The sequence below is a fragment of the Amblyraja radiata genome, chromosome 17 (assembly GCF_010909765.2).
Source record: "Amblyraja radiata isolate CabotCenter1 chromosome 17, sAmbRad1.1.pri, whole genome shotgun sequence".
Taxonomy (NCBI): domain Eukaryota; kingdom Metazoa; phylum Chordata; class Chondrichthyes; order Rajiformes; family Rajidae; genus Amblyraja; species Amblyraja radiata.
In genome coordinates this window covers 13340513-13628870 of record NC_045972.1, presented here as the reverse complement: position 1 = coordinate 13628870, position 288358 = coordinate 13340513, and the positions used below count along the sequence as shown (strand labels likewise).

Sequence of the window (288358 nt, the reverse complement as noted above, 5' to 3'; positions counted from 1 at the left end):
TGGCCTATTCCTGCACATATTGTCTATGTATCATTGCATAGCATGGTTTTACAATTGCATTGAAGGTAATACTATCAGCATTCACTATCATTATTCAAAAAAATCTGCGAGATATCCCTGGCTTTCCACACATTTAACCTGGAAATACTCTCAGCCCCTCCTTCACTGCCTGTGCTATTTCGCAGTCTTCACAGTCATAAATGATCACAGGAACTGATGAAGATTTCAGATATTTTAAAACTAGCCCTGATGCTCTTAGCTTGCTGCTTGACTTTTAACTCCCTGCTCATTAAACTCACCTATGCTGTAAGCGAAAACCAGAACCCATAGACCCCGTGCAACCTGTGTTGTGTTGTAGAGGTCTCAGTGGTACTAAGACTTCGATGGCATATTCCTGGGCCTTGGATTTTGTCTCAGTTCAGAAGTGTCAATATTTGGGTATAGATTGAAAAGGTTTCTGATATTCAGAGGCATTGGAAATCAATTCAATTGAATGGGATCTCCAACCATCTGTCCTTACTAAGAGCCATATTGCCACTCAACAGTTGCCAGACTTGTTAAGTGAGTCTGTTAAGTGCAGGACATATACACGGAAAAGGGCAGAGAAATGGCAGATGGAGTTTAATCTGAGCAAGGTCTGAAGAAGGGTTTCGGCCCGAAACGTCGCCTATTTCCTTCGCTCCATAGATGCTGCTGCACCCGCTGAGTTTCTCCAGCAATTTTGTGTACCTGTGAGGTATTACATCTTGGAAGGTCGGATGTAAGGGAAAAGCATACAATCAATAGCAAGGCCCTAAACAGCATTGAAATGCAGAGGAATCTTGGAATCCAAGTCCATAACTCCCTGAAACTGGCAACGCAAGTAAATAGAGTGAAGGGAAGCTAAAGTTATTGCTGGCCTTCATTAGTTGAGGCATTGAGTATATGAGCCAGGAAATTATGATGCAGCATTATAGAATGAAAGAATGAATGAATACTTTATGAATACTATAGGACTTTGGTTGGGCCGCATTTGGAGTGTTTTGTGCAATTCTAGTCAGCCCACCACAGTATGGATGTGGTGACTTTGGCAAATGCAGAGGAAGTTTACCAGAATGATAGGTTCATATGTTCATATGTGCTAGGAGCAGAATTAGGCCACTCGGCCTATCAAGTTTACTCCACCATTCAATCACGGCTGATATAACTCTCCCCTAACCACATTATCTTGCCTTCTCCTTGAGGAAAGTGGATCATCTCTGTGATGTGCTTTTCACTCAGGCCTTCCCCAATAACCACCAAGCCTCCTGTCAAGGGGAACCCTTGGCTTCAGGGGACATCAGGGTTGTGAACGATTGCAGCATGATCTGGATCGATTGGCCAGGTGGGTGGAGGAATGGTTGGAATTTAAAACAGAGAAGTGTGAGGTGTTGTATTTTGGGACGTCGAACAAGGGCAGGACCTACACAGTAAATGGTAGGCCTCTGGGTAGTTGTAGAGCAGAGGGATCTAGGAGTACAGGTGCATGGTTCCTTGAAGGTCGAGTTGCAGGTAGATAAGGTGGTCAAAAAGGCTTTTGGCACTTTGGCCTTCTTCAGCCAGAGTATTGAGTATAGAAGTTGGGAGGTCATGTTGCAGTTGTATAAGACGTTGGTGAGACCGCATTTAGAATATTGTGTTCAGTTCTGGGCACCAAGTTGTAGAAAAGATATTGTCAAGCTTGAAAGGGTTCAGAAAAGATTTACGAGGATTTTGCCAGGACTAGAGGGTGTGAGCTATAGGGAAAGGTTGAGTAGGCTGGGTCTCTCTTCCATGGAGCATAGGAGGATGAGGGGAGATCTTATAGAGAGAGGTATACAAAATCATGAGAGGAATAGATCGAGTAGAACAACAGAGCCTTTTACCCAGAGTAGGGGAATCGAGGACCAGAAGACATAGGTTCAAGGTGAAGGGGAAAAGATTTAATAGGAATCTGAGGGGTAATTTTTTCACACAAAGGGTGGTGGGTGTATGGAACAAGCTGCCTGAGGAGGTAGTTGAGGCTGGGACTATCCCATTGTTTAAGAAACAGTTGGACAGGTACATGGACAGGACAGGTTTGGAGGGTTATGGACGAAGCGCAGGCAAGTGAGACTAGGGTAGCTGAGACATTGTTTCCGGTGTGGGCGAGTTGGGTCGAAGGGCCTGTTTCCATGCTGTATCATTCTAATACTCTATGATTGACGTCACCAAGCTCCCTGAGCAGCTGAGCACAGCGATTTGTCACAATCAGTAAAGCGGCAAGGAAAACGCACCATCTTTAGCTAGTGTTTTCAAAATTTACAATGCACTCGACGTAGAACAAACACATCTTGGATTAAGATAAACTATTTCACAGGTATAAACATTTTAGATATTAACTGAATGTTATTTTAAAATCCATTTGTTTAGAAATTGGATTTAGTTGTGCATATTTTAATGAACAATTTGCAGATTTTCCAAATAAAAAGGCATTTTGCTCGTGTTAGACTGAGCTAGAAGTCATTTCTTGGTCAAGAGTGACCTCCAGAAAATTGGCCCAGACACTTCTCTGCACAATTAACCTTGGCATGGATGACACAGACACTGCATCAGTCAAGCAGCTAATGATATTATTTATTCACCCAATGCACATGTCCTTATTCACTGACCTAAAATGGATGTGGTCTACCCACATAAAATGGACGTGGATTCTGAGTTAAAAGGAGGGTGCGAATAAAACCTTATTTTTAACTCTCAAAATACCAAGAGCATATTGAACAGGGCTTGGTCAAGAGCAATGAAAGGGTCTGCAAGTCACTTCCATTGCCTGTGCTCGGCATTTCCCAGCCTCAGTTTTCAACGAGAATCATCGTATTAGATAGTCCACCAGATCTCCAGTCAGCAAACAAATCCTTTTTTTTTTAACCATCCTTGGTAAATGATAAGCCCAATGCCACTTGTAGCTGGGGAGTTAAACGGGCCTGTTCTCCAGGTGGTAAGCATCCAAACATGCTGGAAAATGCCATGTTCCCCAGTTTAGTCCATCTTCCTTCACTTCCGCAGCAGCCTTTCCTGCCGTGGTGCCTTGGCAGTCTTGAGGACCATCCTCTTAATGGTGACTCGCTTTCCTGTAGGCCTAGCACATTGATGCAATCACAAAGAAAGTTCATCAATGCCTCCAGTCCCTTGGAAGATTGAAGAAACATAGAAAAATAGGTGCAGATGGCCATTCGGCCCTTCGAGCCAGCATCGCCATTCAATATGATCATGGCTGATCATTTAAGATCAGTACCCCCGTTCCTGCTTTTTCCCCATATCCCTTGATTCCTTTAGCCCTAAGAGGTAAATCTAACTCTCTCTTGAAAACATCCAGTGAATTGGCTTCTGTGGCAGAGAATTCCCTAGATTCGCAATTTTTTCCTCATCTCATTTCTAAATGGCCTACCCCTTATTCTTAAACTGTGACCCCTGGATCTGGGCTCCCCCATCATCGGGAAACGTTTTCTTCCATCTAGCCTGTCCAATCCTTTAAGAATTGGATATGTTTCTATAAGATCTCCTCTCATTCCAAATTCCAGTGAGATTTGGTATATGGAACTTCTACAGGTGTGGGGTCAATAGCATACCGACTGGTTGACCTTCCACCATCGAAGGGATCTACAGGAAGCACTGCCTCAAGAAGGAAGCTAATATCATCAAAGACCCACACCATCCTGGCCGCCTTCTCCCCTCACAGTTACTATCAGGTGCAGAAGCCTGAGGACTGAGATCTCCTGTTTTAAGAGCAGTTTCTTCCAAACGACTATCAGGTGGTGCAGCATTGGAGTTCCACTTACAGTGCCAGAGACCTGGGTTCGATTCTGACCACGGGTGCTGTCTATACAGAGTTTGTACATTCTCTCCATGACCACGTGGGGTTTCCCCTGGTCCTTTGGTTTCCTCCATGACCTGGTGAGTGTTCTCAGCATTCACCTGTTCATTTCCTATAACGACATGGTGCCAGGTTTTGCTTGCTGGCGCCCCTGTGAAGCACCTTGAAACATTTTGTCACTTTAAAATCACTTGCCGAACAGCGTATGTTGCTGTTGTTGCACAAACCCTTGCTCAGAACCTCGCTGGAACACTTTGTTCAGTTTTGTCCATTGCGTCTCAGGGATTACGCATTGGCTTTGGAAGGAATCAAATATTGGTTCGACTGAATGATACCGGGGCTTAAAGGCTTATACTAATGGAACAAACGGCATCAATTTGGCTCGTATTCCCTTGTGCAACAAAAGCTGAGGCATGTTGTCATGGAGGCCCTCTGACTGAGAAATGGACGAGAGAACACAGTGGCTTCCTCAGGTTGAGGCATCCAGAGTAATGGGAGCGCACTCATAAGATCTGAGACACAATTCACAAGAGAAATCAGGGGGTGCAACTTCATTGAACTGGAAAGTTAGAAAACAAATTGGTTTTACAGGTGCAGATAGGATTGGGAAGGATGGTAGGACAAAGGATAGATCTCTCATAGGGTACAGTCGCAGGTTACCTTGGAGACAAGCTGTTGATGAAGCTCACAGGAGAATAAGAACTGTTAGTGAGAGAACAAAGAACCCTGTAGAATGCAGGTCAAGACAGCAGGCGATGCCCAGAAGATGAGGTAGATTTAGCAGAGGGGAGGTTTCTATCGCAGAGGGTTATCCTATAGCAAACTAATTACTCTGTCACAGAGAAACCCAATGAACCAAAAATTGTTGAATATATTATTGAGCTATTAAGAGGCAACTGCATGATCCTACCACAACCAGAGAGCAGTGCTGAACTACTATCTACCTCTTTGGTGACCCTCGGACTATCCTTGATCGGACTTTGTTGGCTTTACCTTGCATTAAACGTCAATCCCTTATCGTGCATCTATACACTGTAAATAGCTCAATTGTAATCACATATTGTCTTTCTGCTGACTGGATAACACACAACAAAAGCTTTTCACTCTCCCTCAGTGCACGTGACAATAAACTTAACTGAACTGCGCGCTGAAGGTTAGAACATGCCGAGTTGGAAGGTGAGGTGCTGCTCTTCAGGCTTATGTTGTGCCTCTTTGGAAGAGTGTGGGAGGTGGCAGACAGTTACGGTCATGGTGGGGAGTGGAGAGCTATGGTGTCAGGCAACTGGAAGTACAGTCTGCACCTGTAAAACTGACCAATTGCAAAACCATCTAATCTTGATCTTATTTAAACACTAGATGGCAGCATTTTCCCGCAACAAGTCAGAAACCAAATGGACATGAGCAGCAAGGTAAATGTGATCCTCAGAGAATCTCCCATTCGAATCAATATTGGTGTGTCAAGAATTTCATCTCCCATTCCCATACTGACCTTGTCAGTCTGAAGAAGGGTCTCGACCCGAAACGTCACCCATTCCTTCTCTCCAGAGATGCTGTCTGTCCCGCTGAATTACTCTAGCATTGTGTGTCTCTCTCCCTGACTGACCTTTCTGTCATGGGACCCCTCCATTGCCCGAGTGAGGCCACACACAAATTGGAGGGACAGCACCTCATATTCCGCTTGGTCAGCTTACTACCCAGTGGTATGAACATTGAATTCTCTAATTTGAAGCAACTATTATTTACACCTCCCTCCCCTCCCCGCTCCAACTTTGCCCCATTCCTCCACCCTGTCCCACACATTGTTTCCCTCTTGAGACCACACCTTCCCGAGCCAACAACGGGCTTTCTGCCTGAGGTCATTTGTGGCCGCCCTCGATTGGTCCTCATCCTTTCTTGCCTCCAGCTCTTCAACCCCACCCCTACCTTCAATCTGAAGTCCCATAACATCACCCATCCTTTCTCTCCAGAGATGCTGCCAGACCCTTAATTACTCCAGCACTTTGTGCTAAATAATGGGTTGGATCAAACACTGATCAGCTGCAGGAACTCAGCAGGTCAGGTAGCATCTATGGAGGGTAATTTTGGATCAAGAGCCTTCATCTGGATAGGGGGTTTCAAACCAAAACATCAACTCTCCATTTCCCTCCACTGGTGCTGCCTGACCCGTGAGTTCCTCCGGCAGGTTGTTTACTGCTGCAGATGTCTGTACCTGCTATCTCTTACGTCTTGTGTATGAAGGAACTGCAGACACTGGTTTAAACTGAAGAGAGACACAAAAAGCTGGAGTAACTCAGCGGGACAGTCAGCATCTCTGGAGAGAAGGAATGGGTGGCATTTCGGGTTGAGACCCACCGTCAGACTGAAGAAGGGTCTCGACCTAAAATGTCATCCATTCCTTCTCTCCAGAGATGTTGCCTGTCTCGCTGAGTTACTCCAGCTTTTTGTGTCTCTAATGTCTTGATTGAGATTATTTTTTTGTAGTTAAAACGTGACTATGGTCAGCGTTGAGTGAACTGCAAAAGGTTGAGAGCTTCTATTGTAATGTTCACAGAACTATATGATTGGGAGTCCCTACGTAAGGCCTGGCTGAAATTGAAATTGTTCTATAGATGCAAGTCTTGACTCTTGTTAAAATATATCAACACAGGACCGGCACAGTGGTGCAGCCGGTACAGCTACTGCCTCAAAGTGCTAAAGACCTAGGTTCGACCCTGACCTCCGATCCTGCTATCTGTGTGATGTTTGCATGTCCTCCCTGTGACCGCGTGGGTTTCCTCTGGGCACTCCAGTTTCCTCCCACATCCCAAAGATATGGGGGATTGCTAGTTAATTAGCCTTTGGAAATTGCTCCTAGTATGTAGGGAATGGATGCAAATGTGGGATGACATAAAACTAGTGTGAACTGGTGATCAACGGTCGGCGGGGACTCAGACTCTCTAAAAACTAAATATTCTTTACTTGTTCTCAGCTCTAACCCATCTCCTTCATTTTCACTGCATGCTTCTCATTGGACCTCTGGCTAAACTTCCTACATCCATCCCTCATTCCCTACTAACCAAGCCCAAATGAGAAGGAACTGCAAGTAGACACAAAATGCTGGAGTAACTCAGCGAGACAGGCAGCATCTCTGGAGAGAAGGAATGGGTGATGTTTTGGGTCGAGACGCTCCTTCTGAGGAGTTGGGTTGCACATTTTGACATATCGAACTATCAACAAAGACCAATACACCCATTGCATTGGCATTTCTCAGAAAATTAATTTAAAAATGCTATTTAATAAATATTTGAAAAGTAGAAAGGGGAACAAGGATGAGTTGGGAGAAAAGGATCTAAGTGAAATGCTCCTTTAGAGAGACATAAAATGATGGAGTAACTTAGCGGGACTGGCAGCATCTCTGGAGAGAAGAAATGGGTGATGAGATGGAATCACTGTGGTGCACTGAATGACTGACCTCCATGAAGCAAAATTCCATGTGTATAAAATTCCTGCCTCTATAGTATTTTTCAATGTAATACTGCCTCTGGATATACTGTAGCTTTTCCCAATCAACAAGAAATGCAAATTATTACACTGCACTAAATCATCCTTTCTCTGATATATGTTATGGCTATTTATTTGTTGTATTTAGTTTTCCAAGCTGAGTTCCATTTTTCACCCGCTGTGGGTCACATAAGATACGGATCTATAGTGAAGGTAGACAAAAATGCTGGTGAAACTCAGCGGGTGAGGCAGCATCTATGGAGCGAAGGAAATAGGCAACGTTTCGGGTCAAATCCCTTCTTCAGACTGATGTGAAGGTGGGGGGGGGGGGGGGAGAAGAAAGGAAGAGGAGGAGCCAGTGGGCTGAGGGAGAGCTGAGAAGGGGAGGAGAAAGTAGTGACTACCTGAAATTAGAGAAGTCAATGTTCATACCGCTGGGGTGCAGACTGCCCAAGCGAAATATGAGGTGCTGTTCCTCCAATTTACGGTGGTCCTCACTCTGGCCATGGAGGAGGCCCAGGACAGAAGGTTGGATTCGGAATGGGAGGAGGAGTTGAAGTGCTGAGCCACCGGGAGATCAGGTTGGTTATTGCAAACCGAGCGGAGGTGTTCGGCGAAGCGATCGCCAAGCCTATAGTATAATCGCCAAGGATCTATAGTGATGATGTTTTAATCAAACTATTTAATCTTCTTTCTCACATACAGCAACAGTAGAAGACCATTCAGCCCATCTGGCCCCCGTCTGCTCCCAGCAGAGCAATCCAATCCAATCCGGGCGGCATGGTGGCACAGCGGTAGAGTTGCTGCCTTATGGTGCTTACAGCGCCGGAGACCCGGGTTTGATACGGCTGCTGTCTGTATAGAGCTTACACGTTCTCCCCTTGGCCTACGTGGGTTTTTTTCCAAGAACTTTGGTTTCCTCACACACTCCAAAGGCATACAAGTTTATACGTTAAATGGTTTGGTATAAATGTAAAAAATGTCCCTAGTGTAGGATAGTGTTAATGAGCGGGAATCGCTGGTCAGTGTGGACTCTGTGGGCCGAAGGGCCTGTTTCTGCGATGTATCTCTAAACTAAACTAAACTATACAATCAATCCCTTCCATGTCTTTCTTTTCCTTCTTCACCCTACGACGGAGTATATCTCTCAGGCAACATCAACTCCCTTTAAATTTTCTTTGTCCAAACATGGAATAATTTCTAGTTGATAGTTAACCTACAATACATCTTAGGAGCATGGGAGGTTACCTGACAACCCAAATAAAACGTACACATTCAAAAGGAGAATGTGCAAACTCCACTTAGAAAAGCACCCAGGGTCAGGATCGAACCTGAAGCTTTGAGTTTGCTGCACCACCATACTGCCATCATTTTCACTATTTCCATTTATTCTGCTGGTGATAAACATATGGACTCAAGGCAGCTCACTCAAAAATACTTCAATCAAGGTTTAAATAGCTTCCAAAATCATTCCTTATTCAGGTATACAACTTTATTAAAATGTATTAAGTTTACTGTTAGTTGAGCACCAATCCTAATGTTCATAAGTTCATAAGTAATTGGAGCAGAATTAGGCCATTCGGTCCATTAAGTCCATTGCTCCATTCAATCATGGCTGATATATCTCTCCTTCCTAACCTCATTCTCTTGCCTTCACCCCATCATCCCTATCACCCATACTAATTAAAAATCCATCTGTAACGGCCTTCAAAATATCCATTCACTTTCAGACAATTTGTATTCATTAATGTGTGTGCCACAGTGTCAGAACAACAGAAGACCTTGAGCTCTGCACCAGAAGGCATGGAGATGTCCATCATTGCTCTGTCTCATGGAGGAATGTGGAGATGAACAAAAGCTATTTGAAAGGGAGTGTCAGGACAGGATAGAATGCTGATTAAAACAAAAATCCATGTTTTTTTATGAGACTAATGTTTTTTTTCTTATCAGGCCAAAAATGAAACAGCAGCTCCCAACTTCACCAATTAAAAAAAAAGGATAACATATCCAAGATGAGATATCTGAAACTGCGTTAGTGGTGACTGGTGACAATGGTGTCTTTGAAAGCAGCTATCTGTTTTCCCACAGATCCTGAGCTGTGGGACCACAATGCTGAACCCTCCTGGGCTTTGATTAACAAGCCAATGACGCACACAACGTTATCTCAGAGTTGTTGGTGGCACATACCTAGAACGAGTTAGTGTAGTGCTCACAAATCTCATGAAGTGCCAACAACTTTCCTGAAAGTCAATTGCTAGAAGAATAAAGGATCCATTACCATGGACCTGATTAGCACAGGTTGAAGTGTCGCTGTGAGGCCGACATCCCCTAAAAAGAAAAGAACAATCTACGATTCAAATTGGTGTTGCAATCCCAAAACCATCCAAATTAAAGCAAACAATCCTGCAATAAACATTGTAACTTGATATCACTAGTTGCATTCGCCAGATATCCGTTTGTACAGGATTTGTTTTCATGTTGCCACATTATTTAACCAATGCCTTCTTTCATACATGCTCCGAGTTATCTTGTTGGCCACTTTCTTCTTGCATATCTCCTCTGCTCAAAACTGCCCTCCTCCATCAGAGGAACAAGCTATCTTATCTTAAAGCTGTCCCCATTGATAATATCATTGTTTCTGACGTCTTATTCGAAACATGCCATGCAGAAATTCATCTTGCTTCCTGCTTTTACAGAATCTTCACTGTTCAGTATGAAACGATAAAAATGGGGAACATCAAATATTGCAACATTGCTATTGCTTTAGTCATGAGGGGACTGGTGCAAAATATATCACAACATTAGTGGACTTGAGCTGTTAGATTTATATTCTGTACCTTTCTGTTCCTTAATATATCTTAAATATTCAGCTTCCAACTCCCCACCATTTATTAAGCTCCACTCGATCATTATTACTACTTATTCCAATAGACATTGAATATTAGTCTCCAAATCAATCTTTTCAAATTCCACAAATGTTTTGCTGTTCCAGAATATAAAGCAGCAAACCATTCACTGCTGTTATGTCTAAATCATACCTGGCATCATTAAACGTATAATAAGGAGTTGAGAGACATACCAATAAAAATAAATATGCATACATTAAATATGACACATAAATATAAGTTCACATTAATTTAACCACTAACAATTAGAAGTTAATTGTGCGAGTAATAGTGAATAAAAAAATAACTATCTTCGCATATTTTACATCCTGTTACACAAATTGCAGTCTGGAGATACCGTTTGAAGACCTCTGCAAATTAATGTACCATTTTGACCTAACTGCAAGAGGAGAGATTAATTATGAACATGCAAATATATGAATTGGGAATAGCAGTAGGCCACTTGGCCCCTTGAGTCTACTCTGCCTTTCAGTAACTTTGTGATGATCGGGCTGTATCTTCAACTCTAGTCCAGTCTATCCCTGCCTATCCCTGTCTTGAATCCGCCTTAAAAATAGTCAATGACTCTGCTTTGACGGCCCATTCAGGAAGACACTTCCAAATACTATTGATGATTCATTTGATTAAAAAGACAAATACGTTAATAAAGGGGAACTATTTTTCTGTCTCTTGTCACAGTGCAATGAATTTAACTTCTCATAAATCCTCTTAATGTTAATTAACTTGAAAGCTCCAGATCAGCAAAGAACTCCATGTACCTTTGCAACCATTTCCCCTGTTCCTCTGCTGTCCCGCAATACCTCATTTATACTGCAAATCTGCCACTAGTATGACTGCTAGACATGTAGTGAGCAACATCTGGCCCAGGGGCTGCATCCAGCCCATTAGATCTTTCACAAAATAGACACAAAAAGCTGGAGTAACTCAGCGGGACAGGCAGTATCTCTGGAGAGAAGGAATGGATGACGTTTCGGGTCCACTCTGCACCAGAGGCTCCAACATGGCTGGGCCCCAGTTAGCTACTGCACATGTCTCTTCAACAAACTATGGAAGCTTCCAGTCTGACTATCTCCGAATACATTTTATCTCTGTTTGCTTTGCTGTTACCTTCTCCCAGCTAACAATTATCTATTCTACATTTTCCTTGATCTTCATCTTCTTTGTCCCATTTTCACACCTTACACTTCCTTACCTATGTATCTCCCTCTCCTCTGACCAGTCTGAAGAAGGGTTTCGATCCAAAATGTCACCCATTCCTTCTATCCAGAGATGCTGCCTGTCCCGCTGAGTTACTCCAGCATTTTGTGTCTATCTTCATGGAAGCTTCCAAACATTTTATAGAGACCATAAGATGAAAAGAAATGGGAACAGAAGTATCCATTCGGCCACTAAAGCCTGGATCAAATCCTGGGTGATTGAGCTTTCCACAAGCTCATCTACTTGCCGATTGTGGGTGCGTTCTCGCTGGCTCTCCACTCTGCCCTGGATCAGTTGGACAATAAGAACACATACGTCCAGGCCTTGTTTCTGGACTACAGCTCGATGCTCAACAGCATCATCATCTCTAAATGTACCATCAGACTCGGGGAACTGGGTCTCTGCTCGTCTCTATGCAATTGGATCCTCGACTTCCTCATCGGCTGGTCTCCAATAACATGAAATGGCAACATCTCCTCCATGGCCATCAGCACAGGAGTACATCAAGGCTCTGTACCTAGTCTCCTACTCGAATCTCTCTATACCCATGACTGTGTAGCCAAACACAGCTCCAGCGCCATCTTTAAATGCACCGCGATACCACCGTTATCGGATGAATAACAAGTTACGATGAATCAGAGTACAGGCGTGAGATTGATAATCCTATTGAATGTTGCCAGAGCAATGCTCTTGCTTCCAACATTAGCAAGACCTACGAGCTAATTGTTGACTTCAGGAAGGGAAAGCCAAGCATCTATGAACCTGTCTTCATGGGGTCATACAGCATGGAAACAAGCCTTTCGGTCCGACTTGCCCATGCGACCAACATGCCCGATCTGCACTAGTCCCACCTGCCTGCGCTTGGTCCATATGCCTCGAAACCTATCCTATCCAGGTGCGTTGTCCAAATGTTTTTAAAACATTGTCATAGTACCTGCTTCAACTACCTCCTCCGCAGCTCCTTCCATTTAATTCCTTCAACATGACGGCAGTGGATGGAGTCGACAGCTTCAAGTTCCTGTGATGGCACATCTCTGAAGATCTGTCCTGGGTCCAGCACACTAATGCAATCACAAAGATAACTCATCAAACACTCTCATCCCACTGCTACCATCAAGAAGATACAGCCTGTGAACCATTATCTCCAGGTTCAAGAACAGCTTCTTCCTATCAACCATCAGATTCTTGCACAACCATAACTACAACCCACACAGCAACAATCTACCATGGACTTTCTCTCAGTTGCACTACATATATCAGTTTGTTTAGTTCAGTTCAGTTTAGTTTATTGTTGCGTGTACTGAGGTACAGTGAAAAGCTTTTGTAGCATGCTAACCAGTCAGCAGAAAGAAGATACATGATTACAATTGATCCATTTACAGTGTACAGATACATGATAAGGGACAAGGGAATAACGGAAAAGGGATAAAGGATAAGGATTACATTCAAGGGTTTAACCTCCACAGCTTTCTAGGGCAAGGAATACCAAAGAACTTTGTGATTAAAAAAAATCTTTCTCATCTCAGTATGAGCCGGTGGCGCAGCAATAGAGCTACTGCCTTACAGCGCCAGACACCCGGTTCGATCCTGGCCACGGGTGCTGTCTGTGCGGAGTCTGTATGTTCTCCCCGTGACCTAAGTGGATTTTGTCCGAGATCTTCGGTTTCGCCCCACACTCCAAAGATGTACAGGTTTGTTGGTTTATTGGCTTTGGTAAAAAATGTAAAATTGTCCCTCGTGTGTGTAGGATAGTGCTAATGTGCAGGGATTGCTGGCCGGAGCAGACTCGGTGGGCTGAAGGGCCTGTTTCCACGCAGTGTCTCTAAACTAAACTAAACTAAACATTTGTTTGTCAGGCAGATCAGCTATTTATTTCATGTCCTACTATCAATCAGCCGCAAGTTAAGAGTTCTCAAGTTGCTGTTTTTCGCTGCCCATTCGGTAGCACAATGGAGTCATCTAACTCATGTGGAGCATAATAGTTTATAACCAGCAGTGACAGATAATGGCAAAATAATCTAGTATGCATTGGGCTAGGAGAGAGCATTTGCCATTGGTTAAGTCAGACATCTTGGTGACGTTGTATTCTGGTAAATTTGATGGTATAAAGCTGGGAGTATGGTTGCAGTTGAGATGGAGGTTTACAGGATGTGGATTTGCACATAATCCTCCTACACTAAAACATGTCAGGACCCAGCGATCTCTTGACTCTTTCTCCCAAAGATTAAATACACCTCTGAGCTCCTGATATGCATTAAGGGTTTTAGCTCAATATGTCCAGCCCGATTGCCCTTGTTGCCTAATATTGCCTGGGTGTACAGGCATGCATTCAATGGCTCAATGGTACTTTATTGTCACATGTACCAAGGTACGGCGAAAGGTCTCGACCTGAAATATCACCTATTCCTTTACTCCAGAGATGCTATCTGACCCACTGAGTTACCCCAACTTTTTGGTGAAATTCATTTTTGTATACAAAGTTCAGTACAAGTATCACTATACTTAAGCACATCTAAGAAACATCTTAGATAAGGATCTCAGATACAGTATAAGTGTATAGCAGTGGTACACTGAGACAGGATACAGTGTTGCCAGATTGGTGACATTTTCAAGTCACAGTTGTTGGAAGTGCAGGTTTCTTGACCTGACCATGAAGACCCATTGACCTGGCAAGACCCAGTTTTGATGACCTAACGCATTCAAGATTACTGGAAGTGCCCCTGTGCTTCTGATCCCAGTCTGCGTCAGGCAGTGGTAGAAGGGGTGTGGTGCCAGTGAGTAGTGGTGTTGGACAGTTAGCTAGTGAGGTGAATCTGAGGGTGAGGAACCAAATCAGCCAAACAGAACCACATCTGACTCCCACGTTGGCACGTGGCTTATGGGGCTGTACAGGATCACAAATAACAACGTTTTAACATTTAGTGCAATCTGTGCTTTTGTAATATAAGATTAGTTTAGTTTAGTTCAGACTGGTTTATTTTCACATGTACCATGGTGCAGTCAAAAGATTTGTGTTGCGTGCTAACCAGTCAGCGGAAAGGCTATACATGATCCACACTGTACAGACACAGGATAAAGAGAATAATGCATAGTGCAAGATAAAGTTCAGTAAAGTCTGATCAAATATAGTCTGGGAGGTAGATGGTAGCTCAGGTCCGCTCTCTAGTTGTTGATAGGGTGGTTCAGGTTGCCTGATAACAGCTGGGAAGAAACTGTCCCTGAATCCAGTGAAGATGGGGTCAATGGAAGGGAGGTTGGTTTGTGTGATGGTCAGGGCTGCGTCCACAACTCTTTGCAAGTTGGTTAATTTGCATTGTTCGATCATAGAATAGAACAGCTGAGGAACAAGCCCTTCAGCCCACATGAACATGCTGAACATGATGCCTATCTAAAGTAACCCCATCTGTCTGCAAATAGTCCCTGCCCCTCTATTCCTTGCCAGGTAATGTGTCTGTCTAGATTCTCCTCAAACAATGTTATCATATTTGTTTCTACAACTTTTCCTGACAACATGCTAGACGGCTACCACACTGAGTGTAAAAAAAGTTGTCTCGTGTATTCCCTTTAAACTTCCCCACTCTCATGATAAAATCTTCTTGTGTTTGACACTTCCAACCTGGGAACAGACTCTGACCATCTATCCTATCTATGCTTCTTATAATTTTACTAGATTAAGTAGGACCCGTTGGGTCCCATGTTCACACAGGAGGGCTGGTCCCCCAATGCAATATTCCACCTCTCCACCAATTCCAATATTGATGGCCAGTGGGAGGGCTTTCTGGAGCGCTAGTATGGGTATTGTGGGCCGAAGGGACTGGTTTCCGGAGGGCTAATATGGACATTGTGGGCCGAATGGATTCTTGGGCTGGCAGCTCAGTCACTCAGGCCTGGTGGGCTGGCAGTTCAGTCACTCAGGCCTGGTAGGCTGGCAGCTCAGTCACTCAGGCCTGGTGGGCTGGCAGCTCAGCCACTCAGGGCTGGTGAGCTGGCAGCTAAGTCACTCAGGGCTGGTGGGCTGGCAGCACAGTCACTCAGGCCTGGTAGGCTGGCAGCTCAGTCACTCAGGCCTGGTGGGCTGGCAGCTCAGTTACTCAGGGCTGGTGTGCTGGCTACTCAGTTACTCAGGGCTGGTGAGCTGGCAGATCAGTCCCTCAGGGCTGGTGGGTTGGCAGCTCAGAAACTGCCAGAAATTTTGCCCAAAACAGTTGAGAGACTCTGTGAGAGAGAAAGGGGAGAGGGTGGAGAATCAATTTTAGACATTTGTCATCTTTTTCTACAGATCACAGCAATGAAGGAGGAAAGTCTATCCTGGCCTGGATCTCACAGGGAGCCAATGGAGAAAAATACTGGGGTGAGGTTTAATAATTACAGGGGGAATACTTACTGATGGACCGAAGGGACTCCCCCTGGGCTAGTACATGCCTGATGGGCCGAAGGGACTTAAAAAATTGAGAGAAATCTTAGTGAAAGGCACTTTTTGTAGACTTTTCCAGACCTGGCACGTGCCTTTTGGGCCAAAATGCTCCTCTGGGGCTAATACGGGCATTTTGGGGCAAAAGGGACTAGTTTCTGGGCTAATACGGGCCATGTGGGCTGAAATGAGTGGTTTCAGGCAGTTCACTCACTCACGGCTGGTGGGCTGGCAATTCACTCACTCATGGCTGGTGGGTTGGCAGTTCACTCACTCATGGCTGATGGCTGGCAATTCACTCACTCACGGCTGGTGGGCTGGCAGTTCATTCACTCATGGCTGTTGGGCTGGCAGTTGACTCACGGCTGGTGAGCTGGCAGTTGATTGACTCACGGCTGGTGGGCTGGCAGTTCACTCATGGCTATTCCTTGAAATTCCATTTCAAGCAGAGTGCAGGCCACCAAATTAATTTCATACCATTTCAAGCACAGTGCAGCCCACCAAATTCATTTCATACAATTCAAGCAGAGTGCAGGCTACCAAATTCAAATTCAATTTCATACCATTTCAAGCAGAGTACAGGCCACCAAATTCAAATTCAATTTCATACCATTTCAAGCAGAGTGCAGGCCACCAAATTCAAATTCAATTTCATACCATTTCAAGCAGAGTGCAGGCCACCAAATTCAAATTCAATTTCATACCATTTCAAGCAGAGTGCAGGCCACCAAATTCAAATTAAATTTCATACCATTTCAAGCAGAGTGCAGGCCACCAAATTCAAATTCAATTTCATACCATTTCAAGCAGAGTGCAGGCCACCAAATTCATTTCATACCATTTCAAGCAGAGTGCAGGCCACCAAATTCAAATTCAATTTCATACCATTTCAAGCAGAGTGCAGGCCACCAAATTCAAATTCAATTTCATACCATTTCAAGCAGAGTGCAGGCCACCAAATTCATTTAATACCATTTCAAGCAGAGTGCAGACTACCAATTCATTTGATTTCAAGCAGAGTTCAGTTCATTCACGGCGTAGACTCACAGTTCTGGACTCAACTCTCACACAGTTTTCCTGGGTGATTGACTCACGTCCGGCCTCCGTGGCTTTATATTCCTGGCCCCCCAGAAGGGGCGTTACCTTCATTGTGGTGATTGACAAGCGAGAGGACCAATCAGCTGACCTCAAGATTTTTTTAACATTCATAACTGTTTTATTTTTCATCGATCGGAAAAATCCTCAGGGCTGTGAGTAAGATGGCCAAAAATCATAGCAATATATGGCAGCATTTTTTCTAAAATCAATATAGAGCGCAGACAGGAAGTGGTCAAGATGAGACTTTTAGTTATATAGATTTACTTCTCTTGGACCCCTCGTCTCCTACGCTCCTGCAAAAACAATCCATTTGTCAAAAAGTTCTTTATAGCTAATACTATCCAATCTGGGCAACATTCTATTGTACCTCTTCCACACTGTCTCCTAAGCCTCAATATCCTTCTTGTTATGGAGTGACCACAACACAACACATGTGGCCTAACAAAACTTTTATACAGCTGCAACAATTGGCAACTGTTCAGGCATCCTTTATTGAAGGCAGTGACTCTCAACTCAACTGCACTTAGCTTATTGTATCAAGTGTTATATTTGTGATACCATCTGGTTGTTAAAGAAACCCTGCACGAATATATAACTGACTCCAGATATAATTATCTGATATGAGGGGTTAAAATAGAACTTTTCATGAGATCTCAGAAGAAATTTGGATTGCCATTTACATTTTTAGCAAAAAAAAACAAAGTACATCTCTGCTAAAGTAATTTAAAGATATACTTTTAATAAGATGGCATGTTTACATTCACATTAATGAATGAATTTCAAGGTATACATAAAAACAAGAACAATTCGCAGGTGAGTCAGCCGTGTCTTTCCAACATTATCAGTATTCATTTTACGTCTCCACAGTTTGCAATATTTATAATCCGACGCCTTGTTTTTGTTGATGACTCATTTACAAGTGAAATCAGTGCTGCCCTGAAAAATGCTAATTGCTGCAACATTCGTAAGAAATAGGGAAATAGGGAAAGGTTTCCTATCATCTACCCGATCTGCATTCCTGTTTCATCATAATCCTTTCATCTTAAAGTTAGAAGTCAGAATATTCACTGATATTGCATCATGCTCATTCCATTTGAACTCCTGAGCAAATGAAGCAGTCCACACTGAGAATGAATGCAGCTCAAACACAACAATGCTCAGACATGCACTGCGAAATGGCTAGTAATAGTAAAAGGAACTGCAGATGATGGTTTACAAAAAAAGACACAAATTGCTGGAGTAACTCAGCGGTCAGGCAGCATCTCTGGAGAATAATGGATAGGTGACGTTTCGGGTCAGGACTCTTCTTCAGACTGATTGTAGGAGGGAAGAGAGGAGGGCAGGACAAAGCCTGGCAGGTTGCAGGTTGATACAGGTGAGGGTGGTTTTTGATAGGCAGATGGTTGGACATAGGCCAGTGATGAAAAGACAGGATTGAGACTAAAGGATTGAAAAGTTGTGAATTGTGAAGCTAGAGGAAGGAATGTAGGTGAGAGTGGAGGGGGTGGGAGAAATAAGTGTGAGTCCAGGTGGGGTACAGCGAAGAGGTGTGTGTGCGTGGGGGGAGGAGGTAGGAAGAGGGGAGGGGGTGTAATTACCGAAAGTTGGAGAATTCAACCTTAATTTATTCAAATAATATTCAATTGAGATAAGTGCCAAACTGTGATGATCACTGGCTACAAGAACAGCTCAGAGAGGAATGTGTTAGAATACTCGGGGCTTGGCGGGATGAGTGTAGCTCCAATAATACTCACAAAGCTCAATAGCATCGAGGACAAGTCATCCCTCTATGCATTCATTGCCTCCATGATCTACAAAATATACTGCAATCACCTGCCTGTGGCTACACTGATAGCACTTCCCAAAACTGCTACTTCTCTTACCATTAAGGATAGGTGTTGCAAGTCCAAAACATCACCCTCCCAAATCACACACAAATCCTGGAAGACCCAACTCAGGGAACAACACTTCATCTTCCAACAGGGCATGTTCCAGTCTGTATGACTCAACACTGAGTGTCTGTAAGTTTAGATAACTAACTCTTTATTTTGTTTAAATGAGAACTACCCATTTTCCTTTCCTTTTTATTTGTACAGCCAGATAATGGTAACAAGTAACATGTTATGGGAGTAGAATTAGGCCATTCCGCCCATCAAGTCTACTCTACCATTCAATCATGGCTGATCTCTGCCTCCTAATCCCATTTTCCTGCCTTCTCCCCATAACCCTCGATCATTACTGGATCCAAGAACGCCCATTCTAATCAAGAATGTGTCTATCTCTGCCTTAAAACATATCCACTGTCTTGGCCTCCACAGCCCTCTGTAGCAGTGAGTTCCACAGATTAACTACCCTCTGACTAAAGAAGTTCCTCCTCCCCTCCTTTCTAAAAGAGCGCACTTTAATTCTGAGGCTGTGACCTCTGGTCCTAGACTCTCCCTCCAGTGGAAACATCCTTTCAATAAAACAGTACACAAACAATACAGCATTAGCAAGCTTTATACAAAGACGCAAAATTATCTTTTAACTGCCTAATTATTTCACCTTAGCAGAGAAATTCCCTTTATTCCACTCATCATCCCCTCCCCCCAACTTTCTTTGCTACCTGGAGTAATTTGTCTCTCTATCAATTGGTTCTGATGAAGGTTTACACACTGTTTCTCTCGGGACAGCAACTAATTTGTTGTTGAGAACTTACAAAAGTATTTATAACTTTTTTTCAACTGTACACAAGGAAAAGAAAGAAAAGAAAGGCGTATTTCAAAAGCAGCTCAATTAATTTCATAACTGATAAAGTATTTTGAGTTTCTGCAGAAATAAAGAACTGCGGATGTTGGTTAATACACAAGAGGACACAAAATGCTGGAATAAATCAATGGGCCGGGCAGCATCTCTGGGAAACTTGGATAGGTGATGTTTCTGGTCGAGACACTTCTTCACACTGATTGTACGGGGGGAGAAGAAACCGGTAACGGGGAGAGGAAGGACAAAGTGTGGCAGGTCATAGGTCAACATAGGGGGAAAGAAGGGGGGGGGGGGTTGGGGGTCGATAAGCAGATGGTTGGAACAAAGGCCAGAGAGAAGAAGTGAAGAAAGATGTGAGACAGGTTTGAAGAGTTGTCGATTGTAAAGCCAAAGTGATGAAAGGTGCAGATGGGGGAGAGTGGTGAATGGAGGGTAGTAATAGGGGGGAAGTCCAGGTGGGGCAGATGGGAGGAAAGTGATGGGGTGGGGCGGGGGGGGGGGGGGGGGGGGGGGGAGGGGGGGGAGGAAAAGGTAAAAAGAGAGGGGGGGGGGGGGGATTAATGACAGGTTCCCTAAAATTGGAGAATTCAGTGTTCATACCCAAAAGAACAGAAAGTGCTGGAGTAACTCAGCCAGTCAGGCAGCATCTCTGGAGATCGTGGATCGGTCATGTTTCGGGTCAAGACCCTTCATACCATTCATACCGTAATATTCAAACGATTGGGTGGTAAGGTACCCAAGCGGAATACGAGTTGCTATTCTTCCAGTTTGCGTATGGCCTCACTCAGGCAATACAGGTGAGCCAGGACAGAAAGGTCAATGTGGGAATGTGAACAGGAGTTAAAATGGTTTGTAACTGGGAGATCCAGCAGGCCTTACTGCATGGATGTTGCCCCTGTGGCCTCATGTACATCAACGAGACCAAGCGTGGACTTGTCAACTGTTTTGCTGAACACTTGCCCTCACTACTCCAAGGCCTCTTCCCATTTCTAGATTTCTTCTCCACCCTCCCCCACACACACACAATCAGTCTGACGGTCTCGATAAAAAATGTCACCTTTTCATGTTCTCCAGGGATGCTGCCTGATCCATTGAATGACTCCAGCACTTTGTGGCCTTTTGAGTTTCTGTCGTCTGTATTCATTTGTAACTTGCAGTTGCTGTGCCTGGATTCAGACTGTATTAAATTGATTGATTGATTAAAAGATACAGCACGGAAACTATCGTTTAAGAAGGTACTGCAGATGCTGGAAAATCGAAGGTAGACAAAAATGCTGGAGAAACTCAGCGGGTGAGGCAGCATTTATGGAGTGAAGGAAATAGACAACGTTTCGGGTCGAGACCCTTCCTCAGACCCTTTGGTCCACTATCCACACCAACCATCAACCACTGATCCACACACTGGTTCTATGTTATCCCACTTTCTCATCCACTCCCTACATATTATGAGCAATTTTTTTTCACGAAACTCAATTAACCTGCAAACCCACACATATTTGGGATGAGGGAGGAAACCGGAGCATCCGGATGAAACCCATGCAGGCACAGCGAGAATGTGCAAACTCCACACACAGGCGATCTTAGGGCAGCGCAATAGCGTAGCGCCATAGATCCGGGTTCGTTTCTGACTACAGGTGCTGTCTGTATGGAGTTTGCATGTTCTACCTGTAACCTGTGTGGGTTTTCTCCAGGGGCTCCAGTTTCCTCCCACACCAAAGACGTACAGGTTTGCAGGCTAATTGGGTTGGTAAAATTGTAAATTGTCCCCAGTGTGTGTTAGTGTGCGGGAATAGGTGGTCAGCACAGACTCAATGGACCAAAGGGCTTGTTTCTGCGCAGTATCTAGAAAGCACCAGTGGTCATGGTCGAACCCGGGTGGTCTAGCGGTGTGAGGCAATACCTGTACCAGATGCACCGTTCATGTTACAGCTTTCTCTCCATAATCAGAATCAGAATCACACTTTATTCGCCAAGTATGTTTTGCAACATACGAAGAATTTCATTGGCCAGGTCAGTCATACAATTAAAAAGCAACAGATCACTCAAAAACACATTTTAACATGAACATCCACCACAGTGACTCCTACACATTCCTCATTGGGATGGAAGGCGAAATAAAGTTCAAGTCCTTTCCCTTAGTTCTTCCTCAGTTGTGGGCCTCGAGCCCCCGTTGACGGGATGATCTTGACTCCCGTAGCCGGTGGCATTTCGGGCCCTCCGCGTCGAGGCGATCCGCTCCCGCATTGGGGGGGGGGGGGGGGATGTCAGCTCCCCCGCGCCGGGCGATCGTACCTCGACCGGGGCTGGTCGAACCTTCGGGAACGTTGGAGCTCCCAACTCAGCCTCTCCCGAAGACTGCGAGCCCTTGATGGTAAAGTCTGCGGTGGTCACGGTGGGAGCGATCCCAGGCAAGGGATCAGCTCCGATGTTAAATACGCGCCCCGCGGTGGGACACACGACAGTCCGAGGAGGCTTCCAGCTCCAGCGATGGAAGGCCGCAGAGCTGGGAGAATGTGATCCGAAAAATAATCACATCTCCGGCAAGGTAGGAACTTGAGAAAAAGTTTCCCCCGATCCCCTCCCCCCTCCCCCACATAAAACAAACCGAAGAACATTTAAACAAACTTTTAACACACTTAAACCACCAGGGGCGTCTCCCCGACGCCCCTGGTGGTCACACTATTATCATCCAGACTCAGGCGCTTTCTTTCCCATTGTAGTAAAGCACTGCAAATCACCAGAATGATGTTGATATAAGATTCCCATTCAAATATGTTGGGAAGTACAGGGTGGCGTGAAAGATTGCAGGTCTAAACAAGAAAGCATCTACAGCTCCCAATGTTACACTTTTGTTCCTCCTCGTTCACCCTTTGTCAAAGTATGACAATGACCCCAGCTCTATCTCTTATTAAGTCCACCAACATTACAGTTACTATAGTGCTAAAGAAGGGTCCTATCCCGAAACGTCACCTGTCCATGTTCTCCAGGGATGCCAGTAACTGACCCATTGAGTTACTCCACCACTTTGTGTCCTTTTTTGCAAACCAGCATCTGCAGCTCCTTGTTTCTACTATAGCGCTGTTGGCCAGTTTGACATTCAGTAATGATTAATTTTGTAAACTAATCAAAAAGCAAGGAGTCTATAGCTGTAGTTTTCTTTCTTCTTTAAAAAATCACGACTCGGGTCTAAAGAAGTGTCATGACCTGAAACATCACCTATCCATGTTCTCCAGAGATGCTGCCTGACCTGCTGAGTTATTCCAGCAATGTGAGTTCTTTTGTTTATTCCCTACCCACCGATGGCATTCAGGAAATGCTCAGGATTGAGCCATATCCCAAGTATCCTATTTGATCTGAACCATAATTCCTATATTACAAGTCCCTATCTCTGCTCACTATATTCTATCTTTGCAATCCCATTCCTAAATTCTCCCCACCCACATCGACTCTTCCCAAAGCGCAATTATTTGGATTCTCTTCTTCGTTCTCTCACTAAAGTCGAGTTCATTGTTGAAGATTGGCGTGGGTCCAGGTTTTATATGTGAAGTGCCTTGGGACAATAGAAGAATGCCAGTCAATATTATTTTGAGTACTCAGTGGTTTGCTTTGGAGATTCTGAAGCATGATGATGTGGCTACGCTACAGAATGGTTTTATTCTTTCCCAGTCTCCTGAGTCCATGTTCTCAGCAATCAGCCAACTAGCGTGCCTTTGTAGACAGGATTCTGGAAAACAGCTGCCGGGATCCTCTAAGGAATTATGTAAAAAGCTAGAGATTTGGCAGTTCTTAAATAAAAAAACAGCTTTTAATAAACAGCTTACACAGGGTGTTGCAAAGGTGGTGATTTCCATTATTCTGTCAGGGTCATCAGGAACACATTAGAAAGCTAAAATGTACTTTCATCGAGGCCAATATCCCGAGGCTCCGCTTCACTGCAAAATTTCTCTTATACGCCGCTCTTGTTTAGTGAAGCACAATCTATAATTGTGAGAGTGGGGAGGGTGAGGTGGGGAATGGGGGTGCTGGCTTTTTACAACTCCTTCACTCAGTATAAATTTGGTGGTACCTGTAGTATACAAAATATGTGGGGCGGTCCCTATTGTTTGATGCCATTTATTTCGAAGTGAAATATTATCTCAAAGAAGAAAGAATAAAGCATGAAAACATAGAAACATAGAAAATAGGTGCAGGAGTAGGCTATTCGGCCCTTCGAGCCAGCACCGCCATTCAATGTGGAAATTTTTAAATGGTGAAAGAAATAATAGTGCCTCTGATAAGAAGACAACAAAGGAGATCGAAGTCAAATATGGACATCAGATTTATCTCACATTTCTGACCTATTCGCTCTGTTTCACTCATTTAATAGTGAAAGGCATGGATAGAGTGGACGTGGAGAGGATATTTCCACTGTAGGGAGAGTCTAGGACCAGAGGTCAAGGCCTCAGAATAAAAGGACTTTCCTTTAAGAAGATGAGGAGGAATTTCTTTAGAGGGTGGTGAATCTGTGAAATTCTTTGCCACAGAAGGTTGTGGAGGTCAAGTCAATAGATGTGTTTAAGGCAGAGATAGATTCTTGATTAGTACGGGTGTCAGGGGTTGTGGGGGAAAGGCAGGGTTGAGAGGGAAAGATAGATCAGCCATGATTGAATGGCAGAGTACATTTGATGGGCCGAATGGCCTCTAATTCTGCTCCTATCACATGAACTTATGAACTTCATGTTGTCCTGTTTTATTGTGTCGGAATTTTCAGTTTATAAACTTAGCAATGTGGATTCAACGTACCTGTTAGAATCGAGTTGTTGCCTCACGGATTATTTTTACTTCATCGATTACTATTTGGTTCTCCGTTGGGAAACTGTTCAAACAATGGGAGATGAATTGATTTGGTTACAATGGGTCAAACGGTGCTGGGAAATCTACCAGAGACCAGAACGAGGCCCAAATTATTGCTCATGTGGGGAAGCATTGAGTTAATGAGCATCAGCCAGCTCATATTTGTTAAAGGCCAATTGATTTTTTTGATAGGCCAAAGAGGCTGTTTGCATGCTCTTTGACTTTAGTATAGTTTAGAAATACAGCATGGAAACAGGACCTTGTACACACCGAGTTCAGATCATTCATCCACACACAAATTTACCGTTATCCCGCTTTCCCTCTTAGTTACTTCTCTGCCAGATGCATCCCCACTGCACTAGATTAAACCACGAGGGAGGTTGATTTCACTGATTGCTATGGGCCAGTTTTTGATTTAGTTGTCACTGCTGGTGATAATAATGGCTTCCAAATGAATGGCTGTGCATTTTCATTAAAAGCAGGAAACCTTGCAACACATTTTAATAAAGTTCTCATCTGAGATGGCAACCAAAGAAAATCACTTCAGTTCATTCTAATCTTCCAACATAACAAATGACAACAACTTCAATTCAAAATAGTTCCAAGATCGTACATGGAAACTTTATTGATCACTTGGCCAAAATTGTGGTGAAAGATGTGGCCAAACTGACTGCTCAAGTGGGCTCAAGAGGTGTCAGCATTTCTCCAAACGACTGGCAGAGGTTGCAGATCCAACAGGGCAGTCAGGGAAATCAAGAGGTAAATGACTGTCAGACATTAGGCTGAGGCAACAAAAGAAAAAATAACCTGGGATAAAAATACATTATTTACAGAGGTGCAGTGATCAAGGTACTAGCATGAGTTTATCAGAGTTTGTAAGACATAGGAGCAGACCTAGGCCATTCAGCCACTCGAGTCCGTTCCACCATTCGATTATGGCTGATCTATTTTTCCCTCTCAACTCCATTCTCCCGCCTTCTCGCAGTGACCGATGACACTTTTACTAATCAAGAACCTATTCATCTCCGCTTTAAAAATACCCCAATGACTTGGCCCTCACCATCATTTGCACGCAAACAAGGGGCAAAGGTATTAGCACCATTAAATGACAGTCCATCGGAAGAGGAAAGTGATGAGCTGAAAGAGAACTAACTAGCTAACCTTTTCCATTGGTAGATAAGCCAATGGTCTGGCAAAAGTATGGAAAGGTTGTGTGCTGGAGGGGGAGAAGAGAACGCGTAATATAAAGAAAGTGCGGTGGGGAATAACAATTGGATATCTCCCTGGACGCTCATAATGGGCGGGCAATAACAACAAATATTGTCATAAACATAAGGCATTCTTTGAAAGTCTGAGATGCAATGCTGGAAGTGTAGTGTCTACCAACGAGGTCCACCTGTTTTGCTGCAGGTTCAGGAGATGAAGCAGACATTCTCTTTGATGGTACTATGGCAGACGGTGTTGATTGCAGAAGTATCTGTGGAGGCCACTGGGGTTGAGGAACAATCCTGCAAGGCCAAGAAGTAAGCAGCCACAGAATTAGACATGGGTGAAGCAAAGTCCATTGCAAATGAGTTAAGTCCGAGGCATCATTTGGACAGTGATTCAGCAATTGCAGAGTGATGAGTGTTTCCCAACCTGGAGAGCAAACGGTTTGGAGGAAGGTTTTGTCATCTGTTCAGAGGCCATGAGAGAGCTGGTTCCTGGGGCAATCGGGACAAATGTGCCTCTGCAGGAATCACCAGGAAGATGAAAGGCAGAATGCTTGCAAAGGGCAGTGTAGTAATGTGACCAATTCATTCTGGTACTCGGCAGCACGGCAGAAGGTGTCGTATGTCATAAGGTCATAACTGATAGGAGTAAAATTAGGCCATTTGGCCCATCAAGTCAATTCTGCCATTCAATCACGGCCTATCTATCTCGCCCTCCTAACTCCATCCTCCTGCATTCACCCCGGAAGAGGTCCTTGTCTTTGTTGTTGTCCACAGAGCTGCTCATTGACCTGAATCAACGCTCGATTAAACGTGATGCCTAAAGAGAGAACTGCATTGCAATGTGGAGTCGGTTCAAAAGCTCTAAAGATCTTAAAAGGATAGACTATTTTGTGGGTTTGAACCTACTGGTGAGAGTCCAACCCAGCACGACATCTGGCAATAGAAGGCAAGGAGGCGGGGGCAGTACTGAGAGCCTTGGAATCAATCCAGAAATGGAATTGTATTTTGACTTCACAAGGGACAAAAGAAAAGAGGAAAGGTCTGGTGCCTGAAGAGAGCCAGAGTGGGTCAGGATGCAGAATACAGGATGAAAGTGAATCTTAAAATGCAAACTAAGTAGAATAGAATGTGATTGAGTTCTTTCTACCCAGTAATGCAGTAAATAACATGCATAACTGTAGCTGATGCAATCATTGATAAGACTGTTAGCATTTACCATTTAATGTCAACAGCTGGCATTTACAATATGTAATACAATATATTCATAATTACACAGAGATGTGGAGACCAATACTTTAAGGAAAGAGAAAGAATATGAATAGGCTGTTGCTCTGGTTTGCCTGCTGATCCCACCCACCATCAACTTAAGTTCATAAGTTGTAGGAGCAGAATTAGGCCATTCGGCCCAACAAGTTGCTCTGCGATTCAATCATGGCTGATCTATCTTTCCCTCTCAACTCCATTCTCCTACCTTCTCCCCATAACCCCTGACAACCATACTAATCAAACTCAGGATCTCCTGCCTCTCTCCACTCATCTCCACCCCACCTCAAAGTCTGAAGTGAAGCCAGAATGCAGGAGTAGGAAAGCTTTTACACAACATTTGGTTCAATATTTTAATTACAGACAAAAGAATAGTGAAGAATCTCGAAGGCTGTGGAGCCCAAGTCAATGGATATTTTTAAGGCAGGGATTGTCAAATTCCCGATTCTAGCCAAATAAAAACTAACACCTCTTTACCACAATCTTAATAACCTCAGTGGATCAGAGAGGTTTTTACACAGTAGAAGCAAGGAACTGCAGATGATGCTTTACAAAAGTGTTGGAGCAACTCAGCAGGTCAGGCAGCATCTCTGGAGATCTTGGATAGGTAATGTTTCAGATCAAGACCCTTTTTCAGACTGATTGTGGAGGGAGGAGAAAAAAAAGCTGAAAGAAAGAGCGGGGCAGGACGAGACTTAAACAATATGGGATTAATGACAAGAGCACAGCAGCCAGGGGAAAAATGCAGAAAATTGCAGCTTCTTGGGAGACCAAAGAATGAATTCCCAGAGGTCATTAATTAACCCAGAACTTAGTTACAATTCTCCTATGTATGCCTTAATGACAAGTGTGATAGTTTTAATTAAAAAAATTTAGGTGCTACATCTGATCCATATTTTCGCTCCAGCTTCTAACAAAATCCATGGAAACTATGTCTATTCCTGTGAGTTCTTTAATCTTATTAGCGAGTCCTGTCTTTTGTTTTGTATTTATCTCGTGTCCAAATTGCACAGTTAGCTTTCCTCTGTGTTTTTTTCTTTAAACTATCGTGCACCTTTGAAACCGTTCACAAGTGTTGCCATGGGAACCACATGCTTCGGAACATTGGATATACTGGAGTGAAGATGCTATCCCCATGGTGATGCTTATGTCATCTGCACACAAATGGGAAGATAGATTATAACTTACCTGCAGCATATTTTTGAGTGGGGATTTTAACATTTCAATTAATTCCTTGACCAACTTCAGAAGGTTATACATTTAATAAAATTCAAAGATAATTAAGTGTATTGAAATTTTTTTATTACAGGGATTCCTGTCATTTCTCAGTTTCAACTGTTTCTCAGTTATTAAGATGTGGTATATTTTGGTAATGTAAGGTATATTGTATACTGCAAGTTTAATGCAATTACATAATTATTTTTATTACAATATAAATGTATAATTTCCTCACAACTGTTTTAAATGGATATAAAGTTATCATCAAAACAGCAGAATTTCAATATTTCTCACACATCAAAAATACTATTAATATTACAATAGACAATACAATAGACAATAGGTGCAGGAGTAGGCCATTTGGCCCTTCGAGCCAGCACCGCCATTCAATGTGATCATGGCTGATCATCCCCAATCTGTACCCCATTCCTGCCTTCTCCCCATAATCTTCTGACTCCGCTATTTTTAAGAGCCCTATCTAGCTCTCTCTTGAAAGCATCCAGAGAACCAGCCTCCACCGCCCTCTGAGGCAGATAATTCCACAGACAACTTCTGATGAATTTTGGGTATTTGCTTATAAAATATGGCAGATGAAGAAGGCGGCACAGTGGCGCAGCTGGGAGTGCCGCTGTCTTGCATTGCCAGAGACCTGGGTTCAATCCTGACCTCAGGTGCTTCAATCCTGACCTCAAACTATAATAATAATAATAAATTTTATTTAATGGGCGCCTTTCATACATCTCAAGGACACCTTACATAGTAATCGGAATAAAAACATATAATCAGAATAAAACAGGTAATTAAAGACATCACAGAGACACAAATTAAAAACAGAATTCAATCCAAAAACAGAAAATCAAAAACACAGTGTGAAAAGAGAGCAGCGGCAGCCAAAGCGCGCCAGCGTTCACTCTCTCTTCACGGCAGCCATCTTGGACACAGACCTACAGGACTACAATTAGACAAAAAAAATCATCCCCCCACAGTGGATAGCACTGTGGAGGAAGGCACAATGTCCAGTCCCCACCCCATGATCACCCCAAAGTCAGGCCTATTGAGGCCACCGCAATTGCCTGTACGGAGGCCCGATGTCCCTGGCCGTTCTCACCGGGTGGTCTTGGGTGCAGTTAGCACATCATGGATTTCCTCCGGGTGATCCAGCTTCATTCAACATCTCAAAGACGTGCGGGTTTGTTGGTTAACTGGCCTCTATAAATTGCCCCCAGTGTGAAGGGGCAACTACTGAGAAAGTGGAATAACATAGAACTAATGTGAATAGGGGAATCGACAGTTGGCGTGGGCTCAGTGTCCATGTCATTTTTCTAAACTACACTAAATTAAGCCACGGCCTTGTATACGATAAAAATGTTCCGTTAAAGGTTAAAATGTAAATTAAAATGGATAATTCTAGTTTTAGATAATTCCAGTTCAACTCTAGTTGTTAATAGAATGGTTTCGTTGCCTGATAACAGCCGTGAAGATACTGTCCCAGAATATGGACATGTGTTTTCATTTCTGTGTACCTCTTGCCTGATGGGAGAGGGGAGAAGAGGGAACGCCTGGGGTGAGACTCGTCCTTTATTATGCTGGAGGCCTTACCGAGGCAGCATAAAGTGTGAATTGAGTCAATGGAAGGGCAGTTAGTTTGTATGATGATCTGGGCTGTGTCCACAATTCAATGCAATTTCTTGCAATCTTGGATGGAGCTGTTTCCTAACCATGCTGCGATAAAATGCTTTCAACGGCACATCTGTGGAATTTGGTGAGAGTTGTCGGGGACATGCCGAATTTCCAATGCCCTCAATGGAAGCAGGGGCATGGTGTGCTTTCTTGGCCATTGTTTGGTCCGGGACCATTGGGTGGTCCAGGACAAGTTGCGGGTGATATTTACTACTAGAAACTTGAAACTTTCAACCATCTCTATATCGGGCTGTTAATGCATTACGTGGTACGTGTACCAATTCGCTTCCTGAAGTAGATCACCATCTCCACTGTCTTGCTGACGTTGAGAGAAAGATTGTTGTCTTGACACCAGGTCACAGGATTCCCAATTTCCTGCTTGTACTCTGTCCAATATTTGATATCCGGCCAACAACAGTGGTGTCATCCACAAATTTGTAAATTGAATTGGAATTCTACTTGGCTGCACAGTCATGGTATAAGAAGTGAAGAAAGCTGGCTGAGAATGCAACCTTGTGGTGCACCAGTGTTGAGGATTATCCTAGAGGATATTTTATCCCCTATCCTCACTGATCATAGTCTGTTGATCAGGAAGTCGAGGATCCAGTTTCAGAGACGAGTACCAAGGTCCATGAGCTTGGTGATGAGCTTGGATGGGATAATAGTATTAACAGCAGAGCTGTAGGCTATGAATAGAAACCTGACGCAGGAGTCTCTCTTATCCAGGTGTTCCAGGGATGAGTGTAGGGCCAGGGAGATGACATCAGCTGTGGCCGTGTTGTGGCGGTAGGTGAACTGCAGTGTGTTAAGGCTGCTTGGTAGACTGGATTTAAGGCATTTAACTACAGTATATTTAACTAGCCTCTCAAAGCACTTCATAGAAACATAGAAAATAGGTGCAGGAGTAGGTCATTCGGCCTTTCGAGCCTGCACCGCCATTCAATATGATCATGGCTGATCATCCAACAGTGTCCTGTACCTGCCTTCTCTCCATACCCCCTGAATCCTTTAGCCACAAGGGCCACATCTAACTCCATCTTAAATATAGCCAATGAACTGGCCTCAACTACCTTCTGTGGCAGAGAATTCCGCAGATTCACCACTCTCTGTGTAAAAAATGATTTTCTCATCTCGGTCCTAAAAGACGTCCCCCTTATCCTTAAACTGTGACCCCTTGTTCTGAACTTCCCCAACATTGGGAATAATCTTCCTGCATCTAGCCTGTCCAACCCCTTAAGAATGTTGTAAGTTTCTATAAGATCCCCCCTCAATCTTCTAAATTCTAGCGAGTACAAGCCGAGTCTATCCAGTCTTTCTTCATATGAAAGTCCTGCCATCCCAGGAATCAGTCTGGTGAACCTTCTCTGTACTTCCTCTATGGCAAGAATGTCTTTCCTCAGATTAGGAGATCAAAACTGTACGCAATACTCCAGGTGTGGTCTCACCAAGACCCTGTACAACTGCAGTAGAACCTCCCTGCTCTTATACTCAAATAATGATGGTGAATGTCAAGGCCACTGGACGATAATCATTAAGGCATGAGACCTTGCTTTTCATCGGCACCGGTCTTCTTGAAGCAGGTGGGTGGTTGGTGTGGACTTGTTGGGCCGTGAGTTATGTTCACAAGCTGGATGATTCCGTGATGATTCTATTACTCCAAATTAACGATTTATTAGGCCAGAGAATCCATGGGTAAATAACTCTTATTTTCTCATTGTTTTGCTGGTTCATTCTAAAATTCTCTTATCTACAATGTCGTGATTATTTTTAAACATTGTCTTTTTTTCTCCTTCCAGTTACCCGATCAATTGCACCCACAGAGACACTGAAGGCTGAGATGATGAGGAATTTCTTCTCTTAGACTGCTGTGAATCTTTAGAATTGTGTAGCCCAGACAGCCATGGATGCAGAACCATGAAGTACAAGCTTTGGATTTTTGGACTGATGGAAAATCAGGGATAAATAAAAACTGCAGGAAAATGGAATCCGAGGCCAACTATTAGATCAGCTCTGATCTTAATTAATTTGCAGAGACTGAGGGAGCTACACATGGCTGCCTCCTGCTTCTATTTTTTATACTATGTTTATCCACATGCACTACACTCGCTCTGCCTGTTTGTCTTTCCCTCACCTTGTTTCCACTTCTGCTGCTCTGATATCTTTATTGCCATTACTCTCCAGCCTTTGATTTAGATTTCCTTTCTCATTCTCTTCTTTTGAGTGTATAGTCAAGGTCCGAATACCATCTGCTTCAATTGCTTTTAGTTTTGTTTAGCTTTGTTTATCGATACAGCGCCGAAACAGGCCCTTCGGCCCATTGAGTCTGTGCCGACCGGTGATTTACACTAGAATTATCCTAGACTAGAGACAATTTACAATCTTTGCCAAAGCCAATGAGCCTACAAATCTGTACGTCTTTGGAGAGTGGGAGGAAACCAGAGCATCCGGGAAAACCCATGTGAGAACGGGGAGAACATTCAAATACTGTACAGACAGCACCTGTAGTCAGGATCAAATCCAGGTCTCTGGCGCTGTAAGGCAGCAACACTTCCGCTGCACAATGCTTTCTGAATGCTAAAACCATAACTTGTTCCCAAAACTAATTTAAACAAATAGATAGCTACACCATTCATTACACCAAACATTAATGACTTCATTAGGTACATTGGCTGTGTAACCAGAATAAGAATGAATCAGTTAAAACTGCCCTTTTTGATGAGCAACGGCTGTTTCCATCCATTGAGGCAATTCAACGAAGAACAGTGAGTGGAGGAAGCACAAATAATTCCAACATGATGCACGCATTTTATATGAAATATATGGAGAAGGTATAGGAATCTGAAAACTAACATCCAGGTTCAGGAACAGCTTCTTTCCAACAACCATCAGGTTATTGAAAGCTATGAACTCCAACTAAACTGTGAACTATCAACTGCCTGGGTTACACTCGTTCACTTACACTTGGGTTTTGTTTTGTTTTTGCACTATATAAGTGATTTTTACTTATTGGGCTACATTTTTATTTTGCTTAAGGTACACAAAAATGCTGGAGAAACTCAGCGGGTGCAGCAGCATCTATGGAGCGAAGGAAATAGGTGACGTTTCGGGCCGAAACCCTTCTTGTTGTGTTTGTTGTGTTATCTATTGAGTATTGTGTTTACAATCCTGTTGTGCTGCTGCAAGTAAGAATTTCATTGTTCTGTTTTTGGGACATATGACATTAAACGCCCTTGAGCCTTCACTCTGATACCAAGTGTCACACGCGCCTTGTGTTTCTTTGTATATCCTTAGGGGTGAATAGCTGTACAGATGGTTAGACTCAGCAGAGCATGACTGAATCCCAAGGGAATCTCCAGACTTATCTGACAAGTCTTGAGAGACAATTCCTGCAACTCGGAGAGGTGTTGATCATGTGAGCCTTCTTATTGAGGGAGTAATCTAAAGACCATAGTCATCTCTTACTAGACCCATAATAGCTATGGTAATTTTTCATGAACCAAATTGTGTCATCTGCAATTAAAATGTAACCTAATTGTGCTTTACAGAGGGTGCAGGGTAAACAGAAAGCTTCCATAATTTTACCATCCCCTGGGTTTCATTTCAATGTGCTTGATTTTCCTTGTGCAATTTCTAGAGGACAAATGGCAGCTAATGTGGAAACATAGTCCTTGAAGCCAAATTGCTGGGTTTCACTATTATATCTCTGCTGGCAAGAGGAACTGCCTCTAAATGTTCTAGTGGTTCATATTGTGGAGATCGGGGATAAGAAGGAAATGGTGTTCCATACTGGAAGGGATTAGTTTAATTAGTTATAATGTTCAGCACAGGCATTGAGGGCCGAAGGGCCCGTTCCTCCTGTGTTCAACTACTCGCAGAATCTTCACCAGGAAAACTGATGATATTGCTTTCTCTAAGAAGGGATTATCCTAAGAAGAGGCATAATTAGAATGGACATTTATTGGAGTCATAGGGACATTCAGCAAGGAAACCAAGATGCCCCATTCAAGTAAATCCCATTTACCTGCACCCAGTCCATACCCCACTGAACATTTCCTGTCCATGTACCTGTCCATATTTTCAATGTCGCTATTGTACCTTCCTCTACGATTTCCTCTGGCAGCTTGTTGCACATACCCACCATCGTATGTGTGAAAATAATGACCCACAGGTTCAGACTAAATCTCTCCCCTCTCAACTTGAACCTATGTGCTCTAGTTCTTGATTCACCTATCCAAAAAAAAAGGGTATCCACCCTATCTATTAATCTCATTATGTTATACACCTCAAGATAACCCCTTACCCTCCTGTGCTCCAAGGAATAAAGTCCTAGTTTGCCCAACCTCTCACTATAGCTCAGGCCCTCAAGTCCTGGCAAAATCCTTATAAATCTTCTCTGAAATGTTTCCAGCTTAATAGCATTTTTCTTATAATAGGATGACGAAACGTGAACACAATATTCTAAGATTGGTCTCACCAACTTCTTGTACAACTTTAACACAATGTCCCAACTTTTATACTCATTTTCCTGACTGATGAAGGCCAGTGTGCCAAAAGCCTTATTCACTACCCTATCTACCTGCGATGCCACTTTTATGGAACCATGGTCTAATAATCTTAGTTATTCCAGCTCTACCACCCCCTTCAGGGCCCTACCATTCACTGCAAAGATCTGCCTGGTTTGACACCTTTAACTTACCTGAATTAAACTCCATTTGCCATTCCCTGCTCAGCTGATCAAGCATCCAATGGAATTCTTGATAACCATCTTCAGTGTCTACTATAGCATTTTTTTATACCACTATCTACAAACCTACTAATGGCACATTGCACCTTTTCATCCAAATCATTTATATAAATGGCAAGCAGCAGTGGGCCCAATACTGACCCCCTGAGGCACACAACTAGTTGTAGACCTCCAGTCTGAAAAACATCTTTCCACCACTACCCTACCTTATGGTTTCCTACCATAAAGCCAATTCTGTAACCAGTTAGCTATCTCTGCCTGCGATCTGACCTTCCAAAGCAGCCTACCTTTTCCAACCTTATTAAAGGCCTTATGATTTCCTTCTTAAGTATCTCACACTCCTACAGGGAAACACTTGATCGCAGCTGCCTTTACCTGGCTCATGCCTCCTTTTTCCTGACCAGACCTTCAATTTCTCTTGAAATCCAGGGTTGCTTACTCCCATCTGTCTTGCCCTTTACTCCAATGGAAACATACATACCTTGAACTATTTCTATGACATTTTTAACAGCTATGTCATTTATATTATTGATTGATATATATTTTTGTCACGTGTACCGAGATACAGTGAAAAGCCTTTGTTAGTGTGTTATCCATTCACAACAGATAATACTATGCATGAATACAATCAAGCTATACACAACAGGTAGTGTGAGAGAAAAATACCAGTGTGCAGAATAGAGTTTCTCAATATCGTAGCATAACAGTAGCAGAGACAAAGTCCAATGTTTGCAATGAATGAGTTCAGAAAATCGAGACTGTACCCTGGTGTATGGGAGGACTGAAGAACAAGGACTCAACCTGAAACGTCACATTCCTTCAATGCACAGATGCTGCCTATTCTACTCCAGCATTTTGTGTCTATTGTCGGTGTAAACCAGTATCTGCGGTTCCTTCCTACACTAAAAGTTTGGACGATTTAAGTCTCGAAGGGGTGTTTAATCAGATTTTGACTGTTATTTTGTTCAGTCCAAATAAAGATAATGCGATCAGGAGCCAATTGAATTAACTTCAGCGGCAGGAAGTCTTCCAATGCCTTCTACAGAGCAGCAAATCTCTACAAGTTTCATCTCTCTGCACAGCTTTGCAACACCCGATAACACTGGTTTAATTCTCTACGGGGTGGGAGATTGCAACCTTTACGTGGTCCGCCCTGTTTCGACAAATGCAATCAACCCGGCATGCACAATCAAATAAGAACAAATAGAACAAGTTGCCCGACAACTTTAGGCTGTGCACCCCATACGCAAGAAGAAGAAGAAGAATTCTCTACCATTTTACCCATTCTCCCTTCCCCAACATATCTTGCAACATACGAGGGGTTATTGCACTGTCACCTTCTTCTTTGCAGATACACCATGTCCCGCTTCCCTGATGCAGGCATTCTTAAAGAAACACCAAAGTCAAATTTCTTGCAATGTGCAGGATTATCCCAGAAAGAGCCGTTTTGCAAAATACACCAAAGTCAACATTATCTCAGTTATATAACACAGAGGGAATGAATTTCAAAACAAGAGAACCAATACCAAAATTGCCTAAGAAAATAATCAGGAAATGAAACAAATTTAGCACAGATGTGCTCAAATATATTGAGACATTTGGCAAAAATTTGTTCAACTCTGCAAACTTTTTAGACTTTAGACTTTAAAGATACAGTGTGGCAAAAGGCCCTTCAGCCCACCAAGCCCGCACTGACCGGCGATCACCCCATACTCTAACACTAGGGATAATTTACAATGTTACAGACGCAATTAATGTACAAACCTGTATGTCTTTGAAACTAAAGCACCCGGGGAAAACCCACGCGGTCATGGGGATAACGTACAAACTCCATACAGACAGTACCCGTAGTAAAGATTGAGCCCGGGTCTCCTGCGCTGTAAGGCAGAAACTCTACCACTGCGCCACTGTGCTGCCCTCTTTTCCTAATATACTTGCAGCATTTCCAAAATGATTATTGTAATATAATTTCTAATGTTTGGAACAAATTGAAGTACAAGTGAACTCACAGCAGCGTATATATCAATTGCTTTTGCCAAATAGCATTTGAAAGCTGGATGATCCCATGGCTCACCTTACATGCTCTCTTACCTCTTGACGATGTTTACTAATCCAGCCTAATTGATGATTCTTTGACTTTAAGGACTGTGGTTGATCTCTGTCCAGTTCTCTGTATATTTGATACTGCAAGTCAAGACTAATAAGAATAATCAGTGGGGGCTAAATTGGATGTCCTCCAGAATGTGCGCAGGACTCCAGTGTGTGATTAACCAGCATCCATTGCCTTTGTTCCACTCAGAATGATAGTTTTGTGCTATTTGCTTACTTGCAGAATCGTGCAGCTGTGCTAAACATATTGAGAAGCTGTACACTCAATCGGTCAATATTGTGAAATGCTGCCACTAACTTAAAAGCAGTTTGCACATTTTCCCAACGTGACCCCACCACTTGCCATATCTTCCCATCTCCTCCCCTGTCTGCTTTCCGCAGAGACTGCTCCCTCCGTAACGCCCTGGAACATTTGTCCCTTCCCACCCGAACCACCCCCTCTCCGGGCACTTTCCCCTGCAACTGCAAGAAATGGTATTCTTTACCTCTCCCCTTGACTCCATTCAAGGACCCAAGCAGTCTCTCCAGGTGCGGCAGAGGTTCACCTGCACCTCCTCCAACCTCATCTATTGCATCCGCTGCTCTAGATGTCAGCTGCTCTACATCGGTGAGACCAAGCGTGGGCTTTGCGATCGCTTCCCCAACACCTCCGCTCGGTTCGCAATAATCAACCTGATCTCCCGGTGGCTCAGCACTCAACTCCCCCTCCCATTCCGAATCCGACCTTTCTGTCCTCGGCCTCCTCCATGTCCAGAGTGAGGACCACCGTAAATTGGAGGAGCAGCACATTATATTTCGCTTGGGCAGTTTGCACCCCAGTGGTATGAACATTGATTTATCTAATTTCAGATAGTCCTTACTTTCTCCTCACCTTCTCAGCTCTCCCTCAGCCCACTGGCTCCACCTCTTCCTTTCTTCTTACAAGTCTCTGTCTGACATGATAAAGGGTGGTGCAACGCAGGGGAGATAAAGCTACAGGGTAATCTTCGGGCACTCTACTGGTGCAGGAGCTGGGGGCAAGGGTGTTGGAGGAGAAATATACTCCATCTTGAACAGAGCCTCTCCAGCCCAACTCAGCAAAGACAGGAATGTAAAGAGTCAGGTTCCACAGACATGGATGTGGTGTATTCAATGATCTGCTTGTGTTGCTGCTACACACATAATGTCAAGAGACAAGTCAAGAATATTTTATTGTTATATGTCCACATCTGTGGGAAGATGGGGATCAGGTCCAAGATACGCTATTTGAACTGGGGAAAAAAACATAAAAGTCACAACTAATTGTAGAAGCTGGAATCTTGAGCAGAACACAAAATATTGGAAGAACTCACCAGGTCAAGCAGCATCTGTGGAGTGAATGTATAGATGATGTTTTGGTTGCGACCCTTCTTCAGATGGCTCTGAAGTCTGAAGGATAGCCCGAGCCGAAACATCATCTGTCCAATCCCTCCACAGATGCTGCCTGACCCAATGAGTTTTTCTAGCAAAAAAAAAAATATTTGATTTGCGGCACTTTCTGTTTTCATTCCCCATTTCGGGCATCTAAAGTCTTTGATTTTCATCTGCAATGCAGATTATCATCAAATTGCATCAGGTCAGGAGTTTATCCCCACAGACATCCTACCAGGCACACACACTCACCCCCACCCTCCTTGCAAGTTAACAAGATTATTTTATCCACTTCCCAATTCTGTCGTAGCGTTTTCGATTTGAAACTCTTCCCTTAGGTGCATCCTGACCTGCCTACTATTTCCAACATTCTCTGGTGTTATTTAAGCACTACAGATTAATTAGTTTGCACCTTTCCTCTTTAATAGAGGGGTTAGGTCTCAGCCAGAGCATTAGTCGATAGTCAAGAGTGTTTTATAGTCATATGTCCCGAAACAGAACAATTACATTTTTACTTGCAACAGCACCGCAGATATGTAAAAATAGTACTCTGTAAAACCCATAAAAAACAGCAAAAAAAGAATTCAGTATATATTAAAAATCAGACAAATAAATAGACAATAATAGGGCAAAGTGAAAAATATTGTCCCCAAGTCTATGTAGTTTGGAACTTATTTAGAGGTTGTAGCATTTAATAGCCTGATGGTTGTTGGGAAGAAGCTGCTCCTGACACTGGATGTTACAGTTTTCAAGCTCCTGTACCTTCTGCCCGATGGCAGGGGTGAAATGAGAGCATGGCCAGGGTGGTGTGGGTCTCTGATAATGCGGGGTGCCTCTTTGAGATAGCAACTCTTGGAGATCTCTTCAGTGGTGGGGAGATCATTACCCGTGATGGACCGGGCTGTGTTCACCACTATTTGCACTTCTTTGGTCCTGGGCGTTCGAGTTGCCGAACTAGGCCGTGATATAACCAGTCAATATGCCCTTGACTGTACACCTGTAGAAGTTTAAAAGAGTATTTGTTGACATACCGAATCTCTAATGAAGTACTAACATTGGTATGTGCCCAGGATTAAGTAGAGAATAACTATCTGGTTAGCGTGCATATCTTGGATAACCTTCACTGCAATTACAGGGAGCTCATGAGATAAAAAAAATGTCACAAAGTGGTTCACTAAAGTGTAATAAGGTAAGAATCATCAGCAAACCAGAGATGGGAATGTTAGGAGAGTTTCACCATTCACCGTTGTTTAAATCTGTGATGTTTACACTCCTGATAGGATGATTTTAATGGGATCAGGAATCTGTTAGTAATTTGTTAGGAATCCTGCATTACTATCTCCCTTGACATCCATACATTGTCATGAAAACAGAAAATGCTGGAAGCATTCAGCAGGTCAGGAAGCATCTGTGGAGAGAGAAACACAGTTAATATTTGAGCTCAATGGCACTTCATCAGAATATTGATTTTCTAAATTCTCAGACTGCTTGTCCAACATCCAGTTTGGATGTATAGAGTTTTCTTTTTGTCCTGATCTTAGGAATACTGAAGGCATTTGCCTGTTTATTTGTTTAGAAAGAACTGCAGATGCTGGAAAAATCGACGGTAGACAAAAATGCTAGAGAAACTCAGCAGGTGAGGCAGCATCTATGGAGCGAAGGAATAGGTGATGTTTCGGGTCGAGACCCTCGTTCAGACTGATGTGGGGGTGGGGGGGGGGGGGGGGGGGTCGGGAGGAAGAAAGGAAGAAGCGGAGGCAGCAGACTGTGGGAGAGCTGGGAAGGGGAGGGGAAGGAGGGAGAAAGCAAGGATTACCTAAATTTGGAGAAGTCAATGTTCATAACGCTGGGCTGTAAACTATATTTGTAGCCAGCCATTAATTGAAAAAAAGTCACACTTACATTCAGCGAACTGACATGAAACATCATCCATTGCTTCTCTCCATAGATGCTGCCTGTCAAACTGAGTTACTTTCAGCACTTTCAAGTGTGTCAGATCCTCGCCTTGATGCGATATCATGGTCTGGTTTGGCTCAGTCACCAAGCATGACATCCGGAAGCTGCAGCGCATCGTTCGATCAGCCGAGAAGGCCGTTAGCTGCAATCGTCCCCCCATCGATGAAGTGTACACGGCAAGGGCCAGGAAGAGAGTGGGTAAGACCATCTCTGACCCCTCTCACACTGGCCACAAACTCTTTGAAGCACTTCCCTCTGGACGGCGACTCCAGGCTGTCAAAGCCGCCACAGCCAGACATAAAAACAGTTTTTTCCCATGAGCAGTAGCTCTACTCAACAGCCAAAAGTCTGTAGCCTCCTTGTGCTCTGGTATTTTATTTCATTCTTCACATGTTTAAGTTGTGATGTTTTATTTTTAATTGTCTACTCTATATCGAGTATTTTGAGTCTTTGAAAAGCGCTATACAAATAAAATGTATTATCATTATTATTATTATTATTATTATTATTATTATTATTATATCGTGTTGTTACTTGCGAGCAAAGCCCCAAGGCAAATTCATTGATGTATACATACTTAGCTAATAAAATATATTAATTAATTAATTTATTATAATAAATACACATTTAACACCACAGAATACGAACGTGCTGTTTTATTCCTTCACCAGTTATATTCCCGCCAACCTGTGCCACCTGACCTTTCTGACTCAGTGTAACATGGGATACCTTTCAATACAACGACAGTTACCATGACAACATGTACTGAGGTACAGTGCAATACTTTTTTTGCATACACTTCAGTGAATTATAACTATACATAACCACAACCCCAGATTAAGTACTAATGGGCCTGTCCCACTTAGGCGACTTTTTAGGCGAATGCAGGAGACTATGTGGTCGCCACATAGTCACCACGTTTGCAGGTGGTCGACTTCATGTTCGTGAGTAGTTCCCAAATTCTGGGAACTAGTCGCGGCCTTATTATGGTGGCCGCGAATTTTTCAACATGTTGAAATTTTTTTTTTTTTTTTTATTAGAAACAGTGTACAGTAGTATAGACCGCAGCATATGACAAAATACATTTAATGTACATCTTCTATTTTAAATTTAACAAAAGAAAAATAGAACGAGAGAGAAAGAACGAAAAAGAGAGAGTGAAAGAAATAGTGATGTGTAAACCCCTAGACTAGCAGATAGTGCAGTCCAGGAGTGAACGAGTATGCATGTTGAAACATTAGCGGCGACCAGAATGGCGCCGTGTCTAGTTGTGTCTGCCCCATATGACATAATGGTTAATCAGGCATGACCTTATAAGTTTGAAAGGCCAGGGTGAGGAGAAGGCCAGGCGAGGAGAGGGACATCGGTTTGTTGGTCCATCAGGATCGAGGTGAAGGCCGGAGCAGCTTGGGGTTCGACTGGATTGGGCGCCGCTCAAGGATACCCCGCGCACAGAGGTGGGGGGAGGGGTTGAAGGGGGGGAGTCAGTCTACAGTTTGTACAGTCACATGTTCGAAACCTGAAGAAAAAAAAATTGGACGGCTACAATAGTTCCCCAACTGAACTGTTGAAAACAAAAATATTCAAAAACTGTTTGAAATTCCAAAAAACCTTTGAAACATGATTTTTAAAAAGCTCTAAATTAACAAACCATTTAGGGATTTAAAAAATGTATTGGAAATGTTTAGTAAGCTTTTTTAAGTCACCAGGCTGTGGAAAATCTGCCTCCTGTCTCTCATCACCTCTTTTACCCTTAAACTCTGTGGATACAAATGTTTTTGAAGCTCATCAGAGTTGGTGCAGAATCCTCTGGAGATTCCTTCAGTTACCATCAGGGACGAGGACAGAAACCAACAGCGAGCTACATCGTCTGACACACGAGCGAAAGAACGAATGAACGAACCATCAGGGAATTAGTTTAAGTTCTCCCTTGGCAGATTTCAGGACTTGGTGTCAGACCATACACTGCTGAATCAGATCAAGTCGTTCTCAACATTCCTTAAATGCACAAACAGACTTGGAAATCCCAATGTTCTTGTCTCAAAAGCTATTGGTATTGCAAAATCCAGTCCAATATCACAGCAAGTTTAATGATCTTGTGAGACATCCATAAATGCCTTCCTTTATATATCACCATAATGTCTCCTGGTCCACTGCCTCAGCTCATCCTTTGCAGAAACCCTCACCTGTACCTTCTTTCTTCTGGACTTTGTTCTTCAAAGATACTTCCTGAATTCCTTCATCACATCTTCCATATTTGCCACTCTAAACCCGACTGCCTACAACCTAACTAACATTGTCACCCTGTAATCTTGTGCGTGCCCTGTTCTCAGTTAAGCATAAATATTTTTAACCTTTGCTCTCAAATTCCTCTATCGTCTTGTTCTTCTCTACTTTCTGTACACTCTACCAGCCCTGCATTACTCAAGAATATCCGTACCCTTCCAATTCTGACTTCTTAATCATCCACAATTTAATTTGGTATCTTACTGTTAGCTGTCAAGAATCTAAATTCTTGAATTCCCTCCACACAGTTTTCTTCTCTTTTAAGATGCTATGTAAAATTTAGCTTTTTGATTAAGTATTTTCCCGTCTCCTTGTGGATTGCCCGAAATTTTGTTCAATTAGGGTCCTGTGAAATATATTGGGATATTTTTGATATATTGCAGCATGTTTTATTTGTAAACTACTGTTGTTTATGAATGTATCTAATCATAAATATACACATGTCAAATATACATGTGAAGATTTATGAACTAATAAAGATCATGGTAACTTACTGTTGTGGCTTTAGCATTTACATACTCACTTATGACATGGTACTCATCCCAAATTCAAAAATAGCAAGGCTTAAATAATAGAGGACTTCAATTTATCTCAACTTAATAGCAACAAAGGAGCAGAGGGCAGGTTTAGAAGGTGCAGAATTCTTAAAATAAGTTAAAATATATTCAAGAGAACGTCTATTAACCTATACTTAGAAAGCCCATCAAGGGATTTAGGATCTGAAGAAGGATCTCGACCCAAAACATCATCCATCCTTTCTCTCCGGAGATGCTGTCTGTCCCGCTGAATTGCTCCAGTATTTTGTGTCTCTCAAGAGATTTTGGAAATGGGCTGAGTGGAGAGGGTGGTGTGGGATGTAGTGTTGAAAGCGGCCACCGCAATTTCATGTGATTTAGCAAAGTTATGGAAAGGTAACAATAACAACCAGGAAGTAGAGATGTGACTTAGTCGAGATGAAATAGAAGTAGTTCCTTAAAGAAAATTTAGAGTGAGAGCAATGGGAGACAGTGAAAAAGGAGATGGTGACACTTCAGAGCAAATATATTTGCAACAAAAGATCCTCCAAATCCATCCCCTGATGTAATACACACAACATGATCAAACAAAAAGACAATGTTTTCTACAGAGAGTAAGATCCCAGCATTGTGGAGAACCTGAAGATAGAACGGCCAGAGGTTAAACTGGAACGGAAATTAGAAGGCAAAGAGAACATTTGAAAAAAATAGTAGCAGGCAAATTCGAAGTAAACCCTGAATTATGTAAATGAATAAATAGACAAAAGGTTCTTGAAAGAACCAAGCAGAGACAGAGATATGGAGCTGGTAACGATGTATGTACTGTAGATGTAATTGTTCATCTTGCATATCCATTCTGAGAAGAGGTGATGATGCAGATATTGACACTGAGGAGGAATGTGAAATGTTGGAAAATATAAAAGTGAGATTCGATTAATGAGGGCATCGAGCATCTTTCAAAATGGTTAAATTACCAGGCATGGATAAAATATCGCTAAGCTCTTAAAAGATGCAAGAGGAAATTACAGTGACTCAGAGTATCATTTTCCAGTCATCTTTGGCTTGAGGCATGGTGCAGGAGACAGGAAGATGGTTAATATTAAACTGCTGTTAAAAAGGAGAGGTTAGACTTAATGATTACAGCCATGTAAGCTGAACATAAGTGGTGGACAAGTTGCTGGAATCATTTTTGAGGGACAGCATGAATTATTATTAACAGAGGTTAATTAAGAACAATCATTTTAGTTTAGAGATACAGCATGGAAACAGGCCCTTCAGCCCACAAGTCCACACCAATCAGCGATCCCCGCACATTAACACTACCCTACACACATGAGGGACAATTTTACATTTGCACCAAGCCAATTAACCTACAAACCAGTATGTTTTTGGAGTCTGGGAGGAAGCCAAAATCTCGGAGAAAACCCACGCAGGTCACGGGGAGAACGCACAAACTCCGTACAAACAAGCACCCGTAGTCAGCATTGAACCCAGGTCTCTGGTTCTGTAAGGCAGTAGCTCTACCGCTACTCCACCGTGCCGCCAGTAGGAATTTGTCAAGGGAAGTCTTAATAACTTGGTTTAATTTTTTCCAGAGGTAAAAAGGAAGGTTGATAATAGAAGTGACTGAGGGGTGATCTTGTAAAGGTGTACAAAATCATGAGAGGAATAGATCAGGTAAAGGCACAGTCTCTTGCCCAGAGTAAGTGAATCGAGAACCAAAGGATATGGGTTTAAGGTGAGGTGGGAAAGATTTAATAGGAACCTGAAGGGTAACTTTTTTTACACAAAGGGTGGTGGGTGTATGGAACGAGCTGCCGGAGGAGTTTATTGAGGCAGGTACTATCCCAACAATTAAGAAACATTTAGAGAGGTACATGGATAGGATAGGTTTAGAGGAATATGGGCCAAATGCTGGCAGGTGGAACTCGTTAAGATGGGGCATGTTGGTTGGTGTGGGCAAGTTGGGTCAAATGGCCTGTTTCCACGCTGTAAGACTCTACGACTCCAAGTGCATTTGATATCCGACCATGTGGATGTTAGCAAGGCATTAGACAAAATGGCAGATTGGATTGCATGTGGTAGGTTGACCAGGGAAGGTTAAAGGTCATGGTATCCAGGGAATAATTGTGTACAAAAGCACAGCTTTTGTATTCTCTCCTATCCTAAATCTCCTAGACTTGGCCTATCTTCCTCTCTGGTGACCCTCATACTACCCTTGATCAGACTTTACTGGCTTTACCTTGCACTAAACATTATTCCCTTATCATGTATCTATACACTGTAAATGGCTCGATTGTAATCACGTATTGTCTTTCCACTGACTGGATGGCACGCAACAAAAGCTTTTCCCTGTACCTCGGTACACATGACAATAAGCTGAACTGAATCTCAACTGAGATAAGGTTTGAATCTCAAATAGACACAAAATGCCGGGGAGAGGACGATTGTCGGTTTGTGCGATTGGCGAGGGGGAATTCTGATCAGCTGCTGAGAGGAAGATGAGGGTTACTATAGGGTGAATTTGATTTTAAGGTCACGATTCAGTGTTACAAGATTGCATGCTGCGGAACCCAGGAACAAAGGTACTCAGAGTGATGTTTTTACCTGAAGGGAACCTACTGGCAGTCAGTTCCCATTAGCAGACTCCATAGATATTTCTTCTCAAGAGGTTCTTTGCAATTAAAACAGAGGAAACATTCAGCGTCTGTAGAAAGAGAAACAGTATTAAAGTCTTGCATTTTCTTCTGACATAAAGGAAGCCATTCGGCCCATCGTGTCCCTGTCAGCTGTCAAAGCTATCCCATTTCCCCATCAATCTTTCATGTATTGCCCTCTAGACTCCGCTGGTTGCAAAAACATGTGGGTCTATGACACAAGATAGCTGCTGCCAGATGGCATCTGCCTAGAGTGAGAAGTACGTGTGCTGTATTGTTAACTCACTGCACAATATTGTGCTTCTGCAGAATGCAGGTCCTTTGTACATCAGGCTATTCTCCTGACTCATAAGATTCTAAGTGCCGATCATCATACATGACCTGAGGGGCAGCTTTTCCCACATAGAAGATGGCGGATGTGTGGAAGGAACTGCCGGAGGAAGAGGTAGGGGTGGATACAATTAGAACATTTAAAAGACATTTGGACAGGATAAGGATGGTTTAGAAGGATGTGGACTAGCCAAACACAGGCAAATGGGTAGGCAACATTTACACCTCCCATAGCTTTTCTACTCCACTCACCAACACACGGGTTCATTTACAGCAGCTGCTTAAATGAACAACCCGCAAGTCTTTGGGATGCAGAAGCACCCGAGGGAAACACATCTATTTACAGGAAGGTGCAAACTCCAGTATCGACAGTCTGGCATCGCAATTGGAATCAGTTCAATATCTAACATTCGGTTCCAGGGAAAGGGGTGGAAACATAGAAAACAAATGAAATATTTGTGATTGGATGGAGACCGAGAAAGTTTCATTAACTCAATAGCTGGTGATACTAGAGAGTGTATGGTGAAGACTGCTTTATGATCTATATGCTTCTTGGAGATGCAAGTTGATCGATGAAGGCAGAGTAAAATCAAGCCGGTTTGTAGCCATGGAGTACTAACTGAAGCAGCGAAAAATGCAAATACTGAAAATCTGAAGTAGGCCGCACCTGTGGAAATAGAAACACAGTTTGATAGCCAGTTCTGACACACTTTGAGTTTGACTTCAATTTATTGTAACGTATACCGAGGTACAGTGAAAAGCTTTTGTTGCGTGCTAACCAGTCAACGGAAGGACAATACATGATTACAATCGAACCATCCACTGTGTACAGATACATGATAAAGAGAATAACGTGAATGATGTTTAGTGCAAGATAAAGTCCAGTAAAGTCTGATTAAAGATAGTCCAAGGGTCTGTTCTGGAATCTGGAGGTGTGCATGTTCACACTGGAACTGGTAATCTAAAATTGTTGAATTTAATGTTAATATCTAGAACATGAGTTCTCGTGCCTCGAATGTATATTGTACTTCATTGTAACAATGTCAAAAGCCAAGGATAGAAGGAGTGATAGATAATTGGAAGTTCAGGACCACTCTCGAGGACTGAGCAGAGGTGCCCTTTTAAGCAGTCAAGTCAAACCAAGTTGCAAAATTCTTTATCTCTCCACATCATCGTCTAAATCTCTCGTTTCCCTTATCCCTAACCAGTCTGAAGAAGGGCCTCATCCCAAAACGTCACCCATTCCTTTTTTCCAGAGATGCTGCTTGTCCCGCTGAGTTACTCCAACTTTTTGTGTCTATCTTCAGTTTGAAACCAGCATCTGCAGTTCCTTCCTACATACTCAAACCAAGTTGTTGAATTTGTTGACATTGGTATAGGTACAGTGAATATTGTACTTGCAGCATCATCACAGGCACATAGACTCAGACAACGCATCAAAACATACATCACACATAAATTCTACAATAATAAGTCTGCAATAAAAAGCATTATTGCAAATATACACAATCACAAATCTAGCCCATGGTAGTTCACAAGGCGGTCCATTGTAGGATTAGGGTTGTGCAGCTTGGGGCAAGAAGTCACCGAATCCACTGAGAATAATTAAATGAACAGGAAACCATGTTGTAAGAATTTAATGGAGTTCACTAAATCAGAAAAGGTACATGTCAAACACTATGTCACCTGGATGGAATGTTTGAATCCCTGGGTGGTGGGAAGGGAGGTGGTAAAAGGACCTGTTGTTACATCTGGATGTGGAGCGGAAAAGTTTCCAGTAGTGGGAGAGACTAGGGCCAGAAGCAACAGCCACAAAATAAAAAGAAGTACCTTTAGAATGGAGATGAGGAGGAATTTCTTGAGCCCGAGTGTGGTGAATCTGTGGAAATCAGTGCCACAGATGGCACAGGAGGCTAAATCATTGGGTATTTTTAAAGCAGAGATGGATAGGCTCTTGATTAGTAAGGATGTCAAAGGTTATGGGGAGAAGGTAGGAGAATGGGGTTTACAGGGGTAAAATGGACCAGCACACTTTGATCGAGCACACTTGGTCTTATGATCTTTTGAACTCATCTCCTGCAGTTGCATGAGAGGGTGTTGAGAGAAGGGAAGTGGATTTCTGGTGCAAAACACCAGAGAGAGAACCCTTTCTGTTGAGTATTTCACCAACATTTTGGATTTCCAGAAAATGTAATGTTTAGGCGTTTCATCTTCCATGAATGTCTTGCCATAACATTTATGATACGATAGAACTTTATTTATCTTAGGAGGGAAATTGATCTTGAAACACTCATCAAACACATGCTACATGAGATTAAAGTGACGAGTGGAAAGGATTGGAGATGTGCAAAGATTGGGGGTGGGGGGGGGGGGGGGAGCACGGAGCACAGACCTGCATGTAAGTGGGCCACGCATTCTGGATTTTAGGTCACAGGAGCAACATCCAGACATGCAAGTGTTGTGCATTAATAAGATGCTACCACACAATGCTCAGCAGCTGCAGGCACAGGCACATCAAACACAAGGAGAACCCAGAGGAAAAACCTACAAGCTTCCATCAGTACAACATGATCGTTTTGCTTCTAAAATTCCACCATGTCGTATGCACGCCTCTTGTTACACAATAGAGGTTCTCAGCCGCTATCGTTTGGATGAGAAATGTAAATGAAGTCCATGCTCCCCAATCAACTAGTTTTATACAATCTGCGATATTATAACGGAAAGAGGAAATTTGTTCTTCTTGAACACTGGGCGCTTCAACATAATCAGAAATTGAAATTATTTCTCTTATTATCCACCTTGTTTCAGTTCATGGATGTTTCCTCTGCACATTTTCACAGACAGCAGTATAGTGGTCCCCAAGTGTATGCATGCTGAAAGTCACTCCATGTCCATTCCCAATCCGCTACCATAATTAAACGAAACCAAATCACACCATTGAAAGATATTCACTGACTGTTTATTTTGCCTGAAATTATTTCACATCTCTTTGTACAACAGCTACAGAACAGTAGTAAACCATCTGATAAAAGCAACAGTGCTGATGATAAACAATGGATGCGTTTCATTTTTCTAAAACTTTTTTTTTTCATGTCTGCATCTTCATGCAGTATGAGATTCGATGCAGCACTCTGGAACATGAACCTGATTAAGACTTAACCAATTCAAAACAAAAGGGAAAGTGAAAAAGCTACCCGGCAACAAAGGTATAAAACAAAGAAGCCTGACCTCCATTCTGGATCATTTACATACAAAACAAAATAAAAAGGTACATGTTACAATCTTTTCTTGCGTGTGTGTCTGTTGTTGTTTTTTCTGAGATGCTGTAAATTTTGCAATGTAGCAACCATGCCAAAAATGACAAAGATAATTTTGCTCTGTACAACAATGGCTCATTTGAAATGAGGGTAACGGAAAATGATAATGGCATTCCATGAGTGCAAGGAATGCTTATAGTGGTTGCTATCACAAACAAAAAGTGAAGCTATTGGTTTTATCAGGAGAATCTCTATGAGGGCCATGCAAATCATACATGCATGTTGGAACTATGCACTAGACATGGAGAGAGGGAAGGGAGAAAATTTAAATAGGGTGAACCATTTCAGAAAAACATGAAGTTACAAAGTTATTTTTTGTTAAAACTCTTGGATGCAGATAGCATTGGTGGAACCTCATCACAACTTCAGAAAAACGATTGGCAATTTGGTCTTTGTAAAGAAAGGTCTGTCACTTATTCTCCTTCAAAGTTCCAGTATCTTCATTGGAGGCGAAGCAGAAAAGTTACCCTTTGCTGTTTTCCGAATCTTGCACGAGTTGCAGTGATCCAAAAAAATTCATCGAGGCAAAGCGGGAACCACGAGAGCTTCCAGGCTACCAGACAGCCAAAAATAACTAGTTTTTACAGTACTATACGCAAAAAAAACAGGTAAAAGAATTACAATCCATAAATAAGTGTCAGGTCCCAGACCTGCCATGTGAACAATTTTTAAATATGTGTGTTTATGTAAAATTTATGTACAAAACAAAAAAAGATTATCACTTTGCATATCACTGCAAGGATTTGGGATGGCAAAGGTAATGTATCCATCAAATAATTGCTATCTTCAGCCAAAGACAATCGAGCGAACTTCCAAATTGGTTTGACATTGGTCCGTTCAAGTAGACGAAATAAACAAGAGAGGAATATATCTTTTCACACACAGCGCAAGCACAAAGGCAATTAATGACCAGGGAGGTTCCTCTTGTGGCCGGTTTGCTGCTACACATTTTTTCATCTTCTGAAATCAAAAAGCATTAAGAATGAACCAGGGTCCACAAAGAACCCAGCAGTGTACAGGCCTCTGGTGAAAGAACCCAAGCTGGCGATTTCAGCACTCCCTGACCCAAGGTAAAAATGCTGGAAAAAAGTTTCGTTTTTTTCTTCTGATTCTTCCATAAAATAATCTTTTCTCGGTGACCATCACAGGAGGAATTCACCAGGCTTCTGTGTAACGGACATCCACCTCTTTGAGGTTGGGCAGCTTTGCCTATGGGACAACGGATTGGTGAAAAAATATAGTTAATCGTTTGATCCAACTTCTTGCAATAAATTTCTTCTACCACTGCAAGTGTCAGTGTGCTGGAAACTTGGTTAACAAAAGCAACAAGTAATTCTATATCAATTTTGGATAATCTAATCTATTACAAAGTGTCAATACTGACAACAAATCATTTATTGGGATCAGAGAAGTAGATATTGTCATTGGAAGTGTAGGAAGAAACTGCAGATGTTGGTTTATATTGCAGGCGACACAAGATGCTAGTGCAGAGCTGCCAAGTTTTGTCAGAGCATTTCAGTATTCTAGTACCTGAAAATCAGTATTTTGCTGAGGAAATCAGTATTTTACGCAGTGCCATTTTGCTGAAAATTTTTTTTTTTTAATGTGCGGTCATACCCATGTAAGAGTACAGAATGCATAACTTTGCTACCAATTGACATGTCTTCTACGCACCTTACTTGACAATGCATTCATTGCTATCTCTTTGTATACTTCTGTTTGAACAGCTGCTTCCTGCTTTTAGCACCAGATGATGATGTAGAAGCCATTTTGGAGGCCTCCCTCTCCCTCGCTCTCTCTCCCTCCTTCCTCTTTCCCCCCCCTTCCCTCTCTCCCTCCCTCCCTCCGCCTTTCCCTCTCACCGTCCTTTTTTTCTCCCTCCCTCTCTTATTCCCTCCCTCTCGCCTTCTCCCTCTCCCCTTCTCCCTCCCCAAAACAGTCTGTGACCCATAGCGCTGTGGCCATAGCGCTATGTGTAAAGCCCATAGCGCTCCGTGTAAAGGCAATAGCGCTCCATCTGGTAGCGCTATAATTAGAATCCATAGCGCTGTTCCATTAAATTCCCATGCGTTAAACTGACAGCGCTGTTTAAACCAGTAGGCAGGTTTAAACCCAGGCAGATCAAAGCTTACAAAAATAATCATCCAGATCTTGACATTTTAAATATTAATAGATTTAATCTGCTATAATTTTTAGAGATACAGTATGTCTTTTTATATCCTTGCATTTTTTAAGCAGCAAGATGAAACAGGAAGTCGGGCCGATTTAAAAAAAATCCATATTTTACAAAGCAAATCCGTACATCCGTATTCTTATCGCATTTCCGTACAAAATACGGAAAATCGGTATTACTTGGCAGCTCTGCTAGCATAACTCAGCAGGTCAGGCAGCATCACTGGAGAAAAGGAAAAGGTGATGTTTCGGGTCAGAACCCTTCTCCAAACTAAAACGTCACCTATACTTTTTCTCCACAGATGCTGCCTGACCCGTTGAGTTCATCCAGCATTTTGTATCTACTGTTATTGTAATACAGGTTTTTGCTTTGCTATCCGCAATGCACACTTTAATTTGGATCTTTATATTTTAGTTCCATCTTTCATATACCTTTGCCCATCAAAAATATTCGGTCTCATTTTACATATTTCAATTGATGTCCAAATTGGACCTGGGTCTACAAGTGATATTGTCAAAGCTTTTAAGTAAAATCTGATGGCCTTGCCTGGCCATACAACTTGGAAATTATTGAATTTATTCACTTTCTTGTATTCCTCTGTGTGAGAACCAGAACAGTAACTCGAATGATCTACTTTAACTTCATTTCCCTAATTCCCTCAATATCCATTAACATCCATTAACGTATGTAGTTTTCAAATAATTATCCGACTTTCCTTTTAACAACATTATCGTGTCTGTCTTAATGACCACAAGAGACACAGACACTTATTTCTGTTCACTCACAATGTAAACCCACAATGTTATCAGGAGGTGATCGGAGCCTGATGCCGATATATGACACCATAAAGGGAATTATGTTCCTTTTTCTAAATTATGGCCAATATGTTAGATCCACTCTTTTGTACGATACTTTGCAAGAACTATTCAGTGATGCATGGTACAGTTTCTGTTTTAATCTTGTTCCCTCTGCTTTACAATTAATATTAATCACGTACAGGTAGAGTGCTTTCAATGTAGCAGTTACCTTGAGATCTTCGTAAGTGTCAGCAGACAGCTTGGTGCTGTTCATGTTCAAGCTGCACAGGCTCCTCATTGCTGAAAAAGAAATATATATATTTTCATGAGAATTCTAGAGAACAAACACCTTAAAAATACAAAACTCATCCCATGAATCTGATTGAGTTCCTTTTTGTAGAGGTAACTACGATCAGAGTGATAGAGTCATACAGCATGGAAACTGGCCCTTCGACCCATCTTGTCCATGCCGATCAAGATGCCCCATCTACACTAGTCCCACCTGCCTGCATTTGGCTCATATCCCTCTAAACCTCTCCTACCCGTGTACCGGTCTAAATGATTCTTAAACAATGCCATAGTACCTGACTCAACTACCTCCTCCAGCAGCTTGCTCCATATACCCAACATCCTCCGTGTGAGATGATCAATGAAGACAGGGTGATTGATACATGTTTAAGAAGGAACTGCAGATGCTGCTTTAATCCGAAGTAGACACAAAAAGCTGGAGTAACTCAGCGGGACAGGCAGCATCTCTGGAGAGAAGGAATGGGTGACATTTTGGGTCGAGACCTTTCTTCAGACCCTTCTTCAGGGTGATATATGTTGTCTAGCATTTGACAAGCTCCAATAATATAAGCCGCCCTACAAAGGTTAAGGTACATGGGATCCAAGTCGAGTTGACTAATTGGATCCAACATTTCTATTTGGATCCAATGGTACAAAATGGTAGGAGGGAGAGAATGCTTTTCTGATTGAAGGTCCATGACCACTGATATACCACGGGCTTTGGTGTAGGGACCGTTGTAATTTGTGATTCTATATCAATGGCTCGGATGTGAATGTAAGATGTGTGATCAGTCTGTGGATGACACGAATGTTAGCGGTATTGTGAATAGTGAAGGTTGTCTAAGGCTAAGTACAGATATGATGGAAATCTGAGCAGAGGCATGGTGGATGGAAATTAATCCTAAGAGGTGCAAGGTGGTATATTTTGGGACGTCAAATCAGGATAGGATGTGTACAGTAAATAGAGGAATGTTGAAGAACAGTGGGACTTAGCATTCATGTCCATAGTTCCCCGAAAGGTTACCATTTGAACATAAGGCCCTGACAAAGCCACATGGGATGTTTGCCTTCATAGGCTGGGGCATAGACTGCGAAACTTATGTACCTGTTATATTGCAACTTTACAGAACACCAATGAGACTTTGGGCAGCACAATAGCAGTAGAGTTGCAGCCGTATAGCGCTGGAGACCCGGGTTTGATCCTGACTACGGGTGCTGTCTGCACAGAGTTTGTAATCTGTGACCACGTGAATTTTCTCTGGCTGCTCCAGTTGCCTCCCACACTCCAAAGTCGTAGGTTAATTGGTTTCAGAAAAAATTGTAAACTATCCCCAGTGCGTAGGACAATGCTAGTGTACGGGGTGATCGCTGGCCTTGGTGGGCCGAAGGGCCTGTTTCCGCACTGTATCTCTAAAGTCTAAAGAGACCACACTGGGAGTATTGTGTCTATTTCTGGCTGCCACAGGATATGTTTGTGCAAGAAAGAGTGCAGGGGAGATTCATCAGGCTGTGCCTGGATTTGAGGATTTTAGTTATGGGGAGAGATTTGATCATCTTGGCTTGTCTGCTGAAGTGGAGGAGCTTAGGTATAAAGTATAAATCATCGGTGGCATGGAGTTGATAGTCAGAATTTTTGCCCATGTCTGGGGTATCAAACACAAGAGAGCATAGATTTTTAAGTGTGAGAGAGGAGTTTTAAAGGAAGACAAAAAAAGCTGGGGAAACTCAGCGATCGAGGCAGCATCTATGGAGCGAAGGAATAGACGACGTTTCGGGTCGAGACCCTTCTTCAGACTGATGTCGGGGGGGGGGGAGGAAGAAGTGGAGACAGTAGGCTGTGGGAGAGCTGGGAAGGGGATTGGAAGGAGGGAGAAAGCAAGGACTATCTGAAATTGGAGAAGTCAATGTTCATACCGCTGGGGTGTAAACTACCCAAGCGAAATATGATGTGCTGTTCCTCCAATTTGCGGTGGGACTCGCTCTGGCCATGGAGGAGGCCCAGGACAGAAAGGTCGATCTGAATGGGATAGGGAGTTGAAGTGCTGAGCCACCGGGAGATCAGGTTGGTTATTGCGAACTGAGCGGAGGTATTGGTCAAAGCGATCGCCAAGCCTGCGCTTGGTCTCACTGATGTAGAGCAGTTGACACCTGGAACAGCGAGTTTTAAAGTGGATTGAGGGGAACGATTTTATTGCACAGTGAGTGATTGATATCTGGAGTTCACGTGCATTGGAGGTGATGGAATCAGATACAATCACTATATTTAACAGATATTCAGCCAGATACTGAAATTGGAAAAGTATAGAAGGATACCAGGCTTATGTGGGCATTAATACAGAGCAAAAAGGTTGGCATGGTATTGTGGGCTGAAGGGCCTGGTTCTGTGCTGTACAACTCTATGACTATAAAGCTACAGTGGCTAATTTAGAATTTATTGAGTTTGAAAGCTTTGTCATCCATCAACCTTTTCACCAGCAAGGAATTATTCGTACTTCATTTATTTCCCATTGATCGGTGGATTCTAGGTACAGGTTCCTTCTTGTATTGGGGTGTTATGGCCAGACAAGAACAAGAGAGTTACTGTCTCCAATTTAATTTCATCCTCGGAGAGGGCCACAGTTGGTGATTGGATCTCTGACCTCCTCCCCTAAACAGGCAATACGAGATGAGAGCGGGAACTCGTTTGTGGTTCCCGTTTTAGCTTTCTCATCCCTGCTGGATATCATTTGGCTGCTTTCCGGCACATTCCACAGCAGCGCAGATGAACTAGGGAACTTAGCATGTGGCGTGAACATGCACCATGTCCCTCATGTGGTTGACACTGCAGCTCTGTATTATCCACAGACAAAGAAGCTCACAAGCTGTGGCAGACAGATTTCAATGCAGGCAGTTAGGGGGTTATGTGACGTGGACAAAAGAAAATCATAGCACTTTCTAAATAGTGAAAAGCCGCAAGCTGTGGACAGGTTTCACGTAGATCGTGAGAAATGTTTAAATATAAAATTACAACACTCCAGTGCAGAATCTGAGTATAAAAAGAGTAGAAGTCATGCTGCAGATATTCATATTTAACTAAACCACACCTGGGTTATTCAGGTGATATGTAGAAAAAGCTGGAACGGGGTACAGATTTTGGATGATCAGCCATGATCATATTGAATGGTGGTGCTGGCTCGAAGGGTTGAATGGCCTACTCCTGCACCTATTTTCCATGTTTCCATGTTATTGTGATCAGGCATGGGCAGATGAGGATAAACTAACGGCATTGCAAGAACTGCTGGAATGATACCCACATTCTACTGTAAATTTACAAGGATAGATTTTATCGATTAAGATTATATTGCCTGTATTTTAGAAGATTAAGGGTCAATTAGTTTGCAGTTGCTTGAGTAGTGTGACCCTTCAAAGCCTGTTCATGGCAATATCTCCTAAACTTGCCCCTCTCACCTTAAAGCTATGCCCGTTAGTTATTGATATTTCCATCCTGGGAAAAAAGGTTTGACGGCCTACTCCATCCGTGTCTCATAACTTTATATACCTCCGAGGACTCGGAAGCCAACATCCCTTAACCAGTGTTTAACCAGCAGCGGTGAACAAGATGACTCACCATCACCCGTTTACTTTCAAGTAGGGAAGGTATCGTGCCAACGGATGATTGGCAAAAATTGAATAAAAACGAGGTTTTCATTGGGTTTTAGTTTGGAATTTCCAAATCACTGATCCAACAAAGATTTTGATTTCTGATGTGCAAGGTTCTGTTATAGGAAACAGTTGGCATGAAGGCTTGTTATACTCACAGCTGAGTGCCAGGAGACCTGCATCTGTGACTGGCGTCTCACAAAGGTTCAGGACTTGCAGTGATGTGAGGTGTTCGGAAAGAACCCGCAACCCTGCGTCTCCAAACTATAATAAAGACACAACCTCCGTCAACATCATCAACACATCCGGCACAGTGGCGCAGCGGTAGAGTAGCTGCCTTGCAGCGCCGGAGACCCGGGTTCGATCCCGACTGCGGGTGCTGTCTGTACGGAGTTTGTACGTTCTCCCCGTGGGTTTTCTCCGAGATCTTCGGATTCCTCCCACACCCCAAAGACGGCTTGGTATGAATGTAAGTTGTCCCTAGTGTGTATAGTGTAGTGTAGTGTTAATGTTCGGGGATCGCGGGTCGGTGCAGACTCGATGGGCCGAAGGGCCTGTTTCCGCGCTGTATCTCTAAACTAAACAAAACATGGTCCCAGAAATCTAAACGCCATCTCTACAGTTCTGGAAATCTCAAATATTTATGATCATTATAATGAAAAGACAAGGAGAAGGGCGACCAGAGAGTGGCCAATGTGGTCTCACTCTATGTTATCCTCGTGCCTAATGGTTTACTTTAATATATTAAACATGAACAACACTAACATGTGGGAACAAAGAACTGCCAATGATGGTTGATACACAAAAGGACACAAAGTGCTGGATTAACCCACAGGTCAGGCAGCATCTGTGGAGAGCATGGATAGGTGACGTTTCAGGTTGGGGCCCTTCAATGACACTTACTGTCAATAGTATGTGTGGGGAGGAACTGCAGATGCCGGGTTACACCGAAGATAGACACAAAATGCTGGAATAACTCAGTGGGAGAGGCAGCATCGCTGGAGAGAAGTAATGGGTGACGTTTTGGGTCGAGACAGTTCTTTGACCCGAAACGCCACCCATTCCTTTTCTCGAGAGATGCTGCCTCTCCCACTGAGTTACTCCAGCACTTTGAGTCAATCTTTGCTGTCAATAGTTGTCATTCTGCATTCACCCTCTGTAGTTCAGCTCATCGTATGTACCAAAGCAGTAAAGATCAGCTATAATACTCACTGCCGCAACATGTTCTCTAAACAAAGGCGAATAGTTTCCTACAGAAGCCATCATGGTGAGGATAAACACGTTGCTCACCTGGGTGGACCATAGGTTCAACTGCTTGAGCGACGGCAGTTTGATTAACTGCTCTGCACAGGCACTCGTTACATTAGTAAAGGCCAGGCTGAGGTTTTCCAGATTTCCGAAAGACCCTGAGCTGAGAAGTCTGGCTAGGTCTGCGTCCTGAAAGAATAATCAGGGGAAAAGTAAAATAAATGTGTGCCTGATAAAATATGTCAACAAAATTCACATCTGTATGCATGTTAAGTCACTCCCAATAAGATTCTAGCAATCACTCACAGAGAAATCAAGCCGTGAGCAGCTTTACAACGTGAAGGAAACAACTAATAAAGTTACTTTTCAGCTCCGAGCTCCAACTGATTTTCATTCAACACATACTGATTAGTAACACAAATGCATTTGTACCAGTGTTACAATCCCCAGAAACAGCAACCGATGTGATATGTTCATATTGAATTAATTGACAAAGTGTATCTTTCCCAGGAAAAATCACCATTAGCTGATGTGCTGTTGTATCAAGAAAAAATAATAAAAGGAAAGATGTATATCGCGGTGCCCTTCATAACTTTGTGATTGGGACAAATTAAATATATTTTGGAAGAGATCATTTCACTGTTGGTTGGTGATTTATATTGTCCAGAACAGAAATAAAAGGTTTCCTTGTTATTCAGTAAATAATACCAGTGTATCTTTAATGTCCTTCTCACAGAGGTGCAATTGCTCTTGTGAAAGATGGCACTTTGGTGGTGGAAGGTTTGTTGGAACCGGGCGCCGCTCCAAGAGGCCGAGCGCGTGGACCACAGGACAACAGACCTTCATGGTCAGGTCAAGAAGCCTGCACTTACAAACTGGGACTTGAAAATGGTGCCAAATCTGACGACTCTGTCTACTATCTCAGTGTACGGCTTCTAGACACTTGTACTGCATCTGAGATGATTATCTAAGAGCTTATGTATAGTGACACTTGTACTGAACTGCATACAAAAAGTAATTTCACTGAACCTTGTACCAACAATGGTTACAATTTCACCGTACCTTATGTGAGAAATAAAGTACCATTGTAACCACTGTAACCATGTATTCCACCACAGTGCTGGCATAAATCACACATGCAAGACTTTGCACTGAAGCTTGACCCAAGTTACTGAAGGTAATTACAAATGTTAATGCTGTGGCATAACCAACAGCTAGAATATCTACTATTAGATCAGAAAATTTAAGGTCAAGACTGTAGTCAGATAATAGAAACATCGAAGCATAGAAAAATAGGTGCATTCGGCCCTTCGAGCCAGCACCGCCATTCAATATGATCATGGCTGATTATCTAAAATCAGTACCCCGTTCCTGCTTTTTCCCCATATCCCTTGATTCCTTCAGCTCTAAGAGCTAGATCTAACTCTTTCTTGAAAATATCCAGTGAATTGGCCTCCACTGCCATTTGTAGCAGATAATTCCACAGATTCACAACTATCTGGGTGAAGAAGATTTTCCTCATCTCAGTCCTCAATGGCCTACCCTTTATTCTTCAACGGTGACCCCTGATTATTGACTCCCCCAACATCAGGAACATGTATCCCACATCTAGCCTGTCCAATTAAGAATTTGAAATGTTTCTATAAGATTCCCTCTCATCCTTCTAAATTCCAGTGAATACAAGCCACGACGACCCATTCTTTCATCAGATGTCAGTCCCGCCATCCCGAGAATTAACCTGGTGAACCCACGCTGTACTCCCTCAATAGCAAAAACGTCCTTCCTCAAATTAGGAGACCAAAATTGCACCCAATACTCCAGGTGTGCTCTTACCAGGGCCCTGTACAACTGCATTAGGACCTCCTTGTTCCTAAACTCAAATCCTCTCGCAATGAAGGCCAACATGCCATTAGCTTTCTTCACTGCCTGCTGTACCTGCATGCCTACTTTCGGTGACTGATGTACAAGGACACCCAGGTTTTGTTGCACCTCCTCTTTTACTAATCTGACACCATTCAGATAATAATCTGCCTTGTTCCTGCCCTCACGAACTGGCTGATCATGCACGCAGTAGATCCATTTCAGCAACACAAAATAAAATCTGGACTACCCAACCTTAGTTTAGGCAATGGATTCAGATGATGGAAGCACATAGTCCCATCTTCTGTGATGGAGACGGTGATTCAAGAAAGGGGAGGGAGGTGTTCGAGATGGTCCAAGTGAATTTGAGTGTAGGATGGAAATTGGTGGTGAAATGAATGAAGTCCATGAGTTCAATTTAACAATGGCCTGTTCCCTTTATCATCATTACTTTCTTGCATCTCTTTCATTCATTTGTTCTATGATACGAAACGATAGAATTTTATTTATCCCGGGAGGGAAATTGATCTGCCAACAGTCGTAAAACATAAGATACATGAAATTAAAGTGGCTAGAAGACCATTTGGCCCCTTCAATTCAATGCCACCTCTCAGAGCAATCCCATCAATCCCATGTTCTTACTTATTTCTCCGTGACCTATCATCTTCCACAGTAGCCCCCCCCCCCCCCCCCCCCCCCCCCCCCCCCCTCCTCACCCCTCCCTATCTCCCACCGAAACAGGGATAATGTATAGTAGCCTATTAACCTAACTATAAAACAGCCCATGTGGGAGGAAAACCCACATGGTCACAGGGAGAATGTGCAAATCCCAAATGTGCAGCAATGGACATCAGAGTTGAACAAACTGCAATGCAACTGCAGGTCAGTAGTTATGACACATTTAAAATAAATGAAAATGTTCTAAACAATTTTATATAACATATTATGATATAATGTAGTAATATGATATAATGTAATATTATGTAGTAATGTAATATATAATATGATATAATGTAACATGATATAATATAATTTATGGCATGGTATGATATGATATAGTGTAATATAATCAAATATAATATAGGCTTGTGGACATTATAGTTCTTGCTCTGAATAACATGGGTAGCAGAAAATGATACAATTATTCATGAACAGGAAATAAACTTGAGTGATATTTAAAATTCCAAGTTGTGCCTAGCTAGATAATAAATAACTGCTTCCTCTCTTCACCTCTGCAATTGCCCTCGCTGTCCCACCATTGTGTCAATGCTCAGGCCACCAGCAAGAGTAAAGTTCAGAAAGACACTGGAATTTATGAAAGGTAGGCTGAAAGGTAGGCAACAGGAGTTGAGTTGAGTTAAGCTTTTGTTAACATGCAGATTGAAAGTGTTGCACTGGGAATTGTAAAGATGATACTATCTAACTATGTTACAGGAAGATTTATTGCTATCACCTGACACCGTGCATTAGGTCATTGGTGACATCTATACCGACAAGTCAGAATCTGCCCCTTGAAGCCGCATATGTGACATAGCTAAGTCAGAATGCATTGCGCACATCATTCTTATGCAATTGGTCTGTGTCTCTGTGGCACAACTATATAAGATTGCAATTTAAAAAAATACTACTATAAGTTGAGAATATAGAGAATATTGAGAACATCCACAAGTCCAACCTCCGCAGTTTTGGGGACAGAGCCTTCTCCAGGGCAGCTCCCAGGCTCTGGAACTCCCTCCCCCAACTGATCCGCAATTCCGTGTCCCTCACCATCTTCCAGTCCCGCCTCAAGACCCATCTCTTCAACTCTGCCTATCCTTAGCCCCACATCCCCCTCCCTTTTCATCTGTGCATTAATTGCCTCATATTGTGTTTTGAATTGTATTCTGTCTTTACTTTGTGTACTAGTCATGTCTCTACTATTTATTTCATTCCCCTTACATGTTTTTCCTCTACCTGCTAAATTTTTGTAAGGTGTCCTTGAGACTCTTGAAAGGCGCCCATAAATAAAATTTATTATTATTATTATTATATAAAGAAAACATTCATAAACCAAGAGGAACTCCTCATATTGCTGACCAGCTAAAGGTGCCATGCTGAGCACAGCGATAGGAAGGTTCACAACTGAGCTGAGGATTTATTCCGTGCTGACTTAGTCAGCCAAGGATGTGCTGAAAGCCTCCTTGAACATTTGCAGCGGGCGACATGGTGGCTTAGCGGTAGAGATACTGCCTTACAGCGCCAGAGACCCGCGTTCGATCCTGACCACGGGTGCCTGTCTGTACAGAGTTCTCCCCATGGCCTGCATGGATTTTCTCCGAGATCTTCTGTTTCCTCCCACACTCCAAAGACGTGCCGGTTTGTAAGTTTATTGGCTTGGTATAAATGTAGAAGTGTCCCTAGTGTTTCTAGGATACTGTCAATGTGTGGGAGTAGCTGGTCGGTACGGACTCAGTGGGCCGAAGGGCCTATTTCCATGCTGTATCTCTACACTAAACTAATCTAAACTAAACATCCCCACTGACCCGGGGACGTCCACCACATGATCGGCAAAGTGGGGAAGGAACATTGTGGATCGCTGAAGCCCTGTGGAAGCTGCGGAAATAATACACCACATAACAAACGAGCTGCACACGTGCCCTGAAGCGACTGCCTGCCCCAGCTGCGGAAGGGCCAGCAGTTGCCACATTGACCTCTTTAGCTCAGAACCTAATTTCAGGAATCAGTGGGTGAGCATATGATGAGTGTTTAACAGCACTGGGCCTCCACTCGTTGGAGTTTAGAAGGTTGAGGGGGGGACCTCATTGAAATTTACAGCATAATTAAAGGCATAGAGTGTATGTGGAAAGGAAGTTTCCACTAGTGGGAGAATCTAGGACCAGAGGTCATAGCCTCAGAATTAAAGGGCTCTCTTTTAGAAAGGAGGTGAGGAGGAACTTCTTTAGTCAGAGGGTAGTTAATCAGTGGAACCAAGTTAGTGGATATTTCTAAGGCAGAGATAGGCAAATTCTTGATTAGAACGGGTGTCAAGGATTATGGGGTGAAGGCAGGAAAATGGGATTAGGAGGCAGAGATCAGCCATGATTGAATGGTGGAGTAGAATTGATGGGCCAAATGGCCTAATTCTACTCCTATAACTTGTGATTCCACAGAACTGGAGTGGGAACCAAGTGACCCTCCCATCCCTAAGGGTCAGCTAATGAAGAGGGGAATGTTGAGTCAATCTGATGCACCTGCAATCGGCCACTGGGGCGGGGAGAGGAGACCTCGTGGTTCCCTGAGCTCAGCATAACCAGGGAACGCTGCAATGAAACCAGCGAGTCAGACTGAACAACTCAGAAATACGCCTTCTGATTGCTGCCTCTTCACTGTTCCAAAAGTGTAGACGTCAAGTGAGGAAAGAACTGTGCTTATCTGCAATCATCGCCGTATAACATGTCAGCTCTCCCTGTTTAAGCTCACATATGAAAGATGACACCTGGGCTAAGCTACCAGGATGAGTCATCCAGCACATGCCCATTCCTCAGGAGCTGTGGGACGAAAGGCATTCCTGGCTTTTAATTTCTCAAAATCAGCTGGTAATCAGCTGTTGCTGCAACATCTAGTATCTACACTGGTTATTCGTCTCCATCTCGGTCCTCAGGTTATTTCCGTGGCCACACATTTGTATTTTTTTCGATGAAGAAAAAAGTGCATTCCATGCAGAATCCTAAGGCATGACTGTCATGTAAAGAATGAGCTGTCTGTATTAGTGTGGGATAAACAAAAATGCCCCATACACATACGGGAGTGAACAATCCAGATGCCCAGAGCAGATTACATTAAAAGTTACTCCGCAATTCCACTTTAGGTTTACGGCCGCAAGTCATAGTCACACAGTGTGGAAACATGCCCTTTAGCCCAACGTCCACAATGACCAACATGTCCCATCAACATTAGTCCCACCTGCCTGCATTTGGCCCATATCCCTCCAAACCTGTCCTATACATGTACTTGTCTAATTGTTTCTTAAATGTTGCAATGGTCCTTGCCTGAACTACCTCCTCTGTCAGCTCGTTCCATACACCCACGTGAAAAGGTTACCCCTCAGATTCCTATTAAATCTTTCGCCTTTCTCCTTAAACTTATGTCCTCTGGTTCTCAATTCCCCAACTCGGGGCAAGAGACTGTGCATCTGCCCGCTCTATTCCTCTCATGACTTTATACACCTCTATATATCACCCCACGTCCTCTTATGCTCCAAGGAATAGTCCCAGCCTGCTCAACCTCTCCCTATAGCTCAGACCTTCAAGTCCTGGCAACAATCTCGTAAATCTTTAAAGGAAGTGACCCTTCCCGTACACTGTGCTTTCACCATCTTAATTACAGCGCCAACCTTCCTGTTCATCGCGGTGTGTGTCTGTATCACATTGGCTTTGCACCGTGTGAATTTCACTCAGACAGCACTACCCCCGCTTGCCCTGTTCCCCGCCTGCATAACGGGCTGGTGAAGGAAGCGATGTGGGTGTGCGTGTGTGTGCGTGTGCGCGTGTGTTCCATTCTGACAGTCACCGTTCCAGTCGCCGCCTGGAAAATCGCCTACGTGGGACAGGCCCAATAATCTTTGAAAAGTGACGGAACACTAGTATCCTTTTAAACATAATTTCTTAATGTCAACAGGATCTGCCTGACAACATTCTCGATATTTGTAACTGTCAGTAATCCTGAGATTCCCTAGCTAAACCACCATTGCAGTTTCCTTATAGAATATTATAACTATTTTAGAATAGGGTAATTTCAATCTATATAAACTGGCATCAAATCAAACAGGAAAACATTTTGGTTATGTCTTCATTTCCACGTATCTCGTTTCATAAAGCTGCAGCTAATTCCAGTAAAAACAAATGTTAAGTAATCTTACCAAATATTCTGTTTGCCCAGCCTGTTTTGCTAATTTCATTAGATTATATTAAAAACAAGGCATCATATGAATAGTTGATTTATCCATGTTTAACAGCAATGTCAATATTTAAATTCCTTTAAATTGGGATGAACAAATATTAAGGAAAAGCAAGTGAAATAAAGTCAAATATTGATTTAATGCATTGTTTTACTCTTGAACATCAGAGGTTGGGGGGAGGATAGAAGAATAATGAAATTATTAAAGGCCCCCCCCCCAGGGTGAAAATGTCCAACACTAGAAGCTGCTGGAAGGTGAGAGGGGGTAAAGTTTCATAGAAATGTACCTGACAAGTTTTTTTTACACAGAGTGGTTGGGGCCGGGAATGTAACAGTATATTAGGGAGCAGAATAGTAATAGGGATACAGTGATATATGATAAAAAGGAAGGAATGTTAATCCTGGCCAGATTGGAGAGGCTAGGACTTTAAAATGGGGTAAAAGCTTCAGGGCTACTGAGAGATTTAGTCAATTTGGAATTGCTCTCTGCAGAACTGGGACAAGCTGCGGAGTTATCCCAGTTTGTCTAGAGCCTAGATACAAGCTGCAGGAAAAGAATAAGAACATCTGCAGACCCTACCAATCAGGTGCAAAATGCATAGAATGGATTGGATGACTGCAAACCAGACATACACCTTGCAAATAATTGTAAATAATGTTGCAGAGTTCTACTTTGCCAGGTGTTGATTGGATGAGGTATTGAATCTTGTCTGGTTTTCTTGCAGATCAGGGTAAATGTTGCTATGTTTGTTTCCTTGAGAAGCCCTGTTTGAATACAATGTATTAGCTGCTGTATTATTAGGTTAGGGAAATGTCTGTTATGTGTGGGGTTAATCGATATCTGTAATTGGATTTTAAAGAGACCACCCCCATGTGGTTCGGCCCCTTGAGGTTCGGGGACATATAAAAGTTTGCTGCCATGAGGCCCTGTGTCGATCTTCTGAGAGCGCTTAGGACTGCGTGACCTTCTGGAGTGTCTCTGTTTGAGCGAGATATCGTTAGGTACAGTGGTGGGAACTGTAATTGTGTTTTGTTAAAATAAAGATTAGTTGATCAAGTGGTTGATTCAGTGGTTTTTGACTGAAACTAGACTAGGGGGGGAAGCTTAGAACGAGCAATTTACACCTATACCGTACTGTTCTATGTTCTGAGTCCAGGTTAGAGTTGACAACAATTATTGCAATTAATTAAACTCCCAAAGACTGCTGCTTTTCCATTGTTCCAAACATTCTGTGCAGATTGTGTGCTTCTAATGCACTTTTCCCTAATCAAAAACATGCATTATTTTGAGCTGATTGTAATTTGTTTAAGTGAAATTAGTTCCTGTTTCTTCGTGGAAACATCATTAGCTCGTGTAGGAAGGAATTGCAGATGCTGGTTTAAACCGAAGACAGACACAAAAAGCTGGAGTAACTCAGCGGGACAGGCAGCGGTGAAGCCTCGCGATGATCGGGCCTCGGCGGTGGTGAAGCCTCGTGGCGGCGGCTATGCCTCGCGGTCGATGAGAGCATGGAGGACCAACGTGAGGGGAGAGGGGAACAACAATGGAGGACCCGGGTGGGGGAACTGTTGGGGGGGGGCGAGAACAAAAGGAGGAGCCGGCGTGCTTTGTAACTTTGTCAACGCCGTAGGTGGCTACTATCTGTACACATTGTGTGTGTATGCAAGCAAAGAATCTCGCTGTGCCTGGTCACAGGTGACAATAAAATATTCCTATTCCATCTCTGGTGAGAAGGAATGAGATGCTGCCTGGCCTGCTGAGTTACTCCAGCTTTTTGTGTCTCTCTCTCATTAGCTCAATACATCTCTCTATCCTCTCCTTAGTTTGACACCCTCTTTTAAGTTAAAGGCACATGTTACACTTGGGCCTATAAATGAACCAAATCCCGAAAGCTACTTCAAGAAGCTCAAAAAGAAAAACATGAAACTTGTTATCGCAGCGTTAATGTGATTTTTTTTCTGCACAGTAATAATTTTTTGGACATCGTACAGACGTGTTTCTAGGCCATGATCTTTCAGGGTGATGTAACATAATCCGTTCGGTACTATATGTTCCTGTTTATAAATCCAGAATCACATAATGTTCATCTTTACACTTTTATCAATTTGTCCTTGCACTTTCCAAGATTCAAAGAGCATTCTTAGAAAAAATTTGCGTCATAATTTCACCTCATTAACTTAAACTGTTCATTTCTAAAATAGAACACAATTCAGAACCGGATAACGAGGAATGTGTAGGAAGGAACTGCAGATGTTGGTTTAAACCAAAGACAGACACAAAAAGCTGGAGTAACTCAGCGGGACAGGCAGCATCTCTGGAGTGAAGGAATGGGTGACGTTTCATGTCAAGACACTTCTTCAGACAATCTGGATAACGAGGAAGACTGAAGGGAGATCAACAAATAAACTAACGTGCTCAAAAATATTGACTTCTTTGCCGACATTTCTGCTCATAAACTGAAATGGCAAAAGTTGAAAATAAGGTTTGGAAACAGAAATAAAATATTACAGTATGACTTTCTTACCTAGTTAGATACCTTTCAAAAATGAAAGTACGTTGATTGGTATTTTTTATAGGAATATATTGATCCTTATTTTTTTTTTAAATTTAAGTCTGTGAACTGGGCACTTGTTAGAGCAAATAACAGTGCAGCACAGCAACTGGCCCTTCGGCCCACAATGTCCATGCTCAATAGATGACACAATAGCATGGCGGTAGTTACTCCCTTGCAGTGCCAGAGACCCTGGTTGATCTTGACTATGGGTGCTGTCCGTACGGAGTTTGTACGTTATCCCGGTGACCGGATGGGTGTTCTCTGGGTGCTCTGGTTTCCTCCCACATTCCAAAGACGTTCAGATTTGCAAGTAAATTAGATTCTGTGAATTGTCCCCTAATGTATAAGATAGTCTTAGTACATAGGGTAGACAAAAATGCTAGAGAAACTCAGCGGGTGAGGCTCTTTCTTAAACACTTACTATACAGGGTGATCGCTGGTCAATAGACACTAGGTGCAGGAGTAGGCCATTCGGCCCTTCAAGCCAGCACCACCATTCACTGTGATCATGGCTGATCATCCACAATCAGTACCCCGTTCCACCCTTCACCCCATATCCCCTGACTCCGCTATCTTTAAGAGCTCTATTTAACTCCCACTCGAAAGCATCCATTGCCTTCTGAGGCAGAGAATTACACAGATTCACAACTCTCTGGGTGAAAAAGTTTTTCCTTATCTCTGTTCTAAATGGCCTACCCCTTATTCTTAAACTGTGGCCCTGGTTCTGGACTCCCCCAACATTGGGAACATGTTTCCTACCTCTAGCGTGTCCAATCCCTTATTAACTTTATATGTTTCAATAAGATATCCTCTCATCCTTCTAAATTTCAGTGTATACAAGCCCAGTCACTCCATTTTATCAACATATGACAGTCCCGCCATCCCGGGAATTAACCTCATGAACCTACGCTGCATTCCCTCAACAGCAACAATGTCCTTCCCCAAATTTGGAGACCAAAACTGCACACAATACTTCAGGTGTGGTCTGACTAGGGCCCTGTACAACTGCAGAAGGACCTCTTTGCTCCTATACTATACTCAGCTCCTATACCTTATGAAGGCCAACATGCCATTCGCCTGTACCTGCATGCTTACTTTAATTGACGGATGAACAAGGACCCCCTGATCTCATTGTACTTCCCCTTTTCCCAACTTGATACCATTCAGATAATAATCTGCCTTCCTGTTTTTGCCACCAAAGTGGATAACTCACATTTCTCCACATTAAACTGCATCTGCCATGCATCTGCCCACTCACCCATCCAGTCCAAGTCATCCTGCATCCTCATATCATCCTCCTCACAGTTCACACTGCCACCCAGCTTTGTGTCATCTGCAAATTTGCTAATGTTACTTTTAATCCTTTCATCTAAATCATTAATGTATATTGTAAATAGCTGCGGTCTCTGCACAGAGCCTTGCGGTACCCCACTAGTCACTGCCTGACATTCTGAAAGGGACCCGTCAATCACTACGGTCAGCACGGACTCAGTGGGATGAAGGGCCAGTTTCCACACTGTATCTGTAAAGTCTACCATGTAAACATGACGTCAGGTTAAAGTAATCTGCTCTGTCTGCATGTGGTCCACATACCTCCATTTCCTGCATATCCACGTACCTATCTAAAAGCTTCTTAAAGCCCACTATCATATCTGCCTCCACTTGGAAAAAAAGGTTCTGACTGTCTACCTTATCTATACCTCTCATAATTGTATATACGTCTATCAGGTCTCTCCAGCCTCCACACACCAGAGGAAACAATCAACATTTGTCCAACCCCTCCTTATAGCTAATATCCTCTAATCCCAGAAACATTCTGGTCAACCTCTTCTACATTCTCTCCAAAGCCTCCAAATCTTCTCTGTAATGGATAACCAGAACTGCACCCAGTACTCTAAATGTGGCAGATGATAGGACAAAGGCCGAAGATGAAAAAAAAAGTGTGAGATAAAAGGATTGAAAAGTTGCGAATTGTGAAACCAGAAGAAAGCATGCAGCTGGTGGTGGAGGGAAGAAATCTGTGCGACTCGAGGTGGGGCACAGGGGAGGGGGGCAAGCAAGGTGTGTCGAAGAGAAAGGGGAGGAGGTTTGTTAGAGGTTACCGAAAATAGGAGAATTCAATGTTCATACCATTGGGTTGTGTGCTGCAGCTGTTTCAATATTTTGAATTCACTTCAAACAGCGAAACAATTTTTCAAACGATTGTGATAACCTCGAAGAGAATGGCCCAGAGAGAAAAAGAAAAAAAAAAGTAACAGGAACCAAAGAATGATTACTGAATCCAACGTGGTGGTGAACAAAGAGAAGCAAATTCTGGCGACTCATCATGTCGTTATACTACAGTGCATGGCGCTGAATCCCAGACACAAATGATCCTCAGTCCATCTCTACTGCATAGTGAGTGCGTCAGGTCTGAAGCCAGTGAAAGGGTTTCTATTATACATCTCCTTATCCACATGTTGGTGAGAAACGTTGACTAACTACTCCCATTCCAACTACCAGGTATCCAACACCGGTTGGATGTTACAGCCGAGGCAATAAAGAGCCTGTTCCACTTTCACAACTTAATTCACGACCTCTGCCGAGTTTGCCCTTGACTCATACTCGCAGCATGGTTGTCACAAGATCGTAGGAGGTCGTAGGTAGGTCATGATGCTAGTCGTAGGCACTCGTGGCATCAAGTAGGTCGGGGCATTTTTCTAGCCTGATGAAAAATGTCCACGAGTAAAAAAGGTCATGAATTAGGTCGTGAAAGTGAGACAGGACCTTTAGTAGTCTTTCTTTACTTGAGCTCCATCCATTTTCTGTACCTGGGAACATTTGCATTTAGCTGCTCCGTGACCTCACAAGCCACATGTACCAGCTATCACAACTTCCTTCAAATGGTCCTCTTAACTGCTTGAGCAAATTGAGAAGAAACAAAGAACTGCAGATGCAGTCTTATACCAAAGATAGACATAGAGTGCTGGAGTAAGTCAGCGAGTATGGCAGCATCTCTGACGAAAAAGGATGGGTGACATTAAAGAAGGGTCCCCACCCAAAACGTCACCCATCCTTTTCTTTCAGAGATGCTGCCTGACCCACTGAGTTACACCAGCACTTTGTGTCTATCTTTGGGCAAATTCAGTCGTGCTGTTGTGTGCAACATCTTGTGATCCAACCCAAATGGAAATATTCTTTTATTTAAATAACTGAAGCTTTGATTCACCCCTTCCTACAAACGTTAAACTGTGCATTTCCTTACAATAATCCTCCTATGTACTGGAATTTTAAGAGCCAAGAATGGAGAAAAAATATCATCCAAGCACTAAACACTCCATACATTTGATTCCATTGCAATGAATGCATTTCAAATATCCTTTTTAAAACATTGACTGCATTTCCTTCAGCAGAGTATTTTGGTCAATTTACTTTTACAATCTAACTTCCGTCTGCATGGTGTCATCCAAATCTCCTGTTCGGCGTAGAAGCCTGTGCTCAATGCTGGCAGTCACAGCCGAGTCGGAGCAGATTATGCAGCCTGGTCATTTTAGAGATCTGAGTATATAATCTGCCCTGACACCTACATACACTGTAGTAAGAACACCGCACTCTCAGAGATGCTGCCTTCTCATGGAGCTATTAACCCATGCATCTGCCTTCCATCTTTCGGGTGAATATAGCAAAATTGCCTAAAAATTGGGATTATATAGTGATAAACTAATAGCATGTGGTTGGAAAACAATTTAACCAGGAATCTGGATCAAACCTCACCATTTATGGACTTCAAATGACAAGCCCTTCTATAAATCGCTCACGCAACCTCAAAACAATTGCCGCATCAGACGTGTAGGTGATGCATCATTCATTCCTTCGCATCACAATGAACTTGGGCTACACCGTCGGGGAGCATATTTTATTGGGACTCTCGGGCGCACATGGTCCTTCAAACACAGAACCACCTGGGGGTCTACAAGGGAGTTACAATGGTAAAATACATAAGAGTTGCCCTTGCACCCATCATCACAATAAGAAGCCAACACTACTTTCAGAGGGTGGTGGGCATACGGAAATAGCTACCAGAGGAGGTTGTCAAGGCAGGCGCTCCAACAGCATTTACCAGACATTTGGACAGGTACATGGATAGGGAAGGTTTAGAGGGGCACAAAATGCTTTTTCACCGTCTGAAGGGTTTCGACCCAAAACGTCACCTATTCCTTTCCTCCAGAGTTTCTGCCTGATCCACTCCAGTCTATCTTTGGTGTAAACCTGCATCCGCACTTCCTCCCTACACAAGGTTGAGAGGGATATGGGCCAAATTGGAAGAGTATGGATGGAGTATCGTGGCTGGTATGGAAAAGTAGGGCCAAAGGGTCTGTTTCTATGCTGTATGACTTTGATTTCCTTTGATTTCCAGTCCATCTCCCGTGCCCCAAATCTGTGCTCCCCAGATGTGTTGCTTCCTCCATAACATTGCTACCATTTCCCTGCTTCCACATCTGGATAAAAACCCGCTATTCATCCCCCTGCCAAATTATGCTGGATTGATCACCCTGGCTCCAACAGATAAAGACGGAGGCAACACTTCCCCTGCAATGGAAGTGGCTGTGATCTCCCAATAATCCATCCATCTCCAATAAAGAACACCTCTCCTCAAGTGAGGATGGCTTCAGGGATCACACTGTTGGGATTGTTTTGAAGTACAGTAAATTTCCCAGCCAGGCATGTAATGGAAGCGTTTGACTCTAATGGGATCACTTTAACCTGGATGGAAGGCAGACGCAACATGGTGTCAAATCCAGTCTCACCAATTCACGTCAGATGATTTATCAGGTTTAGGTTATTATTGTCAAGTGTACCAAGATACCATGAAACATTTTGTGCAAAGGGATCTCCAAGATCCTTGCTTTCAAATAAGATTAGTGCTGAAACTGGCAAACTGCATCAATTCTAATCTAGAAACTACCAAAGCAGAATAGGCGGCTTTTGATTGTACATTACCGCCAACAAGAAGAATCATAAGTAGAAAAATATTAATTTAAATCCCAACTCACGGTGGATTTTGATGGCAGTGTTAGTCGCGTGGGTCCTCCCTTCCTCTGCTGCAACAAAAGATAGGAATTTCACGTGAATGAAGCCCTGTAATCCATCACTTAAAATATTGTCTGTGGTCCACTATTAATCTCCTCCCACTTCTCTCCCTTACCAATTACAGAATATAACTCGTGCCACTTGATATGGGAATGTGAAATCCTATACTTGCTTGAAGTTGAGGCTAAATCTGGAGGGTATTAAACAATTAAAAACATCACTATTACTGCCAATGAGTTGAATCATCGCATCGGTTGTACGGGTGTCACGTACAGAGTTAGGTTTTGCTGGTTGATGCCCAACCCACTGATGTTAAAACAAATGTGTCAGTATATCATTTCCACTTGCACACCAGGTGCCCTTCTGGACTTTCCACCAGTAATTGAATACACAATTACAGACAGTGCAGCTCCTCGGAAAGGCTTCAAGAGGGAATTGCATACCTCCGCAAATAGAGTTTGGGAAGTCAAGGGCATTTTATTTTACACTTCTATGCTGCAAGAACGCTAAGCAGCAGGCAGAGGAATAATTTATCAGCTAATATCTCAGGATGCAATTGATATAGAGGATAGGAAAAATGAGAGATTACCGCGTAAAAATAAGAGTGAAGTAGTAATCTGTCAAAAACCTACCAGCTCTTTCAACTCCCTTTGTCTATCACATAGCTGCTCGTACATTTTCTTCCCGACATCTGTGCTTTCCAATGTGGAAATGATTTGAAGCTGTGTGTCACTGTTGTCTATGATGTTGTATTCAAGCATCAAACACAAGATCTAGAATTCAAAGAAACCAAGATTTTGTTTAAAAGTCAAACATCTTATTGACCACCAGACATTTGTGGTCCACTGATCCTCCAAATGTGCAATGACTTTGTGACTGAGGGTGTCCATTTTGGCTCGGTGAGTAGCACACTTGAGTGAGGCAGCAGGTTATGAATTCAAGCCCCACACTAGAGACCAAAGCATGGAATCCAATCCAGGCTGAGAGAGTGCTGCTTCTTCAGAGGTGCCACCCTACTGCTGAGGTGTTAACCTGAAGAGGGGAAGTAATAAATTGATGGAGCAAAGCTATACCACCAAAAAGCCCCCGCACCTTTCAACACAAGTACTGCTCCTTCTCACTCCACACAATACAAACTCTTTCAGTGCGTTGAGGTAATATTTCAGTGGTGGTTTTACGGACCACTGCTAAGGCTGCCTACGACCTTGTACTAACGGACAGAGATTACATTGGCTCATAGGAGGCCAATCTACTTAATCAATCTACTCAATGTCTGTTATCAGTAGATACCATGCCAACTAACTTGGTGGTCATTGAACTTTGAATCCAGATCAAGCACAAGAAATGAACACCGACTGTTATGAAATTTAACCCTGGGTTTATACTTAACATGGGTGAAGTGATGTTATCTTTCATTCTATTCTTGGCAGTAAACTGGTTAGATTATATGAACACCTGCCTTTTTAAATCACCAGTGGCTTATACATTAATTGATTACCTATTACTGTTTTCAGAGGAAGTTTAATGTTGGGAGGTTACACCATGCCAGAAATATATTATTCTCAGGAAAAACACAAAATACCAGAGTAACTCAATGGGTCAATATATCAATATCAGTTTTATTTGTCACTTGCACATAAAGTGCAAGTGAAATGAATTTGCCGCAATGGGTCAGGCAGCATCCCTGGAGAACATGGATAATGTTTTGGGTCAGGATCCTGCTTCAGACTCAATAGGTGATGTTTTGGGTTGGGTCACAGCCTGAGGGAGGGTCCTGAGCCAAAGCGTCACCTATCGACTCTGAGGAAGGGTCCTGACTGGAAACGTCACCTATCCATGTTCTCCAGGAATGCTGCCTGACCCGCTGAGTTACATCTAACATTCTGTGACTTTCCTTGGTGAACTAGCTTCTGCAGTTCCTTGTTTTTGTATTCATCTAAGGTGGGACTGCCTTCCTCCTGAATCACAAAGGCTAATTGGTGTTAAGTGAATCGAGTCAAAGGCCAATTAGAAAGTCATGTAAATTAAGGTAAGCAACGTTTAGTTGAACATACACTTCAAAGTATTTGGAAAGCACCTTCAATGCAGGAAGGCTATCGAAGGCACAGCACTGAAGATATATTTGGACCAATGTTCAGAAGATTGGTTGAAGAAGTAGGCTTTAAGAGAATCTTAATGGAAAGAAGTAGAGAGGGTTAAGGTGCCCATTTCACACCCGAGGGACCAGCTGCTAAAGCCATGACATTAAAATTTGGGGAATATTCAGGAGGCCAAAGATACAGGGATGTAATTATCTGAGTGTATTGAAGGACTAGAGGAGATTATGGAATCAAGGAGTGCTGAGACGCTGGAATGATTTCAAAAACAATGATGAAAGCATAAAATAGAGCCTTTGGCCAGAGTCAATAATGATGGTTGAAGAGTTTGTGGTGAGTTTTAGTCTGCAGACGTTGCAAGGTGAGACAGTCAGGAGGGCCTAAAAATAGTCACGTCTAGAGATAAATAAATAAGATGTTGATTTTAGCAGCAGAGGCTAGGGTAAGAATGGAATCAGGCAATATAATGATTGGGAACAAGAAGACGGTGATCGTGTAGATGCATTGGGAGAAAGTTACAAAAAGCTGGAGTAACTCAGCGGGATAGGCAGCTTCTTTGGAGAGAAGGAATGGGTGTCGTTTCGGGTCAGACCCTTCTTCAGAAAGCTCATCTCAGGGTCATGATGTAACCATGGGCTTGTGAATTGTCGGGGAGAAGGATGGAATCAGTAGCTCGGAAACAAACTCTGAAGCTGATCCAAGAGAATGGCTTAGAGTCTTCCTGATATTCATATGGAGGAAATCTCTGCCGGCAGAGTGGAGCACCTACTAGAAATGCTGCCTTTACAGCACCACAGTCCCAGGTTCGATCCTGACCTCGGGTGCTGTCCGTGTGGAGTTTGCATGTTCTCCCTATGACCGCGTGGGTTTCCGCTGGGTGCTCTGGTTTTCGCCCACACCCCAAAGACTCGCGGGTTTGTTGGTTAATTGGCCTCTGTAAAAAAATATCTCTTAATGTATTTTTGTGAGAAAGTGTGACTATACAGAAGTAGTGTGAATGGGTGGACTCGGAGGACCAAAGGGCCTGTTTCTATGCTGTATCTCTAAACATATCAGAAACCAGAGTGAAATGTGTGGGGTTTTCACATTAGTTTTAAATATAATTCACCCATGTAAAAAGATGCCTGAGAATGGACAGGGATAATGAAGTAGAAATAAAAGGCAAGTCTTGAATGGAAAATGCTCATGGTTGTGCCAACTTTATTCTAAAGTGGACATGCGCAGAAGATACAATAGTGTGTCACTATCTTCTCCAGCTGTGGTTCCTTGGGGAGAATTTTTGTCTCAAAGTCAGATGTTAGCAGGCCCAATCCCCAGGTCAGAGGTATAAGCAATAACAAAGGAGCAATCTTTCAAACTAGAAACACGGGTCTCTGGGGCTAAAAGTGCTGTAAGGCAGCAACTCTACCACTGCACCACCGTGCCGCCCTAATCATAGATCAGCCATGATTGAATAGCAGAGTAGACTTGATGGGTTGAATGGCCTAATTCTGCTCCTATCACTTATGAACTTATGATGATGGGCATAAACAAAATCATGACCATCTTGAGGAAGAGCAAAGGAGCTGTCACAATATTCCTGGGCAATATTAATCAGTCAAACAGTATCACAAATGAAACATTATCTATACATTGCTGTGTGGATGCACTAGCTGGACGTAGATCGATAGCCAAGTATCTTACATTTCAATAGTGACAACATTTGCTATAAATTGTTGGGATATCCTGAAATCATTGGATACTTTATGAGTACAAAGTTTTTCTCGTTTTAACCTAGTGTGCTGCAGTTTTTTTGTTTAATATAATAAATTAAAACACACTAAGGTAGACAAAAATGCTGGAGAAACTCAACGGGTGAGGTAGCATATATGGAGCGAATAAATAGGTGAATAAATAGGTCCAGACCCTTCTTCAGACTAATGGGGGGGGGAAGAAGAAAGGAAGAGGCGGAGACAGTAGGCTGTGGGAGAGCTGGGACTGCCTGAACTTGGAGAAGTCAATGTTCATACGGCTGGGGTGTAAACTGCCCAAGCAAAATATGAGGTGCTGCTTCTCCAATTTGTGGTGGACTCTGGCCATGGAGGAGGCCCAGGACAGAAAGGTCGGATTCGGAATGGGTGGGGGAGTTGAAGTGCTGAGCCACCGGGAGATCAGGTTGGTTAGTGCGAACCGAGCGGAGGTGTTGGGGGAAACGATCACCAAGCCTACCCTTGGTCTCACCGATGTAGAGCAGATGACACCTAGAGCAGCGGATGCAATAGATGAGGTTGGAGGAGGTGCAGGTGAACCTCTGCCACACCTGGAAAGACTGCTTGGGTCCTTGGATGGAGTCAAGGTGGGAGGTAAAGCGTCAACTGTAGCATTTCCTGCGGTTGCAAGGGGAAAGTACCAGGGGAGGGGGTGGTTTGGCTGGGAAGGGACAAATTGACCAGGGAGTTATGGAGGGAGCAGTCTCTGCGGAAAGCCGAAAGAGGTGGAGATGGGAAGATGTGGCCAGCGGTGGGATCCCGTTGGAGGTGGTGAAAATGTCGGAGGATTATCTGTCGTACGTGACGGCTGGTGGGGTGGAAGGTGAGGACAAGGGGGACTCTGTCCTTGTTACGAGTGAGGGGATGGGGAGTGAGAGCGGAGCTACGGGATATAGAGGAGACCCTGGTGAGAGCCTCATCTATAGTCGAAGAGGGGAACCCCCGTTCCCTAAAGACGAAAAGAGGAAACACACTGGTCTATTATAACAGGGTAAGCTGCCACTGTAAGATTTAATATACCAAACTTATATTTCACTCAAATGCTGTCATCCATGGTGTATGATTTTAATAATGCAGAAAGACCTTTTTGAAATTGGGATTTGATAGTGTCCAATTATAATGTGAGTCCCTCCTAATATCAGTTACATCCTCAATTTTCTTCTTCAGTTTGAATTTCTAATACATTTTCTTGGAACATGAGCTCAAGACCACCAAGTTCATTTCTTATACGAGTAAGCAAATGATCTTTTTAAATAGGCTTTTACAATGTTTAGTACTGCAAACAAAACAAACTATTGGCAATAAAACTATTGCTATGATTCAATGTCTACAGCCAGCTGGTTCTCTCATATAATTTATGAATTTCATTAGAAACCAGCAGCTAAATTATAGCACCTTGATCGCCTGCCAGCGACTAGTTATAACGTACTTAATGTTGACATTGGGGTATATGACTGACCTGACCTGGTTTTCGAATTCATAGTTGTTGAGCCGTAATAAAATAAAAATTAGTGCCCGATCTGCAAGAATATTCTGCTTTTTTTTTTTTATCCCTCTGACTATTTGCAGCTTCAAATATGGCTTTAATAATCTGCTCACCACAAGAATTCCAAAAAGCACGGCAACAAAATGTAAGATGCAATAAATAAGCACATTTTTAACAAACAGCTCTCTCCCAATGGGAGATAAAACCCTGCTGCTCCATTATTGAGTTTTCAAAATGTTTTACGTAAAATACTTTGCAGCAGTTTTCCACAATGGCAAGTCTCCTCATCACTTAAAAATAGGTAAGGCAGAGGAATAATTATTACAGTAATTACAGATCGTGAAGCTTGCAGACATTTTGATCCTATTTTAATCCATCCAGCTTGCAAGTCAGGCAATAATAAAATACTCTGCATTTCCCCAACATAAGAAAGCACAAGAACTTAACCTAGAGATTCACACTTAAATATGTAAATCTGAAACGGAATGAATCCTGTTTAACGTCTGAAACAAACATCTTGTAGTTTGTCTCTTTTTGCAATTTGCAAAAATATCACTGGCCCATAAATTAGTTACAAATGGATCTAAGAATATATGGAAGACAGAGAGACACAAAATGCTGGAGTAACTCAGCAGGACAGGCAGCTTCTCTAGAGAGAACGTTTGGGATCGAGACTCTTCTTCAGACCATGTTATGACAAAAATCTTGAGGAAAATTAAAACATTAAAATGAAATGAAACAAGCCTAGCTAGTAAGTACACCCCTGATTGACTTCAAATTATATTTGTTGTAAACTTTTAAAATCAGGAATGAACAATATACCCCTTTTTCTAGCTGGCGTATGAATATGCATAGAGACACAATTATTGTCTACAGCTAGCTGCAAACAAAAATATATAAATACAAGATGCATTTGAGGGAGCTAGCAGATGACACTGTTCATGACGAATAGATTGTTTTAATGTCTGAGACTTACCTCTACCATTGTTTGATTTCCTCTCAAAGCCAGCAGCATGCAAGGCCCCAGCTTGTTCTCAGCCAGAGATAACAGGAACTTCTTTGTTTTGTAACAGGAACCCATTAAGATGTGAACCTGAGAAAACAATACACCACTGCACTTGTAAGACATGCAATGCATTACAACAAACACACACACAGACACACACACACACATTCTTATTCTCATGGGACAGAGTGTCGGACAGGCTGGTTGCAGAATTGCACGTTCTGCTGCATTTAGAACACATTTTCCAGCAGGGAGAAATGATAGCACAATTCTTCCTGCCCTCAACCACCACCCACGCGTAGAAGGAGAAATATAACCAAGAGAGGCGTAAAATGGAGCTTTAAATATTGACATTAACTCTAGCAATGGCAGCCACCCTACAACTGGGAAATGGAATGTGGCATCGCGGAGCCGAAATAAGGAAGCAAATTATTTACTGAAAACATGCAGTTTGATTTTTGTGTTCTAGTTGACTAAATAAATCCAATTACAATACGCAAACTTCCCTGTCACCATCTACAGATGAACACATTTGGTTGGAAAGGAGATCAGTGCAACTTGCCCCCAGCTAAAAAGGACAATGTTCAAGTCCAACAGCTTTAAGAAAAGGAAGGAGATGCTGTTATGCAGCAATGTCCACCCCTTCTCTGCACCTGGCACGTCAAGAATATTCCCACATGTCAGTCTCGCTGAATTCTGCCGGAGATATATCCTGGACTCAATAAGGTTCAACTTAAGTTCACTGGTGAAAGACAATGTGGAAGGAGAACTGAAATTTCCCTGTTACAACCAACACAATGGCCCCCATTATTCACCACCACAGATCCCGCCAACTCTTGTTTATAAACTGGATACACATTTGAGTTTGTCACAGATTGTCCGCTAATGTCTTCTGAAGGTAATGATACAATCTTGAGCGGATGACGTAATTGGAACTCTTACCCAAGTGGAATGTGCTCAGGACAATAGAAAATATATTAATTACAGATCACCTCTTTTCATTATCCTTATTCTGATGTTGAGGCTTAATTTGTGTAATTTGTGTAAATGGGATCTCAACCTGCTGGCAGCTTACTGCCCCATTATGCTCGCACTCCTATTTCTCAACGTGGCTTCACCCTTTAGAAACATAGAAAATAGGTGCAGGAGTAGGCCATTCGCCCCCTCGATCCAGCACCGCCATTCAATATGATCATGGCTGATCATCCAAAATCAGTACCCTGTTCCTGCTTTCTCCCCATATGCCTTGATTCCCTTCGCCCTAAGAGCTATATCTAACTCTCTCTTGAAAACATACAGTGAATCGGCCTCCACTGCATTCTGTGGCAGAGATTTCCACAACCTAATGTACAAATTTGTTTTAGGATGTACATGGGATCTAGTTTCCCACCAGCAGAGTTTTGAACAATTTTGCACAGTGGTGTTAGACCTTCTGCTTCACGGTGCCAGAGACCGGCTTCAACTCTGACCCTAAGTGTTGTCTGTGAGGACTTTGCACGTTCACTCTGTGGTTAGTCAATAGTCTTTTATTTGTCACATACACAACTGCACAGTGAAATTCAGTTTGTATATAGTACACGTTATGTGGTCACTGTAAAATGCCACCAGTGTGCAGGTGAATGGTAGAAACGGGCAGAATGTGAGGAGAAGGTGAGAATTAAAAAAAAGTTTACTGTAAGATAAATGGTTGGCTGATAGTTGGCACAGATGCAAAAGGCCAAAGGGCCCATTTCAGTGGCATTTCTCTTTATTACTCCATGAAAATCTATTACTTGTTTTGTAGGGACCTGCAGACCTTTTCACAAACAAACCAAATTTCTCTCTCTCTCCAGTTAGCCCCCCTTCACTCCAATCCCACCCTCTGCCCCATTGAATCTTTGACAAGCTATCATACCAGCCTGTAGTTCGCAAGCAATTCCAGGTGCAAAGATAATAGTTTAGACCACCCCTTCCAAATAACTAACATCTTCAATGAATGTGCTAGAATCCAGCTTTGCAAACCGTAGTTCATCCAGAATGTGAATCAGTCAAACTTCAAGGATGGAGGAGGAACAGGATCATGGGGAAAACGATGACTCGGTCAACTCTTTCAAGAAACGACACTGGTATGAAGGGCCAAAATGGCCTCCTACAGTGTTATTCAATTCTGAATCAACTGAACCTTTGCAAGTCAGCAGGTTCGTTTTTCAAAACCCATCAGCTTTCAGTGGCAATATATGGTAAAATGATTCTAGAATAGAGCTCAGGTGAACTTCCTGGCTTTCCTATATAAATGGTGGAGAAAATCAATGCTTTCTTTTATGTTCCTCAAAGGAAGTGCTGTGATCATAGACTGAATGTCGCTCCTATCAATCCTCAATTATGCAGCTGCATTTCACGTAACAGGATTTTTTTTTAGCATTTCTACAGTAGAACAACATAGAACATAAAACAGTACAGCACAGGAACAGACCCTTCAGCCCACAATGTCTGTGCCGAACATGACACCAAGACCAACTCTTATCTACCTGCACATAATCCAAGTCCCTCCATTCCCTGCATATCCATGTGTCCATCTAAAATCTTCTCAAATGCCACTAACATATCTATCTTATCTCTCTCAACCACCACCTCCAGCTGCACGTTCCAGGCACCCACCACCATCTATGTAAAAAAACCTGCCTTGCACATCTCCCTAAAGAAGAATCCTGACCTGAAAGTCGATTGCCCATGTTCTCTAGGGATGCTGCCTGACCCAGTGAGTTACTCGAGCACTTTAAGCCTTTTTTGGTAACCCAGCATCTGCAGTTACTTTAATCTTTGTCCCTCTCACCTTAAAGCTATGCCCACTCATATTTGATATTTCCATCCTGGGAAAAAGGCTCTGACTCACTACCCTATCTATGCCTGTCTTCATTTTATATACTTCTGTCAGGTATCCCCGCAGCCTCTGACATTCCAGGGAATAAAACCCAAGTCTGTCCATAGGACTGATTTTATTAGAATGGGATTGTTAAAAGCACAATTATTAGGGTGGCACAGTTGCGCAGTGGTAGATCTGCTGCCATTGACCCGGGTTCAATCCTGACTAAGGGTGCTGCCTGTGCAGACTTTGTACATCCTCTCCCCGTGAAAGTGTGGGTTTTCTCCGGGCGCTCTGGTTTCCATCTACATCCCAAAGACGTGCAGGTTTGTAGGTTAAATGGCCTCTGTAAATTGCACCTAGTGTACAGGATGCAAAACTGGGAATAACTGGCGCGAACGTGTGTTCGTTGGTCGGCGTGGACACGGTGGGCTGAAGGGCCTGTTTCCACGCTGTATCCCTAAACAAAACTGAAAAGTAAACCAAAAGATTTGTGTAAAAAGTTTATTTCCCTTCAGGGCACCGGCAATTGGGATAATATGCTGCACATAATAGCATGTAAATAAGTGCAATTCTAGCAATACAATGCTGTCTGATTATTGTTCATAGTGTAAGCAGAAGGTATTAACTCACGTTATTGCAAACACGTACCATACTGGCAAAAAGCTCTCCATCGTCATCACAGGCTACACCTCCCGGACTGTAGAGCTGGAACCAACCATCCTTGCCAGCCCGAACACTCAGCAAACAGGAATGGACCTGTCACAATACAATTCATCTCTTTGAGTATCTGGTGTGTCAATGATCCACATTAACCTGGCACAGGGGTGACTTTCATTATCCAGGTGGTTTATCTTTCACGATCAGGTCAATTTAAGACTAGCACAATCAAGATCCTGACATTTGTATGCACAGGGTGCGACTTAAAATGCAACTTGACAATAAATGAATGACGTTTGTAAAATGTAAATTACATCTTAAATGATGAATAAGATGAAATAATCATGTTAGGACAAACAGCAAATAATAATCATGTACATACAGACACTCCCGACTTACGCAAAGGTTACGTTCCGTAAATTATGTAAGTCAGATTGTAAGCAAGTCGGAATCACCTTAAAATGTGGTAGAAGCAAAGAACTGCAGATGCAGGTTAATACACAAAACGACACAAAGTGCGGGAGTAACTCAGCAGGTCATGCAGCATCTCTGGTGAATATAGATAGGTGAAGTTTTGGGACGGGACACTTCTTCAGAGTGACTCAATCCGCTGAGTTATTCTACAACTTTGTGTCGTTTCACCTTAAAGCTAGGTGCCAATGACACTGGTGGACACCAGCGAGCCCTTCTTCAACAGCTTCAGCACGGTTCAGTTGAGGCGGTTGTTGTCGGTGCGGCTCACGTTGTAGCCCCTGGTCGACAACGTTTCCTTCAGGCTGTCGCCACAGACAGGACACACTCAGTCACTGTGGGACTCCGCTGCCCTCTCACCAGTTGCCATTCCACCCTGTCAGCCATCTCTTTGTCCACTCCGCTGCTCCCCCCTCCTCCTCTTCTTTCTCCCCCGCAGTCGACGCCATCTTCCACAAGGTGGAGGGGGGAGCATGAGGAGGAGGCAGAGGTGGAGGGGGAAGGGGACAAAGCGATGGCTGACGGGAAAATGCGGCAGCTGGTGAGAAGGGAGGGGGACCCACGGTGCCCGAGCATGTCCTGTCGGTGGTGGTGGCCTGAAGAAAGCGCTGGTGCGGTAGCTGTTGCGGCAGCTGGTGAAGAAGGTGTCGCTGGTGTCCCTTGTGGAAGATGTCAGCGATGTGACCGGGAGTCGCTCTCCACCACCTCCCTCGTTCTCACTGCCTTCCCAGTGTCACTGGCATAGCAGCGAGCCCGAGCGATGCTTTTATCACTGGTGGACGGAGACCCCTCTCCATCCCCGTGATGCAATAGCACAGGTCGTTCAGGAAACGGGACCACCTATTGTGAATTGTTTATGTACGTGTGAGTTTACATAACTCACCTATCACACAAGTCAGGGAGTGCCTGTATTTATGCGTTTTGGATATAAATAAAAATTGCACAATCTCTTTAGATTTGGTTAATGAAATGTCTTAACCCAGATGTCTGGTTTGTGTGTTGGCTCCTACTCTGGTCTCACAATCCATTTTTATTTTTAGTCAAGTCAAGTCAAGTTTATTTGTCACATACACATACGAGATGTGCAGTGAAATGAAAGTGGCAATGCTCGCGGACTTTTGTGCAAAAGACAATCAACCAAACAACCAAATAAACTATAAACACAATCATAACACACATATTCTTTTACATAATAAATAATGGAAGGAAAAACGTTCAGTAGAGTTAGTCCCTGGTGAGATAGGCGTTTACAGTCCGAATGGCCTCTGGGAAGAAACTCCTTCTCAACCTCTCCGTTCTCACCGCATGGCAACGGAGGCGTTTGCCTGACCGTAGCAGCTGGAACAGTCCGTTGCAGGGGTGGAAGGGGTCTCTCATGATATTGTTGGCTCTGGAGTTGCACCTCCTGATGTATAGTTCCTGCAGGGGGGCAAGTGAAGTTCCCATAGTGCGTTCGGCCAAACGCACTACTCTCTGCAGAGCCTTCTTGTCCTTGGCAGAGCAATTCCCAAACCAGATGGTAATGTTCCCGGACAAGATGCTTTCCACCGCCGCTGCGTAGAAGCACTGGAGGATCCTCGGAGACACTCTGAATTTCCTCAATTGCCTGAGGTGGTAAAGGCGCTGCCTTGCCTTACTCACGAGTGCTGAGGCATGTGATGCCCATGTCATATCCTCGGAGATGTGGACTCCCAGATATTTAAAACAGTTCACCCTATCCACAGGATCCCCATTTATCCTCAATGGAGTGTACGTCCTCGGCTGATGTGCCCTCCTAAAGTCCATGATCAGCTCCTTCGTTTTTTTGATGTTCAAGAGGAGGCTGTTTTCCTGGCACCAGAGTGCTTGACCAGCCACCTCCTCCCGGTAGGCGAACATAACTTTGATTACATTTTTCCCAATTGGTATTATCAACTGGGCAGCAATTGTTATGCTCTTCGCTAATCTAAGCACAATGTGGCCTTCCCTCACGTATAAACGCACCCAGTAAACAGGCAGCACAAGACGTTGATGATGGGAGAAAGAGGGAGTTGGAGCAAGCCGTTTGTTATCCGGCTCTGGCAGAAACCTGGCATGGAATGGGGATTGGAGTTTACTTTGGGACAGATCTGCCAATGTTATATATGGAGAAACACAAATTCAGCACTATGAAACCAGTTATATAAATCTACTCAGTCTGAAAACAGCAGTAACCTTAAAAGGCCAAACACTGGAGAAGAGTTTACGTCACAATAAAGACCGATCACCACGGACATGTTTGATATTTAGTTTTATTTTAGTTTTGTGTTTTCATTGTGATTCCTATCTGGATGACTGACAATTCCCGTAGTGAAGCTGATCCCAAGTAATTTATGTGTAGGAAGGAACTGCAAATGATGGGTTAAACCGAAGATAGACACAAAAAGCTGGAGTAAATCAGTGGGACAGGCAGCGTCTCTGGAGAGAAGGAATGGGTGACGTTTCGGGTCTGAAGAAGGGTCCCGACCCTTTTGTGTCTATCTTCAATTGAAACCAGCATCTGCAGTTCCTTCCAACACGTTGTATCCTCCGATCTGCCTCTCACTACCAGATATTGAACAGCAGAGAGATTTTTAGTTCACAGAATGTTTACATCTATTGTTCATCTCTAATTCGCCTTGAACTGAGCCCTCGCCTGCCATTTTGGTGGGCAATTAACCCACTGGAGTCACATATAGATCAGACAGGGTGAGAGTGCCAGACGAACATCAGTTGAAGCAGATTTAAATGCTGAATATTTTCAGCATCTATTTCACTGGGGACTATTATTTCAGAGGCAGCATGAATCATTCTTATCCCTTACTCATGCCATGGAATATCAATGCGTTTACATTTGTAGACTTTTTACAATAACTGGCTAGAGTAAATGCAAACATTCATTTGCTAAAATTGCTCTTTGTTTATCCAAAGCCAAAGAATATTTGACAAGCCGAATTGCAGATCTTACTCACTTCTTGTCTGGGGTCTTCTGCAAATCTCTGAATGACATACTTTAATTCTCTGAGGGAAAAGTACAAAGGTAATTGTTAAATAATAGTAGTACGGTGTCTTAACAAGAAATAGGTAGCATATGAATGAGAGATAGGATATCATCTTAAATTGGAACAATTTTATTTCCAATGCTTGTCCTAAAGAACATGAAATGAGGAAGTGTCGCCAACCAGATTGCAGGACATTCAACCAGGAATGTGGATCAGGACTTGATTAAACATTTTTGCAATTAAAAGGCTTAATTGCTTCAAGTTCATCTGACTGACATCCAAATAAAGGCAATTCAAACCATTTCAAGGGAGAAAATCAAATCCATCAGAAAAATGGCCTCAATTTCTATGAAAAACATTGTTTTCTGTTTGGTTAATACAAATCCTTCATGGTAGTTGTACATTTATCTACTCAGGTAAACACTTAGCAGATACCAAACATAACTCAAATAATAACCGCGAGACAGCGCATTTATGATGAGTTTTCATCAAAATATTTTCAGCTAATGCAGAGAGTGATTGGCATGTTTCATTATTGCATCAAATTGCATTATTTTACTGTTTCAAAGCAGCCTCTCATATGCTTTTGAACTGATCATAAAATACGATCAAAGTAAATTTTTTTGAAAGACACAAAATGCTGGAGTAATTCAGCGGGTTAGACATCTCAGGATAGGTGAAGTTTCAAGTCGGGACCCATCTTCAGTCAGAAGAAGGGTCCAGACCCAAAACGTCACCTATCCATGTTCTGCAAGATGCTGCCTGACCTGCTGAGTTACTCCAGCTCTTTGTGTCTTTTTTTTGAAAAACAGCATCTGCAATTCCTCATTTCCACTTAATAATTAATATATTTAATTACTGTATATCTATTTAGATATAAGCTATTTTGATATGCTATTTTGATGTAAGCTACTTTGATATACCTTCTCTGACATAGTAACTAGAAAAGAATAGCAGTGCCCAATAGCAGTTTGGAACTGTTATGTTAGAAAATGTCATATTAGTTCACAAACCAATAGGGCTGAACTTATGACAGGTTTATTGAAAACTACCTGTTACTAATAACCGGGCTTTAAATAATCATCCGAATTGCAAATACTGTACAAGTGACTGCAGTACAATGTGCATATGCCATGTGAAAACTCTGTCAGTGGAGTGGCTGTGAATTTATTTTAGTGCAGCACAACCTCACAAGCTGCAAGATATCATTTTTAATACAACTGTAATCAAACATCCAAATTATTTTATTTTGAGATAATTCAACTTTAATGTTAAGATACATGGATGGTGGCAACCAATCATTAAAAAAATGACTAGGAAGGAACTGCAGAAGCTGGTTTATACTGACGATAGACACAAATTGCTGGAATAACTCAGCAGGACAGGCAGCATCTCTGGAGAGAAGGAATGGGTGACATTTTGGGCCGAGATCCTTGTGTCTGAAGAGGGGCCTCGACCCAAAATGTCACCCATTCCTTCTCGTTCAGAGATGCTGCCTGTCCTACTGAGTTACACCAGCATTATGTGTCTATCTTCGTTAAAAAAATTAATAAGAAAGAAGCTGATCTATCTTTTAGAATCAAGGAATTGCAGATGCTGATTTGCCAAGGAAAAACACAAAATGCTGGAGTAACTCCACAGGTCAGCCAGCATCCCAGGAGAACATGGATAGGTGATGCTTCGAGTTGGGACCCGTCTTTCGACACCATGGAAGCGGCAGTGCGGGGCTGGGGAACAATAAGGTTGAAGGCTGTGGAGGGACAGATCGCCAGAGGTGGGAGATGTTGGCCTGGTGTTCGTCTGGGGAGTCATGATCAAGGGATAGGTATAAGGACGGGTCCGAGAGGTGGCGCCTGGCCTCATCACAGTGGGGGTCAGCCTGCCAGACTACAATGGCACCTCCCTGGTCACCTGGTGACAATGTTGGGATTATTGCTGAGTGATCAGGCTGTGTGTTCAGAAGGGGTGAGATTAGAGTAAGTAAGAGGAGTAGAGAAGTCAAGATGGTTGACAGTTGGAATCTATATTTTGCTATTTTATTCAGGAATAAGGTGGTTCCAAAGAGTTAGTTTTAAATGCATAGGAAGGATCTGCAGATGCTGGTTTAAACCGAAGAGAGACATCAAATGCTGGAGTAACTCAGCTGGATAGGCAGCATCTCTGGAGAGAAATGGGTGATGTTTCGGGCCGAGACCTTTCTTCAGATTAGTTTCAAATGCTAGTTGACCTGGATTTGGCTGTACCTATTACATTGTACATCTTGGTCTGATCTCTTCCCAACAGTTTAGTAAACTTTCTCAAAAAACTTTAAAAGAAAAGCTTTCTCAGATGAACATTGAAGGAGTGAGAGAAGTCTCAGTAAATGTTTTTTTTTGCCTGCATTATAAGGAATACAGTGTAAAAAAACAACCGCTTTCAATATATTTTTTACATTCACTGGATTTATTGTTGCAAGCAAAGTCAATAAAACACAGATGAGAAATTAAAATTGAACCATAAATCTTTGACAACAATATCAATACAAACAAGGTAAAAGATATCAAGTACATTACTTACTTTGTGAACTTAACATGTGCGAGGGCCCTGTTGACAAAATGCACAGATATTTTATAGTCTGTTCTTAGTACAAAAGGTATGAAATTTATTGGTTAATTAAAAATTGATTTTATACATTTCCACAAACAATTCATAAGTTCCAATATCGGTGTGTGAATACATTGAAAACTATAGTAATAAAAACCTGTTAGCAAAGTACATTTTGTTTTCTAATTATCAGTGGTTAACATTTCAAGCCTTTTTAAGTAAGTCAAGGGAAAACATTTGTGATATAATGACACGTCTTTACTGCGCCAAGTTTGATTTAGCGAATGTCTTAGTGAATTCACAAATGCTATTTGCAGCTTCCAGCTAAACAATATGTTTAAATAACAATAAGTAATCCATTGGCCCTTCTCTTTGTTTAACATTTTCCATTGAAATTAGCTGTGCTGACTGAATAAAATAGATGATTAAAATAGATGATAAGTTGGAGTGAAGGTGGCATAATTAAAGACACTGATCGGGGGGAGGGGTGGGGGGGGGGGAGCTGCAGAGATTATTCTATGTAAATAAGCTAAGCTTTTTCTCTAAAGATCCAGAGTCTTTGGAACTCTGATTCCGAAGTGCTGGGAGCACAAAAACGCTATCTTTAATCGGACTTTGACCCGCAGCAAATGTTATACCGATTATCCTGTATCAGTACACTGTGGCCGGCTTGATTGTAATCAGGTACAGCCCTTTTCAATGACAGGATAGCACGTAAACAAAGGCGTTTCACACGTGACAATAACAAACTAACCTGAACTGTGGACACCGAGCCTTTGAATGCTTTTAGGGGAAAAATTGATACAGATTCTTGATACGGTTACTGGGCTGAGGTGTGAATGCAGAGATGAGCTTCCAAATAACGCAGGCATGATCACATTGAACGAAGGGGTGGGTTCGATGAGCTGAGTGACAAAATCCTGCTCCTATTTCTTATGTCAATGTCATTTCATTTTGGAAAAGTGACTGCTTTTATATCATTCAGTAATTCACTCAATTCCAGTGTCTGATTTTGATTCAGCAGAAGACTGCAAACTCCAACTATAAAAACAGCTAAATAGTAAGTACATGATCAAAAGACATGCCCAATCAGGGTTCATTGTGGTGAGAGTTAGATTTAGCTCTTAGGGCTAAAGGAATCAAGGGATATGGGGCAAAATGCAGGAATGGGGTACTGATTTTAGATGATCAGCCATGATCATATTGAATGGCGGTGCTGACTCGAAGGGCTGAATGACCTACTCCTGCACCTATGTTTCTATGTTTCTCTAAATGACTTGCTTTTACTATGTTTTAAAAAAGTAAACATTTCTGAAACCAAAAAGGCCCCATAATGCCTATTTGACCCGTTCTGCTTCCTTGGTAACCTATGGAAATACTAAGCTTCGTTTAAACCTTGATTCACGGACATTCCATTCATTGGATATTTCATTGCTTTGTTGGACTTCTCCAAATATCCAACCTTACACTTTCATGAAATAAATTCAATTTTTCACCTTCCTGCCCAAAGGCTCTGTTAATTTGCTTGTTGTCTGTACCAAATGTTCACCCCATTATAGGAAATATATTGTCAAGCTGGAAAGGGTACAGAGAAGATTTAAGGGCCTGTCCCACTATACGAGTTTACCCAAGAGCTCTCCCGAGTTTAAAAAAAAAATCAAACTCGTGGTAAGTAGGTAGAATGTACGTAGCGGGTACGTCGGAGCTCGGGAGGTCTCTTAGCGGCTCGTAACGCCAACTGCAGTTACTCGGAAAACGCGGTAAGCTCGTGAAGTTTTATCAACATGTTGAAAAATGTCCACGAGAGCCCCGAGTACCTACGAGCGGCTATTACCGTAATTCTCCGAATTCGAATCAGGGGAAACTCGGGAGAACTCTTGAATTACCTCGGACAGTGGGACAGGCACTTTATGAGGATGTTGCTAATACTCGACGGTCTGTGCACAGAAGGATAAGGGGGTGGTGTTGTAGAGGTGTATAAAACCATGAGAGGAATAGATCGGGTAGATGCACAGTCTTTTGCCCAGAGTATGGGAAATCGAGGACCAGAGGACACAGGTTGAAGGTAAAGGGAAAATGATTTAATAAAAATCTGAAGGGTAACTTTTTCAAACAAAGGGTGGCGGGTGTATGGAACTAGCTGCCAGTGGAGGTAGTTGAGGCAGTTCCTATCGCAATGTTTAAGAAACAGTTAGAAAGGTACATGGATAGAACAGGTCTGGAGGGATATGGACCACACATAGGCAGGTGTAGCTGGGACATGTTGGCTGATGTGGGCGAGTTGGGTCGAAGGGCCTATTTTCACATTCTATGATTCTATGACTCTAAATGCACTACCCCAGTTGGCCCATCGCCAAACTCAGACCCTCTCTCACACCTCCCGCTGCTGAAAGACTCATCCATGCCTTCATCTCCTCCCGACTGGACTATTGCAACTCACTTCTCCTTGGCATCAGCTCCACCTACATCAACCGACTCCAACTGGTCCAGAACGCAGCCGCCCAACTCATCACCCACACCAAATCCTGGCATCACATCACTCCAGTCCTCAAACAACTTCACTGGCTTCCCATCTCCCACCGCATCACCTACAAAATCCTGATCCTCACCTACAAAGCCCTCCACCATCTGGCCCCCCCCCATATCTCACTGACCTCCTCTCCCCCTACCAACCCTCACGGTCCCTCAGATCCACATCAGCCGGTCTCCTCTCCATCCACAAGTCCAACCTCCGCAGTTTTGGGGACAGAGCCTTCTCCAGGGCAGATCCCAGGCTCTGGAACTCCCTCCCCCAACTGATCCGCTATTCCGTGTCCCTCACCATCTTCCAGTCCCGCCTCAAGATCCATCTCTTCACCTCTGCCTATCCTTAGCCCCACGTCCCCCTCCCTTTTCATCTGTGCATTAATTGCCTCATATTGTGTTTTGAATTGTATTCTGTCTTTACTTTGTGTACTAGTCATGTCTCCACTATTTATTTCATTCTCCTTACATGTTTTTCCTCTACCTGCTAAATTTTTGTAAGGTGTCCTTGAGACTCTTGAAAGGCACCCATAAATAAAATGTATTATTATTATTATTATCCCTTAATGGTTGTTTCCTTTTCACAAAATTCAACCGGTAAATTCAACAGGTAATCTATGATTCTTATCAATACATTTCACCACACAACAATCTTCCCTGCTGAATTTTGTACATTTGTTCACTTAGGTCATAATTAAAGTGGGACTCCGTGATGTTTGTTTTATCATAGCTTTCAGCTCTCCAGCGACGTTTATCACTTTAATCCTTAAAATTCCTAACTCTAACATCCAGGAAGTTTGAAGCACCTATTTTCTTCAGACTTCAAACTGAAGTTTAATTATTTTGTCATTGTGCTATTGAAATTATCTATTAACAGGACTATATTTTCAGTTTTAACGAATAATAACTACTAAAAAAAGACACCCACCAACTTAAGACCAACTTAAAATACATTTTTACATGCCAATTACATTCTATTGGAGATTATTATTTTATAACGCATAACTTTAAGAATGCAGAATTCAAAACTCCGACAAGAATGGATTTATCTGTGCTGTAATGGAGGTAACACAAGACAAAAATAGAAAGGTGAAAACAAGAGGGACAATGAGACACAACTGAATGTGTAGATATATTGTCACCAACAAGTTAGTTGCCATATGAAGCTGATGCATCGGTCTGATTTCATTTTAACAACCAAATTCAATCTAATTTTGTCAAGCAATTATAACCAAAATATAACCAAAACTAAAGTGACAAATTCTCACCTTAGGCATGAACTCTAAATTCTGCATGGTCTTGTCTCTTTTCAGATTTTATTACTCCTCACACTAATAAACTAGTAGCTTAGAGGCAACTCATCATACAATTCAAACTGTAATTGTTATGTCAAATGGAGTACATTAAACAGAGAAGAGAATAGTTTTCAGTTTGATTATACTTACTCTTTGGGAAAGGGAATGGGTTGAAGCAAGCTGGCAAGCGCAGGTCTCCAGTCATCATAATCTGACCTGTTGAACAGACAGATATCAGACTCTGCACCAATAGTGTTTGAATTTACATCAAATACAGAGTTTTTCTAAAAAGTGCACTAAATAATAATACTGTTCGCCATAACCTTACAAACAAATCAATTCTACAATGATCTATGCTATTCCAAATGAGGTTCCATACATTGTTTAAAAATATAAGATAAAAATACAAGAATACAAGAAATAAAAGACCACGAGACCCAGCAAGTCTTATCCACCATTCAAGTGATCTTTAGTTTGTAGTTTTAGTTTTGGAGGTACAGTGTAGAAACAGGCCCTTTATCCCACTGAGCCCATGACGACCAATGATTCACACTAGTTCCATCCTACACACTAGGGACAATTTACAGAAGCCAATTAACCTACAAAGTTGCACGTCTTTGGGATGTGGGAGGAAACCGGAGCACCTGGAGGAAATCCACGTGGTCACAGGGAGAACACACAAACTCCATACAGACAGCACACGTAGTCGCAATTGCAACCCAGTCGCTGATGCCGTAAGGCAACAACTTTTCTGCTGTGCACTGTGCCACCCTAACAATCCTTTCCAATGTCATTTCCCACCAGGTCCCCCTTACCTCGTCATTCCCTTACGCATCAGGGAATGGCAAGGAGCATTGTATTGAGTCAAACAGCACAAACACTGATCCTCTGACTTATTCAGTCCATATCAAGCTCTCGTTTTATACCAGCCTTATCAATTCAATTTTATTCTCCCCATAACTCCCTCCGCAGATACTTATTTATCTACAAACTTGGGGAAATTCACAGTGGCCTTTCAACCTGTTGGAAATAATCCAGAATATTTAGCTGTAAATTAACATTTAATTAAATTAAACTAAATTAAATGTAAATTAAATTAATTTGTCAGCAGTACAAATTTCCATCATTGAAAACCTGCAATTTATAAAAGTGAAAATAGAAAACCACTGAAACATTTGGTCTAAATGATCTCGTAATAATTCTTAACTGCATGGTGCTTTAAAACTGCATGAAGACATCTGCTCATCAAGAGAATATTCCATCAATTCTTCCAGTGATTGCATAATCATTTAATTTAAAACAAAACCTTGCCTACTACTGGCCATTGATGATTATTTTACACATGAGAATAAATTAATTTGCCACAGTTTTGCTCATTCACTTTGTTGATCAATATCTTTTATCATATTCAAAGCCTGCATCTGCACTGCTGACACTACCACCCATGTTGGTGTCATTAGTACACTGGGATACATAGCTTTTTATTCTCTTATCTAAATAATTTATAAACATGATGAGTCGCTGCGGCCAATTGCACCCTGGTGGGACACGGTTAGATACTTCCTGCCAATGTGACTATTTGTCCATTATCTCAGTCCCCTGCCATTCAGCTGATTTTCTAATGATGCCAATAATTTATCTTCAGCCCCATGTGGTTTAACGGTAGCTAATAAACTCTTAATAAGGAGCTACATCAAGTGCCTTTTGGAAGTCCATATATAAACAATATCCTAAGATCATCTTTTATTCACCCATTCCTAAACTTCAGTTCAACTAGATTTACAAAGCATGATCTTTTCTTCATAAATATGCTGGATTTCTCTGACCAGCTGAAATATTTCAATCTTCTGCAAGTTTATCCTAACTTATACTTGGGTAATTTCTGAACATCACATGTAGAAACATCGCAGAAGTAGATAGATTCTTGATAGGTAAGTGGTTGAAAGGTTACCATTAATAGATAGGAATGCAAAGCTGAGACTACAAGCAGATCAACCATTAATTTATTAAATGATAGAGCATGAGTGACGGACTAACTCGATTTTTCCTATACCTGATTAATTTGTATGAATAACAAAGTCATTTACTTTTTAATTGGTCCATGATGACATGGATTCCCCCTCTCATTTTTTTTTCAAATTTTCAAATGATATGAAATGCTGAATTTTACAAACTGAAAGAATAAAATCCCACCAGATTTAGTTGGGATGCATGTATTGTTTTTATATGTTTCCTCTGAAACCCTTGCGTGTGAAACTTGGACTCCATCATTGGAGCTAGAACATGCTTGAATTCCCTGCTCTCATGTCAGGTACACCTACATCGGAGCTATGGTCACAGTCAATTGTATGGAGGCTTCCAGTCATGTAGACTACATGGCCACTCATTAAGCATTAAACATCCATTATTTAAACTAGAGATGAGACAATACTTTTTGAGAAAGAGTTTTATTTAAATTACAGGGAGGTGGAAAAATGTCTTTCAATATCTTTTCGGCAGAAGTAGATAGATTCTTGATAGGTAAGTGGTTGAAAGGTTACCACTAATAGATAGGAATGCAAAGTTGAGACTACAAGCAGATCAGCCATTAATTTATTAAATGATAGAGCACGAGTGACGGACTAACTAGATTTTTCCTATACCTGATTAATTTGTATGAATAACAATGTCATTTACTTTTTAATTCATTTTAATATTTTTCAGTATTTCTTGGTATTTCAATGTGTTTGATTTTATTCTTTTTTTTTGCATTTTTTAAGTTAATCCAAACGTTTTTTGGTAGCCGCTCAATAACCTTTATTTGTAATCATTATTATTTTTAAATTTTATCCGTTGATCATAAGCGAGTCTCTGTTCTAGTTTTACTTCCTATCAGGGCATTTCGGGAACTGAGTGTTGTGGTGATTCACCCCGATATGCATTCGCTGCTAAGGCCTCCATTAAGCTCGCCAAATACCTCCTGTTGCACAGGTGGGTTGGCTTGTTTTCCCAGGTAAGCGTGGACAGGTAAGGACTGTGGGCAGAGAACCCATTTCAACTCAATCAGCCCATTATGTTCTTACTTTGTCTCTAATTTGTCATGAAGCAATATTACTATTCTTTGGATGTCTGGCAGGTTATCCCTTTCTGTACTCTAAATAAACAACCAAAACAATTGTATAATTGTAGAAGGCAGGAGAATGGGATTGAGAGTAGAAAGATAGATCAACCATGACGAGATGGCGAGTAGACTTGATGGGCCAAATTGTTTCTGAATTTATGAACCATTTTGATTTCTAAAGGCCCATCCTGATATTTTCCTAGATTTTTTCCTAAATTATCGATATTTTTGTGTTAATTTCGGTGTCCCTAGCAAGTTGCATTTCAAACTACTTTTATAACTTTTGTTCCATTTTGTCATCTTTTTTTATTCGGCAGACCAGAATCTGTGCTGCTTTTTACATTTGCATTTCACAACTTGTAATGTTCCTTTCATGATATCTTGATATGTTTTCAGTACTGTTGTTTTTCCAAACGTATAGTAATTGTGGGAAGGATGGTCATGCTTCTTTTTCCGTGAAATGTAGAAATCAAGCTATAGAATGTAACGCTTTAGACTGTAAAGCTGACATTTGGGAAGACAGTGATTGATAATTCAAGAGGAATTGCACTAATGGCACTGGGATCCAACACGAAATTTGATAGCTCGTTTGTTAATAAGACAGTGAGACAGGTCCATCAACAGACAATGGAAACACATATTACTTTGCTCTCGACATCCCCATTTCTGCTTAGCAGCCATGATCCAAGTTGTCATTTGCTTAAACATGGAATAGGCCGACTTGGAATCCTAACTGACAGCATACGCTGGTAATCTAGCTCTCCCTGTAGACATGCTAATGGATGAATTAAGCTCCCTGATGCCAATATTGGGACTTAAAAGGTTCAGAGTAAATGTACGCAGAGCACAATTAAGCACTTGTCTGTCAGAATCCTAATAAGTGGTGTTTAATGAGCACAAGCTCAAGACCTCACCTAATGCTGACATTTTTAGGAAATGGAGACTGTTGAAGCTTCCTGACGAATGACATTTTGCGTGTGTTCCGATTACATGTCCTTTGGCTGCACTGTGAATATTTGGTGACTCGAAGTGCCCATTCCGGAAGTGAAAATAGAAGCCCTCTATCCCTATCTCCATTAAAGGTTAGGAGTGGAGATCGAATGGGCGGAGGGGGGAGGGAAAGGGGGGAGACTACAATAGCATTGAAAAAAGTGCACCCGGATGTCAATGTGCAATTGATCGATGCACGAGTGGATCAATCGGAGTGTGGAATGCGGGAATGAGTTTATCACCAAAGTGCGTTGCCAAGGGAGCCATTTTATTCCAGTCAGCCACCACCAACTGACGCCATGCCGCAAGCCTTAAAGAGATATTATCCTGCCTCTGGTCCTATGGGTCCCAGTAATTTCACACGTCTTTAATGCCTTCAATGCAGGCCGAGGATAAACCTTTCCCGACCATTTCAGCAATTCGCCATTCCGTTGTCCCTTTTCTCTTGCATAAAGCCCACAGCTCCACTCAAGTGGCTGCCGAGCAGCAAGAGGACGAAGACTGTGTCGTCTGGTGCCTTGAGCTGACCCGCAGCCACCAATCCGGCTGCTGGCAATTCTTACAAGGCAGGGGTTGGATCTGCAAATGGGTGGCGGTGGGGTGCAGCACGGGGTATTAGGACACCAGCCACCTGGAGTACGTTCGCAGGGACTGGGGAGCCTGTTGATGAAGGATGTCGGACAGAGAGAGGATGCAATGCTGAATGCATTGGATGAAAGTGTGCATGAAATACCAAACACCATCATGCCTCCCACCACCATACCAAACACTGCACTGCAAGCACCTTTGATGTCCATCTTCCCCCACACAAACCTGGCAGCCAGCTCCATTTTGTGACTTGCAGATGCTGAAATTACATAGAACCTGATGTCTGAGTGCAGCAGTAGAAAGGTTGCACCAGTGCAAGTCCCGATTGTTGGTATCATGGTTCCGGGCACCACAGTTCAAGGGGGCTTTGAGAATGACACAGCACTACAGCAATAACTGCCAGTATTGCAAGCAATGTCCACATCATATCAACAAATCTAGCATAGTGGCCGAAATGTCCACTAATGGAGAAATGGAGCTGGCAATGCTGCCTTTGCAGCCGCACTTTGTGTGGTTCTGACATGGCACTGTGGCTGTAGTCGTGGCTGCAGAATAGGCCAGAGCGCAGCCGCCACTTGACTGATGAACCACAGTCTCCATAACCATTCTTTCCCGTTCATGTATGTGAATAATTGCTGTCTGAGAACTTACTGAGGTTGTTTCCTTCTGCAGAAACCACCTGTTCTTTCTCCTTCCCATCCTTCCTTCAGCAGAGAGTTCAACACTGCTCACCTCCCCTCCCCTCCTTTCTACCACATCATCGGCCAACAATACCGACACCAAAGTGCTGGCTTAGAGTTATACAGCGTGGAAACAGGCCCTTCAGCCTAACTTGCCCACATCGGCCAACATGTCCCATCTATACTAGTCCCACCTGCCTGCATTTGGCCCATATCCCTCTAAACCTGTCCTATCCATGTACCGGACTAAATGTTTCTTAAACATTGTGATAGTACCTGCCTCAGCTATCTCCTTCGGCAGCTCGCTCCATATACCTATCACCCTTTGTGTGAAAAAATGACCCCTCAGGTTCATATTAAATCTTTCCCCCCTCACCTTAAACCTATGTTCTATGGATCTCGATTCCCCTATTCTAGGCAAAAGATCCTGTGCGTTTACCCGATCCATTCCTCTCATGATTTTGTACACTTCCAAAAGATCACCGCTCATCCGCCTGCTTTCCAAAGAATAGAGTCCTAGCCCCCTAGGTTCCTGGCAACATTTTGAATATCTTTTCTGCACCCTTTCCAGCTTGACATCTTTCCTATAACATGGTGCCCAAGACTGAACACAATACTCTAAATACGTCTGACAGTAAATAGCTCTTTGTGTCTGTGTTTAGTTTATGCAGCAGTGCCTGGTCCCCAACTGTCTTGGACCTCAATGCCCATTGCGCTGTCAACAATGTGTGATAACTAATGTGTAACGGCCACAACACTTCAAAAGAATTCATGCACTGGCAACTTCCAATCTGCAGCATTGGAAAGAACACGTCATCTTTGATCTGAAAGTCGAAGGAGAAGATAGTGGCAAGGTTCAAGTTGAGTTTGCATGTTCAGTCTTAGCCACGGTACTCCCAGAAGAATTTAGAGCATGATCCTCGATTATTCAGGTCAAGAAAGAACTCTATCCCAAATTAACCATCAATTAACTTTGAATAGTGCTGGTAGACACTAAATGCTGGAGTAACTCAGCGGGACAGGCAGCATCTGTGGAGAGAATGAATGGGTGACGTCTCGGGTCGAGACCCTTCTTCAGACAGAGTCAGGAGAGAGGGAGACACAGAGATATGGAAGGGTAAGATGTGAAAACGAGAGAACAGTGGGGCGAAGGTCAAGGAAAATGTAGAATTGATCAGTGTTAGCTAGGGGAAGGTGATAATGAGATCAAATCAGGATAGTCAGACTAGTCTGAGAACTAGGATAGGGGAGGAATGGAGAGAGAGAGAGGAAAAACAAGGGTTACTTGAAGTTAGAGAAGTCAATGTTCATAACGCTGGGGTATAAGCCGCCCATGCAAAATATGAGGTGCTGTTCCTCCAATTTGCGTTGGGCCTCACTCTGACAATGGAAGAGGCCCAGGACAGAAAGGTCAGTGTGGGAATGGGAGGGGGAGATGGGAGTCTGCCTGCAGCTAATGACCAGCTTTCTTAAGGAATGAATGATATTGAGTATACATTGGGCTTGTCGCAGTTTAATTTGGTGGATCGGTGTCATTTCATGTGCATGCTTCCTGCGTGTGTGCGCACTGACTGCACTACTCCACTACCTAATCTAAGTAGCAGCCGGGGCCTCTCTACAGTGTTCCCTCACTTCACAAGTAAAATGGGAAGCAAATTGGCACCTGTGGAGCCAAAAACCTCTACTTTGTGGCTAAGCTAACATGTTAAAAGATGTCAAATCCATTAACTATTGGCCAGGAATTTGAGGGTGAAATGTAAGATAAGCACAATTCTCTGCCCAAAGTAAAATTGTATTTAAACTGCAGTGGTTTTAGAGAACAGTGCCAGTGTTTAAACCATTGGAATTAAGCCATCTAATCCTGCCAGACTGTAAGAAATTTCTAGTGATTTGGTTTCATTGTTAAGTGGCCATTATATTTTAACTCTCTCTTCAACTACGTCTGCAGATCAAAATAACGGTAAACCGCATATCCTGATTAACATAGAAGCTTAGTGTTAACGGCTCAAGATGCATTCAGAAATATGTCACATGTATATGTATCTTGGTTTTGACCAAGGAAACCAACATTTCTGTCATATTGTTAGATCATCTGAAGATCCTTTGGGTTATTAACAAGCTTATGTCGGTTGCAGAAGGTAGAACTATAATTCCAATGACTCCTGCTTTTAGATATTGCCCAGCGTATGTTTGACTATTTTATCAGTTTTCCTGCTGTAATTAACTTCCGAGTAAGATTACATTCGACTATAAGGTTTGAATAATATTATAAATAACAACTTGGTGCTTTGTAAACAAATGCAATAAATAGAAATCGATTTACTAATCTAGACATCCATCCAAATATATTCTTCTTTTAAATCTATTTTTAGTTTAGTTTAGTTCAGAGATACATCACGGAAACAGGCCCTTCGGCCCACCGAATCCGCGCCGACCAGCGATCCCCGCACACTAACACTATCCCTACACACTTGGGACAATCTTTACATTTATACCAATCCAATTAACCGACAAACCTGTTCATTTTTGGAGTGTGGGGGGGAAACTGAAGATCTCGGAGAAAACCCAGGCGGTCACGGGGAGAACGTACAAACTACGTAAAGACAGCACCGGCAGCCAGACCCGAACCCAGGTCTCTGTAAGGCAGCAACTCTATCGCTGCGCCACCATGCTGCCCTCATCTATTATAGATCTTTAGGATTACTTCTCCTTAGTGGGAGTCTACTCTGCATCAAAATGAACACAGTATGTGAGCTGTTGACCATTTGATGCATATGTTAGTCACCGATTAATTGTGGCTCTGTGCTCTGCTTCCTAAATTTTGATCCAATTGAAGTTAATGGACTGCATTCGGGAAAAGGCGTTAAAAATATAATCACAAATATACTGCACATGTGACACATGCAACTGTGAATTTGCCCCTGTTAGGTGGAAGTTGCACACTTTTCTCCTGGACATTAGTCAAATCTTTGTGGAAATTAGTGCCCAGCTGCATTTCTTAGCATCACAATTTCCTGTGGCTACCTACATTAGGGCTTTCTGGTGGAAACATCTATCAGCCATCCACATCAGCCATCAGCATGATATAGTCCATGGAGGCAAGGATTACTAGGGAAGGATTACTGTCTCTGTGCTTTTAGCCTGGTAAAGAATGCTTGAGACCTTCAGTCATTTGGACACCATGGAATGACCACTTAACTAAACATCCTTAGATGCCTAATAACTGCATTCCATGTAATGAGGTGGGGACACTCCATCTATCTGAATGTAATGACAAAAATAAAAATGTGACCACTGCCCAGTCCATCACCGGCTTTGACCTCCCCACCATCGAAGGGATCTATCTAAGTTGCTGCCTCAAAAAGGCAGCCAACATCATCAGAGACCCACACCATCCTGGCCACACACATTTCACCATTGCCATCGGGAAGAAGGCACAGAGCCTGAAAACTGTAACGTCCAGGTTCAGGAATAGCTTCCTCCCTACAGCCATCAGGCTATTAAACACGACCACAAATAAGCTCTGAACTATCATTATTATTGCACTATATTTGTTATTTATTGAGTATGTGTGCACGTGTATATATACACACTGAACCTTTTTTCTTCTCCCGTTATGTACTATGTTTACATATTCTATTCTGCTGTAGCAAGCAAGAATTTCATTGTCCTCAAATAGAACTCGAATAGAAGATGGCTTTTGTTGCAATTTTACTTTTCTTTGATAAAGGAGAATTGACCTCCATAGGTTTATTACTTTCCCCTTTGTTAATGTTATTCAATGGAACAAGTAAAAATGTGTTTTTTTTTGGAGTGCATGTACTTACAGCATTTTGAGGATTTCCACATAGCAGCCCAGGACTCTCTCAGCCTGCGAGCTCAGTTCGATGACCATCGTGCTACAGGTGGGGCTGACCAGCAAACAGTCAATGAGGCTGGGCTCACTGTCGCTGCTGCTGCTGCTGCTGCTGCTGTTAGTGCAGGTACTGGTGCTGGTGGTACTACTGCTGGTGCTTCCTTTCAGTTTCTGATTCACCATGTTGCTCCTCCCCAGTTCCACATGGATCTCGGTTGAGTTCACGATGATGGTTTTCATCCTGGCGTCGGAGTTGACCTCCTGCGACACAAGGTCAGGACTGCTGTGTAAGTGTCGGAGGGGCATGTTCGGCTTCCGATCACACTGCTGCTGACAGCCATTGCGAATTTCCTTCAGGCTGGGGGAATTGTCACGACTGTGGAGGAGCACAGATAATTGGATGGTCTGTTAAACGGCACGTTGTTGAAAATCAAATGAGTTGATTGAGTGTAACTTATTGTCACGTAGGTACAGTGAAAAGCTTTTGTTGCGTGCTAACCGGTCAGCAGAAAGACAAATAAATGATTACAATCTACAGAGTACAGATGCATGATAAAGGGAATAATGGGAATAACGTTAAGTACAAGATAAAGTCCAGTAAATTCCAATCAAAGATAGTCCGAGAGTCTCCAATGAAGTAGATAGTAGCTCAGGATTGCTCTCGTTATGGTTGGATAGTTCAGTTGCCTGATAACAGCTGGGAAAAACCTGTCCCTGAAACTGGAGGTGAGCGTTTTCACACTTCTATACCTCTTGCCTGATGTGAGAGGGGAGAAGAGGGAGTTGCCAGGGTGTGACCAGTCCTTGATTATACTAGCAGCCTTTGACTCTGACATCGGGAGGGGAATGGGGAGTGCAGCGGAGAGATACGTTTTTTTGCCTTCCATCACAGCGAGGAGGAGATGCGCTGTGATGGATGTCTGGGTAAATTGTGTTGCGTCTTGGGTCTTGTTTTCTTGTGTGTATGACTGCAGAAACAACATTTCATTTGAGCCTCTATGAGGTTCAAGTGACAAATAAATTGTATTGTGTATTGTGTGAGATGTAAATGGAGTAAATGGAAGGGAGGTTGGTTTGTGTGATGGATGTGAAATGTATGCATAGCTATGTGTCTATGCAAAACACACAATGTCGGAGGAAGTCAGCGGGTCAGACAATGTCCAGGATGAAAATGAACAGGTGATGTATGGCGACGGGACCTTTCTACTGAAGGACACAAAACATCACCAGTCCATTCTCTCCCTAGATGCTGCTTGACCTGTTGAGTTCATCCAACAAGATTGCTCAAGGTTCCAGTATCTACAGTCTCTAGTGTATTCAGCTATTCATCCATGCCTTCTCTACAAAACAATGGCTATTAAATCTATGCTGTGGCACATTCAGTTACAGCAGGGCAAGGACAGATTTTTTTTGTTCCTGTTTTATAGAAACATAGAAAATAGGTGCAGGAGGAGGCCATTCGGCCCTTCGAGCCAGCACCGCCATTCATTGTGATCATAGATGATCGTCCCCAATCAATAACCCGTGTCTGCCTTCTCCCCATATCCCTTGATTTCACTAGCCCCTAGAGCTCTATCTAACTCTCTCTTAAATTCATCCAGTGATTTGGCCTCCACTGCCCTCTGTGGTAGGGAATTCCACAAATTCACAACTCTCTGGGTGAAAATGTTTTTTCTCACCTCAGTCTTAAATGGCCTCCCCTTAATTCTAAGACTGTGGCCCCTGGTTCTGGACTCGCCCAACATTGGGAACATTTTTCCTGCATCTAGCTTGTCCAGTCCTTTTATAATTTTATATGTTTCTATAAGATCCCCCTCATCCTTCTAAACTCCAGTGAATACAAGCCTAGTCTTTTCAATCTTTCCTCATATGACAATCCCGCCATCCCAGGGATCAATCTCGTGAACCTACAATCACAAGGATGTCCTTCCTCAAATTAGGAGACCAAAACTGTACACAATACTCCAGATGTGGTGTTACCAGAGCCCTATGCAACTGCAGAAGAATCTCTTTGGCTCCCGTACTGAAATCCTCTTGTTATGAAGGCCAACATTCCATTAGCTTTCTTCACTGCCTGCTGTACCTGCACGCCAACTTTCAGTGACTGGTGTACAAGGGCACCCAGGTCTCACCTAACCTAACCCCATTGAGATAATAATTTGCCCCCTTGTTTTTGCCGACAAAGTGGATAACCTCACATTTATCTATATTATACCGCATCTGCCACGCATCTGCCCACTAACTCAACCTGTCCAGGTCACCCTGCAACCTCCTAACATCCTCTTCACAGTTAACACTGCCACCCAGCTTTGTATCATCTGCAATGTTAGGTAGTTTTTAAGTAATAACTGATAATGTCATAATTTCTCTATATCCTTCCTACATTATTACATGCATCTTATTACTTTACAGATGGATCATATCTTATGGGTAGGAATGCTCCAGGCTTTGAGAACAGAAGTGCAGGTGGGATTTGTCCGCTGTTAATACAGCCATCAGCATGAGGGATTTCCTAAATTGTCTCGTGATTCTGTGCTGTAGCTTTGGATGTTCCATGTACTATGCATAAGGATGCTTAGAACTTGCACAGATCCTCCAACGGGTGGAATGCTTGAGTTTCTGACCCCTTCTGAATGCAAAAGGGTTTTTCTGTTTCTCATTGGATCGGTTATTCCAATCTTTACCCAACGAGATAATAGAAGAAAAATACTGGAAATACTCAGCAGGTTAGGCAAAATCTGCCGAGAACAAAACGGGGTGAATGGACTGGATCCAATTCCTCACTTGGTCTTGAAAATGGCACCAAAACCGGGCTACTCTTGTACACTGTCTCAGTGTGCTGTTCCTATACACTTATACTTAATCTAAGATTGTGCCTGTGTATAGTAATAATTCACTGAACTCTATGCAAAAAAGATCATCGCTGTACCTCGATACACGTGACAAAGAAGTGCCATTGAACTCTGAATTACCTACAGTTCTGTCCAAGCTTACAGCTGAGCCCTCCGCACTCCAGGCTGTATTTACAGTGTCTCTGGACAACTATAGCCCCTCTGTTGGTGCAGCGAGAAGGGTTTATCTTACAATACCCCGATAGCTTATGACATTCAGCTAAACTGGGGGCAAAATTTTGCCAGCTGTAAAAGCCGTCACTGATTTTGACATTCTCTTAAAATGAAAGTAAAAATTTTAAAATAATTTAAAAAAAACCCTTAAAATAATTAATTACCAATACTTTAAAACTTTACATAATCAGAAATATTAAGCTAAACCAGATTTCCCTTTGTCTCCAAAAATCTGAAGTTGGCTCCTGCCCCAGCCCTCAAGGAGAAAACATGTGCCTGTCCCAATGTAACACTATGAGTCTCAATGACACCAGGGTCTGTTGCTAGATTCCATCGTCTGCCTAGCGACAGTGAATGCCAGCAGACCTATCAAAACCTCCACCAGGTCATAGAGCGATACAGTGTGGAAACAGGTCCTTGGCCCAACTTGCGCACACCGCCCAATATGTCCCAGCTGCACTAGTCCCACTTGCCTGCATTTAATCCATATCCCTCCAAACCTGTCCTATCCATGTACCTGTCTAACTACTTCTTACACATTGGGATAGTCTCAGCCTCAACTACCTCCTCTGGAAGCTTGATCCATACATCCACTACCCTTTGTGTGAAAAGGTTACCCCTCAGATTTCTATTAAATCTTACCCCCTTCACCTTAAACCTATATCCTCTGGTCCACAATTCACCTACTCTGGGCAAGAGACTCTGTGAATCTACCCGATCTGTTCCACTCATGGTATTATACACCTCTATAAGATCACCCCTCATCCTCCTGCATTCCAGGAAATAGAGTTCCCGCCTACTCAACCTCTCCCTGTAGCTCAGACCCTCTGGTCCTGACAACATCTTCGTAAATCTTCCCTACCTTTGCCAGCAGTCAACATTTCAATAGCCTTTCATCTCTCCACAGACACCGCCTGACCAGCTGAATATTTCCAGTAGTTATTTAATTTCAGATTCCTAGCTTCTGAAGTATTTTATTTCAGCACCATTCGATGCAAGTGTCCAATTTTTACTCTCTAAACCTTAGTTCTGAAGAGTGTTTATGATACTTTAAAAGCCAACCTTCATGAAAAAACATCTGTAAATGATTGCTTGATTTTTGGAAGCAGAACCATGAATTTAAATCATAAATATGTTATTCAAATTTAAGGATTTTTTTTTAAAGATCGTGAGGATTTCACTGTTTTGGAATGTTTGCAACACAAATCAATGCAAATTTGTCATGAATACATTGCCCCATCATAAAAAATCTTTCACCAAACACATTTATTAGATATTCATGCTTAGCATTAACATTACATTTGAGAAGAAGGTGACAAGAAGACATTTCAAAGCCTAATCATTTTGATGAATCATAATTCTGTCAACTCATTTTTCTTTCAGGATGTGAAGAAAGCATAAGATCTTTACACAAACCTGTTTATAAATTCTTCATAACAAGAATAAATGGCAGCTAAGCAGACAGCTACAAGGTTCGGAAGGACCCTTGGATGGGGACACTGACCAGTTGGACCATGCATACTGTAACATAAAATAAGAGAAAAAATGATCGCTAAAAGTAGTTATGTGCTAATAGTATAACTAAACAATGTGGACATATTACTCAAAATTTGTGCAATTTAAATCTCATTAAAATATTGCTTTAAAAATGCTATTTGAAACTCAATGATGTATTAATTCGGCAAAATGAACCATTTTTCTCCCAATCTCCAATGGTTATGAATTTTATTTTAACTTTAAACTTTACTTTTAGACTTTCGAGGTACAGCGCAGAAACAGGCCCTTCGGCCCACCGAGTCCACGCCGACCAGCAATCACCCCGTACACTAACACGATCTTTCGCACGACGGTCAATTTACAATTTTACTGAAGCCAATAACTTACCAGCCTGTATGTACATCTTTGGAGTGTGGGGAGGAAACCAGAGCACCCGCAGAATGTACAAACAGACCGCACCCATGGTCAGGATCGAACCCGGGTCTCTGGCACTGTATGGCAGCAGCTCTGCTACTACACCACTGTGCCGCCCAAGTTCTTCCAAATACTTGGGTCATAATGGCATTTCAAAAGTTAATCAACAAGAACGCAAGGTTCTACATACCTGTGAATGAATTTTTTTACCACTTCCATTCCAGCATTCAACTCATTCAAAGCAAGAATATATTCCTGAGTGAAAAGTCTCAATCGAGGACACTTGCCAAAATCCTGAGAAAAAGAAGATAAAGTATTGTTTCATCTGCCAGCATCTACTGCCCTCGAGCCATCTTTTACAGTGGTCCAAACTCCACCAAGCATCACCACAATATCAGTTTGGCAGAGTTCACTGATTCTCATGAATCTCATGGTGTTAAATCAAAAAATGATGATTTAACCTTAAAGTTCTTGCATGAGTAATTGTCCTCATAAAGTTACCACAGCAGAAATTTGGCAGCTCTTTTAAAATGTATTCTTTGACTGACTGGATCATATGACCATAAGGTATAGGAGCAGAATTAAGGCCATTCGGCCCATCGAGTCTACTCCGCCATTTGATCATGGCTGATTTATTTTTCCCTCTTAATCCCATTCTCCTGCCTTCTCCCCATAATCTTTGACACCCTTACGAATCAATAACCTATCAAACCCCAATCTAAAAATACCCAACGGCTTGACCTCCACAGCCATCTGTGGCCATGAATTCCACAGATTCACCACCCCTCTGGCTAATAAAATCTCCATTCTAAGATCACTCCGTGACAATGGTAGGACCAATCATTGAAATCGGTATTCAAAGCATACGTATTTCCATTAAGATGATAGATGCTATGATGTAGCAACCTATCAGAAAGTTACTGAAAAATGAGCAAAAAATATTAATGCCAGAGGTCATTTCAATTTAAGAACTTATTTTTTTCTTTTTCTTTTTCACATTTTGTTAAATGTCCATCCCAGTGGAATTCAACATATATTAACCAGTATGAACTGAGAGAACTAACATAAAAAAAAACATGCCAAATAACTAATGGGAAATCAGTTGCATTCATTATAAAAATATTTGCAGTAAAATTAAGCCAAATCCGTCCCCAGTTTGTTAATATTTAATCATTATATCTCTAATCATTCTTAAGTTCGTAGATTACAATGTCTAGTGATCATTAATCAAATCAGTGTGCCAAATGGAGGACTGACAAAGTTAACTATTAAAGATTACAACTACCTTGCCAGAAGAACAGATTTAATTTCTACTATTGAGTCCTGAAATTTTGAGTTAATTCATTCAAATCATTGAAAAAATGCAGAAAATTAATGAGGAATAATGAGACAAAAGCATTGCAATTTTGCAGCTCTTTCTTATGTTACTTTCTACATATTTTTCCTCTGCCAACATTTTGGAGTAAACATGATTAGACCGAGCATTTGGCTATGTACCAACCCAGGATGCTGTTTACTGTTGCTAGGTAAGAAATCTAACTGTTTGAATTGAGCAACAACATACACACCATAACTCACAGGATATATCTGCAGAACAAAAAAAGAGATGAACGCAGCTGAGAAAATAAACTCTTAATAAGGGAACGATGGCGATGTGTTATGTTACTGGACAAGTGTTTCAGAGGCCTGGATTAATGATCTGGAAATAGAAGTTCAAATCCCGCAACAGCTGGGTAATTCAAACTCCATTAATTAAGTAATTTGTAATAAAAACTTGGCATTAGCAAGGATGATTATTAAACCACTGCACCGTTTCATAGCTCATCTAGTTTTCTAATGTACTTATGGGAATAAATTCTGCTATCTTTTCAGCCAAGAGATTTGGGTATTTTTAAAGTGGAGGTTGATGGGTTCTTGATTAGTTAAGAGTGTCAAAGGTTATGGGGAGATGACAGGAGCGTGGGGTTTAGTGGGAAAAACAGAGCAGCTATGAACAAATGGCAGGGTCGACTAGATGGGAAAAATTGCCTCATTCTGATCCTGCGGTCTTGTGGATTACTAAAGACTAACCGTAATCATAGAATAGTACCTTTCAGCTAACATCCCAGACTCCTGCATCTTAATCCTGAAGTTTTAGTCACCTTCAACAGAGCAGGTCCAGCACTGGTTACAGTGCCCTCCATAATGTTTGTGACAAAGACCCATCATTTATTTATTTGCCTCTGTACTCCACAATTTGAGATTTGCAATAGAAAAAAAATCACATGTGGTTGAAGTGCACATTGTCACATTTTAATAAAGGCCATTTTTATACATTTTGATTTCACCATGTAGAAATTATAGCAGTGTTTATACATAGTCCCCCCATTTCAGGGCACCATAATGTTTGGGACACAGCAATGTCATGTAAATGAAAGTAGTCATGTTTAGTATTTTTGTTGCATATCCTTTGCATGCAATGACTGCTTGAAGTCTGCGATTCATGGACATCACCAGTTGCTGGGTGTCTTCTCTGGTGATGCTCTGCCAGGCCAGTATTGCAGCCATCTTTAGCTTATGCTTGTTTTGGGGACTAGTCCCTTTCAGTTTTCTCTTCAGCATATAAAAGGCACAATTGGGCTCAGATCGGGTGATTGACTTGGTCACTCAGCAATTGACAATTTTTTAGCTTTGAAAAACTCCTTTGTTGCTTTAGCAGTATGTTTGGGATCATTGTCTTGCTGTAGAATGAACCGCCGGCCAATGAGTTTTGAGGCATTTGTTTGAACTTGAGCAGATAGGATGTGTCAATACACTTCAAAATTAATTATGCTACTACCATCAGCAGTTGTAGCATCAATGAAAATAAGTGAGCCAGTACCTTCAGCAGCCATACATGCCCAGGCCATAACACCCCCACCACTGTGTTTCACAGATGAGGTGGTATGCTTTGGATCTTGGGCAGTTGCTTCTCTCCTCCATACTTTGCTCTTGCCATCACTCTGATATCAGTTAATCTTCGTCTCATCTGTCCACAAGACCTTTTTCCACAACTGTGGTTGTTCTTTTAAGTACTTCTTGGTAAACTGTAACCTATTTTGCAGCTAACCAGTGGTTTGCATTTTGCAGTGTAGCCTCTGTATTTACATAGACACATAGCAGGTGTAGGCCATTTGGCCCTTCGAGCCAGCACCGTCATTCAATGTGATCATGGCTGATCATCCACAGTCAATACCCCGTTCCTGCCTTCTCCTCATATCCCTTGATTCTGTTAGCCCTCAGAGCTCTATCTAACTCCCTTTTGAAAACATCCAGCGAAATGGCCTCGCCTGCCTTCTGAGGCAGAGAATTCCACAAATTCACAACTCTCTGGGTGAAAAAGTTTTTCCTCATCTCCGTTCTAAATGGCCTACCACTTATTCTTAAACTGTGGCCCCTGGTTCTGGACTCCCCCAACAGCGGGAACATGTTTCCTGCATTTTGTACACCTCTATAAGATCACCCTTCACCCTCTGACCTCTACCCCTTAAACCTATGGCCTCTGTTCATAAGATCATAAGGTCGTCAGTGATAGGAGTAAAATTAGGCTATATGGCCCATCAAGTCTACTCCACTCTCCAATCATGGTTGATCTATCTCTTCCCCCTAACCATTCTCCTGCCTTCTTCCTGTCAACCTCTGACACCCGTACTAATCAAGAATCTATCTATCTCTGCCTTACAAATATCCATTGGCTTGGCCTCCATAGCCGTCTGTGGCAATGATGCCGCCTGTGGTCCTCGCTCTGATCGGTGCCACTCGTTGTAAACCCTTCGCTTCACAATTAAACGCAATGTTCCGCTAAAGTCTCGCGTCCTTCTTTGGTTCAGAAGTGGTTTGAGGGATGTTTGGTTTCGCTCTTCCCAGTCTTGATATTTTCACACTCAGCTTGAAGCAGGACCATAAAGTCTTCTGCGGACAATGGTCATTGACAAACCCACACCTGACTCCTGAAGAGTGTTTCTGATCTGTCGGACAGATGTTTGGGGATTTTTCTTTATTATCATTGAGATAATTCTTCTCTGTCATCAGCTGTGGAGGTCTTCCTTGGCTTGCAGGTCCCTCTGCGATTAGTAAGCTCGCCAGTGCTCTCTTTCTTCTCAATGATGTTCGAAACAGTTGATTTTGGTAAGCCTAAAGTTTGGCTGATGTGTCTAGCAGTTTTATTCTTGTTTCTCAGTCTCATAATGGGCTTCTTTGACTTTCAATAGCACAACCTTGGTCCTCATGTTGATAAACAGCAATAAAAGTTTTTAAAGGTAATGGATAGTGGAGGAAAGACTAGGTGCTGAGAGCTCTCTTATACCTGCATTAAGGAGGCATTTAAACACATCTGAGCAATTACAAACACTTATGAAGCCATGTGTCCCAAACATTATGGTGCCCTGAAGTGGGTGGGGGGAGTATGTCTAAATACAGCTGTAAATTCTACATGGTGAAATCAAAATGTATATAAATGGCCTTTAATAAAATCTGACAATGTGCATTTTAACTACATGTGATTTTTTTCTATTACAAATCTCAAATTGTGGAGTGCAGAGGCAAATAAATAAATGATGGGTATTTGTCCAAAACATTATGGAGGGCACTGTACATGCAGGGAATGCCCCCAAACTACTTTAGACTTCAAACACCATGGTTAAACTTGTTCAAGTAGACCTTCTACAGATGACCATATCTCAGCTGCTTCAGACATTCCCTCCACAGCAAAATCAGTTGAGGTGGTAGTAAGTATTGAGGAGTGAAATAGTCACGCAGGTAAAATAATAAAAGAACCAGCCATTAAATTAAAGTCATAATACAAGAATCCATTATTCAGAATAAATAATATTGGCCATCATTCCCAAGTCCATGGGTAGTCTGTCAGCTTGTACAGTATCTGCAAGGTTCCAATTGAAAGTTAACCTTCAACAATCATTAAAATGATACACAGTAAAAAAAAATGTTTCAGGCTAATTAATATTTGGAGCATATTTGAATGGAGGTGATATATCTCTGGCGATTGAAAAATGGAATAACGGGGCAGTGAGTCCATGGAGAGGGAGAGTGAGGGGAGGAGAGGGGACAGCGTAAAGGAGATGTGTAGGAGAGACTTTTTTTACACAGAGGGTGGCGAGTACCTAAAAAAGGTTGCCTGGGGTGGTGATTGAAGCAGATATGTTAGTGGCATTTAAAATATCTTTGGATAGGCATATGGACATACAGGGAATGGAGGGATATGAGTTAAGTGCTGGTCGATAAGTGATGGTCTTGGCATCGTGTTCGACACAGACATTTCTTGATTAGTGCAGGTGTCAGAGGTTAAGGGAAGAACGCAGGAGAATGGGGTTAGGAGGGAGAGATAGATTAGCCATGATTGAATGGCGGAGTAGACTTGATGGCCTGATTCTACTCTTATTCCATATGACTTTATGACCTTATTTTAGCCCAACGAGACTGGTTTTGTGCTATACTGTTCTATGAAAAAATTATCATTGCACCCAGCCCATCCTTAAAGAAACATATGTCATAAGCTTGCCCACATTAACAAAGATGATATAGAAGAGGTCCTGGATAGTCCTGCAATTTCCCCTCAACTGCAGGTCAAAACTAAACCAAGTATGGGAGATGTCTTTGTGCATTAGACTAATTTCTGACTCGTGTAGATCATCATGACGGAAGTATTTCTGAAAGTTTAATCCTTTGGCACTTTGACAACGGTATATCATCCAATGGGACTTCAAGCAAGCGTGCATTTAAACTGTATTATCTTGGTCATTTTAAGAACAGATTAGGAAATCGAGACCCACCGTAAAAATCTGTTTCGGCAAACGACGTCTCAGTATGACAGCAGTTTGCACACAATGCTCATGCTCGGAGACAAAAACATAAAATCAGTACACCTCTGTCTCTTGTGAACGTCTATCGGTGCCAAATAAAATTGGCTTTGAGCGTGAAACCTCAGCGCTGATATGCCTGAATTAAACAATGCGAAACTTGAAACTGTTTTGAGGCTGGGATCAACACCACGCAGTCGGATTATTTCAAAAGTACCTTGGGATTACCGTGGGTTCACATCATCATCGGCCTAGACCCACTTATTGCAAATAAAAACTACTCTATTCAACTGGTGTAATCAGTATTTTGAGCTTTGGCCATTGGCAAAGTACCAGTTCATGTGTTCATATTTCAGGGTTAAACCTTTCATTCAGTGGGATCTCTGCCAGCAATAAGCTCTTCCCAACAGTTGTAACCTAAACCTCAACAAGGCTTTCATTTCTATCCCCTGGTGGCAATACCTTCAACCACACAAGTAACTCAAAATGAAAGCCAAAGATTTGAAGCTTTGCTGCATTGGACACAAAATAAGTAGAAATACTCAACAGGGCAGGCAGCTACTATAGAGACAGAAGCACTGAATGTCATCTTGGCACTCTCTCATTGGAACTGTAGATAACCTATCATCAAATGCATCCTCCAGCTGATAGTTTGCCAGCCATGTTTACAAGAGACATATTCAGTGACATTACCTCCATTGCACTGTGGCTATCAGAGCATGGGCATTTCACTGCCAGGGATGGTTCAGGCAGAGGATTTAGAATATTTGAGCAAAAAAAAAAAGGTTGAATGGTTGAAGCAGACGAGGTTACAGTTTAAATCAGTGTGCATTTGGATGCCTTTTGCAGAGACCTCACACTGACACAATGGGAGTAATGAGTTTAGTTTATAGATACCTGTGATGAGGAGGAATCTCAATTCCTGAGAGGAGGAGGAATTTCTTTAGTTTCTTTAGGGTGGTGAATGTGTGGAATTCATTGCCACAGAACGCTTTGGAGTTCAGATCAATAGATATTTTTACGCCGGAGATTGACCGATTCTTGATAAGTACAGTATGGGTGTCAGAGGTTATGAGAAGAAGGCAGGAGAATGGCGTTGAGAGGGGAGGATAGATCAGCTGTGATTGAATGGCAGAGTAGACTTGATGGGCCGAATGGCCTAATTTTGCTCCTATAACTTATGAACTTAGGATGGGCCAACTCGCAATGGCCACAAACTGGCTCAAGAGGGGTTGAATCAGGAAAAAGGTGGGAACCAATGTTCACCACAGGATTAATACTCGAACAAATAGTGATCGTCATCTATATCTTGCTTTTCTCCCCACCTGCTATCAGACATGCGGCCATGCTTTTCTAAGGACAAGGTTCCTTGAAGCGCCAAATAGGATTGTCACCTATTAACATATTATTTGAGTCCTTCTCCCTTTTCCAGTTAACAATAGATGGGTTAACTTCCACTGAGAAGGAAACTTACTGGGTTTCAATGGTCTGGTATATTTGTACAAGTATGTAGGATACTTATGCATATGTATGCATATCTCAAATGTCCCAGCATTAATCAGCCATCCAGCGTCAAGATGTTGTAGAAGTTTTAAATATGAACACAGTTTTTCTTCACAGGTGCTACCTGAGCTTCTCAATGCATTGCATTTTGCTTTTGTAACATATAGAATCAAACCTCACTCAAATGGGCAAATATACATTGAAGCTGAATCTTTGGCACATAAATTGAAGGATGACACAGTGGCGCAGCTGGTAGAGTTGCTGCCTCACAGCACCAGAGACCCGGGTTCGATCCTGACCTTGGGTGCTGTCCGTGTATAGTTTGCACGTTGTCCCATGTGGGTTTCCTCTAGGATTTCCAGTTTCCTCCTTCATCCCAAATACATGTGTGTTTGTAGGTAAATTGCCCCTCGTGTGTAGGGTATGGATGCAAAAGTGCGATAACGTAGAACTAATGAGAACGGTGATCGATGGTCAGCATGGACTCAGTGGGCTGAACAGTCCATTCCCATTCAGTATCTCTGAACTAAACTATGCAAAGCTATGGTGCACAAAAATGCTGGAGAAACTCAGCGGGTGCAGCAGCATCTATGGAGCGAAGGAAATAGGCAACGTTTCGGCCCGAAACGTTGCCTATTTCCTTCGCTCCATAGATGCTGCTGCACCCGCTGAGTTTCTCCAGCATTTTTGTGTACCTTCGATTTTCCAGCATCTGCAGTTTCTTCTTAAACACTTATACAAAACTATTCCATTTTGTGAGGCCGTCAGTTCCAATGAGGCAAAATCATGGGCAGAACAACTGCGATCTTTTACTTTGAAGACAATGTCAAGACTTCAACTTGGTTGCACTATTTTGTAATCATTGTTATCAAACTCCAACCAATGTATTTTGTCCAAAATGGCTGGTACTATTTGTATGGGAGTATGGATGAACATGGCTGGAACAAGGCATAGGGAAACATATCAGATTTATTGCTGTAAAATTAATTATGAACCTGTAAGAAAAATTCAGCTTGACCATATATTTGCTCCTAATAGGCTGCATTGGATCTGTTCCATATATCTGTTCTATAGATATTCTCCAGGCAAATTAATGCTTGTCTGGACAGTAAAAAGGACATTTGTCTTGGGCAGGAGGGGAACAACTGCCTGAAATAGAACCACATGCATTCAGAAACACAGTAACAAACCAGATTATTTTCGCAACCTATCAGGAACAATAGGACACTGCAAGGGAACCTTACAAATGGGTTAAAATACATTGACAATATTCACGGAGGCAAAAGGTTAATACATTTTTTTTTTAAAGGAATCACTATGCAGCCAATCACTTTTCAATCGGGGTTGCACATTGTTTAAGAGATTACACACTGACTCAGGTGACTGATTAACCTCGCCAGTCAATTTCTGGTAGAAACGCACAGGCAGTCGCTTGTGTCACTAAAACAAAGCATGAAAAGGAGACATTAAAACCAATTGCCATTACGTTTTCTAAAGGTTTTGCTCCTCTCTTCCCCGCAAGAAAAATACAGTAAAGGCGGAAACCTGCAAAAAATCTATTTTACCCCAGGTTACTCGTTGCTCACCTAGAAAAGCCAGTGTTAAATTGTGTTGATTGCTAATCTACAATAGCTAATCAAATGACTTTTCCCATTGTACATAATATAAATGTACTTACACGAATCTTACTTCTGCTAATGTTTTGAAATCATGGTTTGAAATCTTGATTTTGTTTTTAAATCGCAAACTCAAGTGGTAATCTTTTGCCAAGAGGATGCTAACCTACTTATCTTATATGTTCATGATACATTTTCTCTCTTCATTGTATATGGCCAAGGGCACAGTTCCATTTCCTTTCACATCAGCACAGCATATTAACAACAGCGTGACAATCAGTTTCAACCAGTGCAGAAAGACATGAAATAACATGCTGGAGGCAGACATGAGCTAATTTTGTCACCTCAGGTAGCCATTTCAATGAGGCACGAGATGAAATTAGAAATATGTACAAGACCATGGGAGGGTGTGTAAAATCATGAGTGGAATAGACAGGGTAAATGCAGAGTCTTTTACTCAGGGTAAGGGAAACAAAAGGCAGTAGACATGGGGTTTAATGTGAGGGTGGAAGGATTTAATAGGAACCAGAAGAGCAATTTTTTTACACAAAGGATGGTAGGTATATACGACGAGCTGCTGGAGGAGGTAGATGAGGCATGTACTATCGGAATGTTTAAGAAACATTTGGACGGTACATTGGATAGGTTTAGAGAGATATGGTCCAAATGCAGGCAGATAGGACTAGAGAAGATGGGGCATGTTGGTCAGCATGGGCAAGTTGGGCCGAAGGGCCTGTTCCCATACTGTATGACTGTGACTCCGCCATTTATGGAACATACATATCTTTATACCTCCTCATTATAATAGCATCAATGGGGGCCATCTATAAAAGGGATGATTGGTAGATAGATTTTCTCTCCAGATACAAAAACATGTTGCTGGTGGAATCGGCTGACCTACTGCACAAGAATAGAAACTTTTAAACACAAAAGGGTTACAACCAAACACCAAATGTCTGTTTATTGCAATCCATTACACTAATGGTTAAAGATTTGATTCAATCATATCTACCCATTCCTTTAAACAGGCCACCTCCCCAAGTCAAAATTCCACAATTGTAAACTGTAAGCTTACAATCCTATGGTATGAATATTGATTTCTCTATCTTCAAGCGACCCTCGCTTTCCTTCTCTCTCCGTTCCTCCCCACCCTAGTTCTCCAACTACTCACTGTCGTCCTGATTAATTTTACTGTTTGTATGCCTCTCTGTCAGCTTCCCCTCAGCCAACAATGAACCATTCTAAATTTCCTTGACCATCGTCTGCTTTGATCTGTCGTTTACACACCTTACCCTTCCATATATCTAGTTTCCCTCTCCTCTGACTCTCAGTCTGAAGAAGTTGTCTTCCGTCACCCATTCCTTCTCTCCAGAGATGCTGCCTGTCCCACTGAGTTACTCCAGCATTTCGTGTCTATCTTCGGTGTAAACCAGCATCTGCAGTTCCTTCCTAACCATTATATGGCTTGTTCAAGCTTTACTTTGAAAAGGCATCTCGTCAATTCTGAACATGAATATTAGGAGCATCAAACATGTTTTGTGCTTAGAGTGTATTAATATCCAGCATCATTTCTTTCCAATTCCCTGACCACATGATAAAATACAAATCAAAATGTTAAAGCTACCCAGGTGACATTATGTATGATCGTACAAACCTATTCAAAAGAAGCTCACTTTTCAGTTATTGCAATCTTTAGTCTCCTGACACTCTAAAATATTGGTTTAATTTATTCTTGTTAAAATCAAGAGAAGAGGGAGGCTCATCTGATATCATCATTCCCATCAATACGAAAAAGAAATGCTCTAGGAAACAAACAGTATTTGCAGTGTCCATAAATCCAAGAAGTTCTGGAAAATAGTGTAACAAAATTGATGTCACTCCGCGCATCCATAAAAAAATGAGAAGGGAATTTTAGGTTAATGATGGCGTATGCAAACTAAATTCTTTTAAAGGACATATTTTACAGCGCAACACCACTGCATATGCATCATGCCATCCATCTTTGGAACTTGAATCTAAAATTTGTCATAGGTTATTCAAAGGCACCCGTTGGTAGAATGGAAAAATATTGGATTGATACAAGCGTTTGTCATCTAACTGGAACTGTTTTCACATGCCTTATAAAATAAAAAATAAATGATATTTATATTTATATATTTTTAGGATGCATATAAGAGCAGCTTTTGTTTCTCTGGTAAAGAAAGAACTGCAGATGCTGAAAAAATCGAAGGTTCACAGAGAAGGATCTCGACCCGAAACATCACCGATTCCTTCGCTCCACAGATGCTGCCTCACCCGCTGAGTTTCTCCAGCATTTTTGTCTACCTTTGTTTCTCTGTTACATGTATCACAACAGAAATGTAATTAAATCTTTCAAAATAATAGCTAATGTATGGAATCATAAATAATAGTCGCTTATTTGGCGTTTATCAAAAATGGGAAGGCACCATTTGCCTGTTTTATATCCAGTTTTGGTATCAAATATTTCCATACCAAGCACAGCATTTGCTAGATAAACATTAAAAGACCCATTTCGCTGCCCAAAATATACAATTTAAGCCCATTTTCTGACAAACACTCGTTTATTTGGCACCCACCAGTGACACTGCCAAATAAGGGTCTAAATATTAATGGTTTCTGTTTCAGAGTCACAAAATAGCACAATTAAAAAAATGAATAGATAGATAGATAGATAGATAGATAGATAGATATAATTTATTGCCACACAACCAGGGTTGGTGGAAATTTGGAAATACCACCAAGATTAGAGATACAGCGCGGAAACAGGCCCTTCGTCCCACCGAATCCATGCCGACCTGCAATCCCCGCACACTAACACTACCTTACACACACTGGGGACAATTTACAGTTAAACCAAGCCAATTGGCCTACAAACCTGTATGTGTTTGGAATGTGGGGGGAAATCGGAGCACCCAGAGAAAACCATGCAGGTCATGGGGAGAACGTAAAACTCCATTCAGACAGCACCCGGAGTCAGGATCGAACCCGGGTCTCTGGCGCTGTAAGGCAGCAACTCTACCGCTGCGCCACCGTGCCGCCCTTGTTTAAACTATTGTTGTTTGTAAAGCTGTAGTTCTGTTTTATCCTCAAAATCAACATGCAAAATACAACGCAATATATTTTTGATGGAACAATTTTGATAGCAGTCCCAGTTTGAGATGTTCTATCCAAAGTTGACTCAACTGTGGTCAAGTTACATTCAACCATACAGGAAAGAGCAAATCAATCTCTTCCAATTTGTAAATATTCTCTCCATTTCCATGCCAAGGAAAATGAAACTAAATTTCCACCAGGGTATATTTTATTCTGGTTCTGGACAATCGCTGAGCCAACTGCATTGCAAAGTTGCCAATAACAACAGAAGAAACTGGTAAATGTAATCCTCCAACAGTTAACTGTGGAGTTAACACTCCACAAATCAGCATGCTGACGAATGCCGTAGCACGGAGACCCTTGCTGATTGTGATGACTAAGATTTAACATGCATCTCATAGTTTGAGCCATTAAACTTCAACCATTAAATTTATATAAAACAGTCTCGGCACTTCTAATGTGCGTCTGTATGTTTCTGTACTTTTACTGATGGTCTTGTTTCTCTTTTGTTTCTGTGTAGGAGCGCATATTGCAAGAGTAAAATAACTTCTTCCAGTTCCACCGGGCTGGTACCTAGACATGGTCATTTGCTTGGGGGGATTATATGTTGTTATGCTGATGGTTAGCCTCTTAAAAGTTCATGAGATTCATTCGTGCTGGTTGAAGTATTGCTCTGTTGGGCCCCTCTTTGCAAAATATCCTTGGTTCAAAGACTGCGAACGTTACAGGTTGAATTTCTCATTGCTGGTGGTACTGTGACACACAGCTGAGCACTCATCAGCCAGACAGACATAAAGCACAAGCAATTCAAACCTCTAGCATCTTCCAGCTAATGGAGCTTTTCACTTCATCATGGCTGTCCCAGTGATTACGGAGGACAATAAGAGTATCACTGTAGATAGACACATAAAGCTGGAGCAAGTCAGTGGGTCAGTCTTCAGTCTGAAGAAGGATCTCGACCCTAAACGTCACCTATTCCTTTTCTCCAGAAATGCTGCCTGACCCGCTGAGTGTAAATTCCAGGCAAATAGATATGGTGAGCCATTTTAGGTGTTTGAGGATGCAAAGGAGGGCCAGTATTCCGCATGGCGTGTATAAACTAAACTGTGTGCGCACCAGTTTGACCATTTCAACTTTATAGATATTAGCCCTTTAAACAGAGGGTGTTTACCTTCAGCAATAGTAAAAGTTGTTCTATTGTGAGTGAAGAGCAGCTGTCGTTATTTAGAACAAAAGATAGACACAAAATGCTGGAGTAACTCAGCGGGACAGGCAGCATCTCTGGAGAGGAGGAATGAATGACGTTTTGTGTCGGTCTGAAGAAGGGTCTTGACCCGAAACTATAGTATTATTACACTATATTTGTTAATTACTGAACTTTTTTTCTTTCTCTTCCCACGTTATGTACTAAGTTTACATATTCACATATTCTGTTGTGCTGCAGAAAGTAAGCATTTCATTGTCCCATCCGGGACATATGACAATAAAACACTCTTGATATCTTCAGTGTAAACAGCTTCCTACATATTTTGTATGGTTTCTCACCATTTGCTATGAATTTATATGATGTGTTCTACAGTTTTGATAATATTAATCACCCGGGTAAGGCAAATAAACATACAGAAAACAGAAAGAAATTCCACCATCTGTCAGCATGCAAGATATTTTTCACAATTGAACAATGCCAGCGGTGGAAATACCTTTTATAAAAGGGAACATACCATATTGTGTTTTAGGATTCTCTGAACCACAGGTGTGAAGACTTCTATGACAACCATCGATCGAGGTCGCTCTCTGCAATGCTGCAGAAAGAAAAAAAACTACCTTAAACAGCATAAAGCGCGGCACAGAATTATATCTCACGAAAATATGCTATTTGTTCATATGATATTAAATTGGTCCTACTCCCACACAAATGTTCCTATTTGCCAATATATCCCTTTCTCTCATGAATGTTTCTCCAATATCTGTTTCCACTACTTTGATTGCCAACTCCTAAAAATCTATTTTATTAAAAAAAAATCTCAGAATAATCTCCCTGCCAAATAATGAATACCACTAACTCTTGGATTCCAAAATCTGCAAAATAAATGGCTTATCCTTATTTACTCATTCAAAAGATTCATAAATTAAAATCTGTAAATTTTCGCTTAACCTCTGCTCTGAGAACAATTCCACATTCTCTTGTCCTTGTATAACTGGATCTCGGTTTACATCTGTATCTTCATTCAGTTAAGTGTGGAGGTCTTGCATTTTGGGAAGTCAAATCAGAACGGGAGCTTCACAGTGAATGGTAGGGCCCTGGGAGTGTTGTAGTGCAAAGGAATCCAGGAGTACAAGTACATAGTTCCTTGAACGTGGCATCACAAGTAAATAGGTCGGCGAAGAAGGGTTTTGGCCTTCATCAGTCAGGGAAACAATATTGATGATGGATATTATGTCAGAGTTGTACACAGTGCTGATGAGGCTGCACTTGTGAGTATTGTGTACAGGGTTGGTCACCCTACTCCAAGAAAGATGCCATTAAGCTGGAAAGTGCGCAGTAAAGATTTATGAGGATGATTCCAGGACTCAAGGGCCTAGCTACAGGAGGAGGTTGGGCAGGCAAGGACTTTATTCCTTGGAGTGCAAAAGGCTGAGGGGGTGATCTTATAGAGGTGTATAACATATTGAAGATAATAGATAGTGGAGTCTTTGTCCCAGTGTTGCAAGATCTAGAGGATACAGGTTTATGGTGAGAAGGGATAGTTTCAATTGGAACCTGAAATGCAACATTTTCACAGAGAGGGGTGTATGAAACGAACTGCCAGATGAATTGAGGAATAACAACACTTCATAGCCATTTAGACAGGTACATGGATAGGAAAGGTTCAGAGGGATATGAGTCAAATGCAGCCAAATAGGACTAGCTTAGATGAGGCATCTTGGTCAGCATGGATGGGTTCAACCAAAGGGTGTACTTCCATGCTGTATGACTTTACCAAGACAATCACCCATATTTCTAATGTTTAATAAGGCAGGGACAGTTTCTCCAATTAGGATTTGCGAGCAATGGATATTTTCATACCATATGCTTCATTTAACCGCTGAATTTTCCCTGAAGCAATGTTTATTTCAGCGTGATTAACAGCAAATGCATATTTGAATGCACAAGAATCGTGTCAGTTCTCTTCCTATACCTCCGGGCGCACACATGCATACAAATAGAATTAACGATAATACCTTGCAGAAAAACTCGCAGAGGTCTGGCGGAGGATGGTTGTTTTCCAGCAAAGGTGCTATTTCCTGAGGACAGAAATGAGGCATTTCAAATTATTCCATCTTCCTGGCTCTGGCAAGTCAATTTATCTTACATATTTAAACAAGTAATAAATATATCAAGTTTTTCTTTTCTTGAATGAAATTCCCAAACCAGCTTTCTTCTTAAACAACGCACATACTTTTACATTGAGCGGTATTAAGTGTACAGGAGGATGCCTAAAGAGTGGACTATGTGTAGTCTACGATCTTACACTTGATACTTCGTATGATTGTGCCCATTGTATAGTAGGATTGTCACTGAACTGTATGCTATAGATAAAATTGCACTGTACTAAGGTACATGTAACGATAAAGTACCATTGAATCATTGTATTATTGTAAATCTCCGATATGTGTTTTGTTCTGGATAACACAGGTTACAGCAAGGGTCAGAAAGTTTTTTGCAGCTTAAGTCCCTGTCACGCCAGGGAAGTAGATCATTAGTAATTACTGACTGACTCTTTTCTTCCACATTTATCCACTTGCACCCTAGCGAACCGTAGCCTATGGGGACCGTTCTACTTCACCAGTAGCTGTGAGTGAAGTTCCCCTTCCCCTTTGGCTGCCTGGTTGATTTGCAACAGTTATCTGAAGCACTACAGGACGGCTCAGTCATTTTAGTTTTATTCATGCATTTGATGTACATCCCTAATTGGCATTACGAGTGTGGCACAGTGGCGCAACGGTAGTGTTACTGCCTTACAACGCCAGAAGCCGAGTTCGATCCTGACTACAGGTGCCGACTGCATGGAGTTTGTACGTTCTCCCTGTGACCGCGTGGGTTTTCTCCAGGTGCTCCGGTTTCCTCCCACACTCCAAGACGTAAAGGTTTGTAGGTTAATTGGCTTCTGTAAAATTGTAAATTGGCCCTAGTGTGCAGGATAGTGCTAGTGTACAGGGTGATCGCTGGTAGGCGTGGACTCAGTGGGCTGAAGGGCCTGTTTCCATGCTGTATCTCTAAAGTAAAGTCTAAAATCAAAATGTAAACTTAATGAACCCCATTTCCTACGGTGAAGCTCTTTCCAAAGTGTTGCTAGCCAGTTAATTCCTGATTGTTGACTCAATGACAATGAGGAAGTGTTCTACTAAGTAAGGATAGTGTGTGAAAGATCTTGGTTTAACCGGAGATAGACACAAAAAGCTGGAGTAACTCAGCGGGACAGGCAGCATCTCTGGAGAGAAGGACTGGGTGAAGTTTCAGGTCGAGACCCTTCTTCAGACCCATGTGTGTGTGCGCTGGAGGCAAAATTTACAAAGGCAGAAGCGAATGTCATTTGCAAAATGCATTGCTGTAACTTGCCCAGTTATTCCGACACCATTTCCATATCCACAACACCGCTTGTGAAGCAGACATGAACACCAGAGGGCGGCACGGTGGCGCAGCGGTAGAGTTGCTGCCTTACAGCGCTTGCGGCGCCGAAGACCCGGATTCGATCCAAACTACAGGTGCTGTCTGTACGGAGTTTGTACGTTCTCCCCATGACCTGCTTGGGTTTTCTCCGGGATCTTCGGTTTCCTCCCACACACCAAAGACGTACAGGTTTGTAGGTTAATTGGCTTGGTATAAATGTAAATTATCCCAAGTGTGTATAGGATAATGTTAGTGTGCAGGGATCGCTGGTCGGCATAGACTCGGTGTGCCGAAGAGCCTGTTTCCACGCTGTATCTGTAAACTAAACTAAACAGATGCATGCGGGCACCATCCTCTGAAACTTCCCCTCCAACATGCACAATATCTTTACTTGAAAATTTGGTGCTGGTCCTTCATCATCACTGGAACTAAGATTAGTTTAGAGATACAGTGCGGAAACAGGCCCTTCGGCCCACTGAGTTTGCACCAGCCAGTGATCCCCTCACACACTAGGGGCAATTTTTACAATTTTACCAAGCCAATTAACCTACAAAAATGTACTTCTTTAGAATGTGGAAACTGGATCACCCGGAGAAAACCCACACAGGTCATGAGGAGAACGTACAAACTCCATACAGACAGCACCCGTAGTCAGGATCGAACCCGGGTCTCTGGCGCTGTAAGACAATAACTCTACTGCTGCACTACCGTGCCGCTCCAACTCCAATTCTTGGAATGCACAACCATATAACACTTCAGAACAATACTATCCTATAATACTACACATATCCCAGTACATGAGCCAGCGGCAGTTCAAGCTCACTGTCACCTTCTTTTTTTTTCCTTCTTTTTTTCTTTTTTCTTTTTTTTTCTTTTTTAAATTTGTTTATTTTATTAGAAGTTAATACAGTACAAAACAGTACAGTGGAACCTAATTTTAGGTGCCAACTATGTCATGCCGTAATCCATTCTATGTACAACCTCTAGTTTTATGTTATGAGAAAGAAGTAGGCAAGACAAGAAAAAGAAAACAATAGAAAGGGGAAAAAGTGGAAAAATAGATGGTAGAGAGTAGAAAAACGTGAAGTGTGTATATAAAAAAGAAAAAAAAAGAAAAAGTGGAAAGTAGAAATAGAAGAGAAGGCCCCTTAAAAGAGAATTTTTCAAATCTGTATTCGGAGATGTAGATCTATCCACGTCATGAACTGAAATCAGCAATCCTACGGTACCGCTGCATCACATGATTCCAAAAAGTCGACGAAAGGAGACCAACTCTTTAAGAACTGTCACCTTCTTAACGCGTATAAGGGATGGGTAATAAAAGTCGGTCTTGTCAGCGAGGCCCAATTTCTGAGAATTAAGTTTAAAAATTGGAGATTTCCCTCGAATCTGCTCCCTTATCCTTACAGATGGTAGAACGCATGGGTTTAAGACTGTGCTTTTGAATAAGTCTTGTCAAGTGCTGCTACATCTTGTGGCACTGCAGTTATGGAATGCTGCTGATGGAGTCAGGATCGAACCATGGTCTCTGGGGCTGTAAGGCAGCAACTTTACCACTGCACCAATCTGACACACAGCTCTGAAAGTGGCATTCAGATTAATTCAAGTGCTTTGGAGTTTAATCGTTCTTTAATTATGTTGATTTCATTAAAAATAATATCCTGACACTTGAGAGAAATGTGTGCAATGCCCTCTGTGCCCTGATGTCATATCATACTTTTATTAAGTGAAAAGTATTCTTTTCATTTCATTGAGAGGACATTTTTGTGACGTATTGAACTTGCAGCACTTTCAAAGGTTTCTGCAGGGCTAAACCCATTCACTGGATCCCAGTCATTAATATAGACTTACCACAATGATGTTTTCATGCTCTTGGGTTGTTAGTTTAAGGTTCTGTAAAAAAAAAAGAAAATCAATTTTAAAATCATTCCAGCTCAGATAACATTTAGAAAGAGGGAAAGAGAGTGAACAGAATTAAAATTTCAGATCAATGGCCTTCCATTGTCAGAGGACAAATAATAACGTTAAAATAGCAAAGACCCCTCCGAGCTTCTTGCTTCCCATTCATACCAGAAACATGGCGATAATGATATAACCAAGCACTTGGGCACCTGTAGCATAATTCTCTGGCTTAAAATTCTAAATATGAAATTATAGTTGTTCCTCTGCAGATGCACCAAGTACATGGAAGATTCAAAAAAAGACTGTCCTTGAGTGACTCAGCAGGTCAGGCAGCATCTCTGGAGAAGAGTCAAGAGTGGTTTATTGTCATATGTCCCAGATAGAACAATGAAATTCTTACTTGCAGCGGCACAACCGAATATGTAAGCATAGTACACTGTAAATAAAATCAATGAGAAAAAAGTTCAATGTGTGTGTATACACACACACGCATACGCACGCATACGTACACATATAAATAAACCAATATAGTGCAATAATAACAATGATAGTCTATGTAGTTCAGAGTTTATTTGAGGTTGTAGTGTTTAATAACCTAATGTCTGTAGAGAAGAACATAGGTGACCTTTTGGGTCAGACCCTTCATCAGACTGATGTGGTGAGGGAGGTGGGGGAGAGTGGGTTAAGAAAGTTGGAAGATATTTTTTGTGGGAATGGACAAAGCCTGGCGAGTGATAGATGGATAGACGTGAAGGGGAATTTTGATAGGAAGCCATGTGGCCCAAGATGGCAGCTGGGGCAAATGCTGAGGAAGCACACGTGGCTGTGGTAGCGAGTCCAGGCCAGAACATGGTCTTAGAGCATGAGGGCAGCAGGAATCGGAGTATTTTAGTGCCGTAGTGGCAAGTGTTGGTCCTGCTTTAGTTGTAGTCAATGCAACAAAATTGTGGTAAATGATGCCAATCTATTATCAGTCAGACCCATAGGGTGCTCAGTTATAAATTAAGCAAACTGCATTTACAATATATATGTTGCACAAATTTTGCAACCCGTTCCTCTTGCCTCAAACACAGAAATAAAATAAACAATGTATTGATAAAAATCAATGCAATTAAGCTGCAGGAAAACTTAAGAAATGGCAACTTATCTTTCCCTTGAACACTATGAAGCCTTCTGCCTCAAAATCCCAAGTTTTGTGTAACCCTTTCTTTCCGTAGTTCTGTATTAAAACTGACCATTTCTACTTGCCATCATTTGGCACGTTTTTGCATTTTCTATTTTTACAGTTTGGCTTGCTGACATGTCTCTAAACTGTGTTATCAGCCACACATCACACAAACAAAGAGTTGCAATCTGATCCTCCAAATGTGATATTAATTCATTTGGTTTCACCCTGACAGAGATGTTCCCTTTTCACACCTTCTCTGACATGTTTTCCCTCTATCCCAGATCTGATGACGTCTATGACCCAAAACGTCGAATCTTTCTCTTTCCACAGATGCTGCCTGAAGTGCTGAGTGTTTACATCATTTTCTGTTTCTTTTTAAATTTCAGATTTTCAGCATCTGCAAGATTTTTTTTAATTTTCATTAACAATTCATCTCAATTATTTGCAAAGTCTTCATCACCTAGATGGAACATAGAATAGTACTGCATCGGAACAGGCACTACAGCCCACAATATCGGCGCTGAACATGATGCCAAGACCCACTCTTATCTGCCCTCACATTATTCATATCCCTCCATTCCCTGCATATCCTCATGCTTAACCAAAAGTCACTTAAACACCATTATTGTATCTTCCTCGACCACTACACCCCAGCAATGCATTCCAGACAACCTCTGTGTAAAACAACTTGCCCCACACATCTCTTTTAAACTTTGCCCCTCTCACGTTAAAGCTATGCCCTCTAGTGTTTGATATCTCCATCCTGGGAAATAGGTTTTGACTGCCTGCCCTATCTATGCCTCAAAACAGGCAGCCAGAATCACCTCCATTAATTGTAAAAACAGTCATCTTCAATCACCAAATCATATTAAAGGACCTAGACGTGATGCATACCTCAGAGAGGAGCTTCGAGACTATTTCCAATGGCGCTTGGTGAATGGAATCATCTTGAAGAGGTGAGAAAAGTGCCATGTCCACCAGAGTCCGGATCTCCTTCAACACAACCTCCCACCGACTTGGGTTACTAAGTACCTTTTTATATTTGTAAATCTTTTTCTGAAAAAAAAAGGACAGAAGCAAAAATGAAAAAGATTCAGCACAGATCGTCAAATTGACACATAAAAATATATTGACTTAATTCGGCAAACATATTTGCGCACGGTATACAAGCGAGGAAGTACCGGTTGCCATTTTCACAGTAAAATGGCGGGCAAACCTATTTTTATCTTGGCAGAGGAAAGGGACAGAATTTTTGTTACAGCACATTGAACATAATTTACGTGTCCGCAAGCAAGCAAACAAATTGTTAGCCAATTAACCTTTTCATATCTTGTTTAAGAGGGATTGATAGTGTTTCCACATCATGAATCCAGCCCGAGTATGTAGAGAAGGTTAAACATACAAGGTGTGCATGCATAAACACTTTTCAGACACAGAGCCATAACCGCTCAATCAGCACCACAATCATCCAGCTGATGTTTGTTAAAAAGAAACAGAACTCCTTTGAATATACCAGCTAAAACGCTTAACACATACGGAACCAGGCAAGTCCTCAATATTTGTTTCTCTTCACCGGCCATTGTTCTCTCTTTACATTGTGAACTATAGATAGTATGTCGAGCAGACCAATTTGTGACCCACACCAAATTTCCCACAGATTTATTTGTCTAACGCTTAAAGGGGAAATACAAGGAACTGCAGATGCTGGTCCAGCACAAAAAGCATAGAATGCTGGAGTAACTCTTCAATGGCAACTTATTTTCCATTTTTTTCTTTGATAGTAAATTCCATATTATCGCAAGGCTGCGATGCAAGGCAGATTTCCTTTGAATTCGCTATAATGGAAGTAGATCTTTCACAAGGTCCACCTCTTTCGATGAATCCAAATGCTTCATTTAGGGACACAAACTAAACCCTGACATTGGCCTTGCTGCTTCTGCACCAGTACAATGCTGTGAGTGTTTACAGCACCAATACATTGATTGGATTCCATGGAGAAAGAACGTTATATTCTGTTTCAAGTTGCGCGGCACAGTGGCACAGCGGTAGAGCTGCTGCACGACAGTGCCAGAGACCCGGGTTGGATCCTGATCTTGGGTGCTGACTGCATGGAATTTGCACGTTCTCCAGAGTTGCTCCAGTTTCCTCCCACATCCCAAAGATGTGCGGGTTTGTACGTTAATCAGCCTCTGTAAATTGCCCCTAGTGTGCAGTGGATAACTAGAACAGGTGATCGTTCCAATGGTCAGTGTGGACTCAGTGGGTCAAAGGGCCTGTTTCCACGATAGATCTCTAAAGCTAAAACTAAAATTAAAACTAACTCAGCGGGTCAGGGAGTTTCTCTGCAGAGTCCGGATAGGTGTTGTTTCAGATCTGGATCCTTTTTTCAGATTGATTGTAAAGGGGTGGAGGAGAAAGAGAGCTGGAAAAAGAGATGAGTGGGGAGGGGGAGGGGGGTGGGTAGAGAGACAAAGCCTGGCAGGGGACAGATAGATACAGATGAAGAGGGGGGGGGGGGGTCGATTGGTAGATGGGTAGACAAAGGCTTGAGATGAAAACAAGGCAAAAGGGTGTCAGATCAAGAGAGAAGACTGAAGTATAAAACCTTAAAGGGGAAAACCTTATTGATGATAAACACATAAGCTCCAATAAGGATCATCATTATGTATCTACCATAGCTCCTGCCACTGTCTAATAAAACAAGCTTCCCACCAGTGAGAGAGGCCAAACTAAAATACATGTTTCAATGCATGACTAACCATGTGATTCAAACTGATTAAGTTCAGATTCATCACAGCTAAAATAAATATTCTTGATTCTACAGTTTGAACCTTGGGGCATAAGTATCTTTACAAACAAGGAAGAGGGAAGACTTCTGCCTTCCATCACAGCGAGGACGTATTTGGAGATTCACTGCGATGGATGTTTGTGTGAAACTGTGTCAATTGGGTGTTTAGTTTTGTTTTTTGCTGTTGTGACTGCAGGGAACAAAATTTCGTTCAAACCTTTCTTGAATGACAATAAAGGCATTCTAATTCTAATTCTAAATGAAATTGGTAGTCAATTCATCCACATTTCAATGTAAGGAAGTGAAAAGTCAAATGCATGTTTATAAAATAGTACATTAATGTAAATACATTCCATTTGTTGATAATTCATGTATATTGTGCTAGGAAATATTTTGAGCAGGATATGATGAAATAATTTTTTGAAGGTGGTCTATTCATTCAGTGCTCTCTGATCAGCTTGACTGTACCAATTTCATCTGCAAATTGCAACAAAAAACAGCTTTAGACCAGATTATAGCTGTGTTGCAAGTAGCTGTCATGATAGCTGATGCCAGGCTATAGTCACAGCATTCATTCCCAGCAATAATCATACACATCACCCAACAGAAATGACGTTTGATGTGACGTTCAATCCCGTAATACTGAGCTATCCTTTTTACAACATTTTAATGTTTATTCCATCTCTTAGAAGTGTTCCATGACGTACACTTTGAATCAGGAAGGAACCTTTTGAGGCCTATGGTCAGAAAATTCCAGGCGTGAGTATCCAAACATAATGTTGGGTAGTACTGGTGGGTAAAGTTGTTTTGATTTGCCCAAATATTAAGAAGGTTTAGGGCAGCACAGTGGCGCAGCTGGTAGAGTTGCTACCTCACAGCGCCAGAGACCCAGGTTTGATCCTGACTTTGGGTGCTGTCTGCGTGGAGTTTGCACGTTTTCTCTCTGATCTCGTGGGTTTCCATCGATTGCCCTGGTTTTCTCCCACATTCCAAAGCTGTGTGGGTTTATAGGTGAATTGGCCTCTGTAAATTGCCCTTGGTGTGTAGCGAGATAACTAGTGTGAACGGGTGATCGATGGTCGGCATGGACTCCGTGGGCCAAAAGGGCCTGTTTCCATGCTGTATCTCTAAACTAAATTAATAATGCAATTCTTGCTTATTCTCTCATTGAATTGTGTGGAGAATACAGAATCACACACAACAGGCATACACTAAAGTTCTCTTAATGAAAATGCATGGGTTTTATCAATCCAAACTGAGGCAGAGATAGCGATTTCTCATTAACCTTGCTGAAACCGCACATTTTAATGACGGTTTAAAGAGGGTGAAAGTCTGCAAATTATATTATAGGTAGACACAAAATGCTGGAGTAACTCAGCAGGACAGGCAGCATCTCGTTCCTTCTCTCCAAAGATGCTGCCTGTCCCGCTGAGTTACTCCAGCATTTTGTGTCTACCTTGTAAAGCAGCATCTGCAGTTCTTTCCCACACAATGAAATTCTAGGCCGATGAAGACATTGTTCTGGTGCTACATGCTGGGGTCTTCATCCATTTTTGAAACATTATCCTTGACAAGACCTTTTCTTGAGCTTTGCTTCAGCATCAAGATGAGTTATATCACAAAGTGACTTTGCACAGACTTGAATTATTGTCAGCATCAGTACCTAATGTGCGTAGATGATGGATTGATGGCTTAGCATGTTTAATTTACAACTATAAAAAGGAGCAGCCACTGTAAATTCAGAGCACTTCTGACAAATTTGGTTTGTTTTTACAGTTGTTTTTATATTCATGCAAATATAACAGACATTTTCAGGAAATTTCCAGACTGATTTTTGGATAAGATCAGCATAGAGGTTACCCCGTTGATAAATATTGGAAGATAGTGTAAATGGGCTTTTTTTTTTTTAACAGTATGCACATTATGGCTGAGCATCAACCACCATGGTTCATTCAAAGGTTCATTGGCAAAGTAGCAGCTAAAGTCCAAAATGTATGTAGAGAAGAACAGGATGTAGGTTTGCCCTGTGTTCAACTTATTTAGCAATGTTTGTATTTAGGTTGAATTCTGTTTCCAATATTTAGTTTCAATTGAAGCGTGCACATTTTGCATTAACTGTGAGTAGCAAAGGACGCATTGGTTTCATGGGTAAAGACCAGACAACACAACACATTGCAATAAGAAAAGGAAGAAGCATTCAATTGCGGATGTATATTGACCATCCTCATTCCATGTGGGCATTTTGGTCTGGAAAAGTAACCATGCACAGCTTATTTTTTGAGCAAGTAATATGACAGCGGAAAGCCCACTTAAAGTGTTTACTTTTAGTTCATGCTGCAATTGCTGCTATATGGGCTCAGATGTCCTGTGATCATTCCCATGTCTTAAAGCCTACTTTGTGCTCCTTTGTGAAAGGTGGCACCTGGCTGTATTCTGTTTGCTCAGTCACAGGGAAGTTTCTGATAAAAGGAGCCAAATGTGAAACCAGGAGCAAGAGAGACACCATATCCCCATGCCCTACCTACACTCAGCATGCCATCTACCTTCTGAAGATGGGTCTCGACCCGACACGTCACCCATTCCTTCTCTCCAGAGATGCTGCCTGTCCCGCTGAGTTACTCCAGCTTTTTGTGTCTACCTTCTGACATCTGAGTTTCTTCTCGCTTGTACCAAAACAACCATCTGACCAAACCTGTCAATGTTCTGTCTCTTTGACCATTTTTCAATCCGGGCCTCATTCAGATGCCTGATCTCTGCCAGTGGTGCACTCCCACTTGGCTTTTCTGCTTAGACATGTGCACTCCAGTCGAGAGCGTTACCCATAGAGGAGTGAATGATTCATGTCTATGTCGGGACGACAGATGGCACAATGGGCTAAGTGTTCGGCTGGCAACCGGAAGGTAGCCGGTTCGAATCCCGCTTGGAGTGCATACTGACGTTGTGTCCTTGGGCAAGACACTTCACCCACCTTTGCCTGTGTGTGAATGTGTGTGAATGTGTGTGAGTGATTGGTGGTGGTCGGAGGGGCCGTAGGCGCAGATTGGCAGCCACGCTTCCGTCAGTCTGCCCCAGGGCAGCTGTGGCTACAGAAGTAGCTTACCACCACCGAGTGTGACTGAGGAGTGAATGAATAATGCGATGTAAAGCGCCTTGAGTATTAGAAAGGCGCTATATAAATCCCATCCATTATTATTATTATGTTTCTTCATTGTCTGATCATTCGTGAGGAAAGCTAACTATAACTTAAAATGTTATTTTCTTGTACTTTTTAAAGCTTAGTTTAGTTTAGAGATACATTGTGGAAACAGGCCCTTTGGCCCACCGAGTCCACACCGACCAGCGATCCCCGCACACTCACCCTACCCTACACACACTAGGGACAATTTACATTTTAACATTTTTTATTGCAAGCCAATTAACCAACAAACCTGTACATCTTTGGAGTGTGGGAGGAAACTGAAGATCTCAGAGAAAACCCACGCGGTAGAGCTACTGCCTTACAGTGCCAAAGACCTGTGTTCGATCCTGACTACGGGTGCTTGTCCGTACGTACGGAGTTTGCACTGGGGAGAACGTACAAACTCCGTATGGACAAGCACCCGTGGTCAGGATCAAACCCGGGTCTCTGGCACTGTAAGGGGCAGTAGTTCTACCGCTGCACCATTGTTCCGCCCTGTAGTTAGATTTCCTCATTGATTATTGGAAAATGAAACAAATAAGTACAAATCTGTTCACTCTTCCGTACCACTTGGTACTTTGAGAGTTACTGCCGTTCATTTGAGATGAGCTAACATTACCAATTCTTACTGAGCAGACATCTTTCTGAGCACTATTGATCTATTGATATAGCCAATAACTTTGATTAATTTAGTCTGACGGAATATTTGCTCACAGCAACTTTAAGTCATACGAGAACTTTAAAATGGGCCACGTCACCAAGCTGGGAGTGCTCAATCAAAAGTAAAATTGATAGCATCTTCAATCCACAAATCTGCCAAAATTGTCCCAGACATAAACTACAACTCCTGGAGAAGGTCCAGTCTGAAGAAGGGTCTCGCCCTGAGACGTCACCTATTCCTTTTCTCCAGAGGTGCTGCCTGACCCGCTGAGATACTCCAGCTTTTTGTGTTTATCCTGGAGAAGATCACTTTAATCTTGAGTGAAAGTCACTCAACTATTACGTCCTGAGCCGTACTGTCTCTCAAACGTTGTTTGCAAGTTAAACGAGCTGAGACTAACAAAACTGGAACAATTAGCGACACGGCATCTTATTATATGGATGAAATTCAAGTTCCAAGATGGGACTAGCTCCCAGAATGAGAATTGCTTAACTCAACAACACTGCCAGCTAAGATAGGTCAGACCCTGTGCTAACACATATTGCATCACATTCACCAGATAATTGTAAGATAATCATGCAACAGCCATTTTATATAAATTATAATATTCCTGTTGATGCCTGTGAATGTAGCAGCCATCTATAAATTGCTGAGCCAGATTAATTGGTGGTTCTTTCGGAGAACCATCAGCATGAATATTATATTTAATGCAAAATGTCTGCTGCATGTTTACCTCGTTCTAATGGTTAAAAGAGAGCAAAACAAAAAGCACAGGAAACAAAAATCATAATGGGGAATGCAAGTTCATCATTAAGCATGCTCTAAAATGTTGGACTAAAAAAGAGAATGTTTATCCAAATGGCACATCACTGTCAAAATTCAGGAGTCTGTCAAATACAAAAGAAAAATCTGATGTCGGAAGCTCAGATTAGGAGTTGGACTTAGCCAGTATAACCCTGACATAATGACGTTAATAATGCTGCATAAACTATATGAACATGGGAATTAAGAGCAGGAGAAGAGAAGGCCATTCAGTCCCTCTAGCTTGCTGTGGCGTTTCTTCTTTAGGCAGTCCCTCAAGATGGCTGGAATTCACACCAGTGATGTGGCTTGTGAGAATGCTCATCAGGCCAATGTGGGAATTAAAGAGTGTTTAAGGGTTTCGGCCCGAAACGTTGCCTATTTCCTTCACTCCATAGATGCTGCTGCTGCATAGAGTTTCTCCAGCATTTTTGTGTACCGTGGGAATTACAGACTTCACTGTAGATGGGAGGAGGATACCTGACCAGGTGGGTAGATGAGTAGTTTGTGAAGTGGTGAGGTGGTATTCCCAATACATGGGATCAACAGGCTGAACGCCATCTCAATGACCCTTCTCCACTTTGAGCTGTTATCATCCTTGGAGTCAGTAGGGATGTTGGAGTTCTTCAAGGAGGCTTGGAGAAAATCCTTGGTTGATTTTTCCATCTTGTTCCCCATGAGAAGAACCATCCTAGACAAGCACGTGAATACAAACGTCCAGTGAAAACTCTGTGACCTAAAGTGGAGGAGTGAAGCCAGTGGGCTCTGAAAGTCACCGACAGCAATGACACATGTTGTTCCCAAAGTGCTGTCAAGGCCATCTACAGTCTGAATAGTTCTTGATCTCCATTCCCTTTGTCCTATTTTCACACCTTACACTTCCTTATCTATGCATCTCCCTCTCCCCTGACATCAGTCTGAAGAAGGATCTCGACCCAAAACGTCACCCATTCCTTCTCTCCAGAGACCTGCTGAGTTAATCCAGCATTTTATGTCTTTCTACAGTCTGAATACCAATGAGCACCAAGCATTGGGGGGAACTATGGAGAAAGAGAGCAAGTTGAAAGTAAAAGAGATACTTAATACACCTCCTCAACCACATCCTTTCATGTGACCGCTCTTGACTCTATTCCACAACAGTCACGCTGTCATTCCTCGCCAACATGAAGGTGAAAAGGTCACGTTGAAACAAAACAAAAAAAAAAAGACCTTGGGAGCAGATGGCATTCCAAAGACGTTATAAAATTCAATAGTAAATCAAACATCCTCTTTGCATCCATCCTCAAGGCTCATCTTCACCTTATTGTTTCAATCAAACCCCCTCCTGCTCTTTTGAACTTCAAGTACACGCATAATCAATCTAAAATGAACACAAAATGTTGGAGTAAGTCAGCGGGTCAGATAGCATCTCTGGGGCTAAGGAATAGGTGACGTTTCAGGTTAAGACCCTTCTTCAGACAGAATTCAGTCTGTCGGAAACGTCACCTATTGCTTTTCTCCAGAGATGTTGCTTGACCCGCTGACTTACTCCAGCATTTTGTGTCTACCTTCAGTGTAAACCAGTATCTGCTGTTCCTTCCTTCACATTTAGTCTATCGGACCTTTATTCTTAAGACAACACGCATGCTGAGAAATCCAAGCAGGCTGATGCTGTTTTGTTGCAATTAGATTCAACTTAACCTTTCTGAAAATCAGAATATTTCCAAGGTTTCTAAGAATATTGAGATTTCCATTACCATCAGTTTAAATACAAAGTTCAGTATCTTCTAACTCTACGATGAGTGATTTCTTCGAATTGCTAATAGTTCTTATGAATGTTGAGGTCACTGCATTACAACAGAGTGTGGGATAAACCGAGTAAAAGAATGTTGCAACATATTAGAAACTAAAAGATCTCAAGAGCAAAAAAATCTTAGAGAGCGAATCAAATGTTTTGAAATCATTTTTTTCCAGAAAAGTACAAAACATTTCTATGGCTGAAACAAAATGGCCAGAATGCCTTTCAGGAGCGTAGCCAGTATCGAATGACGGATCAAACAGCAAACAGAATGCTGATCAAAGCAAGTAACATCGATATAAATTCTCACCAAATATAATGTTCCCCTCCCTTCTCCTTTAAAGGTGACCTTGCTTAATATGTCATTGTTTTATGTGCAAAGAATCATAAATGGGATAGCAATCAGACGTTTTAATGCTGCATTGAACTGAATTAATGTCCTTTCGCGACTGACGTGAATATTTTTCAAAGGAAAGACTAAATATGTTTAGAACAGAAAATCGCACAATGCATTATTCTTTTTTAAGGAGAAATAACACAGGAAGGTAAATCTTGCTGATAGATAGCAGCCGAATTTTGTCATAACACAGAAATACAATAAACTGCAGAAGCTGGTATCTTGAGCAAAACACCAGCGCTGGAGGAACTTAACAGGTCAGGCAACATCAGTGTAGATGGTCAGATGACATTTCGGGTCAGGACCTTTCTTCAAACCAGTCTGAAGAAGGGTTCCACCTCAGAACATCATCCGACCATTCTCTCCACAGACGCTGACTGATCTGCCGAGTTCCTCCAGCACGTTGCATTTGGGTTTATAAGTTGGAATACAGGTTTGTAGACTTGCACAAAAGTATTAAGATGAAATGAACTTCTGAGTATTTCATAATGGGGCATTGTGGAAGAAGCTTAATCATATGTTATACGTGCACTGAAGGTTGTTTGACATCATCAAAATAGTTATTATCTCTATGCAATATTTATTATCTGTGCAAACAGCCATTTTGATATTGGATTCTGGAATTTTTGGATTAAATATCTAGTCTTTAAAGCACCTGTGGCTTAAGATGTCAGTATAGCATTTCAAGTAGATCAGTCAAGTAACAACCCCATCGGTTTAGCTTTTTTTTAACATCTTTTTTGTATGTGGAAGAATGTATTATTTTGTCAAACCAAATTAACAAAAAGTGCAGCAACCCAATGTTTAAGTGGGCAGAATATGTACTGAAGATGGCAAGCTTATAATGTTACTGAAAGTACTTTCAAACACAGGTATATCTCATAATGTAGATAACATTCATACTCTCAGTTGCCCATATCACTGCAACTTTGAATAGGACTGTATGGACTACAAAACTACTTCATGAATACAGAATTTCTTCTGCTTGAAAGCAACTTTGTTTGGATATTTTAAAATATTTATATTAGTAATATAGAGCATTAGACCCAATTTTAATTTGAAACCAAGCAAATGTTTTTAATACAAAGCTTTGAATATCTATTCATCTGGGGATGGACTGGAGGAATGATTGGGCATATAGCAAATTAAAATTGTCTCAGTCTTTGTTCTATTATGGAAGCTACATTCTGCTTAAGAACCTGATTGAAAAAAAGTTCAAAGATCTAAGCAATTTTGTCTAAGTTAAGGATTCTCTTCCATTTACTTCATTTATTACATTTGATATTAAGGCAACGATATGGAAACCTATACGACTCAATTATTTGCAAAGTAGAATTTTTGCCAGAGCCATCTCAGTCATAGAACTATTGCAATCATATGGCCTTCTCAGACATAGAGCCCTCAAAAACATACTGCTCTCAAAGACAATCTCAGATATGGATGCATCTTGGCTATAGAGTATAGAGACATCTCAGCTATAGAGTACAGAGACATCTCAGCTATAGAGCAATAGAAACATCTCAGTCAAAGAGCCATCACAGGCAAAAAATATTAAGTGTGTTCTGCGTAACACACCAGAGTTCCATAATTTTCTAAAGTGTCAATTAAATACAATAGACAAAAGCAACTGGTAGTTGAACTTGCATTTCCACTACACATTAAATCATACACTCTTCATCATAATTTTTATCAATCCTGAAACTCCTTATCAATATACTGTTGGAGGACATTACCAGGAGGATAGCAGCAGTTAAAGGTAGCTGCTCATCTCAACAATATCAAAGGCAATTAGGAAAGAGCAGCAAACATTGGGCTTGCCAGTAATGACCGCATCCATTGTGTGAGAGTTTCATGCTCACCGACAACTGGTCTGAAATTGATCAAATCCAGGATTGTGTCCATGTGGGAATTCTTAAATCGATAAAGAGAGCTTTACATACTCAGGGATAGTGGCACTCGACACAATTCCTTTCCAATTTGCCAACGGGATGATTTTGAAGGGACAATTGAGGGGAAATGTTAGGGTGGCACGGTGGTGCAGTGGTAGAGTTGCTGCCTTACAGCGCAAGAGATCCGGGTTCTATCTTGACGACAGGTGCTGCCTGCGTGGAGTTTGTACGTTCTACCCATGACCTGCGTGGGTTTTCTGCGGGTTCTCCAGTTTCCTCTCACATTCCAAAGGTTAATTGGCTTGGTTAAATTGTCCCAAGTGTGTGTAGGATAGTGCTAGTGTGCGGGGATCGCTGGTCAGCACGAACTCGGTGGGCCAAAGAGCCTGTTTCTGCGCTGTATCTCTAAACTAAACTAAGCTAAATCGCATGGGAAAGTCTTTTTGTGGTTTTTACGTCTCTTCATAGAAGATCAGGAGATATATAAAGTTGGTCTCCAGACATCTGCCACGAACTGGATCCATCAAGCCAAATATCCCTCTTGTGCCTCCCAATGTGTGTTAAGAGTTGGCCTAGAGTCGGCCTCACATACCACCGTAGGCTCAGTGCCACTTCCTTCATCATCCACAAAGGCTTCCTCCCTTCTAATCTGCTTCAATCTTTCTGAAGGATTTCACAAGCAGGCTCACATGTGACAGTTAAAAAGTACAACAGCAAATTCTTACAAAACTCTTGGCGTCAAAATGCAGCCAAAACCTTTTCCACTTTAAAGTGTACAATTTTACATTTAATTCCCACTCGGGACAGTCAAACATTCTTCAAACTTCTCTGCTCAGATCTCAGTTACACAAGTACCAGAAACATTTCTATCAGATTTCAATATAAAATAAACTATGCTTAATATTTCTTTCTGATCCAATTATAAATTACAGCATGTCTCTCCGTATATTCCAGCTCTAAGTGATATTCCAAAACCCTCCAGAGCTGCTGTCTAGTTTAAAAGCCTGGCCAAGGTATTCTTGGCTGAATGCAGAAAGGATACAAGATGGAACAAATTCTTCCTCCTCAATTCAGTAACATTTTGGTTATGGAGTCATTGAGCGATACAGCGTGGAAACAGGCCCTTCAACCCGACTTGCCCACACCCGCTAACATGTCCAAGCTACACTAGTTCCGCCTGCCCGCATTTGGTCCATATCCCTCCAAGCCTATCCTATCCATGTATTTGTCTTATCTGTTTCTTAAACATTGGAATAGTCCCAGCCTCAACTACATCCTCTGCCAGCTTGTTCCATACACCCACCACCCACTGTGTGAAAAAGTTATCCCTCAGATTCCTATTAAATCTTTTCCCCTTCACCTTAAACCTATGTCCTCTGGTCCTCGATTCACCTACTCTGGGCAAGAGACTGTGCATCTACCCGATCTATTCCTCTCATGATTGTATACACCTTTATAAGATCACCCCTCATCCCCCTGGGTTCCAAGAAATAGTCCCAACCTACTCAACCTCTCCTGATGAGCTCACATCCTTTAGTCCTGGCAACATCCTCGTAAAGCTTCTCTGTACCCTGGCCAGCTTATCAACATCTTTCTTATAACATGGTGCCCAGAACTGAACAATACTCTAAATGAACGCTCACCAACGTCTTATACAACTGCAACGTGACCTCCCATCTGCTATACTCAATACTCTGCCTGTTGACCACCTTGCACGAAACGTTTTTGGAAAACTTGCCAGCGTGTCTGTGTTACAGCAGAAGACTCTTCAGGCACCAATGCAAATATATTCCTATGTACCTCATGACCAGCTCAGATCAAAGGTAAATGTAATTAGTTGTCATGCACGCAAATCTTATGCATACTTTAAAAGGTCATCATTTTTCAATGTGCTCCCAGCTGGCATCACTATCTCTTGATAGAGAGTCACTCTATGCATTTATCACAATCCTGCACCTTATTATGCAGGTTTACACAGGGATGGTCCGGTAGCTATGCAAACACAGAATGCACTGAAGTTAAACATAATCAGTTTCAGTGGAGATAAGCTCTTTTTCCCAGTCGGCAGGAAGCAGAGTAAAGGAGAATTTGAACTCTGGCTTTACTTCTTCCTGTCTCTTACTCAATGGTCAGAATTCACAGAATGCAACCTTCCTTTTCCCTGAGGATCTTATAGTCTCCCACAGCAATATCAGCCCTGTAATGTGTCTTCTTCTGTTCATTGGCTGTATTTAAGAGGGAGTTAGATGTGGCCCTTGTGGCTAAAGGGATCAGGGGGTATGGAGAGAAGGCAGGTACAGGATACTGAGTTGGATGATCAGCCACGATCATATTGAATGGTGGTGCAGGCTCGAAGAGCCGAATGGCCTACTCCTGCACTTAATTTCAATGGTTCTATGTTTCCCTCTCCTCACCCCTCACCCCTCTCCCTCTCCCACCCATCCCTCTCTCCCCCACCCCCCTTCCCTCTCTACGCCACCCCCTTCCCTCTCTCCACCCGCCCCCTTCCTCCTACCCCTCTGTCCCTCTTCCATCACTCCCCCTACCCCTCTCCACCTCCCTCCCCCCTCTTCCACCTCTCCCCCTTCCCCCTCCACTCTCCCTCCCCACTCTTTCCCCTCTCTCCCCCACCCCTCTCCCTCCCTCCTCCCCTACCTCCCCATCCCCACATCCCTCGCCCCATCTCTCACCCCCTACCCCGCTCTCCTTTCCCTCCCAAATCTATCCCGTTTCCTCCTCCTCCTCTCCCCCCCCCCCCCTCTTCTCACCCCCCCCCCCCCCCCCCCCCCCGCAAACGCCGTTGGGGAAACAGACCCAACGGGTCTGCACTTGGTCTAGTATACTATTAAAACTCTCGTGCCATCCGACCGGCTGCCGTCCGGCTGCCTTTCTGCTTTTTGATTCGTTGACGGCTGCTCCTTCCTATCAGCTTCCAACACACTTCGAGACAAAGTTGCAAGACAGGAACACTCTGAACTTTTCACTGCTGCAGCAGGCAGGGGAGGTGCAGTTGGATTTTTTTTTTAATCCACTGCTGAGGGAGGCAGGGGAGTGCTGGAATCTTACATTTGGGAACGGCTTCAGTTCCATTGGAGGAGACGGGTGCATGGTGGAATATTGGGTTGGGGGATCACACCATTGGGGGAGCAGACCCAACGGGTCTGCACTTGGTCTAGTAACTATTAAAACTCTGTGCCTGCCGCCTGCCGTCTGGCTGGCTGCCTGTCTGCCTTTTGATTCGTTCCCAATACTCGCAGATGTCCAATCGGAATGGCCGATGCTCGCAGATGTCCAATCGGAATGGCCGATGCTCGCAGATGTCCAATTGGAATCTGCTGGCTGCATTTCTTCCTTTGATTCATTGCCACGCCGAATCCAGACGCTCAATCTCCGACATCATTTCCATTTCGCTAGAGATTTCGCTTTTCTTTCTAAGTATCCGCTCCTCATTACATTTCGTCGTCTTTAAGTACACGTTTTTAATCAAATCCTTCTCCCCCCCACTCACTCATGTTGTCGCCTCCTGCTGGCCAGCGACCATAAAGGCTGCTGGCGCCCGCATCTCAACCTCAAGAGACGCCATTTAAAAACGGCCTTTCGGGGACGGCTTTACTTCGACGACCACGTCTCCCGTGGGGGCTACGGGTAGGGAACGGCTGCGTTGGTGGATTATACTTTTAAAACTCTGTGTGTGGGGGTGCTTGGTGTGTGTGATGCCGCCCCCCCCCCCCCCCCCGCAATCGCACATTGGGGAAACGGACCCGACTTCGAGGACCACGTCTCCCGTGGGGGCTACAGGTAGGGAACGGCTGCGTTGGGGGAGCAGACCCATGCCATTGGTCTAGTAATATATAAATTTGTACAGCATTTGAGAGACTCCATATTCTTGCCATGTTACCAGTAACAGCAATCATACTTAATGTCATTTTTGATTCTGCATCTCAAATAATTTTAATAAATAACTTTTGTTTTAACCAGCAACTAACTTAAACATCACCACTTTCATCATTCTTCAGCCATTGCAGACTGTGTCTACTGCTGTATTTGATACTTACAGGAAAGCAACTCATCTGCAAAAGCACTTCAACATTTTTCTTAGGTTTCTATTAAAAAGCTCATCTAGAAGTCATTATTTTCGGACAGATGTAAATGCCAGAGTTCCAATGCATAGTTACTGTCCAGGTACCAAGAAGGAAATTCAGAAACAACATCACTACTGACGAGAATATGAAGATTGGAACCTCAGGAGACTAAGATGGTTAATGGATGGATTTAAGAAGGCTGGAGGTTAGATAAATGTCTGCGGGAGAAAGGAATAAGCAGCAGGAAGGAACTGCAGATGCTGGTTTAAACCAAAGATGGACACAAAATGCTGAAGCAACTCAGCGGGACAGGCAACATCTCTAGAGATAAGAAGGGTCTAGACCCGAAACTTCTCTACAGAGATGTTGCCTGTCCTGCTGAGTTACTCCAACATTTTATGTCTACCAAGGACTAAGGAGTTCTGCTGATGTTGTCAGATGAAATGAGACTTTTCGGCTCCATGTAATTCCAAGTAATCTTTCTGTCCTCCAACACCCATTATCTTATTGACAATAATCTCCGAATTAAAGGCTGTTTGCTTATTTCCAACAATTACTGATCGTGAGGCCATCTTTCCAACTTTGCAAAATCCTATGGAATGTCTTCACCACAAAGCCTAGCAGATAGAGCTGTTGCCTCACAGCGCCCGAGACCCGGTTTCGAACCTGACCTCGGGTGCTCTCTGTGTGGAGTTTGCATGTTCTCCCTGTGACCCCATGGGTTTTCTCCCACATCCCAAAGATGTGTGGGTTTGTAGGCTAATTGGCTCTGTAAAACCGGCCCAGTTGTGTAGGCAGTCGTTGAGAAAATGGGATAATGTGGGGCCAGCGTGAATGGGTAATCAATGGTCATCATGGACTCAGTGGGCGTAATGGCCTGTGCCCATGATTCATCTTTAAACTAAACTAAATTACCAATTCAAGCGGACAGCTCACCACACACCAGGGGTCTGAATACTTTCTGAATGCTCTGTATGTGGTAGATGGTGGGATTAGGTTGGGTAGATCACTTTTGACCAGCATAGCTATGATGGGCCAAATGGCCTTCTTTCGTCCCACATGGTTAATGAACAAGTTGACCATAATTGTGACCATCGTGGGGAATCAACAGAGTAGATGAGGAGAATTATGTGTTGGGACCTGGGAACAAACGGGTTCAAAAATTGGACTGACCGTTAACGAGCAAAGGCTTTGAATCTGGAACATTTTTCTGCAAATAACGATTCATTCTAGGTCAATTGTTAACTATAAATGTGATTGTTCGATTTTTGTTGACTGAGAAGGCATTACTGGTTATGTGGATCCATGGGTTAGGTCATAGATTAGTTATTATTTTATTGAATGGTGCAACTTAGGAGGGAAAATGTCCTCTATTTCTGCAGTCAGAATCAAGGAAGGAAAATGCACTCGAGCCTAGGAACGAGGAGCTAAGCCAAGTAACTGAAATGCACGTGTTAAGGCAGTTAAGGCAGCAACTCTACCACTGCGCCACCATGCCACCCTGTTCCTGTTGTGGATGTGGTGAACTCAAGGAAGCATTTGGATTGAAGGAGATTTATAGTAGGATTTTAACTTCACGCCCAGAAGTGCTCTTCAGCGCAATAATCCAGAATTATTGAATCATCAGAAGCACAGCCCTTCATCCCTCTCCCACAAGTTGCAAGCAAACTTCACTCTGTCAGTAGTTTTGATGTACATCAAAGCAAATGTGAAAACAAGGATTTACAACTTGTATGTGCCAAGAAACATGCACAAACGCTTTATGGCATTTGTCCTTCTTTGATCTTCAAAATAAGAGTGTAAATTCTGTTGTTGACTGTGTTTATAAAAAACAAAGGGTAGACAAACCAAACAAAGGGGATAATGGATGTTTAGTTTGCTCCTGAGGTACCTTGGTACACACTGTTCAGAATCCCTTGAGGCAAGTCGCACTAAGAGACTCAGGTGCAAGTCTATTAATAGGATAAGCCATGTACAAGGAGGTGATTTATGAAGCAGAGAGACACAAGTATTTACCTTTCATTTTAAAGATTTGACAGCTTTGATAGCGGTGGGATCTGCCTTTGGCATGTTTATTTGCAACGCTACCTGCAGACTTGACAGTAACATGAAAGGAGTGCCATAAATTTTGCTAGGCAACAAAGATAAAGCTCGAGGAGTAGGGAAACTTGCTTCATAGATTCACATTGCGAAAAAATGAACACAGAATTTGTTGCAATGTAAAATCTCAATCATAAATTCTCCACAGTTGGAAGTCCTAGACTGGGCTATGTATAATGCACGTCATTAAATTATATTGCTGGCCTCCATAGAGGTGATGCACTTACACAGAGGTTGCTCGGCACAGACCAGTGACTTCCAATACCGACATTAATCTGCAATGTGCAATTGGAAACATGGAAACATAGAAAATAGGTGCAGGAGTAGGCCATTCGGTCCTTCGAGCCAGCACCACCATTCAATATGATCATGGCTGATCAATAGGGTAGCCAATTTTCTCACTCCCAAATAAGGGACAAAAGGTCAAAACACGTGACAAATTCCCGACGGCAATTCGTGGACCGACTCAGCCGTGGCTGGGTGGTGAAGCCTTGCGACGGCGGCGATGCCTCGCGGGTCAGCCCGTGGTCGACGGTCAATGGGGGCGTGGAGGACCGTGAGGGCGGGAGGGGCAGAACAATGCAGGACCCGGCGCTGGGGGAGGATCACCATGAGGGGGGTGGGGGGAGAACAATGGACAATAGAAGGGGAGACAAGGACAATGGGGGAACCGCTGTGGGGTGGGTGGGGGGAGAACAAAAGGGGGAGCTATTTGTATACATCGGGTATGCAGCCAAGAATTTCACTGTGTCTAGTCACATGTGACAATAAAATCTTCCATTTCACTCTGGCCTCCAAAGCAGGGTAAATGCCCCATATCATCAGGGAAGAGGAGAGCGTGTACACAAACAGTTGGAAGGCAACAGAGATGGTCAATTGCTGAAGGCCTGAATGCAGTGGCAAAGGAGGTTCGATGATTTCTTATCAATGATAATGTCAGTGGCTGCAGCTTTAAAGGCCATGCACCACCAAATGCACCACGAATCTCAGACACCAATCACATTACTCACCCACTAACCAACAATACCGCTATGTTCATTTACCTATTAATATGGACTAATAAACAAAGCTTGTGTATGTGGGAAGGAACTGCAGATGCTGGTTTAAACCGACAATAGACAAAAAGTGCTGAAGTAACTCAGCGGGACAGGCAGCATCTCCGGAGAGACAGAATGGGTGACTTTTCGGGTCGGGACCCGTATCTGAAGAAGGGTCTCAACCCAAAATGTCACCCACTCCTTCTCTCCTGCTGTGTTACTCCAGCATTTTGTGTCTGTAATACAACTATGTTCATTGGCCTTCTAATAGTAAGGGCTAATACCCAAGACTTGCATGCTCCATCAACATACCCTAATAGTGCAATAGTTTGATAGCCCCATCTTTCAATTTGCCCATGCTCCTAGATATTAACCTAATGCCACATGACCCAAACAATTTTCTTCGCAATCACCGTCTACTGATTACTGCAGCCGAGGCTGTGGTCAGCATTGGCATTAAAGCATTGAAGGCGATCTATGTTGCCTAGTCCTCTGTAATACAATCCACCTCCACATGGACAAGAGAACCAAACCTCTCCAAAGACTGACACCCCTCATGTTTAAATATTGCAACCATGTACCCTATTTTCTCCTGCAATCTCTCTTCTGCCTGTCATACACCAATTAATTTGAGACCAAGATAACACTTATGGTCTGTTAAATGTGATTTTTTTTAAATCGCAAAATCATTCTGTTTCATTCACTTCCTATACATTTTCTACAGCCAGCTTTCCTGATCCATTGCTACTCTCTGCTATTGCAGTCAATTGTCAACTAACGGGCCTGTCCCACTTGGGACATCCCAAAATCCTGGGGCGCCGCACACGACCGCACGTCACTGCCTACGTCACCACGCACCATGCGCGCATCACGACGCATAAAGAATGTTGCGTAAATGACGCGCAAATGACGCCCAAGTGGGGACAGGCCCTTAATTTTCCTTTCACAATTGAAAGATTCACGGGCAGTGAAGCCGAATATATTCTGGGCGGTGCCAATAAGCCAGCTCTACAGAATGTAAAATTGGAGTGCTCTTAGACCTTTGATTTGTCAATGCCTTCTGCATGGACAATGAACAAATTCTGCCTAAATTATTCTGTTTCATTACACTTTGGGCAGCTAGTTGTAAATACAAGGAATGGCAGAAAATCGACACAAATTGCTGGAGTAACTCAGCCGGTCAGGCAGCATCGCTGGAGAAAAAGGAATAGGTGACGTTTTGGGTCGTTGCCCTTCTTCTTTCGAGGAATGGCAGATGCTGGTTTACAAAAAATAAAAAAGTGCTGGAGTAACTCAGCGGCACGAGGCTCAGAGGCAGCCTCTCTGGAAGTCATGTATAGGTGACGTTTCGGGTCAGGATCCTTCTTCAGACTAGTTGTTACATTTGCCAAGTGTCATTGATTTTTAGATAGCAGTGACACAACCCTACCTTCCACTGCAGCGAATGAAACCACTGATCTCGCAGATAACTGTTTGCTGCCTGAAAAAAAAGAAATAATTGTTAAAACCTACAGCAAAATTTAGCATAATTTACAGACCATTTTGATCATTTAAGATTGATTTTACTGGACTAAGACATGCCGACACTTGCTTCTAAAAGGAGACTCAAATCCATAAGAGAGTATTTTATGTTATCTCATAAATCAAACCTTTGGCACCAAAAGTGACTGTACTGAATTCAATGCTTTGTGATTTACAGCTGTCTGTGTAACAATAATAGTGAAGGGAAAAGCATACACAGAAGGTAAATATCACCAGAGGATTTACCAGTCCCTGTCAATGACCTAGAAAACATCCGTGGAATTCTAATGACTTGCATTTGAAACTCTTGAAAGTTTGAAATTGTTGGCGTTTGGATCCATGGTAAGACCCTTGATGTGTTAAAGAGGAAATGTAAAAACTTAAATCCTTGTCCTTTGGTTATTGGCTTAGCAGCAATTGAAATAGTTTCTCCTTTTTTTCATCTTGTGCTTCATGATTTTTATCCACTCGTTCCTCGGCTTTCTCGGATCCCAGGTGATAAAACCGAGGTTCTCCTATTTGTTCACGCATCAATAATCCGAACGAATTTTTAGAGAATCCCTTGACTATTCTCTGGGAAGTCTCAATATCCTGAAGTTATGGCAAATGCAAGGTGATTCAATGTTCTATCGGCAGCTGAACTTTTTACATGGTTTTAAAATACATTGTGGATTTGTGTACCAGCATTTGTGTTCAAAGCAAAGAATCCCAAAGGTTTACTTAATCGATTTGTTAATGAGCCCTGCAGTTTTATATTTGTGCAGAAATATCTCGATGTATCTCCCTTCTTGCATCCTCCTTAAAATCATAGTAGATAAGCACATATCACCCACTCAAACTGTAACACCTCAAGTTTCCTTTATTTCTGTGCCTGCATATGTAATCTGATGAACTTTGGAGCGTCGGAGGTCGAGGAGAGATCTAATAAAAGTTTATAAAATTATGAGATGAGTGGATCTGGGAGTCCTTCCCCAGGGTGGAAAGGATGAAAATTACTATAAGGCCATTATTTAACACATTCAGTTTTAACCCAGTGCAAACAATTTGAGGGGAAATAAAGATACAAAGGGCTGGAGTAACTCAGCAGGTCAGGCACATTTCTGAAGAATGCGGATAGGTGACATTTCAGGTCAGGACCAACCTATCTCCGGAGATGCGGCCTGACCCGATGATTCACTCCACCATTTTCTGTCCTATATCATCACTGATATACACTGATCCAGTACTCTAGGTTCTGGTACACTGATCCAGGCTCCAAGTTCATCCATTTCTCCCAATAATACTTGCATCGAAATACACACACACAGTTCAGTCCATCAGTCTCACCATGTTTATTCACCTTTCCCTTCTTGTCCTTCCTTTGAGACTAAATTGTCATAACCTTTTTCTTGTTTCCTTCCTTCAGCTAATTTCAATGGATTTTCAGTTTCTGTACATGTAAATCTTAGTAGTCAGGGTAGTTGTGTATCATCAGCTCCTGCATTGTTGTTTACCCTTCAATCTATGTGAAATTAGCAGGCTCGTGCCAACACCAAAATACCCCCAACTACTAAGAACTCAAGAGGCAACGTGAAAATGAAAAGGAGCCCAGGCTTTGATGTTAATCCATTAATAGCAAGGTAAATACTGCAGGCCCTTGCAAGCTCTCGCTAGTCTGTGAAATGTTGGCAGTGGCCCTGGTTTGATGTCTCCTATTTCATCGGGCATTATTCTTGTTCTTTCCGATTAAAGCATTATTTGAAAGGCGCTCATGACAAAGAATAGCTGCATTGGGCAGTGCACATAATCGTTGGGAGATAAATCATTGACAAAGTCATGTCCTGCTGCTATGTTTTAGATTTGCTGATCAGCACGTTTCCCAATTATTTGGCGTTTCTCCAATGAACTCTTACTATATTTGACCCATCTGCAATAAGTCTTGCATCAATGCCTCATATTCTAAAGATCATTTATGATGAAAAACAGAACTTATTACAGAAAATGGAGCATCATCATAACCTACATATCTCGTGCTACTGATTTATTGGCAGAGATAATGGTTTCACATTACTTTTTGTCTTGTTGGTGCCAGATATTGCTGATATGTTCATTTTCCTTACATTACATATTGCCTTACATTAAACCTGGTCAATTTGCAAAAGATAGGCGACTTATTTTAAAATTTGCAAAGGGCGCATTTATTTTGCTGTGACAAATGGAGTTGTAAGAATCATGACTCAGAAAACATCACTCTTCATGTGATTCAGAACGGGCATAAAACCAGGGGTGGCACAGTGGCGCAGCGGGAGTATTGCTGACTTAAGGCCCAGTCCCATTTTCCCGAGTTACGCACAAATTCTCCCGAGTTTTCCCCTTGATTCAAACTCGGAGAATGTCCATAGCGAGTCTGTAGATATTTCGTAGCGGTTCGTAATGCCAGCCGTAGGTACTCGGGGCATCAGATAAGTCTGGACCTTTTTCAGCATGTTGAAAAATGCCCACGAGTAAAAAAAATAGCCCAGAGTACCTACAGCTGGCGTCTCCGAGTTTGAATCAAGGGGAAAACTCGGGAGAATTCGTGAGTAACTCGGGAAAGTGGGACAGGGGCTTTACAGTGCTAGTTTTACTGTGCCTGGTGTAGGAAGGAACTGCAGATGCTGGTTTAAACTGAAGATCGTCACAAAATGCTGGAGTTACTCAGTGGGACAGACAGCATCTCTAGGGAGAAGGAATGAGTGACGTTCAGTCTGAAGAAGGGTCTCGGCCTGAAAAATCACCCATTCCTTCTCTCCAATGATGCTGCCTGTCCCGCAGAGTTACTCCAGCATTTACTGTGCTTTGGTTTGATCCTGACTACGGATGCTGTCTGTAGGGAGTTTGTACGTTCTCCCTATAACTGCGTGGGTTTTCCCCGGGTCCTCCGGTTTCCTCGCACATTCCAAAGACGTCCAGGTTTGTAGGTAATTTGGCGTTGGTAAAAATTGTAAATTGTCCCTCATGTGTGGGATAGTGCTAGTGTACGGGGATCGTTAGTCAGCCCGTACTCAGTGGGCCGATAGGTCTGTTTCTGCGCTGTATCTCTAAACTAAACTGATCTAAACTAAATTAAACAAAGCATGACACAGATGCACAGCTGTAGCCATGCGATCCCATTTGCCCCCTCCTTTTATCAAAGTGTTTCTATAAATGTCAGCAGGGATAAACTTGTAGTGTTAAGGAGGGTCAAAAGTAAAACTACAATTGATTTGGTGACAAGTCAATCAACTGACATACTAACGCAGTGCGAATTCTTAACCGGAGCTGCCGCGTGACCTTGTTTATTAAAGAGAAATACCAGTCCATGTGCACACGGCAAGCTCCTTGGGAGAGGGTTCTTGAGGTCTTGCTTTGCAAATATGGAAAGTTTCTAGAGTTTTGGTTACAACAATATAATGTAAATTTCAATGAACTCATTTCAATGAAATGAGTCTTAATGGCCTGTCGCACTTTCACGACCTAATTCACGACCTTTTTTACTCGTGCACATTGTTCATCATGCTAGAAAAAACGCCCCGACCTACTTGATGCCACGAGTACCTACGACTAGCATCACAGCCTGCTATGACCTACCTAAGACCTCCTACAACCTCGTGGCGACCATGCTGCGAGTATGAGTCAAGGGCGAACTCGGCAGAGGTCGTGAAAGTGGATCAGGCCCTTTACTCCTCCCTGGAGTCAAGACTTGCCCAGTTTGCTTTCTGAGGATACTAAGTATGCATCTTACATTGTGCACTGCAGGGGAATGGCTGCAACATACAAGACATGCTGTTCCAACACTCTAGGTTGTAATTTTGAAGGTGTTAGAATTTGACAAGTGCATTGGTGCAATTTTGTGCGATTAAAAACAGCCTGGTTTCTGTAATCATTGTTTTGTACAGGTTACGGTGCAGAGAACAGAACTTGTAAATGTGTAGATCATTCCAAACTTGGTGATGTAATAGGAAATGAGGATGATAGCCATAGAACATAGAACAGCACAGGAACTGGTCCTTTGGCCCATGATGCCTGTGCTGAACATTATGCCGCGTTAAACTAAACCCTTCTGCCTGCACTGTCTATCCCTTCATCCCAACCTATTCACATCCCTATTCAAAAGCTTCTTAAATGCCACTATCATATCTGCTCCGTCACCAGCCTTGGTAGCATGTACAAGGCATCTACCATTCTTGGTAGTACTTATCCCACACATCTCCTTTAAATTATCTCCCTCTAGCCTTATAGCTATGGTCTCTGGTGTTTTCAACATTTCCACCCTGGGAAAAGGTCTCCCGTATCAATGCATCTCATAATTTGATAATTAGGTCTCTCCTCAGCCTCCGATGCTCCAGAGTTAATCAGATTAAATATGCAGACTCAGAAAGAAAATAAACGTGAGGTGTTACATTTTGAGTGGGACATACAGTGGCTTGCAAAAGTATTCATACCCCTTGAACTTTTCCACATTTTGTTACATTACAACCACAAACGTAAATGTATTTTATTGGGATTTTTTGTGATAGACCAACACAAAGTGGCGCATAATTGTGAAGTGGAAGGAAAATGATACATGGTTTTCAAATTGTTTTACAAATAAAAAACTGAAAAGTGTGGCATGCAAAAGTGTTCAGCCCCCTTTACTCTGATACCCCTAAATAAAATCCAGTGCAACCAATTGCCTTCAGAAGTCACCTAATTAGTAAATAGAGTCCACTTGTGTGTAATCTAATCTCAGTATAAATACAGCTGTTCTCTGAAGGCCTCAGAGGTTTGTTAGAGAACATTAGTGAACAAACAGCATCATGAAGCCCAAGGAACACACCAGACAGGTCAGGGATAAAGTTGTGGAGAAGTTTAAAGCAGGGTTAGGTTATAAAAAAAATATCCCAAGCTTTGAACATCTCACGGAGCACTGTTCAATCCATCATCCGAAAATGGAAAGAGTATGGCACAACTGCAAACCTACCAAGACATGGCCGTCCACCTAAATTGACAGGCTGGGCAAGGAGAGCATTGATCAGAGAAGCAGCCAAGAGGCCCATGGTAACTCTGGAGGAGCTGCAGAGATCCACAGCTCAGGTGGGAGAATCTGTCCACAGGACAACTATTAGTCGTGCACTCCACAAATCGGGCCTTTATGGAAGAGTGGCAAGAAGAAAGCCATTGTTGAAAAAAAGCCATAAGAAGTTCCGTTTGCAGTTTGCCACAAGCCATGTGGAGGACACAGCAAACATGTGGAGGAAGGTGCTCTGGTCAGATGTGACCAAAATTGAAGTTTTTGGCCTAAATGCAAAATGCTATGTGCGGTGGAAACTAACACTGCACATCACCCTGAACACACCATCCCCACTGTGAAACATGGTGGTGGCAGCATCATGCTGTGTGGATGCTTTTCTTCAGCAGGGACAGGGAAGCTGATCAGAATTGATGGGAAGATGGATGGAGCCAAATACAGGGCAATCTTGGAAGAAAACCTGTTAGAGCCTGCAAAAGACTTGAGACTGGGGCGGAGGTTCACCTTCCAGCAGGACAACGACCCTAAACATACAACCAGTGCTACAATGGAATGGTTTAGATCAAAGCATATTCATGTGTTAGAATGGCCCAGTCAAAGTCCAGACCTAAATCCAATTGAGAATCTCTGGCAAGACTTGAAAATTGCTGTTCACAGACACTCTCCATCCAATCTGACTGAGCTTGAGCTATTTTGCAAAGAAGAATGGGCAAACATTTCAATCTCTAGATGTGCAAAGCTGGTAGAGACATACCCCAAAAGACTTGCAGCTGTAATTGCAGCGAAAGGTGGTTCTACAAAGTATTGACTCAGGGGGGCTGAATACTTTTGCACGCCACACTTTTCAGTTTTTTATTTGTAAAAAAATTTGAAAACCACGTATCATTTTCCTTGCACTTCACAATTATGCACCACTTTGTGTTGGTCTATCACATAAAATCCCAATAAAATACATTTACGTTTGTGGTTGTAACGTGACAAAATGTGGAAAAGTTCAAGGGGTATGAATACTTTTGCAAGCCACTGTATGTCCTTATCTACTATGATTTTAAGGAGGGTGCAAGAAGGGAAATACATCAAGATATTTCTGCACAAATATAAAACTGATAGTTGCATGACACGTTAACAAATCGATTAAGAAAACCAATGGGATTCTTTGCTTTGAACACAAAGGCTGGCATGCAAATCCACAAAGTTATTTAAAAGCCACATAACATATTCAGCTGCTAATAGAACATTGCATCACATTACATTTGCCATAGCCAGGATATTGAGACTTCCCAGAGAATAGTAAAGGGATTTTCTAAAAAAAGTCACATTTGATGGTTTATTGATGTATGAGCAAATAGGAGAAGCTAGTTGATAAAAGCATTTAAAATCCTGAAGCACTAGATCGAATACTTTGGTCCATTTCCCTCCAAACCTGACCTATCTATGTACCTGTCTAACTGCTTCTTAAATGTTGGTATAGTCCCTGCCTCAACTACCTCCTCTGGCAGCTTGTTCCATACATCCACCACCCTTTGTGTGAAAAAGCTATCGTCTCTTGTCCTCGATTCACCTACTCTGGGCAAGAGACTCTGTGCATCAACCTGATCTATTCCTCTCATGATTTTATACACCTCTATAAGATCACCCCTTATCCTCCTGCGTTCCAGGGAATAGAGTCCCAGCCGCTCTCTATAGCTCAGACCCTCTAGTCCTGACAGCATCCTCGTAAATCTTCTCTGTACCCTTTCCAGCTTGTGGAAACAGATTGGTCGATACTCCCCGGTCGACAAAGATAGATTGATTTGTGATTCTCAAAAGTAAATTGGATGAAGGCTTGAATGAAAATAATTGCTGGGATACATGGAAAGTGAAGCAAAAATAGGGCAGACTGGATTAATCTGTGAACGATTTGACCCAGACTCAATGGGCCATCAGAATCTTCCTGTGCATTTCTATCATTCTATGGTTTGGAATTTGTGGCTGAAACGACAAAAACACTGTCAGTGTTGGCTTTTGTGAAACTTGCAGCAACATCGGAGTAAAACTGGAAAATCCACACATCACTGTCAGTGACTACATACTTTAGTTTAGATTAGATATACAGCCCGGAAACAAGCCCTTCGGCTCACCGAATCCGTACCGACCAGCTATCCCCGCACATTCACATCATCCTACACACATGCAGGAGATAGTTAAAATTAAATAAATCAATGTTCATACCACTGGGTTGTAAGCTGCCCAAGGATGCAAACGGTGGAACTAGGAGGATGATTTGGGTGGGGTAGGCTTCTTTCACCAAAACACATGCAATATTACCTGTAGTATTAAGGGGGGTTGTGGTGGGCATTGCACACAACAAAATGCATGCTAAAAATATATATTAAAGATATTTTTTAAAAGATGATTCTTTTTAGATGATTCTGCATCTCCAGAGACAATCGTGATGCAATGGTCCTCCACATATGGGAAGAATGCCAGCATCCATTTATGTTATTTTATTAAACAGCATATGGGCACATTCCAGATTTCCTCAGGGAGGGATCTGCAGTTATGATGGCAACTGATGCTGGAGGAGGACAGGACAGTAAATGCTGCTGCAAGCATTTCGTTCAAAGAAGCTGTATGTCCATTTTAGGAAGTGGTTTCAACTCCAAAGCTTTTTAAATGTTAAATAATGAGCGAGGCCAAAACTATCAAGGTCAAAAGAACTTAAATTGCTTTTAATAAATAACAAAGAATATTTTCTGTACCGTATGACTCTATAATTCTATATGACCATATTTGAAGAGGTCTGAGAATTAAACATTTCAAACATGGACTAGTATTTTCAAACCTAGTCGCTTCAGAACCGAACAGATTAAAACCATCATGAATAATGTTGGGACAACATTTACAGCTGAAGTGTTTTGGATTCTGTAGCCATTTAAAAGTATGTGCATTAACTAAACTTTACAAGGCTTTATGTCAAATCTATTCTTAAAAATGAATGTAATATTTTGTAAAAACTTACTGATGGCAATCTGTGCAGCAATGTATTACATGAAATAGTGTTAAAAGAGATATATTCTTTTGGATGGGAGACACTGCACAGAACAGATCTACTTCAGCTAATCAGTCATGGTCCAATAGAGTTATGTTAGTCAATTATGGTCTTAAGGGTAGAGTTGCTGCCTTACAGTGCCAGATACCCGGCTTTAATTCTGACTATGGGTGCTGTCTGTATGGAGTTTGTATGTTCTTCCCGTGACCGCATGGGTTTTCCCCAGGTGCTCCGGTTTCCTCCCACACTCCAAAGATGTACAGGTTTGGAGGTTAATTAGCTTTGGTAACGATTGCAAATTGTCCCTAGTGTGTGGGATAGTGCTAGTGTACAGGGATCGCTGGTTGGAGCGGACTTGATGGGCCAAAGGCCCTGTTGCTGCGCTGTGTCTCGAAACTAAACTGAACATGCCACTGGAATTTAAGTTTTAAAATGATGGATTGATATTCAATGACTGGCCAATGAAGTGTGCAGTCGTGATATTTAACAGTGGTATCATTATCATCAATTACAAAAATTTAATTTAGCAAATGATATCCATTGGCAAACAAACCCACAAATGGCTATTGAACAGAAACTTTGCTTTGGAAACTAGTTGTGCAGCAAGAACATTTTTGAGTTTATTCAATTATCCTATTTATTCAAAAATAATAAACTTTGATTGTTTATTCCATTCTTCTCACTATTTAGTGAATAACAATGTGAATTGAAGCACCTTGTCATCATTGAAGTCTTTCTACAACGGTACATAGCTTATTAGAGACTTCCCCTGGAGGAACGCATAAGGTTGTGGTCGCCTTATTTAAAGAAGGATATATTTCTGTGTGAGAAAAATAGGATATATTTTCTGTGTGAGAAAAATAGGAAGGTTCACTAACTTGATTCCTGGGATGATGCGATTGTCCTATAAGGAAAGACTGAGAAGCAGTGGCTTAAATTCTAAATAATAAATGATATTATAAGATTCTCTTGACAAAGTGGATGCTGTGATGATGTTTCCATTTTGGGAAGAATTTAGTACCAAAAGACCAAAGTCTCGCAATAAATTCCTTCTCTCAGATTGTTGAGAATGTTTGGAATTGCTCGCATCGGGGAGCTGTAAACGCTGAGGAATTGAGTATGTGCGAGGGTGAAATAAGTGACCTTCACCCGCTCGTGGGAATCCCCAGCCCAAGCCCAAGGCTGCTGCACCCTGGTCACAAAGGGACCAAGCCCTCTTGAATCTTTGATGGAAGTGCGTGGAGAGCAGGCACAAACGGCAGAAGAAGCTTGTGACAATCCAAACAACCCGCCCAGCTGTCCCACGTGGGGCAGAGTCTACAGAGGATTTGTTATCCAGAGAACTGCAGTCAAGTCAAGTCATCCTTGGGACAGGCTAAGAAGAATAAGAATTTGTTGTACTGCTGGTCCTATTGGTCCTATTTCAGATATTTTTGTTCTAAAATTACAAGGCAATTATTATTGTAGTTTTGCTTTATTATTATAAATATCTAGGTGCTCCATGTCAGTCACCATTAAGCAGTTTCTGCAATTGAACAATTTATCAACTTCATTATTGTCAAACTAACGCAAACACAAAATGCTAACCACCCCATGTCATACCATGTTATTTGGACTCGTAGGTTAAGATTAATAGTCTTCATAGAATCTATTCAATAAATCAACAAATTAAAGTGATGCAGGAGAAAGGAAGCGGAAGAAAATATTGGAGATAATAAATATCCGAGTGCCATGCACCAGCCCATTGCAAAGAGAAATGACCAATGTGCAAGCTTGATCATATTTAAGCTAGAAAGCCAAGGTTATTTTTTAAATACTTTAAGAATATAAAAGCTTTATCTCATTTGTTGTTTATGTAATCTTGCTGTACAGTTTACTACCATATTCACCTTCAGGTCAACAACTAACAAAATGCAGAAATAAATCATTGTTTAAGAACCTTTCTAAGACACCCTAAAATAGATGAGATATTATTTCTCAGGCCTCACTGTTTAGGCTTCTTGTTCCATCATAAAAACTACTTCCGTTTCCTAACTGCAGATGCTAGTTTATGAAAAGAAAAGACAAAAAGTGCTGGAGTAACTCAGCCAGTCAACCTCAATGGTTCAATAGTACTTTATTTCACCTATACTGAGGTACAGCGAAATTCATTTTTGTATCCATGTCTATGAGGATTTTCCCATTTTTACGAGGATGTTGCCAGGACTTGAGGTATTGTTTTCCCCTCCAAATATCATTCTCTTTGACCAGATGTTTATACTCTTGTGAAACACCTGCTACGATTTCTAATACTGTTCATGAGAAAGGGGACATTATGTGCTTTGAGCTGATCAGGCTAACTCAAACTTGAAAAGCTTTTTTTTGGGGGGGAATTGTTTTGAGAACCTATGGTCATTTACTTGGAGGTTTAGAGTTCATGGAGAATGAAGTGGACGATGTGCCAACTCAATCTCTGTTTATATAATTTGTATATAGAAACATCAGCAAGAAGCATTCCTAAAAGATAAATGTTGATGATTTTCTCCAGTATTATATAAATGTGAATGCATTTTTCCTAAATGGAGTAAATCATTTTCTATCATTTAGCAGACAATATTTGATATCTCATGTTCAATACATTTATAATTCTTATGAAATTTCAATCAAAATTCAAAGTATATAAACTATGCACATGCTAAAGGTTAGTTTACACTACCCTAATACTCTGCTACCATATAACTACCGTGTATCTGCCAAAAAGATTTAACATTGGATATCTCAGTCACTTATGGCATCTAAAGGTTTTATGCTTTACCTTCCAAAATCAATCAAGGGGTGGCACAGAGGCGCAGCTGGATAGAGTTGCCGTCTCACAATGCCAGAGACCTGGGTTTGATTCTGACCTCGGGAGTTGTCTCTGTGGAGTTTGCACATTTTCCCCGTGACCGTACAGGTTTCATCGGGGTGCTCCAGTTCCCATACACATGTGGGTTTGTCGGTTCATTGGCCTCTGCAAATTGCTCCTAATGAGTCGGGAGTGGATGAGAAATTGGGCTACCATGGAAATAGCACGAATGGCTAATTGATGGTTGGCAATGGAAGATGAGCTGATGGTCAGTTTCTATGCTGCATCTTTCATTCAATCAATCAATTAAATCAGTCAGAAACTCAAACAACTACACCACTCTAAACGTGACCAGGCAGCTCAGCTGGAATCAGCATGTTAAGAAGTGAAATTGATTTCCAAATCCATGTTGCTCAAACCAAAATTGAATTATAATAAGGGGTTTAAACTTTACTAACTATTTTAAATTGAAGGCAGTCTAGTCTCTCTTTGTAAATCATCCAATCAGCCAAGGGCATCTAACTCGGAGGTAAATGGATGAATTCCAAATTCCTTCAAATCCTTGGTAAATGTGGCTGAAGGGGGTAATAACCTCTCTTGACTTCTGCAACAGCGATTCTACGACAGAATCACTGGAGATATTGAGACTTCATGAGATTAAAAAACCCTAGGGATGGCAACATTTAAAAAATTAGGTTTTCTAAAGAAAAAGATAGGCCTTAAGTAATAATTAAAGAGTGTGTCTTTGTCAAACCACCTTCTCTCAACCTGTCCAGAACTGTATAAAGCTCTTAACCTGTTCAGTGCCACCACCGAGTATACTCGGGTCTGGCCAATAGTGCAAAAAAAAGTTGGCAGTGAACAAGTTAATCAAACAAACAAAATAAAAACATGGATAAATCTGCCTGAGAACAATATATATTTTTTAAATACGCTGGAATGTAATTGTGAAACTTCAGCAAACTGTTTTAATTATAATGGATCAATTATAATGGATTAGCTGAGGAGTTGGATTTTTAGGGTGAGAGTCCCAATATTCAGATGTTATTAGATATGGAGGGTTGGAGCGATATGGAGAGGCTGGGAAAACTGGGTATTTTGTTCCTACAGTGTACAAGGCTGGTTGGTGAACTAATTGAGATATATAAAAATACAGAGCGCATAAATAAGTGGAATGATCACACTCTTGTCCGCTGCATTGGGGAATTCAAAATTAGCGAGCATAGTTTTAAGGTGAGAGGGGAAAGAGTTAAAAGACACCTGTGGGGCAACTTATCCACACAGAAGGTGGTGCATATATCTTGAACGGACTGCCAGAGGAAGTGGTAGAGGCAGGTACCATTACAAAATTTAAAGAACACTTAGACACGTACATGGATAGGAAAGGCATGGAGGGATATGGGCCAGACACAGGCAAATGGAATTAACTCAATTAAACAACTTGGCTAGCATGAATAAGTTGGGCCGAAGGGCCCACTTCTGTGCTGTACAACACTCTGACTCCAATGAATTGAAATACTTTATTCAAAACAAATTCAAGTGATTTAATGTGTCTAATTATTGCATCTGATCAGTAAGCAGAAGCGATGAAAGAGGTGCTTGGTGTCAGAGGCAAATGATGCTTGTTGTCAGAGGTAAATGTCGACTAGTCCAATGTTAGGTCAAGTTTCTGATTGTGAAAGCTTCAGACATTTGAGTTCACTTTTGTAACATTCTCTCACTCCTCTTCCATCTTTGTTCCCAGAACAAAGCAAATGCAAAACAATTAAATGGAGACGTTCATATTTCAGTCTCTCAGAGACAGCCTGTGAAAAAGTTACCTGTAGAAGAACAGTGCCTCCAGGGATGGTGAGCTGCAAACAATATTTAGGTGCATTCTCCCATGATAACAGCTGAACGTCCTCAATAGCACTGTATGAAATGGCATTCTCCATGTAACCAGCAGGCTGTGAAGAAAGCAAAGAGGATCTTGTATAAAACATCTTGCTTAAACAGCAGATCAGGAAAAAATAAAATGAAGCAACATTTTTCTGACAGATATCTCATGTTCTCGTCTGTGGTAGCATAACTGTCATCTGGTCCACTTAGCACTTTAGATGTGGGAGGCTATAGATTGCACTCCCTGGGATTTCCCTGTTCACCCACTAGATGCCAAGTTGTGGTATGGTGTTGTTCCCCCAAAAGGGGAGAAAGATCTCTGATTTGATCTAGGTCACTGTAAAGCACAACCTTGCAATGAGTCACAATAAGTGGAGAGATCAGAAACTGACACACGTTTTGCACAATAAAGTAAGGGAAAATCTCAGCTGTGAAAGTTTGAATTTTATTTGGTACTTTGAGTGTCAACTAAACATGAAATGTCTGACTTTCAAACTAATATGTACTTTGTTTATTCATTCACAGGCTGTTGCTGGTAAAGATAACATTTATCCCTAACTACGTACCACAGTGGCTTTCAAAGGGCAAATAACAGTCAAGGATATTGGGGGCCTTTAGCTACACATGGATCAGCCCAGGTAAAGGGAGGGGGGGGGGGCAGATCTAATTCCCTACAGACATCTACTTCATGTTCATTTGACATAAGTAACCTGACACTTTCTTACTTTCTTCCTCACCAATCAAACAGGGTATCAACTTTGAAATTATTGGTGAACGTATTCATATGACCTGCCTGGGGAACTTGTAATTAACCCTGTGTGACCTACTGTTACAATCAGTTCAAACTCAAGTACAATAGATAGAGCAAAGGGGGATATAGAGAGCAGAATATAATTCTCATCATTGTAACGCATCAGTTCCATCAGACAAAGTCCAATGTCCTCAATGGGGTAGCGGTAAATTAAACAGTACCCTAGATAATTAAAGAATCGTTCAGAAGCATGATAATGGAGGTAAAGAAGAAGCTGTCCCTTAGTCTGGTGATGCCTGCTTTTAAGCTTCTGTACCTTCTGCCAGGCGGGAGCAGAGAGAAGAAAAAATGACTGGGGTGGGACAAGCCTTTGATTATTATTGGCTGCTTTGCTAATACAGCATGAGGTACAGATGGAGTCAATGGTGGGAGGTCTAATCGGTGTCATGGGAAAGGCTGCATCTACAACTCTCTGCAATTGCATGTGGTCTTCGGCAGAGCTGTTCCCAAACCAAGCTGCGATGCAACCCAACGGTTTACTAGGCGCCAAGGAGGCTGGGCACCATCTCTCTGAGATGGTGAAGATACAAGTCGCTTGTGATAAATTCATTGCACCCTCCAGAGAGCAAGCATACCATTCATCCATGGAGACTTCACAAGGCTGCCTACGTTTATTTTTAATCAATAACTATTACAAGAGGACATGCATACAACAGTCACTAGGTAACAATAAATAAAAGGTGTTACACTTGATTATGCTTGATCGCTTCTGTACCCCTTCCCCAACAAGCCTAAGCTAAGCCCAATTGCTTTATCTCGACAACATAGCGCCAACGCAGGAAACAGCTCGCATGCACACGTTGACTCTCTTTTCATCAGTGACTCAGAATCTTAATGAGCACTGCATTCACTCATCGCCTGAATCGATGAGCCTTACCCACGTGTAAAATTATGCCTGTATTCCACACCTTATTTCCTGCTTGAACAGTAAATGAGAGTGTACTCACTACAAATATCATGGGGCAGGATTACAAGCATGTTATGTTTCTGCGTAGCTTTAACTAGTTCTCAGGACCCAGCCCAATGCCATGTCCCAATGAATAACATAGATGCATAAACAGTAGTTGCAGGAGTAGGCCATTAGGCCCTTCGAGCCAGCACCACCATTCAATGTGATCATGGCTGATCATCCACAATCAGTACCCCTTTCCTGCCTTCTCCCCATATCCCTTGATTCCGCTAGCCCTAAGAGCTCAATCTAACTCTCTTTTGAATGTGAAACTTGCATTGCTGTCAAGGTAGGTATGATGCACCTTTTGAACATCCACCTCCCAAAAGAAGCACAAAGTGCTGGAGCTCAGTGGGTCAGGCAGCCCCTCTGGAGAACATGGACAGGTGACATTTTGGGTGGGAACCTTTCTTCAGACAGAAGTAGTGTCCCGACCTGAAACGTCACCTATCTATGTCCTCCAGAGATGCTGCTTGACCTGCTGAGTTACTCGAGCACTTAGCCTTTCTTCTTCTAAACCAGCATCTGCAGTTCCTTCCCGTTTGCTCTGAGCAAAGGGTGGGGACGATACGTGGTATGCTGTTGCACTGGTCCTGTTATTTTGTAATCGGAGCTCTGATGCATCAAATGACTCAGTTTTCTAAGCAATGTAATGAGCAATTCACCAGGAATTACAGCCCTCCTCCATCGCGCACTTCCCATTAAAGCTTTAATGAACACTTCTGTACTTTAAAGACAATAGCACTATATCCACTATAACTCTGCAGCTGAGTCTGAAGACGGGTCCCGACCCAAAACGTCACCTGTCCATGTTCTCCAGAGATGCTGCATGACCCACTGAGTCACTCCAGCACTTTGCGTTCTTTATTATAGACACCATTCTATTGCGATCGCTTCGCCCAACACCTCCGCTCGGTTCGCAATAACCAACCTGGTCTCCCGGTGGCTCAGCACTTCAACTCCCCCCCCCCCCCCCCCATTCCGAATCCGACCTTTCTGTCCTGGGCCTCCTCCATGGCCAGAGTGAGGACCACTGTAAATTGGAGGAGCAGCACGTCATATTTCGCTTGGGCAGTTTGCACCCCAGTGGTATGAACATTGACCTCTAATTTCAGGTAGTCCCTACTTTCTCCTCCCCTTCTCAGCTCTCCCTCAGCCCACTGGCTCCACCTCTTCCTTTCTTCTTCCCGCCCCTCCTCCCCCCCCACCCCCCACCCTCACATCAGTCTGAAGAAGGGTTTTGTCCCGAAACGTTGCCTTTTTCCTTCGCTCCATGGATCCTGCTTCACCTGCTGGGTTTCTCCAGCATTTTTGTCTACATTCTATTGCACTTCCATGTTTTCCCAAGTGTGAAATAAACTATTCACTGATAACATTGGAAGGTAACTTTAAATATCTATATGATGATCAAAATAAAATAAATCTCTAAATTTGGATTCATGCAACAACTGATGCAAAACGATGTTGGGGATAGTTTTTCATATCTGCTCTCAGTAAGGTTATCTGGCAGAGCAGAACTGAAAACTGGATAAGTTCTGCAAAGGGAAGCACCAAAATAACAGCCACTTGGTGACAACATAATGCTGTGTCTAGTCTCCTGACATTAGAAATAGTAGAACAGGCAATGGCATCACGGAAATCTACAAATTATTGAACAATGATGTGGGTTACAGCTCCTGACTGCCATTTAAATTGTGCCATCAACATGCAGGCTATTGCTCGTCAAACAAAAGAAGTGTTGACCAAATACTTTCTGGTAGAGGCCTGCACCTACTTAGCAAGTTGCAAGATCTCATTTGAATGAAGTGGATCTAGCCTGGGGTAAGCGGAACAAAAGATTAACAGGGAAGTCGGTGACAGTAAAATTGCCCTTTAAGGGGATCCAAGAAGCTACAGATTCTGGAATCTGGAGCAAAAGACCAACTGCTGGAGGAACTCAAAGGATCACCAGCATCTGTGGGTGGTCTATGTTTCCACTCGAGACCCTGCATCAAGATCCAAACATTCCTTTGCCTCCACAGATGCTGCTTGACCCACAGAGTTCTTCCCTCAGCTGTTTGTTTAGTGAATTGTGAGAAGGAATTGTTGTGGCGGCAGTTAATTATAATCCAAATAGATGGAAACATAAGAGAGACAAACATTGGGATCCTGGAATGACAAGAGTGATGAGGCAAAAAGATAGGAGGATCACATCATAGAGTCATGCATTTGTTTCCTCATTTATTATTTTGCTGCAGGTAAGAATTTCATTGTTCTATCTGGGACATATGACAATAAAACACTCTTGACGGAAACAAGCCTTTTGGCCTTCCACATCCACACCAACAGTTAACACTCATCCGTATTAATCCAATCTCCCAACAAGTAATGTGTTAATTATTGTAACAGTGCTAAATGCCATGAGTTGCTGTAAGGTACCAAAGATATAAATAAGGCTGCCAAAGAGAGGGCATGGGCAAAGAGCGTTTCACTGTACCTCGGTACAAGAGACAATATTATACCAAATACCGGCGCCAGCTTAATACAGAAAACAGCAAATGGCAGCAAATAATTATCTTCTGACTAGAGGATGCTAGATAGTGGCATTCACCCAATGGCCAGAGCCAGAACTACTTACGTTCTTGTTTGGAAAAAAATAAACAACTTAGTTGTTGGAATACAGAGAAAAAAATCCAAAATCTGCAGATGATACCAAACTTAGAAATGCGACAAAGAGTAAAAATGATACCAATCATCTGTTCAGAGCAAGACTTGATGGCAGAATAGGCAAGCAAGTGGGAGGTGGAATTGAATACACAAGCATGAGATGATGGCGCAATTTAACAAAGGGAAAGACGGGACAGGTAATATTGACATTGTGCCACAGTTGTTAGGTGTGAGTAGTAAGGACAGGTCCTTCGGATTCACATGCTTAGACCTTTGAAGTTGGCAAGGCAAAAAATATGTGGGGTCTTCAGCTTCCTACATAAGGGAAACCCATACAGAAGTAAATAGGTTACAGTGAACCTTTATATCGTCCTGGCTCGGCTACACAGATTGGGTACAGTTCTATTTACTGCACTTCAGGAATGAAAGTCCTTGAAAGGTGCTTTCCAAGTCTGAAGGATTTTAACCACAAGATTAGGCTGGGGAAGTTGACATTTTCTGCTTGGAGCAGAGGAAGTTTAGGAGAAATTTATTGGACGTAAACAAGATTATGACAAGACGAGATAAAGATAAAACTGTTTTCATTTACTTGATTCTCACTGAGCTGATGGTACAAGATTTGGGGCATGCAGGTGTAGGATTTGGGGCATGCAGGTGTAGGATTTGGGGCATGCAGATGTAGGATTTGGGGCAATAGATCAATGGGGCACTAGGGGAAATCTATTTGGGCAGCAAGTGGCAATAACCTGGACCTTGGTGCCATGAGGGTGGTGAAAGTGGGGATGATCAATGATTTCAGAAGGAAATTAGCTAATGGGACAGGAACTGGAGGGAGATAAATTTGAAGGCTTAGGGGGAAAAAGGGGGGTGGGAGTCAACTAAATGGATTACCCAGTAAAGCAACATTGACAATCACAAATGGCTTCCTTTTGTGCTGCACTGAACCTATGACTTTAGGAAAAGGGTAGATATTTGCTGACATGCAACATAAGACCAGAAAATGCCCATCTACATGACAGTAGAATGTTAACCCTTTCAGGACTGGAGCCATGTCTCTGTACTTATTTGACACCAAATTGAAAAGACTGCAATATGCTATGAAGATATCGGTTACACTCTACCAGTGTAGAAGTGACTAACAGCTACAGAAATATGAAGCAGAGATGCTGGGATCGTATGGAGGTTTGTTTCATCGACGATCTGTTTTTTTGATCGCATTCATCAATGCAGACTAACTGGACAGTTTTCATTTGAGGTGAGTAGTGCCAGCAATCGGCAGTCATAAACCTAGTGCAACCTGAAGTAAAGCTCTGAAGAAGGGTCTCGACCCGAAACGTCACCCATTCCTTCTATCCAGAGACGCTGCCTGTCCCACTGATTACTCCAGCGTTTTGTGTCTATCTTCAGTGTAAACCAGCATCTGCAGTTCCTTCCTACACACTAGTAAAGCTCTCTATTCTGTTCACACAATGTGGCTTAGTCCCTCCCTGACAGAAACAAGCCGTTTTGTATCTGTGCCTCTTTCTATATTCCACACGTTCAGACTGCAGGTTTGCCCGTTAGTACCATAATCAGGCATGTGTGTATAATGCAGATTCTTGCTCAGAAGGAACTGGATTGAGACTGCCTGGTTAAACTTCAAACAAGATTCTAAAAGCCAACAGATGGAAGATATTTATCTTCGGTTTAAACCAGCATCTGCAGTTCCTTCCTACACATTTGGTCTGCTCCATTGCAAAATCACCTCAAGGTATGCCTACTTTGATGAAGTTCTCCTCCTTTCTCCGACGAGAATCCTGCCACATCCTCTCTCACTGCTCCCCCTGCGATTCCTCCTGCTCTCCAACTATGTCTCCTTCTCACACCCTACACACCTTACATTTCCCCCTTCCCCAACTCACAGTCTGAAGGTCCAGCACCTGGCAGCCTGGTGTGCCAACAATAACCTCGTCCTCAACTCCAAGAAGACGAAGGAAATTATTGTTGACTTCAGGAAGAACAGAGGGGGCAGTCATACCCCCATCCATATAAACGGGACTGAGGTGGAGCGCGTCTCCAACTACAAATTCCTCGGGGTACACATCTCGGAGGATCTGTCCTGGTCCCTCAATACCACCAAACTGATCAAAAAGGCGCAGCAGCACCTTTACTTCCTGAGCAGGCTCAAGAAAGCCCACCTGTCCCCCCAGATCCTGACCAACTTTTACCGCTGTACCATCGAAAGCATCCTGACCACCTGCTTCACGGTATGGTACAGCAGTTGCACCGCAGCGGATAGGAAGGCACTACAACGGGTGGTGAAAACCGCTCAGCACATCATCGGTGCCCCGCTCCCTGCCATGGATGCCCTCCACCGAAAACGGTGTCTAAGACGGGCCAGGAAGATCATCAAGGACCCCTCTCACCCTAACCATGGACTGTTTGCCCTCCTCCCATCAGGGAGGCGGTACAGGAGCCTCAGGTCTCGAACTAGCAGGATGAGGAACAGCTTTTTCAACAACACACTTACATTGCTGAACTCGGAGTCCCGTCGCTAGATATCTTTGGTCTCTCCATCCACATTGTTAACCAGTACTCTTCTTACTCTAATGTATGCTTGTTCTGTATTTTTTTTTAATTCCTATCTTGCACTATGACTATGACCAGACGCTAAACTGCATTTCGTTGTACCTATACTTGTATCTGTGCAATGACAATAAAGTTGAATTGAATTGAATTGAAGAAGGGTCTCGACCCGAAATGTCACCAATTCCTTCTATTCAGAGATGCTGCCTGTCCCGCTGAGTTACTCCAGCATTTTGTGTCCATCTTACAAATCAATGTTGCCTTAATTTTAACCCACATCTGAGAATTGAAATGCCTATCAAACTGAAGCCAGTGTTACATTGACTTTGGTATTTCGTCCTCATCATCCTGATAGCACTTACCTATATTAAATAGTAAGGGCCCTTTAGGTTTCTAGAGTAATGGTGCTTATAATAGGAAAATGAGGAACTTTAGTAGGCCAGTGCTGGATCATCTCTGTGGGTCAGGCAGCATCTCTGGAGAAAAAAGATGGATGCCAAAGAAGGATCCTTACCCAAAATGGCACCCATCCTTTTTCTCCAGAGATGCTGCCTGACCTGCTGAGTTGCTCCAGCACTTTGTGTCTATCTGTAGAAGATCAGGAAAGTTGAAGGAGGGTCCATGTTTGCTACAAATGTTGCTCGGAGGTCTAAGTACTGTAGGCTTATCATTTATGAATAGAGCATGGCTAGAGATTTAACAGCTATATTTACATTACATTGCTGCCCCTTGATTAATTATAGATAAATTGTACAGTTAAGCCAATCTGAAAGTAACAGCTAACAATGGCCTGTTTCCTTTATCATCGTGACTTTTTTGCATATCTTTCATTCATTTGTTGTATATCTCTCTATGTCACCGTCTATATCTCTTTCCCGACTCTCAGTCTGAAGAAGGGTCTCGACCCGAAACTTCGCCTATTCCTCTTCTCCAGAGATGCTGCCTGTCTCGCTGAGTTACTCCAGCATTTTGTGTCTATCTGAAAGTAAATCAGTCAGATTCACTGAAGGAGGACAATGGAACCAAAAAAAATGGATTTGGCCGTGCTGAGCAAAGGCAAATAATTTACACTGAGTCTGTGCTGGCTGTGCAAGGCCATGTGTTAGGAGTCTGCAACAGCAGAAAGGCACTTAACCATGGTAAAAACAGCTAATTACTGCTAAAGTAACACACACCAACAGCTGTGTGTCTGGTCCCACTATCAACACAGTAAGTAGGTTAGAGATGAGTGATCAAAACCACCCTGAGCATCAATCTTTTACTTGGTGTTAACAAGATATCAAATCAGCCTTTTTATTTGTTATTGACTTAACAATCACTCAGGAAGCACAACGACAGACAGATTTAATGGCCTAGATGAGTCCTTTGAGACTGCATTAATTATCGTTCATAGTTCCGTCTGAAGGATTTTTTCATCACTGTACACTTGTGAGCAGAATATACATGTCACAATAACATATGACAATGATATTCTTCCCCTAACAAAATCATCTTTTATGGGTGTAGAGAATATCTGCATATTTGTGGCTGGTATACATTCTATGGAATAAGCTCAGAAACACACTGGTCTATTCCAAATGCTATCAGACGACACCAAATTTTATCAGGAAAGAATTCCATAATAAATGCTGCATTGACGTGTCAACTGCTTTACATGTGGCTTTTGAAGTCCATTTCAGGATGTGTCCTCTCCCTACTCGTCCATTGTGAAATGGTTGCAGATGATGATGTGTCTCGTTTCAGATCAGGAGGAGCAGTCTGTCGAATATCAGCATTTTGGTTAATGTTAGCAGCTCATATAGGTAAACATCCCGCTGTTCCACAAAAAGAGGCTTCTTACAAAACCACGGAAGAAACAGAGGCAAGGAGGCTTGGATGACGTTTCGGGCCGAGACCCTTCTTCAGACTTCAGAGATGCCGTCTGTCCCGCTGAGTTACTCCAGCATTTTGTGTCCATCTTTGGTGTGTAAACCAGCATCTGCAGTTCCTTCCTAGACAAGAAGGTTTATTGTCCCATAGTTGCTGACTTGCATTGCCCTTGTGTGGCACAGTGAATGTTAAAGATTCTCTTCCTCCTTTTCAATTCTGATGGGCTTCACCCCTCTCTGTTCCTGTCGTCTCCTCAGACCCCACAACATTCTGGGTTCTCTATGCTCCATTGCATGCTGCTGGATAATAATTCGAGCCAATTGTTTCACCACTGACAGCTGTGCCTCCTAAAGTTTCTTCCCTAAATATATCTACCGTGTTAGGCCGCATTTGGAGAACTGCGTGCAGTTCTGGTCGCCCCATTACAAGAAGGATGTGGAGGCTTTGGAGAGAGTGCAGAGGAGGTTTACCAGAATGCTACCTGGAGCAGGGGGCTTCAGCTACAAGGAGAGGTTGGATAGACTTGGATTGTTTTCTCTGGAACTTCGGGGGTTGAGGTGAGACTTGATAGTAGATAAAATTATGAGAGGCAGACAGGGGGAAGGCACGGAACCTTTTTCCACATGATGGAAATGTCCAACACTGGAGAGATAGCTATAAGGCAAGAGCTATAATGGAGATGTGCAGAGCATGTTTATTTTAACACAGAGAAGGCTGGGGGCCTGGAGTGCATTGCCAGGGATTGTGGTGATGGTCAGATCAGATAGTGGCATTTAAGAGGCTTTTAGATAGGCTCATGGAAGGAAATGGACCATGTACTGAGAGATGAGATAAATTTAACTTGGCATCATGTACGGCACAATCATTATGGGCCGAAGGGCCTATTTCTGTGTTCTATGTTCTACCTGCCTCTCCACCTTTAACTTGCTCTTTAAGACCTGCCTACTTGGCCAAGCCGTTATTCAACCATCCTTGTGCAGCTCAGTGTCAAATTCTGTTGAACATACCTAGCATGCACCTCAGGATATGTTACTACATTAAAAGTCTCTCTATAAATTATAGATTTTTTTGTTACATTTTATGGTGTTTCTTCAGTCAAATTGACTAAGTGCGCTCTGCTTTATGGTTCTTTGATGCAATGTATTATGTTGCTCTCTATACCATCCCTACACTGCAGGTGATTGTATACGGCTACGCTGCGATACCTCTCGAGGCGGTTTCCACTTCAGAAAAGGTCACAGTTCATTGTTTTTATCATCGCTGCGCAACGATAGAATTGATAGACACATTACTGCTCCCTCCTGCACCTGAACAAGATAAAAAGATTCTGTAGTCACTCTACCATGACAAACACGAGCAATTTAACTACTGGGTTACCTACTTCCACAGCAATCCACAACGAACTTTGCACTCAATTTAATAAAATTACACAATAAGGCAGGACTAATTGCATGGCAAGAAAGAGGAATTAGCCACAGAAATGAGTAGCTAAATGCGATCACTTTCAGGATTGTCGAGGGATAGTTGGGAGGGGTGGGGGGGGGGGGGGTTAGAGATGCAGAGTGGAAACAGGCCGTTCGCCCCACCGAGTCTACACTGAACATCGATCACCCGTACAGTAGCTCTATGTTATCCCACTTCCCCATCCTACACACAAGGGGCAATTTACAGAAGCCAATTTAGCTACAAACCTGCACGTCTTTGGAATGAAACCGGGGCACCCAGAGAAAACCCACAAGCTCATAGGGAGAACATGCAAACTCCACACTGAGAGCATCTGTAGTCAGGATGAATCCTGGGTGTCCAGCACAGTCCCCCAGGCTTCGTACAATGCCATAAGTGTGCCTTCTGAGCCTCTTTGCCTGAGGTAGATGCAGTGAGAACTGGACAAAACGATCCTGATCACAGGCAGAGTGGATCAAAGCCTAGAAGCATGCATTCTGTTAGTGAGGCTATGCTCAAAAACTACCATTGTTTCTGTGCCTGATTAATTCCATGGAACCGCTATTCATCTCCAGTCGTATCATCTGTTACCAATTACCAAAAAAACACATTGCAAATGGTAACCCTACAGCTGACATAGCATATGCTGTGTATTAACTGAAAATTCTGATGTGCCAAATTTGTTTCTAGAACAAACTGTTCCTGCTAGTCCCAAGAATTTATTCTTCATTAACCACCCAATCATTTGACAATGTCCCCGTAAATTCAAAGTACCAGAAGCAGGGCTGCCAACATTGGGTGAGAGTTGGGAGTGAGAAATTGTGAGAGACCAAGCCCGAGGGAGCGTAGCCCCCCCCCCCTCCCCTCCCCCTCCCATTGGTATGGAGCTTTTGTATTTTTCAGCTTGAAATTGTGCAATCTGGTGCATACTGTAGCGAGTCTTTTAGCTACCACTTGAATGCAATCTTTATGCTTTAAATTGAATTAGCTATGAATATGGTTAGGCTAAATTATATTCCAAATTACCTTCCACAGTAGAGCCAGGCTCTGATCAACAGGTGTAGCACATGAATGATCTTAGTGTATTAATGTATGGAAATCTGATTATAATCAAACACTTGGCCCATGTTGACCAGTTCTCACTGCACACCTGGTACTACTCCTGACCCTGACTCCAGTTGCATACCTTCTCTCATTCCTGACCCCGTGTCCAACCTCACACCTGACCCCCTATTCTACCCTGATCATAGCTGCTTACCTACTTAGGTTCCCAGGGCTGAACACTGCCATTGTCCCAGCTTTGACTGCACACCTATTACTATTCCAGACCTTGACTCTGACCTTGACTCTGACCCAGATCTTGAATAGTACTAGAATTGAACACTCGGCATAGCTCCTAACCCCTCTGCACTGACAATATATCTGGCCCACACATAAAGCCCCATATCTGACCCCCTGGACATAACCTATTACGTTCAAGTCCATAGGTGCTTATCTAATGCGGTAATCTTTAATGGGGCACTTCACGGACCAAATTTCGTATAACAAAATTTGCAACATCCATTGGCTTCCTTGTTATCTAACATGCTAGTTACTTTGTCAAAGATGTCATCAATTAGTTGAATACAATTCCTCATCCATAACATTATACTCACTCAGCTGTATAAGTAGTCTGTTACCATTTCCTACATTTTCCTGTCCTGAAGTCATTTTCACCCCCAATATTTTCAGTATTTTGCTGTCTTCCTCTTAGCTGGGACTTTTCCGAAATGCAAAGTCCAATAGCAATATATATTTAAGCAATAATATTCTATTTAATGTGATCTTGAGAGTACATAATATTTTCTGTGGTATTCATAACACAACAATGATAAAAAAGATCTTTGTTTTGATTGCACCTACTAACATGATTACATTATGAAATTGCAGTTAATATGATGCAGTTAGAAATAGTCAGTGAGGTAAACAAACATAATAGTTGAGTGGCAAATGACAATAGTGCTACCTTCCCAATGTTTAACTGAAGGAAATAGTGGGTTATCGGTGCTGTATGTTGTGACAGACAGCATGACACCTTGCATGTCATTTTAATATTACACTTATCCCATCCCCCTGGATATTCCGGATTAATAAATTAAGGTTTTGTCAACTAATTACAAATCAGGCTAATTATTACAAAACAAAAACATTAGCCAACTCCGAAACATGAAGCGCTGAGCATTGGGATCCGGACATCACGGACAACTGGCCTCAGTTCCCCGATCACATCTGGCAGTGCTCTCCGTCTGAACCAGGGGCCGCGGAGCGTTTTTGAAAGTGGGGGGGGGCTGAGGATGTTCACTGGTCTTGGGGGTACCCGGCGAGGCAGTGGAGCAACCGAGTTTGGGGAGGGTGTGGGTGTCCCCCTCCCACGGTAGGGACTTTTTGAAATTTGATGTATTAAAATCATGTTAGTGCATTGTAGAAGTATGATTTCAAAGTTTTTTGTTTAAAGTATATTTAAGAGGTAACTTTTTAAGGGGTTACTTTTTCCACACAAAGGGTGGTGGGTGGATGGAACAAGCTGCCAGAGGAGGTAGTTGAGGCAGGGACTATCCCAACATTTAAGCAATAGTTAGACTGATACATGGATAGGACAGGTTTGGAGTGATATGGACCAAAGGCAGGTAGTGTAGCTGGAACATGTTGGCGGGTGTGCGCAAGTTGGGCCGAAGGGCCTTTTTTTTTACACTGTATCACTCTATGACTACATTATCCCTCCACCATGCATGAATGCTTCAAAATCAAGTGATCGAGTTTTATTGCCATATACTCAAGCATAGAAACATAGAAAATAGGTGCAGGAATGGGCCATTCAGCCCTTCGAGCCAGCACTGACATTCAATATGATCATGGCTGTTCATCTAAAATCAGTACCTCTTTCCTGTTTTTCCCCATATCCCTTGATTTCGCTAGCCCCAAGAACTAAATGTAACTCTCTCTTGAAAACATCCAGTGCCATCAGTGTTAGAGAATTCCACAGATTCACAACTCTCTGGGTGAAGAAAGTTTGTCCTCATCTCAGTCCTAACTGGCCTACCCTTTATTCTTAAACTGTGACCCCTGGTTCTGAACTCCCCCAACATCGGGAACATTTTTCCTGCAGTTTTCCTTACAGTCAGTGAAAATCTAGCAGGCAAGCAGGATGCTTTCTCCAACCAACCCCGTTTGAAGGCCACTATCTTCCACCACTTCTACCCAGTGCTTGGTACCTACTTCCGGCAGCCACTGGTTGTCCTCCAGGATGCACCGAGCCGCAGCCTGGTCCATGCCGGTCACCTGGGCAAATTTGGCACAAAGCGTGAGACATTCCGTGATCAGTGTGAGAATTCGGCGAAATGCGTGAGTCTCGCGCTCAATGCGTGAGAGTTGGCAGCTCTGCAGAAGTGACCCTTATATTCTGGCTCTTTCTGAAGAAGGGTACCGACCCAAAACGTCACCTATTCTTTTTCCTCCATGGATGCTGCTTGACCCACTGAGTTTCTCCAGCATTTTGTGGCTACCATCGGAACCAGCAACTGCAGTTCCTTCCTACTCCTATTTATATATGTTTAATATACTTTAAAGTTAAGATAATACCACTCTAATAATTATGCTCATAGGTTCTAGGAGCAGAATTAAGCCATTCGGCCCATCAAGTCTACTCCACCATTCAATCATGGCTGATCTATCTGTCCCTCTCACCCCCATTCTTCTGCCTTCTCCATGTAACCCAACATCCTTACAAATCAAGAATCTTTCAATCTCTGCCTTAAAAATATCCATTGACTTGGCCTCCACATTCTTCAGTGGCAAAGAATACCACAGATTCACCAGCCTCTGACTAAAGAAATTCCTCCTCCTCTCCTTTTTAAAGGCACTTTCTTTTATTCTGAGGCTACGGCCTCTGGTCCTAGACTCTCCCACTAATGGAAAAATCCTCTCCACATTCACTCTATCCAGGCCTTTCACTATTCTGTAAATTTCAATGAGGTCCTCCTCATCCTTCTAATCTGAAGTTATCTGAAGTTCTTCACTTACGTGCCAAGAATTTGTACTATAATCAGGTCCGAATGCGAGGTCATTCTTTGCAAAAATTCACCTATGACAAATTCCCCAAACATCCTAAACAAGCAATTAAACATGCGTTTACATAACAGAAATGAAGCAGGAAATACTGGAAATAGTCAATAGGTCAGACAGCATCAGAGAGAGAAGCAGAGTTAAGATGTCATGTCAATGACCTTGAGTCAGGAATGGGAAACGTTAGAGACAAACCAAGCCTCGGGATGCAAAGAAAGGATGCAGTGATGAGCGAGCGCAGCCTATAACTGGGGAAAACTAGGACAATAAATCCACACGATGAGATGTAAACAGGAAATGCAGAAAAACTTTCTGAAATTTCCAGAACAGAAACAAAACTATGATTTCTGAAAAAGCTCTGAAGCCTTGTTAGAAAGATGAGGTGTAGGAAGGAACTGCAGATGCTGATTAACACAGAAGATAGACACAAAATGTTGGTGTAACTCCGCAGGACAGGCAGCATCTGTGGAGGAAAGGAATGTAAGGGCCGATTTCTTCTATCCAGAGATACTCCCTGTCCCGATGAGTTACTCCAGCATCTTGTGCCTAGAAAGATGAGGTGCTGTACCTGGAGCACATGTTGAGTGTTTGTGGAACGTGGTACGGTGGCAAAGACAGAGAAGTCAGAGTACTTTGCTTCTGCATTTATATATCACCTTTTACATACTGTCCACGTATCATAAGACATTGTCCACCACAAATGGAAGGGCCAAATGGCCTTCTTCTATTCTTAAATTATCAGTGGATGATCTTGCAAAATATCGGCTGAAAGCCAAGCCTGAGGTGGCCAACAGTAATTTATTTGTTCAATTATGACACAGAAGGGCTGAGCTACTGTCTGTAATCCCACACCATTACCGATTTCTTCTGAGAGACTGTCTGAAAATGTTGTCACAAACTCTTATAAATGACTTGGGATTGCTGACTAATTTATTCAGGTCAAAAGTATCTGCTTTTGGCTTTTTCTACTTGTCCTTAATTCATTGGAATGATATTGGATCAAATAGGCCCGGTATTGTAGAATATTTCGACAATAAAATAATCCCATATGTGGGACATTGTGACAAGTTTACAGATTTGTTGCAGCCTATTCTGGCCATCATTAGCAAGGCTGGCATTTATAACGTGCCCAGTTGCCCAGAGAAACCACTCAAATAGCCAGGTTGTTTGCTGAGCTACATTAGAATGCAGTTACCACGTTATATCCATTATTGCACCCTTGTGGCACCTTTACTTTGATCATAGGTTTTTTTTAATTGATTCCCGAGTAAATATCAAATTCTCCCATGATGTTATAGGTAGCGAAGATGAATACATACAGCAATAGCATCTGAGTGGGCAGATACAACAATTTGTAGAAAGGTTTGTGATGAACCTTGCGAGCAGTTTTGGGCCCAATATCAGAGGAAGGATGTGCTGGCAATGGAAAGGCTTATGCGAATGATCCCAGGGATGATTGTGTTAACGTATGATGAATGTTTGATGATTCTGGGCCTGTGCTCGCTGGAGTTTAGAAGGATGAGGGAGAATCTCATTGAAACCCACTGAATAAAGAAAGGCCTAGATATAGTGGACATCCAAAGGATGTTTCTAGTAATGGGAGAGACAGCTCTGGAGGCCAAGTTATTAAAGCAGAGATTGATAGGTTCTTGATTGGTATGGGCGGAAAAGGTTACGGGAGGAGGCAGGAGAATGGGGTTGAGAGGGAAAAATAGATCAGCAATGATCGAATGGCAGAGCAATCTCAATGGGCCAAATGGCCTAATTCTGCTCCTATGTTCAATGGCCTTGTGAAGCACAAAATTATGAAGAAAGAAGGAAATGATTTGACTGGAAATCACTGGGGAAAAAATTGAAGGTGAGAAAGAAACATTGGTTCATTAACAAAGACAAAATAAAAGACGAGCAGGTGAAGATGTGGCAATTATTGGATTGGGAATGGAAGTATGTGCAACATCCATTTCTATGAAGGAGTAGAAAAATGTAACCTTGGCATTGGCTGTGTTCGCACGTTCTCCCTGTGATGGAGAGTGGGTTTTCTCCAGGCACTCCGGTTTCACCCCACATCCCAAGGAAGTGCAGGTAGGTGAGTTAATTTGCCACTGTAAGTTGAGTTTGGGAGAGTGGGGGAACCTGGGGAGGGTGAATGTGTGGAATGTGGGGAGAATTAAACTGGATTAGATTAGTATAAGATATTAAACTGGATTAGGTTCGTACAAGATTACTGTACATTGGACAGCATGGACATTGGGTTGAAAGGCCTGTTGCTGTGTTGTAATCTCTCTATGATTCTATGTGATGTCCTCTTGGGAACCACGCACTCAACCTTTATATCACTTATTTACTTTCATCTACTGGTCATTTCCTTCAACCTGAAACTCTTAAGAAAGAAAATGATGGATGAGCTGTTTTATTCAAAACATAAGGTAGATTCAAAAAGCTGGAAGAACTCAGCGAGTCAGACAGCATCTCTGGAGAAAAGGAATAGGTTAGGTTTCAGGTCGAGGCCCATCTTCAGACCCAAAACGTCACCTTCTTCTCGAGAGATGCTGTCAGACCCACTGAGTTAGTCCAACCTTTTGTGTCCATCTTCCATTTAAACCAGCAAATGCAATTCCTTCCTATACATTTTCCAAAACATGTTTGTTTAAACATGTTTGGTTAGAAAGAATAATATAGCAGCACATTACAGATATGGGTATGGAGCTATGACAGGAAAATGGTGGGATTAGTGCTCCATCTCCTTCTGGGGCACAGTCTTCTGTGAGGGATGCTGCCCATTTCAACACAGAAATCTGCACTGGGTCTGCCAACATGGTTATTTTCAAAGCCCACGTGCAAGAACAAGAAAAGCAAAACATTTTACCATCATATTGTCAGAGCCGGGCAGGAATATATAAATGGGGAAACATGTTTATCAAATTAATAATTTTAATGGGACTCGATCTATCTTTACCTTTAAATAATGGTAGCATTTTATATTACTTATTGTACAAAAATAGATTTGCAGCAATTTGGGAAAGAAAATGGAACTGCCCATTGCTGTGGTGTTTACTGCACACAATATTAAAGAGCAGGAAGGTGCTTCTGCACCACAGTAGGCCGGGAAGCCTAACTACAGCACGAGTTACTGTCATTAAAAATATCTAGTTTATAATGGAACTATGAACAGATGACTAAATGTTTATCATTTCAGGGATGTTGCAGCTTTATGAAAATAATCCTAGTCAGTAGACAACTGAGTAGTGAAGGAAGGAACTGCAGATGCTGATTTAAACTGAAGATAGATACTAAAAGCTGGAGTAACTGATCGGGTCAGACAGCATCTCCGGAGAAAAGGAGTAGTAGGTGACATTTTGGGTCAAGATGAAACAAAGGGCCTCGACCCGAAACGTCACCTAATTCCTTTTCTCCAGGGATGTTGTCTTGAGCTTTTTGCGTCTATGAGTAGTGTGTCTGCATTGGATTCTAATAAATGGATTGCACGATGTCAAAGTGCAAATCTCTGTTATGATTTCTCATATTTTCCAGCCAGTTTACAAGAATGAATGCATCACCAACAGCAAATGAGTTCAGCTTGCATCTACTCCAATTACCTCATTCCCCTGCAATTACTCATTGTTTTTCTTTGAGAAGCGAAGTTCACAGGACTGAGCGACATTTGCATAAACTTTAATCTCCAACAAGGCAGCTTTCGAAGAATTTATCTCAAGACATTGCTGAAATTTTGGGATTCAACTTATCAGTGAAGTTTCTTTGATCAGTGGACTGCCTGATGCCTACAAAGGAGATCAAACAACTTTTTTTAAAGTCTTATGTCAGCAGCACATAGTCACGGTCAAATAAAGGTCATGTGGACATTTTTTTCTTACAGATTTGCCTCTGAAAAGGAACTGTTACGGTGCGGTACGGATAAATCAGGCTTGTGTTGTCAAAAGGAACTCCGACATGAGATTAAACGTGTAGGATGGAACTGCACTTGCTGATTTGTACCGAAGATAGACACAAAGTGCTGGCGTAACTCAGTGGGATCAGAAGACAGGCTCGAAACAGGGTCTGAAGGAGGATTCCGATCTGAAATGTCACCCAGCCTTTTTCTTCAGAGATGCTGCCTGACCCACTGAGTTACTCCAGCATTTTGTGCCTACCTTCAAACAGGAGCTAGATTTGTTCTCGATCTGTGGATTGCAATGCAGTTGACACACCAGCTATTTGCTGCCAGCCTGTCATAAGGATTAACCATTCCGCTGGCACTAGGCATGCACTAAATGGTGACATGCCAATTTTCCCAATACTGTACCATAATTTTCAGGCAATGGTTAATGTTGCTTGTACAAGAGACGCTGACTGTCATTTTGAAAGCGGCCTGGAAACACTAAACTACGCCACAATATGGAAGACCTTGGCCTTCAGAATTGGTGGCTCTGCAAGAGGGGGTGGAAAGAAGCAGAGGTCAAAAGTCACCCCTGGCCACAGTCAGAAAGGAAGAAGTAGTTACAAATGAGATTATTACTATGAGTCCACACCTAAGAACCCGGATGCAGGGTTGTGAGAAGTGCAACTATCTCACACAGGCCATTGTCAGTGAATGCAGCATCAAACACCATATCCTACCACTGCACCATTGACCACAGGTCGATCAATGACCTGCCAACATTCTCGATCAATTGGTAGACACGCCAATATCTCATTTAATTGAATTGAATTGAATACATTTTATTAGCCAAGTATGTATACAGACAAGGAATTTGCCTTGGTGCTTTGCTCGCAAGTGACAACACGATATACAGTAAACAATTAAACATAAAACATTATAATTTCAACATGTGAAGAATTAAATAAAATACCAGAGCAAAAGGAGACTATACAGATTTTTGGCTGTTGAGTAGAGCTACTGCTTTTGGGGAAAAAAAGCTGTTTTTATGTCTGGCTGTGGGGGCTTTGACAGTCCAGAGTCACATTCCAGAGAGAAGTGCTTCAAAGAAGTTTGTGGCCAGGGTGAGAGGGGTCAGAGCGGAATCCGAAGGGTAACTTTTTCAAGCTGCCAGAGGAGGTAGTTGAGGCTGGGATTAACCCATCGTTTAAGAAACAGTTGGACAGGTACATGGATAGGACAGGTTTGGAGGGTTATGGACCAAGCGCAGGCAAGTGAGACTAGGGTAGCTGGGACATTGTTGGCCGGTGTGGGCGAGTTGGGCCGAAGGGCCTGTTTCCACACTGTATCACTCTCTGACCACATTATGCTGTTAGAGACAGCATGCTCTAACAGAATATTAGGCATCGAACTGTCTAATTATAGTTATAGAGCTCTACAGCATGGAAACAGGCCCTTTGGCCCACCTTGTCCATGTCAAACTGGTTGGCATATTGGACTAATCTAATTTCCCCGCATTTGGCCCATATCCCTCTAAACCCTTCCCATCCATATATAGGCATACAGATACTGGCAACTGTCTGAGTAAAAAGGTTGTGCTTGAGGTCCCTCCTAAATCTCTCCCCTTTCACTTTAAACCTATGCAGGCTAAGATTTTATTCCTTGGAGCACAGGAGGATGAGGGGTGAACTTTTAGAGGTATACAAGATCGAGAGGGGTAGATGCACAGAGCCTTGTATCCAGAGTAGAGGAATTACAAACCAGAGTCCAAGATTGAAGGTGAGAGTGGCACCATTTTCATACAGAGGGTGGTGTGTATATGGAATGAGCTAGTTAGAGGTAGTTGAGGCAGGGATTTTTAAGAACATTTAAAGGACATTTGGACTGGTGCATGGAAAGGGAAGGTTTAGAGGAATTTTGGTCAAGCACTGTCAGGTGGGCCTAGTGTAGATGGGGTCTCGACCCGAAATGTCACCCATTCCTTCTCTCCAGGGATGCTGCCTGTCCCGTTGAGTTACTCCGGCTTTTTGTCTCCATCTATGGATAGGCGATGTTTGGGTTGGGACCTTTCTTCGGATATGAACCTTCAGCACATAGGCAACAATGGTTAAATAAAACAGCTCACCACCATATTCTGAAAGGCATTTAGGCTGGCGGATTGTGGACAAATATATATTTATTTAGCCGGGAGAGCAGACAAGACTTTGTTATAATGTCACATCTAATTGACAACGCCACACTCCTGTATCAATAACCAGGACTCTGGTCCTCAACCACTGATTTGAACCCACAACCACCTAACTCAGTGGCAAGAGCATTATCAAACTGAGCCACAGCTGATCAATAGTTGCTGGACATAGCCAGATGGAAAAGCTCATTATAACCTCACCCTGTTTAAATTGATTTTGGAATCCTGTAACTACAACAGTAATTGGGTATTACAGATGTGTTCTCAATAAAGCTCAGAAACCACTCATGGTCATTACACTTAACATTAGTTTGATTGCAATGACTAGGTTTAGGTTGGTAAATGTGGCATCCATTAGACACAAGGATCTACAACTTCTTAAAATAAAATATGTTGCCAGGACTTAAGGGTACCCTCGGCCACAAGGAGAGGTTGGGCAGGCTAGGTGGGCTTCATTACTTGGAGCGCAGGAGGCTGAGGGGTAATCTTAACAAACAAGATGGGAACAGATAGGGTGAATGTACAGTCATTTGCCCAGAGTAGGAGATTCATGAACCAGAGGACTTAGGTTTGAGGCGAGTGGGGAAAAGATTTAATAGGAACCTGAGGGGCAACTTTTTCACACAGAGGATGGTGGGTATATGGAGCAACCTGCCAGAGGAGGTGGTTGTGGCAAATACTATATATATATTATAAAGACATTTAGACAGGCACATGGATAGGAAAGGTTTAATGGGATATGGGTTAAACTGGTGTTGACGTGGCATCTTGGTATAGGCAAGCACTGAAGGGCCTGTTTTGTGCTATATGACACAAAATCTATGAATCTAAAAGAAAATGGCATTAAAATATTATATATAAGTTTGATAAATGTTATATTATATTATATATTATATGTTATATTATATATATATATATATAAATGAATGATAATTGATATTTCATAAGGAAGTCTGGAATTCCAGTGATGAATTATTTTTAATTAATTACATTCAAATTGTCATTAGAACATTTGCCTCATTACAATTTCAAAGTTACCTTTGAAGTATCAGTTATCCTCTATAATTACAGCATTACACTTTGGAAGCATTAATTTCTTAGTCGCCTTGTTTGTCTCGTGTAAAACACTGCTATTTATATCTTGCAAATGTTGTTTACGGAGCTTTTAAAATTATATGTTGGAAAAGTACTCAGCCTATTAATATAGGGTTTCACAGTTAGTTAGCTGTGTGCAGTTTTCAGCGGTGTTTGAAGAGTTTTCTGCTCTTCAGATGTTTCAAATCCATGTCAGAGGCAGGTCTGGAATCAAGAGCACTCCAGCTTATTAACTGCAACAGCAGTTTCCTGTCCTCACAGAGATAAAATGACCCTCCGCATGTGACAAGAACTCAGCAGATGGATGAGGAAACCCAGTCAGGAAATCACCTCCACTTCCTTGTTTTGCTGCATGTACATTCCAGACATCCATTTTGAAACAACAGTACAGTTTTCTCTCTCCAGCAGCATCTCGGTTCTTTCGGCATCTGGATTTTTTGCTTGTGAGTCGACACAGTAGGCATTGACGAGCTACTAAACAGAGTCAGGCTCTGCAACTCTGGAATCAACTTATGCTGCCAATACCTCGAGTCTCCCTACGTGATCCGTCAACACCTCTCAGTGAACAGCAGACACAAGTTCAAGCCGGCATATCCTAACTCAGTGCAGTGAGGAGACATTCCTTTCCAGTCCAAATTCAACAAGACACATATCTGAAATCGAAATGAACTGCAGAGACTGGAGTCACATCTACTCTGATCAAGATAGGGTGTGTAAAAACTGCCTGATCCAAAAGCATATGGCTAGGCTTGCGCAGAAGTTGGATATCGTCTTCAATGTTTCAGTACAATATTTATTTGAAAGATAAAAAAGGAAGGATCTAACGGCAGAATATCGTAAATCCGTCTCAGCCTCAAAATTAATTGTGACTCTTCGCAGCTGTGAACTGCAAGACTTTTAGTTAACTGTACAATAGCTGGCTTCATGTCATTATAAACAAACTATTCAAATCCCTTAGGTAATGCATAGTTTCTTACATTTGCAGGTTCAGTTGTTCAGTTCAGAGATACAGCATGGAAACAGGCCCTTCGGCCCACCAAGTCCATGCCGACCAGCAATCACCCCGTACACTAGCACAATCCTACACGCAATGGCCAATTTTATCGGAGCCAATTATCCTACAAACGTGCACATCTTTGGAGTGTGGGAGGAAACTGGAGCACCCAGAGAAAACCCACGCGGTCACAGGGAGAACATACAAACTCCATACAGACAGCACCCGTAGTCAGGGTCTCTGGCACTGTAAGGCGGTTAGGGGGAGTTGTAGAGAATAAACAATGCCACTAATGTATAAAGAAATAACACAAGTTGATGGAGGTAGTGAGTCACACAGCAACTCTAGAGAATATGGATAGCTGATGTTTTGGGTCAGGGTGCATCTTCAGGCTGATGGTTAACGCAGGATGGTCTGCACACACCAAGTGGGCCAATTTCCATGCAGTATGACTCAATTACTATTTTATTGGGACCTAACTATGTATAAATTGGCTGTTGTAATTCTCACATTACAAAATAGATGAGTTCAAAAGTTTCATTTGTTTTGTAAAATGCGACTAGTCATGGAGTCATACTTTATAGAAATAGGCCCTTAGGCCTCTCCAGTCCACACCAACCATGGAGCATGCATTTACATTGACCCCATTTTATCCTCCCCATGTTCTTATCAACTTCCCACAAACTCTACCAGTCATCACCACACTGGGGCCAATTCACAGTCATTAACAAACTTTACAACCCAAAAGTCTTTGGGATGTGGGAGGAAATCAAAGCACACGTGGTCACAGAGAGAACGTGCAAACTCCACACGAACAGCATCCCAGGTCAAGATTGAATCAAGGTCACTGGAGCTCAGAGGCAGTGACAATGTAAAAGGGCACTATTTAAATGCAAGGTTTTTTTTCTCCCTAAACTAGATCATAATACTACTTTTAAAGTTATCCAGTACTGAATATATCCATTCCTTCCACACTCAACCACAAAGAAAACTCAATTACTATTGCTGTGCTGTTATTACTGGAATGTATTTGCTTTTATACTGAGCTACTGAGCTCATTTGTTGAACTTATAAGAAATGATATTTTCTTAACTTCCATAAAAACCATGTACAATTGACCAAAGCGGAAGTCATTTTCAGTGAAATAAATAACCAGGTCAATTTCAGGTCATTTTTTCTGTTGCAACTTGTTGTATTCAGCAAAAGGACATTGTACTTATTGATAGGAATTGCAATAAAATACAGTTAAAGTATAAGCAACAAGCAGAAGTTGGTGCCAAAAATAAAGACAAGGCCAATGAGCTTATTTCCTGTAGTCTATTGGTTTTAATCATAGCCAATATAATTTCCCAGGTTTTATGAGTTCTCATTGGGGTGGTACAGTGGCGCAACGGCAGAGTTGCTGCCTCACACGCCAGAGTCCTGGGTTCAAACCTGACCTCGGGTGCTGTCTGTGTGGAGTTTGCACACTTTCCCTGTGACCAAATGGGTTTTTTTCCGAGTGCTCCTATTTCCTCCCAATCCAAAAGAGGTGTGGGTTTGTAGGTTAATTGCCTTCTGTACATTGTCCCTAGCGTGTAGGAAAGAACTAGTGGACGGGTGATTGCTGGTTGGCCGAAGGGCCTGTGCCCACACTATTTCTCTAAAACTAAAACTAAAACTAAGACTCTTAATTTAAGCAGTGGTTGTGGCAAATTGAATAATTTGTTCAGATGACATAAGGTTGAGCAAGGGGCTGCAATCTCTCCCACCCATCATCAACACGATATATAAAGTGTTTGCCCTGCATTCATCAGCGTAGGTTTACAAGGTTAATTCCCGGGATGGCGGGACTGTCATATGCTGAGAGAATGGAGCGGCTGGGCTTGTACACTCTGTTGTTTAAAAGGATGAGAAGGGATCTTATTGAAACATATAAGATTGTTAAGGGTTTGTACACGCTAGAGGCAGGAAACATGTTCCCGATGTTGGGGGAGTCCAGAACCAGGGGCCACACTTTAAGAATAAGGGGTAAGCCGTTTAGAACGGAGACGAGGAAATACTTTTTCTCACAGAGAGTTGTGAGTCTGTGGAATTCTCTGCCTCAGAGGGCGGTGGAGGCAGGTTCTCTGGATGCTTTCAAGAGAGAGCGAGATAGGGCTCTTAAAGATAGCAAAGTCAGGGGATATGGGGAGAAGGCAGGAATGGGGTACTGATTGGGGATGATCAGCCATGATCACATTGAATGGCAGTGCTGGCTCGAAGGGCCGAATGGCCTACTCCTGCACCTATTGTCTATTGTCTATCATAGAAATACCAATTACGATGCAACGGAATTGTCACCATGTGACAGAGCAGATTGTGTACATTAGAAGTTTCCAGTTAAACATAATATAATGAGCACAAAGGTGTTGTTCGATTTAACTTGGAGAATGAGTCATTGATATTGTATGCATTAGCATCTCAGAAACATCGCCAATTTGATCACAGGCAAACTAAATCCCTCATCTATACCAGAATGCATTTAATTTATTTCACACTGCATGACACTTCACTCCAGTCTCTATTTGATTCTCTATATTTAAAGTAAGATCAACCAAACTGATTAAAAATTGAAGTGTGAAAAAGGGTCTCGACCCAAAACGTCAGCCATTCCTTCTCCCCGGAGAGCTTATCTCCAATTTAAACGTGAAGAGTTACTCCAGCATTTTGTGTCTATCTTCTGATTATGTTGAATTACCTGGAACGGTGTTTTGTAAAATCCTTGAGTCATACAGCACATATGGAGGCCATTTTATCTAACGTACCAATATCAACCCAAGCAGGGCTACCCACTGCTTTCCAACTCATGGTTTGCAGACTTACATGCACAAACCTTAGCAGTTTGCAAATGCCATGTTTTTTTTCTGCCTCCACCACTGTTTCAGGTAACAAGTTCCAGACGACCACTATCCTCGGAGTCATCACTTTTACCAATCATTTTCAAGTTATGAATTCTGGTTATTGAACTTCACTCCCCGCCGTCATCACTTCTTTCATGCTCCACGGTTGCAACAGGATTTTTCACGTAAATATTTCCAGCAAACACATTGTAATCTTTTTATGAAAAAGTAAACTGAAATTATTTACTTTTTAGACACAAACATCTCAGGAGAAAAGGAATGGGTGACTTTTCGGGTCGTGACCCTTCTTCAGTACTTATCTAATTTTAGTTTACATTAGAGATACAGCGCAGAAACAGTCCCTTCGGCCCACTGAGTCCTCACCAACCAGCAATCCCCATGGACTATCACTACCCTACACACTAGAGACAATTTTTTTTTTACACAATCTTTACTGAAACCAATTAACCTACAAACCTATATGTCTTTGGCTCGTGCGAGGAAACCAGAGCACCCTGGGAAAGCCTACGTGGTCACGGGGAAACCAGATTAGATATCTCCAGATTAGATATACAGTACTGTATACCAGTCACATGTAATGTTGGGGAGAACCTCCTCGTACAATGATTAATTCAACTCAGGAATGTTCAACCTCAAAAAATCTATCGCGTTCAAGTTCAAATGTAAATATCAATGCTGAACTTAAGACTTTTGTTTAGTAATATAACTACAGCATTTGGAACCAAGATTTCAGATCAAGTTAATGGTGGGTCAGGTCTAAAGAGCTGAAAGATTGAGGTGGGATCTTATAGAAATGTACAAAATTCTTAAGGGATTGGACAGGCTAGATGCAGGAAGATTGTTCCCGATGTTGGGGAAGTCCAGGACAAGTGGTCACAGTTCAAGGATAAGGGGGAAATCCTTTAGGACCGAGATGAGAAAAACATTTTTCACACAGAGAGTGGTGAATCTCTGGAACTCTCTGCCACAGAAGGTAGTTGAGTCCAATTCATTGGCTATATTTAAGAGGGAGTTAGATGTGGCCCTTGTGGCTAAAGGGATCAGGGGGTATGGAGAGAAGGCAGGTACAGGATACTGAGTTGGATGATCAGCCATGATCATATTGAATGGCGGTGCAGGCTCGAAGGGCCGAATGGCCTACTCCTGCACCTATTTTCTATGTTTTTATGTTTCTATGAAAGGTCCTGCACATAACCCCATGTTTCGTGATGGTCAAGGATCCATTCATCCTTTTTAAAATGAGGATCCTAACAAAGAGTTTAAGAAAGGACTGCAGTTGCTGGAAAAATTGAAGGTTGACAAAAATGCTGGAGAAACTCAGCAGGTGAGGCAGCATCTATGGAGCGAAGGAATCGGTGACGTTTCAGGTCGAGACCCTTCTTCAGAGCCTTACAAAGAGACCCTTACAAAGAGAATCAGATTCTCAATATTTGAACATGCGCATTTTGCGAGATGTAAACAATTTCCTGCAATAAAGGGCTAGAGTGGCTCTCTCAAAGACTTACTGTCTGGCAAAGTTGCTTTTTCAAATATTAAACAACGCTACTCTTTTCGGTCTTTTGGATTCCAAACACATACAATGATTCTTATTTTAATGACAGCGAGCCAAATATGAACTATCAAAGTTTCAAACCAATTCTACAATGATGATTCAATGTTTGAAAAAGACCTCCAATTTAATGATATTAGTCAAATTAAATGCTTCATAATGTAATCGAGATTTAATCCTCAATCAAGAAGCTGTTCACATACTACAGGTTAATAACATTAACGATGGATAGACGTTTGCTTTACATGGAATCACGGTGTCATTGAATTGCTACAGCATGGGTGACCATTCCCCCCATCAATTCTATGTTGGTTCTGAGTAAAGCAATCCTATTCCTCTGCTCTTTCCCCTTCAATGTTCAAATTATTCCCCTTGGAAAGCTTCAGCAGATCTCCTTACACCATCCCTACATAACTATACTCCGCAGAGGGATCTTCCTCATCCAGGAACGCCGTCCGCATCCTCAAACACCTGTATCTTTCACTTATATTTGGTGACCTTTGTACCCTGATTCCTTGATTTATCCCATTTGAACCAGTCATCATCTTGGATAGTTTTGGAACCATAAAAAGAGAAAAAGTACAGGACATTGACCACACCTGGCATATCGTGTGCAGTTTTCACCAGCAAACACATGGAGGCATATACGTAAGAAGGAACTGCAGATGCTTGTTTAAACCGGAGATAGACACAAAGAGCTGGAGTAACTCAGCGGGTCAGGCAGCATCTCTGGAGAAAAGGAATAGGTGACGTTTTGGGTTGAGATCCTTCTTCAGACTGAGAGTCGGGGGAAAGGGAAATGGGAGATATAGACGGTGATATAGGGAGATATAGAACAAATGAATGAAAGATATGCAAAAAAGACCACTTGAGTCTCAAGAAGGTTCTCGACTCAAAACATCACCCATTCCTTCTCTCCAGAGAGGCTGCCTGTCCCGTTGAGTTACTCCAGCTTTTTGCGTCCATCTTTGGTTAAACCAGCATCTGCAGTTCCTTCTTACACATTTAACATTTACTAGACTAAGTGGGACCCATTGGGTCCCATGTTCACACGGGAGGGTTGGTCCCCCAATGCAATATTCCACCTCTCCACCAATTCCAATATTGGTGGCCAGTGGGGGGGGCTCTGGAGCGCTAGTATGGGTGTTCTGGGCCAAAGGGACTGGTTTCCAGAGGGCTAGTATGGACTGGGCCGAATGGATTCTTGGGCTGGCAACTCAGTCACTCATGCCTGGTGGGCAGGCAGCTCAGTCACTCAGGCCTGGTGGGCTGGCAGCTCAGTCACTCAGGCCTGGTGGGCTGGCAGCTCAGTCACTCAGGCCTGGTGGGCTGGCAGCTCAGTCACTCAGGCCTGGTGGGCTGGCAGCTCAGTCACTCAGGCCTGGTGGGCTGGCAGCTCAGAAACTGCCAGAAATTCTGCCAAAAACAGCTGAGAGACTCTGTGAAAGTGAAGGGGGAGAGGGTGGAGAATCAATTTGTTGTGAGGTTTAATACGTGCAGGGGGAATACTTACTGATGGGCTGAAGGGGCTGCTCCTGGGCTCTTTTTTTAAAAAAATGAGTGAAATCTCAGCGAAAGGCACTTTTTCACGACTTTTCCTGGCCTGGCACGGGCCTTTTGCGCCAAAATGCTCCACCTGGGCTAATACAGGCAATTTGGGCAAAAGGAAGTGGTTTGTCGTCTATTAGGGGCCTTATCAGGCAGGCCAAACAACTCATTTCATTTCATTTACATTTCAATTTCAAGCACAGGGCAGGCCAATCAACATTTCATTTCCATTTCCATCTCCATTTCAATTTCAAGCACAGTGCAGGCCAAACAACTCATTGCATTTTCTTTTAATTTCCATTGCCATTGCAGTTTCAAGCACAGGGTAGGCCAAACAACTCATTGCATTTTCTATTCATTTCCATATCCATTGCAGTTTCAAGCACAGGGCAGGCCAAACAGCTCATTGCATTTTCATCTAATTTTCATTTCCATTGCAGTTTCAGCACAAGGCAGTATCACTCAATATGAAAGATAGTGATACCGTGTCTCCTACAGTGATCAGCTTCTATCGTGTGGTCTGAAGGGTCTCGACATCAAATGTCACCCATTCCTTCTATCCAGACATGATGCCTGTCCCGCTGTGTTACTCCAGCATTGTGTATCCCTTTCGCAAGCCTCACCTTGGGCCTGCAGATGGATTGTTGGCATTTGGACAGACGGTTGATAAATAGGATAAATGGTCATTTGTTTTTTGAACATGTTGAATGGCCACCACACCAGTCATGGGTTAAACGCACGGTTCTGCTAAAGGAGAACTATTCAGCTCGAGAGAGAGAGGGCTGGTGTTCATTTAGTTCCCAAACGCTTATGTTGTTTACGTCAATGAGGTTGGACCCACAGAAAATGCTGCCAAAGGAAATGGAAAACTGAAGTTGGTTTTGGCAACCTTCAAGCTTTTGTGCTCTGCAAATTATACAATTTTAGAAGTGCATATGCTTGTGAAATTATGTTTAACTCTTGAGGCTCTCAAAATGGTTGAGCATTCCAGGAACAATTTATGGTTAAAATCAAGCGTGCAAAATATTGTCTGCAAGGAATGGAAATGCAATGGAAATTTGGGCTTTTCAAAATATTTTCAAAAATCTCATCCGCTGGTCTAGCAGCAGATCTGGAGTTGTGGCTTCAGGTTCCTTGCATGATGCTCTCCACACAATGACCCACCACATGAGTTTAGCAAGAGTGGTATCCAAACTTTTGTTACTCCCCAGGCAGCCAAGCGTTCATAGCAACGTCGCTTTTTGATCCTTCTTCCCGTCATTGTTCAACAGAATTCACCAGGCATTGGATTGTTCACCCACTAATAGGGAATGTGTGCTGTGTTTACACCATCGTGTTAGTGGGTGGCACAGTGGCGCAGCAGTAGAGTTGCTGCCTTACAGCGCCAGAGACTCGGGTTTGATCCACACTACGGACGCTATCTGTAGTTTGTTTGTTCTCCCCATGACCTGTGTGGGTTTTCTCCGGATGCCCCAGTTTCCTCCCAAACTCCAAAGACGTACAGATTTGTCGGCTTATTGGCCTCGATAAAATTGTAAATTATCCCTAGAGTGTGTCGGATAGCGTTCGTGTGCGGGGATTACAGGTCGGCACGGACTCGGTGGGCCAAAAGGCTTGTTTCCACGCAGTACCTCTGAACTAAACTAAACCCCACTTGGTTGGGTCTGCATCCAGAATTACGGATGGATCACTGAGAAGGCTGTAGGTGGAGGGATCGCCAATGGCCATGTGTTGGTCAACAACAAATCCAGTGATAAAAGACTACTCCATTTCTCTGTGCATTCATCGTTCTCCATTCTGATGGAAACTGAGCAAATGCTTCTTTCCCTTATTCCAAAATTAAAGAAAATGAGGCAAATGTCACTACATTTATGTGCTTGTTTGTTATGGAGGGCCCTTTCACTCCCCCACCGGCCTTTGTGGGCAGGAATAAAAGTCCCACAAAATATCGTGCAGGAAAGATAGTTAGGAACTGACACTGCAGATCCCAGATTCTGAATCTTAAAGCAAGGCGAGAAATATGGAGTCAACCGCCATCTTATTTAATGGTTGGCAGGCTCAAGATGGTGAAAGGACTACTGCTTCTGTGCATATTTTCTTATGAATCAAAGTCGCGAATCTTCCCCCAAGGCACTCATTCAATATTTGTTAACAAATTAAGTGTTAGAATATTGTACACCTTAAGGACCTATAATTAACACAAAAATAATAGATTAGATTAGATTAGATTTACTTTATTAATCCCCTAATTCAGGGGAAATTCAGATATCCTTGCAGCACACCAATAAAAATACAACATAGCATTCAAGAAGTTCAACACCAAAACACAAAAACATCCCCCCACAGTAGTTCCCACTGTGGGGGAAGGCACAAAGTCCAGTCCCCATCCTCTTGTCCGCCCAGAGTCGGGACTATTGAGGCCTCCACAGTCGCCGCCACGGCGCCCGATGTTCTCGCCGGGTGATGATGCTCCGGCGTCGGGAGAACCCCCAGCGGCTTGGGGTGCCAGGAATGGCCGCCTTCCCACCGGAGACCGCAGCTTCCAAGCCAACAGACCGCGCCGGACGGAGCTCCACACACTGGCGATCTCGGTGAGAGATCCCAGGCTCCGGGATGTAAAGTTCAGCGCCGCAGCTGGCCGCTCCACAGAACCGCGGCTCCACAATGTTCATATCGGCGGTCCCAGCATACTGGAGTTCCAGCGCGGCGACCCAGGAAAGGCATCGCCCGCTCCGCAACAGCGCTCCAGCGCTGCGCCGCCGCCAAAGCCGAGGTTCTGGCCAGGTCCCCTCAGGGAAACGTCGCTCCAGGACCCGCTGATAGGCCGCGAGGACAGGTCGAAGGCTCTGCTTGGAGGAAGGCAGCCCCTCCGACCAGGTAGGGACTTGAAAAGCAGTTTCCCCCTTCCCCCCCACCACCCCCCACACATAAAAAGATTAGACCTCCTGACTACACGCTTTGACATACTAAAAATAATAAAAAAGAAGTGAAAAAACACGGACAGCTGCAGGACAGGCAGCCGTTCAGGACAGCGCCTCCTCCGTGAAATACACATGTACATTTGGCATTATAGATTCATATAGTGATTAATTGTGTTTTAGGGGCTACCATCAAATAACGTGTTTGGATGCCCATTGACATGCCACAATGATTGAATAAACATCAAGTTATTTTAACATTCTTTACAGTGTGCGTTTACTGCAAAATTCGATTAAAAATAACATCAAAATTGTATTTTAAAACAACCCATTAAAGGGGATTAACAAACCATGGGAATATACTTCTTGGAAAACTGTCTTAAAAATGAATTTCCAGATATCCAATAATGTGCGTCATGCTGACATAGATCAGAAATAAGTATGATCCAAGATTCGCCTTTACCAGATAAGTAAACGGTCTGCAAAATGCTTTCTTTAATGGAAATGTTGCCAGAGCTAACAGTGAGAATTACCTCAGCCATAATATGAAGAGCGTGTTCTACCCTTTTAGACACAACATTGCTGTGTATAGTCTTTATATATCTAATTCCTAGAATTGTCATCTTAATTTTGTCACCCTAACTCCTCGATATATCTGCAAACTGTTATATTTCTGAAGAATTTAATACAAACATGCCAGCCTATAAACGACCAAGCAACTAAAACAATGGGACATTATCAACAAGATTAAAATGACTGAAGCTTAGTTTTTTTTTCCATTTCTATATTGAACATTTAAACATTTTTGAATTCCTCTTAGCATAAGAAGGGACAGCAAGCAATTTGGAATCTGATCTTGGCAGCCAAAGCACAGAATTCACCTTCTTTCCTTCCTCCTCCTGGCCTGGTGTCTCCATTTTACCTTTCTGCCATATTCTAGTAAGGGGTGTGGATTGATAACACTGCCAATCCCAGTGTCTACCAAATAGGTGAGACACATCATAAATTATTCTGCTTTCAAAATTCTTTCCATTACCCAAACGATAAGTAAGGATTAAAAATCTAAGTTTCTCTTCATGGAAACTGAATCATAAAAATTCCATGGTACAGAAGGGTGTGCAAGGATGCTATTCAGCTCATTGTGCCCATACTGGTCCAAGAGTGGTCCACACAGCCTAACATCACGAATCAGACCTATGGGTCACAGATCATCAAGTACATGTGTCATTAAACTGGAAAGAGTGTAGAAAAGATTCACAAGGATGTTGCCAGGACTCGATGGTCCAAGTTATTGGGTAGGCTAGGACTTTATTCCTTGGGGTGCTGGAAACTGAGGGGTGATCTCGTAGAAATGTAGAAAATCATGAGGGGAATTGATAGGGTGAATGCACCCTATTTAGGGGAATGAAGAACCAGATTACATACATTTAAGGAGAGAAAGGCAAAATGTTATAGAACCTGGGTGCCAACTTTTTCACTCAGAGGGTGGTGGGTATATGAAACAAGCTGTCAGAGGAGGTAGTTGAGGTAGGTACCATGATAATAATTTAAAGACACTTGGACAGGTACATGGATAGGATAGGTTTAGAGGGATATGGCCCAAACATGGGCAAATAGGACGAGTTAGGATTGACATCACGGAGGAGTTGGGCCGAAGGTGCTGGTACTGTATGACTATGATTCTATCTCCATGAAATTTTAAAATATGATGAAATTTCAGCCTGTCCCACATTATCGGAGGGCGTGACCCAGACCCAGGTCAGTGTACAGATAAAAAGATCTTTCCTCACCTCCCCTCTGATCCTTCTCCCAATTACTTGCACAGAGTCTCTTGCCCATAGTTGGTGAATCGAGGACCAGAGGACATATGTTTAAGTTGAAGGAGAAAAGATTTAATAAGAATCTGAGGGGTAATTTTTTCCACAGAAAGGGCAGTTGGTGTATGGAACAAGCTGCCAGAGGAGGTAGTTGAGGCAGGGACTATCCCGACATTTAAGAAACAGTTAGACAGGCATATGGATAGTACGGGTTAGGAGGGATATGGACCATACGCGCAGGTGGGACCAGTGTAGCTGGGACATGTTGGACTGAGGGCCTGTTTCCACACCGTATCACTCTATGACTCTACTTTAAATATGTTACCCCCTCTGTTAAGGGGGATAAATAGATCCTTATCTATTCTCTCTCAATCCTGATACCAATGGTGTACAATATTGACTTTATGCAATTCAGGCAAGACTAAAATGGGGCCTGTTCTGTGCAATGTCTGTTGAATCCTGAAATAAGCATGACTGTAGGGATGTGAATGATCACGATTAGGGATCTACACAACTGAGATAGGTAGAGCTGAACAGACCCACTACCATGCTAAAGTAAACAATCATAAAATAGTGTTGGGGTCTGTAATATTCACATTGTCACTGTCTAGCTACATACCTCAATGTCACTATTCACTGATGTGGAATTTCCCATGGAGGTGAATATTCTCTACATTAAACATTTAAATTCTTAAACTCCAAAATGGACTACTTCAGTTTCAGTACAGTTAGTATATTCTTAGCACCAAGTTGCAATGTTAAATTTTCATGATGGTTTCAAAAATATCATACAGACTCTCTTTGAAAGTAAGCTATCAAAAAGCCACTTGGAACAACTGACATTCAGGACTTATACCTTCCTGATCATTCAAATAAATATTACGCTTATTTTCTGTACAAACTAGAAGACCATTTCACTTTCATGATTAATCTTGTTATCCTTATGAAAAAAAACTTTATTCTTTATTCATAATTACAATGACTTAGACCTCAAGGATCTTGAACTGTGGTAAATGTTGTAATGGACGGGATATGGCAGATTGCTTGAGCCAAGGTTTCATAAACACTAATAGAACAAATAACCTGATAATCCACTTAATCATCCTAGTTGAAGAATAAACATCAATCCGACGTTGAGTACTCCACCCCCACTTCCATTCTTAGAAAGAATGCTACAGGATTACAGATACATTGTCTGTTTTTCAATATTTTGTTTAGTTTAGAGATACAGCTTGAAGACAAGCCCTTCGGCCCACCAAGTCGACCCGTGCACCTGAGTCCTCTGCTATCCCTCTTTCTTATCTGCTCGCTACACACTAGAGGACATTTACTAAACTAGACTCAAACAGAGGTTAATTAACCTCCAAACCTGCACGTCTTTGGGATGCGGAAGGAAACTGGGACACCCCGGAGGTCATTCCACACTACACAAAGACAACACCGCCGGATCGCACCCATGTCTCTGGCGCTGTAAGGCAGCGATTCTACCCGCTGCGCCACTGTGCCACCCTAATACCTTAACCCAAAAGACAACATCTGCAACAGTGCAGCACTCCTTCAGTACTGTACTGAACTATCAACCTCGATTGTCACTCGTCTCTTCAGAAGGAGACTTGACCCCACAAGTTTCCATATCCAATGCAATAGTCCACCATCTAGCCACAAAGCTGAGGCCAATGGATGCACCTCTGAAAACCGCAACTTCTAATCAACTAACCCTCTAACATGATTAAAAACACCTCAAACCTCTTCAGAGCAATCTAACTGAGCAAAGACCTGATACTGAACCATGTAACAAAAAAAAAAAATTCACAATATTGGGGGAGTTCCAAAAATCCTGGCCAAAAGATAGGAAAATGAAAGAGATAATGAGGATATGTGAGAGAATGCCAATGCTTAGGTCAGTGGCCACTGAAGGCATGGCTACCCATGTTAAGTGTTTGGCGGAAGATGTTCAAAGGGGGAAGTGCAGGCATCTCATGTTACAGGGCCAGAGGAAATCACAGGAGTGGAGATATGTGATAGAATTTAAAATCAACTGTCTATACTTCAAACCGTTTTCACATTAAAGCTTGAGGAGTTAAAACTGACCAAAGCATTTGCCTGTCTCTCTCCTATTTGTTAATCATTCCTGCTCCATTCTTAGTCAAAATAGCGCAGCAGAAAAATATTTTATTGGCAGAAGAGGGTCACACTGCCTGAAAGAGGGGTACGACCCAAAATGTCACCCATTCTTTTTCTCCATGCTACGTGACCCGCTGAGTTACCCCAGCAATTTATGTCTACCTTCGGTCTAAACCAGCAACTGCAGTTCCTTCCTGTACACTGGGTCCACCTTGCTTTGAACAGAAATTAGTGACATTAAAAGTTCCAAACTCCCTTGGTTATATTAAATTCTGTCATCAAAATTGATAGAATCAAACATAAGCTGCAATGGGTAATATTCGAGTGAAAACCCCATTTTAAAGCACTGAAGCTGGAATCGCAAACATAGTGAAAGCATTGGACATATTTACAACTGCACCAGTGTGGAGTTTATTTTTTTACAGCCCATTGATCTGCACACATGTAAGTGACACATGAGAAGCAAAATAATGCCTCTCTATCGCTCTTAATGAGTGACATTAGGCAATATAATTATGTATTATATTATGTGTTGCTGCAAATTGTTTTGTAGAAGTACGTCATAAAACAGGAAGTGTTGAAAGGGATTGTCATGCTATTAAGATCAAAGATTCACCTACTATAAACCATTTTTTTTACAACATTGTATTATTCAGCCTCATTTAAAAGAAGTATTTTTATTTACTGAAGAAACACAAAACAAAATATAAATCGCAGTTGTGTGAATGATTACATGCCTGGTTGATTTGCCATTAACGGGGATCTAAATGTCACTCTTCCCCTACTCAAGAGAAAAAAGAGTAAAAACGATAACCCCTCTCGCTCCCCTTGCACCTATCTCTCCACTCCCTTCCTCCTCCACCTCCACCTGCACCCCTACACAATTTGCACTTCATCAATCCTCCACATTCACAATTCACAACCCTTTGTCTCACACCTTGTGTGTGTGTTCACCTCTGGCCTTTGTCCAGCTATCTGCCTATCCAGCCCCCCCCCTCCCCCCCTGTCTGTATTAATCTATGACTTGCCAAGCTTTGTCCTGCCCCTCCACTCTTCAAGCTTTCATAACTTCCACCCCTGCAATCAGTCTGAAGAAGGGTCCTGACCCAAAACGTCACCTGACTCAGCCTGACCTGCTGAGTTACTCCACCATTTTGTAGCTTTCCTTGGATAACCAGCATTTGCAGTTCCTTTTTTCACCATTTGAGTACTTCTGCCCCTCTGTTGAATCATTTACAAATTACCATGCCATCCTTAATTTGAATTTCACATCACTTCTATGCTTTTATTACAAAGCAACAAGTTACCCACCAGCTGCACAGATGTACAACACAAGATTTGGCGGTTGATAAATCCCTTTTCATAATAGGCAGCTTGCCAATACTCTGGTAAAGCTGTCGAAATGGGGCATTAGATACCCGAGGAACAGTATATTCTACCTTCCCACGAGACCACCCTCTCCGACCACGAATCATGACAGAAATATCGATTCTAGGTTGATTCTATCCACAGAACCATCCATTCACATACAGACTGGCAAGAAACTAATGGGTAGTTAAACCTACACAGTGTGTGATGACGATTTGATATTTCTCACATAAAATTCTTGCAATATGGTGCATTGAGATCTTTAATCAAGTTTGAATGAGTTTGTCAAGAAAGCCTGTGATTTAATTCAAGCTTTGAGAATTCACTTGAAATGCTAGGAAACAGAAGAGTTCACAGCAAGCAACCAATGTTCTCAAGTATCTGAGAGGTAATTGTGCAAAGGTGCTGGATTTGAATATTATATAATTACGTGAAGGTAAATCAACAGACTAGGGCCTCATGGAGGTTGTGGAGTCGTTCACAATTGCAACAGGCCATTCGGCCCACCGAGTCTGTGTCAGCCATTTATACTAATTTCATTTCATTCTTCCCTCATTCCCCTCAAATTTTACCACTCACACACTGGAGCTGATATACACACACTGGAGCTGATATACACACACTGGAGCTGATATACACACACTGGAGCTGATATACACACACTGGAGCTGCTATACACACACTGGAGCTGCTATACACACACTGGAGCTGCTATACACACACTGGAGCTGCTATACACACACTGGAGCTGATATACACACACTGGAGCTGATATACACACACTGGAGCTGATATACACACACTGGAGCTGATATACACACACTGGAGCTGCTATACACACACTGGAGCTGCTATACACACACTGGAGCTGATATACACACACTGGAGCAGCTACACACACACTGGAGCTGATATACACACACTGGAGCTGATATACACACACTGGGGCTGATATACACACACTGGAGCTGTAATACACACACTGGAGCTGATATACAGCAGTCAATTCAATTACTACACCCTCACTTTTCTGGGATGTGGGAGGAAACCAAATTCTCTAGAGGAAACCTGTGCAGTCACGGGGAGAAGGCACAAACTCCACACAGCCAGCACTTGGAGGTCAGGTTTGAACCCACGCAGCTGGGCAGTGGCTCTACCATTATTGCACCATTATGCTACCCTAAAGGCAGGCTCAAAGTAACAGAATGGACGTTTCTGGTTGCTCGCATTTTGTAAGATGAAATGTGTGGGAAGTAACTGCAGATGCTGGTTTAAACCAAAGATAGACACAAAATGCTGGAGTAGCTCAGAGGGACAGGCAGCATCTCTGGAGAGAAGGAATGGGCGACGTTTTGTGTTGAGACCCATTCCTTCTCTCCAGAGATGCTGCCAGAGTTACTTCAGCTGTTTGTGTCTACCTTGGGTTTAAACCAGCATCTGCAGTTCCATCCTACAGATTTGTCTCAGTGAGCCTGCAGCTCTCAGTGAACTGGACTGTGAAATTTGAAATGATTAAAAACGAATTGAGGGACAACTTGCAATTTATCCTCATTCTGGGACCAGGGCGAAAGAGAAGCGATGATGTACAGTATTTCCAAATGCCCTCCTTGCCTGAAAAGTGCTCTGGGAAATCTTGAGTCTATGAAAGCACTATTCAAATGCAAGAAAATAAAAGTAGGGATTTTGAACCTTTATGCATTCTGAGCCTACAGGTAGCAGCAATTCACAATGAATCCATTTGCTTGAAGGGTGATTAGTCGAGTCAAGAATGTTTTATTGTCATATGTCCCATATAGAACAATGAAATTCTTACTTGCAGCAGCACAACAGAATGTGAAGACCCTTCTTCAGACCCATTCAGATGAAATATAGGTTTCAGAAGTTCCAGCTGGGGGTTTCCAATAATCTTGACTAAACTATGGCATTGCATCAAAGGAACCATCGCTGTAATTCCCAATCATTGTCAAGAATGTGCTCGATCCAGAAAACAATGAACATATAATTGAATATAGAAAAGAGTTGTGCAGACAAAGTGCTGGAACAATCTAAACGATAGGATGTTGAAAAAGTGATACTGTTGGCCTTTTCTGCTTGGTTGAACACATTCAGCCCAAATGACCTTTGTTGTCTGTAGTGATACTATGAAAACTTGCAGATCCTCTTTACTGAATTATGAAAGGACAATCTTAGGTACTCATTTCAAAGGAGACACTGCATTGACACAATGGCTTATCACATTATCCCAAACTTCCTTTCCACACTTAACTGTGAATTACTCAAGGACAATAAATGCTATTATTCAGGTGAATTTAGTTTAGTTTAGAGATAGTGTGGAAACAGGCCCTTTGGCCCACCGAGACCAACGATCATCCCGTACACTGGCATTATCCTACACACTAGGGACAATTTATAATCTTTTATCAAAGCCAATTAACCTACAAACCTGTACCTCTGGAGTGTGGTCAGAAACCAGAGCATCCCGGGGAAATCCCACGCGGTCACGGGGAGAATGTACAAACTCCATACAGACAGCCGATCTTCGGTTTACCAGCATCTGCACTTCCTTCTTACGCACCCGTATTTGGGATCGAACCCAGGTCTCTGGTACTGTGAGGCAGCAACTCTACCGCTGCGCCACCGAACTGCCCCTGTAAAAACCATCTCTCAACCCGTAGAGAAATAAACAAGCTACATGTTTTTTCATGGTGGTGTTGGACAGAATGTTGGCCAAAAGACTATTAGCAGCTCCTGTTTGTTTATCTGTTTGTGAAATGTTTCATGTGAGGTTTAACACATCTGACAATGCAGCATTTCCCCGAGTGTTGTGTTACAAATACATATCCTCATATCCCTGATACTTAAATCCAGAACGACCCGACAGGACAGTGAAAACAAAATCAACAGTTTTAAGAGCTGAAAAGAATACTTGTTGACAGTGATCTGTATCATAAAACCTGACAAACAATTTGAGCTTTGGCGCAGCACTAACCTCTAACGACATAGCGTACATTTGGTATATCTAAGAGGACTCTTTTGAACTTCTGCAGGTGTACAGCAGAGAGCATGGTTGCATCATAGCCTGGTTCAGCAACTTCATCACCCAGGAGCAAAGAACAATGCAAAAAGTGTGAACAGTGCCCAATCCATCACGGGTTCTGACCTCCCCACCATCGAAGGGATTTACTGGAGTTGCTGCCTCAGGAAGGCAGCCAGCACCATCAGAGACCCACACTATCCTGGCCACACATTTATTTCACCCCTGCCATCGGGAAAAAGGTTCAGGAGCCTGAAAACTGTAATGTCCAGTTTCAGGAACAGCTCAGACACAAAAAGCTGGAGTGACTCAGCGAGACAAGCAGCATCTCTAGAGAGAAGGAATGGGTGACTTGTGGGTCGAGACCCTTCTTCCAGAAGAGCTTCTTCCCTGTCGTGCTGCTGCAAGTATTTCATTGTTCTGTCTGGGACATATGACAATAAAATACTCTTGACTGGATTAATCACCCTTTAAACAAATGGATTCATTGCGAATTGCTGCTAACTATGGGCTCAGAATGCATAAATGTCCAAAATCCCTAGCTTCCGAGAATGTCGGAAGAAATTTTGCACGGTTCTTGTTTTGTAAATATATTTTGTTCTGAATAAAGTTTTTTTTTTAAAGACTAAAAAAGAGATGTTTATGATCACAGGTGGATTGCCTGGTCATCTGTTCTAGCTTACTATTCTCTTTAACTGGGCATAGCTATATAGCATCGAGGAAAGACATACTCAACAAGGATAATATTTAGTGGAGAGGCACGAGTCGCATGACAGCGCTTCTTTTAGGAATACAATACAATTAAAGTTAGACACAAAATGCTGGAGTAACTCAGGGGGCATGCAGCATCTCTGGATAGACAGAATGTAGGTATGTTGCAAAGCGTACCTGAAGCGTCGCTGAAAACCTGTCGCTGCGGTTGTGCGCGATTTTGGCGCCGTTTAGAGGGGGGCGGGTTTAAAACGCGATTTTCTCTAGGCTGTTCAAATCGAAGATGTTCAGCCTAGTTAATTATTAACGAAAAATCGCTGGAAGACCCCGTCGCAAAAGCTATTATTAGGTTTAAAGGCCTCGTATAATAGTTATAGTAGTTTAAAAATCAATCTCTAAACCCGCGACCACCAGCAACCGCAGGGTCTCATAGAGCAAATAATTGAAGGTATGTAGCTTATTTTTACATTAAAAAGGGCTTCTTAAGATCCCTTTATACAAAGTTTAATATTGCGAGTAGCTCATTTTGGGCCCATTATATCCCCGCAGTATTTTTCTGGGCATTTGAGGCACAAATCTACCGCAATGTGAACGTTCTAAACCAGCGCGTTCACAGGATCCCACTAGAAAGCTGATTTAAAATGGACTTTAATTTACAGCAATTAAACACTAAATTCCTTCCATTTGGCCTATAAATTAATGTAAATGAGATTTAAAAATCATGTTTTATTGTAAATTATTTATGAATATTATTTGGACACTTAGGCTATTTAAAAATGTTAATCATTTATTAAGAAAAGGATAGATGTTTAGATCTAGTAATTGAAGTTTGAAATTAGCTACACTTGGGTAACTAACTAATTATATGCTTTAATTTCAGGTCATCCAAGTAAGATTATTTTATATTTGTTTCAGAATGGTTCAATCTACGATAACTGAAAATTTCATTCAGTTCTCTTAATTTTTAAGAAGGTTATGGGCTTTTGACTGTCCACGATCACAGCTTTTTTGTTATGTCCATAGAAAATCAATAGGGAACAAGATGCTAATTTCCAAGTATGAAAATGGCCATAACTTTTTAAATACTTGAGATATGAAAGTGAATTAGGTGTCAAATTAAACTTCTTTTTATGCTTTATCTGATGGGATAAATTACAGACTTGATTTTTTAAATCTCAAAATTATGTAACATTGCTACAGAATGGGCAACATTTCGGGTCCAGACCCTTCTTCAGACCCGAAATGTTACCCATTCCATCTATCCAGAGATACTGCCTGATCTGCTGAGTTACTCCAGCATTTTGTGTCTATCTTCAGTGTAAACCCGCATCTGCAGTTCCCTCCTACGCAATCATCAGCAATATCCAATGGCAAGAATGAAATGGGGGTATATGGATCTCATGCAGACAGAGATTAGTTTATTTGGCACCAACATGTTCGCGTTGGGCTTGTGGGGGGTAGTGTCTGTTCCTGTGCTGTACTCTTCTGTTCTATGTTCTATGTTCCTGTCATGGTGGCACTGGAGACATTTACAGTGTCAGGTGGTTTGATGCTGTGTGCAAGCCAGCATTGTGATATGAATTTGTGACTAACTAATTAACTGATGATACCTGCATAATTCCAGCACCGGGCGGCAGCTTAGTGGATGGCGGAGTTGGCTGTGGCACATTCCATAATCTTTTCACTTAGATTCCTGAGCTCTCAGCCCTGCAACACTTGTAACTCTATAACTCTACCGTCTATTCTCACGTCACTTCCATTTAAGGTGAAGAAAGTCAAGGAACCATCGTCTTTGTCAAGGTGACGATGTTGAACAGAGTCAACAGTTTCAAGTTCCTGGGCGTGCATATCTCTGATCATTTCAGGGAGTTTCAGGGGTTATGGGGAGAAAGCAGGGCAGTGGGGTTGAGACAGTGGGGTAGATCAGCCTTGATTGAATGGCGGAGTAGATTTTATAAGCCTACTGGGCTAATTCTGCTCCTATCACTTGTGAATTTATGAACATTTCTCCTGTGTCCAGCACATCGATACAATCACAAAGACAACTCATCAACACTTCTACTTCCTCAGAAGTTTGAGGAGATTCAGCATATGATTAATTCTCTATCGAACAAGCACATGTACATAGGAGACAATATACTGACTGGTTGGATCACAGCCTGGTTGTGTAACCCAGATGCCCGGGAACATAAAAAGGCTGCAGAAAGTGGTAGGCTTTGCCTGATGCATCACGGGAAGTGACCTCCCCACCATCGCAGGGATCTACAGGAAAGGCTACCTCAGAAAGGCAGCTAATATCATCATAGACGCACACCTCCCTGGCCATGCTCTCATCTGACTGCTACCATCCAGAAGATGGTACAGGAGCCTGAGAACAGTCACCTCAGACTTCAAAACCACTTCTTTCCCATCGATTGTCGGGCTCTTGAATCACACGGCAAAACCCTAACCCACAGCCCAACCCCAGCAACAATCCACTGCCGACTTTGTTTAGCTGGCACTTTGAACTTTGGTTTGCACTATTATGGTCTGGTTACCTAGTAATGCTGATAAGTTATTATATTATTGACAACTATTTATTTGTTGTGTTTTTGCATTTATATGCCTGTTAGGCTACAGCAAGTAAGAATGTTATTGGTTATGTTCAATTAAACAATCTTGACTCATGACGATTGATCGGCTATCTTCACATTAGCTAGCTCGCTATATGGGACATATGCACATTTTGCAATGTTCAGACGTGACCTGCAAGTAAACTCATGGATTCTGTTAAGACTACTTAAGGGCCTGTCCCACTATACGAGTTTACCCAAGAGCTCTCCCGAGTTTAAAAAAAAAAATCAAACTCGTGGTAAGTACGTAGAATATACGTAGCGGGTACGTCAGAGCTCGGGACGTCTCATAGCGGCTCGTAACGCTCACGGCAGATACTCGGGAACCGCGGTAAGCTCGTGAAGTTTTATCAACATGTTGAAAAATGTCCACGAGAGCCCCGAGTACCTACGAGCAGCTATTACCGTAATTCTCCTAGTATGAATCAGGGGAATCTCGGGAGAACTCTTGAATGATCTTGTACAGTGGGACAGGCCCTTAAGTAACCTACACTTGTTCTCCGAATAATTTACAAACGGCAACTTTCGGAGCTATTTTTTGGCCACCATAATTAACAAACTGCTCAGTGAAAAGTCAAAAGGTGTGACTAACATAATTCTTGATTCTGTCTCAAAGATGCAGGCAAAAGAAATTTCAAATCCTTCAATGTTACATGTGATTGATTCAAAGGGACTAGGCGTTAGACAAGACACAACTTGAAACTTCCTATAATGTAACGGAAACCATCCATGTGTTTAAAAGTGCTCCCTACAACTGAAGCCTCTGTCTGCGAAGGATTGCTTGAAATGTTATTGCCGCCAAATTCTTTCTTCTACCCCAATCTCATGTTAAAATACACTGTGCACATTGCAGACGCAAGCCTAGCAACTCATAAGTGTTCAAGTGTGATGTGGCATTAGGAAACAAGCCCAAAGCATTAAATGGCCTTTAAGCTGTGTACTAACAGGTGCTATGGTGAATGCTAAATTGTCACTAAGGAACAAGAGAGGTCCTCTATGCATGAATGCATGCTTACAACATCGTGGAGTGTGGCCTCTGTGTGTTTACATTACTGTGATGTCTATCATTTTTGAAAGATAATGTGAGCCTCCGCTTTTAAGAGTACAAGGGCCATGGACTATGAGGAGTCCCCATCCAGACTGGCATTGAGCAATTCAGCCTGACATTTTGCAAATATGAATGGGTCATTGACAGTGCAGAATGTAAACAATAGGCGGGAAAATCTGTTCTGCCAAGCCCTTTTGCAGTCAGCATTATTCATCTGTCAGGGTTTCCAGAATGCGTTTGAATGTTTTTGGTTTTCGGCGACCACATCAGCTGATCATAGATCCTGTTAAAGGACCTCTGGAATATCTTTAATCGGGCTTCAGTTATATCTCCGCACTAAATGCTGTACCCTTTATCTATCATCTGTGCACTGTGGACGGCTTGATTATGTTCACGTGTCGTCCTTTCTTTGACAGGACCGCACGCAAACAAAAGCTTTTCACTGTACATCGCTGCACGTCACAATAATAAACTACACTATATATGAAATCTGAATTTGATTTGATGTGTTACAAATCAGAAAGCAAATGCTTTCAAGATTCTATAAAAATAGATATTAATTAGATTTTTTAAATAAAGACAAGGCAAACAGAACTCAATTATAGTTTTTAAAATAAGTTGTCAGGTATGTGAAAGCAACATCGTAGAAGATTTGAGGGAAGAGCAAGGGTGTGGACTCAAGTGGGAGATGATTTCTCACATTTAGCTGTGAAGCTAAATGTTGTAGCTCGAAATGTTACTTTCTTCTCTGCTGCCTCTCAATGTAGTAGCAAACATTGGGATGGAACAGGTTAGGGGTCCCACATTTGGTGCCTTATCATTATCCTTTCCTCCTCAATATTAGTTGCTCAGGTCTTCTCAGGCATTGAAGTTATTGCATAGTCAAAGTATTAGAAATTGTGCTGGCTGCAGTCACTATAGTATGTGTCGCTGATAGTTATAATGGTATCTATCTTAAGTTTACCATTTTTGTTTTGTATGAATGGTTTGGGACTATAATATAAATACCATGTAAAATCCTACGCAAGTAATCAAAAATATTCTTAAAGTTGTCTGACGCGGGATCTTCTTGACCCTAAACGTCAACAGTTTCCCTCCATAGACACTGCCTGACCCAGTCCAACTGTGTTTTTTGCTCCAGATTACAACATCTGCAGTCCATTGCCTGTCTCTCTCTCTCTCTCACATATAAATCCCATTGGAAAGATTCCAGTTTCAAACTGAGATTATAGACCGCTTGCATCCTCTGACTTTAAACACCAAATAAACACGCCGTTACTGTAGATCTGGGCTCAGCAATAAACCATACCTTGGCTCAGCAATAAACTGCAGGGGTCTGGAACCATATGAATCACTCCTCGAGCAAGAGTCCAGAGATCTGACACGCACTCTCTTTTACATTTGTTGTGTTGGGCAGGCCTCATTTTACTCCAATTCTGCTTGGGTAGCTTACAACCCAACAGTATGAACAATGAACTCTCCAATTTTCAGTAACCTACAAACACCTCACTTCCCCTCTCCTTTTCCCCCCACATCTATGCCCCCCTCACTTTCTCCGCCCCCCCCCGCTCCATTCCCCTGAACCCTGGCTGACCTTGCACTACATTGTGTGTGTGTGTGTCCCCCCTATCCTACCGCTTCCACCATAAAACATTCAACAAGCTTCAGAGTTCGCAACTATGCATTTCTTTTTGGGCTCATGCCTGCTTCATTCCAACTAAGTGTCTATCAGGGAACCCCCTTGCCTGAGCTCATCTGTTACGGGCCGCAAATTGTCCCATCCCCCTTTTCTCTTCCATTTTGTTTTCCCACCCCTCCCCCGCACTCAGTCTGAATGAAGGGCCCCGATGCAAAGCATCACCGATCCATTTTCGCCAAAGCTGCTACCTGATCTGCTGAGTTATTCCAGTATTTTGTGTCAATCTCTTTTTATTCTTACCTGTTTTACATAAAGTTAATATTATACATCGCTGTTAACTTCACATTATAAGGGTTGAAATGAAATAAATAAGAAAGATCTATTTCGCTTAACTGTGGGGTCATAAACCAAAGTACATTTAAAGTCATTGGTAGAAGGATCAGATGGAGGCGAGGTTACCTATTGTTGTGAGGGGTCTGGATCATGTCCTCTGATAATGTGGTAGAGGCAGAAATCTCATCACCTTTAAAAAGTACATGGATGTTGGGTCATGTAGTCGTTGAGCATGGGAACAGGCCACTCGGCCCAACTCATCCATGCCAACCAAAATGCCCCATCTAAGCTCCTCTCATCTACCTGCGCGTGTCCCCCTACAACTTCCCTAGCTGTGTACCTGTCCAAATGTATTTTAAATGTTATTATTGCATTTGCCTCAACTGCCTCCTCTGGCAGCTCGCTCCCTATACTCATCGCCCTATGTGTGAAAAAGTTGCCCCCTCGGGTTAGTATTAAATTTCCCCCCTCTCACCTTAAACCTATGCCTTCCAAAATAACATACCGTGAGAAAACAAAAGTCAGAAACAAAACATAACTTATCATGATATATATCAAACATGGGTACTGTTGATATGGATTCTAAATATTGCAATATTCCCTTTGGTCAGTGTGTTTAAATCACAGTGAAAAAAGTAATTGAGTGTACAAAATTAAACAGTTGGTGAGAGTAGGGAAGATTCAAACAAGAGGACATGGTTTGAGAATTAAGGGGCAAAAGTTTAGGGGTAACATGAGGGGGAACTTCTTTACTCAGAGAGTGGTAGCTGTGTGGAATGAGCTTCCAGTGGAAGTGGTGGAGGCAGGTTCGATTTTATAATTTAAAAATAAATTGGATAGTTATATGGACGGGAAAGGAATGGAGGGTTATGGTCTGAGTGCAGGTAGATGGGACTAGGTGAGAGTAAGTGTTCGGCATGGACTAGAAGGGCTGAGACGGCCTGTTTCCGTGCTGTAATTGTTATATGTTATATGGTTATATAAGATGTTGGGAAAGAGCCCGCAGTAACTTCCTATCATGTGTTTTCCAGTTTAAAGCTTTAGTTTCCTTCTTAACAGGAAATACCCACGTCAGCAAGACACACTGTAATAATCTGCAGATCTGAACAGTATAAATAGAAATTACGCCATGCAAATTGAATGCAACTTTTACACAGGGGAAACTTATCGGGATACCTTATCTCAAACTGAGCTCTTCCACTAACAATAACAGAGCTTCCGTTAAATCCAGGGACCCAATTATGTTTATAGTCTACAATTATATTATTAATAAAAACATTACCTTTTCCCTGTCTCCCAAGGAGAAGATTGGAACATGTTGGCTTTTAGAAAAGAGATCAGGTTGGCATCGAGACAGACCATTTGATTATTGTAAAAGCCATCGCTGATAAATGGATTGAACCAGGTTTATCTTCCTATGCAAAACAAGACTTTCATAGCCAGAATATAAAATATATCTTCGGAGAGGTTGGAGATTAAATATTACTTGATTCCAGGTGCTAGTTAGGTTGATCTTTTGTGTGAGCGAGAGCGGGCATTGATCTTAGATACTACATTAATTCAATGGCCACGTTAATCTCCCGCTGTTCTGCACAGGCAAGTAATTCTGCATTAATGATGAAAAAAAACATTTTAAAATATTTTAAAGATGACTTCAAAAGCATAAAGCAATTCTTTGGATTTTCACCAAGTAATATTTTTTGTTCATTTAGTAACCTATGAATAAATCTTTTTATGGGAATGCATCACATTTAATAACAATTAAGTCTTCATATAACACTTGGTTCTACACCCAATCATACATTTTCCGATTGCAGGGTTTATTTAGATTGCTTCACTGTTAAGACTGCCGAGAAAGGAATATTTGAAGCAATATAGAATAGAAATGTAGTGCAACTATTGAATTCAGTCCATCGTATAAAAATAAATCTCACTGAATTGTAAAGAGAAGCTGCAGAAAGGAATTAGCCACTAAATTATTACTGATATGCACCTGTCAAACTGATCTCAAAAACGGAAGAGACCTAATTACACTTCTCTATCATAGTCATTCAATTACTCAACATTTTTTTAATTTTATCTTGTCATGCAGCTTGTCATCTGTACATTATTTACTATTCAGCGTGATTAAAGGACTGAATGGGGCAGATTTGATAGCCCTATTTCGTAGGTGGGCGAGCTCAGAATGTGGCCGAACAGAACTTGGTCATTCTGTACCAAGAGGCATGTTCATAAGGGATAGGAGCAGAATTAGGCCATTCAGCCCATCATTTATACGCCATTCAATCATGGCTGATCTATCTCTCCTTCCTAGCCCCATTCTCCTGTCTTCCCCCCATAACCCATGACACCCGTACTAATCAAGAATCTATCTATCTCTGCATTAAAAATATCAACTGACCTGGCCTCCACAGCCTTCTGTGGCAAAGAATTCCACAGATTCACCACCCCCTGACAAGAAATTCCTCCTCATCTTCCTAAAGGAACGTCCTTTAATTCTGAGGCTATGGCCTCTGGTCCTAGACACTCACACTAGTGGAAACATCCTCTCCACATCCACGCCTTTCACTATTTGTGTTAATGTTGTCACATTAAGAACAGTATGAACGTTGAGGTTTCCTCACGAAGTATGGGTTGGTCAAAATAGCCATCAGAGATTGCTGGATTTTGGTCAAGAAATTAGGCATCACAATAGGACAAAGAAACAAGTCAAACTAAATAGTAAATAAGGTCCAAGGTGTTGATGACCTTGTCCATTATGATTGTCACTAAAATTGTGAGAAAAACATTTCAGGTATTACCACTAATTAGGCATGAAACTAGCTTCAAAATCAGGAGTAATTTCAGATATATGAAGCGACCCATGTTTTTGTAAAACATTGTGTCCAGGTGATTTGGGGAAAGGGGAAACAAAATGAATGCACACATGGCTTGGCCTAATTCAACAGTTCAGTTTAGTTCATTGTCACGTGCACCCGAGATACAGTGAAAAGCTTTTGTCGCGTGCTAACCAGTCAGCAGAAAGATTATACATGATTACAATCGATCCATTTACAGTGTATAGATACATGATAAAGGAATAACGTTTAGTGCAAGGGAAAGCCAGCAAAGTCCGATCAATGATAGTCCAAGGGAAACCATGGAGGTATATATTAGTTCAGCACTGCTCTCTGGATTCAGTTGCCTGATAACAGTGACCACTGAAGACTGAATAATGCAATGAAAACAAAACGAGATCTAATCTTCAAAGCTAAAATATATGACATTATCTTTCAATTTGTTTCAGACATCAAATCCTCTTAAAATAAACCTTTGGAAATATTACAGGACATAAAGCTCATAATTTTTAAAGAAGTAATTGCTATAGATTCCAGAGTTGAATTTATTTTATTAAACCAATTTATGAGCAAAATAAACTACCAGTCAGCTAGTGTTCCCTTACAAAAACAAAATGAAATGAAATGTCCATTTATTGAGCACTCAAACGCTCGGCAAGTCATTTTTGATAGATGGACAAAGTCTTTTACTATACACCCAATAGACAGCTTCATAGGACTTTGGTTCAGCCGCATTTGGAATATTGCGTGCAGTTCTGGTCGCCTTAATACAGGGAGGATGTGGGGACTTGGGAAAGGATGCAGAGGAGGTTTACAAGAAGTATGCCTGGATTAAGGGGTGTTAGTTACAGGGAGGAGATTGGACTGAATTGGATTGGTAATTACAGTGGAAAGCTGGAGGATGTGGGGAGATGTGATAGAACTATATAAAACGATGAGAGGAATAGATAGGATGAACGGTAAAAAGTTTCCTTAGGATGAAAAAAATCAATTACTAGAGGACACAACTAAGATAAGAGGGGCAAATTTTAAAGGATATGCGTGGGGCAAATTATTTTTACACAGAGGGTTGTGACTGCCTGGATCGCACCACAATAGTGGCATTTAAGAGACTTTTGGATAGGATCATGGATATGCAAGGAATGGAAGGATATGGATTATATACAGGTAGATAAGAGTTGGTCTTGGCATCATGTTCAGCACAGACATCGTGGGCGGAAGGGCCTGTTCTTGTGCTGTACTGTTCTCCATTCTATCTTGTATATACAAACATGCCACAGACGGCTGTGGAGGCCAAGTCATTGGGTATTTCTAAGGCACATATTGACAGATTCGTGATTAGTATGGGTGTCAGGGGTTATGGGGAGAAGGCAGGAGAATGGGGTTGAGAGGGAGAGATAGATCAGCCATGATTGATTGGCGGAGTAGACTTGATGGGCCGAATGGCCTAATTCTACCCTGAGAACTTATGAACTTATGATTTGAGAACATCAGCTACAAACGGAACAAAAAATGCTTCAGGTAAACAAGGACAGATTTCTCAAACATTTTATGGAATAAATTAAAAAGCTGGCTTTTAGACAATGGAGATACCAAACGTTCATAGTATGTATCTGACCAGTTGACGCCTCCCCTTTACTGAGACTAACTGACTGTTTCTGGCAGAGTGAACCATGCTTAATAGCAGCTATTCATTCAGGAATAAATTTAACAGAAACACAAAGACTAGCCAAATTTTGTTTTCATGCAGTCTGGGTCTGTCCTTATCAAGCTGACCACTCAACTACAAATGCACAAATCTAATTCAGTGAAAGGCTCCCTGATGTTCAATGCATTCCAAAAAGCCACACACAGGCAGCAGCAGTACACTATGTTTAATGCCATGACAATTTCAATTACAGCCCAACGTGTAAAACAGAACAGGCAGGGAACAGTCCTATTGTACAGATATATTTTTCAGGAAATGTTCTAACAAACACAGTTTTGGGCCTTGGTAATTAACTAGAGTATATACTGGCTTTAAATTGTTCAATCATAAAAATACTTTCCAATTACCCAAAGAAAGTTTACTCATTAATACAAACATTAATATAATACTACAAGACAAACCCCCACTGATCATCCGCATGGTGGCGCAGCAATAGAGTTGCTGCCTTACAGCGCATGGAGCATCGAAGACCTGGGTTCGATCCCGACTCCGGGCGCTGTCTGTATGGAGCTTGTACATTCTCCCCGTGACCACGTCGGTTTTCTCCAAGAACTTCACACTCCAAAGTCGTACAGGTTTGTAGGTTAAATGGCTTGAAACAAATGTAAATTGTCCCTAGTTTGTAGGGGTAGTGTTAATGTGTGGGGATCGTCTGTCGTTGCAGACGGTGGGCCGAAGGGCCTGTTTAACTAAACCAGTTTATTAAACCTACAAAGCTGGTTGGGTCATAAATCACCTTTACAGTAGTTTCCAGCATCAATTAGAGATAGTCACAGTAAAACGCAAAGGATTGGAGGAACTCAGCAGGATCTGTGGAGGGAAAGGGCAGGGGACGTTTCGGATCGGGATCCTTCTTCAAACATTCGGAGACATTCACAGGTAGTGCTACAAGAGAAAGGATCATTCTTGGAGATCAACCAAAGCAACCACTGAAGGGTCAGCAGATCCTATACTCCATTAGAACACCATTTACAACACAATTCCCTCTCCTAAACCTTAAGGATGTATTCCGGATCCTCCAAACTACCTTATTGCAGCCCTCGCACTTTTCTATCTGCACTTTCTCTGGATGTAACACTATTTTTTGCACTGTTTCCGTTGTCTTTTTGCACTAACCATTATACTTGTGTATGGTTTGATTGTAATCATGTATGAATGATTAACCTGGATAGCATGCAAAACAAAGCTTTGCACTGTAACTACGATAATATCTCCAATCATTGTGAAAATAATAAACCAATCGCCACATAAAAGTAGAGCCATGCCAGAAAGGAGAGAGAAATTTAAGTGAACAATAAGCAGATATTTTCATAAGTTATAGGAGCAGAATTAGACCATTTAGCCCATCACGTCTACTCCGCCATTCAACCATGGGTGATTTATCTTTCCCTCCCAACCCCACTCTCCTGCTTTCTCCCCATAACCTCTGACACCCGTACTAATCAACCCTATTTCTGGAAGCATTCAGATCTTGGTAGGTGTTTTGTCTTCTAGTTGGGGAAGCAGTAGCAAACTTAAATAAAGCATTAATAAAACAACTTGTTGCATGTGTAAGCATCTGCTGTTCATCTATGTGGTGGCACATGCCTGCTTATTGGTGTTCCCCTGTCACCAACCTGCATTCCCAAGTAGGCCCAATCCTGAATGCCAAGGCCTTACCAATGCAATGTGTCTCCCAGGTGACTAAATCAAGACCTGCTCACAGAGCACAGTAATAAAGGTAAAAAAAACGAAGCTATACCCTTGATCTAATTAGCTGCCAAACCTCTTTGCAGTTTTCAGTGCATTTCAACGTGTCTGACATTCACAGGTGCACAGATAGGGAAGGTTTTCATGGATGTGGGTCCCGGAAAATTGTTGTAAGTTTTTTCTCTAACTCTTTGTGACTTCACTAGGTGTCCAACTCCACAGAGCATTTTAGATTAGTTTAGTTTAGTTTAGAGATACAGCGTGGAGACGAGCCCTTTGGCCCAAAGAGTCCGCGCCGACCAACAATCACCCGTACACGAGTTCTATCCCACACACTCGGGACAATTTACAAAAGCCAATTAACCTACAAACCTGCACTCTTTTGGGATGTGGGAAGAAAGTGGAGCACGCATAGAAAACCCACGCGGTCAAAAGGAGAACCTACAAACTCAATACAGATTTGGGAAATCATCAGTAATGAGTGGCCCTAATTTACGAGCTCTGCATTTGATGGAAAGTGCTACTTGAATTCAGTCTGTGGTTGTTACAATGTTAGCCATTCCTTTACTATGATCTTTGAACAGTGACGATCCAGCATAGCTTTCAAAATAGACATACATTCAACAAAACAAAGCCCAAAATCCACTTTCCCTTTCCTACCTCTCCCCCAAAACATATTGACCGAGATATTTGAAGAAATATCGCAATAGCAACCAAAATATTGAACGATGTAAGGATTAAAGTTCGTATTCTGTACACAGATCCATTCATTGGGCCCGGCTAATTCCCTTGTGCTTATAGTTTTTTCACATTTAATGAAAATGCCCAGTTACTTGTAATTCTGCTTTAAATATTAGGCAAACAATTCAGATGTTACTGTAACTCAGCCAATTTTACATTTCTAATACAGCAGAAAATCAAATGGTAGTGTTAAGAGGAACAGAAAGTGTTCTGGCTAATAAGCTCACAGGGAAGTGAATAGGTGCGTCATTACTCCAACCCTCTCATTATGATTTTACTATTTTACAACAGATTCTACACATCAGCCTTTACTCAGTGGTGAACTCTCACATCCAGGGCATAGGGTTTGGGGTTCAATCAACGCAGCCAAGATCTCTGGCAATCTCAACTCATTACTGAAGTTATCATCTTCAGATGACCCCTTAAACTGAAGACCCCTTTACCTTCTGCCAGCACTATAAAACACGTTCACTTGGTTGCTTGTCTCATTTGATGTTTGTGCTAAGTTGTTATGTACTATGTAGGAATGAACTGCAGATGCTGGTTTAAACTGAAGATAACCACAAAATCCTGGAGTAACTCAGCTGGAAAGGCACCATCGGGTCTGAAGAAGGGTCTCGCCCCGAAACGTCACCCATTCCTTCTCACCAGAGGTGCTGCCTGTCCCACTGAGTTACTCCAGCATCGTGTTACGTACTATTTGGGCTGCTCTATTTCACAACATTGTTTCGGTGACTTCACTTCAGAAGGAATCTGGGATATCCAGAGATTGCGAACAAATACATAAACTCTTCTAACTAAGTTTGCAAACTTCCATGGGTGAGTTTATTGGAAAAGGCAGGGATGTGCGAGACAACCGAGTCCAATGACCTCCTGCACATATACCTCACTGTTCCTCATTAGCTCTGTAATCTATAGCACTGTACAAAGTAATATTAAGGTGGAAGTCTACTGTAAGTGAACAACATGAAAGCAACACAAAGTTATATGTTAATGTCACTGGAACCACATTTATTCAAATCTCAGAAAATGCAGATTTTTACATGTACCATGCAAATCTTGCCCCAGTGCATCCATTAATAGTTAATTAACACGTTGTGCATTAATTGAGAAGAAAACGCCAGCACAGCCAAATGTCAGACGTGACAGACACTGATATGAAGTGGACACGAACCACAGCTTCTTTCTGACACAAGGAACTGCAGATGCTGGAATCTTAAGCAAAACACAAAGTGCTGGAGGAACTCAGTGGGTCAGGCATCCGGGGATGGAAAGGGCAGATGAGATTTTGGGTTAGGAACCTTGTTGGGAAGAGACCTGATAGAAGTCACGAGAATGGTCCTGATCCGAAACATCGCTTATCCATTCCATCCGAAGATGCTGCCTGACCAGCTGAGTTATTCCAACACTTTGCGTTTTACCAAACATTTACGTTATTTTGCTCAGGCTCCCACTTGGTATAAAAGGGAAACATTTTGTGGAATGTGAGAAGTCAGGCGCACAAATATATTTTGTTCCTTTATGCATATGCACTACCAATCTGCCCCAAGGAAAAGGTTGATTATTTCTGGATTAAATATTCACACTAATCTAAACCACTGGCTTGGATCAATTTCGTTTCTTGTTAGCAGAAAGCTGAAGAATAATCCAAAACCTGCCTATTGAATGTACCAATAAGGAGAAAATGCCATCTGACTGAAATCTTTCAAAGATTTCAAGTTGAGTTGAGTTGAGTTTAATAGCCTGATGGCTGTGGGGAAGTAGCTATTCCTGAAACTGGACGTTGCAGTCTTCAGGCTCCTGTACCTTCTACCTGAAGGTAGCGGGGAGATGAGTGTGTGGCCAGGATGGTGCCAGCCTTTTTGAGGCAGCGGCTGCGATAGATCCCCTCCATGGTAGGGAGGTCAGAGCCGATGATGGACTGGGCAGTGTTTACTACTTTTTGTAGTATTTTCCGCTCCTGGGCACTCAAATTGCCGAACCAAGCCACGATGCAACCGGTCAGCATGCTCACTACTGTGCACCTGTAGAAGTTAGAGAGAGTCCTCCTTGACATACCGACTCTCCGTAATCTTCTCAGGAAGTAGAGGCACTGATGTGCTTTCTTTATAATTGCATCAGTGTTCTCGGACCAGGAGAGATCTTCAGAGATGTGCACGCCCAAGAATTTGAAGCTCTTGACCCTTTCCACCAACGACCTGTTGATATAAACAGGACTGTGGGTCCCCATCCTACCCCTTCCAAAGTCCACAATCAGTTCCTTGGTTTTGCCGGTGTTGAGGGCCAGGTTATTGTGCTGCCACCATTTGGTTAGTCGGTCGATCTCGCTTCTATACTCTGACACGTCCCCATCAGTGATACGTCCCACAACAGTGGCGTCGTCAGCGAACCTGATAATGGTGTTCGCACTATGACCGGCTATGCAGATACTTAAGCTCTGTTTTGAATGAGACAATTGAATCTGCCTCTACAACCACCCTTGTCAGTGCCTTCCACACCGTAACCGCTCACTGTATCACACCATTTTTCTTCATGTCACGGTTGGTCCTTGCATTAATTACTGTCATTCCATGTTGCCTAACTTTTGACTCTTCCACCGACAGAAACTGTTTCTCACTGTCCAATTTGCCATAACTCTTCATAACTTCAAATACTTCAATCAGGTCCCAAAGCAACCATCTTTCTTCCAAGGAAAACACCACCAGCTTCTCCAGTAACTACAACTATAGTCCCTGGAATGATATTTAGTAGACCTGTTCTGCAAACCCTTCACTCTATCCAAATGTGTGGTGTCCAGAACTAGATACATCACTCTCGTCATGGCTTGACCAGTGTTGGATAAAAAGATTCATCATGACTTCTTTGCTCTTGTACTCTTATGTCTTTATTTATAAAACCCAGGTTCTTATCTCAGAATAGACTCTAAAACGTATTCTTACCACTACCTGCCCCTAGACCACTTTCTCAGAAACTCACCAGCAAAAGACATGAAACTTGAAGAAAACAGTAAAATTATATTGTGCAAATAGTTTCCAATATTACACTACATATTGAATGTAATAATGCCATTGCGCAGATGCAACATTTATTCTTAATTTATTTGGCTGTTGATAAGCACATTTATTTTATTAAATCATATTTTTGTCACTAAATATATTCATGCCAGTTTGAAATATATTTTGTGTAATAATGTCCAAAGTGCATATTTATTCAACAGCAGCATTTGACTTTTGACTTAATATACCGTTGTTTATCCTTGGTTCTTCAGATCCAGACTGACTGGGGTTGGTAACATACAAGAAACTGGCTTTTCTAATTTGCATATGGACTGGTATTTGCATACAGCTGTCATGCAAACCTGGGGTGCAAAAATGTTCCAACATTTAACATGGGGGGCATCTTGGCGGCTTTAGTCGTGGCCTTTAGTAGTGAGTATACTACAGCAACCATGTGAATTACAGCTTCACCTCCAATGTCAGAATAACAGCATGAATTATGTAGTACATCACAGGTTAGAGATTTTGAATATAGTGCTGAATGATTGATGACTGCACCACACCGTAACTCGAGCCCCAGGATGGGTAGGCTATCATTCATTAATATATTTTTGAAATACTGGTTTTATTATTAACTTTTTATTGTTCAGAGACTAGTTGTCATGATTTGGCAAAAGCAGAATTGATTGGTTAATCATTAAAAAAAATAAAAAATCAGATAAATACATTTTGTTCATTTTCAATGACGAATTGCAATTCAATTGGTGGTGACAATATTAGTAGCTGCACATTCAATGTCTGTCTGTGTTTTCAATTCCCAGGATTTTCTCCACCGATTCATCTCAATCACATCGCTGTCTAGAATATCCACAGACTAATGCCAATTTTTTTAAAATCTGCATTTTGGCATTGCAGTATGTAAAGAAAAATGCATGGTAAACATAATAAAATAACAAAGTTTTGATTGTATATAAAACCAAAACACATTTTGACTATTTTTGGGGGTCTGCTATTTCAGTTATTATCAATTAAAACAAAAAAAAATCAAACTCCATGAAACGTATCAAGCTCTGGTAGAAATGGAATGCAAGGTCTGGAAAAATAAAGTGGATGCTGAATTACTTTGCTAAATATCAATCACAGTGGTTAAGGAAGGCATCTTCACAAAGCGATGATGTCTGTGTGTGAGACAGTGTATGTGTGAGAGAGTGTGTGTGCGTACGCGCGTGCATACATATGCGAATGAGAAAGAGTCCAATCCACTCAATAGTTTGTCACTGTGACCTTCTCTACCAAGATGAACGAAGACTACTTTGATGAGAATGACTGGCAGATGCAGAAGTCATTTACCACAAATGCAAAATACTCCTGGATTTTAGCTCTTTCACGTCTCAAGGGAGGAGACCCAGCTCTTTTGTCATCTGCAGACTATGGTCCAACAGAAAATCCACCACCTAAAGTAGAAATAGTGGGTGGAAACCCAGCAAATCACTGATGGCCATGGCATGAATGTGGCCATCAGTGCTACAGGGCTATCACCCATCCCTTCTCTCCAGAGATGCTGCCAGTCCCGCTGAGATACTCCAGCATTTTGTGTCTATTTTCGGTGCAAACCAGCATCTGCAATTCTTTCCTTGGGTGGGAGATTGCAACCTTCAAGTGGTCCACCCTGTTTCGACTAATGCAATCAACCTGACGTGCACAAACAAAAAGATCAAATAGTTGACCTACAACTTTAGGCCATGCACACCATACGCTAGAAGAAGCAGTTCTTTCCTACACCATCTACACACAAACACTGGGTCTTATCTGACTGAGAGCCAAAAATGGAAGTGGGTGCATTACGGATGGAAAGGCGATTAATATCCGCTGGATGGAGCACAATGAAGATCCCCTCAGCCATAAGTCTCTCCCTGACTTGAAAGCCTTTAACTCCATTCAATGATAGACCCATCATTTTCACCTGTTTGCCTGTCTTGAGCGAGAAGAAGTCAAATAGGTCATAGGCCAACTATAAAACACCAAGGTCTCAAGGCAGATTTTGGTTTAGGTTTATTATTGTCATGTGTGCCGAGGTACAGTTAAATACTTTATTTTGCATACTTTCCAATCAAATCAATTAATATTATACATAAATACAATCAAGCTAGTCTAGTTTGATAGCATATAGTTATAGACCCAAGGCAAAGATAAAGAGGGAAGAATATAGTTCTCAACATTATAGTGCCAGAGTTCCAGAGGCAAATGTTCACAATGAGGTAGAGGAGAATTGGATTGTCCTCTGGAAACCTCATATGCAGAGGGGAGGAAGGTGATCCCAAGACTGGTGGTGCATGCTTTTAAGCTTCTGTATCTTCTGCCCATCAGGCACAGGGAGAAGAAGGAATGAATGGGGTGGCAAACTTCTTTAATTATGTTGGTTGCTTTCCCGAGGCAATGTGGTGTAGATGGAGGATAGACTGTATCCCTGGTGAAGTTTTATAACTCAGTGAAATAAAGCAGAGCTCATCTGTGAATCCACAACCTCTGAAAAATCAGAGATGTAATCATAACCCTCTTCAGACTCTGCTACAAGTCATTGTCAAGGTCTTCCTTGACCATCTCCTCCCACTGTCTACTGTCCAAGTTAATGAGGCTTCCATGCATCTGCTGGCCATGATCTTAACCGGGTATAAAATTTCAAGATAAGAGGGCGGCACAGTGGCACAGAGGTAGAGTTGCTGTCTTACAGCACCAGAGTTCCTGGTTCAATCCTTTCAATAGATGCGGTCTGTATGGAGTTTGTACGTTCTCCCCGTGACCTACATGGGCTTTCTCCGGGTGATCTGGTTTCCTCCCACATTCAAAAGCCATGCAGGTTTGTAGGGTAAATGGTTTCTGTAAATTGCCCCTAGTGTGTAGGATAGAACTAGTGTATGGGTGATTGTTGGTTGGCGTGGACTTGGTGAGCCAAAGGGCCCGTTCCCAGGCTATATTCTCTAAACTAAGTTCAAAAGAACTGCAGGTGCTGAAAATCTGAAATAAAAACAGAAAAAACTGGAAATACTCAGCAAATTAGCCAGCATATGCGGAGAGAGAAACAGGGTTAATGTTTCAGGTCAAATGTTTTCAGCAATGTATTGGAAGATTTTGGCAGATGGAGAAAAAAAATAACACAACTGTCAACTTAAAGGCACTCCATAATATATTTTGACATGGATTAAAATAGCATTGGCTAACACCCAGAAATTGGAACAAATCATGAGTTTACACGTGGCGAGATCAGAAAGAGGAAAAAAAGAGACACGTGTCATGTCTTTAAAGAAGTCAAACAAAGAAAGGGCCAGTGATGTGCTTCAGTGGAGGTTACTTAAATGCCAGGTCACTCAATATTATAAAACAGGATGTGCAGAGAAAGAAATATCACAAGTATATTTTCTCTTAAAAATCATATTGCTCACTGTTTAAATATATGGCAATAAATTGCTGAATCTGGAGATCTTCAACAATATTGAAAAATGTTGGAAACACACAGGTCATTCTCCATCAGGGGAGAGAGAACAGGCAGGTTATTGTTTCATGCGTAGGTTTCTTGTCAGAACTGGTTCTCTGACTTGCTGGGTGTTCACAATATTCAATGCACATTCTTTATAAATTTGAATTTAATGCTACCAGGAAGTTTCTGTGTAACATGCTGCAATATTTTCCAGGAACTCGGATCATTATCAAATAGATGTGATTACTCAAAGCAGGAGCGCCTGGCTGATAACGCCTAAATATGGGCTGATTGGCAGGTTTAGATCAATACTAGCTTAAGTGCGTGCACATTCAACTGGTGCTCGTGATACCCTCCATAAATAAACGCCTGCTGTAAAATGGTAGATCAGTAAACCAGAGACTACAGCTTTAGGATGAGAGAGGCTAACGTATAAAGCAGATATGTGGTGCACGTTTGTTTTACTCACAGGGTGGCGAGTGCCTGGAACGCACTGCCGGGGAAGATGTTGGAGGCACATACGGTCGTGGCATTCAAGGGACTTTTGGATAGGCACATGGTTATGCAAGGAATGGATTATGTGCAGGCAGGTAAGAGTTGATCTTGGCATCATGTTTGGCACAGATATTGTGGGTCGAAGGGCCAGTTCCCGTGCTGTACTGCTCTGTGTTCCATGTTCTATGAAGATAATGGCTGTGGTTATGACATTGGAACAATAATCGAGAGGTGTGGGAAGGAACTGCAGATGCTAGTTTAAACCGAAGATAGAAACAAGATGCTGGAGTAACTCAGCGGGACAGGCAGCATCTCTGGAGAGAAGGAATGGATGACGTTTTGGGTCGAGACCCTTCTTAATCGAGAGGTCATGAGTGTCCAATCCCCCTAAAGTAAACCTTCAAATTGAATTCAGTACACGGTCATCTGAGGCTTACAAATGGTTGTGAAATCTAGCATCAACTCTCTTCAAGCAAGTTTCCCACCTGCATGTGATTCCGGACCCATTGTCGAGCTGGGTGATCTGAGCTTTAGTTATTTCAGTACAGAATATGCATGTTTCTTTAAAAAAACAAATTTATTCAAGTTTCAGTACAGTAGTCATAAAGTCGTACTGCCCAGAAACAGACCCTTCGGCCCAACTCACTCGTGTTCATCAGGAATAGGACTAGAATTAGGCCATTCGGCCCATCAAGTCTACTTCGCCATTCAATCATAGCTGATCTATGTCTCTCTCCTAACCCCATTCTCCTGCCTTCTCCCCAAAACATCTGATACCCTTACTAATCAAGAATCTATCCATGTCTGCCTCTACAGCCTGTGGCAAAGAATTCCACAGATTCACCACCCTCTGAAATGTCTCCTCATCTCCTTCCTAAAAGAAGGTCCTTTAATTCTGAGGCTGACCTCAAGTTCCAGACTCTCTCACTATTGGAAACATCCTTCCCACATCCAAGGTGCACCACCGAAGCTAGTCCCATTTGCCAGCACCTGGCCCATATCCCTCTAAACCTTTGCTATCTACATCTTATTTTATGTGACAAGAGTTTCTCCATTTAAATATAGTGTGACATTCTGAATGCAAAACTTCATCCAGATGCAATGGTGTTCTCAGACTTGACAGCAGTCCAGAGGGTAAACATCCCACCTGATGAATTGTAGCATAAAATGTAATTCAAATTCTTTACTGTGTTAGCTAATCTCATACAGGTAAGCAATTGACATCTTACAATTGGCATTAATATCCTGAAACAGAGGACAAGGTAAAACCATCTAGGATTTGGGCTTTTGACTGCTATCGAATTTCATTTGCTAAAAAATTAATGGATGTGTGTGTAGTGCAAGGTGTAAGTCAGCATTATTCACGGAACCGCTCATGATTGAGATATTTATCAACACATTGTTTGGAAGGCAAAGACTTCGCTTTACAAAAACATATGCCTGTTCTGTTTGTGGGTGCCTGTGAAGTTGGGAGCTTGGTAATTATGGTGGTCAATAAATGATAACAATCAGTTCAAAATTTGATGCTAGTGAATTATTCAGAGAACAAGTGTAGGTTACTTAGCAGAAATCACACTTACAGTTCAAGTGCTAAGATATGACCCAGACAGTCAGCTAGCTAATGCAAAGACAGCTGATCAAGAATCAAGGCTGGTGAATTGCCATATGCATCGGAAATGGAACAATGAATACAAACAAATATACAATAAACAATACAATAAATGATCAGTCCCACTCGCCAACCAGAGCTTAATAGTACAAGCTAAAGTAGGTAGTGCAACAATAGACAATAGGTGCAGGAGTAGGCCATATAGTCCACGGTAGATTGTTGCTGAGGTAGGATTGTGCAGTAGGGTTCAAGAGCCTAACAGTTGATGCGAAGAAGCTTTCTTCATCATAGAGGCTAGGGTTCTCAGGCTCCTGCACCTTCTTCCCGATTGGAGCAGCAAGATGAGAGCATGGCCAGGATGCTGTGGGTCTTTGATGATAGGAGTTCTTGAGGTAACATTTCCTGTAGTTCCCTTTGATGATGGGGAGGTGATACCCGTGATCGACCGGCTAATGTCCTCAGGTAATAACATCACAAGTAATAACATCACAAGCAGACCATTGTGCGAGGTATAAATGAAAATATTTTCCTTACTAAGACCAACAAGATAGCACATGAACAGACAACTCCTTGGCAGGAATCATCTTCCCCCCCCCCCTCTCTCTCTCGCTTTCTCTCTCTCTCACTCTCTCTATCTCTCATAATTGCAGCCACAGTCCATTTACACACACATTCCACCTTGTCTACCTCCCTTAACACTATGGCCCCCCTCAAAACAAGAACCGTAACTTTCAACACATCTTCACTCTGGTACACACCTGCACTTCGTAAACTGAAACAGACTGGTCGCCGACTTGAGCGACTCACAAATAAATCATCTCTCACAGTCCACCTTGAAGCTTACAAACTCCACCTCACTGACTACAAAGATGCCCTCATTGCTGCAAAATCTGCCTACCTCTCCTCCATATTCACTGATCCCTGCCTAAACCACAGAACCCTCTTCTCCACAGTGGGCAATCTCCTCAAGCCTCGAGCCAACACTCTCCCTACCTCTACTCCGGTTCTCTGCAACTCATTCCTCCACTTTTTCGCTGATAAAATCAGCACCATCTATCAATCTTTATCCCCTGTACCCGACTCTTCAGCATCTACTCCACCACCTACCAAGGCCCCTCCTTTCAACATCTCCACTGGCCTCCTTACCCCTCCTCCACACTGCTTCCTCTCCCAGTTTGACCTGGTCACCCCTATTGAAATCTCCAAACCCACTACCTGCTCCCTCGACCCTCTCCCCACTCCCCTGCTGAAGTCCTGCCTCCCCGTTCTCTGCCCCTACCTCACTAATCTCTTCAACTCCTCATTGTCCCAAGGAATTGTCCCCTCCGCTTTCAAAACTGCTGCTGTCACACCAATCTTAAAGAAACCTGGTCTTGATCCCTCCTCTCTCATTAACTACCGCCCAATCTCAAACCTCCCCTTTCTTTCAAAAACCCTGGAGCGTATCGTTGCGTCGCAACTTCATTCCCACCTCCTTGCGTATAACCTACTTGAACCCCTCCTATCTGGCTTTCGCCCCCTCCATAGCACAGAAACTGCTCTCCTCAAAGTCCTCAACGACCTCCTCACCTCTGCTGACACTGGTTCCCTCAACATCCTCATCCTCCTCGACCTGAGTGCAGCCTTCGATACAGTGAACCATAACATCCTGCTCACCAGACTCAAAGACCTCGGCATTGAAGGCTCTGCACTCAGCTGGCTCCGTTCCTACCTTTCCAACAGATCCCACTTCATCTCTCTCCACAACCACACCTCTGCTACAGCCACAGTCAGTCAAGGCGTTCCCCAAGGCTCCGTACTCGGCCCCCTCCTCTTCATCATCTACATCCTCCCCCTTGGTCAGATACTCCGCCACTTCAACCTGGACTTCCACTGTTACGCCGATGACACCCAGATCTACCTCGGCACCAAATCCCCCCACAACCCCCCCCTCTCCCATATCAACTCCTGTTTGTCAGCTATAAAAACCTGGATGCAACATAACTTCCTCAAACTCAACAGCGATAAGACAGAATTCCTCCTCATAGGCTCCAAAGCCACACTCAGCAAAATCAATAACCCCACTCTCATCATCGACGGCACCACTGTCTCCCCATCTCCCAAGGCCTGCAACCTTGGCGTGATCTTTGATTCCACCCTCTCCCTTGAGCCTCACATCCGCCATGTCATTAAAACCTCCTTCTTTCATCTCCGCAACATCGCCAAACTCAGACCCTCTCTCACACCTCCCACTGCTGAAAGACTCATCCATGCCTTCATCTCCTCCCGACTGGACTATTGCAACTCACTTCTCCTTGGCATCAGCTCCACCTACATCAACCGACTCCAACTGGTCCAGAACGCAGCCTCCCGACTCATCACCCACACCAAATCCTGGCACCACATCACTCCAGTCCTCAAACAACTTCACTGGCTTCCCATCTCCCACCGGATCACCTACAAAATCCTGATCCTCACCTACAAAGCCCTCCACCATCTGGCCTCCCCCATATCTCACTGACCTCCTCTCCTCCTACCAACCCTCACGGTCCCTCATATCCACATCAGCCGGTCTCCTCTCCATCCACAAGTCCAACCTCCGCAGTTTTGGGGACAGAGCCTTCTCCAGGGCAGCTCCCAGGCTCTGGAACTCCCTCCCCCAACTGATCCGCAATTCCGTGTCCCTCACCATCTTCCAGTCCCGCCTCAAGACCCATCTCTTCACCTCTGCCTATCCTTATCCCCACGTCCCCCTCCCTTTTCATCTGTGCACTAATTGCCTCATATTGTGTTTTGAATTGTATTCTGTCTTTACTTTGTGTACTAGTCATGTCTCTACTATTTATTTCACTCCCCTTACATGTTTTTCCTCTACCTGCTAAATTTTTGTAAGGTGTGATTGAGACTCTTGAAAGGCGCTCATAAATAAAATTTATTATTATTATTATTATTTATGCCTGTATTTTATGTTTTAGGTTTGGTCATAAATTAGCTTCCTTTTGGAACTGTCCCTCTATCGGATCAGAGCAATGAAACAATAAGGAACACTGAAGTGGTGAGTACAATGGTTGGAACATTTTCCTCAAACCTCAGCAAACATTAGAATGGCAGAAGGTCAAAAATGAATTGTTCTGTTTAGCACAGAGGGTGCAACATTTCTCACAGAAGCAATTGTTTTTACTGACCCTGGCCTTTCCTTGCACCTTTAACACTTTATTTTTCAAATATTTGTTCAATGTCGTGTTCAAAGCCACTGCTGATTTTGTTTCCACTCATGTGAATTCCATGCTGTGATAACTCTCACATTGTCTTGACATTTTCCTTTGGTTGTCGGCGATTACGTTAAATTTTACTCACAAAATTCTATTGATCAATGAAAACAATTTCCATTGACATTAACATTTCAATAAAACCTAATGATGATGAAGAAGAAGATGTTGATTTCTTAATTGCCCTGTTTTACTGGTTTCTCCTTTCAGACAAACTCTCACACTTAAGGGCCTGTCCCACTTTCACGACCTCTGCCGAGTTTGCCCTTGACTCATACTCGCAGCATGGTTGTCACGGGGTCGCAGGAGGTTGTAGGTATGTCTTAGCAGGTCGTAGGTACTCGTGGCATCAAGTAGGTCGGGGCGTTTTTTCAACATGAAAAATGTCCACGAGTAAAAAAGGTTGTGAATTAGGTCGTGAAAGTGGGACAGGCCCTTAATTATACCACAACCAGAGAGCAGTGCTGAACTACTATTTACCTCTTTGGTGATCCTCGGAGTATCCTTGATTGGTGTTTGCTGGCTTTACCTTGCACTAAACGTTATTCTCTTATCATGGCTCGATTGTAGTCATGTATTGGATAGCACGCAAAATTTTTTCACTGTATCTCGGTACACGTGACAATAAACTATCCTAAAACTGAACCTCTTTACTATATTGCTCGTTATGCCGAAGCACCCAAAATGAGACAGAATAATTTGCAAGGTTAGACATATCTCATTGATTTGCATCTACACTGGCTGTTCCCAGGGACACATAGAGCGATGGACATCAAGTGTTGCTGGACGATCATCAGCTCGGTGAAAAAGCTCTTTGGCCTGCCCGAAATGTGCTGATCTCAGCACAGCGAGATGTCCATCAGGGAATCTTGCCAACTGGCCCAATCCAGATCGCTGGAGTTCACTCTAAGTGAGTCACTGAAGCTTTGTGTGGGAGGACCACTGTGTAGGGTCCTTCTGCTGCTCGGCATGGAGGGGCAGAGTCCAGTAGGGCCATCCCTCAAACAAGGAACGGGATATCACCTCAGGGGGCTACACAAGTGGCAAGGATGTTTTGGTTAAAGATGGGTGTGAAAACTACCGAGTGAGATGCTACTGAATACATAGACACTGAGAATGTATAAAGAGTGTCTTGCACTTTTTGTTTTGGATATTTTTTTAAATTCTGAAAAAAGTTTATTTATGGAAAAAGAATTGTATATATGTGGACAACATCTGGAACTGATGTGAGCTACTATGAACATCAAAGCTGTAGACCAGTTTGAATCCAACACAGTCACTGTAATGTGTAGGACGGAACTGCAGATGCAGGTTTAAACCGAAGATAGACACAATAAACTGTAGTTACTCAAGAGGCATCTCTGGAGAGAAGGAATTGGTGTCTATCTACAGTGACTGGGTGGAGAACAATGAACTCGGGAGAAGTAGTTGTCACCTTCACTGAAGTGGATCACGATGGACCCATTAACGTGCAAATCAAAAAAGAATACATGTGGATTGATTATTGCATGACAATTGCCTTTAGAATGTTAAGAGGAACATTTCTTCACATTTTGTTCGAAAATATTTCTTGCAACTATGACAATGTGTATATGAGAATTTAGAATACGCAATAACTGGCAGTAATAGGAAAATTGGTCAAATCTGAAATGAGAGATTGAATAAAAGGACACCTTGGGTTACTGGGTTGAATAGCGACAGGTAGCTTAATGAAAGAAAGATTATGTCCGCCTGGTCTATTGGAGCTCATGAAGTACGTGACTCGTAGAATACATAATGGGGACGAAGTCTGATGAAGGGTCTCGAACCGGAAAAACACCCATTCCTTCTCTCCAGAGATGCTGCCTGACCCGCTGAGTTACTCCAGCATTTTGTGTCTATCTTCGATTTAAACCAGCATCTGCAGTTCCTTCCTACACATAAGAGGGGAAGTAATGGATTTTCATAACACTTTCAAATAAGGTTCCACACAGGAGGCTGGTTAACAAGGTTAGAGTTCATGGAATCAGTGAGTGATATGCCAACATTGTGGTATTATTAGTTATCAGATGGAAAGCAAGGTGTGGAAATAAATGAATTTTTCACCATATGAATTAGTGGGGAACTGACGATGGATGCTTGGGCCCCAGTTATTCCTAATCTACATTTGGTTGAGGAGACCATTTATCACATTTCTAAGTTTGCTGATAATATTAAACCAGGCAGGATTGGGAGGATGGAGGAGGGTGCTAGGCGGCTTCAGGGAATGTGGTCAGGTTTGACTGAGTGGGCACAAAGATGACAGATAGACTGTGGAAAATGATGATCTCATCCACTTTAGTGAATGCTGCAACAACAAAAAAAAGCACAGTATTTGTTGAATGGTGAGAGATCACATTGCGTTAGTTTCAAAGGGACGTGTGTGTACCTGTACACAGGTCACTGAAGACCAACGTGTTAGTGCAGCTAGGGCTTAGGCAGGAAGATGATATGTTGGTCTTTATGGCAAGAGACTTTGATGACAGGAGTAAAGATGACTTGCAATAGTATCTGTCCAGGCAAGAACACCTGGAGATCTGTGCACAACTTTAGTCTCCTTTCTTAAGATAAAAATGGAGAACACAAAGCGCTGGAGTAACTCAGCGGGACAGGCAGAATCTCTGGAAGACAGGGATAGGAGGGTATCCTTCTGACCATATTGTGTTAGTAAAGGACGTATTTCCCGTGGATTCAAATGAATTCGAAGGTTTACATGACAGGTCCCAGTGATGATGTTTTCTGCCACTTACTGGAGATTGAGCAAACTAGGATCACATTCTCTGCCGTTTAGAAGGGACAAGATCTCGCTGAAACGTGCAAAATTGTTGAAGGGTTTGACAGACGCAGGGAGGGGTCCAGAACTCCAGGGCGAAGCCTCACAAGAAGGCCATTGCTGAGATGAGATGGTTTTGAGTGAATCACACCTCTTTCCCCTAAAAACCCAGCAAACATTTTGAACCTTCAAAATATTCATCCAATGCTCTTTTAGAAGCCTCAATGAAGTCTGCATCCACCAAACATCCAGAAAATAAATTCTAACTTGGAGCCAACACAAGGTACAAAACACATTTTCTGTCATGTTGCTTTAGATCTGTATCTGTCTGGCATACTAACTGGAATTGTTTTTTTCCTACTTCCCTTATTAAGATGCACCCGATTTAAATAACTTCCCTTATTAAGATGCACCTGATTTTTCCTACTTCCCTTATTAAGATGCACCCGATTTAAATAACTCATCCAACTGAGAAACAAGGAACTGCAGATGCTGGTTAATACACAACACGACACCAAGTGCAGAAGTAACTCGGCAGGTCAGCCAGCACCTCTGGAGAACATGGACAGGTGACATTTCGGACCGAGGCCCTTCTTCAGACTGATTATTGGGCGAGGGGAAGAAGATAGCTGGAAAAGGGAAGAGGCAGGATAAAGTGTGTCAGATAATAGGTTGAGGAGGGGGGGGGGGGGGGGGGGATAGTCAGAAGATTAAACATCCTCAAACATCCCTACTCCAAGGAGACCAATCCCAGATCACTAGTCTATTACTTGTAATGGAAATCCCTTATCCCAAGAGACATTCAGCTGTTTGTTTCCTGTACACTGGTGTCTCCAGGTACTTCGCTGAACATCATGACCAGGATTATAATTCTCTAGTCACACCTCATTACTGCTCTATTAAGGGTCAACATAATCTCCTTGCTTCTGTGCAGTTAGGCAGACAGATGCAACATCAGCCTTTATCACCAGAGAATACAATTATGTATCTGAGGTGCTGATGGAATCTGGAGTATTGTGTTCAACTTTCAACTGGCAGTCAGTCCTTGGTCCCAATATTTATATTTAATCCTCTCACCTTTCACAGTGCCTTCTCGCTCTCTCTCACCGTAATACCGTCCAAGAGCTCTGTATTCTTCCAACATTTCGTTGACAATTCACTTTGCCTACCGTTTGCTTTCTGATGTCTGCGATTTCCTCCCTGATCTTTTTTCTACATCTCGGAACTCCTTGAAGAAAATAATGTTCTCTCTCTTTTGCCAAGCTGCGAAACATTTTTTTGGCTGGGTGTCAATTTGTATCTCATTATGCTCCTGTGAAATGACTTGGGGTCATTTATGCAAAGTGTTGATGTGGCAACCAACATTTTTCCACCGTGTTCATCTGAAGCACCAATTTTTTTCGACGCCAATATTGGCCAAGAAACTGTCTAATGCCTGGGAAGCCGTGTTAAACAGGGAGAAGCTGAGAGAGTGAAGAGATGTCTTGCTTCAGATACCTGTCGTGGCAAACTTCTGCGGTGCACAAGGTCCAAGGCTTCTCACAGTCTAGATCAGGCCTCAGGATATCGGTTGTACATTGAAAGGCCTTTCTTATCACCATACGGAAAGAAAATAAGAAGGTTGTGAGCGAGTTCACATTGTGTTAACGTTTGGGGGGGGGGGGGGGGGGGGGGAGGAAGAAAAACAATTGAGATGTTAGACCCCAGGTAGAGGAGATGTAGGAGGAATTATTTGGTAAGGAAGGGTGATGCCATGGAAATCAGTGGAACCAATTGGCTCGAAGACCATGGGAAGGAAGGGAGAAGCACTGGGTTTGTGGATATTGGCAATCTGTTTGAATGTGGGTTGATCTGGAGATCAATGGAGAAAGAGAGATGGTTCTGACCAGAGTGTGTGAGAGAGCTCAAAGAAAGAACTAATACACCTTTTCCCCCCCAAAATATAAATTCATTCATAACATTTGCAAATATATCGTATTGTTTATTCATTGGTTGCCATTCCCGGTATAAGCCTGATTATTTTATTTACTAACAGGATTTCCATTGTATCAGCACAACATCAGTTTTTCCTATGCACACATTCCTCGGTTAAATTAACAGCATATGTATTTTCATTGGATAAGATCCACCCGTGAAGATCTACAATATGAGACTTGATGGACTGAAACACTCAGGCATTTTCTCTTTCATAAGGATGTTGCCAGGACTGAAGGGTCTGAACTATAGGGCGAGCTTAGCCAGGCAAGAACTCTATTCATTGGAGCCGGAGGCCAAGGGGTGATCTTAAAGTGATGTATAAAAGCATGAGAGGAATAAATTGGCTGAATGCACAGAGTCTTTTACCCAGTGTAAGGAATCTAAAACTGGAGGACATAGGTTTGTGTGAGATTTAATAGGAACCCAAGGGACAACCTTTTCTCTCAGAGGGTGGTGAGTGTATGGAACAAGCTGCCGGAGGAGGTAGTCGAGGCAAGTACTATAACAACATTTAAACGACACTTGGACAGGTACATGGATAGGAAAGGTTTAAAGAGAGATGGGCCAAATGGGACCAGCTTAGATGGGTCATCTTGGTGGGCATGGACAGGTTGAGCCGAAGGGCCTGTTTCCCTATAAGCTGTATGACTCTATGACTTTCTATCATGCTAAAATAAGACTCAAGCACTGAGAAGGCCTGCTTCTGCACGAGACCCCTGCAACATCCGCAGATAATGCATGCATCAGCTGCAACTGCAGAAGCTTGCATTGTACACTGTTAGTTACCATTAAACTGGTTCCTCCTCCATTACGCAGACGGTACATTTATAACCGCATAATTATGAAGTAAAATGCCGCCAGGAATAAGTAATACACTGTTGGTGTTTAACAGAATAGAGCTGGTATTCCTCGAGGGCAGGTGCAGGAGGACGAGCAGACACAACCTATAGTCTCCGTGCTAATCGATTATCCTGACCCAGTGTGGTACACAGTTCAAAACCTCTCACTGTGCCTCTTACTGCACCTTAATTGCCAGAATCGTGACAATCTGTGAGCTGGCCATGTTCAAACGGGCAGAGAGCCCAATAGAACAAAGGAAAGTTCTTCAAAAATACTTGCTTTCCTTCTGATTCTTGCTGTGGCCCACTACTGGTCTTCCACAGGACCCAGCTCAAAGCCTCACAGGCAACTCCCCATATCTCGTATGGCATAGAAGGTGATTTGGCCCATCAAGACCATGCTATATCTGAGAGCAACTCCATCAACAGCCCACATATTTCCCAAATACCCATTTTTTTAAGACGGAGATTGTTAGGCTCTTGATTAGGAAGGGTGTTAAAGGTTACGTGGAGAAGGCAGGAGAATGGGGTTCAGAGCTACGTCTGAATGGTGGAATAGACTCGATGGGCTGAATGGCCTCATTCAGCTCCTTTGTCTTAGGACCCTATCTTTTCTCATATGCCCAGCAACTCCCCGCTGATCCTGGTACCCTCTCCTCCGTGAGAGGTCGTTTACAGTAACCAAGCAACCCACCCACCAGCATGTAGGGAAGAAAACCTGAGCACCCAAGCTAAACCCAAGTAGTCACTTGTAGAAGGTGGAACCTCCTCACAGACAACATCAGAACCCTGGTCTCTCTGGTCTACAGCACAGGACAGTTGATTAATCTTTGGAGCGAAGGAAATAGGCAATGTTTCGGGCTGAAGAAGGGTTTCGGCCCTAAACGTTGCCTATTTCCTTCGCTCCATAAATGCTGCCCCACCCGCTGAGTTTCTCCAGCATTTTTGTCTACCTTCTATTTTCCAGCATCTGCAGTTCCTTCTTGAATCTTTATTGATTCATCTTTATTATCACATGTGACGAGTCACAGTGAAAGTCTTTGTTTAGCGCACCAGACACAAGGTATGCAAAGAGTCACTACATGTTGGGCACCAACAAAGTAGTCCCCAGGTGTAAACCAGCATCTGCAGTTCCTACACCCTGGTAGCCCTCATTGTTCTCTCGCCGCACCCGCACGCCAGCTCCCTCATTGTTCTGCGCCTGGAAGCTTGAACTTTCTTCAAGACCTCATCTGTTTGGACATCCAGGAAGGCAAAGTTGAGGATACAACGAGGCCAAGACTGAAAATCTGCACCGACCTTACCGTACCGACGGTGTTGGCCCTGCACCGACAGACTGACCTTTACCCAGTGCAGGAGGTGATGGAAACCTCACCGCAGCAAATGCAAGGGAGTGGACGCAAGGCAACAACTTCACAAAACTATTCCCTCTTCCCTAGAACTGCGTGTTCTCTACTGGAGGAGAATCTCTCCATAAGATTCACAAGTAGGTTTCACATGCTTGCAACTACTTTGACCTAAATACAGCTTGCCTGACAGCACAGAGCTTGTTGTAGAAAAAGGCAGTTCCAAAATTAAAGGAAAAATATGTGACAGTAATTTATGGTGACATTAATATATACTGTGGTAGACTTTCAATTGTTGTGTTGCCTTTTCTCATGTACCCATTTAATGTATACAGATTTCCATAATCTTTTCTCTCCCCCTCTCTTCCGTGTTCCCACATGAATTTGCATCCATTTTTACCCTTCCCCTTCCGTCATCCCCATTTGCTTTACAATTTACACATCTTCTAGCCTTCTCTCACACTATTTGCCATTTCAACCCGGGCGTTTGTCCGACCATCTGCCCATCAACCCCCTCCCTCCCCTGTATCCACCTATCACTTGCCAGGCTTTGTCCTGCCCCCACCTCACTTCCCCCACCACAATCAGTCTGAAGAAGAGTTCCAAACGGAAACGTTACATATCCATGTATTCCTGAGATGCTGCCTGACCCGCTGAGTTACTCCAGCACTCTGCATCTATTTTTCCCCTCAAATGTTTGCACTGGGTTAACATAGAAACATAGAAAATAGGTGCAGGAGTAGGCCATTCAGCCCTTCGAACCTGCACTGCCATTCAATATGATCATGGCTGATCATCCAACTCAGTATCCTGTACCTGCCTTCTCTCCATACCCCCTGATACCTTTAGCCACAAGGGCCACATCTAACTCCCTCTTAAATATAGCCAATGAACTGGCCTCAACTACCTTCTGTGGCAGAGAATTCCAAAGATTCACCACTCTGTGTGAAAAATGTTTTTCTCATATCGGTACTATAAAATTTCCCCCTTATCCTTAAACTGTGACCCCTTGTTCTGGACTTCCCCAACATCGGGAACAATCTTCCTGCATCTAGCCTGTCCAACCCCTGAAGAATTTTGTACGTTTCTATAAGATTCCCCCTCAATCTTCTAAATTCTAGCGAGTACAAGCCGAGTCTATCCAGTCTTTCTTCATATGAAAGTCCTGACATCTCAGGAATCAGTCTGGTGAACCTTCTCTGTACTCCCTCAATTGCAAGAATGTCTTTCCTCATATTAGGAGACCAAAACTGTACGCAATACCTTATTTTCTTGGTGAGACCACACCTGGAGTATTGGAGTAGAGTATGTTAAATGATGGCCCACGCAGGCCATACCCTGACCATGAACTCAGCACCATTTCAGGTTTCATGGGATTGCCCTGATTTATGTGTCATTAAATCGGGCTTTAAAAACTATTTGTGGCAACAAAAGAACACATGTGAGAGTTGACACCCAGATTGACCACCACACCCCAAAATAACCAGCCAATAATGCTGCATGTTTGTATAACTAATTTTCAATGATTTTAACCTCAGGTACAAAATGGAATTAAAATAATAAATTCATCTGCTATTTTTTTTACTCTGTTAATCAAACTGCCACAAGCATTTGGTTTTAAACACCATCAAGGAGTATTACTAAGTAAGATTTTTGAGGAAATTGGCCTCCAAATTCAATCCTTTGATACAGGGTTAAGTGGAAAACTGCTTATTTCATCATTGTGAATGTGAATGATTCAATTAGACACAGAGAATCTTCGGCCTATTAAATCAATGTCATTTGATACAATTTGGACGCAACTAATGTGAAATTTACCATTGGTAATGCAGTTGTCAAAGGGAACAAGCCTTCATGAAGAAGTAGGTCTTCACAATGAAGTAGAGATCTGGTTAGTTTAGAGATACGGCGCGGGAACAGACCCTTCTACTCATGATTCTGCGCGGACCAGCGATCCCCGCACATTAACACTACCCTACACAGACTTGGAACAATTTTACATTTATACCAAGCCAACTAACCTACAAACCTGTATGTCTTTGGAGTGTGGGTGGAAACCGAAGATCTTGGTGAAAACTCACGCAGGTCACGGGGAGAAAGTACAAACTCCGTACAGACAAGCGCCCGTAGTCAGGATTGAACCCGGGACTCTGGCACTGTAAGGCAGTAGCTCGACCGCTGCGCCACCGTGCCGCCTGCTTCACCGAACTTTAAAGGCCATTGGCCAGACTACTTAGTATCACATCGAACCACTTCAAATTATCTTCTTGCTTGTTTGAACTCATGCCTCTCATTACAATATCCTGGCTGATCACATCCCCAGTAAATCCCTGCTATTTAAATCAGTACAACAACACAAAGCACAAGACAGCCCTCCACCTTCCCTCAATCCAACCATACCCTTGATGACTCCCTCTGACCGAACGGAAGATAGGCACAAAATGCTGGAGTAACACAGCGGGTCAAACAGCATCTCTAGAGAAAAGGAAGAGGTGACGTTTCGGGTCAAGACCCTTCTTCAGATGCCTGTCCCGCTGAGTTACTACAGCTTTTTGTGTCGATCTTTGGTTTAAACCAGCATCTGCTGTTCCTTGTTGCACACCTCCTTTCACAGACCTGTGTCCACATTGACCAGAACCTCCTCCCCCCCCCCCCCCCCCCCCCCCCCCCCCCCCCCCCACCCCCACCCCCCCCACCCAAGATGTCCAACCAACTTGTTTTCCTTTGCTGACTTCACAATGACTGTATGAGCCCTGGAAAGGCCTCTATGAATGTCAAAATACACGTACTACACCATTGCAAATGTCTCAAATGCAACAAATTATAGCAAAATACGGGCCGGCTCTCCCTGCACCACCTATTTAGAGCAATTCCTGATGCAGAGGAATTTTATCTCATTACATTTAATACCATGCCTCAACATGTTGAATTATGACAGGTTTTGCATTCCATGACATCAACATGACTTTGAGCGAACATCGCATTATAAAATGTGTGCATCCAGAGCCCTTTTGTGGAAAGACCACACCCTCATTTAAAAATACTGGGAAGAGCCAAGAGAGCAGACGTATGTACTTTGGGAGGAGTCAACTATCAATGAAGATCAGCCTCGCTGATGGAATTCTCCATCCCCATTAGTGAGCCAGCATAATCTTTGCCAATCTGAGGAAAAGAGTATTTAAAAATAAAGACCTTAAACTCAGCACTAAACTTGTGGTTTACAGAATAGTAGCGATCCTTGCCATACACTCCACTTCTAAGTCAAGTGTTACCTACCGACAGAAATCCCACCAAAGCAGTTTCCACAAAAACCCTGTCCGAAGAAGGAAACTCAAACCAAAATGTTGCCGCACCATTTCCATCCCAGAGGCTGCCTGACCTGCTGAGATCTTCCATCACTTTTGCTCAAGATATATGTGTCTCCACAAAATCTTTCATTCATTGACAGGATAAATGAACTAACATCAGTGTCCTCTCCCCGATCAACATTCCCATCATGGGGTGGGAGATTGCAACCTTTACGTGATCCGCCTTGTTTCGACGAATGCAATCAACCTGGCGTGCACAATCAAATAAGATCAAATAGAACAAGTTGTCCTACAACTTTAGGCTGTGCACGCCATAAGCAAGAAGAAGCTGCCCATCAAAGCCCTAATTGCACTCAGTCGCCTGATGGATAGGTCTGGTCACTCAATTATCTGGCACCTGACTCCAGAAACAGGCACCTATTCCTCTACTCCAGAGATGCTGCCTGACCCACTGTTACTCCAGCTTTGTGTCTATCTCCGCTGCAAGCTTCATTATAGTAAGAGAGCGGCACAGTGTTAGAGCTGCCACCTTACAGCCAGTGACCCTGGTTCGATCCTGACCTCGGGTGCTGTCTATATAGAGTTTGTCCGCTCTCCCCGTGACCATGTGGGCTTTCTCTGGGTGCTCCGGATTCATCCCACATTCCAATAATGCGCGGGTTTGTAGGTTAATTGGCCTCTAATGTCCCTAGTGTGTAGGATAGACGTCATATCCAGGGTGACCACTGGTTGGCGTGGTCGGTGGGCCAAAGGGCCTGTTTCCACCTTTTATCTCTAAAGTCTAAAGGTCACCACTGGACGAAAGAAATACATTCAGAAATGTTATCAAAGCCTGATCAAAAAAACAAAATATTGCTACTGATTCATGGGAATCCATTGCCCTTCAAAACTCAAAATGGAAGAACATTTGGAAATGCATTACAGAAGCCTTGCAGACATGGTTCCCAAACTACCCACACATCCCTGCTAAGCTACTCCTACCTACCTATGATAACATCTAGATGGCACAAAGAGGTCTCATCTGACTCACAGAACCAAGGAGGAAATGAGTCGTCCTTGATCCCAAAGGAAAGCCAACCTAAATGACAGCTCAGTCACTTCAACTATCCTTTGTTTCTAAAGTTTGCTCAAACTTAACATGAATATTGTGATGACTCAGAACACAAAGCCAGCTTCATTTAAAGCAACAAATCCCATTTAATTTCATTTAAAGCAATACATCTTTTTAACATAGGAATTCCACTGCTATGGAACATTTTGGCAAAGAACTACATGAAAGTCATATCTTTTCACCAGCAAAATTAACTGGTATGGTCAGAGTTGTGCAGCACAGAAACAGACCCTTTCCATGCCAATCCTTTCACCGGTCGGTCTACACTAGTCCCATTTGCCAGTATTAAGTCTATATCTTTCTATACCCCAAGCAAAATACAAAGCACTGGAGGAACTCCGCAGGTCAAACAGCATCTGTGGAGAGAATGGACATGTTACCTTTCCATTCCCTGCACAGATGCTGCCTCCGCTGAGCTCCTCTAGCACTCTGCGTTTGCTCACGGTTCCAGCGTTTGCAGTTCCTTGTCTCTTTCTCCTATGCCATGCCTATTCGTGCCTGTTACTCTCCAATATGTAGTGATTGTATCTAATTCCATTACCTCCTCTAGCAGCGAGTTACAGATATCAACCATTCTCTGTGTAAAAAATAAATTCTCCATTAAAACCCTTTCAATTCAGCTTAAACCGCTGCATCCGTTTATACTCTTACCATGGGAAGAAGATTCTGACTACCTACCAAATCTATGCCTCTTATTATGTTATATACCACCAGCAGGTCGGTTCTCATCCACCTTTGTTCCAGGGAAAATAAGCCCAGTCTATCCAAACTCTCCCCCGAACTGTCGTCCTCCAATTCAGACAACCTCCTGATGAATCTCCTCCATACTGTCCTCAACATGGTGTCATTTGCCTTATTGTGTGGAATTACACACAATACTCCAGATGGGTCGGAATGTTGTAAAGTTGCAACATACTGTCCCAACTCGATAACCAATCACAACATGTTAAACACCTTCTTCATCACCCTGTGTTGCCACTATCAGGGAACAATAGGCTTGAGCCCTCCATGTATCACCATTCAAAGTGAGATAGCACCGAACTAGTGTGAGCGGGTGATCGATGGTCGACAGGGACTCGGTGGGCCGAAGGGCCTGTCTCAATACTGCATCTCCAAAGGGCAGCGTTGGTGGCGTAGCGGTAGAGTTGCTGCCAAACAGTGTTTGCATCGCCGGACATCTGGGTTCGAACCAGACTATGGCAGCTGTCCGTACGGAGTTTGTACGTCCTCCCCGTGACCGCGTGGGTTTTCTCCAAGATCTTCGGTTTCCTCCCACACTCGGTCGGCGTACAGGTTTGTAGGTTAATTGGCTTGGTATAAGTGTAAATTGGCCCTGTTAATGTGCGGTGATCGCTGGTCACTGCAGACTCAACGGGCTGAAGGGCCTGTTTCCACGCTGTATCTCCAAACTAAACATTCCTTACTCACTACCATTTACACTATATATCCTACTCCTATTTGGCTTCCTAAAATGCAACACCTCATTCTTTTTGGGATTAAATCCTCTGCCAATACTTCACTGAACTTTGGGAAGTTAGGAAGCTCATCACATTGAAAGAGGATGTAACAATGATGTGATGGCATTACAGATACACCTTAGAGAAAAATAAGTATGGTTACCAGGAGCTGGTAATGAATACAATTAAAATCCTTCAACTTTGACAGACGTATTCTTACATATCTGGTGTGGTACCATAAATCTGGGAGGACTCCAAATACACAGGATATGATATATATTCTTCCCAAATAAGTTGCATACTTTTCAATAAATGTTAAAGGTCAGTCCCAACTTCCGCAGTAAAACAATGGGACCTTTAACTCTGTAAGTTTCCCCTCAAAGGAGATTAGATTTCCGATGAATACTGGAATACTGGCCAAGGAGGCCCAGAAATCATCAAGTGCTGAAAAACAGTGGCAATGTCACTGTGGGAAGACTTCAATCCAGCTATCACAGATGGCATTTGCAGTATTTAATGCACCTTGTAGATCTATACAAGCCTCCCAAGTGTAATCAAACCTCAAGCTCAATGATGTTGTTCTGCTTCCCAGTTCATTCAAACTTTACTCTGCATTAAATGCATCAGAAATATTTAGCACCAAAAGGTAGTAATTGAATCAGCAAGATATTTTTAAAGCAAGTCATGCAAAAGTAGAATTAACTTTAAAAAAAGAAAAAAGAATGCTTAAAAAGATACTAATAACATTTTGGAGGCCTCTGGTTTAGAAAAATGATGAGGGAAGAAATAGAATATAGTTGAAATAACAACTGTGTTTTGAACTATCATTATGCATTTAAAAGTCAATTTGTTTAACAGCAGTGAGGTGTATAAATATGCAAAATATATATCCTAAAGAAACCAGCAATTATCTCATCGGACTGAATCAATGGTGACATTCCCTTAATTTTGTTCATCAGGTCAGCACTTGCTTGTTGGAGTTCTTGGCATGTAAGCCACTTGTCTCTACTGGCAGAATAGGTATTTAGTCCCAGCAATACTATAATATATTAAGCCCTCTGCTACATGTCTATGGATAAGTACCATACACTAACTTTGCCAAACCGGTTTCTCCAGTAATGCTATCTGAAGGGCCTGTCCCACTTGGGCGTCATTTGCGCGTCATGCACGACATGATGCGCTCATGGCGTGGTGATGTAGGCAGTGACGTGCGGCCGCGAGCAGCGCCCCAGGATTCAGGGATATACAAAATCTTCACGCGCCACCTGCATGACGCGCAAATGACGCCCAGGTGGGACAGGCCCTTGAGAATTTAAGAACCAAGACTGGAACAATCTCCAGGAAAGGATTATACGTGGGGTAAAGAGATGGAAATTTTATAAACAGACACAGATTGGTAAAATGTATAGGAGGGTAGTGAGCAAAAATGTTTTTATGCAGAGAACAGTACCGACATGAAACTCTCTGTCTAAAATGTTGGTCAGTCTAGATTTTCCAAAAGGGAAATAGATTGCATGAGGGGAAAAAAACTTGTAAGGACACAGGGAAGAAGTGTTGGGGAATGGAATTCAAGAACTCAATGAGTTGCTCCGCAGAAATTCAGCATAGACTCAACGGGCTGAATGGCCTCCTTCAGTGCCATAACGATTCTACTCCAACCACGTAAAATTCATACACTTTATGCATTACGATAATAGAGTAAGTATTGCATGAGAAGACACAAAATCCTGGAATAACTCAACGGATCAGGCGACATCTCTGGAGAGAAATTGGTGACGTTTCGGGTTGATATCCTTCTTCAGACTCGGGTATTACATGCCTCAACAGATTAATTCAGTTTAAGATAGTTTCTTTTGGTATGAGACCAAAACCTTTGAAAGTCCAATCTACAAACTTCCTTTATCAAACTGACATCAGAATTGATAGTAAATAAATTTCTAAGATCCAAAAGCATTACGTTAAATGAAACATGGAGACCTTAACAGCAGAATGGTTTTAAGGATGATGGTAGAATGGTCTTGTCGTTATAAAACAATGTATCATTTGATTTATTGTAAACAATTCTAAAAGCCATTAAAGCAGAGCCGAACTTGAGCAAAATGATAATGGAATCTAATCTAAAAGATCTCTTTAAAGGTTCTCAATTTGTTATGCACGTACAAATTATACAGCAGTACTTGACCTCTTTTTAAAAAATCACTCAAATGCGAAGGGTATTACAGAGGTATACAAAACTAGTGTGACACAGACGGCACGGTGGCGCAGCAGAAAAGTTGCTTCCTTACAGTGCCAAAGACCCGGGTTCGATCCTCGCTACAGGTGTTGCCTGTATGAAGTTTGCACGTTCTCCCCGTGACCTGCGTGGGTTTTCTCCGGGTGCTCCGGTTTCATCCCACACTCCAAAGATGTAAAGGTGTGTAGGCTAGTTGGTCGGGTAAAATTGTAAAATTATCCCTCGTGTGTGCTAGTGTGCGGGGATCGCTGGTCGGCACGGACTAAGTGGGCCGAAGGGCCTGGTTCCACGCTGTGTCTCTGAATCCTAACCACTTACTGCTGATTGAGTAAACAGATCCAACCCAATGAGGCAATATTAATACAGGCGATGAGACAACTAATACAAACTCTCCATCTGCGATTAAGAAGGGACTTAAGATCAGGAGCAGTGCCAAAAAGGCATCTGACACAAGGCGAGGTGCTACATAAACAGTTCTCTATGCAGAAATTAAACATGGAGTAAACAATGGAAACACTAATAATCAAGCATCTTACCATGCAACTAAGATGAATGCAAGAAAATCTGACGTAAATTATGTGAATGAACAAAGACAGATCAAAATTATATTGCATGGATGTGTACAAAAGCTGCACTACCCTATTAGAGGAATCCCCACTCAGGCTGTACATGTAAACACATCAGTAAGTTATGTGAACTATGTAAATAGCAGAGAGCACACTGAACAAATGGCATACGCAAGGATATGTATTTCTGCAGAGCTATTTCGCGATCTGTGCCAAGGAAAATGAATCCGTTCCAGAGATCTGAGAGGATGATAACATGCAGGCAGTAGAACAGTTTTCCAGCCAAACCTGACTTATTCTGCTTTGCACTGAAAGGAAAGAAGTAGATTTAGCTCTTAGGGCTAATGGAATCAAGGGATATGGGGAGAAAGCAGGAACATGGTACTGATTCTGGACAATCAGCCATGATCATATTGAATGGCTGTGCTGGCTCAAAGGGCCGAATGGCCTCCTGTACCTATTTTCTATTTTTCTCTGTTTCCATGTTTCTAGATTTGACTTCCTTCTACATGTGATTTAAAAAAATAAAAAAGAATTTTGTTTCTTCCTTTTATCCCTCTCCGCCTTCTCAGATCTCAAGCCCATGCCAAGAAGACACCAAAGACAGTGGGTGTTGTGGCCTTCCCAATGTTTCATCTCCAATTCAGGAAATGGATGATGACAACATGTGAAGCAAACAAAGGCTGCACGTCAATTGCATCACTACATTGTCCATCGCCCAATGTTCGGAACCGAGCAGATTGATCACTAGCTTTACACATGTGCCATCTAATCAAACAAGACTATCCCTCAATACTACAGTGTCTCCTCCTTTACATTCTCAATGACAGATGTTAAACAAGCAATACAATACAATACAATACAATACAATTCAATTTATTGTCATTTGGACCCCTTGAGGTCCAAACGAAATGCCGTTTCTGCAGCCATACATTACAAACAAATAGACCCAAGACACAACATAATTTACATAAACATCCATCACATTGCTGTGATGGAAGGCCAAAAAAACTTCTCTCCCCTGCACTCCCCCCAGCAACGTGAAATGACAGGGAACATATGACATTTAACCACACCCATCAATTTAGAGACAGTGAAAGAGGAAGGTTGAGTATTTATAAACTTAGAAAATATATATATTATGCCTAATGACATCTTTAGAAATGTTCAGAAGGGCACCACCTTCAATAAATCCTCAGGGCAAATATAGCACTCATTTTGTAAAGAAAAACACTGCAAAGAAGTGAACCGAATGGCCAGTTCTCAGTGTGAAGATGGGTCCCAACTCAAATTGTGACCTATCCATGTTCTCCTGAGAGGCTGCCTGACCCGCTGGGCTACTCCAGCACTGAACTGAATGGGCAGCTTGCATGAGACGTTGTTGGTTAATGAAAAAATGGCTGACCAAAGTATTGAGATACAAAGTATTGTACTTGCATAGAAATTGGCTGTCCACACTTCCCCTCTCCACCCACCTTCCGATAAACCATCCCTCATCAAGCTATGTTGGTGTTTTTCACTCTACAGGATTAAATAACTTAGAATGTTATTTAATCGTTATTTACACATCTAAACTTTAATTGTCATTGGATCACATGCAGGCAGAGGAGATTAGTTTAACTTGGCATCATGTTCGGCATGGACATTGTTGTACTGTTCTATGTTAAAGGACAAAGGACATTTTACCTTAATTGACATATCTGGCCTAATATTGAATGTGTTTGATTTTTGCCTTAACTGTAATCATTGAAACACCATGAAAACTGCCTTCCCGTGTATGTAAAGATATGTTCTCCTGTCTGCATACTTCTGTGGCATAGAAGGCCAGCAAGAGTTCACATTCAATGCTACGAGTGGACATTTGTGACAGCTATCATTTGTGAGAGAGTTAGTTAAGATGGCAAGTTCAAATACCCTTCACAATAATAATGAATTAGTGGCTATAATAATATTAGTAATTCTGAGCTTATACGAGGACGAATCTAGGGAGCTTGATGTTTCAGGTAACTTTCTTGATCATCATCCCTGAACAAAACTTCAACAAAAACGATCTGGAGAAATTTTTAATTTAAAGGATCATCTTCAAAGTAACAACAACTAACAAAAGTATAGACAAATTTTTAAAAGTTACAACTGAGTTATTTATGATTTGGCTCCTCAGAATCTTTTGCACTGTTTTGCATGTTTAACTCTACAACGAGGGAGGTTTTGAGTTGCAAATCATTCATTTGAAGCATTAACAATTCCATTTCTCCCTTCTCAAATGTTGGCCAACTTGCCGAGTATGTCCAGAATTTTCAGTGTTTTTGTTTCAGAATTTCCAGGGTGGAAATGCCAAAGACTAGAGGGCATAGCTTTAAGGCAAGAGGGGCAAAACCTAAAGCAGATGTGTTCCTGGAACGTTCTGCCTGGGGCATTGGCTGGGGCAGATACAATAATGACATTTAAGAGGCTTATAAGAGACACATGGGTATGCAGGGAATGGAGGGACATGGGTCACATCAGGGAGAAGAGATGCCCCCCTCCCATTGGTATGGAGCTTTTTTCAACTTGAAATTGTGCAATCTGGTGCATACTGTAGTAAGTCTTTTAACTTACACTTGAATGCAATATTTATGCTTTAAATTGGATTAGCTATGAATAAGGTTAGGCTAAATTACATTCCACAGTAGAGCCAGGCTCTGATGAACAGGTGCAGCACATGAATGATCTTAGTGTATTCATGTATGGAAATCAGATTCTAATCAAGCACTTGGTCCATGTTGACCAATCTAGGTCTCACGGCACACCTGGTATTACTCCTGACCCTGACTCCAGTTGCATACCTTCTCTCATTCCTGACCCTGTGTCCAGCCTTACACCTGGCCCCCTATTCTACCCTGATCGTAGCTGCTTACCTGCTTAGGTTCCCAGTGCTGAACACTCCCATTGTCCCAGCTTTGACTTTGCTTTGCACACATAGTACTATTCCAGACCTTGACTCTGGATGCACACTTGGCCTTGCTCCTAGCCCCTCTGCGCTGACAATATATCTGGCCCACACATAAAGCCCCATATCTGACCCCTTGGACTTAACCTATTACGTTCAAGTCCACAGATGCTTATCTAATGCGGTAATCTTTTATGGGGCACTTCACAGACTAAATTTTGTACAACAAAATTTGCTACATCCATTGGCTTCCTTGTTATCTAACATGCTAGTTATGTTGTCAAATAAGTCATCAATTGGTTGAACATAATTTCTCATCCATAAAATTATACTCACTCAGCTGTATAAGTATTCTGTTACCATTTCCTTCAGTTTCCTAACAAACTGCCCTGAAGTCATTTTCACCCCCAATATTTTCAGTATTTTGCAGTCTTCCTCTCAGGTGGGACTTTTCCGATATGCAAAGTCCAATAACTACATATTTAAGCAATATTATTCTATTAAATGTGATCTTAAGAGTACATAATATTTTATGTGGTATTCATAACACAACAATGATAAAAAGATCTTAGTTTTGATTGCACCTACCAACATGCATACATTATTATATTACAGTTAATATGTACCAAGGGTAATTTTGTTCCAATGGTCCCCATTCCCAATTACTTTTACATTGGTGATTGAAATCCAAGTGAGTTTAAATGGCATCAAAAAAATAAAACCTCCGGAATGGATGATATTCATTATGTGGTTGGTTGAAGTCAGTATCAGCACAATTACTATATTAAACTTTGAATTTTCAAATGTCCTTGTTCAAGCTAAAGACAAAAAATAACCTCCTCACACATTCCCCTGCAAGTATCTCTGTCACTCCTTTAAAATATGCCCCTTCTTTGAACAAGCTTTGAAACATTGCATCTGAATCAGTTTCCATTTGATTACACTTTTTGAGGATGTTCCACTATGTGGCGTTGGGAGGTAATCTCTGTTTGTTTAATAAAATTAGAATTTGTTGTTTATTTTCCAAAACCACTCCCTGCCAATGTCTGTAATTTCTTGTTAGTTCATACTAAATCTTTACCTGAAGCAACAACATTTTATCAGTAATAAATAGGGTTTCAAAACGTGAAATTATTGGTTTCATTATAGGCCCAAGGGCAAAAAAAAAAGGGTGTTTTCTTAAAAGTTAATGCTCGTTCAGTATCAGTTGGAAGGATATGATATGATGTGACTTTTAGACCAGATTTTATGGTGCTTGTGGTGGGTAGGGTAAGCACAATCAGAAAGACTCAGTTTAGAGGTACAGCATGGAAACAGGCCCTTCGGCCCCCCCCCCCCCAAGTCCACACTGACCATCGATCACCCATACACACTAGTTCGATGTTATCCCACTTTCGCATCCACTCACTATACCAGGGGCAATTAAGCTACAAACTTGCGTGTCTTTCGGATGTGGGAGGAAACCGGAGCACCCGGAGGAAACCTTCACGGTCACATGGAGAATGTGCAAAACTCTACACAGACAGCACCCGAGGATCGGATTGAAATTGGGTCTCTAGGTAAAAGCTATGGAGGAGAAATTAATCTTGGGCAGCAATATATATGTTTGCTGCTCTTTCTTTCAATACATAGGTTGGTTTTGCCTTGCAAATTGGTCATGTTTCCTGTTAAGGATACGCCAGTGAAATAGAACATAAATCCTTCAGCTTCATTTAGTTTAGATGAAGACTAACAAATGGGTCTTATTGAAAGATTATTAACTTTTAGAGGGGAATGCACACCAAAGCTTTAAACTTCCTTTTCCCCCCAACACTGAGCCTGTGTTTTCCCAGCATTTTAGGTGACGCCTGCACAATGATCCCTCAATTTTCCAAACGGGTTGAAGGAAGAGGATTTGCTTTTTCAGATTGTCTCCACTTCATTGCCTTCACTTCCTCCACATTTAACAGCCCACCAATAAAAACATCAGGAGCACCAGACTTCATTCTGTCTAAAGATGGTCTTCAGTCCAAGCTGTGAGGTGATGTGGAATTTAAATGCTCGCAATATTTTGACACATCCCAAAAATATATGATGAAGTTTGTTTGTTTTTGCCAAGATCCAGTAATCAATTTAAAGGAAAAATAAACTCGGGTGGCTAGCTTATTTCCTCCACTATGAGATCACCCTGGTTGGATCATTGCATGGGTGGAGCTCCATGGATTGGGTGGTGAGCCTTAGTCATGTTCCCCTGCAACCTGCCACACTGGTCTGATGTCCACATCACTGTTCCTCGAGAAGGATATCATTCTGAGAAGTACTAGAATCCAGGAGTGATGGTCACGCTATCTAACGATCCAGACTGCTATTCTCGTTTCATTCGAAGTTAAAAATCCTCAACACAGTTAACTAGTAAAACTAGCAAGGGATCCTTGTCAATCTTACAGTCCTGTGAGCTTAGGCCCATTCAAACTAAAAGGTACAATTCGGGGACAGTTTCTTCCCAGCTGAACCATCCTGTCACCAACTAGAGAGCAGTCCTGACTTATCATCTACCTCATTGGAGACACTCGGATGTATCTTTCATTGGACTTTACCTTGCACCAAACGTTATTCCCTTTATCCCGTATCTGCAAACTGTGAACGGTTTGATCATAATCATGTATATCCTTTCTGATTACCTGACAGCATGCAACAAACAAAGCCTTTCACTGTACCTCGTTTCATGTGACGATAAACTAAAGGTGAACAATTTTATTTTCTGTCTATTAAACCCAGGAGGGAAAATGTGGCGATTTCCTTGCTCGGGCATCTACCATGATTTCCAGAGTCATGAACAGATTTGGCACGATTATTTTGAATGATTTTTTAATGATTTCCCCTTCATTTTATTTGTAGCCATTGGACAAACACAGAGGTGAGCAGTTGAAATTACAAGGATTTTCTTTTTAACCACTCATCCATTTACAGTAAGCTTTCACACGCCGGATAACAATCTTCTCCAGTTCCTGTTTAATATCCAACCTTCCCCCCCCCCCCCCCCCCGTGTTATTGTGGCTTATTGAAGAAAAGATCAGGTTTGGGGCATATCTCAAGGAGAGTCTTTACAGGAACTGGAAGCTCACAGTGGCAACCGTTCCTCTTTAGCGCTGCCATGACAACACAAATGACCCAAATCATTCTTCGCACATCTCCCTGCCCAGATGAGAAAGCAACAGCTGAAACATTTCCAGCAACCAGGCTATTAAAAGCATGAGTAATGGGTGGAAAAGAAGTGACTTCACCAGAAATGAATAACCGGCATTGAGGTTTGCAATTTAAGACTACCGTGTCAAGATGTTACTCGACATTGGCTCAGTACAAAGAGCTGCTTGGATGGCCTTACACTCGGGGCTTACAGGGATTCGAATGGTATTGGCATTCGGCAGTGTGTGGTGTTGGAAGACATTGTATCATGTTTATATAATAGCTCTACTTCCACGCCTTCCAGAGCTGTGGATTTCATAAAAAAGCCAAGAGAAAAATATTAAAAGTCTGAGCTTCCCCAGATGACTCATTGAGGAAGCACATTGAGCCACAAGTCAGACCCATTTTATGCCTTTCTTTAACCTCATGAAACCCACTCAACATATGGTTGATCGCCCATGCATTTCCAGGTCAAAAAATTGGCCTGGGTGCTTCTGGGCCCGACTCACCCGTGCAACCTGCAACAGCAACAGATGCATGACTCATAAGCACCTGCCTTCAGTCTTGCAGCTGTGCATGTTGGAGGTTGCACGGCTCACCTCTCCTCCACTGCTTGGAGGAACTGGAGCTTCTGCGGGAAACCTGCAACCTCCACCGCTCACTCATACGACAGACGTGTGGTTTAGGAATGAGACAACAATTAAAGGGGCCTCACTTCACATTAATGTCAAGAGTACAATGTTTCCCAGCCTCATTATTAGAATAATGCCAAATACTTCATCAGATATCTTTTCAGTAACTGTAACTTTTTATTTACAATTACTTGTGACCTTTCCCCCAATTATCATCCCACAGCGAGCAGTGGCCTGGGGCATGGACCAATTAATCACTTGGTAAAGTCCAAGGAAAACCTGTGCGCTCAAAGTTCCTGCTGAGGTTTAACTAACGACGGATGACGGAAACTACCTCTGATAAATGTTGGACTGCTTATCACACCCTGCCCGGTGATAAAAAAGGACACCAAGTGCGGGAGTAACTTCATCAAGTGAAGCAGTATTTCTGACGAACGTGGATAGGTGACGTTTGTGTGACGTTAGGGACCTTTCATGCTGGTGATAAGGGCTGGAACTGAAATTCCAAGTCCCACTGATATGTTCATATTTTTATCAGTGATTCAGTGTTATGCTTTGCTGCAAAACTGGGAAATTGGGAACCGTGGGTGTGCAAAGAGCGAGCCTGCCAAGCCTGGCTGATCTGGTGTCCAATGGCCAAATCCAGCAATCTCAATCCTAAAGGCACATCAAAGCCCGCTCTCACCAGCAGAATGCGAGCTGATCAATGACAACACTCTCAGGCAAGGGTAATAGTATGTTGTACATCGTTTTTATCCAAAACCCCTTGAGATGGAATGGAAAATCTGTAATATAGATAGCAAGCAATCAAAAGCCAAAATAAATTAACTGAATATATTAAATGCAGAAAAAACAAAACCTTATAATTTTGGTTGCTGGGATAAACAATTATTTTTTGCCAACTAAAAAAAACTAAGCTACATTTTCTATGTGTTTAAGTGCATTGTATTAGATGAGGAAAATCATCTCAATGATGAGGGAAATGGACAAAAAACTGGTAATGGATCGGTTTGTGTTATCTCAGACTCTGCAAGCGGTTACCTTGGAAACAAATTCATGCTCCATTTCCATGGAAATAGTGCAGTACAGTTCATCTTTAATCAACAACGATCTGACAGCCAAGCCACTTGAAACTTGATACTTATTGTCTGGATAAAATCTACAAAATAATACCAGCAAATATCATGCAACATAGAAGCGCAATAGTGTTTCCTTAACTAGCATCATTTGACAAGTGTAATTTGGCTTTGCGCATGAGATTGTGTAGAGCATTATCAAATGAGAATATTGTTGAATATTAAATACAGTGCACATTTTTAGACATGCATGAATCCAAATGATGCATGTTGGACAGAGCAATGAGGCCAAGAAAAAGCAACACTCATCTGGAACAGTAGTAGACACCAATGGTATCTCCTACTCAAAGGTACCACGAGCAAGGAGACTTTGAGAGATTTTATCACAAAGATTTAGGCTGACGTATCACTACAGAGCATAGAAAATAGGTGCAGGCGCCATTCGGCCCTTCAAGCCAGCACCGCCAGTCAATATGACCATGGCTGATCATCCAGAATCAGTGCCCGTTCCTGCTTTCTCCCCATATCCCTAGATTCCGTTAGCCCAAAGAGCTCTATCCAACTCTCTTGAATGCATCTCAAGTACAATACTGGGGGAGGTGCCATCTTCTGAATGGGATGTAAAACTGGACTGCCTCTGCTTTCTCAGGTGATGTGCATGGCCCCGCGCACTAGTCTGAAGTAAAGCAATGTAGCTTCCTTCAGTATCATGCCCAGTACTTAACGTCCAACCAACACGTCCAAGAACTGATTTACTGATTACTGCCTTGTAATTGCCTCAAGCTGGCAACTTAACACATTGTTTTAATTCATTGACCTGTACAAGCATTGACATTCTTGATCATGTCACCGTCTCTGGGTGCTGGCTGCTGCACTGCCATCTTAAAACAGGGTCCATTCGTCTGAGGTACGTGAATGGAGCTAAGGGTACTTTGGAGGTGTTCTAAAGCAATGTGAGAGGGGCTATACAAGGGCAATCTTCCTATTTGTCTCTCGCTTCAAAGCGGATTAGTGCAAATAGTAGGCAATTAACTCATTTATCTTCTATTTTATGGGACACGTTAAATTCAGTCAAGTTAAATTTGAAGAAACGAGGAACTGCAGATACTGGATTACAAACAAAGACCACAATGTGTTGGAGTAACTCAGCCAGTCAGGCAGCACCTCTGGTGAACATGCATAGGTGACGTTTCAGATCGGGACCCTTCTTCAGTCTGAAGACTGTCGAACAAAATGTCACCTATCCGTGTTCTCCAGAGATGTTGCCTGACCTGCCGAGTTACTCTGGCACCCTGTGTCCAGATCAAATTAGAGTTTCGAAGATTGTAGAATATTTGCCAAGACACAAATCTCACAATTTGGGCAAAGAAAAAGCAGCTTTGCAACATTTAAAAAAAAAGCCGTGTTATTTTCATTTCCCTCGAATATTTATTTATATGTTATAAAAATAATGGTTTTGTGGGAAAAGTCACGTGACAGTGAGAAAAATTGTTCATTAATAAAGATTTGATGTGCTCTCCAATCAGCATGTTCATGTCGAGGAAAATGTAAGGATCAGATAACCAACGACAAGATCAGATGTTTTGCAGGTCATGTGATACAACCTCCAGCACATCCAGTCAAAGCTGCAAAGCCTACACGGGATTCAATCTTTCTGAATGTGTTAAGCATAATCTGATCCCAATGCATTCTCAAGGTCTCACTCGTAAGACTGAAGCCTGAAAAATACACTTGCATCTTTCTTCAAAGTAAATCCTTTCTCCCCGTTTCAGCGCCCACTATCAGAACACATATCTGAAGGAGGAACTGGAGTAACTCAGCAGGTTAGGCAGCATCGCCGGAGAACATGGATATGTGACATTTCCAGTCGCTGGCATTTTTATTTTGGCACAGTTGTACATTATTGTGATTCTTGAACAGGATTAAACATGTTTTGCTGCCTTCCCACGAACACAACTGCTTAACAGTGTTCACTGAGTAAATAAACGTCGTATAACACTCACCCCTTGGTTATTTCAACATTTTGTGAACGTCACAATTGTTAAGTACACTCAGAACTTTTCTTAAGTACATAACTATTTGAAGTACATGCAGATGAATAGGTTAGCTCCTCATCATTCTGAACAAGCAATTCTTTCACCTTGTAATTGCTTCACGCTGGTAACTTAACACATTGTTTTAATTCGTTGATCATTACAAGCACTGACAATGATATGCAAATCCCTTGCAATATTATTGGCGTCAGATTGACACAAATTTCATAATTTCTCACGGTCGTTTTGGGCAGAAGTGAAACTATTTCCATACAACAACTATATGCTACGAGGTTAAATTGAGAACTGCGATGACAGCCTGAGAATAAGATAGTGAACATCTATGTATAACAGGAAGTATTTGTTTTTAGTGAAATAAAGTGCGCTGTTCAAAATGTACCCCTCAGCCAACATTAAAAAAAATGGTAAAGGCTGTATTTATATGATGCCTGTCATATCACAGATTAATTAAAATAGGCACCAATTGTTCCATTATTCTTTGCAGAACTTTTTTGTGTGTAGTTTATGCACACACACACACACACAAATAAACACAAGCGAGCATATTTACACAAACTGAACTTTTTTCCATGCTTATTATATTGTTTACAGTGCACTATGTTTACATATTCTGTTGTGCTGCTGCAAGTAAGAATTGCACTGTTCTATCTGAGACATGGGACAATAAAATGCACTTGACTCTTGACATCACATTTCCCCATCCTCGATTTCAGACTAGTACTTAAAAAAATGATTGCTACCCCTTTTGTGATGTTAAAATGGTGTTAATGACTTTCCTGACACTTAAAATGTGCGAGAAGAAAAAAATCTCAAAATTTGTCAGCACCAGGTGTAAAGCAGCATGAGCAGCCACTTCATGCGGTTCTACTCCTCCAGAAATAGCAAGTATTGGGATCAAATTTCGTATGGTAGAAGCCTCTTCTCTCTTAGCATGGCCTGAGAAAATAGATCTTAAAGGATAGAAGCAAGGAACTGCAGATGCTGGTTTACACAAAGAACACAAAGTACTGGAGTATTTCAGTGAAGAAGGGTCCTGATCCAAACGTCACCTATCCCATGTTCTCCAGAGATGTTTTTCCGACCCACTGAGTTACTCCAGCACTTTATGTCCTTCGATCTTAAAGGATCATTTTCATAACATCTTACCGCATAAAAGGGCGCTAATTTGTCCATTGAGTGTTCGCTGGGTTTCGGAACCATCCGACTAATCCCATTCCCCAATTTCTCTCCCTATTCACTCTCACATGATCATCAACTCCATCCTGAAACTACTAGCACGCAGCTCCACTGGGGATAATTTACAGCAGGACATTTGCCCACCAACTAGCACATGTTTAGGGCGAAGAAAATACAGAACGGGCTCGGTCATCGTGGGGCTACATCCCCTCTCACCAGTTGCCACTTCCTGTTGGGCATCACTTACTTCTCTCCTCCCCCCCCCCCCCGTCACTTTGTCCACTCCACCTTCTGCTCTGGAGTCATGGACAAACTCCACCTTGAAAGATGTCGGCGCCTGCGGGTGACATGGCGTTGGAGGCTGCAGTGGAGTGGATGAGGGAGCCCAACAATGACCAAGTGCGTCCTGTCGAAAGCAGCAGCGTGTCCTGAATCAGTCTGAAGAAGGGTGTGGACGTCATCTCTCCATGACAGTGCCTGACCTGATGTGTAATGCCAGCACTGTGCCATTTTGTGCATTAACCATCAGCAGCAGTTCTTTCTTTCATACAATGATAATACATTACTTGGTTATAGCGGACAACCAGAAATAACAGACACCATTTCCCCTCCCTCTGAGTCTGAAGAAGGGTTTCGGCCCGAAACGTCGCCTATTTCCTTCGAGTCTGAAGAAGGGTTTCGGCCCGAAACGTCGCCTATTTCCTTCGAGTCTGAAGAAGGGTTTCGGCCCGAAACGTCGCCTATTTCCTTCGCTCCATAGATGCTGCTGCACCCGCTGAGTTCCTCCAGCAATTTTGTGTACCTTCCCCTCCCTATGCTCCATTATAACCAGGGTTCACTGTACCACATTAATAAGATTTTTGTCCATGCAATGGCTGGTTTCTTGCCATTGTGCTGATGAATTTCTCAATTCGATCCAAAGAAAGATTTTCAGGCTCTGAAAGTTATTAAGATCAGCAAATACTTTCCCGTCGAGATCATTCATACTAATCATTCTACGGTAGCACTGGTGGCCTGTGATTAGTAAATAATATATTATTTTTAAGTAGGTGACATTTTTAAATGCATGTTCCTCTATTCATATTTTCCAAGTGAGTAATTAAAAAGTTACATACTTTCGCTATTTATTCCCCCATGAATTTTCTTGTCATTTAACCTTTATAATTTTCAAACTACAGAGGGTGCAAGACGTCCGACACAGGGAAAGTACTGTACTCGCGACTGTGAGAACGAAGTGGTCTCTTTTCAGCTGCGCGTCATTGCCTCTGGATTTTATCAATATATATTTTGATTATGCGGCTGTGTGGGCAAGCACAAAAGGATAATATTCTTTCTCCACAAGACCCAGACAGTGTCCTTGGAGGCCCCACATTGTTGTCGTGAAAATTCACAGCATTTTATTGGAAACGTGCCCCTTTTTATGCTGTGAAAGATTGTTTTATTATTGTCACGAGGAGAAAGATGCAGTGAAAAGCTTTGTACGCTGGTACGCTAGAAGCATATTTGGTCTACGGACACAAGAAACATTTGGTCACAGCGCAAGTGCATCCCTCCTCCACCTTCCTGTGCTCCTCACATAGTCTTTGCTGCTTGAATATTCATAGTGGCTCTGTAATGAAATGATACTCCCGTGGGTTGAGTGACAACGATTCTCACGGCAGACTAGAGATCCTTCACCAGATACCGCCGTGCACACAAGAAACAGCGGCAGGTGAAACCACACTGCAGGATACTTCCAAGGACGGGCGGTGTGAGCAGCTAAAACTTTTAGAAAGGCGAAGATAGACACAAAAAGCTTGAGTAACTCAGCGGGTCACGCAGCATCTCTAGAGATAAGGAATGGATGGCGTTTCGGGTCGAGATTCTTCTTCAGACTGAGGGTCTGGCGAGAGGGAAACTAGAGGTATGGAAAGGTACAGAACAAAACAGAGACTCCTCCAATGGCCAAAGATCCCACAATGGTCCATTGTTGCCTGAGGAGAAGGTGAAAGCGAAAGGAGAATTGACTACAAAATGGATTGTACCCACCTGGCGTGCTATCAGTGGCTGTGTTGATCTTTAACGCCCAGTCACTGGTTAGCACGCAACTAAAGCTTTTCACTGTATCTCGGTACACATGACAAATTAAACTAACTAAACGCACATAAGACACGACCCAAGCGGCTACAATGCTTTTTGAAACAGAAGCAAGTGCTAAAGTGGGACCGGCATGATTCCTGCCAAATTGATGCAAAGACTTTGTCGAATCCGCACCGACCAGCGATCCCCGCATACTAACACTATCCTACACACACTAGGGACAATTTACATCTATACCAAGCCAATTCACCTACAAACCTGTACGTCTTTGGAGTGTGGGAGGAAACCAAAGATCTCAGAGAAAACCCATGCAGGTCACGGGGAGAACGTACAAACTCCATATAGACAGCACCCGTAGTCAGGACTGAAATCAGGACTCCAGCGCTGTAATGCAGCACCTCTACCCCTGCGCCACTGTGCCATCCCAAAGTTGCCACAGTAGTCTGCGTGGAATGAGAATGGAGTTCCGTTGCTTGCAGAGTCCCATGTAATGGAGCTAGGTTGAAAGACATTTTATATCTCAGAAGTTTTGCCAGGGTGACATCATTGTTTATACTTGCAGAGTTCTGAACTCTTTGCGTGAGGTGGCCCACATCAGGAAATAGAGATGTTTTAACAGCGCTTTAAAGATTCAGGAATGTATTCATTCATACTTATGTCATCTATGAAGATGCAGATGGACTTGCTCAACAGGATGCCACGAGCGTTTATCATCATTTTTCCTCTCAGCTGCGTAATTACATACTCTGTTGGGTTTAGTTCTGTCGGCTGAAGAGGGCGACTTGGTCGGAAAGTTTTATTTTACAGACTCCTTAAGGAAATCATCCCTGTCTTCGATCATCTGCATGCTGAAGAGTAGAAATCTTAACAGTTTACTTTAGAGATCTGGCGAGATAGCTGGATGCCTAGATGGACAGTTAGCTAGGTAAGTAGTGTGGCTTATAGCTAGATAGATAGCCAGATAGCTAGGTGGCTAGGTTGCAAGATATCTAGACAGCTAGGTGGTTAGATGTGTAGATTGCTAACTTACTAGATAGCTAGAAATCTAATTTGCTACAGCAACAGATTTTCCCACTTAAATTGAGTTAGTAAGAGGTGCAGCATCATTGAGCAGCATGTCCGTGGATTAGAGAGGGAATAACAAGGAATATCTCGGTATCTTGCTATATTGAGCTATCTTAGTAGCCTAATCATCTATCTGGCTAGATATCTTTGTATCTTGCTGTCTACATATCTAGATATATAGCTATTGTATAGCTGGCTAATGAACTAAAGAACTATCTAGCTACCTATCTATCTACCATCTGATCCATATAGTTATCTAGTTATATAGATAGCTAGTTTGATAGGCAGATAGATGTTAAGATAGGCAAATAGCTATCTATCGATCTATCTATCTTGCAACTAGCTTTCTAGCTATCTAACACAGACGTGGAAACAAACCCTTTGGCCCACCGGGTCCACGTCAACCAGCAATCACCCCGTACACTACCACTATCCTACACATTAGGGACAACTTACAATTTTATCAAAGCCTATTAACCTACAAACCTGTACGTCTTTGGAGTGTGGGAGGAATCCAGAGCACCCGGAGAAAACCCATACGTACAAATTCCGTACAGACAGCACCCGTAGTCAGGATCAAACCCGGGTCTCTGGCGCCTTCAAGCAGCAACTCTACCGCTGCACCACCCTAAACTATTGATAAAAAGGTCCTGGCCATTAAGGGAAGCCCATAGTCAATGGTTATTCAGGCATCAATGGGAAGCCAGCAATGCTGACACTACCCAGTGCCTGAGGTGCCAGCTTGTTCTCATTGGTATCAAAGTAGATACTATGTTTTTTATGCAACACAATGCCTTCCTGGTGCATTGGTGAGCAGCAGACCAGGAGACCGAGATATGCTGTGGTCACGTGGAAAGGTCCTGGTGGAAGTAGTCGAGAATCTAAGTATTCTTCACCTACATGGAGCGAGCAGTCCGAGCAGGAGAGGGTGGCTGACGGTGTTTTCCCTGCATCTCTCACACCAACCTTGGGAAACAGGAGCCCCAGAATATCTTGCTGATCATAGAGCCTCTCGTGGGATGTTGTCCCCAAAGACTTTGCGGGAGTAGTTTTTTCGCTGATAGGCAAGTCTTTGCCTCCTGCTCCAAAGTTCCTGACTCACCTTGAATGCTGCCAATGCTGTATCAGCAGCTAAATGCTGGGAAAAATACTCCCAGTTAGTTATACCTTCCTTTAGAAGATGTCCGAGTGGCCAGTCACATTTCTCAGTGTCAGCAGAGTGTTCCTTTAAGTAACTAAAATGGCTACAACCCAGTACAATATTTCTTGGTTCTCCTTGGACAGTTCAGTGCTGATGCTTTTTGCAGACATTCAGCTTAATGGAGAAAATGTACACCAAGCAAACTTCATGTGCACTTCACTATCTGCTAGACTTGCACGAATACCACATGGAAATGCATGATATAGACAAGTGTAGAAACTTGTCAGCAATGAGGAGTTTACTTATCTAAAATCCATTTGTTTCTGTCCACTTCTTTCAGTATGCGATTTTATGATTTTACAATTTAATATTTGGCATGATTTCATTCCACAAATATGCTCCTTGGTGATCGATAAAGTCAACATTCGATTGCTGTCCTAAAAAAAAGACAAATCGGTGCTGTGCGATCCAATTTCTAGGTTAGCATAACCATCACAGCTTCTTGGAAACGACACCCATTCCTTCCTTTCAGAGATGCTGCCTGCCCTGCTGAATTACTCCAACATTTTGTGTTTATCTTCACAGTAAGCCAGCATTTGCGGTTCCTTCCTCCAGCTTCTTTTCCATTTGCTTGATTTCAGCTCATACATAACTCGTAATGCAAATACAACATTCTCTCACGAATCTACATCGGCTGGGGAACACGTGTGCTCACTTTATAGATATCCATCTTCTTGACACGCATGTCTTCTGAAAAATTCATTGGGCGCTCATTATTAATTAATGACGAGTGATCCTGAGCTTTATTATGGAAGGGGATATACTGTGTACCCTTACCACTGCCCACTAAGCACTAAGCATTGGCTCGTGTGGAGAATGTTTATAATTGTTGTCTAACCATAACAGTTTAAATGCTTCCAATGGATTCATGAGGCGTCATGTAGAGACCATTGATCAGCAAGCAGAAGAATAAAACATTGAACTGGACCGAGTGAGCAAAAGCAGCAAGATTTCACCACAAGGCATCCATAGACTGAGTGTTGAGTATCTGGTGACGTGGTTCATTATAGCTCTGACGTTCAGAAGTGACACCCAATCCCATGCTAATCAACAGTGCTTTGTTAGAGCGCTGTCTGGGAATGCCTTCAAGGCCAATATAGGAATGTCGACAACGCTGGATCTTTCTATAATTTAGGCCATCTTTGCTGTAGAGATGGATCCTGCTTCAAGCTAATTTTTGGAAGCCGGGTTCTAGCCTTTCACAACCTTGAGTAACACTTCTTATTTGGAAATCGTTGTGTCCTATGATGCTTTTTTCCCCCATAGCAAATTGATCATTAATCTTTAATACCTAAACAAACCTCTTGTTCAGTGTGTAGCACCTGAATGTGACAGCAATAACACACAAGTTCATGAAACAAATATGAAATAGTATAAGATCAGACATTTTTGCCAAGATTTGGATTAAATGCTTGCTCACGTTTTCAGTCATAAAGTGGGGTGGGAGATTGCAACCTTCACGTGGTCCACCCTGTTTTGATGAATGCAATCAACCTGGCGTGCACAAACAGACGATCAAACAGAACAAGTTGTCTTACAACTTAAGGCTGTGCACACCACACGCAAGAAGAAGAGTCCTAAATATTTGTTAAAAGCAGAGAATAATTGAGTTATATTGCAATTGTTAGGCCATTGTGACACCTAGTAGATTAGTAATGATTTTACCTGCAAATCTTAATTGGAACACAGACAAATGTAAAATCATTGCGATCAAGGCTACATATATTTATCTAAAATATTTTTTTACACTTGTTTTACACTTGCACTCAAGACTCATGTGAATTCACCATCATCATGCAACTATGGAGTGCTCAGTATTTCCAGCAGGAGCAATCAATGGAATCAATAGTAGTCCGGAGACACTATCCCGTTTTTGATAAATGGCGATATTGAAGGGGTTTGGGAGTAAATGGATGCAATTGTTCTCGTGCTTGCCACCTCTGCTCTGCCCAATAAACTCCAAACATCTATTGTGCAAATTTGTTTCAAATTAATGCAATATGATTTATTCAAACTACAAGATAGGCACTTAGGGAATACTGTTTGTCACCATCTGTGGTGCAATACTGCGCTTGCCAATGGTAAATTCCTCCATGTGAAAGATTAAATGACTTGAATGGCCACTTTCTGTCCCAAGACAGTGTTGTAATCTGTGACTCTTCAAGATGGTTCACCAAAGCAGCACTGACAATAATTTTACAATAAATCAAACAAACGGAGAAGCCCTTGTTGATGTTCCCAATGAGGAAAATCATTGTCCACTTGGTGTTTGTTTTGTCGCCAGGTAAACAATCAAACAATCTTTCATCTTTGCCAATCTTTGGGATCTCAAGATTGGAAGTTCACGATACAACTGGACTGAGTCAGTCCAATGTAGTCTCCTGACTTAGCAGAAAGCAAGACACATTGTGAGAAAACTGAGCTCCTAAAAGGTCAACAAACCCAATGCCAGTCATATTGTGATGTTTTTACATTTTAAAAACCACAACAGAAAGAAATTGGTCATGAGAAGAACAGGAAGTGCAAACCATTCATGCCAAAAGTTTCCCCAATAGGAGTTAAGACTGTGCAGTAGATTCTCTCACGCAGTTTCTTAAAGTAAAACTTCCTTCATTCCTAGGCAGGAATCCACTTCAAAACAATTTAGCCACGTATCGGTAATCTTTAACGTAATCAAAACTGACGCAGAAAACAAGTCCTTAGGGCTTTCTGCTCGATTTTACTGTGAGGAAGAATGTGAAAGAACAGTGGTTCTCCTTCCTGTTGTACCGACGTGGAGGGGGGAACTTGCTCCCAGTTCAGCAGAAGCAGCTTTTTATTGACTCCAAGTCTTGCAGTGCTTTCTCTGGCAGGGTTGATGACAGGAAAATGAAAAAAAAAAATCTACTTCCATTTTCTCACTGTTATTCCAGTTCTTGCAAGAGTAAAATGCAATAATAAACATTGACACTGAAGACATACATGTTTGTGCGTCATGAACATGACCAGCAGTGTATTTCCACACAAGTCTCCATTCATTTCCTCAATATCTTGGTCAACAAAACTATAGAAAATAAAATCAGCATCATTTTTCCAAGGGTTTAAAAGTATTTCCCACTAAAGTTATGGTGGAGAGATGAGATACACTCCAATGGTTATTATCAATGCTATCCCTCATCATCTTCTTGGGCTTCAAGAATGATGATATCAAGAATCATTGGACTTTGAAAGAAGTCCAGAGGACTGAAGAAGGGCCCCGACTCAAAATGTTCCCTATCCATGTTCTCCTGAGACGCTGTCTGACCCCCTGAGGTCCTCCAGCACTGTGTCTTCCATTAGACTTTGAAATCCCAAGTTAGATTGGGATCACATTTGGTCCTTTGTGTTTGAATACAACCAAAAGTTGAATGATATCTCTTCAAAACAAGAAACCACCCAACGATAATCATCCAGAAGATAATCAACGATAAACATGCACAAGATAAGACACAAAATGCTGAAGTAACTCAGTAGGACAGGCAGCATCTTTGGAGAGAAGGAATGGGTGACATTTTGGGTCGGGAGCCTTCTGCAGATCTCGACCTGAAACGTCACCCATTCTTTCTCTCCAGAGATGTTGCCTGCACCGCTGAGTTACTCCAGCATTCGGTGTCTATCTTCAGTGTAAACCAACACCTGCAGTTTCTTCCTACACATAATATATATGCAGAATGAGTTTCCAACTCACTCCTCCCAATAAACCAGATGCCCAGCATGTTGACTACACAGCATGTTGACTACACAGGTGAGTGAGCACTTTGTAAATAAAAACAATGGTCCTTTGACATCAAAGGTACAGAAATAAATCACAGAAAGGCTAAAAGGAATAGGCCATGAATGGTAAAATAAAGTCTCAGGATAGGACACAAAGAAACAGGTTTATTTGATTTCCCAAAGAAAACTGGAGAGCACTCAATCAGTTACAGGTATCCATGTTACATCAGGGATAATGATAATTAACTCCCTTTTAAAATGGACTCTGCAGTGTTAAATTGCAGGGATACAATTGAAGATATTTCCAATAAAGAGTATTTTTTAGCATAGAACCATAATAACAAATAAATAGTCCAATACAACTTGCCAAACATCAACAATTGACATCTAAGATTGCTGCAATGCACATCAACCATTACGTGTTGTGCTCTTTGTAAACACGGTATATACACGTCAACATATTTTATCCAGCTGGCTTTCTATCTGAAAGACACTAAATAGTAAAGATGCAGGACTTGGTAATATAGAAGTCTTGAAAACAGGAGCAGGAGTGGCCATTCAGCCCTTCGAGCATGTTCCACTGTCCAAAATATTCATGACTGATCCTCCATCTCAATACCATATTACAAAGTCCTTTTCATTAGGAACTATGAATTAACTTTGACCATATTTATGTGACAGGCATGACTTGGCTGCCACTCCCTAATCAAAGTTTGATTCTGTCTGTGACGTCTTTGGACCAACAGGATACACGGAAATAGTTAATAGTTAAATATTTTGCATCAAACACCTACTCGGAGAGCTGGACTGGTTTTAATGTTCGGATCCTGTATCAAAAGTATATAACAACTGTAAAACTTGTGCATGAATTTTTTACAAATCCAAGAATACACACAAAGGATGTTTCCAATGTTAATTTTTCTCTTCAGGTCAGTTGTATTACAATCAGGAACAAATCAACAAGTCCAGCAGTCATCTTTGCTGGTAAACACCCTCTAATTTGAATGCCTTATAAATGTGACCTTTTGACACTGAACAGAAATATGTTTTTTCATACATTCACAATCAATACTGTCCATGTAAACCGAGAATTAAAATAACGAGGAAAAGCCCTTTCTTTTCCTCCTATATCAGGTCACTATGCTTTCAATTACATTTTAGGTTTTTAAAATCCGATGGACAGGAAATGTAGAGCATTGAGAAGTTGATCCGACATAATTAAAATGCAAACATAAACTAACAAAAGAACCGGGAGTAAATGAAATGTGCTTACCTCAATAATCAACTTCTAACATATATCCTTTGCAAACCTCCAATTCAAGCTAAGAAAATATTCAAATCGTAGTGAAGGTAGGTGGAAAATAATCAAAAGTTAAAATTTTCTATTAATGGCTTTCCTGACATCTATATCAAAGATATGTCCAGCCTCTGTACCTGCCTCTGCTCACTGCCTACCATGCCTCTATCTTTGGACTTAACAATTTTAAGGTTTCCAAGACAAACTTTGGCTACCGGGTGTAAACCCGAGCTCATGCACAATTTTTTTTTTGCTACATCTCAATTCAACAATCATAACTTCCAAGCAGGCAATATCTCCACTCAAAAACGATGAGCTTTGTTTCTAACTCATTCGGTAACTAGACCCTACATCTTCCAACCATTCTGGGTTTCTTCTCCCATTAGATTTTAATCACTCCACTTTGTGACATGCCTTCAGCTACTTGGTCTAGGCACTTTCCGAGGACTGGTAGTAGTTTAGTTTAGTTACGCAGCATGGAAACAGGCACTTCGACCCAGCGAGTCCGAGCCGACCGACGATTTACCGGTTTTACAGTACGTTTTTGATGTTTTTCGGTGTGTTTTGTGTGGGGGGTGGTGTGAGGGGGTGAGGGGGAACCGCTTTGGTCGCCTCCTCCACAGAGAGGCAATTTTTTCCAGGTCGCCTCCCCCGTGGTCTAACAACAAGGATCGGCGCGGCCTTTCCCGGAGACGCACCGGGGCTTCAGCGGCGGGCGCAGTGCAGACTTGGCGTGGAGCGGGCGAGCCTTCGCTGGGGCTCGCCGGAGGGGAGCGCTCCGCTTCGCTGGCCCGCGGCAGCCTGAAGCCGCGGTCTGCAGAGCTCCAGCTGGCGCGGCGTCTATAGCCCGGGATCCCTCGTGGGGGACCCGGGAGGAAGAAGAAGCTCCGAATGCCGGCCCGCGGCCAACTTCTACCGCGGGCCCAGCGTGGACTTACCATCACCCCTGGAGGGGAGCTTCGACCGCCGGCCCTACAGTCTGTGGTGCTTCTGGCTGCGGCGGGAATTTTAAATCTTCGACCGCCAGCCTACACCAGCCTGAAACCGCGGACTCTGGTGGGGAAGAGCCGATCCTGGACTTACCTTGACTTTTACCTTGTCCTTTATCATCTGGCCGCCCGCAGTGACGGCTGTGGAGGGTTGAGGTCCCGACCACGGGGGGGAATGGAGGAGGACCGGCCAATTTCTGTGCCTTCCACCACAGTGATGAATGCTGTGGTGGATGTTTGTGTTAAATGTTTATTGTGTTTGTGTGTTCTTTATCATTGTACCGCTGCTGACAAATTCATTTCACTTGCACTTTATGTGCAATGTGACGAATAAAACTGATTGATTGATTGATCCTTGCACACTGGCACAATCCTACACACTAGGGACAATTTACGATTTTTACCAAACCGATCACCTACAAACCTGTACGTCTTTGGAGTGTGGGAGGAAACCGGAGCACCTGGGGAAAAGCCACGTGATTACAGGGAGAACGTCCAAACTCTGTACAGGCAACACCCATAGTCAGGATCGAACCTGGGTCTGTGGCGCTGTAAGGCAGCAACACTATAGCTGCGCCACCATGCCGCACACCGTACTTGCAGCATGGCCAAGGTGTTGTAGATCAGCTCAAATGTAGGGCTGAATATTTATGGGTTGCCTGGAAGAACCCTGGAATTTTATTATGAAGCTTATTAAAACCCAAGTCTTAACCTGAACTATCCCAAAATGCTATTATATGCCTGAAGTTGAGCAATTAACATCATAGGAATGTAATAGCTGATGTAACAAACACTTTACAGCAATGTGTACATGCCAGAGCACAGAGGAACAAGCATTGACGTATGTATCAAGGAGCCAGCCATGCTTAAACAATAAGTACATGTTCTGAACGTCAGGGTCAATTATGAAATTGAATTCCAAGGATGCTGGCATTTATGTGGTTCACTTTGTATTCCGAAAGTCACTCGAATCATAGTTACAAGTCTGTGGTTGCTTTTCTGGAAAGGCCATAGGGTTTTTTTGCAATTTCTTCTCCACCAAATGATCTATTCAGTTGCTGCATTTTCAGATTTAGTCCAATGTGGAACTAATTTTAGACCAGCTGATTAAAAGGCATTCGCAACAGTCAATTTTGGCTTCACCTGAATTTTTAATTAAATTGTCTTCATTCAGAACACAAAGTGCTGTAGTAACTCAGTGGGTCAGGCAGCATCTTGGAGAGCATGGATAGGCAATGGTTCTGTTTGGGACCCATCTTCAGACGGATTGCAGTGGGAGAGAGAAAGCTGGAAAAGAAAGGGGGGGGAGGGCAGGGCAAAGCTAGGCAAGTGACATGTAGGAAGAAACTGCGGATGCTGGTTTATACTGAAGAGAGACACAAAAGACATTCTTGATTAGTACGGGTATCAGAGGTTATGGGGAGAAGGCAGGAGAATGGGGTTAGGCGGGAGAGATAGATCAGCCATGGTTGAATGTTGGAGTAGACCAGATGGCCTTCTTCAGATCCTTCAGGCAAGTGATAGTTGGATACAGGATTGGGGGAGGAGGGGGTGATTGGCAAATGAGTGGGCAAAGCCTAGAGTTGAAAAGGGTGACAAAATGGCACTAAAAGAGACAAAAACATGTTAATTAGGAGAGAAGGTAGACACAAATGCTGGAGAAACTATGTTCAAGAACAACCTGGTTAAATCCCTCCCTACCTATGTTCAAGACATTTTTGTCTACCTTCGATTTTCCAGCATCTGCAGTTCCTTCTTAAACAATAATAAGGAGAGAAGACATTTTGTTAGCAGGGGGAGAAAACTTTTACTAAAGAAAGAGATTATCTCCAATGTCCTGGAGTGGGAAGCCTCATCATAGATGCAGATGCGGCAGAGATGGGGAAATTGAGAGTAGGTGATGGTGACCTTGCAAGAGGCAGGGTGGGATGTGGTGTAGTCAAGATAACGGTGAGAGTCAGTGGGTTTGTAATGTCTGCCCTTGTGATGGAGACATAGATAGAGGAAGAGGAGAGTTGTCACTCCCAAATAATAGATCAAAGGTCAAAATACGAGACATATTCCCGACGGCAATACGTTGACCGACTCGGCCGTGGCTGGGTGAATGATGAGTTGGCCCGGGTGCTGGACTGCACACAAAACCCAGCCGGCGGGTCAGCTGAGGAGTTTTGGTCCGCCACCCCATCCGACTCATGAACCGATGATCGACCATGAGAAGGAGGGGTGGTGGTGTCGGTGGTAAGCGAAGGTCCGAAGGTCAGACAGCTGGCCGGGCGGCCGACCTACAGGACCACGGGCGAGGTGCTCCATGGGCTGGACTACATCGGGGCGGGTGATGCAGGGCCCGGACGCGGCTCTCCAACCTGACAGTCCCCTCGACCCGGTTTGCAGCAGTCAAATACGGGGCAAGGGCGGTCCTGTACGGTATAAACTAATTTAGCCCAAAGTACAGGATGTCCCGTCTAACACGGGACTGTTGGCAACCATAGGTGTCAGTGATAGATGGTTATTGTGGAGGAACTAAATCCAACAAGCACACAAAACAGGCCTTCACTTGTACATCCACTGACACTCAGAACAAGGAGCATCCCTTTGCAATCACAAGAAAATTAATTCTGACTAATTTTGATCTCAGATATCAGCAGTGCATTGGCGAGTATGTCAAATCATTTCACTGCGGTTGATTTTAAATGCACATTATCGATCAGTATGGATTGTTGTATTAATAATTGGCACTATATAAAATCTTCTTGCCTTCCCAAGTCCGATTCTTTAAATTAGCCACCATTTACAACATAAATGTGAAAAAACGTAGAGATCGAGGCAACTTGCTTTTGAAGTTGAAGTTCTCACTTGATGGCATGATCTTCCACGCACATAGACCCAATTTTTTTTTTAACCTTTATTTAACCAGGAGAAGTCTCATTGAGATTAAAAATCTCTTTTACAAGAGAGTCCTGGCCAAGACAGGCAGCAGCACAGTTCCACAGTTACAGACAATAATTTAAAAACAACAGAGAACATATAAATAGAGTCACAGTCAGAACATCATCAAACAAAGCATGTACAGACAGAAGAGCCCGCTTCAACATCATTAAGAAGGGATTTAAATCTGTTCATAGAAACCAGCTCCTTAAGTTTCAGTTCATTCTGCAGCTGGTTCCATGCGAAGGGAGCAGCATAACTAAATCCAATAAATCACCATGGTACCTCCAAGCAGGTCGAAGTGGTGTAGAGTTAATAAATGTAGCCACCTAGTTTGTTTCATGCAGTACCACAGCATAAGATCATTAGTGATAGGAACAGAATTAGTCCATTCGGCCCATCAAGTCTACTCTGCCATCCAATCATGGCTGATCTATCTCTCCCTCCTTACCCCATTCTCCTGCCTTCTCCCCAAAACCCCTGGCACCCGAACTAATCAAAAGTCTATCTATCTCTGCCTTAAAATTATCCATTAACCTGGCCTCCACTGCCTTCTGTGGCAAAGACTTGCACAGATTCACCACCCTCTGACTCAGAAATTCCTCCACATCTCCTACCTAAAGGAAAGTCCTTTAATTCTGAGGCTATGACTTCTGGTCCTAGACTCTCCCACTGGTGGAAACATCCTCTCCACATCCACTCTATCCAAGCCCTGCATTATTCGGTATGTTTCAATGAGGTCCCCCCCTCATCCCTCTAAACTCCAGATATGCATCATATGTGCAGATAGCGCCTTGCAAACAGCATCATTGTCCGGAACAAGTGACAACCAATGTTTTCATTTCAATGGGTAATTATACCAAATGTTATTGAAAAAAATCAACAGCAATATATAACAGCAACTTCCAAACTGATATCTCCCATGGGATTGTCTGGTGTGAAAAAGGAGCCTTAAATTCTTTATGACTCAAATCTCTCATCCAAAGTCAACATCTGATGCAAGCAGATAACATCTCCCATCTTGCACAGGAGCTAATTGTAGAAACGACCCATAATTATCGGATGCAAATGTATTGGAAAAAACAGATTTGTGTTCTACTATGAAAAGCAGAAGCAAAGTAAAGAGAAACATATAAAAGGGCCTGACCTACAGGGAGATTGGGCAGGTTAGGATTTTATTCCTTGGAGCGCAGGATGCTGAGGAGTGATCTTATTGAGGTGTATGAAATCATGAGGGGAATAGATAGGGCAGATGCACAGAGTCTTTTATCTAGAGGAGGGGAACCAAAAACCAGAGGACATAGGTCTAAAGTGAGAGGGGAAATGTTTAATAGGAACCTGCGGGTGATGGGTGTATGGAACGAGCTGCCAGTTGAGGCGGGTACAATAGCAACATTTGAAAGATATTCAGACAAGTGCATGGATAGGAAAGGGTTAGAAGAATATAGGCTATATGCGGGCAGGTGGGATGTGTAGATGGGGTATCTTGGTCAACATGGACAAGTTGGGCCAGAGGGCCTGTTTCCATGCTGTGTCACATTATGCACTGGTTAAAGTTGATGCGATCACATTGGAAGTGAGGTGTCAGGGGTTATGGGGAGAAGGCAGGAGAATATGGTTAGGTGGGAGAGATTGATCAGCCATGATTGAATGGCGGAGTAGACTTGATGGGCTGAATGGCCTAATTCTACTCCTATTCCTTATGATCGAGCTCTATCTGAAGTAGGGTCTCACCCCGAAATTTCACCTATTCTTTTTCTCCATGCCATTAAGGTAGAAAATCAGTTGTCCCTTCCAGAAACACGCATAATCAAATCACTGAAGATAGACACAAAATGCTGGAGTAACTCAGTGGAACAGGCAGCATCGACCCGAAACATCACCTATTCCTCCTATTCACAGATGCTGCCTGACCCGCATGAGTTACTCCAGCTTTTCGTCTCTAACTTTTGGTGTGACTTGCTACAGTTTTTACTGCATAAGTAAATTACAGAAAGATTACCATGAATGAAAGTTATATATTTCATTCGTCTTAGTACAACACAAGATGTCTGTGTTCAGACAACAGAATTGAACTGGTAAGATGAGATCTGATTTAAAATATTACACAGAGCAGAACTAAGTTTGCAAGCAGTCTGTTGAAATTAGATCTCATTAGCCAAGTGCCACATAAACCAAAGTGAGGCCACTGTCTGTGCATTACATACCTTCAGCATGGATGTCGGTACCTAATTGTTTTTTAATGGTGAGGGCCATTAAAAAACATAGTAAGAAACATAGAAAAATAGGTGCAGGAGTAGGCCATGCGGCCCTTTGAACCAGCACCGCCATTCAATATGATCCTGGCTGAGCATGTAAAATCAGTACTCCGTTCCTGCTTTTCCCCCCATATCCCTTGATTCCTTTAGCCCCGAGAGCTAAATCTAACTCTCTCTTGAGTAGAGTGTGAGTAGAGGGAAATTGGATGGTTCTGTAGTCGAGGAAGAAACGGAGGGCTTCTTGGTGGGGGATGGAGGTGTAGAGTGACTGAACATCCATAGTAAAGATGAGGGAGTGGGGGCTCGGAATGTTGACGATAAGAAGTACTTTGTTTAAACTATTCTTATTTGTGTTTAAAGGAACTACCAAGTTACACAATCAGGAGGGTTTTCCTTTCTGAAGGTTAAAGCTGTAACGTGACTTGCTGTACCAGTGTGGGCACTGGTCGACTTAATTACCATCATCCTAGATCAAATGGCTGTGTAATTACCAGCTAGTGCGGTGTAATTGAATGTTGGATGACAGATAAAATAATATCAAATTGGACAGTGTAGGATTGCTTACTGAAGCTGTTTACTGATTTATAATGCATCTTATCATAAATATTCTGACTAAATGCTATAACACATCTCTCATGCTTTCTTGATATTTTATCCTCTGCAGATGAAAAGATTAAAACTAACGAGCAGAAAATGATGCCTCTGTCAGACAAGAAGGGGAGTGAAATGTCACAATGAACTGGGGCATGGTGAAATGAAGCCATGCTGGAATTAACATCCTGCATTCAGCAATACAGAGTTGCTAATTCCAAAGAAGAAACACAAGTCCCTCTCCCCTCTTTAGTTTAGTTTAGTTTTCCGTGCTGTATCACTAACGGGCCCTTCAGCCCACCGAGTCCACACCAGCCACGATCCTCGTACACTAGCACCATCCTACACACTAGGGACAATTTACAATTATTCACCAAAACCAATTAACCTACAAATCTGTTTGTCTGGAGTGTGGGAGGAAACCGGAGCACCCGGGGGAAAACGCATACAGTCAAGGGAAGAACTTACAAACTCTGTACAGACAGCACCCGTAGTCAGGATCGAACCTTTGTCTCGGGCACAGTAAGGCAGCAACTCTGCTGCTGCGCCACCGTGTCGACCCAGCAAAAAAATATATATTAAAAATATAATTCCGACTGCTGGGACGCCATATTTGATTTTTGGTTGCCTTGTAAACGTCATCAAGAAAATATTTCCTCTGCTTCTCGCTTTTAGATATTCACCTCGACAATTCGCATACACAAAACTGTTCCAAGCTATAGGAAGCAGGAGTTTAGAAACAGAGTATGTAGAATGAGTTGTGGGTTGCCACCCATTGTGATACTTTTGAGCTCCATGTCAAATCTGTAGCGACAGGATATAGGTTCTTGTCAAACTGTAGAACAATGTGACCTTGGCCTACTCATTGCCAGCATGTCACTGAGCAAAAAAAGGTTTCAAACTTTCTCTTGATGTTCATGAACAAACATGCCACAGTCTCCAATCTACTTTCCAGAACATTATTTTGTTGTAAATAGAATATTAACCAAAATCATCTCCCGAATATTCTAAGTAGGAGCTGCACAGATTAGTTGTTGATGCCGCTTTTAAAAAAAGTACTTGCAAATATATATATTTTTTTGGGGCATATTTTGGAATATTTGAAATCTTTGAATATTTTGGCACAAATTCCATTGCCGATGCACAACAAATTGACTATTGCTTTTCTTTATTAAGTGACTTTCTTTATTAAGTGACGTGCTGCTTTCTTTATTAAATGACTTTCTTTATTAAGTGACGTGTGGAGTTTGCACGTTCTCCCTGTGACCATGTGGGTTTCCTCCGGCTGCTCCGGTTTCCTCCCACCTCCCAAAGACGTGCGGGTTTGTAGGTTAATTGGACTTCGTAAATTGCCAGTAGTGTGTAGGGAGGGGACGGGAAAGTGGGATCGCACACAACTAGTATGAACGGGTGATCGATTGTCAGTGTGGACTCAATGAGCCAGGGGGCTGTTTCCAGTTTGTATCTCTGAACTAAACTAAAAGTGTTAAAAAAAAAAAAATTTAAGGGAAAATGAGAAAGGAGAGATCCAACTTTTATTGGACTAAATCTTTCCTGCCACTTGAATGCAATTTACTTCTCAAAAACCTCACGAAAATCTGAATCATAAGTCCTCCAGTAAAAGATTTGAGTGATTGGTTTCGGCACAGACAACCATGGTCGGCTTGGAAGCCATCTTAAAAACGGAGTACACTTGAAACCACTCCTATATATTGTAGAAAATGTAAACACGGTTAACAGCAACAAAATAAGCAATTCACAGAAGTTCTGATGATGGTTCAAGTCTTTAAAATGTTATCAACGGGCGGCACGGTGGCACAGTGGTAGGGTTGCTGCCTTACAGTGCCGGAGACCCGGGTTCGATCCCGACTATGGGTGCTGTCTGTACGGAGTTTATACATTCTCCCCATGACCACTTGGGTTTTCTCCGAGATCTTCGGTTTTCTGCCACACTCCAAAGACGTACAGGTTTGTAGGTTAATTGGCTTGGTATGAATGTAAATTGTCCCTAGTATGTGTATAGGTATTACTGTATGGGGATCGCTGGTAGGCCGAAGGGCCTGTTTCCACGCTGCATCTCTAAACTAAACTGGACTCATCCTTTATCAGCATAAAATATATTAGAATAGGAAAATAGTGAGATGATTAGTGACCCATTGACATGGATGCATTGTCAAAAATGTTGTCACATTTATGATGTACAATGACCATGTTTTTAAACAAGGGCAAGCACGTCAGTGCCATTATGGGGGAAATGTTGATCAACCTCACTCACTAAAAAATATAGCAACGCCCTTCAACAAACATATAGCATGTGCCAGGTCATCATGCTCCGAGCATAAGGACCGTTGCCATAGGTAACCTTTCTACAAAACTACTTTAAAAGGAAAATTAAAGAGATTCATGATAAGAATTACAGCACAATTTTTAGAAAGTGCGTCAGCGTTTTGCTGCTAAATAGTTGCAATGTTCTCCACCTTTGCTCTTGACATTCTTCCACTACTTCAGTTATCAAGTATCAGATGATTTTAGGGTAATGAATGGAGATAAAATTCAGACTGATAAGGCTTGTTTATTCTGGGTCTCATTTCTCACTATCTGATGATCTATCTCTTTTGAAAACTTGAATAAGATCATCTAGAAAGATAAATCTTCTTTCTCAGCGAGCATTAATCCAGCTTTCTTCCAAGTAAGTAAATAAGTAAGTATGTTTATTGGCCAAGTATTCACATACAAGGAATTTGTCTTGGTGCTCCGCCCACAAGGAACAGGACCAGGAGTCCTCAAATCAACTAACACTATTGGAAATCAGTTCCACAAGTCCACTAACCAGTGGGGATCGATCAACTCTTTCTGTCTGAATCCTTAATAATTGGACAAAATGAATGAAAAAACATTCTGATCCGTTACCTTCCTCCACAGAAAAAGACTGTCCCATGTGAAAATAGCCAGCCTGTTTAGAAAGGAGCTTAAAGGGTATTAAGTGTACTCTACTATTTAAAAAAATACAGGTTAAAGACCAAACAGGAAATTATACACTGGTAAACCTGATACTGGTAGCAGAGAAAACGCAAGAGTCCATTATAAAAGATTATAAAATATTTTACAGCAAAGAACTTCCATAACTGACTGGACAAATCCAACATGGATTTACAAAAGGGAATCAACTACAAAGGGTTAGTTCTGCTGAATATTTTTGAGAATGCAGCCAGCAAAACAGATGAGGTGGACAAAGTTGACATGATGCATTTGGACCTTTAGAAGGCTTGTGATAGCTGCCACACAGGTTCCCTCATAATAGATTAGTGTGCAAAACAAAACCATGTGGGGTTGGGGATAAGGTACTGGCGTGGCGAGAGAAATGGTGGACAGAACATAGAACTGCATTGAACAGGAACACAATGTCCATGCCGAATTCGATGCCAAGTTTAACAAATCCCCTCTGCCTGCACCTTATCCATGTCCCTCCATTCCCTGCATATCCATGTGCCTATCCAAAAGCTTCTTAAATGCCAGAGAGTAGGAATATATGAATGGTTTCCAAGTGGTAGGTAGTTGCTAATGGTGTACTGCGGCGTTAACTGCTCGGATGTCAGCTGCTCATGACACATTAATGATTCAGACGAGGGAATTGTGTGTAAATGATCCAGGTCTGCAGATGACACGAAGCTGTGATGCAAATATCTTCCTGTGAGATTTGCGAATTGCTACACTAGTGACCCTCATTTTATTGATGGCCTCTAGCTCTTCCACAAAAGTGAAAACATTCTTTCTGCATTGACTGCCTGAAGAACATAGAACAGTGCAGCACAGGAACAGGCCCTTCAGCCCACAATGTCTGTGCTGAACACGATGCCAAGACCAACTTTTTTCTGCCTGCCCTCCATTCCTTACTATCCATGAGCCCATCCAAAAGCATCTTCTATCTCTTTCCCAGATGCTTGAAGATGTGGGGGAAATAACCCGTATTATATCCAAACTTTTGCCCTCTTTTTGTTTGATTGATTTGGTTAATTCCCTATTTTTTCCTGTATCAGTTTTGAATGGATTAATTTTGTTATTCAATTCTTCACTTAATGTCATGGTCATTGGTTCTATCTAACCACCAAAGTGAAATAATAATTAAATAATTCTGCCATCTCCATCCTATTAACGACAAGTTCCTCCTGCATAACTCTCGTATTCCAATTCATAACAATTTTTATTGATTTGTCTTTAAAATATATTAAGAGCAACCATAGTAATTTAGATGTAATTTAAACTTCTTCCCAAATCCCTTTACATTCAGCCTTATCTTGAACTCCTCTGCTTTATACATTTTCAATGTTGTACATCATACACAAAGATTCTTATACCGTATAAATATAAGAACCTTATTTTGTTCTGAGAAAATTATATTTTATCCTGTACGCTGTTGGAATACTTTTCAAATGTTTCCCATTGAAGATCTACATTGTTGTTCACCAGTATTATTGTCCATTTTATCTACCCAAGACGTACTGTCAGACCCTCAAAGTCAACTTTTGTCCCATCTATGACTTAGTTTCTTCTCACGGGTGTTTCTCTATTGGCTTATCAACATATATTACAATAATGCCACAATTGCCTAGATATTACTGATAATAATTCTCTTATATGCTCTAATTATCTCCACAGCCTAGAACTAACAAAGAATCTTATGATTTTTACATATTAGCCCTTTATAAATTCTATATATTCTGTAAGAATGCCATTTCCTTATGTCCATAATCAATAGACTATAGAGTTAGTGTGGAAATAGGCCCTTCGGCCCACAGCTTCCACGCCGACCAGCGATCACCCCGTACACTAGCACTATCCTACACACTGGGGGCAATTGGTTACCAAAGCCTACAAACCTGCACATCTTTGGAGTGTGGGAGGAAACCTGAGCACCAGGAGAAAACCCACATGGTCACAGGGAGAACGTACAAACTCCAAACAGACAGCACCCGTAGTCAGGATGGAACCCGGGTGTCTGGTGCTGTAAGGCAACAACTCTATTGCTACGTCACTGTGCTGCCCCATTGGGGGAAGCCGATATCACCTATGATGGTGTATGACGTTTACTCATTTTGCCAATATCACAGCATATTTCTTACTTGACAACTCTTCCACAATTAAGCTGTCTACGGAACACATATATTAATGTGATCGACTGTTTATAATTATTTATCTCTATTCATATAGATCCTAATTTTATACATCTTACACATGAAAAAAAAAATCTAATTTTTTTCTGACATGACCTTCAACCAATTTCAAAACTAAACAACTATTTCCGGGATGGCCCACTTCCCAGTGTTCCTCAGCTAACAAAAAGCTGGTAATTCAAATTATGCCACAAAGCTTGTTGTGCACATTGGATATGTCCCAAAGAATTCCATTCACTGGTTTCCATATCAACTCCAAAGATACTGGCAACAAATCTTTCAAATGCTAATTTCAGATTGAGGAAAGGAACAGAGCAGACTAAATGTTTGGCAGGAATTATTGACTGGTGATCCCCACCAAACTTTGTAGATACACAAAGATGTCATGCATCATGAGTTACTCTTTAATACCATTCAGTGTCCCCTCCATCTAAGCTTACACCATGTATATTATTTCTCTTAAAAGGTATACAATTTTCCATCAAAAATATTTAAAATCTATTTCAGTGGGATTTACAGAGGCGACAAATCCAATGGTAGTACTAATACTCACAAAATATTTAGGCTTCATTCTTAAAGTTTCTTAAAAGACACGAGTAATTGAATTACCATTGTGTAACACCATTGCCAACCAACCATTTTCCTGAGATCAAGACACAAAATGCTGGAATAACAGCGGGACACGCAACATCTCCAGAGAGAAGGAACGGGTGACGTTTTAGGTCGAGGCAGTTCCTTCCTATACCTAACCATATTCCTGCATGCATTACTTATGCAGACTTAAAGCTACACAGAACAATTCAAGGTATTCAATATAAGTAGCAAGGCTTTCTCAGAATTTTCTCAAAATGGCTAACCTCAGAATTCAACAAGCAATTTTAGAATATCATCCCATGAAATATTCAGCCTTATGATTATCTCAGATTGCACCATGTACCAGGAGCACCAGATCCAATAATTCTGAATCTCAAACTAAAGGTGTAGCCTTTCTGCCATTTTCAGGTCAAGCAAGGGAGGCTGTACAATAAATGTCAGCTTTACCAATGGTTTTTTCACCTTCCCGCAGTGTTAATAAATAAAACAATTGTTATGTTATATTTTGTACATATGGCAGATCAATATTCAAGTGGAACAAGAGATTAAACATTGGTGTGCCTTCTGCATGTTAATATTGTGTCTGCAATGTACGCTGGGATTAAGCTTGGAATACAATCATGATCAATTTATCCTGAGCAAATGCTTAAACTGAGCCAATGGTGTTATACAGTGTGTGTCTATATACATATTCACAAATACACATACATACATGTATGTATGTGCGTGCATATATATATATATATAAAATATATATATAGGGGTCAAGGAAAGAGCACACACACACACACAGAGTAAACAGACAATAATAGACTATTATTGCACTACGTAGTTCAGAACTTATTTGAGGTTGTAGTGTTTAATAGCCGAACAAATGACTGTAGGGAAGAAGCTGTTCCTGAACCTGGACGTTTAGTTTTCAGTCCTCCAGAAAGCAAACGGTTTGACTGGGGGAGTGGTGTCATTTTCAGGGCTATCCATTTTCTATCAGTACTTGTGAACCCAGGAGTTTCATTTCAAAGCCTTTCTTTGTTCTTCTACATATATATCCTACCACACATGGCATGTTCTGAACTGTTGTGATTAGCAGACGATAATGAGGACAAGATTGCAACCACAAATTGCTTCAGAAGATGTTTTAAAGAGCCATTTATTCCCAAGAACTCTTAATGAAGCCGCTTTGCTTTTGCCTTCAACGTGTGTTCTAGGAATAGGGCAGTGCTTCCCACAAATGTCACACTTGTCAGTGACTTGGATGCCAGACCAAAATAAAACAGTCCCAGGAATCTCCAACTGTACACCGTCATATTCTGACCCATGAGGAAAAACAGCTGGGTTTGGTGTCACGCATGGGAATAATGAATGCCAGGCCAACATGTTTATTAAAACCATTATTCAAGACGTTCAGAGGCTTACTTGTTTTGAGATGCAAAAATTAATCTCTTTGCAGTAAATTAGCTGCTAGGAAATCGGAACAAAACAAAGCAATTTGTTTGGAAAAGCACTTTTGTAATTAAAAAAAGGCGTTACTTTGAATACAGGCTACTGCACCAACATCAGCATCATTAAAACAGAGTTTTCTCGTTGTAGATGTCAAATGACATGGTCACACAATCAAACGCCACAGTCAACCATGAACTGCTTTCCTTTATGCTACGTAATTGTAAGCTCCCAACTGCTCAACGTCAATGTTTGTAATCACATTAGTAAAAACACATGGACTATCTTTCGTTCAGTCCACAATGAAGGAAAATATTTCTGCACATAACAATGTCAGTGTTCATTAAAGGTCTGAACCGATTATTTCAGTGATCATTTGGTTATTAATGATGTTATTTGAGATTTTCATCCCTAGATCTGATACTTAATAATCCTGTAGAGAATTAAACATTTAAAAAAAAAATTTTTTTTAAATATAAAGGTGATGAGAAGTGCTACAGGATATTTTATTAAATCAGATGTAACAAAATAGAAAAGCCCAATGAACTGGTTGGTCTGATCACAGATTTTTTCAGCAGCTTCTGAGAAATCCAACTAGTATTGGAATAGGAGGTACACAAAAATGCTGGAGAAATTCAGCGGGTGCAGCAGCATCTATGGAGCGAAGGAAATAAGCAACGTTTCGGGCCGAAACCCTTCTTCAGACTGATAGGGGATGGCTTGGAATAGATTATTGGAATAGATTAGTCCCAAACAGCCTTCACATCAGACTTGGGATTGGTACCAGTTTGGTTCAGTTTAGTTTAGTTCAGTTCAGAAACACAACATGGAAATAGACCCAATGACTGACTGAGTCCATGCCAATGATCGATCACCTGTTCACACTAGTTTAACATTGCCCCACTTTCCCACTCCTACACACTACAGGTAATTTAGAGGCCAATTAACCTGCTAACCCACATCTTTGGGATGTGTGAGGAAACCCTGAAGAAACCCACACAGTCACAGGGAGAATGTGCAAACTCTGAACAGGCAGAATCAAACCCTGAATCTCTGGCACTGTGAGGCAGCAGCTCTTCCAGCTGCACCATTGTGCTGTAGTGGCACTGTTTTTTATTGTCATGTGTACCGAGATCGAGTGTAAAGGTTTTGTTTGCATGTTATACACTCAAATCAGATAATACTTTACACGAGTACCACAGGTAAAGCTAAGAAAAAAGACAGAGTGCAGAATATAATAGTTACAAGTGGAAAAGAGATTTAAAAGAGTGGAGCGATGGTGTTTAATGATAATATATCCTCTTCTGGGACAAGCTGCAAAGAGGTCCATGCTCTGCCACCATCTTTTCATCCGTGGTGTTCCAGTTCTTCACATCCATCTGTGAAGTTCCACTATTCCACCACCTACTTACTGCCACTCTCAAAGTCCCTGCAACATGGCTATTGCCTCTGCAAGCTGCACTCTCGGATTCCTTGAAACCTTGCAATGTATTGATGCTGGTGTGTGACCGGTTATCCTTCAATCTGTGATACTTCCTCAAATCGTCTCTCACATTTTTCACAACTCTTCTACCGCGTCTCATTATGGATCATTGACGGGAAACATATGAGGTAATGAATTGCGCATGATTCAGTAAAGTAATTCTGAAACACAACAGATTTCTGGGAATTGAAATATAATCGAAAAAGGTGGAAGAGACAGAACTGCAAACCAGCAGTGATGCGCACAGTAACAGTAAATGCTGGGTACACACGTCAGGGCAGGCAGACTCTGTGGCGGAGAAACACAGCCTATGTTTCAGGTCATTGATGTTCCATCAGAGCAGGGAAAGGCTAGAGACAAAGCATGTTGTAAGATACAAAGTAAAAAGAAGCTGAGGGAGAAAAATAATAATAATGGGAAGATCTAGGAAGATTAAGTGTCAAAAGGGCTGACAGCACCTGATGCAAAATGCTGGTAATGGATGAAGTAACACAAGGTCAGGTCCGTAGGAAATATTTTAAACTGAATAATTATTTGCTATTTTCAGAGGAAGTTGAAGTGAGTTCAAATTCTGGATTATCTTGAATGGTTGAACTCAATGCACAGTCTGGACACCTGGAACATGTCTGGTCGGGAGACGGCGTTCTGTTCCAGGAAGTTAATTAGAGCTTCATGAAGCCTGTGCAGGAGGAGGGGGAAGAGCGGAAGGAACCTGACAAAAATAATTAGGAAAGTGTCTGTACAGATGAATGGTCCCTGACCTAACTCAGTTTCTCTTCCCATAGACGCTGCCTGGCCTCCTAAATGATTCCAGCATTTTCTGTTTTATTATAGCAAAGTACAAGTTAAAATCAGAGTAATCGTCGAGAAATTAATACGTTGTCTAACTAATGTATTTAAGTAATTTGACAGAGTCACTACTTTAAGCAGAAGATGAAGAAAGATCAGTTCATGCATATGCTGCAAAAATCCATTTGATCAGGCTTACTAAAATGGAGGCATGTTGGATTGGAGGTAACATGGGACATGGACAACCCATTAGATGCATAATAAGTTTGCACATGATTCTTAGTAAGAGTGGAATAAATTGCAAGGTAGTGCTGAGGAGAATGCAGACGACTATCAATGTATTAAATCAGAATGTAGGCAAATGTAATTTAATATGCAGCATGGATGCAAGAATGGGAAATGGAAGTTTAAATTGGAAAGCATTAAAGAAAGATAAACACCGGCATTTAAGGCTTCCATTAAAAGATAATTCACAGATGCATTAAAAAAAAATCAAGAAGGCTAATATTCTAGAGCTCTTCTAGAGGTTTAGAATTTAAAAAATAAATAAAAGTAGAGTTATTGGTCATTACCCTGGCAAATCTGCACTGAACACTACAGGGATTTAGAGGGACAGAAAGACAGTGGAATTGGGGCTGAAATGATGCAGCTGCTGTGATAAGCAAAATGCTGCCCGCTAGGCAACTCAAATGGTTATCTCCTGTATGTAAACCCTGGCACTCAGCACGATTCCAATACGAGAGAAATTAAACGGAAGTGATCTAAAAATATGGAACAAATTAACAGTTCAAAATCATTCCAATTTGCACAAACATAGTTAATTTAACACGTTAAATTATATTGGAAACACCATTCCACAAATAATCTTTCTGTATATATAGGAAGCACCATTCACATCCCTTTCAGAATGTCCCAAAACATTTACAGCCAATGCAGTACTTTTGACGTTGTCACTGTTGACAGATGTCAAAGCTGTGAGTAACATTTAAATATCTTTGATATTCAAAAGTAGTTTTCACAATACTGCTCAGAGCAAACAAATCTAAAGCAAATGATTTACAATTCTAAAGAATAAAAAAATCTAAGAATGTGCAAATAGCCAGAAACATTAAATTAAAATAATATTTTTTGAAGACCAGAAGTTGTCCACCTCGTTGCTTTCTTCTGCACAGGCTTCATCGAAACCTAAGCTGGCACTGGGGAATTTCAGCAAGAGAAAACCCTGCAAATCCAACCCCAAGTGAGCTCAATGTCAATTTCATTTTGTATGCATGCCTTTGCTCAAATAAATTGCACTAAATTATATGGCTGTCTCCTGTAATCATTATTTCACCACTGCAGACATGGAATGCAAGGGGATATCACTAACAAATAACACTTTGGGCAATTCACATTAATAAGGCATGGGCCGTTGCAGCTCTCTCGGCATTAGTGATTAGTTTCATTTAGGATGGGGTTATCAACCTTTTTCGTCCAGTTTACCCCTGACAACTTTAATAGCACATAACAATGTTATTTCACTTATTTATAAGCAACTAATGATGAACAGATACCAGTATATCAGAACCAAACAGTCTGTCAATGAGAAAAAATATGTACAAATACAGAATCATCAAATTTACCCCCAGGGTAATTTCTGGAGTAACTCAGCGGGACAGGCAGCATCTCTGGAGAGTAGGAATGGGTGACGTTTCGGGTCGAGACTCGAAGTCTGAAGAAGGGTCTCGACCCGAAACGTCACCCATTCCTTCTCTCAAAAGATGCCGCTTGTCCCACTGAGTTACTCCAGCTTTTTGTGTCGATCTTCAAGCCATCTGAATTACTGCGTCCAGTGCATTTTGTTGTAAACAAAAAAAGTGGCAGTACTGTGCACGTATAACAGTTCACGTGCCACTATTGTCTGCTGTGCATCAATGTCCTTTTCAACTATTTGCATGTGCAGGTGGGCGTTATTGCACATACCGTCACAAAATAAGCACAGTCAAATAATAATAATCAATTATATCCTCACAATAGCCTTTATGGGCTCCAGTTTTGTATTTGTGTTGCATTAACCAGAGTTATTCCAAGCACTTCACTGCTATTGAAGGGGCTCTCTTTTTAGTGAGGACAAACATTTCGCAATCTTTCTGTTCTTGGGAAGGCTGAAGACATGTCTGGCATTGCCATGGCAATTATTGAACATGCACGATTTATACTCAAGGAGTAGTATTGGGTGGTGAAATGATAGACAGTCCTTACACCTCTAAGACATAAGACTTCAAGATAGCCATTTGAAAGTCCCGTCTGTCCGAATAGTTCAGTGAAGATAGACACAAAATGCTGGAGTAACTCAGCGGGACAGGCAGCATCTCTGGAGAGAAGGAATGGGTGGGTGACGTTTCAGGTCGAGACCCTTCTTCAGACCGTGATTGCCCTGTATAAAACGATACCAATTCCCAGTGAGCAGGGACTACAGTGATAGAACAGAATTACCTCCTATAAATTAATTATTCTTTTCAAAATAAGTCAAAGCAAGCAGCTGATTAATTGAAGGTGCTTTACCCAATGGTAGTGCACGAGAAACAACCCAATAATCCACCACCTCCAGAAACTATGGTAATAAAGAGCACACATTTATACGTGATTCTAACTGTAAAATATACACATTAGAACCTGCTTTAATCGCAGTTTTCTTTGAAGGTAAAAATTATATCCAGTTCAATGCCTTTAACTATTCTTTATGTTGGACTGTACATATTTGCACCTTCTATTCCAATACAACCCCTGGTACATGATAAGCAGAAGGATTAATTAGATCAGCAACTTTTTAAAATAAATCCGTACCCTTTTTCGTTAACTAGGAGGAGAAGCAAACGCATACAGTGGAAGCCAAGTGTTTCTCTGTCCTATAGGGATACCACAGAGTGAACCTTAAACCCACAGCATATTTTGTGCTCAAACATTGTGGCTGGGATGGAACTCGATTTTTGCTGCTTTATTCATTCATTTTAAACTGGATCTACAAAGTGACACGCCTTTTCACGAGCCTAATATGTTACCAAAGTGCATAATTAAATATCATGATACATTTCTAAAGAGCTATGAATTTGCCATTTTGGATAATCCAATTTTTATGCAGATTATTAAATCATGTTGCAGAATCACATACACTGTACAGCACAGAAACAGGCCACTCCACCCTTCTGGTTTATGCTGCCCATTTATATTTGCCCCTAAGCCTTGGTTTACCCTTTGTCACACTTTATATTCCCTTAGACGTAGAAACAAAGAATTGCAGTTTATACCAAAGATAGACATAAAGTACTGGAGAAACTCAGCGGCTCAGGCTGAATCTCTGGAGAAGAAAGATTTGTGACGTTTCGGGTCGAGACTCTTATTTAGAATATGTTCAGGATGGGGACCCACAGTCCCGTTTATATCAACGGGTCGATGGTGGAAAGGGTCAAGAACTTCAAATTCCTGGGCGTGCATATTTCCAAAGATCTCTCCTGGTCCCAGAACACTGATGCAATCATAAAGAAAGCACATCAGCGCCTCTACTTCCTGAGAAGATTATGGAGAGTCGGTATGTCAAGGAGGACTCTCTCGAACTTCTACAGGTGCACAGTAGAGAGCATGCTGACCGGTTGCATCGTGGCTTGGTACGGCAACCTGAGCGTCCAGGAGCAGAAAAGGCTGCAAAAAGTTGTAACCACTGCCCAGTCCATCATCGGCTCTGACCTCCCTACCATTGAGGGGATCTATCGCAGTCGCTGCCTCAAAAAGGCTGCCAGCATCATCAAGGACCCACAAGATCCTTGCCACATACCCGTCTCTCTGCTGCCATCAGGTAGAAGGTACAGAAGCCTGAAATCTGCAACATCCAGCTTCAGGAACAGCTATTTCCCCACAGCCATCAGACTATTAAACACAACTTCAAACAAACTCTGAACTATAACAGCATATTACACTTTATATGTTTATTGATGTATATATATATATTCTATGGTATATGGATACTGAACTGTTCTGTATTTATGACTACAATATCCTGTTGTGCTGCAGCAATGCAAGAATTTAATTGTCCTATCTGGGACACATGACAATAAACCCTTGACTCTTGACTATATCATAAATGTATCTATTTTCCTCACGAGCTGCAGCGTTAATTTTAAATCTTGCTATTGAGTGATATTGTAAAAACATCTTGGAATCAAAACATTGACTCTGTTTCTCTCCCCACAGTTGCTCCCTGGCCTGCAGTGTTTCCAGCATTCTTTACATTCATTTCAGATTTACAGCATCTGCATTTCTTTTAATTTTCAATGACTAACACTGCTTTGTTCTCTCCGCTCATAGCAAAATTCAACTATGAATATGTTTAGTTTTCCATATTTCTTGCATGGGATCTATACTTTGTTGGGCTTTTATTAAAATTCAGCAATGAGAAGAAAAACACGTTCAAAACTAACCGCAAATCCCCCCAAAATGATATTTTATTGTACCATGTGTTTGATTTCACTTGATTTTTTTTTTTTGAAAGGCCTTTTGTTCAGGTCTTTTGCTTCAATTCCTCGTAACCACTGTTGATTGACCTTCAATCAGCTTTCAACTACAATAAAGGTTAAAACACTCATGCATTGGGATAAATATACAGCAAGCAATGTACCCTTGCAGCCTCAACTATAATATTGAAAGTACAGTTAATACAACCAATTTAAACCATACTACTGAGACACGTCATTTTAGTTTTGTGGTAATGACATCAACCCGGATCCAAAATGGATTCTATCGAGAAGTCAACACGTTTGAGCATATTTGATTTCCCCAGTCATTAGGTATGTTCGCATCAGCCAAATTGTCCACCATACATTTTATTTTCATCCATAACCAAATAACTTTATTTATTGTAGTTACCATCCAAAATAATTTCCAACTGCAATAAATGGAAGTAAAGAAACAGACTGCAACATTACTGGGTACATTTTACCTTGCTCACCTCACCTCTCCAACTGTGAAAATAATCATAGAATCCCAAAAATTAGTTTCAATAAACAAACTGACACTGACCTCTTTATCCGACGCAAGAATGCTTTTCTTAGAAAACAATACGATTTGTGGAATTTGTATAATAATGGCACAAACAAATACTTATCTCATTGAAAAATATTTCTCCAGGTATCTACAGCCTGGTGTTCAATTTTGCACCGGATTTCTGCAAGTGCAGTAAAGGAATAGGGTACATCTGAGACAGATTGCACAGTAAGTGGTCTTAGATATGTGATGGCCTTCCTAAAGCCCTCTAAAATCTCAAAGAACATCTGAAAATATATCTCAAACTTACTTTTAAACCTCAACCTTACTGTTATTGCTTGTTTTTTTTTACATATACTGAACTTATGTTTTGTTGTTTATTATAGTGTTTACAGAGTACATATCTGTTGTGTTGCTGCAAATAAGACGCTCACTGTTCCATTTTGGAACATGACAATAAAGCACTGTTGACTCTCCTCTGTTTGACTACTGGGGAGATATTTGAAAAAGTTCAATAAGTTGAAAAAAAAATTCCAACCACGATTTTAAACGAATCTTGCCGGATAGCCAATTCCTAACTGTGTTTCAATCATCCACTGGAGTTTCCTATCCAGAGATTTCCATAAAAAATCCCACTGCGCCAAATTACAAATGGGTTTTGGCATTAATTTCTTGACCGAATGATTAAGAATCCCGGATTAAGGACATCCCATTGTACTCCGGTAAAGTGGGAATCTGAGAAAGGCAACAGAAAGAGTGCAGCAAATGCACCTACAAATGGTCCACACTCGACTCCCACGGGTTTATAGTTTATCAAAATACCTATTTCACAGTGTAAGGTAGACTGTCCATTCTCAATGTTAATCAACCAATTTGAGTGGAAAATAAATCCTCACAGATTATAACTAACTGTTTTGACCTGTCATTTTGCCCTACTGGTTTTTATATAGTGCAAAGCCAGATTCTGATACCTCATTTCACACTCTCGTAGCCACTTTATTCAATTCAATTAATCTAACAAGATATATTAATAATTAGATAATATAAAGCTGTAACAAGATAATTTATTGCATCCTGGAATAAATGCAGGTGTTTGGAGTTGACAATGCTATTCTCGATTTTATTTAATAAACTGATTTGATTGCAGTGCTTACAATTGCATTTGTGCCCATATTAAAGGAGTGAGTTTTGGACATTAAAATTATTGTGCAACCATAATGACGTTTAAATAATTTGTAGTAATATCTAATGTACGTTATGGGGTACCGTTTAAATCGATGTTAAATATTTAACACTATGATTTAGGATGGTTTAACGCCGACATGTTTCCCCAATGATTACCCATGTTTTATTTAATCTTCTGCCTTGAAGGAAATGTGTTCAACAACAGAGGGGAGTTTGATTAACTGGAGACACGGAAATGCTCCCCTTTGCCCCGTGTGCTTTACACACACCCTTCGGGCTGTTCAATCCGTTTTAACGACTGGCCATACAGGATGTAACGCTCGGGAGGCGAGGCAATGCGCCTGGAGTGGGATCAATACGGGAAGAAACGGCGAATACCGGACACCATAATATCAGCCGTCGGGACAGGCTGCATCTCTTCTTCTTGTGCATGGCGTTCACAGCCTAAAGTTGTAGGACAACTTGTTCTATTTGATCTGATTTGATTGTGCGCGCCGGGTTGATTGCATTCGTCAACACTCTTCTGTCTTCGCTTCCGAGAACTCACCCCAACTTATTCTTTTCGGACTGAGTATGTAAACGCTTCGGAAATGAAGGCATTAAACTTCACCCACACCATCTACTTTCTAAGCACTGGGTCGAAACGGCTCGTATGAAACTATTACAAACTAATCTGAAATATTCCCACTACATTTTACGTTGTTCTGCTGTTCAATTAGGTCTCTGCATTAGAAATTAAATTCCTGCTATTTCACATACCTGCCAATGCCGGGTGGACAAAATAGCGAGATAATGTTACGAGTAAACCGTTTCATGCACTGACACTGCCCGTCTACAGTTTGTTGACAGTGTTCAGAATCAGCAGTACATTGCACACCACCTTTCAAAATCTCACGGGGTGTCAGTTTTTTTTAAATTATTAGTTTAATAATTCACAAGCAGATTCTATTATTGTTGATTTATTATTTATATTTAAGAAGTTCCCCGTAAGTATCCCAATGACAGTCCTTTCGAATGAAAGGGAATCATGAGAAAACACCTATAGATCTGATATGAAATGGAGCGCCGACGTTTGCCGGGTTGGGTCTACAAATGCGCTGCTCAGTGTAACATAGACAGTTGTATCGCTGAATTACATATCCCGGATGTGTCTGCTCTCAACAACACCAAAGCTGTTTTTTCCTAATCCCAACCCCAGCTCCAGTCAGCTAGTACTTCCCCCTGTGAAAAACACATCCTGCCGTTCCCAACTCTCCCCAGCCTTGTTCTCCCTCTGTCCCGCATGTTAAAAGTTGCCGGCTCCTTGGCGCTCGGTTTCCAATGTTTGGCAACTATTTGGGAGAAAAACTCACATCAACATATCATAGTTATATGTTAATGGAAGCCAACGTTTAAATTAATGCCCTCAACGGTTTCAATTCATGCTATCTCAATGATTCTAGCCAGCTCTTCACTATCCGGACTTAACAGTCCGTATTTGACACTGAACCATCGGCTAAATCCGTCTGCATTAACTGTTGGGAACTGTGGAACAGACCAAATCGGTTGCTCTGTGCAGCACTGCCAAGCTGTGCCCTGTACACTGTCGCCTGCCTCTGCTCGCCAAAGGCTCCAATCTCGTTTTATTCGAACATTTGCAAAGTCAGGGGTGAAAAATTACATTATTATTTTTTACATTTTGAAACTCGGTTCTGAGGGAGAAGCAACGCTGAAAATTCGTTTTGAAAACAATGAAACTCGGCCACTGTGAATGAAATTACACTGTGCAGCTAAAACAAGGTCACAGACAACGAGAGCTAAATGATCTACACTCCATCATTATTGATAAACTTCACATGCCGCCGGAACTATGAAGTACGTGCACCCAGTTTACACACACTGCATTGATTCCAACCAAACTGTTGAAATGAAAATGTGGCTGGCGATGTACTCCAGCACATTGTGTCTTGTGTGTGTAACAGCATCTGCGGTTCCTTGTGTCTACAAGGCACTCGTTTTAATTCCGCAGTTGAACACAGCGCCTTCAATGCATGTTGGCTGTATCTTGTCAGCACCCTTCACTGTGAAGGGAGAGAGAATTATAGATGGTGTCGGCACTTACCGTGGCTGAAGCAAGGCTGTTATGAGCCAGGGTCAGATGGTGAGGCTCCCATCGCCGCAAGAATTTGGAGGTGAGGATCTTGCTGAGAAATGTCCTGGGATGCCTGATCACACACACCTGTATATCCCCCTCCTGCAGCAGCTTATACCTCATGCCGTTCGTACAGTAATTAGCTCGCCTGCAGGGCGCTGCTCCCAGTTTGTTGAGATCCGAAGCCGAGGTCTCGGGCAGAAGGCAAGACTTGTCCTCCGAGCCCTGTGTGTGATCGCCGCCGCCGCTGTTGCTGCTGTTGAAATCCATGGCAGTCCCCGCAAGCCGAGAGGAGGAGGTGGTGGTGGAAGAGGAGGGAGGAGAGAGGAGACTCGGCGTCCACAGCAGAGAACACCCTTCACAGCCGCTTCCTGCGCTCCCCGTGGTCCTAGGACTGCGCTGTGTAAAACAAAGCCATGGTCTTTTCCAGCTAAACCACCACCCTGTGAGCAAAACAACAATAAAGAACGCGGCCGATATTCAACCCCCTTCCAAAATAAGGAGACAAAGGCGAGACGTCACGGTTCCAGTGAGGATAATCTTAGTAGAGGAGGCAGGCGATGAACATTGCAGAAACTCTGTCCGTCTGGTTGGTCTCCGCCTGATCATGTGGCTCTTCACTGACGTCAATGGACTTGGTGAAACTGACCAGAACGGATGCACTGCGTGGTTTTAAAGGTATAGCGAGGGAGGCAACAGATACCACCATTTTATGAATCTGCTTGACACATATGTGTGTGTTTTTGTAAATGAGGCAGCCTGTCAAAGGGAGCGAGAAAAAAAACAGACACAAAATATTACTGGGGAGCTTGCATGAGAAGGGAAAGGTGGTCAAAGCAAGCTAGAGACCCCTTGTTATCTGCAAATGATGTATGTGTGCATATATATATATATATAGGTGTGTGCATATATGTATATATATATATATATGTGTATGTATGTACACACACACTGAAACAGGATAGGACAGACCCATGCAACCCCCCCACCATTTTAAACCTTTTTATCTTGTGGACAATTATCTTCTGCACCAGTAACGAGGCTGCGGAAATGTAGGGCAAACTGACGATTATGTACACAGACCCTTCTTTAGGTTTGTTTTGTTTTGCAGTCCCCACTGGTTTTCCCGGACGATTTATTCACGCATTGTTCAGCTGGTCGATGTTATTTTGGGGCAAAAAAACTTGTTTCCATTGCCCCAGACGCAACGCTGTTTGCACAGTTACCGGATAATGTAGGCGTGCCTGTCTAATTATTGTGAGAGGGAGTTTAGAGGACGGCTTTTAACACAAAAGAAAGGCATATCCACCATCTTAAGGTGTTGCACTGTATAGATCAAAATGCATTAATTATGGGGGGTTTTCCATCGTATCTCTCACCAACGCCAATATTTGAACACAGATGAGAATTTTTTTAAAGTCGACGCAAAATGCTGGAGTAACTCAGCGGGACAGGCACAGAAACGTGTGTGTGTGTGTGTGTCTTATCTTTTGCACGTTGGACAGGAACGGATATGGAGGTCTTCGGCGTCCCAGAAGAGGGAGCTGGAGTGCATTTACATTTATAATAATCTGCCATTTGCATTTAGCTGATCAACTGCGATCCCAATCAAAGATCATAGAGCGTTCTATGATCTTTGATCCCAATATCTCCCAACAATTCGAAGGCTGCGGTCTGTGTTGTACACCTCCCCCATGCAACATCAAGCTATTCTGTTTAAACCACAGAGCATTGTTTAATATAGCCCAGAAATAAAACCTTTGGCCCATCCAGTTCCCCTCAGGTGACACCTGGCATATTGAGGTGCAGTGAAGGTAAGTTTAGATTTCACCAAGAGATTAATCTTGCATGAGAAATTCAATTTCCACCTATTGCATGTTCCAAATTTTGACTGCTACCAGTCTGACAAGGACAAGGGGCCAGGGTTGTTGGATCCTCGCCTTGTTCCGATTATAATGAATACACATTCAACACCATTGATACAAACGTGCTGCTTTATCCCCCCCATCGGTTATTTCAATAGACAATAGGTGCAGGAGTAGGCCATTCGGCCCTTCGAGCCAGCACCGCCATTCAATGTGATCATGGCTGATCATCCCCAATCAGTACCCCGTTCCTCCCTTCTCCCCATATCCCCTGACGCTGCTATTTTTAAGAGCCCTATCTAGCTCTCTCTTGAAAGCATCCAGAGAACCTGCCTCCACCGCCCTCTGAGGCAGAGAATTCCACAGACTCACCACTCTCTGTGAGAAAAAGTGTTTCCTCGTCTCCGTTCTAAATGGCTTACTCCTTATTCTTAAACTGTGGTCCCTGGTTCTGGACTCCCCCAACATCAGGAACATGTTTCCTGCCTCTAGCGTGTCCAAACCCTTAACAGTCTTATATGTTTCAATGAGATCCCTCTCATCCTTCTAAACTCCAGAGTGTACAAGCCCAGCTGCTCCATTCTCTCAGCATATGACAGTCCCGCCATCCCAGGAATTAACCTTGTAAACCTACGCTGTGCTCCCTCAATAGCAAGAATGTACTTCCTCAAATTGGGGAACCAAAACTGCACACAATACGCCAGGTGTGGTCTGGGGCTCTGTACAACTGCAGAAGGACCTATTTGCTCCTATATTCGATTCCTCTTGTTATAAAGGCCAACATGCCATTCGCTTTCTTCACTGCCTGCTGTACCTGCAGGCTTACTTTCATAGACTGATGTACAAGGACCCCCAGATCCCGTTGTACTTCCCCTTTTCCCAACTTCACGCCATTTAGATAGTAATCTGCCTTCCTGTTTTTGCTACCAAAGTGGATAACCTCACATTTATCCGCATTAAACTTCATCTGCCATGCATCTGCCCACTCCCCCAACCTGTCCAAGTCACCCTGCATTCTCGTAGCATCCTCCTCACAGTTCACACTGCCACCCAGCTTGGTCATCTGCAAATTTTGTTGCCATAACATTCTGAAGTTCTCTAATAACAGTTTCAAATTAGAAACCTCCTTCACTTCAACGATTTTTTGTTTCTATTGGGCCCTTAACATTCATGGTTCTAAGCAGACCAATCCCATCATTTTTCTTTTCCACTTGTTTTATGCCCCTTTGTGTTCGCAATTTAGGGTGGCACAGTGGTGCAGCGGTAGAGTTGCTGCCTCACAGGGCCAGAGACCCAGTGTACCAGAAAGGTGCTGTCTGTATGGAGTTTTTGCATTCTCCCTGTGACCGCATGGGTTTTCACCAGGCGCTCAGGTTTCCTCCCACATTCTAAAGACGTGCGGGTTTGTAGGTTAATTGACTTCTGTCACCTGTCCCTTGTGTGTAGAATAGAATTAGTGTAAGGGTGATTGGTGGTCAGTGCAGACTCTGGGCCGAAGAGCCTGTTTCCATGCTGTATCCTTAAACTAACTACATTTATTCTCTCACGTGTGCAGCAACTTTCCCTTTTACATCTGTATCTGCCTCCTACCTCCCCAGAAAGGTGATTAACCTCCTGCCACCTTTAATGGATGTGGGAGGAAGCTGGAGCATTGTGGAGCTATGAGGCAGCAAAATTCACAGTCATTGAAATGTCAACACATCTCTTGATAACCTGCATACAGCAAGTCCCACAAACTGCAAAAACACAAATAAAGGAATCAAATTATTGTCTTTTCACCTGGTACAATCAGTTAAGTAACGAATGCTCTTAAGAATACAATGAGAACACTAATCCATCTATTTATAAAAAGGGCCCTTCTACCCTATGCACCCACCCAAGAAGGCAAACACAATCCTTTGAAAGAAATCCCTCTGGTTGCACTGCATCGTATGATAGTTTCAGCCAAAATAATGGCCTCTTGTGTAGGACTGACCGTGTGACCCTCTGACTGGAGGATTAAAATTTCCCCACTGTGGTCAGGCTTATGGATTGGCAATTTACGATCATATGAAGCCAGAGGGAGTGGAAAATGGTGACGCAGGAGATTGACAGATGCTGTAACCCTGATCAAGAAACAAACCGCTGGAGTAACTCAGCGGGTCAGGCAACATCCGTGGAGGCAGAGGGATGGTCGACCTTTCAGGTCCAAAACACTGCATCAGGACTGAGAGTGTAGAGGGGAGACGGCCATTATGAAGGAGTGAGAGGGAGAGGAGAGACAGGGCCTGGCAGGTCCCTGAACAAGCGGAATCGAGTGAGGAGGGGGCAGAGGAGCGGATGGAGCAGGTGGAGGAGACAGGGAAACTGATATTAAAAAGTTGGGCAATGGAGTCAGTGCGACGGGAGAGGGTGGAAGTTGATAAGTGGAGAACTAAGAGGTTACAGATGTGTTGGAAGGAACTGCAGATGCTGGTTTACACCGAAGATGGACACAAAACGCTGGAGTAACTCAGCGGGACAGGTAGCGTCACTGGAGAGAAGGAATGCGTGACGTTCCTTGTCTCTAG

The 288358-nt window shown here is 42.2% G+C and overlaps 1 protein-coding gene across 2 annotated transcripts; it reads right to left on the bottom strand.

Annotated features, from left to right (window-relative positions):
- Positions 1-48818: 48818 nt before the first annotated feature.
- Positions 48819-284698, bottom strand: LOC116982514 (c-Maf inducing protein). 2 transcript variants are annotated; one of them, XM_033035765.1, is made up of 21 exons: positions 283915-284698; positions 158365-158490; positions 145590-145640; positions 126345-126506; positions 124232-124273; positions 120952-121014; positions 119451-119531; positions 105853-105956; positions 105168-105272; positions 100658-101062; positions 91623-91688; positions 87628-87654; positions 85042-85090; positions 81593-81700; positions 78070-78186; positions 72396-72536; positions 71727-71774; positions 57386-57532; positions 56254-56359; positions 52398-52468; positions 48819-50407 (listed from the first exon to the last, which is right to left on the bottom strand). In XM_033035765.1, the coding sequence occupies exons 1-21, from the start codon at positions 284212-284214 to the stop codon at positions 50354-50356; spliced, it is 2373 nt and encodes a 790-aa protein (XP_032891656.1). In that variant the 5' UTR covers positions 284215-284698; the 3' UTR covers positions 48819-50353. The 2 variants fall into 2 exon arrangements, with proteins under 2 accessions (XP_032891656.1, XP_032891655.1); XM_033035764.1 differs by having other exon boundaries at positions 81575-81700; positions 283915-284571.
- Between the last annotated feature and the right edge of the window lie 3660 nt (positions 284699-288358).

Excerpts from the sequence above, each read along its gene's own strand:
- LOC116982514 (XM_033035764.1), bottom strand. The coding sequence starts at position 284,214 with ATGGATTTCAACAGCAGCAACAGCGGCGGCGGCGATCACACACAGGGC. Across the intron at positions 105,957-119,450 it reads GAATCCTAAAACACAATATG|GATTTTGGCAAGTGTCCTCG; the intron begins GTATGTTCCCTT and ends TCTTTTTCTCAG. Across the intron at positions 72,537-78,069 it reads GAAATCAAACAATGGTAGAG|ATCTTGTGTTTGATGCTTGA; the intron begins GTAAGTCTCAGA and ends TTTGAATTCTAG.